The sequence below is a fragment of the Melanotaenia boesemani genome, chromosome 20, assembly GCF_017639745.1.
Source record: "Melanotaenia boesemani isolate fMelBoe1 chromosome 20, fMelBoe1.pri, whole genome shotgun sequence".
NCBI classification, from domain to species: domain Eukaryota; kingdom Metazoa; phylum Chordata; class Actinopteri; order Atheriniformes; family Melanotaeniidae; genus Melanotaenia; species Melanotaenia boesemani.
In genome coordinates this window covers 20,191,459-20,479,816 of record NC_055701.1, presented here as the reverse complement: position 1 = coordinate 20,479,816, position 288,358 = coordinate 20,191,459, and the positions used below count along the sequence as shown (strand labels likewise).

The 288,358-nt window shown below is 38.8% G+C and overlaps 7 protein-coding genes and 1 long non-coding RNA gene across 13 annotated transcripts in view; 3 read left to right on the top strand and 5 right to left on the bottom strand.

The window, feature by feature from the left end:
* Window positions 1–17,563: 17,563 nt before the first annotated feature.
* Window positions 17,564–23,668, bottom strand: LOC121631627 (MAP3K12 binding inhibitory protein 1; the record flags this gene model as incomplete). Its single annotated transcript, XM_041972632.1, has 9 exons — window positions 17,564–18,260; window positions 18,359–18,397; window positions 20,330–20,427; window positions 20,721–20,879; window positions 21,129–21,194; window positions 21,534–21,630; window positions 22,178–22,375; window positions 22,586–22,702; window positions 23,504–23,668. Coding segments are annotated over 9 exons (1,047 nt in total), but the record flags the coding sequence as incomplete, so codon positions are not given.
* A 19,580-nt stretch (window positions 23,669–43,248) lies between these two features.
* Window positions 43,249–45,588, bottom strand: nkx2.1 (NK2 homeobox 1). Its single transcript, XM_041971145.1, has 2 exons — window positions 45,140–45,588; window positions 43,249–44,505 (listed from the first exon to the last, which is right to left on the bottom strand). Exons 1-2 carry the CDS (start codon window positions 45,504–45,506, stop codon window positions 43,832–43,834), a joined length of 1,041 nt encoding a protein of 346 aa, XP_041827079.1. The 5' UTR covers window positions 45,507–45,588; the 3' UTR covers window positions 43,249–43,831.
* A 7,469-nt stretch (window positions 45,589–53,057) lies between these two features.
* nkx2.9 (NK2 transcription factor related, locus 9 (Drosophila)) lies at window positions 53,058–54,004 on the bottom strand. The gene is made up of 2 exons (XM_041972629.1): window positions 53,845–54,004; window positions 53,058–53,629 (listed from the first exon to the last, which is right to left on the bottom strand). The coding sequence occupies exons 1-2, from the start codon at window positions 54,002–54,004 to the stop codon at window positions 53,058–53,060; spliced, it is 732 nt and encodes a 243-aa protein (XP_041828563.1).
* An 11,603-nt stretch (window positions 54,005–65,607) lies between these two features.
* On the top strand, window positions 65,608–77,528 carry pax9 (paired box 9). Its single transcript, XM_041971575.1, has 4 exons — window positions 65,608–65,782; window positions 66,360–66,974; window positions 68,718–68,857; window positions 72,164–77,528. Exons 1-4 carry the CDS (start codon window positions 65,779–65,781, stop codon window positions 72,416–72,418), a joined length of 1,014 nt encoding a protein of 337 aa, XP_041827509.1. The 5' UTR covers window positions 65,608–65,778; the 3' UTR covers window positions 72,419–77,528.
* Window positions 77,529–77,554: 26 nt separating this feature from the next.
* Window positions 77,555–167,779, bottom strand: slc25a21 (solute carrier family 25 member 21). Of its 2 annotated transcripts, XM_041971577.1 has the most exons (11): window positions 167,643–167,779; window positions 167,469–167,543; window positions 113,354–113,402; window positions 97,224–97,307; window positions 86,776–86,842; window positions 85,893–85,952; window positions 82,220–82,327; window positions 81,952–82,116; window positions 80,212–80,393; window positions 78,778–78,830; window positions 77,555–78,109 (listed from the first exon to the last, which is right to left on the bottom strand). In XM_041971577.1, the coding sequence occupies exons 2-11, from the start codon at window positions 167,536–167,538 to the stop codon at window positions 78,048–78,050; spliced, it is 900 nt and encodes a 299-aa protein (XP_041827511.1). In that variant the 5' UTR covers window positions 167,539–167,543; window positions 167,643–167,779; the 3' UTR covers window positions 77,555–78,047. The 2 variants fall into 2 exon arrangements, with proteins under 2 accessions (XP_041827511.1, XP_041827510.1); XM_041971576.1 differs by having other exon boundaries at window positions 167,469–167,779.
* Window positions 113,154–114,205, top strand: LOC121630990. Its single transcript, XR_006008649.1, has 3 exons — window positions 113,154–113,250; window positions 113,340–113,424; window positions 113,625–114,205. It is a non-coding gene; the product is annotated as an uncharacterized LOC121630990 (long non-coding RNA).
* Window positions 167,780–169,322: 1,543 nt separating the features above from the next.
* On the bottom strand, window positions 169,323–204,762 carry plekhh1 (pleckstrin homology domain containing, family H (with MyTH4 domain) member 1). 5 transcript variants are annotated; one of them, XR_006008648.1, is made up of 31 exons: window positions 204,558–204,762; window positions 200,787–200,964; window positions 190,187–190,249; window positions 189,523–189,672; window positions 189,351–189,434; window positions 189,034–189,115; window positions 188,126–188,308; window positions 187,149–187,903; window positions 186,721–186,799; window positions 185,474–185,565; window positions 185,238–185,385; window positions 183,876–184,012; window positions 183,610–183,720; window positions 183,276–183,362; window positions 182,868–183,026; window positions 181,790–181,870; window positions 181,448–181,627; window positions 181,247–181,358; window positions 179,552–179,664; window positions 178,433–178,609; window positions 178,258–178,355; window positions 177,982–178,159; window positions 177,431–177,586; window positions 176,905–177,002; window positions 176,402–176,543; window positions 174,859–175,001; window positions 174,539–174,668; window positions 174,219–174,302; window positions 173,498–173,644; window positions 171,201–172,663; window positions 169,323–169,336 (listed from the first exon to the last, which is right to left on the bottom strand). XR_006008648.1 is itself a non-coding variant. In XM_041971570.1 (30 exons), exons 2-30 carry the CDS (start codon window positions 200,928–200,930, stop codon window positions 172,511–172,513), a joined length of 4,266 nt encoding a protein of 1,421 aa, XP_041827504.1. In that variant the 5' UTR covers window positions 200,931–200,964; window positions 204,558–204,762; the 3' UTR covers window positions 170,136–172,510. The 5 variants fall into 5 exon arrangements, 4 of the variants coding, with proteins under 4 accessions (XP_041827504.1, XP_041827508.1, XP_041827505.1 ...); XM_041971570.1 differs by lacking the exon at window positions 169,323–169,336 and having other exon boundaries at window positions 170,136–172,663; XM_041971574.1 differs by lacking the exon at window positions 169,323–169,336 and having other exon boundaries at window positions 170,136–172,663; window positions 187,149–187,894.
* A 79,249-nt stretch (window positions 204,763–284,011) lies between these two features.
* Window positions 284,012–288,358, top strand: part of zfp36l1a (zinc finger protein 36, C3H type-like 1a) — a 4,562-nt gene continuing 215 nt past the window's right edge. The window contains exons 1-2 of the mRNA XM_041971528.1: window positions 284,012–284,205; window positions 285,321–288,358. The exon at window positions 285,321–288,358 is cut by the window's right edge and continues 215 nt beyond it. Coding sequence (XP_041827462.1) covers window positions 284,155–284,205; window positions 285,321–286,382 — 1,113 coding nt within the window. The 5' untranslated portion in view covers window positions 284,012–284,154 and the 3' untranslated portion in view covers window positions 286,383–288,358. The remainder of the gene's footprint in view (window positions 284,206–285,320) is intronic.

Below are 288,358 nucleotides of genomic sequence, written 5' to 3'. Positions count from 1 at the left end.
ATACACGGCCAACTGCTGAGCACATAAATAAATAAGCAAGTCGATTTACAGTAGATGTCCTCAGAGATAAAATTTCATATGATAAAGAAAAGAAAAAGAATCAGACATGGAAGGGTAAATAGAAAAAAAGAGCAATAAAGCCTTTATTCTAAAAAACAAAACAAACAACCAAAAAAAAAAAAAAAAAAAAACAACCAAAAAACACTAAAGCATAAAACTAAAACATCTATTTTGTTTAGCCTCTTTTATGTTTGACTGAACGTTGGCCAAAACATCAAATAGTTTCAAGGTGACATGTCGTCCAGATACTTTACATTCCCTCAATTAAACCCTCCAACAAAGACTAACTATCTGTCACCATCTTAAAACTTTAAATTAACTTGGTTTTGTCTTCACTGTGTCTCATCACTCTCAAGATGATAGCCCTGATTGTGATTTGTATTTTCAAAGCTGGGGCGGGAAAGCGAGTGGGTGTTTTGCGAGGGTGTAGGTGTTTGCGGCAGAAAAAGACAATACAATTAAATGATTAATGCACAGCGGGGACACTGACAATTAAAACTATTATAGAAATTAAAATGGCATTATGTCACAGTGGAAAGCTGATGATACCCGGGCTGTCTTTTTAAAAGCAATTTTCATAATTCCAATAATTGAAATTACTGCATATTCATTCATTTACTGGGTGAGGAGGGCTAAGAGCGGCTACTAATGAAAAGCAATCATTAGCATCCAAACAAAGTAATTGGGTAGTCTTTTATCCTTGGAGATAGGTGATAAGGCACAATCACCCCCGTCACCCCCCTCCATCAAAACGCAAAAGCAAGTAATTAAAGATGAGACCAGCGCTGCTGCTGTGCTGTACACCTCTGAAAACAGCACTGATTACCTTGATTAGAGACCTTACTGTACCCTCTGATTTTGTTTATAGATACTGTGACATTCTGGGAGAATAGAAGGGGTAGGTGGGTGTGGGCTGTGAACTTGTTTTGGATATGGCTAATAAAATTCACAAAGATGGAAAGTTCTCTAAAATTTTGATCTTTACTGCTCCACAGTGGTACCTAAGGGTCAGGTTTCCTGTTAGTGATGGAGAAACAAAATCTAGATTTAACTCAGTGAAATATCAGCTCTTTCTACAAACTTACGTGAATTGAAAATAGTTCTGGTGTGTGTGTGTGACAATTACCAACCTGCTCCAGAGGACAGAGAGGTAAGAAAGGGAGGATGTGTGGAGGTGGAGAGGTAAGTCTGAGAAGAAGAGAGAGGTTGAAGTGAGAGGAAGATGGGTATATGAAGAGTCTTGAGAAAAAGAGCTCCTTCTCACTTGTCTCTAGTGGGGACAGCATTCTCTCTCCCCTTTCTTGGCCACCTCCTCTGCAGCTTTCGGGGCGCTTCTTCGCACTATGACAGCCCCCCCTTCTATCTCATTTTCCGTTATCCTTGGAGAGCATCATTAGGCCCTCCTGGAGGGAAGTCAAGAATATAATGTGAGAGGGGACACCTCCTAAAAAGAGCACAGTGGAACCTTTTCTACTCATACTGTCTCCTTATTAACAGCCTCCTCTGCTCTGTGCCCACTGCAAACCTCAATCTCACCTCTTACTGTCCTTGTAACTTCACCTCTAGCATAGGATAGATTATGTAGCCCCGTGGCAGTCAAGGAGGGAGCCCATTTCCTGTTAATGCAGCAGAACATTGACATATATTCACCTCCTGTCATTCCCTGATACTACCACTTCTTCAGAGATGGACTGATGAGACAAAAACAAAAAAAGGAGAAGAGAAAAACTCCTTTTCTTATAGCCTTGGGCCTGAAGCCCACCATCCCATTTTGCAGCTTGTAAAAGTAGAGCTTTTCATCTCAAAAGATCAACACATTTCTATCCTGCAGGCACCGTCACCATTTTTCTCTCTCCCATTTTCATCCTGTCCCCTCTGTCTCTGCACTGCATTCATTGTTACTCCTTGGCAAATGGAAAAACTGTCCTTGGTTGGATTCTGTTTTTCAAAGGAATCAATTCTCCTTTGTACACACTTGATCTGACCCTGTGACAGGCATTAAGTGTCTTCTGCCTGATACAGAGACCTAGTGTGCTGTGTGCTGATGGACGCAGCCCATTATCACACACAAGTGGAAGTGCACACACATCATGTCCACAGACAAAAGTGCATTTGTTCACATGGTCATGCATGCAGACACACAACAACACACGTATAGATACATGGCTATGTTGCACTAAATACACATACCTCTTAAATATACACTATGAGCAGCCACACACACACATACAGATTCACACACTCACACTCAGCGTGGCTTGTGAGGTGATGAGCAGCATACCACTGAGGGCTGTTTGTGATTGAGGTGTAAGACTATGAGATACGTGTTGCAGAGCCCAAACTAATGGCTTTGACAGGAACAGCAAGCGGGTGGAAGAGGTCAAAAGAAAGACATGCTCCAGAGTAAAGAAAACTAGACTGTGAAGAAATGTGAAGGAGTGGTGATTAAACATTAAACACAAAACCAAAGCTAAAATCTTGGGTTATTTATAGGCACGAAATGCATCCACAGGTACAGTGTTGTTTAAAAGTTTATCCTTCATGCAAAAATGCGCCATATTTTGACAGAAACATGACTTCAAATTTAATCAGATGCTTAAGTAGATAAAATAAACTTATTTAGAGAATTAAGACTGAAGTATTACATTTTTAATTTATTTAGTGATGGTATGTAACAGTCCAAGAGGTCATGAATGTACTTAGGGTAACAGCAACTGAAAGACTGGATGCTTTAAACCATAGTGAACACTGATATTATCCAGCAGGAATTTTTCATCTCTCATTCTGATTTGATTTTCTGTGAGTTCACTGCAATATTTTCAGATACACCACTGGTCAAAAGTTTTACAACACAAATATTTTTCCAGATCTATATTTGTATAGCACATTTTATAGACAAAACCATTCAAAGTGCTTTACATAAAACATTAAAAGCATTACAGATGGTGCAAAGAAAGCATTAAAAAGTAGTAAAAGATAGCAACAAATAGCAAAAATCACAGGAAAATCGTAATAAAATCATAAATTAAAATGATTAAAAGCAACAGTCACCATGCAGATTTCATGGTGCATGAGAAAAGAAAAACCTACTTTTAGGCCTGGCACATTTCCAAAATGCATCCACTGCAAATACTGTTTAAAACAGAGGGAAGCCCATAGAAAACCAATATGCTTTGATTTGTCACATGACTGTCAGGAAGCCATACTAAAACACTTTTTAATTGATTTCTTTTTTGACAGCTCTTTTCTCTTTTTAATGTTGCTGGTGTTTTGGTTGTTGTGCTCTATTAGGTGCTCCTGATGATTGTCAGCTTTGTTTCCTTGCAGAGGCTTCAGGATGTTTCTTTACAGGTGTAGAAGCTGATTGTCTGGTTTATCTGTCTTGACTGAACAGCTGTTGCTTTCTATCCTGAAATATGTTTATCTCCTTTTTTATTCTCTTCACTCTCCTCCTCTGTTCTTTTTCTCCCTACGTTCAATGCTGTTTGCTTGTTTGGGCAGTTATTATTTTTATTATTTATTTTTTTTTTTTTTGGCACCATTACATGATGAAAACTGCATTTTGTGAGTGAAAAACATTTTATTCTGTGACAGTGTATATTTTTCTAACCCTAACTATGTATTTTAAACTTTTTTTTTAAACTCTAAGTTAAGAGTGGGAACTGTCAATGTAGCTATGTGGCAAATGTTCATGTTGAAATTCCAGTATCCCAGTAGAGGACTACATAAATTACGTACAGGTTAGTTTTGAGCAGTTATTGTGAAACTGTTATGTACATTTCTGTAGCTTGATGTAGATATCTTAGAAATTTAACATATCAATACATGCACTTTTGATCATTTTCCTCCAGTTTTAGCCTCTCATCAATGGCTCCCCATGAAATCCAGGACAAAATTCACACATACAATATAAAGCTTTTTTAACGCCATTGTATGTTTAAGATCTCACAGTTCAATCTTTTCCTAACAGAGTGCTTCTCTCTGCAGGATGTTTGTGGTTTTTAGTTTGTTTGACTCTTAGCCGTTTTGTTGCTGCTATAGACCTAGACTGCTGGGGTACATCCCATGATGAGCACTTCTCTCCATTTTTCTCTCTTTAATCTTTTTACTCTAAGTATAAACATTGTCATTAACTTGTGTTTATATTTTTCTTTCTCTGACTTTCTCTGTAGTTATCCTTAACTTAGTGTTATGGTGCTGTCCTCTTCACCCTCTACCTACCTTTTTTTCCTTTCCACGGTCACCCTTGGCTTCATGCATGTTCAGGATGGAGATTGAATCAAAGGTAAGATTTAATGGAATCTGCTGGTTTCTGCAGCTTGGTAATTACTTTCTTATGAGCTGACTTATATGAACACAGTTATTATAAACTGGACTAATGTGGATCACATAATGGATTTTTCTTTTTAATTTGGATTATAATTGGACCACAGTAAATTGTATTGAATTTAACTGTGTTTGTAAAAGTTCCCTGACATGACTTCTTCATGAATAGGTGCTGTACAAATAAAGCTGAATTGAAGTGAATTGAATACAGCTGTATGTTAAATTTTGTCATAGTATATTCATTTTGTGGTTTGCAGGAATAACATTAGAAATCCAATACTAAAACTTTGCAGATGCTTCTATGTTTAGGATTACACAATAAAGAGATCTTGGACTGTCTGTCCTGATTTGACACACAAGGTAGGAATGTGGATCTCCAACACTTGTTTCCATCCTCACACTTTCTCTACCTTTCTTTCTCAATACTCTTTAATTGTCTGTGATTTTTCCCTTGTTGGTGTGTCTCACAGCTGATACAAAACCCCAGCGAGTCTTCAAAAGGCAAAAAATGAGAAAAGAGTCTGAGAAAAAGAAGAGAGAAGGGAGATGGAAGAATGTGTTTGATTAGCACAAGTTTGCTTGAGCTCAAGTTGGCTATTGTGTTCCTCGTGGATGCGTGAATGTTGCAGCGACCAGAGAGGCTGAGAAAAGACGGGCATGGAAAACATGCACACTGACATTTCTTAATCAAATATGGCAATCAGGGGGCCAACCAACAGCATACCATTTGCAATCCCTTTTAATTCATAATCAAAAGCCGAGCAAATGAGGGAGAAATTGAGAAAGATTGAGTGAGGGGGGAGAGCCAGGGAGTAAGAAAAAGAAGGAGAGAGAGATGCAGGTCATTACATCCCTTTTTACTGGCCCGATGAGAGCAATGTAGAATTAATCAGAGGCCATTAGGCTGTATTTACTTACCACGGCAGGGGCTCTGATCTCTCTCCCTCTTTTTCTGGAAATGAACCCTGATATGATCCTACTCTACCCCAACCCTATAAAAGAGATGGAGAAGGGCTAAGAATAAGGGTATAACGAGAATGATCCCATACACAACTCTGTGTGTGTGTGGATGTGAGCGTGTGTGAGCTTGTGTCTGTATTCCGGGACATTATGTTGCATCATGAGGGTGTTGTGTACGGCGTAGTGGTGCAAAGAGTAGAGGAGCTGGAGAGATGCTCTTAAATCAGAGTGTGTAATCCCCTGTGGGGTCAGCCTGGGGCCTCTGATGTTGACTCACAACTCAGGCTATCACACATCCCTATCCCTCTCTTTCCTAATGCACTGCTGCCATTACTCACCCTGGTGCCAAAATCTCTGTAATAATGGGTTTGTGTCCCCAAAAGCATCTTGGCAACAATTTAGCACAGTTTTAAGAAAAGATCAAACTACTTGAAAGGGACTGATTTAGTTTGTCAGATTTTTTATTTTTATTTGAAATAATTATTAAATGTAATTAATGCTTTAATGATTAATCTGATGGCTATACCCTGCACTGGACTAAGTTACATTATATTATGGAAACACTGGTATTCGTACAGCTATTAGTTCGAGAAAGCACAATGTTTACTAAAAGTGCTTAATATTTGTAAAAACCTATTTGACTTTGTATTATCTTATTTACTACTGCAATAAAGTAAATATATTTAATGTTAAAGCTGATGAAGATGGAGTGAGTGTATATAGAAGTGAGATTTACAGTAGAATCATGTTTCAAAGATAATGTTGATACCACTGGCTTTTTACATATGCGATGAACTTGTGAGCAAATAATTGCTTATTAGTACACGTTTATCTTAGTAAAACATGTTTAATACCTCCTCAGGAATATTTCTGGCCCTTTTCTCTCTTGCTGTGTCCTACAGATAACAATTTGGCGGTATGTAGATTTCTAGAGATTCTTGGTGAAAACATCTGCATGCTACAATCTGAATAAGTGTCAGTCAGAAATGTGAGGCACCTAAACATTTCACCTACACCCTAGACTGCATGAAAAATCAAACCAATGGATTTAGTCCTTCATTCTATCTGTTAGTTAGAAGGGAGGGTGACAGAATGCAATTTTACCTCAATAAGCATTTTTCAATGTGTTTATTATTTAAAGTGGACGTTTAATATCTTCTCCAATGCTGCATCATGTTCATTCTCTTCAGAAAATAGATCATAAAGATGGGTATGATTTAGGGTGGGGTTGCATTGTAATTTTCACTAACCAATGGTTGTGCACAGTATCACAATTTCCCACTCAGATTGACCATAATCACTTCTAACTTTCAGTTTAGGAAAAAGAAATAGATAAATGAATGAAAATGGAAACAATCAAATTCTAAACTCAAAACTAAAGTGATGTTATGTTGCTTCCACTCATCTCAGTTAATCTTTAATGAATGGTTGATATGTAGCTAAAGGCATTTGCGCACCAAGTCCGTAAAGTTTTTTGTCCATGTTTTGTCTCATGTTCAAAACATTTAAAAGATATGAACAAGAAAAGGGAAACAAAAATGGTAAAAAATAAAATAAGTAGTTAATGACTAACTCAACTAAATGTTATTTACATAGCACTTTATCAAGCATATAAGAGCAACCCAAAGTGCTTTACAACAAAAACAATCAAATAAAACAAACTAATAATTGTCACTAATGTGGCAAACAGTAAGTTTACACACCCAGCTGCTTTGGTATGACATAATATCTTAGACAATATTGCTAGATATTAAAGTTGTTCCTGAAGGAGTCTCTGCAGTAATTTTTGTAATTAATATTATAACTATTATTATCTTTTTCATTCAAGATTTCAATTTGTCCTGTTGAAGATAAGAAAAGAAGGCCTGCTATGCTCATTTCCTTAACGTTTTTTCTTTTTTTTTTTTTTTTTTGGAAAATATCATGGGTAAAAAGTTATTGTGAGAGAAATTTATAAGGACTTAGGAAAAGATGACTGTCCTGCTTTGATAATTCAAGCACGCTTAAGCTAAGGTTAAGCTGTTATATGGGTCTGTAGCACGGCAAATGTTCAATAAATATTCCCCAAAAAATGTTATCCCAAAGGAAACAAAAGGTACAAAGGGAAAAGATATTTCTGTCACAGACTACTCAGACTCACATTATTGTCACCATATCTACACAAATGTAAGAATGACCTTAGAACTCAACATCTGTAGATAATAGTCACACAGAGCAAACAAAACCACAATAAAGCTAAACTAAGTGGCGTGACATTAACTTTGCATTTTCCCTTAAACATGCCAAACTAAGTATGCAAACTTTTTTACTTTTCTTTGCAGATGACACGTCATTGTCACAGGCTGTAAGTCTTCATCACATATGAACAATGACGTAATGTTTGATGTTGGAAATGTATTTCCTTCCCAATAGATTGCCAGTTTCCTGCATAGTTTTATGGATTATACAATGATGACAGAATCAGTTTATTAACACAAGCTGAAAAAAAGTCTGTCTTGTATTTATTTTGAATATTACAAAAAAGGGCCTCCTGTGCTTTTTTTCTGAGCAAAGTATGCTCAGAAATTTGATAGTAATTATAATAATTTCAACACCGTTGTAGGGTAAAAATGACTGATGTTTTCACACAAATGTGTTTAAAATATAATGGTCAGACTGACTGCGAAGTTAGAATTTTCAGAGTCCATTATGTTTTGTTTATCCAACTTCTTGGTACACAGAATGACCACCACAATAAATAAATGAATAATAATCCCCCCCACCACCACCACAAAAAAAGAAGCCAACTTAGTGTGTAAAGTCCTTGATGTCCTGTAGAGCACTGTTACATTCATGACAATGGAATGAATGTTAAAGAATCAGATATGTTTGCCAATATGTGTTTATACATATTAGTAAACAAACAAAAGCTTCCCTTAAATGGCCCACAGTTGTTTTTTCAGTCTATAAGGCCCCTTAAAAGATTTATCGACATTCCTCACGCACATCACAACTTATAATATCTTAGTGATTAAAATGTGAAAACTTTTAAAAAAAAGTGCTCAATTTTCTTTCATGTGGCCTCCTAAAATTGTAACTTCAGAGTCAGCTTTCAGGGATCATTGAGGTTAATTCTCCACATGAAACGGTACATCAAAGCCTCCAGCACTGACTGGCCACGCCATTACAAAGCAAGCCTTTTTAAACAACTGATAGTGAGACAAAGGAGGCTGCAGCATACTTTCTGTGGGTGATATGAGCAAACAATTAATGGCGTTTACTTAAGATTAACAGGGACTCCCACCAAAGGAGGGTGTCATAGAAAGAGAAAGAGCCAGGAGAAAAAAGAAATAAGAGAAAGAACAAAAGGAAGGCAATTTAACACTTTAGTCATTTTGTCTACATTGTTGTTTGTTTGTTGGGTGTGCCAGAGGAGTGGAGGAATGTTGTGTTTAGAAGTGAATAATTTGTCCAACACTCTGAATGACACATAGCCACAACTTCACCAGCACACAAAGGCAGGCAAAAAAACATTTCATGAATAAATTATAATTTAAAGAGGGATGAAACAGTATGACTCATCATGGATTTAAGCAAACAATACTTCTTTATGTTGATTATGTTCGTTTTGTTTGGGATAAAATACTGTAAAAAATATTGGGCTGAAGGCCAGAAACGCTGAGTATGAAAAGACGCATGTGACAGTAGTAAAAGTTTTCAGCAAGCTTGTATGTTTATATGTATATGTCTAAAATAATTCAATTTTTTATTTTATAAACTCCTACTGCTGTGCTGTAGTTATAAAGTTTACTGCAAAAATGTATTCGATCAGCTCAAGGAAAATGATTTATCCAACAACATTAAAGCACTCAAAAATAATGTTGGAATACTTCGGCTATGTTTTGTATGTTAAACCTCAATCAGCAGTAAGTATCAAAAATTGATAGAAAAACATGTCTGACATGTTAGAGCCCATGTTGTCCACAGATCACATCCATATGTATACTTCTCATTGAAATATATATATATATATATATATATATATATATATATATATATATATATATATTATATATAGTGCCAAAGTCTCAGTGTTTTCAAATCTAATGGATGTGTCTGTGTAGGTGAGCTGTAGTCTCCACACCTTTATTAAACACTAAAATATACTACTTTGCCCTTGCGTAAACAGAGCCAGACAGCCGTCTCCACCACCCAGACACGACTGCAGCCGTACTGTTAAAGGCACCCCAGCAACTGCAGCTGATTCCTCCCTGAATGTGTAATTTTCTCATTTAGCTCACAAGCGTTTGGCCCGACACCAATTAGCACGGGGCCCTGACCTCGGATGTCTCTATGAGACATAGCACAGCGCAATTCAATCAACCACATGCACCCTCTTTTCTATTTTGCAGCGATCAAATCATTGCCATATACATAATTCATACACTGAAGATTTGGAAGTTTATTATAACCCCTCTCCTCTTCTGAGAGTATGATTATATGTCAGTTTCAACTTTATAGAAACAGGAGGTTGTGGTGTTTTTGTCTTCCATCTACAGTGCATGATTTTACATAGTCTCTGAGACTTTGTTTTATCTGTAAGACATTCAGATTTAATGCTTGTAATTCACATATCACTGATCAGTAACCAATTAAATCTATAAGGATATGACGGTAATAAGTGCCTCTATGTGCGTGCTGTTATTGTACTAAAACGCTTTTAAAAGCAGACATTTTTAACATTGATTGTCTGTGCAATGCAATACCAGATCTCACCATAGGGGGGTAGGGTCACACCAAAGTGCTAACGCTGTCCCACCATTTCTTGATATGAGAGCGTTTTGATTGTAAAAGGAGGAGTGTAATTGGCTTTGGGGTTATCTAAATGTATTGGTAAGATAACACCAGACAGAATAAGTGTTGTCTTCATCTGATGATAAAGACTATTCTAATTCTTTTTAAGGATTGTGTTTTTTTTTCTTAAAAAACAACAACATCAAAAACAGTTGTGACATGTAACACTCACTGAAGATTGGCTGATTTTAATCAATATGTTTATATTATTTGTATTTATTTAATTTCATGGTGTCTGCACTGATATCTACAGGCTTGAGATGTATATGGTTACAATGAGATATTTGCATGTAAGAACATACATGTGCATGGAAGTATTCGTCTGTATCTGAGTCCATTTGCACGTGTGTATGTGTTCATGTGTAAGTGTGCAGCATGCACATGTCTCTCCTCCTTGACGTTGTCTGTGCACCCCACCAGGCAGCTCTTGGCCTCCTCCTTTCTTTGCTAAGAAACCATCCATTCTGTGTGAGTAATCAGAGCTGTGCCTCCAGGAGCCCAGCCAAGCCTCTCATCCTTGGGCTGCTCAAGAGCTGCTTTAATTAACCATCATACCACAGATGGGATCGATTTTTTTTTTCCTTATTCCCCCACCCCTCTATCTCACTCTTTCTCTATGCCTCCCTCTCTCTCCTCTATCTCTGCTGCTTCTCTCCTGCACCCTTCTCTCCCATATACAAGTCCTATAATTGCACTGGAACAGTGCCAGCCGCCAGTCGGGCCCCAGACTGCAGGCCTCTCCTCTCCTTCTGTTCTTCTCCTCAGCCCCTGGCCTCACCTGCTCAATACCTTATTAGTGTCAGGATCTGTAGAGAGTCATTGCGGATTAACTAAAGAGATGTCAGATTGATTTCTGCCCCTGCAGATAAAATTGAAGTTTTCTTTCTGTGTGTGTGTGCACATTTGGGGATGTGTGTGTATTTCAACGAGCTAGAGTGAGAAAGAAAAAGGAAAGCAGGAAAGATGATTCCTGCAAAAAGAGGAAAACTGTGCTTGATCACTTGTTCTGCCGCCTTGCAGGAACATGCTGGATGCATGTAAATGTTGTGTGTGTTTGTGTGGCTAGTTCTTTAGCATGTATGAGGGTTTTTGAAATGAGGGTTTGCTAATTTGCTATTGGAAAACCCACTTGAGCCTGTGCCTCTCACAACAAATTAATCCCCCCTCTTGCTTTACCTTCATTGCTTTTCATGTGGCGCTATGAAGGCACAAGACAAACCCATATTCCTCTGAGTCACATTGTATTAAAAAGAGAGCTTCTCCATCCGTACTCATGAACACATACACACACACAAAGAAAAAAAGTCATATATGGAACACCAGCCACCACAAATCTTAGCATTCAATCTCAGTAATAGTCACAAGAAATGACCTGCTCTGGCAAATATGTTCACGAAAATAGTGCCCTATCGATTATTCATGGCTCAGGGATAGATATATATGTGTCAACGAGGTCTCAGAGGCAGCCAGTTGGACGAGAGATTAACATCTATTTCAGAGGTGGGTGAATTTGTAGTGAAGGAGAGGTGGTGGAGGTGGGGGTAAGCTTGTTGTTTGTGTGTGTGTGTGTATGTGTGGATATGGGGGGGGGGGGGGGGGGGGGGGTCTCCTTAGGATTGTGCTGTAATCACAGGCCTCTGTCTACATGGCACATCTCAAGAGTGGTGTCAGCTGGGCTCTCTTCTGTTTGCTAATAGCAGGAGGTCAGGCCTCACTCACAAAGAAGTGTGTTAGATCCCCAGGTATGGGCCTCAGAGGGAAAGAGATGACACTACTGAATACTAACAGGTCGCGCCACATGACCGCTTATCTTTAATCTGATGTGTGCGTATGCACCTGTCTTTGACATCTTAATGGTATTTGTGTTTTGCAAACAGATTAATGGATTTAAAGCTTGTAAAATATGCTGTGTGTTTAAAAGAACAGGAGAATTAAAATAATGCTGTTCAGAAAGATCTGAAATTACACAAGCAATAGTAACATTAATAAAATAAGCATGAAGCAGATAAACAGACTGTTCTAATTAGTTTAGATCAGCCAAAGAAACTTTCTGAACAAATCAGTGCTGCTTTTGTTGTTGTCTAATGGCAGGTGCATTGCCTTTTGTGTGTTACAGCTGCTGATTTGTAGTGCATCGTGTTTGTGTGGAAGCCGTTGTCGTGGCGGTTGTGTAGCAGTTCATGGGTCCCAGGGCCCAGCTGCCAGAGAGAGGCAGAAGAGTCAGACATCATTGTGGTGTGATTTCCTCCTCTCCTTGCAGATGGAGTGTTTTTGTCAGAGCGAGGGCCACAGTGATTGCCTCTTCGCCACTGGTGTCAGCTCATGATAATACTGCAGCCGTTCACCCGCAGGAACAAAACAGGATCAGCACAATCCATTTTCTTTTTCGCCGCCAAAATGGAATAATTTTTAAGAGACAATCCCTGCTTGCTTCCAAAGCCCCAGGAAAAATCAAAAGACGGCCATTATGGCAAAAATTGTGAAAGAGGTGTCCCACCTTTCCCCTTGCTCTGCCAAATACTATGTCCAGCTCAAACTAACAAGCACAGCCACAGATAGACAATGATAGTGGATGGAGGAGCAAAGCTAGCAATCTTACAAGAAAGAGCACTAAAGCAACACATGAAAGATACATGTGCACAGATTATGGATGAAGAAGCAGGGACTTCAGTAGCCTGTATGGTCCCCTTATATTTGACACCCCTTTCAGATCCTTACATGCAAAATAATTTGTGCTTTACCTATGAATCCATACATCTGTTGCAATCCAAATTCCATGTCAGCGTGCCCTTTACAATCCTAATGACACTTACGCAAAGTGTGTTGGCTGAGAGAGGACGGGAGCCTGGAGACTTTCCCTTAGAAAGAGCGGAGAGCATCTTATCAGGAAAAGGGGCTAAGAGTGTTGTTGTGATGCCTGACTCAATATTCTTAGGTCATAGATATTCAAGAACCACACTATCATTTCTGCTCTCTTTGTGTTGCCATAGCACATCAGTCAGGACACGTAGTTCTGCTCTCAGCCACCTGCAAATGAATATCTCTGCAGATAGAACGGTGTGATGGGTCTTAAGCATGATGCTTGATGTGTGATAAAGACAGAGACATACAAGAAGTCTCTTCTCAAGGTGCTTTCTTTCGCACTTTATACTGCAGCAGAAATGATCAAAAGCTTCTTATCCACTTTTATCAGCAGTTTTATGTGTGTGTGTGTGCATTTAAGAGAAATGACTCTTCACGTATTTTTCAAAAACTTGGCATGACACAGCACAGGTTTGAGGCGCTGCTATGCACAGGTGCTTGAAGGACAATATCAAAGTAGTAGTCTATTATTGTACAGTGTGAATGAATGAAGAATGATTGAGTGCAGTACTCCACGCCACCTATATAAAGCAGAAGTATTGCAATGTGAGGGCCAGAGAGGGAGAGGGTGAGAGAGCTCTAGAGGTCTAAATGAGGTGAAGGGAAGTGGAAATGTCCAGTAGGGGGTCTGCTGCTGTGGGAGGAAAGGGAGGGTGGGGGAAGTGGGGGAGGGAGGAGGGCTCGCTCTATGCAGTGCCTGGGCCAATGCATGAGGGTTTGGGGCTAAGTGTCTCATCAGCATCCAGCTCAGGTGCTGCCAGGGCCCACGCACTAACTATGCCCTGACTTGATTGTAATTGCCTGAATTCAACTCCCGCTGCTCCCTCCTGGCAATATCACAGGAACATTTAACTCCAGAGAGCCTGGAGACCTTGCAGCAGGGCACAGCTGACTGCCTCTTGTTGAAGCCTGTGGGCTGCAGGGGGATCCTCTCTTGTGCTCTCTGCATTGTGGGGGAGGGTCACAGGTGCATGCAACCCCTCTCCTCTGGATGTTTGTGAACATGTAACAAGTGAGACTACATTGGATGTATTTTTTGACAGTGATGGTATGAGCATGATCGAGGCATTTGCTGTTTTTGACGCTGGCTTACGAGGAGTAGTAAACTTGCCCTTAGCTGTCCTGGTGCCAGCACAAAACTCTACTAAACTCTATTTAAGAAAATATTTCTCCTTCTTTTTCAAATATTTCAAGTGTAAGCAATGGGATTTCATAGATATGAAAATCATGAATTATTTAACATTATCTTTAAAATCTTTATAACAGTCCTGCATCTTGTCATCTGATGTTTATCATGTCCAATTCAAAACTAAAGTATACTGTAGCTACACTTGATTGCTCCATATTGCCACCTACAATATTCTTTATTTTACACACAGCTGTGTTGCTGCATGCTGTAGTTATGCTAATGTTTTGCAAATTGACAATTGGTGAAGTCTGTTTATGAAAGACAAAGAAAAAAAAACCCAAAAAAACAAAACTCATCTACAAATGAAAAAAGACACCAATAGCTACTCACTAATAATGTTTCAGTTTTCACCTCACAGTAAATATAAATGGCTAAGAAATATCTACTTCCAGAATCTTTAATTTGCCCACCTGTTTGTAAGTCACATTTGTGAGTGACAAAAACATGAATGACGCCCTTTCCTCAACACATATGAAAGCCATAATTCATGTGCAACATTCAAAATTATGAGCAGAAATAGATTTTGCTGTGTTAATACATAATCTAAGATTCCCTGTTAGCCAGCTTTGGAAACTGCAACAGGGTTAACTTAAAAAAGTTAGCCTGTGGTGCTCCTCATCCTGTGATAATAGGCCTGTCAGTAATGAAGAACAGGCTTGTTGCCAACAGGTGGTCTCTTTATAAGACCAGAGCCACAGCACTCAGGATGGTGGGGAGAAGAAAAAAAACCTGCCATGGCAAAATGTGTCAGAATCTAATGTTCTGCAGAGTGAAAAGCCTGTTTTCTGTCTTTTGTTCCCAGCTAGAGATTCAGCCTTGTTCCTCATTGTTCAGGGCACAAACGAGCAACAGTCTTTTTTGACACGGAGCCACAGATGAATAAAGACTGGAGCTGACTAGTCACAGGAAAGAGCTTTCTTTTTGGAGAGCTTGGAGCCTATTAAGAGTTTGTGAGATATGAATGGATATGAATCCTCTCTTTCGACCCCACAAAAAATACAACTGGACCCACAGAAGACAAGAAACACCTCTGTGTCTTTTTACTAAGGTTCCCAAGAACATTTCAAGACATCAAGTAAAAGAGGGGCGGATTGACAGGCAGGAATTACATATAGTCAATAAAGAAGTGGCTCTTTGTGAATTTGAAAGAATACACTATGGTTATCCATCCTTAAAGGTCTAATCACTGATACTAATGTCAACATATTGACTTTATGATTTAAGCAAGCTTGGAAAGAATCTGGGTAACCCAAACCACATTACAAGCTACATAAATGTGATATAAACTATGCATTTTAGTGAAATTTACCACAGGAAGTCTAATACTTTATGTACTAAAAAAGTAAAATAGGCAGTATAAAGATAATGAGATATTTAGTAAGCCACTTCATGGAGACAGTCAGCATGTTTGGCTCAATGGGCAGATGATGGGTGGATCCCAGCAAGAGCAGCACACAAAATACAAGCTTTTGTCCAGCTCCATAATCCATTTGTTACACTCAGACCAATTTGTCCTCATTAACCCCCATAAGGGGATTGTGTCTGAGACAAAAGCCCCCAGTGAACAATGAGAATACCCCACCCTCACCACATCCACATCACCACAGCTCAAGTGCTTCCCTTCGCCGCACATTGTAGCCCCTTGTTGCCCAGAGGGTTCCAGTCTATGAGCAAGAGATGGACAGACCCCAACAAGCAGGGTACACCTGAAAGAAGGGGTGAAAAGAAATGTCCCCATTTCCGCCTAAAGAATGAAATATCTTCCAAAAAAACTCCACAATGCAACCTCATCTGTTGTATTCAGGTCACTCCATCAATCAGCTCTGAAATAAATCTTGACAGGATGCACAAAGAGTAACAGAAAAGAAAAGGAAGGGGAGTTACAGTAATTTCCAAAGACGTGAGAAAGTTGGATTTATCTGTACTTGTCAGTTTATCGCTGCTTCAACTAAATTAATTTCAACACTGCAGCTCATCAACAATTCTTTTCAGTAAGGACAATATATATATATATATAGTATATAAATATATATAATATATAAAACTCAAATTTAACTTTTCTGATAATCCATTTAAAACTCTTTGGATAAGCTTTTACACAGAAATATATTACAAAGATTAAACTAGGTGTTTCTAATGTCACCATTACAAGACAGTGATCAGATCAGATCACATTTTAGATGACTGAATACCAGCAAAAGTTTTAACAATGATATATTTACTCTAAATAGCTTAAGTTCATTCCTGCTTCAGGTGATTTTTTATGTGAACCATTAGAGGAACAATCCCTCAGTTAGGAGCCACTAACGTGAATTATTTAGCTAAATATAACAAGGTTAAACTGAGCTTAATCTTCACTATCATTATTATTAGTATCAATAATCCAACATTATCATGTAAGGACCCTAAAAGAAGGCAGTACTGTTCAGGTATTTTTTCTTTTGCTGATCATAAGTGTGATTTTAAAGTAAAACTTACTTATAAAGCAAAACTTAGAAAAAAAAAAAACTTGTGATACCTAAGGGCCCCAAAGGAAAAAAACCATTAAAAACTGTATATTGACCAGTTGAATATAGATGTGTGAATATGATGTAACAGACACTAGTTATTCATAGGAGTAAAAAAAAACTGTTTCAACTACTTGCTCAGTTAAATGTCTTTACGCAAATGGCTTTTCTGAACGAGTCACAGAGCTGAACGCAGTGGTGTCCCATTTAATGCTGGTTTGTTGGGTCTCCAGTATGTTTTCCAAACAGAGTAGCAGTAATCAGGTCATTTGTCATAATGAGAACCATTAGGGGTGATCATCGTAACACAGCGGTCGGGAAGATAAATCAGGTGCTCTCAGAGATTCATCGCAGTTACACACACACACACACAAAGAGGCATACGCTCACCTTCCCATCATTATGGTAGAATAAATGATGAGATGAGATTATTCTATAAAGCTTTTCTTGATTTATCTAAAAGCTTAGGTTCAGGTTACTAACATCTATTTGAACTGAAATTAATCCTTCACTTTAAACTATTAAACACTTCTTGATAAACTTCCATTACTTCTGAAATATTTTGAGGTAGAACTGAATAACAAATATTTTTGAGATTTCACATAATTGATTATAAAATTACAGAACATCTAAAGATGACACATCGGATGTTGAGATGTTGCAAATTTATGGCTCAAATGATTGTTAGATAAAATAATCAGACTGATTTCAAATGTGATTCACTTTGATTAGGTTACATTTTTACAGTTAACATCTAAGCCATGATTAAATTACAAATTCAAGTTTTCATCCAATAAAAGAAAATCACACAGACACATTTAAAATGATATTTTTAACAATGAAAATATTCTGGAAATATTTTATTTTTTGTCATTAATAACACAAATGCTCCAAAGTCTCAGCTGTTGTGAAATCAGTATGAAAAGGCTCTTTGTCTTTATTGTATTATCATATATATTTCTACAGAAAACAAACAATGTAGTAAAAAACAAACAAATGAACAAAACATTAATTGAAAATGATTTATTCATCATTAGAGGGTCGTTTATTTTTAATGTGCAACAGGTCCAAACCAGCATCACTAGCACTGACACTGGGATAGTGCCATGTGATCACATGGCGCATGCTGCATAAGGGAAATCACTGGGTACAGTCTAAAACCTGGAATCATTTAAAAATATACAAAGCTGACCTTGGAAAATACTACAAAGGGTTTAACATATGACCCAACGAGCGTAAACCGTGACCTGCTTGCTTAACAAAGCTTACCAGCTGCTGTAGGTGTTTCTATTATGACATCAATTTCCAAAATGGTGACCCTTTTAATAACAAATACTGAGAATTAGAGAGGGGAGATAAACAACACAGGTGATACACACTGAATGCAAGAATTATGTTGGGTTTGTGCGTATGTATCATAGTGGGCAATCTGTTCCATATCCAGGCCCAAATTCAGTCACCCTCTTCAGTAAAGCTGCTTTCACTGCACTGATCTTCTCATCCAGCTCTGTCAAACTGCAGGCCTGAAGGACAAATAAAAAGGGTGATGTTTGTAGGTTGTGAGTGGGGGACTGACCTCCACTTACAAAGTACAGTGAGGGGAAACAGTAAAAGTACTAACCTGAGCAGGGGATGTTTTTGGTCGCTTGTGCAGGTGACTCTACAAAACCAGGACACATAAGCCGTTGTTAGGGCAGTTTGTAAGCAGGCTTTACTTAAAGAGGCATACTGAGGTTCTAGTTTATGCTCGGAAATGAAAGTTTAGGCCGGTAATTTCCAAATGTCTGCAGAAGAGCATTTATACAAGCAAAGACTGCACAATGCTGCAGAATGAAAGAACTGTTTCCATTTAAAACTGTTTTTTTTTTTTAAATGGATTTTTATTTTATCAAGTGTTTGACAATCAAAAAGCACATAGGAAACGAGACAAGGGAGCAACATTCAGCCAGAGTCCTTGGTTAAACTGGAACAAAAGATGTCTCGAACATCTCAAAGTAATTTCTTTTAATTATGTATCTTCGATTCTACATGTAAAACCACATGGAGGATAAAGAAGCCTCCTTTACTGCTTGTCCCTAGAATCGCGGGCCAACTATGTTCAACAAACACTGAAAGAAAAGGAATAAGAAATAAACGGGGATGTTGAGGGGATCAAATATAAAAGAACCCCATCCTCATCAGTTTATTCAAAGACACTCAACATCTCCAGCTCTGCTCACACAAACATGCAGTGAGTCAAAAGCAGATGGAGAGCAGCACTCACAGAAGAAGCATGCTGTGCAGAGAAATACCACTGTGAAGAGACATGCAGCATCTCAAGCACACTTGGATAACTAACACACTGGACGGAATCCTTGATATTAGGGAATTAGCCTCTGTGACTCTGCTGATCTCTAACAGGTTCGAATATAAAGTCCATTAAATCTACAGGCACATTTTGAGTCTGTGCTTCTCTGAAAAACACTGAAAAGTTGTCATTTCTCAAATAAACCTTCACCTAAACATTAAAGTAAATGTAAATAAAGGCAATGCATTGTTGCTTCAAATAAACTTAAGGGTAACTTGAGGAGTGAGACGTGTTGAAGTACAGAAGCATCATAAAGGAAGCTCCATCATGGTCTACAACACCCACAAACTGCTCTTGACAAGTAGATTTAAATTTGAAAAAATCTGTCCAACAGTAGCCCAATATTCTACATGCCAGTTTCAACAACAAACGCTTTTAAATATACCCATTGAGAGCTTCTTGCAACACTCTGTCTCAAATATTTTCCCTGTGTCTCACATAAGATGAAAAAAGTAAAACAGGATGTTAGGATTTGTGGATTTAATATTTTGCAGATTGTTTCATAAGTTTTTTTTTCTGCCTAATAATACAAAGTAATATATGGAAAGTATGGGGAGAGTTCCAATTATTCTTAAATAGACCTCAAATTAACATCCTTGAAAAATTCAGAGACTTATGACTTAAATCACAATGCAAACTAGCTAGGTCCAGAAAAAGTCAATTGACTTCCTGTTATTCTCCAATGAAGCTCAACCCAAAATCCAGGTCTTCAGCAGTCCACCTGTTTCTCAAGTCTAAATATTTAAATAAAAGGAATTTTAGGTGTACCTGGATGTGTTTTGAGCTAGCTGAACTAGCTTACATTAGTACAAACACAAGAGGTATAAATGATGCAGCGACTCGTAGTGTGATATTATAAGGATTTGTTTCAGACACACAAGATGATGCATTACCAGCTGCCCTAACTGTATAAAATCATATAGATATTCTGTCTCTTAAGTAGGTGCAGTTAAATATTATGCATATCTGGACTACAGAGTGGAAACTGAGATGTAGAAGTGGGCAAATAAGTCACAGGTGCTGCTTATGTGCCTTTAGGTTATATTTGGATCACAGATTTGCCTGTGCAGAGAGAAATCTGTTCCAGAGACACAGATGTTATCTTTAATAAGGTTAATTTTATTAAATCTGCCACATTAAAAAATCTTGTGATAAACTGACTAAAAAACAAAAATGGTAAACTGTGTATAAGTGAATCCCTTGAACAAAGCTGTATGACCTGTATACTCAAGCTAGAGGACTCACCGTGGACTGAAAGTACTCAGGAGACAGTCCCTCCAGCTCCAAGATACGATCCTCGAGCTTTTTGAGTCTCTGGTAGACACTAAATGGGACTGGTCCCACTGAGGAAGAAAAAAGGGTTTGAACAGTCAACATACTTGCAACTGTGTATATGAATAACTTATTAATGATACTAGGGTAAGAAAGTTCTCAGTGTAAAGAACAGCAACACAATACCAAACCGTTAAATAACAACTGTTATCTTGCAGAAATGGATTACTGAAAACTAAAAAAACTGTCTTGCGTCTTCTATAATTTATAATAGAAAGGTACGATCATTAAAAATGTTCAGTTCAATGGTTTTTTAGAATGATGTCAGACACTTTAATTGACTATTTTTTTCTACTACTCTCACCCGATGAGAGTTTCAGGTGAGTTTCGATGTTCTGGAGTCGCTCCTCTATAGCTACATTTCCACATTCTCTTGCCGTTGTCCCCCTCTGCTGCTCCCCAGTCTCTCCTTGGACTCCCCCGCCACGAGTCTGCGGCCCGTAAGTGTTGACAACTCGTGTGACTGCCCAACCAAGGAACAACAACAACAAAAAAAGGGCTATAACTCAGTAATATCAAGAGATATCTGGTCTGTTGGGTTTTACAATACATTTAGAAATTAACATCCATTTTCCTTGTGCTTCCTTTGGCCTGTCTGCATCTAAAGGTTTTTTTTTCTCTCATGAAGAATGTATTTATCCATATTTTTTAAATTCATGCTTTAAAAAGCTCTAGTGGTCTGTAACTGCAACAAAACATGAGATTTTCTTACCTTTTACGTGGCTTTTAAAACCTGGGTAAGGGGTGAATACGGCATCTGTTCTAGCACAGCTGTCCTCTACAGAAGATCAAATCAATAAAAACTGTCGTTAGAATTTTAAAATGTTATTAAATGTCATTAGAGAAAAAGTGTATATATGTGACACTTGAACTGCAGCTTCTCCAAATTTCTGGTGTCTCTCACGGGCTTTGATTTCCAAAAAGGTCCTCTGTTTTAATGTTTTTCTGGACCGAGCAGGTTGTGTTTTGAGGCCGAGTGTGTTAGCTACTTCAGCCGCACTCTTGGAGTAGTTCAGGCTGACCTCTCGCCTGTGGAAATCAGCTCTCTCCCAAACATTGGCAATCTGTGTGCAGGCTCCCTTTCCACCCTGCCCCCCAACCTCTCTCCCATTCTCACCCTGATTGCAGTCGATCACGTTGCAAAACTCGCGCACATTGTTTTCATTGATCTCCATCTGCTTGCGTTCCATAAATGCAGATATCCTTCGCTCAATCTGGGGTTACAATAAAGACACAACACAGATAAAAGGGTACAATGGAATGATGAGCTACTGATAGGCATGAAGAGTGTAATGTTTTGCCAGCCTAATGTCAGTAAGTTGGGGGCCAACGTGAAATGAAAAATGCAGCATATGAAATTATTCTAGGGAGCCAAAAAAGTAGAATTGCTTGCCATCAAATGACAGTATATGAATGCTGTTTGCTTGGCTACTAAAATAAATGCACAACAGAATGGGGCCTCTTGTCCTTCATCCACATGCAATCTCAGAGTAATGAGCATCCACTTCATAATCCATCAAGGACCTGGCCCTCTCTCAAACCCTCCAGCAACGTGGTCTGTTCTACCCCAACACAGCACTAAAGGACCCCTTATCCTCTGCCGAACCTGGCTTATCAGGTCTTCATCAGCCATTTGCTTTACGTCATGTGCACATCCTTGGGAGCAATTACTTATGATTATTCATTTGCTTGACAGAGTGTGAAGAGGACTCTAAAATGTCACGGCCAGAACAGCTGACAGGTCTGCTGATGGAGACCAACCTCTGACTTTCCCGCTCTGATCTGAATCCTGACGTCATCAGCCGTAGTCTTGCTCTCTGCAGCCTCTGAGCTGTGATGATGGTGCTCAACTGTGTGCTCTTTGACTGAGGATGATGTGACAGCTTCATCCAATGTGTTGTCTGTTACAGGTGTAACAGCTTCAGCATCCACCACTGGCTTTAGGATTTCTGAAACAGCCTTAATAAAAACAGTTGAAGCACAATATCAAAAACTAATTCGAATGAAAATAATGACACACTTTGAAATATATTTTCACTATTTCAAATTCTGATGTAATTGTAATAATTCAAATCTATTTGTGAAGTTCATTTAAACCTAACACAGTTGAATGATGTAATTTAATACACGTTTGTATTATATTAACCGGAAAACACCCAAAATTGTTACCTGCAATTTTGTGATATGTTGTTGCAAACAGCCATAGAAATGAGCAGCTGGAGATGATGAAAGATTCACAGCGTTGGGGTTGACTTCTATTCTCAATGCAGCATCACCTAATTTGAGCTTCATTTAAAAGAAAGACAGAACATTTACTCATTTATCAATTAAATTTAAATACATTTTTATTATCAAATAGGCTGATAATATGTGAACCATTGAGTTTTTATTTTATTTACTACTTTTAATTAAAATTATTTCAAATTGTTTATATTTCTGTTTCCACTGATATGAAAAAAGTAAGTAATTAAATTTAGAGCACTTTACTTGAAAAACTGTACCAGTTGTATTTATACTTCAGCTTCAGAAACAGTTCATGAAAAACAGAGTAAGTCAGTTTATACTTTTGGACAACGTGGAACAGTACTAATACTCATTACTGTATTTTCATTGTATACGTTATTACAGCTTTACTACAACAAAAAGAGGACCAATTGATCACCTAATTCAAATACGAAATAACACAAGGAAGTTGTTTTAATATGTTAATGTTTATTGGATTGATATTAAACAAAGGTTACAAGAATATACGATCACAAAAAAATGGCAAAGGACAGTAGGATACCGGTGATAAAGCTTGAATTAAATCCTTAAACTGATAAGAGTAAGTGCATGAAACCCAGTCTGAATGCATGCCCAACTGCATTACATCAGCTTATGCGGGCAGATTCTCACGATAACTTTGCTGCGACTTACTTATAGGAACCATGGTTTGACTACAGGGTAATTTAACGAAGAATGAACCGTGGGTCTTCCCAAGTAAAGCATGCTAATACATCAGGCTGCTAAAAACATTAGCATGTAGCAACAACTCGGACTGAGAGACGCTCTTTCCAGATCGTCACAGTTTAAACAATCCAAACCCACCTCTTTTCCGAAATCTGCAAGCAGCCTCAGTATCGCCAGCATACACTCCCTGTGGCTGGACATTTTAGTAAATTCACTGGGAGGAGCATCGTTTCCACTTAGCTTGGTTGAATCATTGAATCCGCCATTGTTGTTCAACGTCAGAGAATACTGTGCGCTGATTGGTTAGAACGGAGAGGCGGTGACGGCGCGGAAACAGGATTCGAGACTCTCTAACACATGCGCACACGCACACAGTGTGGCGGTTCAAACCCGACAGAAGCGTGTACTTTTCAGTTTTGAGCGCACTTTGAGATATAATTTGAATTACTAGTCACTTACATTAATTGCTTACTCAGATTATTTGTAGGATTTAACAACACAAATGTAATAATAATAATAATAATAAATTAATAATAATTATAATATAATATAATATTATTATTATTATTATTATTATTATTATTATTATTATTATTATTATTATTGTTATGATTATTCTTGTTGTTGTTGTTATTGCACTGTGTCAACAGTATTGCTGGTACTTTCAACACAGCCTTTAGCAAGAAAGACAACTTTTCTTGTCATTAGAAGTTTAAAAAAGCAAGAAAAAACACAACAAAAAACAACTTAAAGTTAAATGTTTTATTTTATTAATTTTTTAAATACAACATGAGTGATGCTCCAAAAGGTGCATTTACATTTGTCTGTGTTTACCCAAGCAATTACTTTTTTTATTTATTAACTTTTTAAGGCCTATTTATATATTTATATATTTTTAGTATATCATGTAAGAATTATATTTGTAGTAAGATAAACTACCTCACTACTTGTTGACATTAGTAATGAAAATGTATAGCTGCAACTGTTTTCTTCCTCACTTAGTTTTCAAACCAAAGAATGATTGGTCGCTCGATTGTCCCTCTAGCCATGGCAGACTGTGCAGCAGGGCACTGGGATGGGAACCTGGCTACAATGGCGTATTTTTCTGAGTTGAGTGACTGTGGGAAAATCTCCCTCCTCTATTCAGACATTTTTCTCTTCTTTTCATATAATGAAGAGAGACTGATGAAGGAAACAACAGAAAAAGAACAATTACAGGCAAAGAGACGGCACAACCCCTCAAAACTCAATAATGCTCTTTAGAAGGGTTAATCATTTTAGGAAGGGGTCTGAAGACAAGCCTTTTTGGTTTGATTCATCTGTGGGGTGATATTTCCCCCCTAAAACAGGAAGGGAACTGTAACACTTGACATGGTTTGACATGCTGAGCAGTTGCTGAATGTTCCCACACAGCAAGAAGCACAGAAATTAAAAAACTGCTCATTTAATTTGGCTGGCTGCAGACCCAAGAGCTGTGAATTGGGGTTTTTTTTTCATTCAGTCTTAAAGCACTTCTATGAGCTAAAACTATTTGAAACTTCCTGCTTGAACCTTTTAAACCACTTTGCAGATATTCACACTTTTCTCACCTGATGTTCCTTTGCTGTTCAGATCTTTGAATAATTGTGTAAAAACTGGAAACAGACAGAAATATTAAGAAATGTTTAGAATACTTAAATAATTGATTATGACTCATAAAATATTCCATTGCAAGAATACTCCCCCCCCCCAAAATGTGACAAGTATAGCTTTTTTCTGTTTCCATTTGAATTAAGAATGAAAGTCGCAGATAGGTGCTGTTGATCAAATGAACACGATTAACTGGCCATCAGCAAGTATGAACATCTCTACAAAAGCAAATCTGGTTTGGAGCATGCAGGTGTGTGTTAACACAATGCAAAGAAGGAAACCTCAGAAAAGCAATTATTGCTGCCCATCAGTCTGGTAATGGTTATAAAGCCATTTCTAAACAGTCCATAATTCTAGTGATGATTATTAGAAAGACTATTCACAAGTGGAAAACATTAAGTCTTCCCAGGAGTGAACATCCCAGCAAGTTTCACCCCAACGTTCACAATTTGCAATGCTCAGAAACAAACAAACAAACAAAAAAAATCCAAGAGCTTCATCTGAGACTCTACTGAATGGATTAGCATAATAAATGCTAATGATAGATGAAATAGACTAAATGAAGATGGCTCATTTGGAAGGGTTGCTGGAAGGAAGCCTTTTACATGTAAACATAACTTGGCAGCAAAACTTAAGTTAAGTTGCATCTGAATAAAACACAAAACTTGCAGGACCCCTGCAGCCATCAAACCAATAATGAACTCCTCTGCATGACAGTAATATTGTGGAGTCAAATCTGAGGACAGCTAGAACTTGGTTGAAATCTGGTCATGCAGTAACATAGTGTAATATGTAATCTACAGTTATTCATCTGATTTTATGTCCTGGAAGGTACCCCCAAAAGTAGATAATTATATTCTTACAAATATTTTGAGTAAACTGACTTTTATCTGGGTAAAACCAAGATGCCCAACTACAAGTGAATGCAGCGTGTAATGTACCTTTGATGCTCACCATGCTCTTAATCATAATGTAACATTGATGTAGTATTATCTCACTAACTACCTACATGGGTAATATTTGTCCAAACTGCTTACATTCTATGAAGAGGATGCAAAGGTAACCAGAAGTATTAAGGGAGTGCAGACCTCTAGCAAGCCATTTAATTTTTTTATTAATTTTTTTTTTCTAATGATTGTGGGCATATTTTTTTAGTTAGAAGCTCTGATGGCAAAATCATCCCTATCTCACCATAGGGACACTTTTAAAAATAAGAAGATGAATATAGACTGAAGCTGACTAGCACGCTGCAGTTCCTTATTCCCTTTCTGAGGTTCACTGAAAACTTAATCAAAATCCGTCCATAACTTTTTGAGTTATGTTGCTAACAGACAGACAAACCAATGCCACTGAATACATGACCTCCACCTTGGCGGAGGTTTTAAAACCATCAGATGTGATGATGATGCACAAAGCTAAATGACCAATAATGTTAAAGAAACAATGGTAAAACATGTGATTTAGCTTAAAGCTGTTTGCTTTAAGTGTCTTTTTTGCTATCAGTGAAACGTGACTTATACATAAAGTCTGTGCAATGAAGTCTGAAAAGTCATGAAACAATGAGGTCTGTGTAGCAGTGGTTTAAGCCATCCAGTGCACAAAACTATAGTAAAACATAGAATGCAATGACAAAACAGAAAAAATGTGACCGAAAAAATAACAATGCAACATTTCATACAACCAATATTATAAAGAACAACCCCCCCCCCCCCCAAAAAAAAACACACAGTTGTTTACTACACATAATATTTTAGAAAAAGAACATCCAAACAAAATAAAGATAAGAATAAATAATCTCATACATGACATTGTTTTAATCACAAACAGCAAATATTACCCTTACAGTTTGTATAAAAAATGTGTTTTCTCAATATTTTTACTTTCATTTAGTTTTTATTTGTTTAATGAATGAATTAATTAATCTTTCATTCATTCATTTATCTTTTTAGATTTGCTCGAATTGTAAAGATTTGTTTGAGGTCTTCTGTGGTAGCTACTAAAGTGCAACTTTATTCTTTGGTTCACAAGAATGTGAACAAGGTGGTGCTGGGGGTGGAGAGATGCAAGTGAAGAGGGATTGTTGCTGCCTTAGTCACATCAGCCACCTGCAGGAAAGTAAAAAGGTCTGCTTTTGAGCCTCTGTTCTCCACTGTGGCAGACGATGTTGACAGAGCATGAGACAGAGTAAAGGCCAGACAGGAGGGTCAGGGGAAAGAGGGAGCACATTGTGAAGAAACGAGTGGATTGCAGTGGGAAGCTTTTGTCTCATTTCCCTAAGAGAGGGATAATTAAACATATTCCTTTCTTGTGGGCTTGAGCCTGACCTTCCTATACTGAAGGACTGATTGTTGATAGCCATGGCTTGAATAATCATCATAAAAAATATCACAGTGTAGTATGCTAATTCAAATATATTTTAATAAGACGGCCAAATTTGTGTGACAGGACTTTCACGCAGTGGTTGTCAACATGATCACAGTGAAGGGATCTGCAGTGTGATTAGAAATTATCATGAGAAGACTGTGAATGTTGATCCTAATTTTTATAGAAGATCTTTTAGGCATTAAAATATTCAGCCAAAATTACTGATCATAATTAACAAATAGAGCAAGAGGAAAAAGTAAGGACTCTTCAGGTTAAATTCTGTATCTTGCTAAAATGAAAAGTCAGTTCTAATTATTTGTTCACTAGTAAAAAATATATTAAAAATTTGTTAAGAAATATTTTTTGAAATCTTTTATTAATCCCTGGTCTTTCTGCTGGGTGCAAATGATTACATGCTTGCAAATGTTGCTTAACAATAAAAAGAAATTAAACTTCCACTGAAAGAATCTGTGACTGATCTGTTTATTTTTACATCAATCGCCTGTGTATTGGCTCGTAGTTGCTGCCATGTCACTAGGAAACTAAACACGCATCAAAGGCAAACAGAAAACTGTCTTTAGCTTTTTACTCTTCACATTTATGCAAGCCCAGCTCTGTACAAAATTATCCATGCAGGTAGTAGGTGGGTTATTGTTTTAAACCACTTCTGACTATGAAGAGAATTAATGATGTGGGCAAAGTGCTAAGGATCCTTGTAAAATTATTAACCTGATTTTACTATTGCACACTCCTGTTCCTACCAAATTTCCAGTGGGCAACAGCATACAAATCTGCAGCACTTGAGAGTTTCCAAGTGAAACCTCTCAATCAGCTTTGTACAAGTTCATGTGCACATATGGGCCAATTTGAGAGGTCCTAGCTTGGCATATGCTCAAATGTTTTTTTTATTTATTTATTTATTTTATTATAGCTGTCTTTGGTTGTCTATAAAGTATGATTTCATTTTGACCTTTTTCCAATCTTACAAAGTAATAAGATCAAACAACTGACAAAAATCACCAAACAAAGGTTAACTTACCAGTTGTACAACCACCAGTTGCTCCTCCGGATGATATCATAATATAACCAATTTATTTATGACCAACAAACCAAAGTTTGTAATACTTAAAGGTTGTGTGTCTGAGATGGTGGTCAGCAACAACGGAGCACCACTAAGGAGTGTACACTCACTATTTCTCTTCACACTGTGCTTCAGACTTCCAGTACAACTATGAATCCTGTCATCTGCAGAAATACTCTGATGACTGCAGTTGTGGGGAGTATCAGTGATGGAGAAAAAGCTGAGTATGGAGAACTGGTCAGTCAGTTTGTGAGATGGTAGGTAAATAATCACCTCATCTTAAGCGCAAACAATACAAAAAAGACAACTGCTGACTTCAGGAGGAACAGGCGTAAACTAAACACTGTTTACATCCTGGGTGAAGAGGTGGAGGTGGTAGAGGAACCTTGGAGTTCAGCTGGACAATAGACTAGACTGGAAATGCAACACAGAGGAAGGACAAGAAAGTACAGAGCATACTCCACGTCCCATGGAAGCTGAGATTATTGCACCAAAATGTTGCACATCTTCTATGAGTTTGTTGTAGAAAGTGCAATAAGCTTTGCATCATTTGTTGGAGCAGCAGCATCAGAGCCAGAGACTCTAAAAAACTGATCAAGAAGGCTGGTTCTTGCTGGGAATAACTGGAGCTGCTTGTCCAGAAAAGATTGCTGCACAAGTTGCTGAAAATAATGGAAGATTCTTCACATCTGCTTCACAATACAGTGAAGAAACAACAAGGTATGTTCAGTAAAAGACTTCTTTAACTCCAATGCAAGACAGAAAGGTACCAGAGATAATTCTTGCCAGTATTTACCATCCTCTGGAACGATGTCCTTCATTCTCTACTATTTTATTATTATTAATAATAATAATTATTATTATAGTTTTTATTTGAAAAAAATCAATACAACATTAAAATTTCACTCTGGGATAAATAAAGTATTTTTTATTTAATCTCTTTCTTCACAAGAGAATGGAATTAGTTCTGATAGGTGCAGTAGAGCATAGCTGTGTATGATACATCATACACAGCTCAATGTGCAAGCCAACAGAAATGTAACTTCATGTCATTATATAAAAATGTAACAGGCTATTTGTAGGTTTATCAGGTTTGTTTGTTATGCTAATGAGATATGATGTATAAATGTATTTGTTTAATATTGTAGTTTCAGCTGGATGTGTATCAGTTAAAAAAAATAAACAATTTATATTTGTAATCATAGATAATAAACTATTCATGTAATTCAGCCACCATATCCTCAGGGATATTATGAAGAGTTGAAGCCTTTGTGTTCCTGAAATCAGTGTGATAGTTAGTTAGTTAGATAGTTAGAAGTTAAATTTGTAATATGTACTTTACATCATTTCAGGGACAATATTTAGTTACAATCCACCACTGGTCAGCTCTCATGTTTCAGGTAAAGAATGACCACGATTTTCAGTGTCAACTTTTAATTTGCCTACATTGTCGTCCATGTAGCTGAGACAGTACTCAACAGTGCCTAAATGGCTGCAGTGAAGTGCAATGAGTCAGAGTGCTCCAATCACTCAGCAGTCTTTCCCTGAGAGGCTGTATGTTGATAGTTTCCTTGTTATAACATCCTCAGTCAGAACCATAGAGAGCCATCTGAATCATGGCCGTCTGCCAGCACGGATGCACTGAGCAACACATGAGATATTTCTGATGCATAAATGATAAACAAGCGACAAATGAAAGTGTTGTTGTAGTTGGGGAGCCAGTTTTATATAGAACTGTCAAAGTAAAAACATTAGAGGTGGGGAAAGAAGTATTTAGGTTCTATATTTACAACTTCACCGTTTAAAACAAATTCATCCCATCATGATGCACTTTCAGAATTAAAATCAACAGTCTTACAAAAACATGTGTAACAAGTATGGTTGTCCACATGTATAAGATACAAAAGAGTCACAATTAAAGGTGTAAATTCTAAGAGGATATTTTTTTTTTATTATTTTTTTATTTGTTTGTTCGTTTGTTTTTTAACCACTGGTTTTTTTCTAAGGAATCATTCAGGTGACACAATGACAATCTGGGATAATGTGCCAATTAATATTGTAAGCCTAGTCATTTGTTTTTTTTTTTTATCTCTAAACCAAACCATAGTTTAATTTATATATATTCTGAATCATATCATTTTTTGTAAAAAGGTGAATAGTTGTAGGACATTATTGGGTCAGATAGTTCTCTAAAATGACATATGGAAAATAATCTCTCTCCACCCTCTTCAGTCTGTGTAAAAATATTTTTGAAAGTGTAGTAAATGTGCAATTGAATTTTTTTTTTAATTTCACATCATGTTAAAGTCAAGCATGTCACAATTTACAAAGGGAAATGTAGGCATGTAATGTCTATGGAGCCTAAAACTGTAGGAATTTTAGTTTTTGATTATGTACCTCAGAAAGTCATCAACATTTTACAATTTTGAACCAGCAGACATGCCATATAACATTTTTTTTCCTTTCTGCCCATAATATGTGTTAAATATACTCTGCCAGTTATACTAAGCTGGTCCAAGTAACACGTATAGGTGATACTGCCACATGGTGTTGCAAACAGGACTACTGTTGAAAGCACTGCAGTCTGCGTTGCTACAGGATATTCTGCAGTTGAGACAGTATAAACAACTGTCTGGTGCAGAAGTGAGGCAGGGTAAATTTCCACAACATAGCTCTCACTCAAACCACTATGACTTTATTTAGGTTTGAGTCATGAAAAATTCACTCCACAGTTGACTCACTTCTGAGTAGCTTTCAGTTTTAGGTCCCCCATTTAGAAAACTGACAAGGGCTCTGACTGCTGTCTACTACGGGAAAAACACTGACCTCTTATATGTACCACACACAACCCCACTTTGAAATCAAACAAGGAAACAAACAAACAAATAATGATGATTGATGTTGATAATGGTAATAATAATAACAAACATTTTGAAATATTAATTATTTTTGTGTATAAACATGTTTTTATTTAAATGTGCCAAACAAAAAGATGAAATTTGTATACAAATTCATTAAAAAAGAGAACAATTGCAGACAGACCATATCTATTTAAATGCTAAATTTATATAAATATTTCTTTCAATAGGGATCTGGACCACACTGTGGGTCTTGAGACATCAAATGGGGGATATGAATTCAAATTTACAAATGTTTTTATAATCCATTAATTTCACCCTAATTTTCACAAACAATGTCATTAGTATTCATAAATGGGTGGAAAAATATGATTGTTGAAACAGTTGTATTGTCTATCTATCTATCTATCTATCTATCTATCTATCTATCTATCTATCTATCTATCTATCTATCTATCTATCTATCTATCTATCTATCTATCTATCTATCTATCTATCTATCTATCTATCTATCTATCTATCTATCTATCTATCTATCTATCTATCAGACCAACTTCAGTCTACAAATTTGTGCCTCTGTAAATATATCTTGCCATATAACTCCCCTCTCCCCATTTCATGTCAGCATCCCTGCCCCCACCTTCAGCTGCACCTGTCACCTGGGGGCCTCTGCCTATATTCAGGATCAATTTACATAACCTCATTTAGCAGTTCACAAATCAGAGCCATTAAGAGCTACTAACAGGAACCAAGGGTTCTAATTTAGCTTGCCTTTCACAGTGGGAAAATTGTTCAGTTCAGGCCTACAAATAAAGATTCAGGTCTTGGCTTTGATTGTTGATTGTGATGGTAAATGTACAGATGATTAGAACAGATTTTCCCCCTTTATTGATTTCCTGCCAAAACACAGCAGGCACTGGTCCTGCACTGGGAAACCACAAGAGGAGGTGAGCTCGAAGAGAGTTTGTTGCTAGCTGACATTAATTTAGTACATGTAAGGTTTTTTTCTTTTTAAATAATGGGTAAAAAATAAAAAACTGCTTTGTTTTTCAATGGCAAATGGTTTAAATCCAACAAAGACATGCCAGTTGATTAAATTTGTATTTAATTTACAGAAACATAAGACTGTCAATTTTTTATGTCTGTGTAGATCAGAGAGAATCATTCAAATGACAGCAGCATAATCATTTAAAGGACTTGCTCAAGATTTAAACACCTTTATTTACATTTGTGTGGCAATGTGACAGTGGCAAAACCAATTCAGTGCAATGAATAGCTCAAGTCAAGGGCTGAAAAATTATTTTCAATCTGCATTCAATTTGGCAAAGATGGGGCTCATAGAGTAAAGAGGCTGGTTCAGATTTCCACTTGTTCACCACTAAACTTGGTGCCACAGCATTGGGAAGGTGTGCATTTTGGTAGGTCTTTTTTTCTTTTTTTGTTTTGGTGTGTGTGTGTGTCATCTTTAATTAATCAACAAATGAGCCATTTTCTCACTTGCCCATATGTTTGCACTTCAGGCTGTAGAATAAGGAGGATGCTTTCCATGAGATGCATCCAGCCGCCTACAGATTTGTTGCAAAATGTGGTTGCATAACATCAGTCATCTGCAGGCGAATAAGAGCTGCAATAACAGTAGGCCCATAGTGTTGGCAGGGTTTAAACCATGTGCTCTCAAAGACCCAGACACATGGATTGACTGTATAAAAGCTTTGGGGTCAAGTCACACAAAAATGAAAATGTTTATGAGGTGTGATTCAGTAAAGTGGCCCTGTCCAGCTTTTGGTCCAGCTCGTTTTTAGTAGTTTCACTTGAGGATAATTTATTACAAGTGTGCAGAGTAGGTCTATGTGGGGGTTGGGATCTAGCAGAATGGTGCTTGAAAATGCTATAGCAACCAACAAGAGGTTGTGGGCCTTTGGTAAAAGCAACTCAGATTGTGTAAAAAGAAGATAAGGTAGCATGCTGATCATGGGGGTGAAGCACGACATTTTAACAGCACTCAGTTAAACAACAGTTCAGTCTTTTTTTCTCAGCATGGAAGGCTGTCTAAACTAAATTAATACAAGTGTAACCAAACTTATTATTTTTTATAGTAACAAACACAAACTGTTGAAGATATTCAAAATAAGTTCAAGCATGACTTTTTAGGCAATTTAGAACCAAAGAGGGCTTGCAGATGGATAGTTATGGGCAGCTTGACTCTAGCGGTGCTCCTTCCAAAGGTCCAAGCTAAAGATTAAATGCTTTGAAGGGAGTTGGTCCCCAGCCACTGTTTTGTCCATCGCTGCCTAAGTAAAAAACAAGGGGGGGGGAGACATTTGTTGTTGCTGTGTAGCCTACACGAATTACTTTTAATGAACATGTAATTAGTGGAAATAGACTGAACGGTTTCAAAGCAAACAACGATTCTAATTGATTTGCATTTTCCTTTTTTTGGGCTCTCCTATTGCCTTTGTCAGACGTCTCTATTGATTACTCGCTATGTGTATCGCCCTGCATGTGTTTTCCTTCATTAAGAGATAACGGGTTCCTGATTACTCCCATCCCTGGGTTTAATGTTGCTTAATGTCTACTTTGTTCCCTTGTCATGTCGGAGGGCAGCAAGAATAATGTGAGAGTGGGTGGGCTGTGATTGGTCTCCAGTAAGGCAATAGTGGTTAGGACGCCGGCTGCAAGGGGATCAGTGGAGAGGTTAGAAAAGCAGAACCTTTTGGGCAGGCTGAAGCCCAGCATGAGGCCCCTGAGCCTGATTCACTCTCACTTACACTGCTGTTTTCTGTTAAACTGCCATTTTACTATCAACACCTGACACTTCTATATTGAGCTGCCTGTCAGCCTGACATCCCTGAGATGTGTGTTATAGGCTTTTTAAAGGCAAAGCTAAGTGTTTAACATAAATGTGCCTCCATGCAGCTACTCTTTGGGGATTAGGATATAAGCCCCTTTTCTGCTGATTTCCGTTCATTTAGCCTGTAAATTGACCAAGTAAGAAATCACATAGACTATATCCTACTGAGCAATTCAGCCACCGGAATTACATACAGTGACAATTGGCCAAAAAAGGAGAACTAGCAAGTTGTGAGCAGAATTGCATGTTAGCTAATTGTTAATTTAAGCTGCTCGCAGTGGCTAATTATGTCAGCACAGCCAAGCCATTTGCATGATGGACCAGCCACCTGCCTGAAGGCGCTGCCAGGGCAAACTATATAATTACTGAACAGCAGTGGGGCAATTTTTGACTGTCGCCCCTTTTGTGTCACATGAATTCCTCGTAATGACATATTTCATTAGAAGGGCAAATATCACCCCTCCTCCTGGTTTCTGAACAAAACATGCAAGTCTCAACAGGTCCTAATATACGGGACCTATTTACATCCACCTCCACCCTGTGTTTTTATGAACCCGTAGTTATGTGCGTCTTTGCTGTGAGTTAAATGGACGAGCCGTGCCTTTTCTCAGCTCTGCTTATACAGACCGTGCACAGGTTAAAATGGACCAGGCCTTTTCTTAAAGTGATTGCAGCCTGAACTCATTAAGCTGTCAAATGTCTGGCTTTGGGATCTTGATTGCTTATTGTGTAGCAACATTCAAGGAATTTCTTTTTTTTTTTTTTCTACTCTGCAAAGAGACAAACCCAACTATTCACTCCCAGTGGAGAATTGGCTGGCTGTGGACCATTAGATTCAAGGCTTCCTAACCCCCACCACCATTTTTTTTTCAGGGAGTGTGTTATGTTTTATATTTTAATATCAGCAATGACCCCTCTTTTGTGAGCTTATTTCCACTGTAAAAGTGAAGACCATTTCAGCAATAATGTAAGCTGAATATCATGAACAAGCTATTGCTTTCAAACTGAGTAAAAAATATATTATTCCCAAGACCATAAAGTAACAATATCCCAGAAAAAGCACAAATACCTCAAAGCAGTAGTTAAGTACAGGATATTGCCCACGTTTAATTCTAAATATACCTTTCCAGCCTAATTCCTCTAAAGATTTATTATATAATTCACAACTACTGCCATGTTTACTCCATGCAGATCAATTTAAGTTCGCTTTATGTCTCACTGTTTGAAAGGAATAGCCCTGGACTATTCAAACCTTCATTAAATGGAGAAGTTACTGCCAGAGGTCTTTAGAGTGAGCAGTGGCCCCTGGGTCTTTGTGGAGGGTCTGGTGTTAACGGGGTTAGTGATGGCTCACTGGTTTCTAAAGGACTCCTGCTGGTACTGTACATAGACATGACAAGTCTTCTTTAGTGTGACCTCATTTAATTGACATGTTTAAGAGGAGCACACATGCATCAAGAAAAAAACGGATCTGTGCGCATTTTGCTGCACGTGTACATAACCACACAGCAGTTGCTTTCTTGAGAATGACTTTCCATACAGTCTTCTTCTTCATTAAATTATAATAATGCAAAACAATTACAAGTTAGCATTCAACTGCTGGAAATCAAACTTCTGGTGTGTGAAATGTAAAATGTGAAGGATTTAAGGGGGAAAGTTGAAAAGCAAGTTAAAATCCTTTCATGCTTTCAACAGACAAACAAACATCTGTGTCTTTATTGGATGAACACAAAGGCAGAACAGTTGTAAAGGTGTGGAGTGAAGAATTAGTATAATTAGTATGTAACATGTGCTGATTATAATTTGCACCTCTCTGGAACTTTATCTCACCATCCTCATCCAATGTTGTAATATGATGTTAGTTTCTTTCTTTCTTTCTTTCTTTCTTTCTTTCTTTCTTTCTTTCTTTCTTTCTTTCTTTCTTTCTTTCTTTCTTTCTTTCTTTCTTTCTTTCTTTCTTTCCTTCCTTGCATTGTCTTGGATAATATATACTCTCAAACTGTAGGTTTCAAAAGATTAAGTAAGTAGGTAAAGAAACACATATTGGAGAAAGTTGTATCAGTTAAACAAAACAAGAAGGTTGTGTGTGTATTCTTAATCTGAATCATAATGTTGAGAAATGAGTGTCGGTTTCCCTGGAGCGCAGGTTTGGTGAGTCCAAAGACTGCATGGGGCACATTTTATCCACACTTCATTTGGCTTTGATTTGCCAAATAACAAATACAGACAACAGAAATATGTTGGTCACCTGAGGACTTTGTACCTTCAGCATTGGCTTTCAACATTTTTAAGATAATTTTTTAACACCAGCAGGCACATCTCCCTCAGTGTTTCATTTCCATAGTCTAGGCTGTTTTGAAATGAATGAAATCAAGGAAATATTCTTATTTTTCTGTAAGAGGATTGTTGTAACATTTTTAATATATATATATTTCAACCTACCCCACCCCAACCAACCACTGTGTAGCTTACAACAATTTAATTTACTGTAGGTCAAATGCTTTTATTTTCAATTGTATACATACAAAACAAAGATTATTGTTGGTAACAAAAATTACTTTTGTGACTCAAAATCAGTGTTTTCTTAAGAAAACCTGTATATTCCTGTCCTAGCCTAGGCAACTACCATGTGAGATGAAGAAGGAAGTGGGTAAAGACTGAAATGATCACATGATTCCTGTCTCATCCCCAAGTGGTGGACATGGTGGCATTACAACTCTCCAACCACATCTGGTCTACCGTGCATACAGTTCTGGAAAAAACATGAAAGACCACTTCTATTTAGTCTTAAATCAGAATCTCTGAGTGTTTTATTCCTACAGATGCACATCTCATTCTGCTTTGTTAGTACTAGTCTGGCAGAGGGTGAAAACAACTTTGAACTGAAAGGGATGACCACAAACTCCTCACTCAAGAACCAGAGGCTGACACTGAGTGTTCACCAAACACAGTGGCAAACTGAGAGTGGGGTGAAGTGCACAGCAAGCAGGCTCCTACAGGCAGGACTGAAGTCTTGCAAAACTCACCTTAATCAGTGAGAAGCAAAGACCTCAGACTGAGGTTATCTTCTCTGAGTCCAATTTTCCTAGTCATTTTATGGTTAGATGGAGAACTGGAGAGGCCTACGAGCCACAGTGTATGGCACTGACTGTTAAAAGGAGGATCATTGATGATCAGCAAGGCTGGAATCAAGATGATGTGTCTTTGTGAAGGATGTATTAATAAAGTCACAAACAAGATTATCCTAGAAAAACATTTACTTCCTTATGCTGTGTTCCCCAACTCAGAGGACTTCAGCAGGATAATTGTCCATGCCACACAGCCAGGGGAATCAAGGTCTGGATGGAGGGTCACCACATAAAGAGCCTGTCATGGCCCGTTCAATATCTAGATCTGAACCCTGCTGAAAACCTCTAAAATGACATCAAAAGGAAGATGGATGGTCACAAACCATCAAATCAAGCTGAGAAGCTTGATGTTTTGCAAAAAGAGTGGTAGAAAGTTACCCAACAGTAATTTGAGCAGTTAGAGTAGTGTCCTCTTTTTTCCCCCAGAGCTGTATACAACAATTAAACCTTTAAGAGTTTCGGTAAAATTGTAAAATTGCAAAAATTGTCCATTAAATAATTTAATAAAAACTTAAACAATTCAGAGAAATAATAAAATGCAGGGGCATAGTCAAAATCCATGTATGTGCTTTTGAAATAAGATAAAGTATCAGGGGATACTTTTAGGGAAGGTGTTGCTTATTTCAGCAAAACAATGCAAAAGCACATTCTGCATGTATCACAGAAACATTCTGTGATATTGTCTGCAATTCAGGCCAGTCAAGCACTGAATCTGAAACATTATTAAACCAAAATGAAACTAATGAGGTTTTGAATTGTTATGCAGCTGAAACATGTATAAACAAATGCTGGAAAAGATTTCACTTTCAAAACTGTTCCTCTTGCCTCCTAAACAATAAATAAAACAAGAAAAGAACAAAGAACAAAATATTTAAACATTTTTTTCTTCATATTATTTCAATCATAGAGGCTCACCAACTCTGGGTCTCTGTATCTCTTGACAACATATTGTTACAACATGTTTAATTTTAATCAGGTGTGTTGTAGCTGTGAAACATCTGTGAAACCTGCAAGATGGTGGCCCAAGAGATCCATAGTTGGTGATCCCTGATATAGAGAGTCAAATTTTTGCTTTCTTTTTAATTTTGGTAATATACTTGACATAAATATGCACACAATTTCAGATTACCCACTTCACAGGATTAAAACGCTGTAAAAGGTGTTAAAATTCAGCTTTAAATGTATAGTTTTGAAGCTCCTGCTGCTGGATGTTGGTTAAAACATAAATTTATGCATCCATAAAAAACTTTTATTAACTTTTGTTTAAATTCCAATGTCCATCTTATAATTTAGAATACTAACTATACTTGATGTATCTTAGTTTGAAACCAAAACTGGGGTCTTCTGGAGACAAATAAAGGACATTTTGAACCAAATGGTGGCAACATGCACTCTTAATTATTAGTTTAACTAAAATCAGCCAAGTATGTAGCCTCTCAGATAACCTCTCAGTAACTGATCTCACAAAGTGGATTTATGTTACTTCTACTTCTACTTGAACAATGTTTTTTTTTAATGTATTATGTTAATAATGTTTCCACATAAAGTGCTAGTGGTTACAGGGCTTGGCTCTGGAGGACCTGGGTTCAAGTGATAAGTATTAACAAAGAAACAGTTCTTTTTCTTCTTCTTTAATTATTTTACTATTTGTAACAAAACTCCACAAAACAGTATTGGTGTTTAATCCAATTGTGTCTGAAGCTGAAGACACTGTCTGAACTTGTATACAGTTATATGCAGATGATACTCTTCTTGTTTGGACTGAGCCAAAAAAGAGATACTTTATTATTTTCTAAAAGTATATTTACCTTTCTTTGATTTAGTAAGAATAAGTTTAAGATTTAGATATAAATCTGCCATAATTTTTTGTGTATATAGTGATGATATTTCTGTCTGTCTACATGAGAACTTTCCTCATTTGATTTTTTTTTCTTTATTTGAAACATCTATTTTATTCCTTGTTCTTGTTTGGTCTCCTTCAATATTTGATTATTCTAAAGAGCTGGTCACATATAGTAAGAGGCTACACAGAAATAAGTTAAAGCTACATTTTAATTTATTTTTCAAATATTCTTGCATGGATAAAATGTCTTTTTTGCGAGGCTCTTTTATCAGGATTAAGGATTTTCAACAATGAAAATGTTTATCAAAATCTTACAGCTGCACTCAAAGACAGTGTCAAAATAGATAAATAAAATAAAATAAAATAATTAAGGTTAAACCACTACACCAGTCTTTAATGTCCACGTTTCATGTCCACAAACAAAAAAAAACATAAATTGTAATGTAAAGAATACTTTATTTAATACGCCAAATATATATAAAGTTTTCTGGCTTTTGAAACTGACCATAAAGTCCATTAAGTTGAACTGGAAAACTGAATGTTTTTTGCAGTCTCTTTTTCAGCCCCAGCAGTATTATTTAAATTAAGATAAATTGCAGTCTGTCCCAGAGAAATTTCCTTCTAAAGAAACAAAACCAAATGAAGACGAAGATGTAAAAATGCGCTTTGTTCATCAGAGGGAGGGAGAGAGAAAAGACTCCACTCAGAGAGCCTTGAATGCTACATTTCATGCCTGCAACAATTATGCTGAAAGGTCAAGTATTACAGCATCTTGTGCTTCGCTTTGCATGCAGAGTATTTCAGTTCACAAATGACCCTCGTTTGCGCTCTTCGCACAATGGCTTGAAGAACCAGATAAACGTAGGACAATTAAAGATTTTTGCTGCTAGCTCACAATAACATTTACCAAAGGAAGTGATTGCAGTTGCTGTGTAATTGTCCTGTTTATAATGCACATGAATGCTCGGATCTGCTGCAATGAAATGTTGAGAAAACCTTTAAAAAAGTAGAAAGAGGACACAAAGCGGGTGTATTTTTAAGGAAGAAACTGTATTATTTTCTAACATCCAAACAAAGTTATTATGAAATGTTAAGAACGCACATTTGTACACTTATTACAGTGAAGATTATTTATTTAATTTTTTACTTTTCTATTGACATATTTTTCAGCACCGTGGACAGCTCACAACTCATTTTGCATTTTGCAAATAAAATTTAAAATCAAAACAATTTATATATATATATATATATATATATATATATATATATATATATATATATATATATATATATATAACGCAATATATAATAAATAAACTTCGAAGAAGCTACCGCGAACTTCATCAGGTTATTTTTATTGTATATGTCGTTTATATTAACTGCAAATCAGTGTTATTAGATTGTTACGCCACACACAATCTTACATAAATTGTTGTTTTTTCTTTAAGAAAATAGGCACTAGATTGCTTTGTTGTTTGCAGGTCTGTCATGTTTAGTTTATTTAAAAGCATTTTGAACATTCAGATGTTTGACCTCCTGATTTGGATATTGTTCCTATCTCATTTGTTAAAAATATATATTTTTTTTTATTTTGCAGCAGTCATAGGTTCATAAGCGTCTAAACAGAGGTTTATCTTATCGTGTGCAATTTCCATCGTATATAAACTATCTCGTCAATATGAATTTAGAATTTAATAGGTGCTCACTTAATAAGTAAATAGGAAGAAAAACAAAATCACCAATAGAAGTATTTTTTCTTTCCTCCACTTTCAAAGTCATCATTAATATTTAAATCAATTCTAGGTTGTTAATTCACTTGCAAAATACATACAGCTTGGATTTCACTTATATATATTTAATATTCTTTCAAAACTGACCTTTTCCTTAGCCAATAGCTTCATGACAAAGAGGACCCCATGGGCGCTAAAGAGGCGCGTAAAATTCGCCAGCTAGTCACTAACTCAAATATGATTACCTTAAGATTAGAGACTAATTGATTGAGGTTCATGGAGACAGTCCGCCATAAAGCCAGGAGGACTTGTGGAGTTGCACTGTGAGTTTCCACAAAAGAGAGCGATGAGAGCACACACGCTTCCAACAAGTCATTCTTAACAGCTACAAGCTGCACACAAAGACCACACACCGCGCCAAAGACATGTTAATGCAATCCCAAAGTTCTCACTTCTCTCCCGAACAAAACCAGCTCGGCAAAATACCTAATAGAAGATAGTTTCTGATGCTAGTAAGACTTTCACTCAGAAGTCCCCCAAAAAGGGGCTTTTCACAGGGTTGCACGGAGGCCTCAAACTATGCAAAATATATACCCAAAAGAACTGAACATGAGTTTTGTATCTTAATCTAGTTAAAGTAACTCTTGTTCAATGATATTTTTGAACAAGAAAGACTATTTTTAAACGTTACTGTATGTAATCTTTATTCCATTGTAGGAAATTCGCTTTAAATTGTCACAGTTGTGTTAATGCGAGCTAAAAGATATCCTGAGCCGTGCAACGACCCTCTGGTGGTTTTCTGGTTGGTGTGCGCAGAAAGGCGAACATGCATTTGACTTGCACTGACACGAAAATAATAGAGATAACCGCTGCATGAAATAGCCTATAATTCAACAACGTGTAGGCTAATTGCCTGGTGAGGGATCAAAATGCTACAGGATCATGTAAATGTCAGGAAACAGAGAAGATAATAAGCAAGAAAAACCCTTTATCTATCAACCCCAGTGAACCCACGTAAAAATAATTTGGAGTCAGGTGCAGTCAGATGAGACATGAGGAATTAATGTTACTATGTGTGTAGCCTGAACTGTACGACATGTATTCAATAACATAGTCAAGTTTGAATCTCCCTTTAAAAAAAGCCTTATAACCGAAAAGCTCAACTATGTGTTGGAAAACGCAAAAGATGCTCGTTAAATTGTGACCAGAAAAGAAACAGAATTCATTTACTTGAAATACAAAAATAAATGATTGTAGACACCAACGCAGTTTATATATTTAGTCAAATTTACACGTGGGACGATTTTTTCAGGGGTGATAATTCAGCTAAAAACTATGAAGACGAGATTGAAAAGAAAAAAGAACTATGTTTAGTAAGCCAAATAATCTAATCTTCTCCGGACTGACAAAAAGAATAATAATAAAAAAACAATAACAACAACAACAAAACTACTTGACCTAGCACTGAAGAAAAAAAACAGTTAATCCTTAAATGAAACCCGTCGCTTAGCATTGCGACGTTATTGCATAACGTTTCGGAACTCAAGCTTGATCGAGTGAAAGAAAAAATAGTTTCTGATGTTTATCATCTTTTAGCCTATTTAACCAAAAGAAAAATAAATCGACTCTCCCATTGGTTGCATTAGTGGTTCAAAAGTTAAAAGCAATTAAAATATAGTCTATTCTCAAAAACAATGTTTATGGGGACAGGTATTGTTATTGACACCAAGCACTATCAACCTTTCGCCGTTTTCCTTTCAATTCCCCGATTGATTATTGATGAACCGGCTGATATGAAACAGGCGCTGTCATTTGAGGAGAATTCCGTGCTGTTTGATAAGGGATTTCATGGATAAGCTGCCCTTTGAGCAGCGTTTGTGTTTGATGTTAGCAGCCGAGAAACCTCACCTGACTCACACAACTGAGAACACACACACACACACACACACACACACACACACACACACACACACACACACACACACACACACACACACACACACACACACAGAAAGAGAAAAAAAAGCTGAAAAAAACACATAAAGGCTGAGTTTACTCAGCGGGTCATGTAAACGATAAACCTAAGCGGCGTCTGATTTGTCAGATAATAAAAAATAGAGTTGAAAAATAGGCCCAAAGTATTAAGAATGTTAACAGTTGTGTTTGCTGATTCGCCTATATTATTTGTTTTTCTCACATAGATCAAATTCATGTTGTTTTAAGTTCTTGAAAATTATTTTTTGTGGCGCTGATTTTATTCCTATACAAAAATAAACTAACCAAAATCACGTAATAATAATAATAATAATAATAATAATAATAATAATAATAATAATTAATATGTATCTAAACAATGTAAATTTAACGTAATGACATTTTTCACAAAAAAAATTTAACCGTCTTGTTTCCATAATTTATTATAATGACTGTTTTTGTAGTAAGTGAAATATCTATATAAGTTACAAAGAAATAAAACATACAAATACCAATAAAACGACAACAAACCGGCAATGGCGTCAAAATTTTTGTACAACAAATAGCTAAAATTCAAACCTTTTACAGAAATATACAAGCTAGGTCTACGGCTTACATGAATTTCTATTATAAATCAGAGTCATCATCGGTGGGGAGTTTCCCAGCAGTCATTATACAGCAGTCCAGTACTGTATATGTGTCTATGTTCATGAACAGGTTCAGTTTCCCCCAACTATTTGACTACTGAATCTTCTGTTAGTCTTAATACAATTACATAAATAAATCCCAAGAATGTCACATCCGCAATTATTGGAAAAAAAAAGTATTTCTTCCACACAAGTCAAGTTTCCTTTCAAAGGGCGAAATTTCAAGAAGAGGTCGCACCCATTTCAGTTGCTCTTTTGTTCAAATGCGCACATTTACAAATAAAATTGTCAAGTCTTGACAGAGGAAAAAGTGATTTGACCTTAAATAGAATGAGATTTAAAGGATAGGTTGCGCCTCATGTCACCACGTCCTGCCGTACAACAGGGCTGAACACTGCAAGGCCGAGCCATACTCTGCGCCGGGGGAGTTGAGGTGTGAAAGGCCGGCCACTTGGCTCTGCAGAGAGGGTGGACTGGAGGAGTGCGGTGCCAAGTCTGGAGAGTGACCCGTGCTTCCCACCTGCTGGCTCTGATGCTGCGCGAGGCCGGACGTGTTGTTGGACATGATCATGACATTGCCCCCTTGCTGATGTTGCGTCTGCACGGAGGACGTGGGCGTGTGACCACTGCCTTGGCACGGCTTGCCGTCTTTTACCAGCACCGGCACAGCCACCCTCCGCGGGGACTGTTGCTGCTGCTGCTGACAGGAACCGCTGTCCTGCTGCAGCTGCTGCTGCGAGACCTTGTCTTTAGCCTGCCGCTTCATCTTATACCGGTGATTCTGGAACCAGATTTTCACCTGGGTCGGAGTGAGGTGTATCATACTGGCCAGGTGCTCTCTTTCCGGTGCCGATAGATATTTCTGCTGCTTGAAGCGTCGCTCCAGCTCATAGACTTGCGCCTGGGAGAAAAGCACTCGCCGTTTCCTTCTCGGGGTGCTCGACAGGGATCCCATGCCCTTACTCACGTCCAGGGAGCTGAGGCTGCCCATGCTGCCCATATTCATACCCGACGACGAGCCCATGAAGCGTGAAACTGAAAAACATATATGTATATATTTATAGATATAAAAGAACTGCAACGAAACACTGATTTCCTTGCAAGATGTACTGTAGTATAATGTAATAAAACTCTGTCTTTAGGTAACATTAAGAATAGATGAATCAGCCAGGCAGATACTTGTTTTGTTATTTTTGTTTTATATATATATATATATATATATATATATATATATATATATATATATATATATATATATATATATAACTGAATTTGACCAATATATGGCCAAAATTCGTCCATGTACATAATGTAACTGAATTTGTGATCACCTTTGTGTAATGGTAGTACTAACAGTACTAATTTGTACAAATAAAAAAAAAAGGTTCAACAACGCATCTGGCGTGAGATTTTATCCAGATGTTGCACTCTTTGGGATTCTTGACGGTGATGGTTAAAGTTGTGCGTCTTCATTTATTGGAAGAAGAACATTTAAGTTTTGGACGCAAAACGTAAAAAGAGATAAGGCAAATAAAAACATAACCATATAGTGGTTAACACACAAAAACACACAAAAAATAAAAATGAAACATATACAGGTGATAAACCTGAATTTAGTCCATTACGCACAGGCGCAAATGCAATATCTCAAGCTGGACTGGTTACTCACTGGTGGAGAAACGCGGGTCTGGATTGGCTCCGTACCAGCCGGTGGCCGTGGCACTGCCCCTCATGCCGTCCTGGTAAGAAGGCAGGTCGCCCATGTTGCCCAGGTTGCCGTTACAGTAGCCTCCCATAGCAGTGTGTGACAGCTGAGAAACACCTGCCGCAGTCATGTGGTAAGCCGCAGACACAGTCCCATTATGGCCCATGTGGTGCTGCTGCATCGCCGCCTGAGAGACCTGCGGCTGCCGGTAAGAAGTGAGAGGTGCCCCCAAGTTGTTATTCTCCATACTTACTTTCTTATAGCTCTCCTCAAGGGGACTCAAGATATCGGAAACAGAAAAAGGAGTCGTATGCTTAGGGCTCATCGACATTGTTCTGTGGCTGGAGAGGGAGAAATTAGAAGGCAAGGCAATCTCTCCTTCTCTCTCCCCCTTCTTCTTCTTCTTTTTTTTTTTTTTTGGCCAAAGCCCCTCTGGTTCCTGTTGTCTCAACGTCGATCCCGGTAGATGAACACGTAGGAGAACGCCTCAAGTCCGCCTTAATTGGATTGAGTGGGAGCTTGGTACTGGCTTTGGTTTGTTTTAGCCGGGTGCCAGGTTTAAGGCTACCATCAGAGGCGGGGCATCGGCAACAATACAAAACAGCTCTTGCCTTCTTTCGCCGAACGTAATTTCACTAAGAAGACATGTGCTCCCCTCCCACTAACAATAACATAAGCGCTGTACACGAGCAGAAATATCCCGGTTGCTGCAGCTTGTGGTTGTGGAGTTTGGGACTTGTTGCTTGCTTGCTGATAAACATGCGGCTGCACCTCCGGATTGCAGTGACCACAATACACTTTATTAACTGTAGTGATGTTTACGAGGACCTCTTGATGAAAGGGGGCCTATATGGACTTGAGAGTTGGAGAACCACTCCTCAGTTCAACTACTGACTTTTAATGGCCACGAGAGGCCTCCAGTGATTGCAGGATTGTTTGTGTTATGCCTTATCGTACTCAGACATGCAAAAGTGCACTTGCTGGGAGGAAAAGAAGAAGAAGAAGAAAAAAAAAGAGACTGATACTGATAAGTAAATAAATACACATCCGCGTGTTAAGTGGCTGCGTAAATGATTAATCCCCTTCAGTCCCTTTTTTTCCTTTTGATATCACTGGATCCAAGCAGCGTGTTACCTAAATTCAGATGAACACTCTCTAGAAAAGGGTGGAAAATCGAGTCTGGAGGAGGAGAGGCTCTCATGTGAAGTTAACGGTGTTCAAGTAGCTACTCTCCCGCAGCACAACGCCAGGTAGCCCTTAGTAGCATCTTGCCTTAATGCTCAAGGAGCGATTACAGTTTAACCCAGGTGTGTGTAAAATTTTACGCAGAGACGCAAGAGAAGCGATTTGGGCTTTCTTCCAGTCAGCTTTGAAGTCAAGGGATGGAGTTCTGGTACGTTAAGAGGCTGAGTCTAATTTAACCCCAAAAACATTATTATTGTTATTATTAGTATTTCAATTGTTTTTAAAATCATCATCATTATTATTGATAACTTGTATCAGTTTTTCCTCATTAAAATTCAGGACACGTTATTTAGCTTGTTTAATCATTGATGCCCAAAATTATTTAATTTAGTCATATTTTAGATTTTTTTTAAGAATTCTAATTTAGATACTTGTTAATAACAATTACCATATATTATTAAATAAAAACAACAACAACTCAATAGGTGGATTGCATCCGAACTGGATAAATAAAGGGAAAAAATATTGTTTTGGTTTTGTTGTATCGGGAGGTGAATGTTGGAGCAGCAGCAGATGTTACAGAAGCCTGAGCCTGCATGTTGAACCCACCTTAGGTGGCATTGTCCTCTATGAAGCCAACCTGGAAAGAAAAAATATAAAAGAAATGAATATACAAACATACATTTATATATATATATATATATATTACAAACAAGCGACTAATATTAAGAATGATAACTTTTTTTTTTTTTTTTTTTTTTTTTAAGGTGCATCTTAAGCAACAAAGCTGTCAGCCAGAGCTTGTAGTTTGCCTTCAGTAACCTGTAGTTTGTACCGATGATCACATACCGCAGCTGGATTTCACTGCCTGCTTCATGTTTTCATTGGCTGGTCCAATTTAATGAGCCTCATACAATATACACATCACAACAGTCACCTTCACCTTCTTGCCTGCAATTAGGTACGCCTTTAATAAAGTAATATAACCATATAGTTCAAGCTTAAACATCACACTAAACATAAACTAATTGCATTACAAAATTCGTAACCCACAAGAAGAGCTGGTAAATAAAATTACAACATCCTTCCCTCTCCAAAGTAAATCTCTCCTATATGCATTCCTTAATTAGAGAATTTTGCAAGACATTCTTAATCATCTAAATCAGTACATTTCCTCCCGTTCTGCCACCAGGCTATTATGGTCAATTAGTGGCAATTAGTCCAAATGTTCCGGCTAATTCCTCAGAATAATGAGGACACTGAAGTGGCGGGTATGAGGCTACCGAGCCTTTGTTGTCGAGGTTGCTGTTTATGAACTGATTGGTACATGATATAAAGACAGCTAAAATAAATGTTTGCAATAAATCAGTATATATATGTATATATATATATATATATATATAAAATGTAAGCCTGCTGGTGCTCCTCATTAAATCTACTTTTAGGTTAAATGAGAAACTCTCTTTTAATCGGCATTAACAATACATTATCTCGCTCTGACAGATCTGGCAACCCTCGGGATCCTAACTTTGTTTATGTATTCACTTTAGACAACTTTCCTGTATCCGGAAATAAGCCGCAGAAAAGAAAGAAAAACAAGTGGGTTGCAAAAGAGAACAAGTAGATGTTTATTTTAAAAATCACCCCATGAGAGATCTATGTCTGAGATTTCAATCAAATCTAGAAACACAGGCAGCTGTTTACCCTCCTTTCATTAATCAAATCCATTAATCTCGCATTTAAAATGGCTATTGATAGTTTCACATATGTCTGAAAACTCGTGTTAGAGCCTAAAAAGACGAAAAAAAATACAACAAACAAAACAAAACTATAGCAAAAAAAATAAATAAATAAAAATAAAAGTGTGCCCTGTCATAAAACCTTACTCAAATCACTCCGCCATAACTGCGGCATTGCAACAAGCCATATGTCCACAGGACACACAGAAATCATAACAGAAGGGCTTTTCAGTGAAGCGCGGCCCCATGTGGATCTGCGGCTCTCTTCACCCAAAGAATTAAACTTTTCTTACAAGAGGCCAGTCCGAGAGTTTCCCCATAATACTGTGTGTTATTCTGCCATCAAGTGGAGAGCTGTGTAACAGGCACTTAGTAAACTTTTTCACACTCAAGATTTTAGTGATGGAATCGTTTATTCCATTTAAACATTTATATAATAACAGAATATTCATGTCTAATATATATAATATAGCTTAAAATTTAATTTCTTGTGTATCACTGAGGCATATATATTTAAGCTTTGCACAGAAAGTAACCTGTGTAAACCTGTGTTCAGTTTATTATTTCCCCCTTTAATAATATTCAGAGGTGGTCCATTATACAATTTTGGAAAGCCTGATTAGTCACCTTTAACAAGGTATAACTTGCAAGGATTTTGCTTGAACAACAAAGCTAAACATGTGAGTAAATTTTGTAGTTTGTTTCTGAAAGTACATGAGGTTGTGGAAGCATTTAATGTGATTGTTTATACACTTCCAGTCAAAAGTCTGGACCCACTTTCCCATTAGATTGAATGGGAAAGTAGGTCTGAACTTTGGAATTGTACTGTTCCTAAGTTAAAAGAGATATTTAACAAATTCTTGTTTTCATTTTCAACACATGATGATTTCAAGTTCATCTTATTTAAAGTAACTGACCAACTCAAAACTGTTCTTGCTTTGCAGGAACTTGGTTTCTGCTAAACTAATGTCACACTACAGGAAGCAAGAAAATCAGGGATGCCCAGTTACTGGTGAGCAATCACATGACCTTACCAAAATTAAATGAAAAATGATTAATTTTAATCATCTAACAACACCGTAACAAGTAACCTGTGTTTTTCATGTCCACTACATTCCATCCATACACTGAAACTATGGTGAAAGGTGGATTGTGGCTGATATGAAGGTTATCAAAAAAGACATTTAGACATCTAAGACACACACACACACACACACACACACACACACACACACACACACACACACACACACACACACACACACACACACACACACACACACACACACGGACATTAACACCACCACCATTTTTCATGTACTGATCATCAGTACATATGATTGCCAATTGGGAGGACATTACATTAATTTAACTTGAGTACATTAATTTATTCATCATTTTGCTCTCCAAAGTTTGTGATTCAGTCATATTTATGTTACATCTTACAGTGTGAGTCCAGACCTCAGCCTAACCGAATACCAGGTTGACCTTCAACAACTCCTGGAATGAGAAGCTGTCCCACACCTAAGTGTGACCAGACTGGTGACCAGCATGAGGAAGGGGTGCTAAGCTCTGTACGGATCTTCCACACTGAGGTCCCTGCTGTGTAAAATGAATAGTGTACATGTGATTTTTTTCCTCATTATAACCCATCAAGTAACTCTAAACTCACAACTCAAAATGAGGGTGAATACCAACAAGAGAACTGCAGGGGATTTTGGTACATTATTGGGGGGTCCTGCTCACACATTTGGCTGTGTTGTTCCACAGAAACGAGTTATGCCTGGTTGTAAAGGGAACTAATCAATCTTTCCAACAACATAATACAGTACCTACCGGCTTAAAAATGGGAGAAATAATCAATCAGACACAAATGTCTGTATTTCTTGTGCTAAGTTCATATTTTTTAATTCTTCAGTGGATAACAGTGACTCATTAATGTTCAATGACGTGACCAATTTCCAAGTAAACCATCCTCACCTGTGCATATATTTAAAAAAATGCATGAAAGGGCCAACTACAAAAATCTTTTTATGATATTGTTCAATCTTTGTATAGACTAACATGTGAGTGAAGGGGGGAATTATTTACTCCCTTCACACTGCTGCAGTTTATGTGATCTGACAGGAAAAAACCTGTTAATCAGAAATAAATCTACTATACAGCATTTAAGTTTCAGAACGTAAAACCTTTTAGAGAAGGTGGTTCTTTACTTGACTTTTGCTTTGTTACATCTGCTGAAACAGATGTCTTATTTTTACTTTTAAAACATTTATTAAGCTGGTAATTTAATTAATTAATATTGTGTAAATCCTGTGAGAAGGTGAGATAAACAAGCGTTATACCATCCAAACAAACTCTATTATGTTCAGCTGCTGTAAAACTTTAGTAAAAGAAATTTATGCTCTTATTTTTTTTAGTTCCATCGTTTTTTTTTATTATTATTTTAGCTGTTTACTTTTACTAAATCTAAGAATGTCTGACTGGCTGCTTAGAATATGCATATACCTCTACTTTAATAAGTTTAATACCATTTAATAAGAAGTAGTTGTGTTCTCCATTTTGTTGTCATGATGATGTATTATGTCTATGACCTGGCTTTACTGAACTGAGCTCTGAACAAAGTATTCTGTAGTTTTATGTAAATTAAACATTTAATCAGGGATGAAACTAAATTCTTACTCATGTAATGTGTTAAAGTACAAATGTGAGATTGTTGTATGCCACAAACTTCTATACAGCTACACCTCAAAGAGAAAAAACGGTAAAATAATCCATTATTGTGGATTGATTCAAGGTTGTTCAGAAATCACTCGACCTCAGCAGCACAGCAAAAAAATCCAGCTTTAAAGAATAAATAACATTTAGTGTAAAAGCTTCAGGTGACAGTATTCCAAATACTATTAGTTTCAATGTAAGTTTATCAGTGTAACTTGTAACAGTTATTTAACAGTCTGCTCTTAGTATTTTTATTTAAATAAAGCATGTAAATACCTCGCTCCAAAAGTACATATAATGGCCAGTTTATGTGCAACGTATAACTTTCCTGAGAGGGGCCCCGGGCCCAACCAGTGAGTAAAACTATAGGATGGGCAGGCCAACACAAGCTGAAACTGCAGACAATTCTTCTGACCAAACTAAAAAACCAATGGCAACCTCTAAAAGCCTGTCTTTGTCACCCTTAAACCCCCAAGATGCTCTAAAACACCATTGTCCAGTTTAACCTCATAAATTTGTCGCAGGGACTGATTAAACATCACGGGAATTGAAAACACTAAAGATTTTGTCTCCGTCTCTTTGGGATGAGCTACAATGGCCCATTCACAGAGAGACACCCAGACAAAAAGAGCATTTAAGGGGAGATGCAGCAAGCTGAGGGGTTTAGCCAGTCCCCTCCATATGTGATACAAGGTGGCCTCAGTGAGGAGGACAAAGGGCCAGGTGACAGGGACGATAGGCTGCCGGGTCACAGGACGAGCAAACAACATTCTAGGGGGCGTGAAAGCAGAGGACCCCCCTTAGTCACTGACATGATTTTAAACACCGACGTATTTCGTGTTGAGATATTCCAACAGCTGTGAACAAACTTTACATATTTACAGTATTTCATGTATTGTCTATAGATAATCCAGTGTTGTCAAAATGCTTAGTGAATCAGAAGATGCTTGGTTTTAGGGAGGCATTACTAATCAGTTACATTTTTATTAGCAGCATGACCAGAACACAGGCTTTAACTTATTTTTCTTAAATAGATGATGAATTAAAATAAGAGTAGCTGCTCTCACATGTGATACTAGAGCGCCCTCTATAGGACTCAGACAAGACTGTGAAAATTAGTCATGTTGAAAAATATCCAGGAATCTGAGGATCAGTGGAATTAATTACAGTAAAGAAGATTTTTCTAAAGAGTTGTCTTAATCTCACGACTACAAGAAATCTGTTGTGTAATAAAATCATCAATGACAAGACATTTTTTCTCTCTTTTGACGTTACAATCCAGACAAGAAACTTAAAATTTGTGCATGAGGAAAGTTGATTATCTACAATCACACCCTGGTTAAACAGGCTTTACACACACTCCAGTATTTCCAGATGATGCTAAGAGCTGCATTTAGCACACTTTCCTTAGAAGAACAAAGGTTAATTGAAAAAGTAAAAGAAGCTTCAGGTCCCAGACAACAAAAGGGTGCTGTGATGAATGTTAACTGGGTTTTCTTATGCTTAACCAGTCCTTTTGGAAGTGATGTTTGCTCAGCTTTTTCGATGCATAATTAGTTTTTTCACATTATAATGGACCTTTTGAACGAAAAAATATTTCAGACTTCTAACATTTTAGGACATATTTAGCAATAAAAGGACTAATGCAGAGAAATAAAAAAATTTTGACATAATTCTGTATTCGCACCAGAATTAAAGAAAAGGTGTGAAGATGGCACAAAAAGAGGCTTACATGAGTTTGCATAATAAGCACATTACACTGTCAAGGATATAATTCAAAATTGAGAATTTTTATTAATATTTTTTTTTCACAAAATAAAACATCAAACCCTTTAAGAAAGCTCCTTCAAGACTACAACTAAAATTAAGTTTCAGGCTAATAGTGGCTTTGTTGGAACACCATTCCTCATCTGTAACAGCCTATTCAGCTAACTGGACTTAATATGTCCCCAGCAAGTGATATATACAAATATTGTGATTATTTATTTATTTATTTTAAGACACAAAACAATCATCACACTATATAATACAAACTTCTACAGGCTGCACCTGTAAAAGAAGCCTTGTGAGAGAAAATGAAAAAAATTGTTCCAGACAACAAAATGGCCAAAGAAAATGTGCAAAATATCCTTCATTCTAAAGAAGAAATCTAAATGTTTAAGTAGCTCAAAACGTTTGCAAAACATTTAGAAAAACATTTGATGCCATTCTAAATGAGTTTGTGCATTGACATGAGGCCTTCACTTGAAGGAATTAAACGGGATGTGGTCACTCCAAAAGTCCCTCCAGGCGAATCTGGAGGCCGCAGCGGCCGGAAAGTGCTGCTGGTACATCGGAGGAAAAGCGAGAGGAGAGGGATGTTGAAGAGAAGGGTAGACCAAGGGGAAGGGTACCGCCTGAGAAGAGGATGAAGAAGGTAAACAGCCAGCTTTATCCGAGTCAAGTAAGCAGGTGTGAAAAGGCTTCCCGTCCCGGACCAGGATGGGAACAACGACCCTGCGCAGCACCGGAGGCGGGAGTATTTCCACATCCTGCAGCGCGCCTTCTGCTCGGCCTCGCTTCATCTTGTAGCGGTGGTTCTGGAACCAGATCTTCACTTGCGTTGGAGTGAGGCTGAGGTTCCGGGCCAGCTGCTCCCTCTCCGGGCCTGACAGGTATCGCTGTTGGCGGAAGCGCCTCTCAAGCTCCAGGGTCTGAGCCTTGGAAAACAAAACGCGACGTTTCTTACTCTTCTTGCTCCTCTCCGAGTCCAAAGATAAGTCATCTGGCTTTGTTGAGTCGGGGGAAGCTTCGAAACTTCCCTCATCGGAAGCTGTAGAAATAAGTTAGAATCCAAATTAGAAAAACACAAGTAGCTACTTTTTAAAATCATGTGCTTTTGTGGCCCTCTCAAATCAGCTTATTCCTCTTAAGGATGGTGCATTGATTTCTACTTATTTGAAATATAAACCATTTAATTTTTTTTCTAAATAAAAATATATATTTATAAAAATAACTAGCCTGGCGTGCTTTTAATTATACACTTACATATGCAAGGACTCTGGTCGCAGTCCATCCAGGATGTGTAGAGAGGGCTGGAGGAGTAAGTGGCGTAAACCTCAGAGGACCGCGGGGCTGATTCCGCATCCCGTTCAGGCAAATCCAGGATGCTTCTGACGGAAAAACTGAACTTGGTCGGTGTAGTCATCACGTCCTTGTTTCACGTGAAAACAAACAAGCATTCAAAGAAAATCTATCCAAGAAAGGAAAAGCAACGCATCCACTTTACGCACTGTCCAAACAGCACTGTATGTAAGCTCAGTGTTGACACAAACAGCACTTCATGGGCTGCAAACACCAGGCTGTTCGCTTATAAACCTCCTCCTACGATGAGTACCTGAATGGCTGGAGTGCTGTCACCCAATGACGGTTAGGTGTGAACTTAGAGAGCAAGAGAAAGAGAGAGAGAGAGAGACTCAACAATGGGCAAAGGAAACACTCGTCACCATTACAGATTCGTCCCGTATCGTCAAACTGGGAAACAGATAATGGTAATTGTTGAAGCTGAATCACGTCTTGGGTGGCAACTGACAACAGAGCCTGTCCCATCATCAACACCCCACCACCCACCCCATACCCCTCTACTCCCTCCTCCTCTTATCCAAACATCGTGTCCAATATTTGCATACAAAGTGAGCAATTAGCGTGATGCCTGCGAGTTAGTTTAACTAATAAGTGTCTAATGTGCGCATCACTCACAGGCGTGAGAGGTTTTATGGGACTTTTATCTCAGGAATGTCCTTTGATATATTTAGAAGAAGCTGCTTGACTTTTTATGGTGGAAATATAGTATGCTGAGACATTTGTTTCCACCATGCCCTAAAATTTAGACTTTACCAATTTGTTTGGCCATTCAAATACGCACGAGAAGCGTACAAAGGATACGCGAAATAACATATCTGATGTCCCTTTATTAGATTTAATATGACTGGATCGGGCTATATGAAAAAATAAATGTGGGAGGATCATTAAATAAATAAGTTACGCTATATTAGAAAAAAATTACAACCTTGTTTTCCAGCTTGCTTTAACACGGTTTGTAGTTAGCTCAGTGCCAATAAAAACAGTGCTTATTGTACAAGCAAATAAATTAACTGGCTAAATTAAACCCCGTCTGGTTGGGTCTGACGATGATGGATTACTGGCATGTTTTTATTGATTGGTATTAATTTTCAATATTTTATTATTCTGACAACACACAACTTAAACATTTGGCCTTTTTGTATTGTTTTGTTTAGTTTTTCCCTGGAATTGTTTTTCTTATCAGAAAAAATGCTTAAAGTCATTCAGCAGTTCTTCAGGTAAATAATTGCTCTTCTCAGTCCGCTCAAACATATTAAAACGCTTTTAATGTGAATCCAGGCTTATGTGAGCCTATCCCCCCTTCCTCTTGTATTTGATATTGATATCGACCCTCATCCACTTCAGTAAGGTGCATGAGGGCCGAGGAGAAGGGTGGTGGTGGACCTGCCTCCCCAGTCATCCTGGGTGGTCGGGCGAGGGGGGACACTAATACATGCCAACCAGAAAAGGGGAACAAAGGGGAAAATGTAGCCCCGCGTCCGAGACCCGTTGGAAGCATTTGTTCCAGTCAAGATTTTGCATTTGTTCAGTCCCACAATAATGCCTGATTGACGCCCCGGCACAATGTCCTTTAACTTTGCAGGATAAATCCGAGCTTGTTCTATGTTGTCATGGTTTTGAATGGAGCTGAAAGGGATGTGGGTCGCAATCTACTGCTCCATGTCTGCTGCTGCTGGGTCTATAGCCCGGAGCAATATTACATGTGTGATTCAGGACGTATTAAATTCCTTTTAGATTTCACAGTTCAACAAAGTTGGTGACCTGTATTATTAGCCTCAAATCCACTAAAAGTCAACCTTCATCTGCCGTTTGACTGCTGATGATGATCTTTACGCACGCCATGTCTTATTCAAAAACAAACACAATTAATAAAATAACGCACTGATTCCACTTAAAGTATAATTTCTGTGTACACTCCCCGGTTGACAGAGGATTACAGTACTGCAGGTCAGCTGAAGTGGATAGTTTACAGAGGCCACTCAATTGGAGAGCGAAAACACGCAAAAGCAAAGAAAAGTCATGTCCAAAGAGCGGGAATTTCGCTTTCCACAATGACCCAGCAGCCCCTTAATCTATTTAACACCCCGCAGGCTCCAGCCAGAGTGGGCTCTCTGCAGCTCCCAAGAGCTCTCCACTGCCAAATATTTACTCTGTTGTTCAGCTCTCCATTCCCAATCCGTCCTCAGCCAAATGGAGATTTTTCTTACATGGTGCTGGAGTGGGCAGCTAAGCGCAGTTTCAACATCTCAGACCTGAGCCGCGGAGCTTCAGTGAAGATTTTGCAGCTTGTAATTACACAAAGAACCACATCTGGGCATTAAATTCAGTTCTAAAAATATTTGTTAAATTATCTCTAAAACAAACTTTATGTTTGCCACTTCCTTTACGCAGGCTTGGGCATTTTCATTGCATTTGATTTAAATTTGAGTTTAAGACTAGATAAGAACATAATTTTATCGCTAATTTGAGAAATTTGCTTATAAAGGGTTAAAATTACATTAATAACAGAAATTGTTTTTTAAATAATGTAAAAAAAAATCTTTGGTCTCTCAGATCAGATATTTGGATGTGTCCTGAGATCAACATCAATTGTAAAGTGATGGCGTCTATCAACGTGCTGCCTTTGTATTTTATCCTGAGATTTTTAATGCGCAATGCTTTCTTTGATTTTCTAATAACTTTGTTACTTTGTTCAGTTATAGAAAGGGTATCATAACCATGTCATATCTATCTTTCAGGCAGCACTTCTGCATATTATTTTCACTTTTATGAAGTTGGATGAATCAAAAAAAGGAACATTCAAAGCTCAAACTCTGAGCAACACATCAGCTGCAACAGTCTAAATACCACATAGTAGCTCATGTAACACTGCAAACTAATGAAAGAGGTATAGTCTCCAGATCTTCATGTAATTCCAGAGTGTTTGTCCATCACTTAAACACCCACAATGATCCTTCTGTTGCTCTGCAGCATAGTGTGGTGTCTCAATACAACATCCAGCAGCTGCACCTGCTGCTGATGTCCTCTACCCTCTCCTGTAAATACCATTAGCATTTTGGAGAGGGGCTGTGAGGGGGATAATTACTTGGCAGCCACATCACTCTCTGCAGTAAACTGGAGTCTTGTGAAGCTGCTTGACCATGCAGCAGCTGCATGTTGGTGCTCAGAGGAAAGTGTGTCAAGAAGTCAGGTTTGTTTAAACACTGTGCGGTGACATGGAGAGACCTTTGTGTGTCAAAGGGATGTTTATAAAAGGAGTTACAGAAACAGCAGAAGGACATGAGATGTCAACAGGAAAACTTAAAAGCAACCATTTATTATTTCTAATGCTGCTAAGAGCAGATACCACCAGACCAAATAACATATATTTACAAGATATTTTATACATATTTACAATATTGCTTGTTTATATTGTTTTATTAACTTATCTTATTGTTATTATTGTTATATTTATTGCATTCTATTTGCCTCTATTTTGCTTTGTACCTGTTTATATTGTGTCTTGTGCTTGTCCTGCTTTACTGTTCGTGTTGTATTACTGCTGGTACCCAAATTTCCCTGAGGGCTCTCTGAAGGGATTAATAAAGTATTTCTATTCTATTCTATTCTATTCTATTCTATTCTATTCTATTCTATTCTATTCTATTATGTTTAATGTACTGTGTGAGCATAATTCAGTGTTGTCAAAATGCTTAGTTTAGTTTATAAATGGGAAGCATTACTTTTTTTTACCTGCACACAGCTATTAACTTTTTTTTTTTTTTTTTTGTCAAATATTTGATTAATTAAAAAATATATATATTGAGAGAGAGAAAAAAGAATAGCTGCTCTCACGTGTGATACTTGATCGCCCTCTATAGGACTCACATTGAGTCAGACCTCTAATGTTCTTCTCAGACCCTTGTCATGCGACCAGAAACTCTGGGTGGAGTTTAAATCACCTCTATGTTAAAACTCTTCAGGTCAGCGTGGTTGCTTCACGTAGTTCACGTAAACACAACCATATTAAGTCCTCTGTTCCTCTGTGTCTCAGGAGCTCGGTAACTGCAGAGTGTTTTAGCTCGTTCTGCTTCAGGAGCTGCAGCCTGCTGTGAACCTCCATCAGTGTAGCAGCCACGGTTCGGGGCTTAGAGACAAGGGGTGTCAAACACACGGCCCAAGAGCCAAAACCGGTTCGCCAATGAGTCACATCTGGACCACGGGATGAATTGTGCGTGTGGTTGCATTTTAGATAACTTCTTGTATCTTTTAAATTAGATTTTCTTACTTAATAGAGCATTATTTAACTTTGTATAACAAAGTGAGTCAGGTCAGGTGGTCGGAATTACAACACAGATGTGAAAGTGTACAGGTATGCACATTTAAAATAACTTAAATATCTTATAAATATACTCATCAAAGTTGCAATTTCACTGTATGATTAATAAGGTATTTTTCATTTTATTAATTTCATTACCATGAAATGAAATACTGCCACTGAAAGTTTTAATGCATGTGTAAATTATAAACTGGGACAAAATATAGCTGAAATTTATTTATTTTTCTCAAATAAATTCATATTGTTCATAAATTTTTCTAATACTTCATCATTAAAGTACTTGTACTTGTTTACACACAAACACACACAAAGAAACTATTGGTATTTTTGTTACATTGACTCACTTGAAATCAAATTGCTGTTTAGGCCCCTGAACTAAAATGTGTCTGACACCGCTGATCTAGACCAAAAGGAGATTTAGCAGTCGAGTTTACTGTTGTTAGAGGCTTTTTATTTCCAGAACGGGTGCGTAAATCCGCCACTGCAGACATAAGAGATATTTCAATATTGATTTTTTTTTTTATTATTCATTTCTTGCAAATTTATTTAATTCAAATATCCACAAGATGGCGCGACTGTACTTTGCCATGAACCTGCTGACTGGTTGCTGCACGTGTCGGTGCTGATCAGTTGCTTCAGTGGCCCTCAAAACGCGCGAGACCAACAGGGACACAAACTAAATAATAATATAAAATAAAAAATGTCGACAGATTATTCTGCAGATTGATTTGACTGACAAAGAAACAAAGAAAAATGGAGACTTTTTTTAGTCAGCGTCAACAAGTTAAACATTTCTTTCCTCGCTTTTCCTGATCCAGGCTGAATATTGACACTCCTTGAGCCTTAAACTACTGCTCCAGATTTACCACTATACAACATGACGTCAGAATTTAATCTAAATGGCCATTTCCGTGTCACCATAATGCTCGCGGAGCGGATTCAGGTGCCAATGGTGCTGATTTAACCAAATAACATTTTAACCTTTCTTTCTTCAACGTTGGTTTTCTTAGTCCAAAATTTCCATTGATTTATTTTCTATGAGCCAAGTTCCTAATTAAATAAGAAAGAGTGTGTCTACGTTGTTAAAGTCCTCTCTGACATAATACATCTGATTGTCTTGGATATCTGTTTGTGTGTGAGGATATTGAATACTTTAGTCCACTCAGTAATCTAATAACACTGTGTAAAAATCTGACGCTCCTGCGCCCCAAACTGACTAATTGCAGGAATGTTTTTGCGCTTATACAGACATCATAATGGATGAGGAAATTTAATATAAGTCCCGTCCAGGTATGACTCAATGATTCCTCACATCCGCACGTGCAAAGCAAGACGGTGTGGTCTGTACAACACCCCATTTGCACTTTTCTGCACAAAGAAGCGCCGCATTAAGCCGCTATAAAGAGAGCTCCCTATTTTCCCTCCTGGTGTCCCTGGTTCAGGACAAAGAGGACTCCAAATTAGGGCAGAATGAAAAATTTTATGCTGATGGTTGCCAGGTGCCAGACGAACAGTTGTCAGAGTGATGTATGCTTAAAAGTGTCGTAAATATTGTTTCTTTTTGTCCCAATCCGCTGAAACCCTGGTCTGGCCTCTGAAACACGACTACATACGTCGTTAACCTGCGTTCGTCCTCATTAAGACCGCACTAAAGTTACCGGGCCACTCAGCCCGGGAGAAGTGCTAACCTGCAAGTCTTTAATGGTGTCAGCGCAGTTTTTGGGCTGCAAAGGTTAGAGTCATCAGTGCGGGATATTTTAAAGGCGCCGAAGCGACGGTATTTCCACCAAAAACAGCAGTCTCCACACATTAAAGTTCCATATTACCCCAACTTATTTGTATCAAGCAGCTGGAGGCGAGATCAGATTCCTTCTCTTCCTTAATAAACTAAGATTAGTGGAGTTTTGGTTTTATTTCTTAAAGCAGCATGCAGACGTGGCCTACTGTTCCTCTCAGCACCTTTGCATCACAGGGGACACTTAGTATGAGATAATAGAGCTTTAACCTCTCTAAAACACTGCGCATCCCCATGAGCCATTAGTGGTGACTTGGATTTCCCACAGGACCTTACTGGGAACATTAAACTGGCAACTGGAAGCTTTTTTTTTTTTTTTCTTTTACAGTTCTTACAGTTCTACTGCTTTTCCAGTGAGTAGACGAGCAGTAGTCTGCGCGTTGCAGATAAGGTCGCGTTTGCATATATATATATATATATATATATATATTCATTTTTATTATTTATCATTTTAATTCCTTATAAATTTGAGGACAACTGTATTTATCTATCTATCTATCTATCTATCTATCTATCTCTATACATATATATATATATATGTATAGAGATAGATAGATAGATAGATAGATAGATAGATAGATAGATAGATAGATAGATAGATAGATAGATAGATAGATAGATAGATAGATAGATAGATAGATAGATACAGTTGTCCTCAAATTTATAAGGAATTAAAATGATAAATAATAATAATGAAAATCACAATATTGCTTTTGAACAACAACAAAGAAACATTATAAACTAATATAGTTTATGTCACTCGTAAACTAATGTTTTGTTTAACAATCCTTTGAGACAATCACTGGAATGAAGTGTTTTCTGTAACTGTCATTCAGACTTCTGCACCTGTTGATAGGTATTTTGACCCACTGCTCATCAGCAAAGTGCTCTCATTTGTATGGGATAGTTTTGTTTGTTTGTTTTGAATTATTCTTTTCAATTCAGTTTAATTCAAAGTAAAGTCTCATTTAACTAAATTATAATTTAGCAAATTTTTATTTATTATTACTTTTTCCAGTCCCCAGTTATTTAAGGGACAATTGTGAATTTTGCCATTTCTTTAATGGAAGGGTATTAATAAACTGCTTTGAGGACGACTATATATATATATATATATATATATATATATATATATATATATATATATATATATATAGTGAGAGAGAGCGAGAGAGAGCGAGAGAGAGAGAGAGAGACTCTTGATTGAAGATGTGTTTTAGGAAGGTTAATTTTCACCGTTGCAAAATTACGTGATATCAGGTGATGAACAGGGTTTTACCTCATAAAGGTTTAAATAAATCACCGCATCAAAAATTTGCACAGGTGTTCTCTATGTAATTACAATAATATTAAAACTGTTATATATAACAACGATAGCAACAATCATTCATTCACTCTGATCGGAATAAAGTTACATTTAATTAATTGCATTCATATATATATATATACTTAAGTGAAATTAACCTCAACATAACATAACTTCAATATACTTTAATCCAGTTTGTGCTACTAATTATGGTAATGGTAATAATTATTTGTATGTTAATTTAGTGCATCTGGTACCTTTTTGTGTTTATGTTTCTGTCTGTTCCTTCAACATCTGGAAAATGACTGTGTGACGTGATTGGTTAAGTGTTCAGAGATATGTGGTAGCTCACTCTACAGTAAATAAAACTAATGAGAAGAATTACACTTGCGAACTGTTTCTAATTTATCGGATCAAAGGCACGTTTGGATGATTGTGGATGACTAAATGTCACAGCGGAATCCGTCCTGCTCTCATCATCGTCATTATCATAATCTGCATCAGCATCATCAGCATCATCATCATCATGGGCTTCGTTGTCGTCGTATGTCTAATGGAGAACAAACATTTGAAATTAAATGAATATTTTACCTGCTTAAATCCATTTTTTTTCTTCAAATGTCACTTTATATCGCGTCCTAACATTTGAAAATGGACGTGATTTTAATCTCCTGCACTTTTTCGTAAATTCTGTCACTGAAAAGATATCATGGGCTGCATCTTTGTGCAAGTTTGTGGCTGTTTGCAGGAGAAATGTTATTGTTTGTTGTGTTGATGTTGTTTACCCGCATCAAACCAAACCTCACTGAATAGATAAGTTGCAAAATATGGATGGGCATTTATTTGAGCTTATTCGATTGGCATTAATCGAAATTCATCGGTCAGCTGTTTGATCTGTTTTATGGATGTATGCTGCTGCGTGTAACCATGCTGTGACATCTGCTGTTTCTAATGTTTGCACATACTAAAAACGTGCACATTAAAACTAAATTATGTTAAAAGGGCGCTCGTGCACGCTAGAGATAGATGATATGAAAAATGTCTGACATTAAAGAAGTTAGCTGAATTTACTTCTAAATAAAAACATAAAATAGATCACTGAAAGAAGACTGAGATAAAACAAGTACAGCCACTTCCCCATCCTGCTGTTTGTTGTGAAATTTTACACACACACACACACACACACACACACACACACACACACACACACACACACACACACACACACACACATATATATAAAACACACACAAAAAAAACAAAAAAAAAAAAAACAAAAAAACAAACAAGGAGGCAAATTAGTTAAATCCTGGTTAATACATTAATCCGAATTGGAAGAAATTTAATTATTATTAATGAGTGCGCATTAAGAAGACGTCTCGAGTCTGCCGAGCATCTTGTTCTCAAAACAGTTTATTTAAGCACATTTGTACAAATCTAATGAAAATGTTTAAAGTTAGAAAGAACGAAACAACCACAGAAAGAAAAAAATACACGCTTGGACTCTGCTGGAAGACTGCAAGTCACTCAACAGCAAACAAGGAGAAGAAAGAACTAATAATGGAAAAAATATTATTTTAAATAAATATGACTTCTCATCAACGAGCGTGATGGGAATGCAACGTAGTTTTTCACAAAAACAAACACTGCGTGTATAGCTGTGTACTGGAGTTCTCTCGTCTGCTTGGTTGCAAATAACAATAAATACCATAATACGTCCTGTAAGATTTGGACTAAAGGGCATAAAAATACAGTCATATAATTGCATTAAACGGCGTAGCCTGTATGAACGCGCCAAGCTGCTCCAAAACCTTTGCTGCTGCCTCCAGTTAAATTTAGACACAGTGATTGTGTTACAGAAGCAGCAGACCAGAGTCTCCTGCAAACAGCAAGTTCAAGCTCTGAGTCCATCGCTACACAGTTTGTCTGACAAGTGATGCGCTGTTTTCACAGGAAGCGAGAACGACACGAATCGATAAAGACGATTTTGGACTGGAGAAAACAGAAAGTCTAGAAATATGCGTGAAGGCCCCGCAACGCTGAATAAAGATTAATTAGAAAACGTTGAATTTTGAACATCATCATTATTAGCAGTAATATTCTTCTTCTACTTATTTTAGTTGTTTAATTTCCGGATTAAAAACATAAATAAATAAAGTACAATAAAAGTAATTAATAAGGCAAAAGAAAAAAATGTATTTGCATCCAATTAATTATTAGAGTATTTATTTGGCAATTTTAAACAATTATTTTCAAGGATATAATTTTTTTTCCTGCAACAAGCGTTGTAATATTAACGTTTATAGGTTGTGATGGGGTGTCAGCGTCTTTATTCCATCTATTTTGCCGCAAATGAAGGAAGGCGCAAGTCCCCTGAAGACGGAGCATTTTGTGGAGACCCCAATCCTTCACCGATGACCTTTGTTGTTTCAGCCACCAGAGGCATCTCAGTTGAAACAAGTCAAGCACGCCCCCCCCCCCCCCCCCCCCCCCCCCCCCTCCCCCCCCCCAGCAAAAAGCATTATCCTTGACGCATAGTGGCCTATAGTCGTGCAGGGTGGGCAGGTGGGGTATAAGACGTGCTGCAGTGACAAGGTAAAAATTATTTTAAAAGTTAATATAAAAAAAAATTGGCATCTAAATGCCCCAGTTTGATCGTCTCCATACGAATAAGTCTCCATGCAAAGACAAAAAAATGGTAAAACAATCTCTAAAAAGTGTTCATTTACGTCCATCATACAAGTAAAAAGATATGACTGGAGCGCACACGGCAATTTGTCCAATTTCAGGGATTTACGCCACGCTGAAAAGGTGGGAAGAGTAAACAAAATATCATATGTTTACTCTGCTCTATCCAGCCCTCTGAGCTGCGCGTGCTGAAATAAACAACGAGGACTGCTTTGTGTACAATTCGGCCCTTCAAAAACGCCTCGGTGTTTCAAGTTGGCAGAGATTTCTCAACAATAATCCTAATTTCACTCTCTACGAGAGAAGCTGCTTGATGTTTGTATGCACGTTGATCCTTTCAGATTGCGGCATGAAGGTCAATCTTGTGCCGTGACCTTTGAAAAATGTGACATGAAAACCCAAAGCATGTGTCACGATAGTGAGAGAGAGCGGTGGCGCAAAGTTATGGTGAATGTTTGTTTCTCGTGTCGAAAGGCAACAAACCTTTTGTTATTGCTTGCAAGTCTGTGCTGCGAGGGAATTTCTGCGGAGGAAATAAATTACTGCTTCTTTGTTTTCAAACTTAAGGGTTAAAAACAAAAAAATAATTATTCCATATAGCCCAGAAAGCCTGCATTTTGTTAACGCGTTCTGTGCACAATTTAAGGCAACAATTGCGCAAAAGTCTTGATGGATCTCGAATGGGTTTACTTTTTAAGTGGAAGAGTGAAAATTATTGACTGAAGTAACACTTCGGAGTGTGATTCTGGTTTCACAAGCGACCAAATAACAATGACCTGCTTCTTTTAAAATCTGCACAAAAGTTCCTCCATGACTGCACAGATGCAACATTCGCCTTTTAACGCTTCATTTTTTCTGTTATGTTTTACTAAATTTGAGCCAGCCATCCTTGATGTGTAAAGGACAAACAAATAAAACCAGAGGCTGCAAACAAAAACGTTTGATTTTCCATAATCGTATGTTTTAAAAACATCAATAAATATTCAAAAGCTGATCATTGCCCTGAGTGATGCTTTTTAAATTCCTGAGATAAAGTGTGTTGTAATGGGTTTGTCGCCCAATGTTGGGTTTTCGTTGCAGAACTGACCTTTCATTTATATATTTATTTATCTGTTCATTGATTATCATTTTAAAAACGTTACAAGTGTTAACAGCTCTAGAGATATGCGCCAATACACACTTATCCTCAAAAAGTTATATTTTCAGCTGCCCCCCTGCGACAGTCATAAACAGGCGATCACTGCTGAGAAAGTGACGTTCTGATCCAGAATCTCGATATTGCATTATGCTCATCCTATCTGTCTCAAAAACAAACACACTTATGGAGGTATATCCCCAGTTTTTGTTTTCTGATGGAACACCAAGGCGAGGAGGAGCAGGACTGGAGTGGCTAGAGGTGCGGGTGGAGGCACCTTCGCGGACTTGTCATGTCAAACTTTTCCACCAATAGCAGCGCACTGTTCTGCGAGCTTGAAAGGATGTGGGAGAGGCGGACCTATCCAGAGGCGCAGAAGTCTCGGAAGCCCAGCCTCCTGTTTTCAACAGATAGAAATGTAAGCCTGTCTCCAGCGCCTCCAGGAAACAGATAGAGAATTTTGTCCCTCTTGTTCATTATCGCACAAGATTTTTTTAAGAAGGTGATTCTGGACGGTGGACACGCTGGACGCGGAGCAGGATCCACGCAGGAGGCACAAACCGGAGACTGTTTTCTTCCTTTGCGGCTTTAACACGATGGGTGAGTTCAGAGTGAGACTTTTTCTCCTCGTTCTTCTAAAAAGAGATGCAGATGGTCCAACGTTTGACGGGAAAGTGGGAGAATCTGTGCAAACTTTAACGGTTTGACGTGCTCGTTTAGTCATTAATCCAGAGAAGACACAAAGACAGTGAATTGTTAGATGACAATTACGCACGAGCTTTGGCAGTGAAGCGTTTTAGCCTGTGTGAACACTCATACTGCTGTCAGTCTGTTAGTTTGTAATTTTTGGCTAAATATCACAAGGAAATTGAAGTGATTAATTGGTGTTTGTTAGCTAAAACATCGCAGAAAGCAAAGCAAAAAGAGGGACGTCATTTTGTAAATAAGGATTTTTAAAGGAGAGCTTGGATTAGGCGATGCTCTTGAAAGTGGAAAAATGCAATAAAAATGCAAACGCTGTTGATTTGCTTAATTTATTTCTTGCATTTTAAGATCGTGTGGGAATTTTATATTTATTTCAAAAGCGTGGCCATTAGTGTGTGTGTGTGTGTGTGTATGTGGGGCCTTGGGTTGTTTGTCTCATTGTTGTGCCTTGTGTATTTGTTGTTGACACCAGAGCCTGCCTTCGGTGAGGTGAACCAACTCGGTGGTGTTTTCGTAAACGGTCGGCCGCTCCCCAATGCCATCCGGCTCAGGATAGTGGAGCTGGCCCAACTTGGGATTCGACCATGTGACATCAGCAGGCAGCTGCGAGTCTCCCACGGCTGCGTGAGTAAGATCCTGGCTCGCTACAACGAGACCGGCTCCATCCTCCCGGGGGCCATCGGAGGCAGCAAGCCGCGGGTTACCACACCCACCGTGGTCAAGCACATACGGACTTACAAGCAGAGAGACCCAGGGATTTTTGCCTGGGAGATCCGGGACAGGTTACTGGCTGACGGAGTTTGCGACAAGTTCAATCTGCCCTCCGTCAGCTCCATCAGCCGGATCCTCCGGAACAAGATTGGGAATCTGTCCCAGCAGAGTCAGTATGAGTCGGGCAAGCAGGCGCCTCACCCACCGCCACAACCAACGTTACCTTATAACCACTTATACTCATACCCGACATCCAAAGTGCCTACTCCCCCCGGTATGCCCACCCTTCCTGGACACATGGCCATGCACAGGATATGGCCCTCCTCGCATTCTGTTACAGATATTCTGGGGATACGGTCCATTACAGAGCAACAAAGTAAGCATGGCTACACGAGGGCGGTCATATTTGTTTATTGTACCCACTGAATCTACTCTTTGCGTGCGAGATTGTGAATGTGTGTGTTTAAGGGGAAAGTCTTTCTTTTCCCATAAAGTTATTTATAAAAGTAACAAAAGAGGTGTTATAAACTCACAGGCCTGTGCTGGGAGAAAAGCCCTTTATATTTGAGCGGCCTGCTGATATGGATTTGAATGAGAAACAGTGAAATAAATAGCTCTTTTTTTATTTATTTATTTATTTTTTTTAGCAACAATTAAGAAGTATATGTGGAATATAAGAGGGACAGCGAATGGAAAGGCTTTAACATTAAATGCATCAAAAGAGTGAGTTTTTATTTTGCGCAAATGTGTTTTCAGCACATTGTGAAGTTCTGGCCTGTAAAGAATGGCAGCAGTTTGCATTAGGACGTGCATTTTTCTGCTGTTTAGTGTTTGACGTACAGACCGTGTGTCCCATGCTGGTATATGCCCAGATAACGCTGCTTTGTACTCAACAAAACCACAACTGTTTTGGAAACAGTGAAACAGGATCCAGCATAAATCAGTGTTAATGGCCGGCTCGGTGGTGTGAGAGGATTTTCTGAGAGCTTTGTTTACCAGTGGCAGGAGGGGAAATGTCAGTCCGACCGCTGCTGTCAGGATTCCGGCTCCTCGTGCAAAAGTTATAACTCGAGCAACTTACACAGATAAAATGTAAGGCAGATATACACGAGAAATAACGAGGCGACGTTTGTGTTTTGAAAGACTGCCTTTCTAAACAATTTATGCAATTCCAAATTATTAGCAGATGTTTGCGGCAGTTTTCTGGACGCAGCGTTTTAAAGTTCATTGAGTGCCATGCGAGCTGGTTTCCACTGAAGTTATTTTAGAATTTATGAAAAGTTAATAATGATAATGAAACGTTAGAGGGCTTAATGCCCCACTCTTAGAGTATGAGCGCCCCTTAATGTGCAAGCTACACTTGCAAAATCGTTGTGGATTAATTAAATCAAAAATAAAATACAGTTCAGTGTGTGCTATTTTCTTCAGAGTTCTCGTTGCTGTTTTTTTTAAATGGTAGGCCTAAACACTTGCAGAGTTACATAATATAATATCCATTACGGACAGAGGAGGAAGGAAGTAAATGAATTTGTTCACCACGATTTGATGGTCCCTGCCCCATCAGAGTCAGTCTCCACTCGGGCCTCATTATTCATCTGATCTTCAGAAGGATCCAAAGCATTAGGTCTTGCTTAGCTTAAAACACACTACGGCAAGCGAAAAAAGGGAGTAACTTAAATGTTTGTTAGGGTGTTCATTCAGAATCATCAATAAATAAATAAATAGATAGATAAATAAATAGAAAAACATAGGAATGTTAATTATGGAATAGAGATACGTAGGGTTTCTTTTTACTTAATCTGCAGACAACTGAAAAGTAAGTCTCGGTATCAGATGGGTGGATTAATATTTTATATCAGATTGCACAAATAACGTTTATGTTTATTTGACTCATTTGAGTTTATACACATAATATGCGTTGACATAACGCTATTTGTGCATTAAATGCCAAAATACCACGGTTTAGTCCAAAATGTCACAAAGTTTGTTTGTCTTATGCAACCTATGGATGCATGAGTAACAACGGCCTGTGCCAGCGGTTTATCCCCCCGTTCCTTAAAAAAACCTCCTTCCTGACTACCCTTTTCTTCTGTTCTCTCTGTCTCTTTTGCCCCTCCAGTTAGTGACAGTCCATCCTTTTCCAGCGCCAAACTAGAAGAATGGAGCGCTATAAACAGGAGTAATTTCCCACCAGCAAGCTCTCCGCTAGTCAATGGCATGGATAAATCGCATTTAGAACCTGAAGCAAAATACTCACAGGTAAAACGTGGACTCGTCTCATTTTTTATGGCCTCAAATTCACACTTTCAGTGGGTGGACTGTGATTCTAAGATAATCTTAATTAATTTTCTATTTTTATAATAATGTTGCTTGGAAATGTCCCCTTAATAACTTTACTGGCCCATTCTGTTGGTTATGATGCTGTACTATTTATACAGTATTTGAGCCTTTTTTTCACCTAAGTGATGCCACTTATAGGTCCTACTGCTGAGCCATCAGGACCTACAACCATTATGAATTATAAGTATGCAAATAATCCATTTATTAATAAGTTTAAGCGTTTTAAACTTAGGTCATTATGAACATTCCCAAAAATTAATTAAATCAACGCTTCACTCAGAAATGAACTGGAGCTATTTTCAAGAAAGAAGAAAAGTCATTAGTCTGTTTCGGTTTCCTGGTAAAATATTTTAGCAACTGAATTTTAATGGGATGATTTCGGTGCTGCAGTTAAGGTTTGGGCCACAAAACTACATAAAAACAACACACAATCTTCGCGTAAAAATAGTAAACAAGATATGATTTTGTCTAAAAAAAAGTATTGCAGACAAAAACTTTCACAATATCTATGACTTTGTATAAAGTCAATAAATAGATGTGGAAATGCTTAAACTAAATAATTTCAGACACCCCCCGTTTTTTTTTTTTTTTTTTTTGTTTTGTTTTGTTTTGTTTTTTTAACCTTAAGCCCAATGATTGAGCCCATATTTAGTAGGTCGTCACCTTGATTTGGACCTTCAAAACTCCTATTAGTGCTTTCTGTAAATAACCCTTAACAGGCTTATTTTTCTTATTTCAGCTCAGGCAACAAATTGAGTGTTGTGATGATGGCAGCTGTGCGCACACGCTTGTGTACCTATTTATTTTTTTCTAACTTCGACAGGACGCGTAATTATCAAAACGTTTCCATGACGCACGATTTATTTAATCAGTTTATCACAGTTATTTTTTCAGTTTTAATTTTGTCTTTTTTTTTTTTTTTTTTTTTGTAGAAAACAGTCCCGATGTGTTGGATTAAGACACTGTCTGAGCAGTTAGCCGAGAAGCTCTGCAGAAGCAAGCCATTAAACGTAGAAAATAACAATAAATTACAGTTGGTTGCATGAAAAACAAAGAATGGTGAAGTTGGGATTGTGCCTAGCCATGCCTTTGTTTGTCATTGAGATTTTATACAGGCACTAATTGAAGCCTGCTAAAATGTTAAATAGACCTACAAGTTCTGTTTGTGTCACGACGTGAAAAGGATCGTGTTCAAACATAGAAACATGCAACTCAGACGTTTTTAAAAGGGATGCGACTTTCTCATTTTGAAGCAAATATTTAGGTCAAAGTTTATGTTCCCCTAAAAGTTGACTGCCAGTACACGAATATATTGAACCATTCACATATCTTTTAACATTTCTATATATTTTTGGTCAAATATCAGCAGGCCTAAATCAAATAAATCACACGAGCTCATTCTCTAAAGTCAAAGACTGCGGGTGGAAAAATGGAGCCAGAGGACAGAGCGAGATGCTCCCAGGGGACTCTCAGGTTTTTCGCTGAAAGAAGAAGAGCATCATTAAAAACGGTTTAAGGTTAAATCATGTGTTAAGTTCCTCTTAACTCGGAGCTGATCCGATAATGTCTCGAATACGATTAAACCATTCCACAAAATATACTACACCTTTTTCTCCGTTCATTACCCAGGAAATGTATTAGTGTTTTTAATAGCTTTAAACGTTTTAATGATTAGCTATTTGGAATATAAAGAGTGAGATAAGAGCAAGACGTTTGTTTTTTCGGCTTTTAGAATTCATAATTCAATTCTGGTTTTGCTTAGAAAATGAACAGAAAAGACAAAAAATGATTATAACGTATTCATTATATTATTTTCATCATAGGCCAATTTAAATTAAGGTAATTAATATATATATATATATACAAAATTTTTTATATTACCCAAACATTAATAATTAATAATCATTTTTTCCTAATCTACAAGCTAATAACATACAAAAATATCCACCTAGAAAATACTTTGTTCTCCTGGGGTGGACAGAAATAAGAGGAAGAAAAAAAAAAATCAGGAATACCAAACAGATGATCCAGTCTGAACAGGAGCTGTGCCATAAATCCACCCTAAATAAACCTTTTGAATTTTGTTGACTTTGTGTCAGACTGGTGTTGACTGCACTGTGAGGTCATTCCTCAGGCTGTGCTTATATTGGTCATGTAAGCGTTAGACAGTGCTTTTTATTTGTGGATGATCATCTTTTCTAACTGCTTCAAAATGGGGGGAAAAGTGATTACATGTCTTTTAAGCAAAGAAGACACAGTAACCCAGCAGAGACCCACAGGTGAACATCTACATAGTAAAATAAATTAAAATCTTACTCTATAGTTTAGCTTCATAATCACAACTAATCTTACTTTAGATTATATGTTTGAATGTATTTATTTTAAAGACTCAGAAATTTATTAAAAGTCAGATTAAGAGAAAAGTACCCAGTTGCAGAAATAATTTGTAATAGTTGTAGACCACCCAGGAACAGAATTTCTGCTTCCCTGCACCAAATGTTTCAGTGAATTCCTCAAGTTAAATCTTGTCGCTGAACCAGAGAGGCGAAGCTCATTCATACCCTGAACTCTAGGCTTGTCTCAATCTCTATCATATTTCCCTTCTTCCTGCCTTTTCACTCTCAATCTATCACAACATCTGTTTTGTGGTGCCCCGAACAAGCCTGTCTTCCATCGGCCGGCATGGTATATCAATGCAACGTCCACTTTAGAGTGGGAAAACAAGGCCCATACACTGACGGACGACCATGCATGTATGGTTTTTATCTTCACCTAATATGTTCCAGCAGCACGAGAGCACATAATTGATCATCCATACTTTCATCAAAATCGGGAAAATGGGTTTTTTATGTGGTGGCTGTGAAGTTGGAATTAAGTCTGCTGTTTATAATTCAACCAATATTACTTTCACTTATCTCTGCAGCTGCTTGTGTATGAGTGTGTGTGTATGAGTGTGTGTGTCTGCTTGCATGGTGTATTTTTATGAAATCTTTGTAATTCATGTCACAGTGAAAACTTTAGAAAGTATATATTTGTTGCAGATGATGCATGCTTCATTGGCTCTGAAAAATGAAACAATGAAAATATCTGATTTCCAAAGCCAATAAATAAATAAAAAAATAAGTTGAAATAAAATAAAAATAATTAAAAAATCATGAGCTCTCCAGGCCTTCGGTGCAGATGTTCACCATCTAATCTTTTCTTTTCACCTCTTTTTGTTTTCAGACGCCGAATGGATTGCCCACAGTGAACAGCTATGTCACAGCACCCAGCATCCCTCCCTACCACCCTCCCACCCAAGTGTCACCCTACATGGGGTACAGCGCCACCACGTCGGCCTATGTGACCGGACCCACATGGCAGCCGGCCAGTGGCAGTGCTCTATCTCCCCACAGCTGTGACATCTCCACTTCTTTGGCCTTCAAGAGCATGACAGCCAGTCGTGACACCATCCACCGGGTCGCTGCATCGGTGCTGTGAAATCAGCTCCATGGACTGGTGTTGGAAAGATGGAGGGGAGTGGGGGGTCGTGTCAGAGTCAGAGATGGACAGGACAGGAGACTCCAGGTCTGTCCCAGCGTGGCTTCATTTTACTTCCATTGCCATCTTTCTATGAAGGACTCAGGGCCATGGGACCCAGATTTGTGCTGTTGAGCATGAGACGCATCCCCCTCACTCCCCTCTCAGCTAAGACCAAAGATACACAAGGAGTAAACAGTCAATACAACAAACTTGTTGTCTAAAAGAACTTGCAGGACAGGTGTTCTGAAGGACTAATGTGTGACTGCTACTCCATCCATCAACATAATTCCTCTCAGATTTTTTACTGCACACGTCCGCAAATGTCTTTGGGAAAAGTGGGGTAATGTATAACTTCATGAATCCGCTATCAAAGAAAAGGGAAAACACTTTGCATGAGTGTTTCAGGGTGCTTGTTAATTGATATAGATTTTTTTTTAATGTTTGTATGATTTTTCTTGTTAAAGATTTGATAAAAAAATGGAGCATCGTTTTTCCACTCTTTTAAAAATGTAGCCTATGCAAGAGCTCCACAGAGAAGTTTATTTATTACATTAAGGTGCGTTGAATGAAGTGCAATTAGCCTTACAGAATGCATGGAAATCTCCTCACACATTTGGAAAATAATTGGCTTGGACTTATGTTGGAGTATAGAGCATTAACAATTGACAAGTGTTGCACAATGAAATTGAATGTATCTTATTAAATTGTTTGGCTGTTATTGGTCTTCATAGAGTTTGCTGGTTGTTTGGTAAATTCACAGTACAGAAGACACATGCACCATCGCAGCCTAAACTATTTTTAAATTCTGTCACCCTTTGCTACCAGATATGCACATTTCAGAATTGTGGGTCCTTGTGATTTGTTTTACATGAATGGGAAACTGTTTTTCATGAGAAAAAAAGAAAAAATGTGCGCGCTCTCACAGCCTGTATTTTCAATTTCCATACGTCATGGATCATTAGGAAAGTCCATCAGAAATGCTGTGAGCACACAGTGTTTGCCACCACATAAAGCAGTACTTCTAAAAATCTTTTGGTCATTAAAACAGCGCAGATCGGAACATGTTCTCACCTCGTTAGGTTTAATATGGGCTGTAGTTTAGCTGAATGATAACACAATATATGGTTTAATGAAATTCTATATTTTTTAAATGACTAATTCTGAAAAAGTTGCCATATTTTTGTATAAGATATAATTTATCTTAAAGAAATCACAGATTTTACATATTTTTTTCTTTTTTGCTTTAGCAGATAAAGGTGCCTTTTGTAAATAGTAATATATTTTCCTGTTAGAATTTTAAATATTTTTAAACAGTTGAAATACACAGAATTTTTAAATTGGGTTTAGTGGAAGAAACTGTAAATAAGAGCGCCAGTCAGATGAACACAATGTGTGCCGAAGCCTCTCAGACCGGGGTGAGGGGGAGTCCACGTTCATTAAAAGAGCCACAAATTGGCTCATCAGCCTGCAGCCTCTGAGGTCATCAGACATGTGACCCAAGAGCAAACCTTCAGCAGCCAGCTAAGGGGGCCATTTGGGGCTTGTTGGGGCCAACTTAAAAAGGAAAGCACATAAGACAGCTGACAAATTTGCAAAATGACATAAAAATACTTTCTGCTTGTTTTTAGAGGACAAATGTGTGAAGTAATATATTATCTGGAAAGTCAGACAAGCCTCATCTCGCCCTGCTTTGGAAACCTGGGATTTAAACAAGCAGCATGGAGGTGCAGATTGATCACTAGATAAAGTTGCTCACCTGCTCTTTCACATTGCTGCATGTTGATTTAGCTATGGCTCCATGTTTCTATCTGTTTGGTGTTACAGCATAAACAGTCCCTTCCGTGTGACAGTGTCAACAGTCCTCCCCGTGCAGGAGCTGATTTGACTTGGAAAGCACCCTTCCCCGCATCCAGTGGTCACGGACCGTTGCTCAGGGATCGTGGTGTTTCTTTGACCGTACGTGAACCACATCACAGGACGTGATGATCATACACTGGCTGTACCAGCCAGCCATCACGGCCACCCCTTCACCATCCACCATCCATCACGAACAGCAAATCATAATTAACTCTCAGAGTGGCATGAAAGGGTTGTTACATGCTCTGTTTTTTTTTTACCTCAGCCTGCACACAACAAGGCCAAACAACTTTTCCTTTCAACTGAGCTACAAGAACTATACAGTCTTGTTAGCCTTCTCTGACTCATGCACTAACATCAGACCCTCCTAACTAGCACCAGTGTTTAAAAAACAGGAATAAAGCATTTTCTGGAAAAGAGAGAGCTTCTCAAAAGTTAGATAATTCCTGCTCTTGTACTTTAATGTTGGTCAGATTTATCGTCAAAAAGGCATAGTTTTAAAAATAGGGGCAGACACATGTTTATAATTAATTATGCTGAGTCTGACTTCAGTGTCATATGGTTATCTTTACTTCTCCACATGCAATCAGAAACAAGACAGCCATATGCAGTAACAGCAGTAACACAGAGCAGAGAATGTTGACACTGGCTAAATGTAGGACTCCATGCGTGTTTCTTCTCAATGAGCATTTTTAAAAGAAGCTGACGACAGCCAGAGTATTTTCTTAATGTTTTAAAACAACTACGTTCTGTAGGCAGGTTAGCAAAACCTCTTAAGAAGAAGAAGAAGAAGAAAGAAATTCAGGTTTGAAAATCAAAACACGTCTTCTGCCGAGCCTTTTTGTATGTTTGCATGGTCCAGTGCTTTTTTAATGTCGAGTAAATTGTGGACATTTTAATGCACATTAACCTTTAGCTGCATTTACATTTTGAGAGACAGGCAGAGCCATGCCCAGATAGCAGGCTTGTCAAAGTGGAGATGAAATATTAAAGATGGAGATGAGGAAAACCCACAAAAAGGGTGTGAAAAAAGAAGATTTTTGCTGCTGCTGATTTATGATCAGTAAGGTGTGTAGGGAATTCAGGGTGGCTGTGTTGCTTGGCTACGAGCAACACATGCGCAAGCTACAAACTGTCAGGTTTGAAACAAACATCTGCATTGAGCACTCCATTTCAAAAAGGACAGGTTAAACACTAACAATTCCACCAGTCTGCAAGCCGCAGTTGTTAGTCTGTCATCACAGGCCTCTGGGCAAAAAACCAGGAGCCGTTCAATTTGGCACTAAGAAACTCCCACATTAAGGGTGGCTGTCAAATGCCAGCGTGGCTCAGTATGAGCTGCTACCAGATGAGGTTAAGATGAGTGTCTTAGAGAGCAGCCACTACGCCTACGGCTGTGCAACAGGTGTGTGTGCGTTTGCATATTTGTGGAAGAGATAGACTGGAAAAGGGAGGGAATGTGTGCAGCCACATTTAAATTTCTTTAGCTTGTTGTTTTAGCTCGCACTAAAGCTATGCTTAGACTCCCAATACTCGCCACAGAAAGAGAAAAGACTGACACTCGTTGGGAGGGAATGTCAAAAAGGGGAAGATGGTGTGGTAAACTGAAGGAAGTTAATGTGCTTATATCAGCGGCAAGCTGAAACGTTTCCAGTAAATACAAGCATGTGACAACACAAACCTACAATTAGAGGACCAACGAGAGTGTAGCCCACCTTCAACACACAGACATACACAAACAAACCAGTGAGATCACTTTTTTTTCCCCCCTTTTATTTATTTATTATATTTTATACAAGCCAAATCATTTTCCAAACTTCTTGAAAGTGTGTTTTAACAACAATTAACTAAATGAACAACTTTTTATAAAATTTTGAAAAAATGAGGGTGTAAAATTGCACTTTATCATAAACAATATTAGTGTTAAAGAACACTGCAGTAATTTGATTACGTGCCATGATATGATCAAAACATGTAATTAAGATCAAAGATGTTCAGAAATTAAATTGTCAAATTAAAGGGAAACCCAAACTCCTGTGCACAACTACTTGATGTGACAGTTTGAGTACAGTTGTTCCCCCACGTGGAGGTAATCTGCATCTGTTCAAGTATGTAAAAATGGTTAAGTTTGGAGTGACCTAGACATTCACAAGCTGGTTTTGACTTGTCTGCAGACCTGATTTGTAGTATGCATGGACAGAATATCTCCCTGTGTATACCCAAATTCATTACAAATGTATGGAAACATCCCCCTTTTGGATACTACAATATAAGATCAACCAAATAAGCATGCATTTGGCTGCCTTTACTGTAGAAAAGCGCATCACAGCAGATCATTGCTCTGCAGGCCTTCTCACTGATCACTGTTATCCTATTAAAGCATTAATTAATTACATTCTGATGGAGGTGGTCTCCTTCAGAATAAAAATGACTTCATCCACAAGGGATGAGTAGTCATTCACTGGTTTGACCATTGGAAATCCAGTCAAGAGTGAAGCTGTTCTGGCAGTAAATGGGGGCCCAGCACCTTACTGTGACACTTAATCTTGATTTTCCCCATTAATTTGTCATCAGTTTGTATGTGCACAAGTAGACACACATTAATTCAATAGCTGTAGTGTGTGTGATAGGCAGATTTAAAAAATATGCTCCTTTATTTACAGTTTCTTTTCTTATAGGTATTGTAGATTAATGGATAATAAAGCAGCTGGAGACCATGTTTAGACTTCAAAGTCAGATTAATCTTAATTAAGTGTAAGTTTGACCATTTCCATGCAATCATAAAGGGACTGCCGTGTAAACATGACTATTCTTGGTGCTTTGTGTCATTTAAACATCAAAACAAATTAAATTGATTTTATATGTAAGTTTAAGTATTTACTGAACAGTCTACCTTAGAACTGTGAAGGAGATCTAGTCAAGTGAGTGTAAAGGTAACAAATCCACAGCTGTCACTAGATTCTGAGTCAGATTATCTGAACTCTGATTGGTGCACAGAATTATGTGACATCACCTTTTTCCATCTAAACACCACCCACTTCAAACCAGTGAGAAAACTATGGAGAAATACACGTAAAACCATCCCTTAAATGGGATTTAAAAACAAAAGAAAACAGTTTAGAAAACTTTCTGTTCATGCAGGACCAAACAAACAATAAACTCTTTGAAACATCAAGTTTACAGAGAATTTAAAACATATTCACCCGATGTACAAAAAAAAAAAAAAAACAAAAAAAAAAAAACAGGATTTTTAAAAAGTTGATATGCTGTGATGTCATGTGTGTATGCCGCTTTAAAGCCAGTGTTTGGCTTGTTTTTCTGAGCAAACACAACATGTTGGACGAGGAAGAGGACCCATATCGTCTACATGTATAAATAGCTCATTCTGACTTCATAAAAATCCAATAATTTGTATGTTCACACAATGCTACTGTTATTCAGACATACTGCATTGCAAGTCTGCTGATACACCTCCCTCTTTATGACTAGATCTTACATACTTGAACTTGAAATATTTTGCAAACAAACTGTAAGCTGTTTTAGCTTCCAACTTTAATTCCTGTGCTGGATGAATTGTTCTTAAAGAAATATTATAATATTGATTTGGTATTTTGCATTTAAATTAAAAACACTTAAGATAAACTGATTAGGTCTTATGCCACTGATCAGTTCACAATAGTGGAAATCAGGCACAATCTATAAGGCACTAATGTGGGTTTTTCTGCTGTTGTCACCAGTTTCTCTGTAGCCATCCAGTTACATATTCATAGACCAACAGCATCACTGCTCCGCCTGTAACAGAATATAAGAGAGGCACCATGAACAAGCCTTCATTCCCACAGAAGAGTTTTTTCACTTAATACAAGCTGTCATTAAGCATCATGGCATGTAAAAGCAGATTTCTATGCTTTCCTATCCCAGCAAGGAAGGTTTATTGGAAACACATGCATGACATGAATATAGTTTATACATATATCTAAACTTGTAGCAGCTGTCAAAATTATAAAGGTGCCAAAAATAATTATGTAACATTGGATGGGTTTTTGTTTTCAAGAGTATAATGCAGATTATTATTATTCTTTTTTAAAGAATTGTTTGAGCTCTAGTGGCCTGTGCATGAATGTAGCTTGACAGATGTAAAAAAGAGAAAGATGGCTTGAAGCACAGGGCCACAGATCAAGATTCAAACCCAGAAGAGATTCAGCATTTGTACATGAAGTACCTACTCAACCCGCTGAATTACTCAGCTCTGCAAAAATGCAGAAATAATAAATTTAAGAGGGATTAAATGCTTGTTTGAGCTTTATGCCAATAGAAATACAAATTAAATTTCTCACAGCTTCTGAAGCTCTGACAAGATAGATCATATGGGAGTTCCTGTGAGAGGTACAGTGTCATCAAGACAATTTCAGCATCAGTAAGAAAAAAAGAAAAAAGAAAAATTCTCTTTTTGTTGTTACCTGGTCCAAGTCTCATTATCTTGGGAACCAATCCCTTGTACAGTGCCCAGTACCTATAAGATAAAAATACAAATACAAATATTTCTAAATACAAAAAGGCAACAATAACAAACAGAATATGACAATGTTTATTCCACAATTTATGTCTGAATATTGGCTATGTTCCCCATGTTTATGTGCATCTATGCATGAAGTGATGTTTAATGTTTAAGTATGGTACGCTTTCAATCCATCCATCAGAATTAGAAAGAAAAATATTGCACTTTTTGCTCCACTTCATTATGAACTCAAATAATGTGTGAATTATTAAAACAAATACATTGTAGTGCAGTTACAGGTTAAAAGTCTAGAAGGCTGCCAAGTATCTATAATCAGCCTTGCTTTTACTATCTGTAAATGGTCAAGTTACAATTCAGTTCTATTATATACAGTCTTCTGAAAATGACTTTCATGCATAAAAAATAGTTTATGATGTTTATATTTTTTACTTTTTTTTTAACCAATAGTGTGCACGTTTGTTGAATTGTGACTGCACTGTGTGCTTGTGAATGCACGAATGAATGTGAATGCCAGTGCTTTCCAAGCTGTCTGTCTAACTGCATGTCTGTCACCTCGTCAGGGTCTAACGGCCAGCACTGACGAGTACCTGCCTCTTAATGCATTCAAGGTGATCAGTGGCTGCCTGCCTCTGCCTCGTGCTCCCTGTACGGCTCCCTGCCCCCGCCACTGATGGCGTTAATAAGGCTCGACCCACTTCCTCCCTGGCCCTCTGTCTGATTAGATTGACCCGTGGAGCGCCGCGCGGCTCGTTAGGGTCTGCTTAACGATGTCTCCCATGGGGACCACTAATTAGCTGGGACTGTGTTGTGTTAGTGAAGGGGACTGGATGTGGCGGAGGGGGCACACTTCGTGCACCCCTGCAACGACAACATTTCAGTGCTGTTCTTGCTGCAACCCCCAACTACAAACCAACAACATCCACTAACTACAAACATCTCGCAGGGTCTTGTGTTGTGGAGCTGCATGGGGGAAAGTAGAAAAGCCTGGGGCCATTGCTAACATAACATACATCTTTCCTTGAAGCTTCCATTTGGAGCCGTCACTTTCTGAGGCTTGAAAATATGTCAACAGTTAGTACAGAAGCAACAGACTGCAGAAATGTATGATTACACTGGTGGGGAGTGCAACCCAGTACTTAACAGAATTATTTACGTTCCATTCATGAAATCACAGCTTTGCACCAAGCTATTCATGCATTTCCCTTGTAGTTAGTGTAGAAAACTCACATAACACAATAGAAGGCTGCTATCTTGACTGAGAGCTGGTTTGGCATGTAATAGACTATCAATTGCTTGCAAAACAGGAAAAGATGTTCATTCATTCTTGGATTAACTTGTGACAGTGTTTCAAAGATGATGCCCCCCTTGTTCATACCCCTCTTCACGGTACACCAGTGCCATGGTCTGGAAGCAGGTGCGGTACTTGATCTCTCCCGGCACTGGCTGGGGACCTTGGATGCGGCTCTTGGCTACGTCGAAGGGAATATTCACACAGGAAGAGATGGTCCCAGACAGCAGGCCAATTGTAAACTTCCTCAGAAACTCTAACACAGGGTCCTGCAAAGAAGATTAAAATAAAGAAAATAAAGAATTTTAGTGTCAAAGTTGCTGGCAACACAGATCAATGATCAATAAGGAAAGAAGCCACAGTAAGTTGACAAAGTCAATAGTAAGAAACCATGTGAACATGTACATCAGTGAAAGTGAAGGAGAGCATGAGCGGACCGGAGCATATGATTGCAAAGCTGCCATGAAAGCTGTGATCATTTTATGGTAGCGGGGGGCAGATTAGTGCTTCCTGACTGTGGTGCAGTGCTCTGATTGGCTGAGCATAAGCACATGTTCTTTGGGGTGCCAAGATGCAGGATTTATAAACAGGGTTCATGCAGGCAGACTGGGGAGGCATATGGGGACAATTTGGATAATTGGGCTGTGGCTCAGTACAGGGGTATTACTGTACCAAAGAAGCCCAGACTCAGAAAGCTCTGACAGCTAATTGGCCAGGATATTTTTACAAATGACAGCAGCCTCTCTGGTCCAGGCCTTTCTCAAGTGGCTGGACACCCTGAGAGCCATGGTAAATCAACAGCTAATCCCAGTTCTTTTTTTTTCAAAAAGGATGCAGAGATAGTGGATTGGGGGTGGGGGGGTTTGGAGGGTATAGTCACGGCCTAAGTACACCCATCAACCCACTTCCTAACAGCCTTAAGCAAACATATCCTCACACATTCACTTGTGAATGATTGCAGTGTGCTATCTGCCGCCTATGTATTATTCAAATATCCATACAAGGGAAGCCTGGGCTCGGCAGGCTGAATTTGACTACTGACATGATTGAGTTGTAAGCTCATTGCTCATGTTGCTGACAAAAGTGCTTTGGAGAAATGCCACTATCATCTAAGCCTGCAAGTTGTCAGCTGCTGCAGATTTTTTTGCTTTACTGCCTCAACAATGGCAGTTGTTGGAAAACTCTAACAGGATCATTCCAATGTACACACTGATGGATAACTCCCAAAAGCAATGCCCACAATATAAGAGGGGAGCTATTTGAGTCATCCGGCCACATAATTATCATTCACGGAGGATGACCACTTGGTTCAATGAACATCACGTGCCAGTGGAAAAATGTTGAAAATATAGCAGAGCCTGGCCTCCTACTGTAACCTCCTCTTGAAAATAGTAATGTTGTCTGCTTCCAATTAGTTAATTGGAGTCAATCTAATGCTCCAGTTTGTACATGTGGAACAGGCGTATGGTAACGTTTCCATTAAACAAAATTAACTTTTGTTTGGGCCATCAGGCACTGCCGGATGTGTAATCTGAAACTTTGAGGATGTTATGAAGAGCAAACAGACGAGGTATTAGCGGAGCTGATCTTAGAAGCTCCTCTCTGATTTTTGCTTCCTCCTTCCCATGTAACTAATCATACTATTAAATACTTGTTATTCTCCTCTAGCAATGTGGCCAGGACATGAGTATCAGACATCCTGAGCTCAGCCAAAACTGAGAGTCAAGGTTAGTAGCACTAAAGTGAAGCTAAAGGGGTGTGTCTGTCACTCAGGTGAAATCTGAAACAGGTCAGAAAGTAACCTCAGGCTTTTAACACAAATATTACCGGGCTGGTAGGAATAGCATCCTTGACATTGAAGTAAAAGCCAAAGTAGATCATGTTGAAAACTCCATGGCGTCCCAGTGTTGATGTTAATCCTTTATTCAGGCCCCTCAGTCCAAAGCCGTCTGACTTGATTATGTGTCTTGCTTGGGCAAAAGCAGAGGGTTGCTGCAATGGAAAGTATTTAAAAAGACTTGTCAAAGGGCTACGAGAGAAATGTGCACATCCACCAGCAGTATACATGTTAAGACAGTGTTTTATTTTAGTCAACCTCTTTAAAGGAATCTCTGTTGGCCTGGAGACTGACTTTAACCACTTCGAACGGATTGACGACAAGAGCCTCGGTCAAGCCTGAGCCAAGCCCTGCTGCAGACAGTGCCTGGAGGAGAGATGGACCCAATTTAGGACTGAAAATGTTGAGACAATATTTAGTTAGAGACACAGCAGAAAAAAGAATCTGATTGCAGACAAAACAAGAAACAACATGTCCTGGTTGTAGGCCTGAATAGTGAATTTTGTTATTTTCAGAGCTTGTTTCTCGACTCTTCTGTATAGAGAAAAATGTATATTTGTCTCTGTCACAGCCAGCATTGTTGTTGCCTGACGAATGCTTAACGACACACAAGACACCTGAGTTTGTTATCATTGACAAAATGTTAGACGACACAAAGGAGAAAAAGGAAGATGAATGAAAGGAAGAAGGAAAGAAAATTCAAGGAAGTTTAAAAAACTTTATCTGCAATCATGAGTGCAACTATTACAAATGTGTATATCTGACATTTAATTATAGGCGAAAGTTGTATCACCTCATATACTTGCACTAGGCTGTATATTTCTGCATGTACATTTGTGTGTTTGCACATGTGCGTGTATGCGTGCTCAGAGAGAAGCGTAATGGGAACATGTCGAGAACGTGTCTATAGCTCATTACTCTTCCTCTGTCTTTATCCTGCTGTCAAAGCCCCAGGACCCATCCTCTCAGACATGCCTCACGATGTTTACACAACCAGGCAGCCACGTTTTAATTCCTTATTTGTATTATTACTGTGTGTGTCCCCATTAATCAGAGTGAAGGCATTCAGCTGTGCTACACTGAATAGGAGAGAGAGAGACATAGAGAGAGAGAGAGAGAGAGCAATTCAGAGCCAGTCTATAATTCAGTTTCACTAATGATCTGATGAGATTACAGTACTTGATATGCGTAGGCCTCTTGGGGGATATGGAGTTGGAAGCTCTCAAAAAAGAGGAAGGACAGGAAGAAGACAGCGAGAAGGAGGTGTAGGAGGAGGGGGAAGAGAGCATGATGGATGGCATAGGTAAACATTTCTCCACCAATGGCTGCAAAAACAAGTCAAGGATATTCGTTTTGCTGAGGCAGCTTTGACACGGACTCAAAGCTAAGCCATTCATCACGGCTGACACTGAGCTGCCACCTGAATAGGTGGTGCGAGGCGACCACACCCCAGCAGCACAAATCTGTCCGGCTTAAAACTGACTGAACCTAGAAAACAGAGAACTGATTATTCAAAAAGTATAAAACTACTTTCCTATTAATGGGCTGTGGTGTAACCAGTCTCTAAAATTACACAACCACCATGCAAACATGCTGAGTAGTATGCTAATAAAGACGGTGTCAGGTTCGGATTTTTTTTTTGGCTTTACTTCAGGAAGAGAATAAGACAATGCCTATGGTGCTGTTAGTAATTCACTTTGACTCTAAAAAAATGTGTGGGGGTGTTTGTATCCTCACTGGAGCGAATCACACCTTTTGACTGTGGTGTGGGTAGAAACACAAATGGGATTAAAACCAGAGAGACAACACAGAATAAACAAATGTCTAAAAAAAACTGAAGAATTTTGGAACAGATCCAGATTTCTGACATTTTGTCTGAATGCAGTTTAAATGGCATAATGACACCAGATTAATACTTGAATGATTGACAACTTGTCAGAGGCTGTATGGATTCCGAGCATGTCAGAAATTATGAAGTGCCATTTGTTTGACTGTAGTTCATAGCTACGCAGTCTAATCTCCTACATGGTTTGAGTCTTTATTCAGAAACACATGCTCAGCAGCTAATTTAATAGGTACTACCCATGTATATACCATTACAAACTGCTAATCAGTCAATCACGTGGCAACTTGGTGCCGAGTATTGTAGCTGACCATGTCCATCCCTTTGTGACCACAGTGTGCTATCTTCTGATTGCTACTTCCAGTAGGATAATGCACACTGTAGGATAATCCCAAACTGGTTTCTTGAACATGACAATGAGTTCACTGTACTCCAAAGGCCTCCACAGTCACCACATCTCAACTGAAAAGAGCAGCTTTGGGATTAGGTGGAATGGGAGATTATCATCATAGTTATGTAGCTGATAAATCTGCAGTAACTGTGTGGTGCTATCATGTCAATATGGAACACAATCTCTGAGGAATGTTTCCAACACCTTGCAGATTATATACCATGAAGAACTAAGATAGTTCAAATGGTAAGAGTGGGTCCAACCCAGAATTAGCAAAGTATACCTAATAAATTGTCTGGTAAGTGTAAGCTTGGATTAGTAGTTAATGTCTGGCAAAAACTGTGGTCTTGACCAAGTTTAGCTGCAGACAGAGCACATTGCTGTCATCAGGCTGCCCTTTTGTTTTCTTCTACTTCTATTCACTTTAGATAAGGTTATGTTTTTTTTTCTTCTTTTGCAAGCAATGATTACTGCAAGTGAAAATGGACAAACCCAACAAGGTTTTCTGGTTTGTGTTTATTTGCAGCACGACCATGAAGGCTGCACGTTTGGGCAAACAAACAATGCATATAATAGATAAAATGCAGCATCTGCCCAGCTTTAAGTCAACACTTTAATGACATAGGTGGCTCATTTCCAAAAACCCAATGCACTGTAACAAAGGTCCAAAAAAAAAACAAACAAAAGCAACTGGCTTGATAGTAACACCAGATTGCACTTTCCAACATCTGTATTTGAAGCATTTGTTAATATGCTGTTAATCTTCACACAATGTTATCCATTAAAATTACAAAACCAAACCATTGCCACTGTAATAAAATAGACTTATGAAACGCTGCCGGTTCCACTGGATTAAGATGGAGTGGCATCCTACAAACTTCTGAAAAACCTCTTTCATGGCTGTTCTGTTGAGGTGCATATATGTTTTAATGGTTCAAGCGGACACAAACACACAGGTGATGATCAGCTGACACCTTAACTCACACAGACAAATAACTTTGTACAACTAATTTCTGAGAAGAATTAAAACATAACCTTCAGGTGTACACTCATAAGTAAGTCAACTGGATTTAGAATCACACTGGCACAATCACAGAAATGACATAGATATATATATTACATATTACATATATATATACATAGATAGCATATATAAGAGTATCTTTCATCGTTTTTTACTGGCTGTTATTTACTTTCATTAGATATGAATGAAACTCCTGACATTTTGGTGTGTCTGTTACTCATCAAGGGTTTTACATTTAACAAAAAACGCTTTTCCAGAGTTTTGTCATATAATCAAGTCTTAAAATATTTCTTTTTATCCTGACCAGTCTAAGAGGGTGTTGTGCTTGTGTAGTGTTTGTCAGTGATATTAAACTCTGGCAAACCAGTTAAAATAAACTCACAAAACAGCATCAATGGATCAATGTGCAAGGGTTATGTTTAGCAGGTAAGTAGCCACATCAAGAAATGCCCTCATGTGTTCCTGACACTTAGACCAGCTCTAAAAACGTAAAGTTAGCAGGAACATTTACATTTCTGTGAATTAATTTTGCTAGTATTTACCCTTGTTTTCAAAAGCTTTTGGCAGGTGCGTGGCCATTTTTGCCGTAACCTACTTTCTGGTCTTCTGTTTGTGTGTGTTTATCTTTTTCAAGTATATTCCATGTATTCAGGTGTTTCTGTGGGTGGCTTACCACACCCGAGGACAAAGGGGTCAAATTCAGCAACTTCTTGTACTGCTCGAAGGTGAAAAACTGCAAAGGAAAGATCAAGATGAATGAACTGCCAGAAAGTCTCAGAGCTTTCACTGATTGACACCTCTGCACATTTGCACACGCACATACACATGAAGACACACATTATATCTGCTTTAAAAGTACCTACAAGGAAAGACGAAAACAGAAACTGCATCTACTCAACTTGCGCATGAACACTATACTTTGAATTTTATGTCTGCGTGAGAATTTCTAATGCAGAGTCTCACAAGCAGATGGTTCCACTGATTTGTTTATCTGAGCTAAATGCTGGCAGAGGAAGTTTTATTTGAGCTTTAATTTGCTTTAATTCTTTGCTCCAGAAAATTCTCACCATCAGCATGCTTTGTTCGTTGTATGAGCGATTACCCCATCTTCTCAGTGTGAGTGCTTATTTTTAAAGTTCACTTAGTCTGCAGCATATCATTACAGAGCAGCTCAGTGCCAAGCATTACCCCCACTCCCCCCTACCTTTCCACCCATCCTCATCTCTTATATCCACCACATGTCAATGCGAAGCAAGCAATACTAAGCCTTCTTGCGAATATCAAAAGATGACGCTTATGGGATGGCTTGCTTTAAATGCTTGTAAGTCAATATTTGGTTGGCCAGGAGAGCAAACAGGAGCGGCTGAGGAGGCAGACATTGTGGAAGGCGTTGTGTGTTTAATCAACATATGCGTACCATGTTAGAGCAACTGCAGTTTGAGTGTTTTCATATGGCAGTGGAGCAGTGCACAATTAAACCAGATCCTTAGCATTGAATGACACCTCAAGAAGCTGTTTGGCTTTCTACAGGCAAGAATGCACATCCTTTATCCCACCTTAACTGCCCTCTTTGGGGTCTCTGCCAGAATCGGAGGAAGGATTCCTTTGTAAAAACCAAAGATTCTGTAGAGAGAGGAAACAAAACAAAATTAAACTAATCAAATGAAAAGCACTTTATTTATCCCAGAGGGAACTTACAAAGTGGTCATGTAGTAAAAGCTATTTTTTAACTTGAGTTAATCACTGGATTATAATCATATCTGGATGGCATAAAAAGTCTGTAAACACAAGAATCTAACATGATTTGCACTTCAAAACCATGCACACCAGCTCTGCACTTATTTTACTTTTAGATTAACGATGTCAGGTAATCTACGCTACGTTAGACTAATGCAAATCTACAGTAGACACACTCACTCTGCTCACTGATTTTCTGTACAGGAATGAATAAAAGACAATGTCCTCCAGGGGTCATTTCACAACAAGAAAGGTTCAGAACGCTTGTGAGAGTTTTGAGCAGTGGTTCTAACTTCATTGACAAAGATTTGATGTCATTTTTCTTTCATACAATAGAAATTCAGATACGAAACACAATGACTATTGAAGTATCCCTTTGATAAAGAGGTATAGCTGCTGGATAATTTGGATGTAAAGAGCTTCTCCAACTGAGGGAAAATGTAGAACTGTACTTCCATTTTATCAGATGACTTACAAGAAGCAGTCAAATGAAGATGATGATAAATGAAGATAAAGGTCAAAACTGTAAGCTGCATTCTGACATTTACACTCTGTAATTGGTTTGCATTAGACTGCAGTTGTTAAATTGATGTTTCGTTACCTCAAGTGATTAGATAAGTTCAAGCTTGGATTAATGTCACTACTGTGAATGATACTGCATTCAAGCAAAAAACTTTAATTTGATACATTTATTTTGATAGACAACATTGACATTCTACATTTGGACTTCAATAAATGGATGAATTCCAATTTCAAGTAAATAATTTTTAATGATTTCATGGTAAAATTGAGAATTTGTGTATACAACTCTGATGTTTGCTCATAGAAAACCATTTTTATGGAAGACCATGTAAGATTGCGAAGGCAACAAAGACGAAGGTAGAACATGTAAATAATAAGTGAAGGTACTCTTCACTCACTGTGCAGAAGGTCTGTTTAAAACACTGTGTCCAGGAAGGACCTTTCTGATGTCCCTGTGTCTCTGAATTGTCTGAATTCTTAGACAAAAGCATGCATTTATATTGAGACCTTGAGCTTTCCTGGCAAGGTTTCAATCAAAGGTTTCCATCCAAGAGGAAATGTCAGGCCAATTTGTCTGTGTTTTAGATTTTGTGCTTTCCTCTGCCACCGTCTGATAACAACAGTTTCTACATTACACTTCCTCAAATTCCCAGGAATACCCACCCCAACTGAAAGATGTTGCCTGAGGCAAACTGGATACTGCTGGTAGAAAAAAAAAACCTCAATAATAGCACAAATTCAAATCTGGCCAACAAATCATTGTGGTTATTTTCTCATATTTCTACTCCTGTTCGTCAGGTTTGAGCCACAGAAGACGGAAAATTACTTGCTAGTCTAGTCTAGTCCCAACAAGGAAACAGAAAGTATATAGTTGCATTTTGGCAACATTTCTCCCAAGATATACTTTCAAACCACAAACCCAAGTAAACATCTTATACAGGTATATGATGAGGAAATGATTTAAAAGCGCTCGTCAGAATATGAAATACTGAATATTTCAAAAGAGGGTAACTGTACAATTTAGTCAACTGGTAATTTGCTTTTGCCTGCCATAATTTAAAGTTTACATGGAGCCAGAAAAAATAATAAAATTGTACAGTGAGCTATACATGTCGAGATGTGTGTCTACAAAGAAGACAGACTGTTTTGAAAGGAATCAATTTAATGAATTCATGAATTAAATGGGAAGCTGGTTGAACTGTTTTTTATATTCACTCACTGTTTACACAAATAAGCTGTTCAGAAGTCTTTAAAATCCTGCATATTGATTCATTTGTAAAAATGATTTCTTTACTCGTGATCAGCTACGGAGACTATGTCAAAAAGCCATATATGGTTATTTACTCTACACAAATGCCTGAGCAGTTTGTAACATGCATGAGGGAGATTGTAGTATGCTTTGTTTTGCAAAGAGAGCACAAAGGGTGTTTCGTATACATTTAGAAGTGCACACACATGCATTTCCCACAGCCTTCGATTTAGTGAAAACATGGGTAGAATAGTCCATTTGTTTGAACTTGAATGGTTTACAAGCTGACAATGTCAGACAAGTTGACCATCAAAGAAAATGATACAGGTACTGGACTGATTTAAATATTTTCTATGTAAACATTACAATTGAACTTTCTCTTACAAGTTGCATTTTGCCTTTTGGTTGTCGAACTTTATCATAAATGGCCCAAGACTTATCCCAGAAAACCTCTTATACTACCGAGTCATTACCTTTGTGTTGTTTTAAGCAGTCACTATCAACAGTTTAATGTGTGTGCGCACTGCTCTCACTGCACTGCGTACTTCAAAAGACAATTTATGAATCCAACACAAGCAGCAGATTAGAAGTACTTTAATAGTAGTTACACACTATATGGAATATTACTGACAGGAAAATATGTAAACATGCAAACAAAAAGCAGATGGCCCTAATCATTGTATCATTGTATGAACAGTCAACAAAGTTGTTGCTATGGATTTTTTTTTCCTTTTTAAAGACACAAGGCTGCCAAAAGTGTTTTTAGATTAAAAAAACTTCCTCATATTTTTTATCTAAGCCTTTGCATATTTTAGTAGTGGAAAAAGGGAAATGTGCCGGTCATTCACAGTGTTCTGAGAATATGTGATTCCCTCATTTATCTATCACGTTTTTATTTAACAATATCTCAAAACACTGCTTCTGGTGACTCCACATGCTGGATGATAATAATCAAAGATTTTACACATAGCATGTCAACACAGTAGCAACAGTCACAAAGCTGACACACCCTAAAGCATTTCTTGCTTTGATCTCAATTTCACTGTAAATTAGACAACGTGAATACTGCGCTTTGATAAAGAGGATGTAAAACTGGTGAGTGACACTGTAAAGTGGTAATATTCATTTTATGGACTGCTGTCCCTTTGAGTTAGCAACCCAGTATATTTCTATGTATTTTCCTTTCATTGCAAATTAAAAAAACCTCAATGATTATGACTTGAAAGTTTGAATGAGGGCACTTCACAGCTCTCACCCTCCCTCTCCGCTCTGCCTCAACTCTACTACAGCAGAAATATTGTAAGCTCACTGACTTCACACTGTACGATTTTACAAAACTATTTCAAGCTTATACTCTTCTACTAACCATACAATTCAGCCGATTTTTTTTATTTTTAAAGAAACGCCAGAAAAAAAGAACTATATGCAACCAAAGTCTGTTTTCTGTGCCACACTTTCAAAAGCTGTCAAAAAACATTTACAAGCCAGTACAGCACATGTTGTCATGTTCTACTACTATACTGACCATGGGCAGTCAAATTTATTTGGAAAAAATAGAATGTCCTGTTAATGCAAATATCTGCGGTATTGACACATCAGAAAATGTGCATAGGTAAAAATGGAAAATTGTCCTTTAGAAAAGGCCTCATTCACCCTGGAAAGATTAATGTTTGCTAGTCTGGTCAAGTAGGAAAGTAAGGATATTCCAATGAACTACTGCATTGTTGGTTTGCTTCCTTTTTTATCCAAACTATTTCAAACAAAGCTTGACTTTGGCCATAACTTTAAAAGCAATGTCACAAGAATGCAGCATTTACCTTTACATGGAATATAAACAGGGAGGATATAAGGAAGCACATATTGTATGCAGACAGAAAGAACAAGGTGGTGTGACTGACTATATCCTGTGAAAAGCAGGATGAGCTCTGTTTTGACAACACTTTCTACAAGTCACCAGAGATGATCTTAGTTGATTGGGAGCGAGTGTAAATATTTTTGCTGCTGGCAAATATTTCTACTTACACTTCCATACAATCCACAAAAGACAGGCCACCTTCCATAAACAGCCGTGAATTACAACTAATAATTCCAACACTTGCCTCAGGTGACAGGAATCAACAGGTACAAAAGTCTTTCAAATGAGACTCATTATTTTTAATTTAGCCTAAGTGCGTTTGAAATAGAATAGTGGTTCCCAAACTAGGGGGGTGAGAGTTATAACAGAGGGGGAACAGCAAGGCTAGGGCTGGGCGATTAATCGATTAAATCGATAAATCGAATTTTGCATTTCTGGAGATTTATTTTTATGAAAATCGGGATTTTTTTTCCATAGTTAGCAGCAGACTTAGCCTTCCCTCCACACCAGCACGGTGTTTGTCTGACAGATTTTCAGTGAAGTGACCCTTCACTCACGCCTGGGATTTAGCTGTGCATATAACTGCAGTGAGAAATGCTGCTCTCTACGAGATGCAGAAGTCAACTTAACCCTGCTGTGGATCCTGTACGATAAGGATCCAGATGGAAAGAGATCATGGATGCATTGTGTCGCATATTTCTATGTAAGATATGAAGTCGTTTATATGGTGGATAAGCTACGACATTATATGCTTTATTTTTGCTGGCATTCATCTGTATAAACAAATAAATGTTTTTAATAAGTTTATGTTTGTAAAAGAAAAGAAAAAAAATCGATTAAAATCGGAAATCGGATTTGGTTATAAAAAATCGGAGATTTTATTTTTAGGCCATATCGCCCAGCCCTAAGCAAGGCTAAATAAAACTTATAGTTTTTGCACTGCTAGCTAAACATGGACAAATTTGTGGAAATACCAATGGGGGCACAATGCTGAATCAACAACAGAGACAACCAAAATAAATAAATAAAAAGACAATAAAATATGATGAGGCATATCTTGCCCTAGGCTTGACCAGGTAATGGTCAAGCAGTTGTAACTGTCAATGGTGGGTAATGAAGAGAGACCAGTGTGTGATTTATGTTTAAAAAACATAGCATCTGATAGTATAAAGCCAAAGTAACACCACCACTTGTGCACTTCTCATTCTAAACACAAAGAAAAGCCTGTTGATTACTTTAGAAATAAGCTAACCATCTGTTGTATATTGCAGTTATTTTACTAAACCAGCATCTGTCTCATTGAATGCTCAACTCACCTGAAGTAGTTTGCAGAATTTCCTGGTTTAAAATGCTTCATTGCCACTGACATGGATTTAACTACAGTTAACAAAGTAGCAGCCAATAAACTAAAGACTATTTCATGGCACATTTCTTCTTATGTTTCTTTGTAAGCACAAATGACGTCAATGACATTATTGTTGTCGATAAAAAGAGGGCCCTGCAGTAAAAGTTTGGGAACCACTGAAATAGAACATCCAAAATTAAACCAAAGCATAAACTTGCAGTTTTAACTGCTGGAGTTTGACAAAAGTATTGCATTAAATGTTTAGGAATTTTAAACATTAATGAGGAGTTTAAGTCAGATAATTTGTTCCAAAGAGATGTTGATGGTAGCAACGCAGGCCATCGTTTGGTTGAAAAACAAACTCAGCCAAATGAGTGCGTAGGTATTTGTATCATGTTGCTGCCATATTGGGGCATTCTTAAAAATATATCCTACAATTAGAAGTGTAGGCTTCTCTTGATTGTGTTAGTTCTGTGTTTGGACCTTTAGCTTTGACCAGCCACAGAAAAGTAGGAGTAGAAAATTTGGAAGAAGAACACCTAAGATATTCAGGAGAATCCTTGACAAGACACTGATAGCAAAATGCTGAAGATATTTGTGCCACTGCTCAAAAACATCTCCAGAAGATTTCACAAATACAGCAGATGTATGAAAAACCAGCTTTTTTTAACTTTTTTAACTTTTTAACTTTTTTTGCTTTGCTCTGTCAGCATCGTGTTTATGTTCACATAGCATCACCATTTACATCAGTTTTAGGGGCTCTCAGGGGGCATTGGGAATGACAACGTTCCATGAAGGACAATGTAAATTCAAATACATTTTTCATTGGTTGCATCTGCACTGTAGACATGAAGGCTGAAGTGAATATATAGGACTATCCATAAAATAACTACTGTATTTGGTTCAGAAAATAAAAGTAATGATGATATCAAATGACTATATTCTTGTCTAAATCAACTACTACTAGTAAGTCCCATTGAGATCAAATATGGTTATTGCATCAGTTGTATCAGTTTATTCTAGTATGTGGTAGCAGTCACAGACTGCATAACAGCCAAATTAAGAAATGGTATGTTCTGCCACTAAATAGAAAATTTGGCAAGCTAGCAACCAGTATGTAATGTCGTTGACAGTTAAGGCTGTTGGCGTCTGCGAAATGATTGCTAACTTGGAGACGCTAATACCAGTGGGAGTACTTAATTCAGAGGGTCAACAGCACAGAGATGCTAGTTTTTAGCATCTCATTGCTAATGCCCAGCCAAGACCAATGAATAATAGCAAACATTAAAATAAATCATTTAAATGTTTTCTAATTTAAAAACCGAGTCTTTAAAAACAGAGTAACTATGTGGCTGTAAAGAATTTTTTCTAAATGCTTCGCATTAATACTGAAAATTTATTCATCAATTATATTGTGATAGCTACATCTAAAATTCATTGTGGTGGCAGACTTAGTTTTATCCTGGATATCCATTGGCTTCAAAACCACAAAGCTCATGTTGGTGTGGATCCACATCACTTCATTAAATATGAAGCTAGTCTTTTTTTGTCAAAACTTTGTGTGTGTGTGTGCGCGTCTGAAAAGTGAAGCCACTATGAACGCGCATAACCTCGCATTCTAAAAGTCAGTAGCAGGTTACTTGTCGTTGGAAAAATGAGTCAGCCTTTTTATGAGGACAAACACTTCTCACTGGATTTGTTATCAGAGAAAACATCTTAACGAGTAAATGATCTCAGTGGGTAGCTTGAAGTGTATTATTGCTAATACAGCATGATATTAACTTTGTGAAGCTCTACTCATGGATACCTGGATAGGTTTTTAAGTTCCAAGTCAGATACACCATTCATATGTATGCTCGCCTCAATATACCTCAATAGACCTTCAGCAATGATTAAAACACACAGTGAGCCAAATTATACTATATAATGCAGTTTCCATTCATTATAATTAATCTTTGATGTGGAGTTGATATTGAGTTGATTATAAATACACTTTCCTGCTACTTTATTATCTAACACCTTACATTACACAGACATTACACTGGGATATCATGTTATTACAATGAAGCCTGAGGAAGGGATTATCACTGAGGAAAATTCTCAGTAAAGGCCAAAAAATTAATCTCATGTATTGTTTGTGTAAATAAGTTATTTCAGTCAGACGGAAGGCTCTTCACTCTGCTCTCTTTGTCCATGCAAATGGTGGCCACAGATTTCCCGGGTGTGGTCAGTCTGGGGAGCCACTGGGTGATGAAGGAGGAGAGAAATTTGTTACAGAACAAATATGGCCTCCAGTGAGTGGCCATCATTTGAATCCTAATTTGATTGCCAATGTAAAATACACACCAAGTCCCTTTTTGTCTTGCCTAAACAAATGGGCTCCTGACACAGAGCGGGGGACAAGAGGGGAGTTAATGGATGTGTTTGTTTGAACTAGTGTGTATAATTTGGCTTTCATTTTCATAAACCTTTCCTTTTTTAACAGCCTCCATCCATCTGGAGAGGCGTGGGTCAGTGACAGAACCTCATCAGACAAGAACAAATAAATCAACCAATAATACAGGAAATAGGGCATTTTTAATATCTGAAAAGGGGAAGAAAAACCAATCAACTTGATAGCACTGCTTTGAGGACATTCATGAGAAATACGAGCCACCCTGTGGAACATTTTATCATGTAAACAATGGCTATGCGTCATCTGCAAATATTTTCACTGTCCCAATGCCCACTGTCACCTTGTCATTGTCACTAACAAGGACAGTTCAGAAGAATAACAAGAGGCAGGCTTCACAGAACAAAGGCACATATAAAATATTTCTCTGATTTCTACATCATAAGATGTTTGTTAATCTGGATTTATCATTTATCTTTCAAGCATCCTTCCTTGCTATGCCAGCATGAAGTCATGGTGTCTATTTTAGGTTAAATTTTGCTGACTGTACTGCACGTGAATTCATCCCCCCACCAGCATAAATAGAGGTCACCAATAAACATGTTCCATCTTGCTTTTTTCCTTTTAAAAAAAAAGGATAAAAAAAAGACAGTAAAGAATACACAAGATGAGAAAAGGAAGTGTGTTTTACAATATGAGGAATTGCTCCTTTAACCAGATGTTGCTTCACACAAGCCATGCTTGCTTCACTGTGGCAACATATGTAATCTGGAGGACACACTTATCTGCACTTCCTTACTGTTTCATGGATGTATATATTTTGTTGCATGGGTGGTCCATCCTGGAGTCAAACCCATATCCCCCAATCTTTATATATTAGTTCCAGTCATTAGTCCTCCATCTACAGTATTTCCAACCTTCTCTTGCATGGGTCCTTTCGATGCTTCTGTGGTTGGGCTTTGGAATCCCAACCCAGTTGCTGGGTACCACATCGATACAGAAAAGGGTCTTTTTGTTTGACTCCAGAGGGAAACACTTAACACATGCTCGTGCTGCTGCACCCTCTTTAAACAGAAAAAGAAGTGTGGTCTGTAAGGCAATACGCAACCAAGTGTTGGTGGGCACAGTTCACGCTGTCACACAGTCATTAGCACACCCACGTGATTTCATGGTATATTTGACAGATTTCATATTTTACAGATTCCTTCATTTCTCAGGCACGAGTGCTCAAATGTATCGTTTTGTTCCAAACATGTAAATACTTAAGGCTTAGTTATTTTGTCCACTCTTCCACAATTTCCCCAGGTCAACCACAGCTTAAGTTGAAAGCTCAGGTTTCCTCCCTCATCGCCTCAAAGAGAGACTGAGGCCTGGTGTTAGCTGAGTGCTGCCATAAGCTGGCTGGAAATGTTTATTTTTAATAATAATTCTACAACAGTGGGGCCGAACACTATTTGTATAACTTATAACTAAGTGGTTTGGCGTGGAGGTATTCCGCAATGTGCTACTGAGGAGTGATTATAGACTCAGCAAAAATATACTGTAAATGATAATTGGCTGGCAAGGAAGTGGATCTTCTGTCTTTGGGGATTTTTACATGCACTAGTGTTTTGTTATTTGAGCTCATAGTTAACTGGATCTCCAAGTTTATGTTGATGGCACAAACGTATTTGTCAAACATTTCATTGTGACAGCGTTCTCTGGAAATTCATTTGGGCAAATTCACTGAAATGACACGCCCAAAAAGCTTGTAAGCACAAAGTGTTAAATGTTTCACTGACAGTGTGTCTAAGGAGAAGAGGACACGGCTACTGGAGTAGGATACCCATGTCTGATGATTTCCAGCTAACTGAGGATTTCCAACTGTCACTAACCACCCTTTCACCACGTGCTTGCTCACACCTCACAGCAGATCAACTTTATATCCGCAGTAAAGCTGTCGGCTCGCCGTAAACAGAGCAAGTGGTAACCACTTATTCCTACACCTGCACTGTCTCAGAGGCCTGTCACCGGGCAAGCAGAGGAGGAGAAGGAGGGAGCATGGCAGAGTGATTGTCTTTAGTTAGTCTTTTCTTCTCCAGTGTGAGCTACGGTGAATAAGAAGATTTGCTAAGTGAGTTAACTGCAGGATCTTGAAGACTGACGGATACAGCAGCTTTTTTAAAGCACCCAAAAAACACCTTAAAGCAGGGACCCTCGATCCTAGTCCTTGAGGGCCAGTGTCCTGCAGATTTCAGAAGTCTCCCTGCTGCAACACACCTGACTCAAATCACTGGGTAATTAGCAGACTTGTGCAGAGCTTGATGTCAAGCTCTGCACAAGTCTGAGTGTCAGTCAGATGTGTTTAAACAGGCAAACTTCTAAAACCTGTAGCACACCGGCCCTCGAGGGCCAGGATTGAGGATCCCTGCTAAGCTCTGCAGCTACTAGACAACCTTTTCAGTTACAACTAATTAAATGACCATGTTTGTAAAAAAGGTTACTCACTTTTAAATTCTGCAACAGTAACTTAGAAAAAAAAAAAAAGATTATCTTCAGTTTATTTTTTAGATATACATAAGACTCTCGTAATCACTTTGAAATTGCACTTGTGCTTTTGGAAACAGATTCTCTAGGGTTTGGCTATTACTGCAAATTAATTCATCACTCGAGTAACTGAGTTTGCAAAGCAACTTTCCTCTAATAGTCTTTTTCCGGGGAAAAAAAAGAACGTATTTTAAATATACATTAGTTTTTACAGGTAATTAAAGTCATATTAACACTACAGCTTCTTCTGAAAGCCTTCCTAAAACAGTAAAACTTCTGGCTGACTTCAATAATGCTTTTCACAAAATGTATGTAAAATTTCCAATCTTCTTTTTTTCTTTATTTTGTAGTTGGGAAAACTGGCAGTGCACAACTTACCCCTCATTGCGGGAAATTGTCCGGAAGCAATCCCCCAGGCTCTTGTAGCTTGTGGGATCAGTTGCTCCCCTCTGGATTTGGAATCTGTAACAACAAAGTTTTTATGAAAACATCACCTATTTTGATCAATTGTTTTCCCCACCTTTTGACTTCTACAATAGGTATACTTTTATTTCTTCAAAGAACTTACACATGTGCGTAAAATCTACTCTGAACAAATTCAATGTTATCATTAATGAGCTCATTTCCCTCTTTATTTTCTTCCTTTTTCCCTTTCATCTCCTTTTTTTCCTCCTCTGCAAAGATGAGAGGCTCCTAACACAAGGTCCCCCCTTAGCACAGGGGAGAACTCAAACATTTATTTAACCCAACCGATCCAATTAGCCACCCAACACCACAGGACCGGGCCTTGTGCAGCAAGCTTCTCGGCAACTAACATGCCAGTAAGCCAATTGTAACAGCTCTTCTGTTACGTGTAAATTTTTAATGTGATGGGGCTAGTCAAGGGAGTTTTTGTTGTATGGCATGCAGGTACCTACCTAATAAAGGCTGGTGAGATGTGTGTAAATCTTTACATGAGAGACAAGTTAGGGGAGAAAAAAATGCGGTAAAGACTTTCAGGTATGAGTATGATAAGAGATCATTTTGTGGCTTGGACTTGGACTTTCAGTCAATCACAAATGAAAAAGAATTAAGAAAAATTACTTAAGAATACTTACACAATTAATTTACTAACTGATAAAACAAGGAAAATGGCAGTTGATGTATTATAGCCTAGAACTTAGATATTTTTTCTGCAAACAAAAAGAACATCAGCTAGTCTAAGGGAATAGAAAACACCAGAGTGCAAGAGGTAATAGGACAAGAGAAAGATTTCCCTCTCATATGGCTTCAACTGCCAGGTCATAAGGTCAGCAGTAAGTCGTCCATGCGGGTGCCTGATGGGACCATAAAGAGCCCCCAGGTTTCGGTGGAGGGGGAGTTTAGTGGGGTGAGCAGCCTTTCATATCGCTAACAGATTAACATCTTAGAGGGGTGTCCCTCAAATCCTATTTGGTGGATTCCCAAATAGCTTGTAACTTGTTCCTGAAAACCAGTTAAAACAGCATAATAAATAGATGTCTGACACCATATTAAAGAGAAGAAAAGAAGGACTCAAGGTTTGAGTGGATGGTGGAAGAAGGGGTAAAGGGGAGGGCGAAGACCCAGAAGATTTAAGACTACTGGGGCTTGTAAACAAATTCTAATCTGGCTTAATTAAAATCATATGATGGTGGGGCTGAGGATGGAAGGCACCCTGTTCCCAATCTCCCTGTGACTCCTTTGCTATTCCTGCTTCAACCCAAACCGGCCCTGAGAAAGTGGGGTTGGCAGGGCCGTGGTCCGGTTCCAGCCCCCTGACTCCACTCATGACCCTGGGGTCAACTCATTTCCTCATGGCCCTCTTCTACCCTGCCATAAAAGCCAAGGACCAAACAGAAAGGCCCAGGGAGTAAGAGATAATGGGGAGAACTAGAAGAACTTGTGGCAGCAGGGGAACTGTCAGGCCCCTGGCTAGAAAGCTGCTAATGTTGCTTTTCACAGCAACAAACAGTGGAAAATAAGACTCAAAGTTTCAATCAATTCAGACTGAATGTCCTCTTTGTGGGATTTGTATACACAAAGACCTCTATTTTTGGTTAATAAGACCTCAGCGAGTAAGAAAATATTCTGGTTGGAAGAGAAGGAACAAGAGCTATCCTCTATTTGGCTCTGGCAGATTCACTTGGCCTTGGACTCTGCCAGGCAGATCATAAAACTCTACAGACAGAGGACCAAAAGAAAGCCCTTGGGCTTCTTTAAAATGCAAACCTTGAAGCATCTTCTTCAATCATCAGTAAAAACAAATGGAGATGCAATACACTTAGAAGTGATGAGATCTGTGAGTTCATCAAGACTCACCCCCCCTCTTTCCCTCCTCACCCACATCCTTCTCTCCCAGTATTTGAGCTTTACAGGCCCAGAGCTGCCCAGGTGAGGGTGAAGGCTAGGGCAAATTGGTCCTTTTGCGAACAAGACAAGCACTCTGGGGTAAATAATCCTAAAGACTCAGTCCATCTGACCTTCAATGCCTATAAAAGTACAAATGCTAGGCATCCACAAAGAAGTCAAAAAAGGTAAATTAGGGTGGAGTGGCAGGCTAGAGCCCCAGTCTTTGTATTTTTATAGACAGCAGTGGAGTTTTTGAGGGCCTTCTGTGACCATGTCTGCTCCCAGACTCTTGCAGTAATGGGCTCTAACCAGCGACTGACAAGACGGGCTGTCACCCTAGAAAGGCCGAGATGTTGAGGTGAGGCTCATTAATGATCTTATTTAAAAAAAATGCCTATGGGAGGGGTGAGGCGGTTGTTAGGTTGATCAAAAGGCAGAGGCTTGATGGGCCAACTTTTTAAAGGGCAGGTCATGTTTTTTAGGAGATCTCTTAAAATATTGCCTATTAAATGAAGAGTATTCCCTCAGCAACATTTACAGGAAGGCAATTTTGACAACTTGGTCTATGTAAAATTTAGGGTCTTAGAGAACGGATATTAAATCATATTTATTGCTATGCATACATTAGTGACGAATTGATATACAAGTTCAGATTAAGTTATTTGCTTAAATCTAAATTATCCTAAATTGTGCAACTTTTCCTGCAATGAATGGTACAATTTATGTGTGTTAGTGTTTATATGGACAGGGCGCTACACCAAAGCCTTTCCTTACTCCTTCCTTCCCTTCTTGAATGCCAAGAAAATTGACAATAACAGAGATTATTGGAGAACGAGAGGCACTGAATCACTGAGGAAGGAATGAAGGTAGAGCAATATCGCATGTTAGATCTGAAGTGCATAAGACAATCCAGAAGGAAACATAAAGGGGAAATCTATCTTTTACAACCAGACAGTTAATTTTAATGAGCAGGATCATAAAGATGGTAAAAGTCCATTGCATTGGTACATGAGGTTAAGACCACTTTTCCGGCCTAAATGATCCAACATGGCAAAAACCCACCAATTGTGACTGTAGCCGCTCAATCTTGCTTTAGGGTAAAGAATGTAAAAGTAAAGAATCCTCTCTGAATTCACTGGCAGATTGTTTTTATAGGTGGAATTGTAGACCACAGTACTGCCTGACTTTTACTGAGTATTTTTTTTATAAAACAATAGGTTTGACATTTTGTTATGATTTCCACTGGCCTTCGCCTTGTCCAGTAACATAAAAAAGAGCAAATATAGCAAATATAAATAAATTAAATCCACAGCAAATGTATTAAATTAAAAAATTAAGTATGACAAGAGAAGGCCAATAAAGTTAGGCCTCTGGAGTGAGGTTAAGGGAAAAAACGTCAAAGAGAAAAAGATGCAGGATGGGAGCAGAGGGGAAGTGATAAACCTTTGGTGCTTGTGACACGGCATGCTGTCAGAGGTTGGTATGGACCGGGCCAGGTTGGATTTCACCCTCACCTAACTGATGTGGTAAAGCCAAGGCTATGGAGCACACATCATGGTGTGAATAGAGAATAAAAAGTTACTGTAGCTGTTAAAAGTGCGGCAACCTCCTTTTGTCTTAGTGAACTCTTTCTCATGCCGATAAAACTGGTTCCTTCGATTCCCTATACGGTGATGTTGGGACAGGTCTGCTGGTCCAGATGTCTGCTCATATACTGTGACCTGTGTGACCTGCAATCGGGCTGTGTTACTGGAGAAGAGAAGGAAAAGAGCTGCATAAAACAGTACGAGGAAAGACGGGGCAGAGCCAATCTATTTTTGAGACTCAGATGTTTTGAGCATCAGAAACTGGTTGACTTACTCATCAGTATACATGTTAAAAAGGACTTCAGCAAATTTACACAGCCATTAATGCAGATGTGGGTCAGATAGGTGGAAAAAGAACAGTCTCACCAACATTTCCAGTAAGTGGTTGCATAACAGATTTTTAGGGTGATTAATCTAAAGTGTTTTAGCCTCTGCCAAATGCTGTTAACTTAAATTATGGTGCAAATGTTTACAAAGTTGTTTTGATTAGGACATAACAACCAAAGTTATAACAATAAAATCTAACTCTGAAGTTTGGCACAAGCAAATCAAGAATTTTTCTTCTTTTCCTTTGCAATTACAAAAGACTATTTCCCAAATTCAATAAAAAACAAACAAACAAACAAATAAACAAACATACAAACAAATGCATAAACAAAACTAAGAAACACACATGTTCCCAGGATGAGGTATAGGTGACCTGGACAGATGCTGATGCAGGGCAGGGATAGTTGCTACCACTTTGATGTGAGGAAATGCTGCAGGACTTTGGAGACTCCCCTGACAGCAGGCTACCACTGGCTATAACACAGTGCGCTCCAGACAGAAGACCACTGCCCTGCATGCTTCCAGAGAGAAACCCGAGAGGCAATATTACAACACTGCAGTGACTCTTCTCTCAGCTCTGGTTTAGGACTCTGTTGAAGTTGCCAATAATCATCACACTAAAAACAAATGACTGGGAGTCTTTATTATTGTCAGAAACTGAGTCATGTGATGTACACATTGTGCTTTTATGGAACATTTGTAGTTTAGAAGATTGAATGTTTGGTGACATCTGTTCTGATTAGCACATATAATATTAGTATATAGAGATTAATCAGCAATTCAGAATACATTATCCAGCCAGATTTGGATAAAAATATGTCTAAATAAAGGTTAACACTTCTGTTTTAGTCTTTGCTTATTTTAAGTACATTTTTACTAACATTTTCTTCTTACTGGAATCGGAAAATGAATAAAGTTTGATGGCAGCTAAGGCAAATTTTAATAAACCCTATTCAGATTCTACATCATAAATCCAGTTATTTTAAACAGGTGATGTATGAGTGACATCAAGAACTAAAAGGACAATCAACAACCCAGTCTCATAGCAAAATATGTAATAACTACTACTACGTTGGTCCACAGGACACTTTTTATTAGTTGCACAACAGAGTTTGATCAGTTGCGACATTGCTGTTTTATTTATTTATTTACTGGCCTGTGACTGTGACCCTCCCTCATTGAACACAGAAAAAAAAAACAAAACATAAAAATCTATCCTTAATCCAATCTGGTAACATTATACATATTTTTAAAGTCACTTTTGGCTAACTTACTTCTTAATTTTTAATCACTTGGAAATGTTTGCTTTCCATTGCGCCTTGATTCAGCCATACATGCTTGTAACAATGCCACTTATATAAGAGTTAACCTGATCAAAGTCCTGTTTGCAAAATCAGTTTCATGCTGTGTTAATGCTATTCAGATCATAATGTAATACAGGACACACGGGTTAAAGTAAGGCATCTGTTTACCACCATGTGAATTTTAAAATGGCGGAGAATCCAATTTGGAAAACAAAACAGGCAAAAGCAGGAATGTGCAAAGGCATGCAAAAAAAGCCAGACTACAGGTACAAGACAGGATCGAACACAAAACACAGAACATAAAGAAAAATGCCAAGAAGGCTTGATTGCAGCAGAACAAAGCTAAAAGTTACATTAAGAAAATAATTAGGTATGTAAAAATTAGGGTTGTCACTTTTATGTTTTGATTTGGTTATGGTTAAATCAAATTTAAATAATTTTTAATTTAATGTATATTCTTTATTATCATCTTAAAGTCAGAATAACAAACATTAAACTAAAGCATTTAAAAACATTAAATAAGGGACACAAAGATTAAACTAAAAGATGAGACATTATGAAGAAAATATTCAGTACAAATAAAATGTGTTATTAATGTGTCAGTAAGCTAATTCAACTTTTGGAAAACAAAAAAAATGTTGATGATTAACAGTTGAGAAATGAACAAAATATTTGTAGATGGCAAAAAATAATATTGTTGTGGTATGGGTGGTAGGTGAGGGGTACATCCAAATCCATTTGAAGAATTGTGTCATTTCAAACTTATTTAAACTTTACTTTGGTAAAGTGCCTTGATACACAAGGAGCGAAAACCAACAAATGGAAGCCTGGTGGGGAGCCATCATCTAACAAAACACAGGTGTGGTGCAAAACAAACATAGCAAACAAAACCATCAGAGATGCAGAAATATAGAAGCTTTGTTTGGATTTTGCACGCACGCACGCAAGCACTCACTCACTCACTATAAAACTCAGTAGGGAAAAGGAGGAGCCAAATGCTGACACATTTTGGACCCTACTTGAATGCAGTAGTGCTTCATAATTGTGTGTGTTGCATACTTGTAAACACACACAGAATAGACACAAGCCAAATCTGATGATGGACAGCACAAGGTAGTTGTTTTTGATTCAGAGCATGTTCTGATAATCATATGACAACTCTGTGTGCATCTGAATTTTTTGTAGTGTACTTCACAGACAAGCATTTGCTACGATAATAATACGATAATCTTCAACATGTCAATCATGAAATAATATAACCCTCAGAAAGCAACTGAATTTCAGGAAATAAAACAGCTGTTGGTATGGTTGCCTGAGCCAAAGTGGCTAGCTACATTAAAAAATATCCTTTAGATGTTTACTAATTTGACTGAAAATGTTAGGCCAAAAAATATACGTCTTGGCTGCTTTGCATTTTTTTTTTTTTTTTTTTTTTTTTGAAGCGTCAGTTGTGCATGTCCTCAAAAATTAACACTACACAATACTGAGCTGCAATATGTCAGTACCCATGTAAGAGCTGTTTAGAGATATATTTAACTAGATGTGGTAAAAATTATGGAAAGTTTCAAAGACAAGACATGGGATGCTTGTTTTAGGGGCCTTACAGACCATATACAATACAGTTACTCAAAATTAACTAAATTCTAACGTCGTCGATTGTTGCCATGTTTATTGATTTGTTTAAACCCCTCATACTTGGCAACTATGTCCAGTCTATGCTCTCTAAAGTAACCCCAAGTGGAATCTTCCAATCATAAGCATAATACACAAGTAAGTATGTAAACATTATGTTCATATATGGAGCTGGTTGTCTATGTGAACATTAGGTTAACCCTTTACTGGTCAAAGAACCATATTTGGATGGTTCAGTGGACACACAAAATGCCTTTGTATGCTATATCATGAAATCATAGAACCACATGCATTTCGCAACACCAATTATCAAAGATCAGGCTCTGTCTCAGATTCTTCATTGAGACCGGTAGAAAAAATGGGAAGAAACTTCAAGTACCGACCACTTACTCCAGCAGAACTTTTGTTTTTTCTAAAAAATAACCAAGTTTTAAAGTATTGTAATCTTCTCCAATATCACAATAACACTTTTCTGTAGAGAGGGGTTGTGAGGGTTGAGAGGGGGGCTGTGAGTGTGGGGGTGGATGATTGACATTTATCAAACTTCGAGCTGGTAGCTAAGAGCTAACTGAGCCAACTCGGATCTAATGTGAGCTAACCAGCTAATGAAGGTAGGAGGGCTAAAGCTAAGGAGCACTGTTAGCTGGCTAAAAACCGTGTTTGTGCTAACTCTACCGTCTTGCCGTGGATATTGGATACCTGTCAATCAAAAGGACACGCCCCAAATTATGCTGAATTTCAAGATTAAATAACATCCAAATGGATGAGTTAGAAAACAATTCACCCCCCTCACAGTTGTCATGAAGGTAAACTTGACTTATTAATCCTAAAATGGATTTTTGTACCAGGTTTTAAACATGTTTATTTCTGCTGTGAAGTTGGCCTTTTTAACATGGGAGTCTATGGGGATTCGATCTTTCGAGCCAGCCCCTAGCAGATGAGTGGTGAACTGCCATTTTTTGCACCCCTCGCCGCCGGAGGTTGCTGCTTGGTCAAAACAAAGGATTCCATATCACTTCTGATGTAAAGTGGGAAACAAACTAATCCAGTAGTTTAAAAAACAACTTTTGGTCACAAATGTGTTTAAATACCTTTAAAATGACTAAAAACTTAAATTTACAACTTGTACAATACAAAATTCTCCACTATACAGGACAAAGGATGTTCAAGATGGGTTCAGGTGCTTCAGGTAAGTGAGGACCTTTCAACATGGCTTAAGTGTAATATCACTGCACACCCCATGTGCCTACTTGGTGACCTGGGTGATATCAGCATAGAAATTAACTCAGCACACATGGTTTTCACTGCCTTATGCATAGCAAAGAAAACTATTTTCCCCATTTGGAAAAGCAAAGATTATCTGTGCATTAACCAGTTTAGGAATCTCTTTTCAGATTACATCAGTAATGAGAGAGTGTGTGCCTCAAAACATCAGTTGGATGATGTAAATTCCCTCTGGTGCCCTGTGATTAGCTCCATTACTTAGTGGGGGTGGCAGGATCACGCACCTCCAATAGGTCGGGGTTCTATGAATTGTGTGCTCCTGGTGATCTCCTGGGAAGTGGGACTGGGCTATCTGTCGTGGGGGTGGCTGTGTACCTGTTTGGGTGGGGACTCTTGGGGTTCGAAGAGGGTGGGGGCTGTTGGTGGTGCCTGGATTGGGTGGCGGAGCATGGGCCCCCACAGAGAGGGCGTGTAGGCAGCCTGGTGTCTGCTTTGGGGCCCATGGAGTCTCCCAAGGTGGGGGTTTTGGTAGGGACGGTGTAGCTTGGGGGCATTGGATGAGTGTGGGTGTAGGGAGTGTGACTCTGGAGTGGTTGGGTAGGGTTGTTGGGCGGGAAGGTGGACGGGTGGGGTTGTTGGGTGGGTAGGTGGAAGGATGGGTTACGTTTTGGGCAGATGGGTGGATGGAGGGGGTGGTGGTGGTTGTGGGGGTGGAGAGTTGCCTGAGTAGGCTGGCTGCAGCCTTCTTCTGCAGCCTTCTGTCCGGGCGTGTGTCCATTTCTGCGGTGGGCTGTCTCAGTTCTGTTCTCTGTGGTGGTTGCTGGTTGCTCGGGGCTTGAGACCCTCTTAGTCTGCCTCTGATCCTTGGAGGGGGTGCAGTTGCATTTGCAGGATCACTCAACACAACTCACCCCTAATTTTTAGTACACACATCTCCATACACACCCACACCTTTGCACAGACACACACACACACCCACACACACACACACACACACACACACACACACACACACACACACACACACACACACACACACACACACATATTTGTTGCGCTTCATGGTTTTACAGTTTTCTTCTCACAGGTGCCCCTGTTGATTGTTGTGTTTTCTTAAAAGCCTTTAGGATGTTTACTGTTTCTTTAAATGTGTAACAGCTTTCTGTTTTTCATTTCTCAGTTTAGGTTTGATTGCAGTTGTTGTGATTTGTTTTCTACTTTTTGTTTTGCTATCCCTTTTTCTATTTTCTTCCCATTTCTTCTCTAGCCACCTTTTTCCTTCTGGTGTTTCTCCGGTCCAGCGGTTATAAGCAGAATTGGCAAAAGCACATTTTGATAGAATAAGAAAGAATAACATTTAAGATTCATCAGCCCAATATGGCAGCCAGACTATCATTCTGCAGTCATGCTGGACAGGACTGACTGACTGACTGACTGACTGACTGACGGACGGAGGGACGGATGGATGGATGGATGGATGAATGAATGAATGAAGGTGAGTTTTGAGATGGGCCAGCAGGGGGGCAGCACTGTGGTTGTAGCACAGTCAGGGTATAGTGAAATCAAATGTTCCTAGTCTGTAATTAATCTACAGGAATGTACTGGAATGTGAAACCCTTCGATGATAATGATTACAGGTGCTCCATAATCACACTGACATGCACATCTGCTGTTTATGTATACTTTTATCCACAACTAAAATGACTCTCTCCTTAATTTTCCATTTGCGATTGTTGGTTATGTATCCAACATCTGTGAGTTACTCCACCAACATCTGTCACAGCATTAAAAGTAATGGGTAAGAGTTTTTAAAGTTAATTTTATATGGAATTTGTCCTTAGTAGATAACTAACAAAGAATAATGAAAATAATAGGAAATGCAATTACACAGTATCCATGATAAGCCTCTTTCAGACATGCACATTCTGTTAAAGTGGTGGGAATTGAACATGTCTTTGCTCTCAGTTTTAGTAGTAAATCAAAGCAGCAGTTTGTCATCTTCTGTGACTTTTTTGTACCATATTATTTTAAAACTGTTTTTAGGCTTACTGATAATCTTTTGGGAGAATAACAAATAAATGTTTATACATTACTTACTATAGGTAGCAAACTTCTTTAAATGTGAAGATGCATATGCTGGAAATTTTTCATCCATTCAATTAAAAAGGCGTTTTAATTAAACGGATTGAACAGAAAACAAAAACACTATAAAATACTCAATTATACCTTCCTGTTAAAGGAAAACAGGATCAAATAAGACTCAGCTCAGCTTTTCTAGCTGGGTTTTCAAAACGTCAAACGGAGGTAGCATGATACTGTAGCAGTGTATCAGCTACTTAACCAAGTAAATGTTGTGCATAATAAATTGTGAGAACAAAACTAAAAATGAGTAAAAACAACTCATTCACTACCATCCCCCCAATCTGCTCACATTGTCTATTACTGATTATAAAAGCCTCCAGAAAGACACTAAAATGTTTGTTCTTCAAGTCCAATATAGCCATGCCCTGTACAATATGGCAGCAATACCAAAGGATATTTGTATTAGGACCAAGAAGCTATCACTTTTGATAAAACAGCAGAATTTTGTGCCCTGGGATAACTGCTATGGTTCTGGTTATGGCAAGAGTCACTAACAAAAGAATAAGAATTACTTAAAAGAGTATAACTGGATTACATTCAATCCTGCCCTGTTAAAAACACGGCTACTACCTGCCTTTTGAAGTGGACTCTGAATTTCTTATGCACTGAAGCAACACACTGACTGAGCTCAGTTTATCCAGCTTGTGTGTTACATGTGTTTGTCTTAACACTGTGAGTAGAGTCATGCCCTGAAGTCTCACATTGCCAGAGGGGATTAGGAGCCAGTTTGACTACCACTGACCTGCCTGCTCCTTTACAAGGAAAGATCAGCTATCAGGCTATTCCTGCTTTGTGCCCTGCTGTTTGAGGGTTGTGTTAGGGATTCCTCCTTAAGTGCACATGGGTTCACCAAACAGTTGGGGGCAAACAAAGGAGGAGGTGGGAGGGGGTGAAGCCTTTCGCCCGTCCTTAGTGCTGTCACACGTTCCTCAAAAAAAGGGCTGTACGTCATCAGTCAAGGACCTAATCAAAGACCACTTTCAGCCCCCTGAGAGTCTCACACTTTTATGCATGCTGTGACCAAATAGATATAGTGTTGCCAGAGACTCTGCTGTGAGCAAGGGCCAGTACCAGGTTTTTCCAATCAGCCTTGAAACAGGCTACTGGCAGGCTTAGTTTAGTCATACAACACAATTTACAGAATTGCACAATTCAATGCAGATTTCTATCAAATTCATGTAAAACTTGGGTTTAAAGCAAAACAATATATAATCACTCAACAAACTACAAGTTTAGAAGAAAACAAGGCAGGTTAAACAATGGATTCTGCAAAATATTTATGAGGCAGTTATGTAATTACTATGTTATGTTAACAAAAGTAGAGGCTGAATCAACAATAGGTTAACTGAGATGATTGCTGAAAAACAGAAACCACAGACAAATAGTAAAACAGAAGTTGCAGTTTAAGGGGGGTGGTGATTGGAGTGAGTCTAAAAAAAGGAATTAAAATGTGAAAGTCCACGGAAACTGCAAGATGTTCACTGGGACACAGGAGGCTGCATAAGGAGATGTAGACATGAGAAAGGTGTGGCTTCCTTCTCTGGGAGGAAGCAAAAGAGTTGATGTTTGCACATGCATGTTTAAAATAGGTGGAGCTCCATGTAACTGGATCTCAACATAAAGGGAAATGAAAGCTCACTGCAGCTCTCTAATGAGAAGGGGAACCTGATCAGAGTCAGATGGGGTGCCCCGAGCACACAACCCCCTGCAGAAAGTGCCGCCCGACACCCTTTGTTACCTCCAAGTGAGCTGAGACCAGCCCATGAACCATGTAACTAGGTGGTTTCCAGGTTAATGAAAAGCTGTAACTCCGGTCCAACTGTCTTCTTCTGCTAAAATGATGTCTGTCCTCCCTCCCAACATCATACTAACCCCCCACCCCCCAGCCCCAATCTTCACCCAACATTCCCACTCCTACCTATGAAGGGGGTGTCAGGGTCAGGGGTAATTAACTGTTTACTTTGTGTGAAGTATGCTACATTTAAATTTCTGGTTGCTAATTAGAGTGACTTGCAAATAAAGAAATGTTTCCATCACCGGTTCCAGTTTTATATCTGGCCTGTACTGTAACATGTCTAAAATAACTGTTTTTTGTTTTCTGAACAGAAAATTGTTGAAAAAACGAAAAGGGATTTTCTGTAAATCTGTCAACATGAAAGAGACTAATACCAATCTCAAGTCTCAAATGAGGCAAAGATTATCTACTAGATTAGGTCTTGCACTGCTATATAAAATGCGCTCATGTCTTGTTCGTAAATCAGAAATATATCTTTAACTCTCAACAATGAAAGTGGCTGTAATTCAAACTGATTGAAGGTGGGCCCTGCAAGAGTCTCTCAGATGTAAGATAGATGTACTTGTTAGCAAAAGTGAATAACAGGGGTCATGGCTTGACTGGTCAGTGAGCACACCACAGAGAGCCAAAGTGCAACAACAAAGGCAAAAAGACTTTCAATTTTATGTCCATATCTAAAGCTTTGTTCATTGTGGTTAAGCCAAATATTTGCTACCGATAGACCAAAGTGTTTCCCTGTCACTGATTTGAATAGATGCCCTGAGCTAATAATTTTGTCATCGTGGATGTGTTTTCTTTCGTTGCATTAGAAATAATTATAATTTAGTGTTATCAATCAAGCTGAAAGCTATAAAACTCTGGAACACAGCTATCCAATAATTTACAAAAGCTGTTGCCTTGGCAACTGCTTTTGCATAGAAAACATAGCATCTGTTTAAGGGGACTGCTGCCAGATAATTCTGGCATTTTTAATTTTATATATACCACCAGTCAAAAGTTTGGACACACTTGACCATTACATTTCTCTTTACATAGTAACAGTTTAAACATTTCTTGCAAATCTCATCTTTATATTAATGTGATAAAATCAAATATTCATGAGAATAAATGGCGTGTGAGACAGAGATCCTGATGGACTATGTTGAGAAACGTAAAAATGTTTAATTGGTTGCGACGGCGTGGGCATTACTGTGTCAGAAAGGCAGAATAGTGGCGGCAGGTGGCAGATGATGTCATCACAGTGTCAGAAGGGAAGACATGCCAGGGGCATCGGATGTTGCAGCTGGATATCTCAGTCAGTAGGGCATCCATTTGCCATGTGGGAGATCAAAGTTAAAAAGTCTCCACAGGGTGATGACCTGCGGACATGTTCTTGTCCCTGGGGTGCCTAGCCTTGGTGTTGGGTTGGCGTGGCCGGCGGTGGTTTTGCCTGGGGCGGTCGGGCCCCGTCAGATTCCTGGGCGGGGCTCTGTTGCGGGGAATGGGTGGCCCTTGGGCCTGTGGGGCGCCTGCCCTCCGTGCGGCCCGTGCCGCGGTGCCCGGCACCCGCTGGGCCTGCTCACCGTCGCCCTGTGCTGCCCGGTGCCCCTGTCCCATCATGCCAGGGGGCTCCGGTCTGGGGGCCCCTCTGCTCTGGTCTAAGTGAGCCGCTGCTCTGTCTGCTTTGTCTGTCCTGGGCTTGGTGCTCTGTGGACCTGCTGGGCCTTTGGGGCCTCAGGCTCCCCCTGTCCCCTGCTGATGCTTCAGGGTGCGGCGTGATCACGGCCCCCTTGCAAGCACACATTTCTTCCTTGTTGCATGGCCACACACGCACGTTCACACGTGTATGCTTACAAACGTGCATGCTTACAAACATGCTCGTCTCTCCATCCGCTTCTGACTAGATGTTGCTGATGTTTGTGTGTTGGTACGTTTCTCTGCAGGTACGTTTGATGACTACAGTACTTTTTCATATCATCATTATCCTATTTTTCTTTATGTATCATGTAGTACTGTGGTAGTTTATATTGTTTTTTGTGGTGTGTTTTAGGCATCCTAGACAACTGTTATTTACACATTTTAATTCTGTCCTTTTCTCCCTTTTTTTCTCTGTCAGGTTCGGCACTGACATATAAAGACTAAAGAAAATAAGATTACAATAAAAATAATAAAAATATTAAGGGCAGCCATGTATATAACATGTCTACCTTGGGAGAGCAAATCTGTCAAGCAAAATATGGCACACAGACCACCGTTCTGTATGTTAGGATGCTGGACAGGACAGGGTAAAAAAAAAACAAAAAAACAAAAACAAAAAAAAAAACTGAATAAATGACCAAAGCTTACTTTTTGCACTTTCTTTTACTGACTCTCTGACTATATATACATATATATATATATATATATATTATTTATTCTTTAATATCAGCATTTCATTTGGAAGACAAATAGTGATATTTGACATCTTTACTTGCATCTACCAAATTCAACTGTTTTCCCATTGAAGGCAGATGCTGAGAACATCCTGTGATCGATAAAAATCAATCACTTTCATTTGCTTTCTAAAAGCTACAGATTTGCTCACATTTACCTTTCCTAAAAAATTAAATAAATAAATAAAAAAAAGGAAAAGGGGTAAAAAAAAAAAAAAAAAAAAAAAAACCCTTTGATTCTGAGTTGGTGGAAAAAAGTAAATTCACTCCAGTTGCTGCTCACTTTGGACCGGTGGACATTAAAGCAGGAGCCAGTTCCTAATAAGAGCCATGCCTGAGAGAGAAACACACACAGAGAGCAAGAGAGAGAAACCCAGCAGAGGTGTGTCTGTGTCTCGGCTCCAAGGTTCCTGCTAATAGATTTCAGCTCCCTCAGTTTCCCAATTAGCCAGTATGTATGCTTGGTTTATGAATTCATCTGTGGATATTAAGTGTGTGAACGTGCATACCCACTATGCATGAATATTTACACATGATTTATGTTTCAGTGTGTACTTTTGTTTAAAGTACCAACCGCCTGTTGCTTAGGTTCTTCACATTTTCTATTTATTCTAATTAGCAACTTCAGACAAACCATTCTGCTTCTTGTAAGAAGATAAAAAACTTTCAAGTCCTCTCAAAGCCAAGACCAAAAGGAATCAATTTACAAAGACCCATTTCCAGCAACAAAATGCCTATCAGCATAAACATATGGAGACATAAACAGAAAACAAACAGATAAACCTGTCTAGTTTTAGAGCAGCTTTTACCACTTCTTAAGGAAGAGCATTACAAAGAAAATAGTGAGTGCACTTTTAACCCTGACCCTGTGTGAGGACGGACAGGCAGAGCTCAAGACTTACCTGTAATAAACCCTATAGGTTCCACACGTGACCATAAATCACACTGCGTGCCTTCAAAGTATCAAATATCGACTAATACAGCACCGTTCACCCTTGGCTTTTATCCCTGTGTTCCCCTCTCGGTGTTCTGGTGGTGGCACTGCCTTTAAAGTGCAACCATCTCACTTTTTTAAAAGGCACGCCGAGCAATTTATTTACCAAGAAACTGCCGCCGTAAATGACAGAAAAAGAGAACAATTTACTGACAAGTAGTGAATGGGGCAGGGGGGCTCAGAACGAAGCCAGAGGTCTTGGCTGGCCCTGTGAAAGACTATAAAGCTTTAGTAGTAGCCCACGACCTGTTTATGACTGGCTGAGACACTGCGGTGCGAGGCTCCTGATCACTCTTCAGCTCAACACTGCTGCCATTCTTGCATAACATGCAAACTAGAGATGGTCACGGAAAACAAGCCATTAAACACAAAGAATGTATTTATTAGCTTCTGATTTATTCTGAAAAGGTCCCATTTTTGTCACCAACCATCCAGAAAAGAAGAAAAAGGCTTTATCCTTTTTTTTTTTAAATAAAGTCATAAAAGGTAGAACAGTTCATTGAAAGTATGAACCATTATGTTAACATTTAATTTGGCACTGTTGCAGGGGATAAGTAGCAGATCTGGCTGGGCCTGCTGAGCTGGGGAATGACAACCTGTATACGGAAACTTCTCATCACACACTGAGAGGAAACAATAAGGTAAGTGTTGACTCTGATGGCTTTCCTATACCTTTAGTATATATTGAAGAAAAGATGCGGTAATGTATGATTTTTTAATGTTTTGGCAGGATGTGTGGCTTACCTTGTCTTCACAACATCGAGGGGATGCATCAAGCAGATCTCAACCAGACCTAACAAGTAAAAGCAGACATGGTGAGTCACTTTAAAAACCTCAGGACATTGGTAATGTGAACCTGCATATATTACTTAATAATTTATTAAAGCTTGTCATGTCAACTTGGACTGTTTGCCTCAAAATAATTTAATAAGATATTTGTCTCACAAAAACCTGGGTTAAAGTCAGTGAATGTGTCACATAAAGTGTTCTCTTTCATTTAAAAAACTGTTTTCAGATGAGAAGAGCAGTGCCACTACACTTCCTGATGCTACTCAATGGTTTTGGAATGTGGCCTGCAAAAACACCAGCATGCATTTCACAGAATTTCAGAACTGTGATTATCAATTTTACTATTTAAAGTCAAATAGTTGAGCAGCTCTTCGAGTTTCATGTTATGTGCTATCTTTGCCAGAATGTGGGTCTGAACAAATGATCCAGTAAAACTTTTTTCCAAAATATTTCTGAGTGACATTAACTCTCAACATTTTGAAGCCACCAACCATGTCATGTATGCAAACCCAGAACATCTGCGAATGTGTCAGCAGCTGGAGAACCAATGCAGTCAGAGGATCATTTAGAAACTTTGAGGTTTCACATACATGCTAACTGTGTGCATCTGTGTTGAAAAGCCACTGCTCTGGCATGGAGGCCTTTTGACTGAATGTTTTTCTTTTCAACTCTCTTTTCTTTCTTTGATTCTCACTGCATCCCCTCACTGGTGCTCTGATGGCTTCCCTTGCAGATTCCACAGTGTGTGTACACAGCTGCTGTGCAATATGGGGTCTTTTCTAATTTGCTCAATTAAACATATTGTCTATAAAAGTGTGTGTCTTCTGGGATTTTTCCAGGGAAGTAATTATCAAACGAAACACCACAGAAAAAAAAGACTTTCTCTATAGCTGCATCTTAATGTATGAATGGGAAAACCAAGAACTACTGAACCAGGATACCAGTGGCCAAAAGTCAAATTAAATTCCATCTGTCACGGCTCACTTGACCTGCCTTTGGTTGTTAATGATACTGTACAGAAAAGATAAATGAAAGGCAGCTTCAGAACAATCATTTTCTGGCCTAGCTATTAATAGCCATGCAGTGAAGAAGAGGCACGGCAGATCTTTCAGTGGGTAATCAGATTACATGATGAAACCAAACCTGTCTGCCTACTCAATCAGCCTGTGCAAACACAGAAAACACTGGGAGGTGACTGAACATGCTTGTGGGGATCTAGTAAAGAGTAGAGTCTTGGACAAAAATACAGCCTTCACATCAGAGACACTGAATAGGAAGGCAAAGCAAAGAAAATAATTCTTAAAATAACCTAAATTACTTTGCAAACTTAAGTCTGATATCAGTAAAGCAGCCACAAAACACTCACACTGCACTGTTCTGAGGAGAATTAATCAGGAATAATTTAGCAAACCACAACTATTTAATTACTTTAAAAATGTCGTAATAATTCAAGTCTGTTAAAAAAAAAATCACAACCACCCATTTCAATTTATTCACAGTGTGATGGTAAATTTAATTAATAATACTACAGTATTTAGCAATGCTAACCTGTCCCTGGTCCTTAGGTGCAACACAAATAGGGCCTTCAGTTATTCCCTGGGCTAAAATAAAGGTCACAACACATTGATTCTTCATTAAACAAATTTCAGCTTGGGCATCTAATGCCAAAAGTCAGTGTCTGTTATCCCATTACTGTTTCAAATTTTGATGATTTTACCGTTTTACATTATTAACTCTAGTTAAAGAATACTGGTTGTTCCTGACACAACAATGACATTAAGGCAATTGTATACTTGCTGCTTGGTCTATGGCTTTTTGTCAAATTCAAGATGAAAGAACAGAGCCAGAGAAAGCTGCCGGTGATCCACTCTCATCAAAGGACATCACTCTCTGGCCAGTCAGTTCCAGTAGTCCGTAAACGTCACATTTTCAGCTCGACTAGGCTTGCTTGGTAACCCAACTGAGTAGGTGCTAAAAAGTACCTGTTACCAGGTGCCATAACCTAATGGAAAACCATAGAAACCAAGTGGAGTTGAGCAGAGTTATTTTGAATTTAACACAGCGTCCGCACCCATCTTAATTACTCCCTAAATTAATTCACTCTTTTTGGGTCTCATTGTAAAACTCAGGTTCCAGCTTTAATTTTTCCTTGATTCACTTGCCATAGAAATGTAACTCACTTACTTAATTATGATGTCCCATCTTGTTGAAAATCTTGTTTGTGTTGTTATTACTCTGAAATTTAAGTCGCTTTGGATAAAAGCGTCTGCTAAATGACTGTAGAATAGAACAGAAGAGAACTCAGTAAGAAATGTAAAATCAGTTAACAGTCTGGGTCTGTAAATGTGGGTCTTTTACTCTGAGGTGGTTTCTATTTTAGTATAAGTATTGTATAGACCAGCATCTCTAAATAGGGTGAAAGTAAATGTGAGGTTCGTATTAAGTAGCAGTGTTTCTGCAAATGCACACACTGAGTATTGAAATGCATAAATGTTTTTTTAGCATCTGTCTGAAAGACTTGCAAAAAAACTTGTTAAAACAGCTGATGGCAGATAAGATGACAAGGTATGAGGGAAAACTACTAGGGGAAGTTTAAAACTATAATCCTAAACTGACCTTTGTATAACATCTGGCACAGCAGTTTTTTTCTGTTCTTAAATTGTGAAGCTCTGTTAAGAAAAAGTAAAAACAGAACAATGCTGAGAAATTTCCAGTCACTTTATAAAAATAAAAACAACTGAAGAAGATGCAACGAATTAACTGCTGACAGACCCAGGTGTTGCTGCAATAAATTCAGATTTATTGAGGCTATTTTTAAAGATGTTTGTACATAATAACATTTTTAACAAGAAAAAAAATGAGAATCTTGTTTAACTTCAGTATTAATTAAATGTTTACTGTTGTTTGATTTATATTGACTCTAATGTGGACACATGGTCGACTGCAACCCTGAGCTTCTCCCTCTACTGTGCCCCGGTGCATCCCACTTTTCTACTCCAGCTGTCAGCACATGCTACTGTTTGATCATAGAGCACAGCAGTGGCGAACCCACACACTCTTGAGAGCACTTCACACCCCTCCATAGCCTTCCTCTGATAGTTACAGAGCATGCAGAGGGCTCTGAGAGGGGATGATGCAACTGAGTTGAACCATTTTCCTTCCTTTTCTATTGCCACAGTCTGGCTCCAGCTTCTCCTGCAGCTGTGAGGAGAAGCATATTACAGTGACATGTCATCTGGTTGACATTTATGGCTTTGCTACGCATCACTGGGTAACATACTAAGAGATTCCATTATCTTTTGTTTCTTAACACAATGGCACTGACAGGGCTTGTCACCCACAGCCTTGCAGACATTGATGCGCAGATGCAGACAAGTGCTAATGGGCAAAGGCTGTCTGGAGCATAGCCAGGGAGCACACCTTTCTATTGTATGTACATATATACACTGAAACAAATGTAAAGATACAACAACATATAGATTTGGATTGCATGAAAAGATCATAAAGCTGAAATTTTGAATTCAGGAGTGAAAACTGCTGAATCTTTATATATTTAGGCTGGGAATGATACGCAGGTCGCTGGGACAGACTAAAACAGAAGCCTCACTGGTAGCACTAGTAGCACTGTTGCTGAATTAGCAAGACATTCCAGGTAGCCTGATAACTTGTCCACAAAAAGAAGATCATACATCATGCAGATGAGATTATTATCTGGGTTGGTTTTGGCTCAGGAATGCACGCAGTTGGCTCCCACGCAAAAGTGAGAAAGAAAAACAATAGAGAACCAGGGAGAGATTGCTCAATGGGTGCAGGTGTCATCCATCATGCTGAGACACAAACTGAATGACTGTAATTCCCAGCAGCCACAGGGAGAAGGTCACTGCTACAGGAAGCAGGACTCACCCGGGAAAACGGACAAAAATATGAGAGACATACTGCCTAGTCATTTCACACGCTTACTTGACCCAGTAAAAGCTAGTTTCTGAGGATGCTTACACACATCTCTCCTAATTATGTTAATAATAGTTGCTGATTACTCTCAGAAAATAATGATAAAAATAGTCACAAGATGAAATTACAGGCTGTTGAAAATGACAAATTAGACTTAATAATTATCCTGGTTTCACATCATCATAAAAACTTTAATAACTTCACGTTCAGTTTGCTCAACGTAGTAATATGTTTCAGATTTAACATTACATTGCTAATTGTTTTACAATCTGGCAGATTTTTTTGGTTCATTGAAAACTAAAGCTGAAAATTGTAGCTTGTCCTGTGGTTTCAAGGCGTGAGATGAGACACAGGAGCATTGTGATGACAGAGCTTCACCTCACAGGTTCGATGTGATTTTGACAAGCGCTCGGGACTGAACCTGCAGGTAATATCTCATGCCTCCACGTCCTCTATTAATACTTTTCAAAACATGTCAGATCTGGAATGCCAAACAAGCCCTGTGAGGTGATGTACCTCCACAATTTGTCAACTGCAGTCAACTCAACAAAGATATCTATCAGCAGCAATGCAGGTCGTTCTGATAGAAAAAAAACTGACTAATTTCACATTCTTTTAAAACTCATGCAGACTAAGAGCGAAGAATGTCACAGCGATCAGGGGACTGATAAAAACGTGCATAGGTGGAGCTTGTATGGTTGTACTCTATTAGAAACGACACTCTAAAAGACAGATTCTGCTCAAAATGTGCTTATAAAAATAAAACAACAATCCACCATACATGGAGCTGTTGCAGCTTTGTTGTTTTCGAGTCAAACAGGAAGTGATAATTCAATTTTTTTCTTTCCTTCTTTTGTTTGTTTTAATTGACAATGATCAGCAATGACAAACAACCACCAACAGTAAAATCCAAACAAAGGATAAGTAAAAAACCTGCTAATAACCAAGGACTGAAGAAAAACATATATTCCAACAAATAAAAAGTAGGAAAACAGGAAATAGAGAAATAAGAAAAAGCTTACTTGTACTACCTCAGCAAACGAGTGTGTGTAAGTGGGGAGGGGATGCCTCTGTAAGAGTAGGTGAGTGTGAATAAGTATGTTAATGTCTGTAATATATGTCCATTCTAAGTCCTGAGAGAGGGAGGATCTATAAGAAACTGCAAACTTTTAAAAATATATAACATACAACTATAATCAGGGAGCAAAGGACAATAAAAAACTGAAAAAAAGAGACCAACAATAGATTGTGGTGGCAGTGCATTATAGGAAGCAACGATTCTTTCGACCAATCTACCAATATTAGTGTTTTAAGCTCCACCCTTTTGGGTCAGATCGGTAAGATTGGGAGTCAAATGGAAAGGTTCTAAAAAATACCGACCTGTACTGTACCAAACTGCACCTGTTGGTGGAAACAGGGATAAAGAGATTTTCACGAATACAGTTTCTAAGCCTCCTCCACTCTAAATTGAAAAAGTTCAAAATAATACGAGACAAATATCTAGCAGAGCCCCAGTATATCCTGTTTATGTTCGGCAATCATTGGTGCATTAGTTAAAGTCAACAGAGTGACAAAAGATCCTTTACTTCATCTGACATTTTTTGCCCTTTTGAATGATGGCTTCAAAAATCAGGCAGCACTTTAGTTTCTTTGGCAAAAAAGGCAAACAAAAGGATTTGACAATCAAAACACAGACTGAAAACCAGATCTTCCTTTAACTGTAAATGATAAGTTGTTGAGTAAAGACTTAACTTGAAAGTTGTGGCAGCTTGTCTCCCATTGGCTTTACCCAAAAAAGCCTGGGGTGGGGTATTTCCCTATCTGTTAAACTTGAAATGAACTCTGTGATGTTGATGGATGTGCAAAGTTATGAATGCCAAGAACCAGAGGCTGACATCAAGTGACCACCAAACACAGTGGCAGAGTGGGGTGAAGTGCACTGCAAGAACAGTTGAAAACAGGCTCCTACAGGCAGAACTGGAGTCATGCAAAACTCACCTTAAATGGTGATAAGCAAAGACCTTAGCCTGAAGTTTGAAAAAGACCACAGGAACTGGACAGTATAGGACTGGAGTAAGGTCATCTTCTCTGAGTGCAATGTCAGCTTTGCCCAACACCTAGTTGTTTTATGGTTAGATGGAGACCTGTAGAGGCCTCAAAGTCACAATGTCTCGCACTGACTGTTAAATATAGATGAGGATCAGTGATGATCAGGGGGTGCTTCAGCAAGGCTTGAATCAGGCAGACGTGTGTTTGTAAAGGATGCTAAGACAGTGCTTCCCAATTCAGAGGATTACAGCAGGACAATCCTCCATGCCACAAAGCCAGTGGAATCAAGGTTTGGATGGAGGATCACCACACCAAGAGCCTGTCACAGCTAGCTCAAATTCCATATCTTAATCCTGCTGAAAACCTCTTAAATGACATCTAAAGGAAAATGGATGGTCACAAACCATCAAGTAAAGATGAGCAGTTAGATTTTTTGCAGAAAGACTGGTAGAAAGTTACCCAATAGCAATGTCTTTGTGTATATGTGCCGCTGGCTGGCTCACCCTAGCTTGCCTGAGCATCCAGGCTAATGATAGTTGTCAAACGTCATCATGTTAGTATTAAAGCTTCCATACTTCATTGCTGTCACTTTTTCATGACACGTGGTGAAATCTTTTTTCAAAACATGACCATCCAATGCAAATATTCAAGCAGGACGGAAGTGGGTAACATGAGGAGAAAAACAGGGTATAAACTAGATGCAAAACCTGCTGTAACTGATATTTGAAAGGAAGTGTCATCTCAACCTAATTTCTTTCATGAGGTTCATTTTCAAACAAATTGTCTCCAACTCCTGCACGACACCTGTCACTACCTAAATATACTTCATAATCCCTAAACAAATAGTAAGATATGTGAAATGTAGCTCTACAAATATGAATGGAACATGTTGTTATAAACACTCCAGGTGTTTTGAGTTTCTATGTTCACAATAACACTTTGTTTTCCCTAAGTTTTGCCTGTGGTTACAAATCATAAGCAAGGAGTGTCCAGTTCTGCAGGTTAGAGTAGTGGTTCCCAAACTGGGGGGTAGGCCCCAGAGTTATGACAGGAGGGGTACAGCAAAGCCAAGGTTTGTTGTATGTCTCAAAATATAAGTATCTGACAGTATGAAGTAAGGGTGGGCGGTATAAACAATATACGGTAGAAACGATATGAATGTGGCCAACAGTACAGATTTTGACTATCCCGGCCTACTGCCGTAGCGCATCTTGATGATGTCATCTAGCTGCACCTACTTTGGTCAAAAGCATGGCAGCAGCTGCAAGCATGTAGTGGGTGGAGGAGGAGTTACCTAGCCACAAATACTTTAGCCAAACTTAAAAGTCCAAAAGGCATTCAGCAACAGTGGCAACATGCCACCAATCTGCACTGAAGCCCGAGACTGTGAACGAACTCATGTTTCTGGCAAACAACCTCTGGTCCACAAACACTGATGCTGAGTGTTTGCATCTCCACTAGATACTGCAAGTTTGAAATTTGTTGTTCTATATTTAAAGGAAAAGAAACCTGTAGAACTTGAAGGGCTTTTATTTCAATTATGTGCAACTTTATTTTTTGTGCAACATAAAATGTATAAAAAAGTAATCAGGACAGCAAGAAGAAAAGTTTTTACAACAAGTTTTTACATTTTGCACTTCAGTTAAAACAATTTAGAATTTAGTGTTTTCCAAACATTCTACTTGTATTGATTTTATTTAAAATATCTTCGTCTTTATTCATATTCTTTAAGAATTTTTGTGTTACATTGTTTGGAAAAAGATCCGTTACACACCTTTGCTTAAAAGGTTTTGTATTTTTTTAAAATATCCTTTGCACAATAAATGCTGTAAAAAAGATGGTATTTTAAACTTTTTTTAAGTTTGTTCTATTTCAGTGTACTTGGTATTGTGCATTTATATGCACAAGAAAAGAATGTATTGCAATATATATCGTTACCACACATGCTTTAGATTATACCACAATATAGATTTGAGACCATCGCCCAACCCTAGTATGAAGACAAACAAGTTATAACGCAACTTAGGGACTTCTCATCCTTTAGAAATAAACTACTCAACTGTCATATGAAGCAGAGTTGTTTTATTAAAGCAGCATCCATCTCATTGAAAGCCCAACTCACCTGAAGTAGATTGCAGTTTCCTGGTTTAAAATGCCTCACACTATATCAGAGGAGTGCATTCCTTTTCATATCGATAAATCACCTGTGCAAGATGATGGCTTCTGTTTTGTTTTAATATTGTTTGATGTTATTGTCTGATATTAGTTTTATTTTGTGCTCTGTAAGGCGACCTTGAGTGACTTGAAAGGCGGCAGCAAATAAAATGTATTATTATTATTATTTGTAATTATAAGCACGAACATGGCTCAGGTCAAGTAATTCAGGTGTGCTTTTTGGATCAGATCAAAAATTGATTTTTTATCGGGTCTACTCTAGTAAAAACAGGTCTACGTTCATGAGTAATCCCTACGAGTAGTACCTATATTCATTTTCTATGGCTCAGGATAAGAAGTGTAAATTGTGAAAGAGTAATTAAAGAACATCATGTATAGAAAGTACTTTGTGTCAATAGGTAACTTTACATCTGAGCAGACAAAAATTACATGTGGAGTTCCTCAAGGTTCCATCCAGGGGTCTCTTCTGTTTAACATCTACATGCTCCCACTGGCACAGGTCATGAGGAAAAACAAAATTAGTTACCATAGCTACGCAGATGACACACAGATATATATTACAATGTCACCAGGAGACCGAGGCCCCGTACAGGCTCTTGGTAAATGCATTGAGGAGATTAATGACTGGATGTGTCTGAACTTTCTTCAGTTAAACAAAAACAAAACTGAGGTGATTGTATTTGGAGCCAACGAGAAACGATTAAAGGTCAACACAGAGCTTAAGTCTATACACCTAAAAACCACCAGAAATCTGGGTGTACTGATGGATTCAGACCTTAACTTTGAAAAACATATTAAGGGAATTACAAAGTCCACCTACTATCACCTTAAGAATATATCAAGGGTAAAAGATCTGATGTCTCAGCAAGACCTGGAAAAACTAGTCCGTGCTTTCATCTTTAATCGGCTTGATTATTGTAACATTATTTTTACAGGTCTATCTAAAAAATCAATTAGACACCTGCAGCTTATTCAGAACTCTGCTGCTCGAGTCCTCACTAAGACCAAGAAAGTGGACCACATCAGTCCAGCTCTGAGGTCTTTACACTGGCTGCCTGTTCGTCAGAGAATAGATTTTAAAGTTCTGCTGCTGGTCTATAAAGCTCTGAATGGTTTAGGACCAAAATACATCAGTGACCTCTTGACCCATTATGAACCTGCCAGAGCCCTCAGGTCATCTGGATCCAGTTTCTTATCAGTTCCCAGAGTCATAACCAGACATGGAGAAGCTGCATTCAGCTTCTATGCTCCACATGTCTGAAACAAACTGCCAGAAAGCCTCAAATCAGCTGAAACACTCAGTTTATTTAAATCAATGTTAAAGACCCACCTGTTCTCTGCTGCATTTCAATAGTTTTTATTTAGAAGTCAAAATCTACATCTGGTTCTTTTAAGCTGGAATCATGTTTTAATATTGTCTTTAACTTTATTTCTTGCATTTTATCTATTTTATTTTAGCACATTCCTTCTGCTTTTATTTCATTAATTGCATTTCTTTTAATCTTTATTTATTAATTTTTCTATCATTTTTTTTAATGCACTTGTCTGCACGCTGCTGTAATGATTTATGTAAAGCACTTTCAATTGTCTTGTACATGAAATGTGCTATACAAATAAATTTGCCTTTGCCTTTTGCCTATTTAAATAACAATAAAACATTTTGGACTTTCAGCTTTCATACCACCTTACTCTCCATCCCTGGATATTCCTGGATATCTATATCAATAACAATTATTGTTTCAGAAAATAAAGGCATGTAAATCTAAACCTGTGGTGCGTCACAGTCTTCTGACTATTTTTTTAATTTTTCTCTGCTTTTGGGGTGAAGCAGATGTGGTCACTGCTGGTCTTAGTCTATTAAAACTAATGCAGGTTGACAATTGATATGTTCTAATAATGTTTTGTTCTGCATTTCAAATAAATGAACATGAATGGAGAATCTCTTTGCACTTGCAACTTTTACACAATATCTGCGCCTCCTCCTTCAGCTACCACCGCCATGTCAAGCACAAGATTTAAGCATGGCTTTACAGAGGTAAATAATGACACAATTAGTAGTGAACTGCAAGTGCAAAGCTTAGTAAACCATTCTGCAAAATGTATTGAAATAATCCCCTCTGCAGATGGTTGTGTTGTTAAAGGGATCCTATAAATACATATACAAAAGGGCCAAGCACAAAGATCACTGTATCCATGCCTCTTAGGTATTAACTTATGGTGAAGGGGCAAAATTACAGACATTGTTAGCAATACTGACAATAATTGGCACCAAAACAGAGTTTGCATTAAAAAATCTGGGCATGATTGTTGGTCTTGGAACAAAAAAAATTTTTTTTTTCTTCAATCTCTCATATATTTAAATGGTTCTCCTTTTCCATTACTAATATACAGACCAATTTGAACATAAAAGGAAAAGAAACAGTGGGGTGGAGATGTTTTATTTTTAGAAACCACGTTGTTAACCAGCATAATCAATTCCTATAGCATAAAGCAATGTGAGCTGGTTTTGCTGAGTTTTGTATAAAAAGCTAAAAAAAAGGGCCAGATCTGAATGATATCAGGTAAAAAACAAAACATCATGACATGCTGGGTCACTTATTTTAACCTGAATTAACTGGAGTTTATAAGAGTTATACAATGAGGTCACGGTGAGTCCAGTTACCAAAAGGTAATTTCAGACAAGTTGTTGTGCTACCCACCTGCTTTTGCTTTTGCTGCATTAAATCTAATCCCATAGAGCTACATATAAAAATAGTGTCCCATACTATTAAAGTCATTTTTAAAAACTTTATCCATATTAATTTAATTTCTCTTCAGCAAACTCCAATCAATGCAATTTAATAAGTTCAACTTGTCTCGTTCATTCATGTATTTTGCTGTAATTCCAGTCATTTTTTTCACATTACAAAATACTGTATACTACAAAAACGTAAAAAATGTAATCATGTTAATTATTTTCCAATTTTGTACACCAAAACAACAATTAAAAAAAAATCCAAAATTCAAAATAAGGAAAATATGTTAACAACAATAACATATTTTCCTTATTTGGATTTTTTTAGGAAAGGTTTTATATTGCTATAAATTTTTGTAAGAAAGCGAGCAATAGATTTAGTATACAATTTAGTAACAATTTCTTGGCCAATCAAAGAAGTTTGTTTGATCAAGAAATTAATAGTTAATGGTACATTTAAAAAAGAAAGAAAAATAAGATAGCGACCCTACTTTGTTATAGCCCTGAAGATTATAAAATAAAACGTCACCCAGCTTTCATAAAAAATATATTGGACTGTATTGGAGCTGTAAATTGTATATATTTCCTGACAATAATATTATAAAGTGAACAGGCTATGAAGTTAAACGTGTTTGTTGTACAGTGCACGACACTGAAGAACAAGTAAATACAAGTATAAGCCTTTACCTCTAATAAAAGCAAGCCTGGTATTAATATTTCACCCGGAAACAGTAGCAGATTGTTTTACTCTGTCTTCCTAAAGCGTCTTTGGATACTTTCCCTAAAACTACCATGTTCCATCACCCCTCCTACAGTTTTGTCCAACATTCAAACCACAAATTGCATAATTCTTGGTTGTTGGCACCAAATGCTCCGATTACTCTAATTGCATGCAATTGAGCAGAGATTATGAACAGCCAAATTATAAATTATCAAAATGTTGATGAAAAATTACACAAATGTTTGTTTGTTTGTTTTGTCTTTTTATATTTAACGATTTATACCTTAAAACTCAGTCTGTTAAGCTAACCATTATTTCCATTACAGCTCACACCCAGACAACCAGACAGAGAAACAGTGATGCTCTCCCTCTGTATTATATCTTTGTTTATTTTCAGTAAGTTTCAGCTTGCGAAACAGATATAAAAATATCTCAATGTGTCATAACTTTGTAACAAATTTGAATGGTCATTATTTTTCTGAATAACATATCAGTCATTATTGTGTAATCCAGTATGTGTATACATGCAGCTAAGCCTGTAACCATTAAAGCTTTTATGAGTCACCTTGTGTTCATCAATCATAATATTCAAGTCTGCACATATTAAATAATTCCACCATTGATTAAATTATATCCATCACATAGAGGAAAACAAAAAGCTGACACCAAATGTTTTTACGTTTCACCAATTTTTCTTGTCTGTTTTATTAATTATATCAAAATCACAAAAGCTGTCTGGAGTTTTTTTTATATGAGTGCAGATGAAGAAACATATTGAGACGTGGATGGACAAAAAACCAGACACATTTTTATAGTCTTTTTTTGAGAACCGCTGCACATTTAACTGAAAAACTCTATGGTTTTGTAAACATGGGGTTTACAAAAGTGAGAAAAGATCCTTTAACTTAGAGATTTTGTGTGATTAAACTTAATTAAGTTTTGTCTGTACTGATCCACATCAGTTCATAAGTCATCTTGACACAGAATACCTTAAAATCTAAGAAATCCAATTTTCCTTCCTATTTTTATACATTAAACATACATTTTAATGTAAGTTTATATAGGAAAATTATTTAGGCAAGAAAAGAAGCTTGAAATTACAATTTAAGGTGTAAAGTGGCTAAAAGATTTCTGTGGCTGTAAATATAACATTAGTAGCAAAAAAACCATCATGACATTTTTTAAGAAGCAATAAAACTACTGTCTAAAACATCAATGTTTAAAAAAGAAAAGAAAAAGAAAAACCTCTGATGCTTTCTTGAAATTGCGCAGAACCAAACAAATGGACCATTATAGTGAGTCTTTCTATGCTGCAGAGTGATGTGAAGCAGAATGGTAAATGAATAGTAAGAGGACTTCCCACCATAGACACCAACATCATTAATTTCACCACCACGTCACCATAACATCATCACTGCAGGAAGAACACCTAACCTGGCTATACTCTTTAGTCTTAAGCATTTTACCTTGCGTAAACAAAGACTATACCTCTTCCCATCCCCAGCCCCTAGAGGGGAGAGCTGTGTCATTACTGTCACCTAGTGGACAGAGGGGAGACAGAGATTGATGAATATTCAGAGGTGAGACAGGAAGAGTGATGGAAAGCACATGTGGGAACTGCAAAAAAGATGGCTCCTTGCCTGAAAGGGAAGAAAAGCAGCTGTAGATGTATATTCCATTTGATATAAGTTGTAGAATTGCAAATCATCCATCAGTAGTGTGTAACTTGCCTATCAGAAAACTGGTTGCAACCTCTCACAGCTTTCACTTTTACAGCTGTCATGTTATTTTTATAAAGCAACACAACTGATTGCTCGGCCAAAACAAGCATAACTTTCTCCGGAAGCTTACCTGAGTCCATAAAAGCTGATAATAGAGCCAATAATTGGGAGGGAACAGCAATAATAGAGTTTTAGTGAGGCAGTAAATTCTTTAATTAGTTGTTAACACCCTGTGTCTATAGGATAGGTAGAAGTCCCCCCATTACAAGCTGCTGTCTAGACCAGGGTAGACGGACACTTAGGCAGAAGGCAAATGATTCATCTTTTAAAAAAAGAAAAGACCATCACTCATCCTGCTAACAGGCTGTTGGACACCTGTATGCTATCATAGCAAGCTGTTGGGAGACGTTTGAAGCTAAACGAGCTGCCATGAGCAAGCTAACTTACAATGTTGCAGCATGGGATCTAGCTAGAGGTTGGAAATACATTCAGAGTAGAAATCTTCTGTGGACCCAGGCCTCATGCCACCTGGAAGAAAGCCCCTTTTTGGCTGACATTTTATAATGCATCATGGTTAAGACATTCCCCAAACATACATTCTTTGTGGGTACAGAAAAAGGCTGCAAGGTAGATAAATGCAAATGATGCAGGGACTAAAAAAACCAACGGACATTCCTGCAGGGTGATATGATCTTTCGGTCCACAAACTATTCACGGTAGGAATGACATAGTAGTGAAGATAGTGAATAAGCTCAGAGGGTGGTCCATCATTTCTGTACTGGGTTTGGCTGGCAGGCGTAAAGCAGGTAAGAAGAAGAGCTGCAAGCGTGCTGTGGTAGCAGCAGCTAGACCTGTAGCAGTAGCAAAATGTGAGTACCTGCACGGTTCCTTCTTGTCTGAAGCCAAGGGAGTTAAAGGCAGGAAGCCATTACCAAAGTGTAAATGCACTCAGCCATCACTGCTTAAACACAGTCACAATATGTTCAAGCACTTGAAAAAAAGTGGGAGGAACTGGAAGGAGGTTGGTCTTGTTTAAACAAAAAAGGGCTCTCTTATCCCCTTTAAATATACAACTCTACAACTTACACAACACAACAGTTTCACACATATTGTTAGCAAGCTTGCAGAGTCTTTCCAAACATTGCATAATGCAGCTCCAGATGCACGCCGGTGGTTTGATCGTGATGTGAGACTGCGATTATGTTACATACGACGGTGGTTGGAGGCAATAATGATGCAATCAGTAGCCTAGCTTTGTGTTATGTCTATGATTTATCCACATTACTCCAATTGGGGTAATTAATTTTTTTTACAGGGGAGGAGGCAGCTTATTCGTTCACGGTGTGACAGGGCATATCTGACTGCTTTTGTTTTGGCAGATGGTCCTGTGCCACGTCGCTTACTGGGGGAACCATGCTCAGGCTTAATCACAATACAGGCCTTCCCTCAGCCTTTCAGTGCTTTCTAAGTCATATACAAACAGACTATAGATGAAGAGATAGGACAAAAGATGGAGAAAGGCTTAGAGGGGCAGCGACTCCACTTTGTGGGCAGGAAGTGCATGAAAAAAGGTCAAATATGGGAAGTCCGGCATAAACCAGAGCAAACATTGTTGTATTTCTGCAATTTTGAACACTTAAAGTCATGACTGTAGAAATGATTGCATGTCACTCAAGTTGGAAACAAGACTCCACGTTCTCTAGATGTTGCCATTAGAGAGACAGTCCTTGGAGCTGCTCCATTGGCACTAAATGACAGAGCTACTTTCTGAAGTGACTCATTGTCCGAGGTGATGCTAAGAAAGGTCAAACAAACATTCTTTGAGAGTACGAGTCTTGCATTCATTGTCAATGAAGCAGATCCGTGTTTTGTCTCATGATGGCATCAGGTTATAACCTGGTTCAGTTTCTGGTTTTACAAACTTTCAGTAAAAGATAACAAAACTGAAAGTCTGATATGGGCTGCATTTTAAATAACTTTGAAAGGTATACTTGAAGACTTTGGGGTAGATGCATGAAACAGTTTAAAACATATGCAAAACAGAAACAAATAAGGGGAGAAATTCTCTAAGTCCAGGCTTCTTCGGCGTGTTCAGATGCCAGATTGTTAATGAAATTCAACAACACGCAAAAGAAGAAATAGCTCCATCATTCTGTAATTGAGGGGTCAAGATCTTCTCGTTGGACAAACTCCAACTGAACCATGCACGAATGTGGTGTTTGCTTTCATCCTGCTATTCGTCAGAAAAGCTGAAAAAACGTAAAAACGGTCAGACTGAGTTTCTTTTTAGAGGGGGGGCTTAAGGTAGAGCCAAAACAGAAACCAGATTAATGAAAACAAGATAAATAGAGGTGTTGTCATGGGGCCTAAAACACAAATTACACCATTTAAAAACTGATTAGTGAAACGGAATAATTTTAATTTTAAATTAAAGCCATTTATATTATTTCTGAAGTTTTTGGTTATATATCTTAACAACTAAATAGTGAAATCTTAACAAAAATATAAAAGTCACAATAAATTTATTGGATCATTTTTATATTTGTGTCATATGGAAATACAGCATTTTCTTTTGGATTGAGATATGTTAAGGCTCATAAAATGAACAGATGACACCTTGGCTCAGATTTCCCTCAATGTGTGAGGGCCTTTTTTGTTGGTCTTGGGACATATCCTAACTTGTCCTACAAGGATCTGTCAGTTTGCTTATATTTAGCCATCACTGAAGCCAATAATGGCAGTGGTAGCTGCATGGCGTGAGTACATTTGAAACAAGAGCATTGCGCTGCGGTGTGAGAGTAGTGAATGCTTCTCGGGCATCGGCTTTGCTATGACACATGTTGATGATGAACTCTTGACACTGGCTGAACCGGTTTATGTTCAACATGTGTGTCTGTGTTACTGTCTCTGGTTTCCAGGAGACTGCCCTGGCTCACTAACTGTGGATGTATGTGTAGGTGTGTGTGTGTGTGGAGACCAGGGAGAGATGAGAAGAGCAGCAGAATCTGTAGCTATCTGGGAGGTTTCACGTAATGACACACTAGGGACAGATTAGGTTTCTGTCCATCAGGGTTCCATCAGGAAGACTCTGATTTACAGCCATGCTGACCAGCCAGTTTGCCCTCCACCCAAAGCAAACACACACAGAAACACCACTGCCTCTGTGTGGCGGCAGCTGGTGGGCTCGCACACATGTTGCATTTGGCTACTTCTTACTCTGGTCAGTTTTTGACTTAAACATCAGCCCAGATTTAACTGCAGGACTGAGTTACAGCAAAAGGACAAGCTTGAAATTACAATTAAGTCAATTTTGATGCTGTGAGCCTATGCATACGTGTCTGACCAGAATATGTAAAAACCATGCGTGCTACTAAGTGGTTGCCTCACCAGAATAGAAAACGAAGGGAGATGGACAGATCCATTAAACAAGATGTCACCCGCAAACACAACAATGATTAATCACATGCTGCAAATTATAAGCACCTGTATGAATGAACAGCAAAGCAAAGGTCTCTCCCACTGTCTGACTGAATGTTTTCACTCTCTTAGACAGCCATCTCACCACCTCAACAACCCCCCCTCAGCTACCCTCTCTGACCCTCTACCCCCTACTCGCTCAAACCAAGAGGAAGTCTGCCTGAAAAGAAATAACTCACCTCATACAAAAATGGTCATTTTAACTTAAACTTGCCATGAAATTATTCATATTGACGTTGTATGTAGAGCTGATGTGTGTAAATAAAAGTGGCAAATGTGTGACTCCTAATTGTAATCCTATTTTTTGTCAAATGCATAAAAAAAGATTAAATGAATATAATTTATTTCTTTGTAAATAATTAAAAAATCTCAGCAGTTTCATTGATTTATGGCAAAATAAATAAAACAAGACACTCTAATGTAAGTTTTGCTTTACGACTAAAAATACGGTTCTTTTTATATTAATCTTCCAATGAAGACTGTGGTCCTCTGTGTAAAGTCACCTGCATTCATTATGCTAACAACCTAGCCCTGCTGATAGGCACACACGCTGATGTGAGGAAATGCGTGTTTGATTAATGTGGGCAAAATTGAGCTGTGCAGACTGTTCCCCAGCCCCAGTTAAAGGAGTCGCCTACCATCAGGCTCAAAAAGCTGCAAGTCCTCCCGACACGTCACTGCAAATCTGCAGCAGACCTTTCTCTTCTGCCACTCAAAACAAAAACAGCTCACTGAGGTCTAAATGAAAACCATATTGCTGATAGCTTTCACAATGAGGGAGATGTTCTGTGTGTTCATGTATATGCGTATCAAATAGAGCTATGCTGGCTTGTCTTTGGCTGTGATCTTCCAGTACTTTTAGACTAGCCAGACTACAACAAGCATGCAGGAGCAGCCAGACCAATGGAGCACACTCAGTTGAAATCCTGCTCCTGAAGACAGGCCATCTCACAGACCCAACAGAACAGTTGGCTGGATCCAAAAGCAGCTACCTTGGCAGTCTATGGACCTTCTGGGAGCACGGCCCACGACCACGCATGAAGAAGGCGTGGCATTGGAGAGGTTGGTGGGGAAAAAGGAGGGGAAAGAAAAGACAGAGGGAGGGAGGGTGAGAGGAAGGGGAAAAGCAAAATTGAGCAACACACAGAGCCCCCAGGTACCTGCCTGTACAGTCGCCTCTCTCCAAATGTTTACTTTGGACCAGACTGGCGGCCAACTGGTTGCAATTGACCCTCTACCAGGACGAGTTAGAGAGTGAACATGAGACTTTTCCTTCTGGGAAAAAGATGGAGGAAAGCCACACACACACACACACACACACTCTGAAGCACACACACATACAAATAAGTATCAACAAAATGACAAAAAAAAAAAAATCTACAAATTATTTAAATTGCAAAAAAATATAAAGAAATAAAATAAATACATGACCTACCTCTTGAGGTATCTTTTCACAAATAACAAAGGCAAAAAAAAAAAAAAAAAAAAAAAAAGAGGACTAAATTTCATAAATGAGTTGGCGCGAGGCCAGAAGTAAAAAGCAAATCCAAAAATCATGAATTGGTCCACCTGCCACAGGTGTTCATGTTCAAGCCTGTGGACTCTCTGTGAAGCCAAACAGGACAGATGCCATCATTGTCACCACCAAAGATGTTCACTTCAAGGCTCAGAGCCCTCTTTATTGCCACTGGTCAACCATCTGAGGGTTGTACTGAGGAGGCCCGCTGGCCCCATAGACTAAATAAAACCTCTTAATCCTCATAAACTACTCCATATGAGTATTATATCTCAGTGCAGGATTTTCAAGGGAATGGAACTCATTTTGCAAATAAAACATTACCATAATTCCCTTCTGTTGCTGCCTGGTTTACATAAAGCATTCCGTGATCAGCTGAAGCCCGCTCCGATACAAAACCTCTACTTCCCTACAAATATTGGTGACAGAGATGATGATTATGGTGAAAAATGCACCTGAAAATGTAAATGAGGGGGCTGGTTAGACGCAGTGATCACTGTCTGTGATACTGTGTGTGTTGGTGCAGGAAAAGCATGTTGCCCAGTCAGGATAAAAATTAGGTACACAACCCCTTTAGGAATTCACTGCACTATAAAAGAAAGACCAAAAAAAATAAAAAAAATAAAAAAATAACGCCCACTTTTTAAACGTGATCATACATGCCTGCAGAGTTAATATGATTCATCAACAAAATTCACATTTAAAACAATATATCCATGTAATCACTCCTCTTGTCAGATGGCTTATTCACGCTCAGCACGCAAGCCCTCTGAGCATACACCTGAGCAATGTAAGCAAGCGTCAGCCCTGGCAGGAAACGAAGGGAGTTTGGGGGGGGCAGGTAGGCATTTCACTCCAGGCCAGTCATTTGTCACAATTGTCACTGAATGAACAAACACAAATTACTGAATTATAACTGCGGATGTGTGTGTCTTGCCTTGGCTAAATCAAGACAAGCGCTGGGAGCTGTCATAACAGGGACTGGTGTCTGGGCCACCGTGGGGGTGGAGGTGGAGGGAGTCAGTTTGTGACTTCTGTGATGCCCGTTGGGGTAAACACAATACAAAACCAAGTCTGACTGACACAGGAGAAGATAAATAGATCAAATATTTAAGGTAAAGAAAAATAAGGTTGGACTGAACCATGTGTGCTGAACATGCAATGGACACCATGATGAATATTAAAGCAGTTACAGTAAGAACTTTGAAATTCTAATACTTCACTGTCACTTTGGCTGTGCTTTATTGATATAAATGCTCTAAGGAAATTGTGAAAAAAAATGTATAGTAGATGATGGCTTTGTCATTTAAGTAATCAAAAAAATAAAGAAAAAAAAGTTTTTCCCTTCCATAACACACCTGAATCAAATGATTGAATTCTCTCATTCGCATGTCATTCAGGTCTGCAGAGGCCTGGAAACAAGCTATTCATTTGATTCAGATGTGTTGGAGAAGGCAGTCATCTAAATATTGCAGGATAGTAGCTCTCCAGGACTGGACTTGGGCACTACTGCCCTACATTCTGCTGCATAAATCTAATTTTGAACATAAAATGGACTCATCATCATATGAGGTAATGTGCCATAAGAACCCAGTCTACATAATTTTCAAATAAAACACAACTTTCAAAGAAAAAACTATTTAAAGTGCTTTAATTTAGCACAGAAACAATACCAAATTGGTCCAGCAAACATAAAATTCTTCTTCTATTTATATTCATGATGCTTAAACTGAAGCAAATCCCCAGTGTGTTGCTTAAAAAGGTATTGGTTTGCATCTGACTTGGTCTGTTGTACAGCAAGTGTGTGTCGAGGTGACCCACACAGGTACGGTGGCCAAGACACAGGAAACTTATTAACTTGGACCAACGTTTACTCTGCTGACCGCACTGTGTCCCACAGGGACATGGATGAAAAGCTCAAGCCAGAGTGTCTTTATACACACACACACCTACACACACACACACACACACACACACAAATCTAAACATATAAATTCAGATATGTATATATACAAATGTTGACATAAATTCATGTTAGATTCAAACATCCACAGATTAGAGCGTGCACACACTATACGCTACACATGACACACTTTCACACAGACAGTTGTGCTCTTGCTGACAGAAAGAGGCGCTGGTTTCTCCGGCTCTGCATGCTAACACCTGTCCACACAGACGCTCACACACTATCCATTAACACCTACATAAAACACCTACAGGCACCCGCATTCTATTAGAGGTCAGCGCCCAGCTCCTCAATTTCATGGCCCATGTATGAGGGCTGCAAAGGTGAATGTGATGACAGAAGGGCATGTGAGCTGCACTAGTATACACATTTACAGAGACTGTCTTGTAAAGACAAAGATAAATCTGTTATATCTGTGAAGATATGATTTGTTTTCATTTGTTTGTTTTTTAATAAAAATAGAGACGCTTGCCAATTTTTATCTGTACTGTTTTATATTACTTTTTAAATGGATATCTCTGCTTTCCATTTATCTAGCCCTCCCCATCTCACTCTCTCTGCTCTCTTTTTTTTCTCCCCCCTCCTCTTGCTCTGGAACTGTGTCTCTTCCATGGCTGGGAGGTTGTAATTTGTTACAGGCGGCTGGGCAGGCAGAGAGGTCTCCTTCTTATCTGGACAAGGGATCGCCAGGAAAATCATATCAGAGCGAAGGAGTGTTTAAATATAGCTCTAATTGCGGCAATCATTTCTTGCTGTCTCTGCGGCCCCCATCTACCGCTTTAAAGGCCCCACCCTCGGTTCCCTTAACTTTCTTTCTCCCGGCTCCCCGGCAGACCCCCTCCATTCCCAGTTTTCTGACGTTTTTTCCCCCTGGCTTTTCAGCACAACCTCCGTCTTTCCCCAGCGTTTCCTCCTCTAGTATCCAGTTAATCCTGGCTCGTGGTGTGGGCTCAGGGGCTGACAGTTGCATGACAAGGAATGTTTCCCTTTGTAAGAGCCTACTTCCTCCTTGCGCAGTTTTAGCCTAATTGAAATGTTTCCTATTGAGCTCAATCAAGGGGGCAATTACCTAATTATTCGCTTATGCCTAACTCAACCCTGTAGAGAGAAACTGAGAGCCGAAGAGAAGGGAGCGGGATGGAAAGAGGGGAGAAGGGAGGGAGTGGAATGGACGAGAGTAACAGGAATATTGGAATAAAGTAAATGCAGTAAAAATGAGTGGAAAAAACGCACAGGGGAAATTAGCACAAGCATTTTTCTTTTTAGTCGGGGGAACAGATTCTTGAACTATTCAGGGAGAGATGTTAAATTGCACGTACTGTAAGAAATGCAGATAAGAAGTTTGAAAATCAGACAATTTTGTTGAGGATTAATGTAGAAAAAAATTCAATTCTAATGTAACTTAAAAAAAAACATTAAGATGCTAATTTTCTGCAGCTTACAGAGGAAAAAGGTGGTTCTCTCAGAAAGCGTCTGGTTTTATGGGCTCATAAGGAAAAGTATTATCAAAGAGAGGAGCGAGGGGGACGGGGGAGACGAGAGGGAGACATTAAAGGAGCTGGAATGTTTTGTCCCAGCTTAGCAGGCCTCCGACACATTTAATAATGAGACAGGTAATAAAACACACTGGCACATGTGCCCTCAAATGCATACACACACACATATCACCGCAAATGGGAGGACGTGTTTTCATACGTTTTCCTCCAGACTCTCCTGACATTAAAATAGATGGCCTATGTCATGTTCTCAACCATAATAAACAAAATTTTATAGCTCATTTGAAAATGGAGTATGTTAAAAAGCAATCAGTACATCATTAAAAGTATCCATCTTGTGCAAAGCAAAGCTTTACTTTTGAATAATTCATTTCAGCTCTATGAATCATGTCCCTCAGCTCCACGATGGATGGCGTAAATATCACTACCTGTGTGAGAGGGGCTGTGTATTTTCTGATTTGAATTCTGTCCTTCTTCTCTCTCATCTCGTGAAGCCCGCCTCTATCCGCAGCTTCAACAAGTGTTGGCTGGATGACTCTTAAATCAATCATTTAAATATATGGATAAATCAGCAAGCCGTCTGGGTTTAAGCATACATGCCGTAGCTTAATTCACCCGAGCACAGCGGCCATATTTCAGCCAACATGTGCACCGCTGTTGTCTAAACAAGCACTGCGAGGCAGGCTGCAGAGGAGGGTCCTGGCTGGAGGTCATGGAAAGCAGTTATAACACAAGCACACAAACACACACATACACATATGTAGTCATAATATATATATATATATATATATATATATATATCAATTATGCATTATGTATATAGAGTACATACATACACACAGGCCGTGAAGGGAGTGAAAGTCATGGAAATTTGTTATAATGCTGCCTTTCACCAGGGAAAATGAGAGGAGCACAGGATCACAGACAGAAGTTGCTTTCCTTTGACACTCATAAGCATATGTACATGTACACACATGCTTTGCAGCCTTAAAAATACACAAAAATAAGCAGGCAAACATATGACGGCCTATGCTCACACAGTCACACTGACCTCTGCGGTCCGCAGAGAGAAGAAAAATGGAGGCCCACCTCTCTCACAGGCTGGGTGGGCTGGTCAGCTGGACTTAGTGGGGCAGAGCATCTGGGAATTCTGCTGAAACACTTTACACGTATGCAAATACGCACATTTCAAATTTCACCATTTTCATCTTTTCAGAGAAATTTTGTATTCACTATTCTGCTTACATAAAGCTGAAATAAAAATGACCAAAACACAATAAGCAGTGTGAGCGGTGCAGCAGAAGATGAGAAGCAAAATGAACCAGTTTCGTCCAGGTGGTCGTTTCCCCTGCAGCCTGCAAGAGTACGCCACTGACATGAAGGGTAAAACCTGAAACCATGCAAATGTGATCACCAGAGTCGGCCTTGATTGGGACAGCCGCATATGATTAAATATAATTGCAAAGAACCTTTTCCAAATGCTTCAGTGGTTTTGAAAAAGTAGGAAGGAAGGATTTAAGACCAATTCCCAACCTTTTGGGAGAAATGAGATTGAAAAAGGAGGTGTGTGTGTGTGCTTGTGAGAAAACCTGAATTTGGCCAGGCAGAGAGACAGGAGGGGATAACAAAAACAACAACAAGGTGATTTTACTTCTTTCACATCAGGACTGGTTGTTACATGCACACTCTAAGCAAGAGGCTTTGCTGGCAGATAAAAAAAAATACTCCGGGGTTCAGCGGTAGACCCGTCACACTCAGATGATTGATGGCTCAGTCTGAATGCTTAAGTCAACAGAGCATGAGCACGTCTCAGCAACCCAGCCCAAGCTCTACACTCAGCACCTCTTTAAGGGTCAGGTGCTTCAGAATACACTCACTGTCCAACTGCGCCCATTATCTTATCAAAGCCCAAACTGAGAAGTGAAGAAAGAGAGAGAGACAGAGAGAGAGACAGAGAGAGAGAGAGAGAGAGAGAGAAAGTAAATTGCCTCTCAGTTTTAAAAACATTGATACAAATCTTATTAACTGAAAGTGCTACATTTTATCTCCAGGATAAACTATGCATCCAAATATTAATTTTGAAGAGAGTATTTTTCACATTTTGAACAGTTTGTCTAAAAGTTTCAGGGCATTATGCATTAGAGATTTCTGTATTTGATCTTTTAAACCTTTTGCTGCTCAAATTTCTGAATTGGGTGAACATATATTTATTGTTAAATATCTGAAAATAGCTCAGGAAGTCTCACATAAACATATGCTCATGCAAGTTACTCGGTGCGTCTTCATGTCCTTAAGTCAGTGTATATACAACCTGCTGATGTTTGAGGAGTGATTTGAAGCAGAGTATTCAGGGTCACTTGCTCCAGGGGGGCAGGTGTCCAGCTAGCTGATCTGTGGGTTGCTCCACCTCGCCACATTGTCACCCACCCTTCTTAAAGATGCACTCCAGAACTTTTGAAGATTTTCTCAGTGGCGCCCCCTATCGATGGCTAAGTCTGAATTCATCTTGCTTCCTACTTGTACGGTGAGCTCTGTCCAGCCAGTAAAAGAGAGTCTTATTTTGACTCTCGTCCTATCTCTCACTCTGTCCCTTTGATTCTTTCTTTTATTCAGAAAATGATTTCTTATATTTCTCTGCTGAATCAGCCATGGTGCCCATTCAAAAGGGCCGGTGTGTTTATATCTGCTTGCTAGCATGTGACGCGGTGCATAAAGCGAAACTTGGCTGCAACATGGGGATGTCACTATTACAGATGTTCTTAGTACAATTATTGTCAAAGAAATAATCTGGATTTTTTGATCATAGTATTATGCATTAAATTAATTTCCAAGTGCAAAATGTGTAAAATTACTTCAACACTCTTTATATGTTATCTTTATATATATATATATATATATATATATATATATAGCAGCAAACATTGAGGACAGCTACAAGTACCTTGGAATCCCACAAGCTCCTGACCATACATGGAGGGTTCCACCCCAAATCCAGCACCCTGAGACTGTACACTAAACGCAAGGAAGGAGGCAGAGGACTAGTGAGTGTCAGAACCACTATCCAGGATGAAACATCCAACATCCTTGAATACATCAGGAAGATGGCCTCAACAGACGAAGTGCTCGGTGAATGTCTCAGGCAGTGGAAAACAGATCATGTGGTAATGGAGGAACCTTCATGGGAGGAAAAGCCCCTCCATGGGACGTACCACCGACAGATAACTGAAGTGGCTGATACTGAGAAATCTTACCAATGGCTAGAAAGGGCTGGACTGAAAGACAGCACAGAGGCATTGATCATAGCTGCACAGGAGCAGGCCTTGAGTACGAGAGCAACAGAGGCCCAGATCTACCATACAAGACAAGACCCCAGGTGCAGACTGTGCAAAGAGGCCCCTGAGACAATCCAGCACATAACTGCAGGGTGTAAGATGCTGGCAGGGAAAGCTTACAAGGAGCGTCATAACCAAGTGGCTGGTATAGTGTACAGGAACATCTGTGCGGAGTATAGACTGGAAGCCCCGAGGTCAAGGTGGGAAACACCTCCGAAGGTGGTAGAGAATAACCAAGCTAAGATCCTGTGGGACTTCCAGATCCAGACCGACCAATGGTAATGGCAAACCAGCTGGAAATTGTGGTGATGGACAAACAGAAGAGGAAAGCCGTTGTGGTTGACATCGCAATACCAAGTGATTGCAACATCAGGAAAAAGGAACATGAGAAACTGGAGAAATACCAAGGCCTGAAAGAAGAACTTGAGAAGGCCTGGAAAGTGAAGGCAACAGTGGTGCCCGTGGTCATCGGAGCAATTGGGGCATTAATCCCTAAACTGGAAGAGTGGCTACAGCAGATCCCAGGACAAACCTCAGACATCTCGGTCCAGAAGAGTGCAGTCCTAGGAACAGCAAAGATACTGCGCAAAACCCTCAAGCTCCCAGGCCTTTGGTAGAGGACCCAAGCTTGGATGGATGAGAGACTGCCCACGGAGGCCGAGGGGACAATTTTTTATATATATTTATATATATATATATATATAATTACAAAATAGCAAATGACATGATACAATTTACTTCTAATGTTATGTTAGATAAACATTAGGACAATTTAACCAAACTAATTTTTAACATTTTTTTTTTCTAATCTGTAGGCTATAAGGTAGTTCAGTGAACTCTGCTGAACGCTGGATGACCAATCCGAGTTGTACATAATTACAAAATAGCAAATGACACGACAACATTTCACTTCAATATTAGTATAACTTATCCAAAATATTGTGCATTTACCTTTACTGTAGCATAAAAAGCTGCTAGTTATCCTACAGGTGGTGAAAAGTGTTGGATGTATTTCCTCCTTTTTCTGTAACCTTTTATGCCTGCTTTACAGGCTGTTGAGCCGCCCTCCACAGTGACACCTTGTTTTTTTTCTATTGTATGTTTTTTTGTTGTTGTTATTTTTTATTTTTTTTTTTTATTAACACGATAACAAAATTTAAAAAAAAAGTGCAGTCCGCCAGCTGGATCCGCGAGATCGTGAAATCACAGGAGAATTGATCTTGTGCTTCTCCACTTCCAGTTTAAACATCTTGTTACCCATGATGGAAAAAAAAAAAACCTCTGAGATACCCTGACCAATTAAAGACATAATGTTTACATTATTCAGCGAGAACAAATCTGACTAAAATGGCTGCAAATAGGGTTTTGCTCTCAAAATTACAGCCTTTATTTTCCCCGTTTTTAACTTTTTTTCCACAACCTGACACTTTAAGGAAATAGCAGGAGTCACCAAATGATCATTTGGTTTGGTTAATAGTTTTAAAAAGAATTTGTCAACAACTGCACTGAGCATTAAGACCTGAAAGGAAACTGCTATATGATAAGTCTTGTGAAAAGTCCTTTTTTATTGAAATATGTTCACTACATCTACCAGGCCACCCTGCATGGTCTGTCATTTACTGAAAATAAAAGCAGCAACAGCAACAAATAGTCCTGGAAAGTCACTAATATGTGCCTCAAAATTGCATCGTGATCTTTTTTTCTTTAAGTTTGCACATGTTAAACCTACAAAAATCAAACACAGATGCACCACTAATCTACTCTTACATCTCAGTCTTCACTAAGAGTGTGTTTAGACAAAGCAAAATTCAATTGTGAGATGTAGCTGGAGTTTGAAATGCAGTCCATGTGCCGCACAAATTTATGTTTAAAAAGTCGTAGATGTCTGCGTATACAAAGGAGTGAAAGTGCCTGTTTGCTACTCTGCAACTCCCAGAAAGAAAATGAAAGATGTTTGGAGCAAAGAGACAAATCCAGACAGAAATGTTCTTGTTGTCTGAGTCATTTTCAGTCTTTTTATGACTTCTTCTCTAAATGAATGGCATATGCTACAAGGTGGGTTAGTGACACACAGGAACAAACACACTCATCCATGCACAGATCAGACTCATCTATGTAATACAGTGTCTCTTCAATCTGTTTGATTGGAGGAAGTGAGTCACTGAGGAGTGCGACACAAGGAGATAAGCTTAGCGGAGCAGGAATATGAGAAAACAGACACAGCTTTGACATGCTGCAAATCTTGGCAGGAGGGGAGCACAATAAATCTCCTAGATTTCAAGCTCTGTCATATTTCCACCCAACCCATTATGCTCAGCACATTCTCTCTCTCTCTCTCTCTGTGTGTGTGTGTGTGTGTGTGTGTGTGTGTGTTTGTATCAGTGCATGTCTTGGCCTCTTGTGTCCTCAAAAGATGCACAGCTCTCAAAGGGCCAATACACTTCTGTTTATGGGAGTATACTGATGAAAGTGCCTGCTCAAGTGTCACACTGTGGGTCCTGCAGCTGTGACGGGACCTACATCACAACACAAACACTGGAAAAAATAGCTCCAAACACCAATCACTGGATCACACAAGATCAGATTCAGTGACTCAGCAGGGGCCTGTGGAGCACTAACGAAACAATCACATGTAGACAAAACACACAGAGAGGAGCAGCATTTAACCTTCACTCTGTAGGGGGGAATCTCATCTCTGATTTCTTCAACTCCCCTTTGTTAATTCTCCCTGTTGGAGCCAGATGAGGATGAGGAGGACACAACAAAGGCTGGTGCTCTTGATCTACCTTCTGGTCATCAGTGTCTGCATCGTAATCCCGACTAACCTCCCTTCTCCAACCCCTGCCTTACTCAGCCACCCAGCCACCCACTGCCAACGCTCGTCCCCATGGGTTGGGTGCCTCCCAGCTGCAGCCCGGCTCGTCCTGATTGCGCCTGATTTGGGTTAAGTGATTATTACCCTGCTGCGGTTTGGGTAGGGACTCTCCCACAAGCTGGAAACAAGGGAGGAGGGAGACCTCTTCCTCTCTAACACACACACACATTCAGTTTGCTAAGGTGTGTATCTAAGAGTGAAGGGCAAAAAGAAACTTTCTGAAGGGAAAAGATGACTGTAAACACACACACACAAAAAAGACATCAGAGAGAATATGTGCTCCTCAAGCCTTACATTACGGGAATATTACAAAGCCAAAATTTAGTGGGGCCTATTTTCCAGTTGGGCATCATTAAATCACTGCAGTGGAAGAAATACAGTGAAATTACATGATTATAAGAGAATTAAACCTCATAATTAGTACTTTTTATAATTCAAAGTCTCTGCTTCATCAGCACATACTTGATGTTTGCATCTGCCACATTTTGGTTTCTTTAAATAAGGAGCAAGTTAAGCGGCATCTAAGTCACAGAAATATTTATATGGAAATCTTGGTTTTATCCAACATCTCCCAAAGACTTCATCTCAGCCAAGGTGGAATTTGGCTTTCCCATTTACATTGTCTTGCTTAAATTTAAAGAGGGGCAAAAAGAGCCCTCAAATCAAATCATATTTTATTTATTTAGCAATTTTCATACCAAAGAGCAGCAACAATATCAAATTAATATAATTTCAACATCAAATTAAAATATTAAAAAATAAGCCTTAACATACCCAAACATATACCCTAAACAAATTAAAATCACACACTTAATCATTCATTATCTCCCCCACCCACACATCCAATCCCATTTTACACAAACTCCAGTCCCTAGTATCAGGCTGCTGTGAACCATATAAATAATGTTATTAAACATATGCATCACCAAAAACAAAATTCCCTAACTACTGCAGTCATGCTGATGCACTGAAGCCTCTGAGTAGCACAGTAACAGAGACGTCACAGGAGAAGCGTGGAAGAAAGGAAAAAGCAAAAATGTTCCAAACACATATTTATGACCCAGAGTTAAACTGTCTCTCACTCTGTAATTCTCTGAGCTTTTTACTGCAGACTGGGGGTGAACAACGTGCACGTTCTGTTATTTTACCATCCGTCTCTTCTTACATCCACCCAACAGATTTAGAGCTGAGGTTTCGGGGCCTCGGCTAAAGAGACCGAGGGTCTTCACTGCTTCAGGGAACACCCTAAAATTGGGTAGAGTTCAGCACAGAGTGCTGTTCATATTCCCTTCCGCTCTGATTTGTTACTTCTGGATAGACAGTGCAGCTACCACAACCAATTTTAGTCTAAATTTAAGCTAAAATGTTATATTCTGACAGATTTGGGGGTCAAAGGAATATGATTTTGATTTGTGATATGTAAAAATAATGGAAAATCTATAAACAACAGGAATAGTTTCCCCTGAAATGTTTTTTATATTATCTATTGCTTTTCCAAGCTTGCAAAAACAGCTATGACTTCTGAATCTACTACAGTTGTTTTTCTAGGATTTTACTCAGAAGCTTATCTCTTCATCTGTAGCTATTTTTGGACACTTTGCAATACCACTTATAAAATCCCAAAACATTCCCCCAACTTGTATTTTTAAATTGAAAGCAGATCTGGATTGTTAATTTGCTCATCCTATCAGATGTTCCTATCATTATGAATGCAAGGTGTCCTGAGATCACTGCACTTTGTGCAAGTGAGCAGCTGTGGTCCAGGTTTGGCTTTTTAAATGTAGCCTGTTTCAAGCCACTGAGCTCCAAGCTAAGACACTCGGCCCAGCAGCGCATGAAAAGACAAACAGCAATGAGTTCAAAATGAATACATACAGACCCTCTCAACGGCGGGAAGCCAAAAAACACAGCATAATCGAAAACACGCCAATTTAATCATGGTGGGAAAGATTCAACAAGGCATGCACACCTGCTCGACAGAGAATTTCCACACGGGAGGAACGTTTCACACGTCTGATGATGAATTTTAATCATGTGGCTGCAGTGGACAAAATGCAAAGTAACTGTCAAAGCCAAAAATGGTTTCATCTATGGAAATGTCTTTGAATTACCACAATGATCCTAAAAACAGCTGAGTGGACTAACAGATGGTGTTATTTAAAGGCTGATCTCCACAAGAACTAACTCCATGCAGCATGTTAGCCTTCATGCTTCCATGTTACACTTTCCATGCTACCAAATCACACTATAAAATACTAAGAAAGCTATTAATTGATTATTTATATAAAGATTTCTAAGCTGCACATTTTGACACTGGACGAGTGATTTCTGAATTTAAAAAACAAGGGTTCATTTATGCAGTACAAACCAATGTGTTTTTTTTTATCAACTTTTTCTATATCAGAATACTGAAAAGCCGTTACTTAATGATTCAATCATAGAGCCAAAATTAGACTCATTCAATTAGTTCCAATCAGGATGATCAACCTCCACACACCCATATTCAGAAATATCTCACTACTGCCAGGCAACACAAAAAGGAAAGGAAACCCTCCGAAATATAATAAATTCTATGATTCTAGGGCCTTGGCAGACATTGTTACCCAGAAACACACATAGTCGGTTACACATGTGTGAAGATATCAACAACAACAACCCTGGTACACTAATGAGTGGCACAGCAATGCCTGAAGTCCCTGGGCTCAAACACACTAGCAAAAACATGGTGTTTAAATTTTTAGAAGCAAATTGGCCTGTCTTTAATTATGTTAGACATTACAGCTGGAATGTGGGGTGTGAATAGATTCTACAACAGAAACTAACTTCAGATGTTTACTACGCATGAGCTGTTTCCAAAGTTGAAAATGGTGCACTAAAGTGGAAAACATAACACTGAACATGACTGAAACAAAAAAAAAAAAAAGGATTATGCTTGATTTTGATCACATGATGTACTGACATGAATAAATAAAACAGTTTTGTAACACATCACTCTCTTTTATAAATGTGACAGTGCAAAGTTTTTATGTGCTTCAAGCTTCTGCAAGACTAAAATCATGACATGCTAAAGAGCACATTACAAAATGTTTAGGTTGGAACACCTCTATGGAAGCTAGTTTGCACATTAGTGTGTATTTTCCTCATTCCCCCCACCTCTCTTAGTTTATCTATCTAAACTTAAGACACCTGTGACTGCATGGAATTAGGGATAACTCACACCAGTAAATAGTGAAAATGAAGTAGTTCTTTCTCAAGGAAAGCAAACTTAAAGACTGGGCCACTGGGGCATCATACCACATTGCACACTGTTGTCCAAACAAGGGCAGAAGAGAGCGAAAACATCAGCTGAGCAGGGGATGGGGGGGGGGGGGGGGGGGACGACCCCAGACCACCAGTGTTATCCCCACCTCTCTGTATTTACTTAAACTTTCATGGCTTGGCTCAGGTCCTGCAGGGCCATCTTTCACCCTATGTTTTTCCCTCCTTCACACCCCAAAACGGCATGCAGCGGAAGAGATTTCCTGTTTCAGCTGTCGGGCGTGCACACACACACACACACACATACATAAAAGAAGAGAGATAAATCCCCATTGGTCAGTTTGACCTGTGGGTAAGGTCAAGACAATGGGAAAGTTTACCACATAGAGCTTCACAGTTTTTAAGGTTTTCACTACAGGAGATGTAAAAATGCCCTCCAAATTTGCAAAAGGGAATGGAAAGAGTAGCTTTTTTATTCGTTGTTAAGTATATTACAATATTTTTGTCATCCAGCCACTGGAATAAGGCCGAAGATACTCTGAACACACAAGCAAAAGCAGGGTTTTTAGAGGGCAGAGAGATCTGGCTGGGTGAGGCAGCCTGCATCCAGGTTTGGAATTCCAAGAGTTACCCTCACCCAGGAGACCTCAGACCAGGACGGTTGCTTGTTGTTCTAAATTCCCTCAAGATTCCCTTCACAGACCATCACATCATCAAATTGACTAAAATCACAGAAAAACATTTATATCATGCCATCAAGTCACAACCCACCCGTCTGCGGCTTTTCTTGTGGTGTGTAAGCGCATTCGCCCATGTGTCAAGTAAGACCTCCTCGTCAGAAAGTGTGTGTGCTTGTGTACATCTTCATGCATTGCAGACTTCCCACAGACATCTTGTGCTTTGACAGAGAAGGTTAAGGGGAGGGGGCACTTTTTTTTGGCAATGGAAAATAAGAGGAGGCAAGTTTTATGACCCATGTTCCCTGTCCTCCTGTAAAAATCACACCAGCCGTTTTCCAGCATTGCAGCATCATCGACTGTGCAGCCAATGAAAACAGAAGAGCGTGTGGAGAAGAAACAAGGCAAACAAAGAGGAAAAAAGGCCTCTTGGACGGAAATACCTGCAGGTTTACTTTATACATATACATCATCCTCTCCTTTCCCATCAGGCTCTGAGGTAGATCCCTCACCTACTCACACACTTAAGAAATCATTAAGGCTCAGAGTCCATAGAGAAGTTCTCATGGGTTTTCAGTGGCAATCCAATCTGGCCATCTTCCAGAGTTTTCCCCAGGCACTTTGTTTACCATTGGAGGGGGTCTTTTGGGTCAAACCCAACCACGATGCATCATTACATGGACCCACCACATATGGGTGGATAAATGGGCAGAGTTTTGTAATCCCATATTACCATAGGAAAGCTGCCAGGCTACTCTGTCTTCACTGTAATCGTGATTGTCAAACTCTCTATTGAATTATGCACAGAGAAAGGGAATGCATGTTTCTGCTAAGCCTTGAAGATGAGAAAGCAGGAAATGCTAAAGTGACTGTCCTGTGAGGTCCTGTCTGTAAAGGTCGGATGAAGACATGCGTTATTTGTATGATTCATATGCCACACTGTATTAGGGTACAACAAGGGCTGAGAGGAGGCAGATTGGCTTGAAACGCTAGGGGAGCGGGACAAGGCATTTGTACTCTTCTGTGCTCATAATACACGGTAACAAGGGTGATTTGCACAGTTAAATCAAAACCAAGTGGTGGTGACATGGAAGTCTGATGCATTTTAAAATGATGAAGCTCTTTGTTGTACTTTGTATCAGGATTCACTGCAGTTCGTTTCCTTCTCAGGAGACTCAGTCAGTCGAGGTAACATAAAGAGTTAGTTAACCTGTGAGAGTGTGCTTGAACTCTAATGCACTGCAGATGTAGCCATCTTACAAGTCACCCTCTTTTTTAAAGCTTGCTGCACTGCTGCTTCATTACTTCTGCCATTGCAGAGAATTGTATCTGTGTATGTATGTGTGTGTGTGTGTGTGTGTGGGGGGGGGTGTTAGAAAGGATGTAGCAACCACTTTGATCGACACACGTTTTGCATTAACAAAAACATGACTGTTTGGTTATATGAGAACATTTAAGGAAAACACTGTCTGCAACCTTTATGCTTAGTCTGTAGTAATGCAGGATAGGTGCAAGACAGATGCACGATAGGGGACCTCTATAAAAGGCATCAAATGGGCATGACTGCCAAGCAGGCACATTACTCATGTAGTTGGAAGGTCTGCGATAAAATTTTGCTATGCATTACAGTGGTCTAATATAGGCTCTTGACGTTCCTGCACACTGCCTGCGGTGAGCCTATCCAACACACTCTGGATTTATCTGATGTTATGGTCAGACCCACAGCAGACCTGCATAAACAAAACTTATCTCTCTCTTACATCATATTCGGCTTGTGAAAAAGGTTTGATAGAAAGCACAAAATGCGCAAAAGAAGTCTTGATCAAAAGCTTAAATTATAACAAGGTAGAACCTACAAATTTGAAGCACCTTTTCATCGGACCATCCTCTCCTTTGCAGACTCCATCAAATTCCCTGTTCTCCTCTTTCTCTTTCAGACCCCCCTCTCTCCACTCGCCCATACAATAGGCTCCATTGCTCCAGGAGATCCTATCATTTCACCCACAGACTAGATTTCTTGGGTGACTTCAAAGCTTGTTCACTAAGTGTTTAGAAGAATGCAATGGAAACAGGAAAATAATGTTCTGATTTCTGTAAACTTTATAACATCTGCTTTTGCTTAGTGCTGCTGCAGTGTGAAGTAAGGGCTCCATACTGTGTTCAGTTTGGGACTAGTTTTTTTTTTTTTCTTCCCAAACTTTAAACAGCATCTTGCACACTGGTGGGAACTGTAACTAAAGTGTGTAAAGCCTAAAGAATATTTTTTCAACGGTAACAAAAATGACAGTAATTCAGTTTTTTTTAAAAAAAAAGAAAAAAAAAAACAAAACAATCACTTGTTTTTATGTGTTGCGGATTTGATTTATTCACATTTCCAGCTGTGTCACAGACCATTTGAAAAGCAGGTGAAGATGACTCCCACAAGAAAGGTAATAGTTTAACCCCTCTAAGACCTAATTTCCATTTCTGTTTGTATAACCTTCATCTTCTGAGAACTCAAGAGGATGCAATGAGTATATTTCCACTGAAAGGAAAAGGAACCATGCAAGGCTTTGCTTGTGTCCCAAAAGGCCTGTGAGTAATGTTGCTGGCACCGTACAAGCATACACACAGACTAACGCTACCTCCTTGTGTATACACAAGATGACAAGCCGTTTTTAGGGCCAAGCCAGATAACTCCATCACAATCTCCTCATGCTAACAGGGCAGCATGACAAGAGCACCATGTATACACACACAACATCTGACTGGCAGCCTCAGGGCTCCTGTCTCCTTTCCCCTAACTCAATCATGCTCAGGTTTCACTCTCGCCCATCCGAGGCTAACTCGCTTCCTCTCTCTATCCCCTCATTCTGCCCCCCCATACTCAAAGCCCTTAACCCATATCCCACCCATACAGTTTTAGTTCCTGTTCCAATGTATAGCACATGTACAACAAAAAGAACTTTTAAAATAATTCCTCTCCTAAAACTGAAATTGCTGAATTTCAAGTACATCAGAGCTTTAAATGAATAACAGACAACACAGCTTTGTTCAGACAGCTGTAGATACTTTTAGGAGACCTAGGCTAACACGAACACATCTGTAGCTTCAGAGTCCTAAACATATAATTCTCAATGAAGTTATAGGAAAGATTTTCCTCCAATCACCCTGACAACTGGCAATGTAATTTTCACTTTTCAATTTCATTGTTTGGTTGTATATTTTTCATATTCCACGAAAGTGCTAAAATATCAAAAACATTACATCAGAGAGAGACATTTCCACTGCAGGTACAAATTTATCTGGCAGGTTTGAGAGAAGTTTCTTATCGATTTAAAATCAATTGTCCCGTTTTCGTTCAGTGTCAGGCTTTAATAATCTAACACAGAGCAAAACAAGGGGGGCATAACAGTATCTCTACTGAGAGAAGCTTTAATAAACAGCACTGCATTGCATTTCGAGATACACTGATGTGTTTTCCTAACAGGCCAAGAAAAAAAAGTTTTCTGGTCTGACAGTTTGGACATACAAAAGTTTTCTTCAGTGAGAGCATAACTTTGATCAGGTGGATTGGCCTTTGTATGGTCTATCCTTAATTGAGATTTTGCTTTGTTTATTTAAAACCTACAGTTCTGATTCTTAATCACCTGGAAAAAGTCAACAACTTGCTATTTTTAACACAAAATACCATAACATGTACTTGTGTACGAGTTGCTGTCGAAAGTCATTTTGACAAGTGCAGTAAAATCAAGTTCAAGTTCCATACAGGGTATTTTGAAAATTAATTTAGAAAAGTTAGCTTTGTTGTAGTTGTATTGTATAATAAAAATAAATCTTATTTTTATCCTTATTTCTGTGACTTTGTCTACTAACTGCTGGCTGCCCTTTTACCTCACTTTTACTTTCATTTCTGTGGTGAAAATGCAACCAGAGGAAAAGTCTTTGGGGTTCCCTGAGAGAGAATTGCATTGGGATTAGGATTCCACAGACCGTGCAAGACTCAATCCAAATTTCACGGGTGGTTTTAAATGTACTGCAGGTAGGAGTGGACCAAAGGAGGAAAAAAATTAAGAGAAGTCTTCACATGAAACTGAGAAAAAGCTGAATACAGAAATTTCCAATACCAGCATGACATCAGGAGACATGCAAACATGTTCACCACATTGAAATGGAAAACAGAAGAAAGCACTAAAATAACTACTAGACTGTCACGTGAATACTCAGACTGAATGGGAGTGGTGATAATGGTCAGAAATTCACCAGGAGCTGGCAGGAGTGGGATAAAAATGTCCCTATTTGCCTCAACTGCTTTATTATAATTTCCTCTTGGCCTTAAAAAGAGTTTTTTTTTCTTCTTTTCATTTGATTTAATTTAAACCAATCAGTCTGGAATCACCACAACGTGCCAGTTTCAGTGTAGACATTTCTGTGTGGCCCTAAAACTGCGCACAGTGCCAAATTCATTGATGAACTTGGAAGCAGTACCATATTTGAAAAACCAGCAACCCATCAAACAGAAGATGAAAAACAGCAGACTGCTGCTCTCTCAAACATTGCAATCAACAGCATCTTGCCACATGGGCTGACACAACAAACAGCAATGCAGCAACCATCTCAGCTCCCTCCATTGTTGGTGTTGTTTTGGTTTCACAGGTCTATAGTTACGCAGTTGCATTCATATATTACACTGTTTTGGCACGTTAGGAACTGACATCATGCCTAGAGCCGTCACAAAATTATCTCACCACCTAGAGTTTGCAGTAAAAAACAGAAATGCTGAAAAGGACATTTCCTTCATCTCACATCTGCCCCAAGTTCCTGCTAAACATTTCATCAGCATGTTGCTCACTTCCCAGCGACGACCTGAAGACAGAGGTCAGTAAAGATGAACGTTACATTGATTTTTAGTGCAAATGCATTGATCTGGCAACCCTCATACCCACCACACACAAGGCCTTACATCCGATGTGTTCAGTTCTTTGGGATGGTGGGTGTAATGAAAGGATGTTAATAAAGTGATTTGAAAAGAAGTAAAAAAAAAACAAAAAACAAAAAACATCTTATGATTTAAACACATCTCCACTGTTAGTATTCCATGAAGAAGCTGTACAATAAATTTCAATAATTTCTTTACTTACACAAAGGAAAACTGGAGGAACTCAGAAGTTAATTCAAGCTCAACTGGCCCACAAGTTGGAAGGGGGTAAATTCTTGTCAAGCCTATGTGAGCTTGAACATGTGCTGGGCCCGGCCTGCTTGAACCAGCTCTGTTCTCTGTTAGCTCAGACTTGTAGAAACTGTGACAATACCATTATGTTTACAGCATTGTTGTGCTGGCTGTGTTCAGGGTTAATGACTAGCAGATGAAGTGTCAGGTATGTTTCTAAGATGAGGAAGTAACAGGATGAGGTGTTAAACAGTGGAGAAGTTGAGAGGGTCAAGTATGTTATGTGAGACTCTTTTCTGGGCTCCAACACACATGTTCACTTGGCTCTTATGGAGAAATTGCCTCCACCTTTTAAAACTGTACGGTGGAAATTTTCTTAGTGTAACTATATATGAGAGGAGGAAGTAGAAGAAACAAGTGTATGCATAATTTTGTTACTTTTTATCATACAGTCTATGCAATGGTCAAGTCATGCCTGAAGCGCTGTTGGCAGGCTGCACAGTCTTAACTGTTCTGTAATCGAATTTCCTCCCTTTTCTCTCTCTTCATTCTTAAAGTATTCCTCCAAAAGTAATGGTAGAAGATAAGAAAAGCACAATGAAAGAAAAGTGCTACAGTAGGAAGCTACATGAAAAACAACACATCATAGCTTTAAGCAGACTGCAATAAATACAGATACTGAAACATCAACTAACCACCAGTGAGGTTTGCATATTTCATGCAACAGTTTTGGCGCTATGCAAAAATCTGATTAGCATGATGTGAGGTAAAGAAAAGCCTCTCCTAAGAATTTTCAACTGGAAAAAAATAACATTTTTGCTAGAAAAATTGTCTGATAACTGATTACTATTATTGCAATTTAAAATGTAATTTTACTGCAAATATGCCACAGACAAGTTACTAAAAGCAACTTGTATCTCTGACTTTACAGACTCACTATTAAAGTTATTCTCTCATTAAGATATTTTGTCATCAAGTCATCATGTCATCAGTCATAAGCTACACTAAATCCTTCTGACCAATGTGCACTTTTGAAATTAATTCTAGGTTCACCCCATGTCCAACCTATTACTCACTGGATCTTTTCATACAGTTTTTTGTAATGATGATACAGGGTTTGCTGAATTCTAACTTGCCCGTGTTTAGGCTTATCAGAGTATATAAGAACAAGAGCAAACATCAGGAGCTTCAAGTCTGGGTAGAACAAAAATAATTTTATGTGGCTGCCACATCACAAATAAATGCTAAACAAACACCTGAGCCAAACATGAATGAATAAAAATGAGCAGTGCTCTCTGATCACAAACCCTGATAGCGTACTTGTACAACTGATAAATCCTAGATCTGCTCAAATTAATCACATGGGTAGTAAAGTTTGTTTTAACTGATAGAAACTGCTAACATGTGAAATCCTAAATGCACATTGCAGATATGAAATATTTCAGTCGCCTGAACTTACTCACCATGAAGAGAAACTTACTTACTTACTTTCTCTTCATGGTGAGTATGTTTTGGAAGCAGCCAATATATACTGAAGCAGTGTGAGAATACCAACAGGGAAAAGAGATTGATGTTTCTGTTAATATCAAGTATATCCAGTAAAATATTGTAAAAGTACCAAGTGAATAAGCGGGAGGTGGAAGTGATTATGATCTGTATCATGTACAAAATTAACCAACCAAGGATCCAGTAATTGTATTAATTCCTAAAACATTGGTTCTCTCAGTAGGTGCACTGCCCACAAACATCTGCAATATACTTCTGGCTCTGCCTGAGTGTTTTCGGGGCTTTAGTAATGTCTTCACAAAATTTATGCAGGTTTCTTGTTCCAAGTGTTTATCTGCAGTATAAAAAGACGGCCCAAGATCTGCAAATTCTGGCAACCAGGAAAGATTTTGTTAGCTAGTTGCAACTCAGAGGTTAATGAATCATACTAGGCAATAATGTTCAAGTATGAGAGGTGGGATTGCTTTTGCTCACCTTTTATAAACAGAATCCCCTTGCATCATGAATTTGTGATTTTAGGCTTTAAAATCCTGAGCAGGAATTTAGTAAAACATAGTTCTTTGCCTTTTAGCATGTTTTAAGTAACTATTGTAGAATATATATAATGTTTCTATGAAACATGAAAAGGACTTAGAGCACGGAAGAAGAATGATTTCAGCTAATTTCTGCTTTTAGTTTGAACTGAGAACTTAGATTTTACATAATATAATGAAATTCTTATGTATGCTGCGCTTGCTGCAGATACATACTCATAAGTTCATGACACTGGGTAAAGTAATTTTTTTCTTTTAATGTTTTTGATTTGAAAAATTCAGCATCAACTGCTAAAGACTCGGCATAATGAAAAGCTTGTAGGCAGTGACACTTCTCCTTAATGGCCATCTTCTGCAGTTGACCACATCTGTCAGGCTGATGGGGAGGAGTTAAAAAGCTGCTAATCCTGTTTCGTCATGAGTAAACATAATTTCATGGCTGGCTGGAGTCAGGTTGTGTCTGTCCTAATTGGACTGGAGGAAGAACGAGACATCTTTTAACTCCAATGGCTTGCTTTCCCACTGTCACATCCCTCTCCCCAAACTACTCCATCCAGGTCCAGTCGTTTGCCTCCTGCCCTAGACTCTCACTGCCATGATGAATGGGCCCAAGCTCCATTCAATTACGCCCAAAGTGCGAAGACGCAGGAACAATGGAAACTGGCCTCAGCAGTGCAGCGCAGACCCTCAGCATTCTTCGCAACAATTTAGTCTAATTAGCATCAACTCCTGCCCCATCCATCATACTCCTCAAGAAACATAAACAAACTGTCAGCTCTAGCGTAACAAACAGATCGCCCAGCTACTTAGCACAAATTATTCTTACATGAAATGCAGCTTCTCAGGCAACCCCCCCTCCACCCCCTCAGGCCATCTGGGGGAATGGAGAGCTATTAAAATTGAAGACATATGTTTTAGTCAAGTTCAACTCTCAAGAGTCCAACAGTGGACACGGTGACAGTTTGGTCTCTTAGCTGTTTCTGATGGGCTGGGGCTGCAGGAGCCGGTAAAATCAGAATGTGTATGAGCGATTTATTACATTTGTGTACAATTATAAACAGTATGTGTTTAGGTACATAGTTAAAGGATGATTCAATCTTTTTCTCTGTATGATTTTCTGATCTGTGACCGAATGCAATGACTCACTTCAGCTATAAACTTTACCTGCTAGTTATCATGTCTCAATACCCCCAAAATTTCAATTAATCTTCCATTAATAAATCTTTTTTCATACTCATGACATGCATCATCTTTTTTTGCTTTGATATGAGTGCGTGTTGCAAGTCATGTCAAACAAAAAACACCATCACTATTACTTTAAATACCAAATTTAATACATGTAAAGGATTTTCTGACCTCAGTCAATGTGGTGATTTTGAATGGGAATTGCCTGGCATTCTTTGCAAGCACAGAATACACAAATGAGAAGTTTACACAATCAACACTTTTTGATCCCATTTAAGACTTAGCATGTGATTGCATTTTAAGTGCCCATCTGACCCAACCGGGAAATGCGGTACCCAAATTTAAAAACATTCCTCCTGTCTAAAGATCCTATTGAAGACATGATGTGGTTGCATTAAAAGACTATTTAGAGCATTCTTTTCATGGTTATCTTGATGCTTATTATTAGATATAATGCTTCTATGACAAACAAATGTAAATAAATTAGCTCCAATGAACACAAAATAAAAATGCCTTGTAAGAATTAAACAAGGGTATTTAAAAAGCCACATCACTGCAGACTGGAGTAAATTGGACAAAGTATTACAGTGACCATGTGCTGCATTGGACCTCCACCAAGTCTGCTCTGTAGAAAAAGCCCCGCCTACCCTACATAGACCTTGCTTAATTTGTCAGTTTTCCATTTCCTTTTTGATGTTCTGCAGAGAGTGTGAGATGCTTCACTAATTATCAAGGAAGTTTGGCAGGCTTGGCTTGTTGTTTTTAGAGAGCTGATGGCAAGCCTCACTCATCCCAGCAAAGAAGGAGCTGTGCAAACCCTCAGTAATAAATAAACCAGACCGCCAGCCCCCATACTCAATGTTAACAGCTAAAAATGTTCGGCAAAATAACTAAATTGAGCTAAACAAAACATCAGCACCAGCACTCGTTTGTCTTTAATGTACTTATTCCACATTAAACCTGCTGCAGTGTGAGAGAAATGGGAGCTGAGAGAGGCTTAGACAGGCAGACTGGAAAGAAAAAGAAGAAGATGCCCGGCCAAGGTGAGAGTGGACAGTTATTCTAATCAAGCTAATTCCTCCTAAACCTCAAAATGATGTCATCCAGTGTTTGCTCATTAGAGATTCTTCTAAGGAAGCCAAGACTACTTCTCACTGGGTTGTTATTAATATGAACTTGCCTTCTTTTTTTATTCCTTCTGCCCTGATGAAAATGTACATTATGTCAACGTACTATACCTCACCTAGATGCAAAAAAAGACACACGTCCCTCTACCCCATGTTCCCACAATGCCCAATTTTTCATGTTGGTTTTTTCAGTCAGAGCTTTCCACCCCGTTTAGTCCCTGATGGGTATCACTGAAAGCCGTTAAGCTTCTGAGCTGCTCTTTAGCTCTCAGTGTCGGCACTATGACTCAGCTCGCCGAGTGATTCTCAGATCAAATATACAACTGAATCAGAGGACTGGACAGTGCCAGTTTGTGCTTTTTTCTTCCTAAAATCCTGTTTCCACTTTTAAATCTTCCGTTGCTCAGCTCTCTTCTTCTCTCGTCGATGAGCACATCATTTTGTGTGCAGGTTTCTGCAGCACAGCCGGTCAGAGCAAAGCGCTTACCGTCTTCAGATCCAGCTTCTATGTGAGTGTATGTACTGAAAAAAAAATGGATTGAAACTTAATTTTACTCTTAATTTTTATTAGTTTGTCAATCCATGTTGTTTAATTAAAAACAGTTAACCAGATTAAAGTTGGCATACTGGCTTAAATGTCTTAATTTGGTTAAGAGGATGAAATCTGTTCAATTAAGGTTTTAATTATGTTATTTTTGCTCAAAATAATTAGAATTTTTGTTCATTAATTTTCTTTCAGTCCTCTAAGTGCGCCTTCAATTAAATGCTCTAATAAAATAATAATAAAAAAATAAAAAAAATCCAAGATTTTAGCCTCTTTATGAATCCCTGCTGTCTATGCCTTCTGTTAACAGATGCATTAAAATCTTTTTCTTGAAAAGCTCAGGAGTCTCTTGCCTTCCCTCGTTTATCATAGCCGTTTGCCTTTTATGCTTCTAGGTTACCTTTGAAGTACAGAACCATACAACTGCAACTCATTGCGGTACCTAATATTTATAAAACAGGGCCCTGGTGTATCTTAATGACCGTGAGATTACAACCAGTTCAGTCACTTTGTACAACGCTCAGTCCCCACGCAGCGTTTCTCCTTTGAGTTTTGAGGGATTATAAATTAATGTAATTTTACATTCATACTTTTCTTATGGTCAAATTATGTCTAATCCTTTTAGTGTTATTTACTCAATAAATGATCTTAACCTCATTACTGAAATTCATAATAAAACATATTTGTTTATCATAAGGGATAAAGAACAATTTATTCACAGAGATTTTTAAAACAATAGATCATGTAATGTTACTTTCTAATGTGGACTTTTGCATATCAGTAATCATTAGAGCATAAAAAATAATAATGTTTTATTTTACTTATTCATTAGTCCTAAAAAAATTGCATGTTTTTCCTTTCAGGGATTCATCCATTGCAATATATCCTGGTGTAAAAGAGAACAATTGTGTGAATGTGAATACCATGAAATGAGCTAAAAAAAAAAAAAAAAAAAAAAGAAAGAAAGAAAAATGAAAAACAAGGAACAGAAACACATTTGCTTAAAAAGTTAATTTTCCCCTGGTCATTGTTGAAAACTGAGTAATTCATATAAAACTGGGTACTGGGTGGGTTATGCATTTTTATAATCTACACAAACATCATCAAGCAGCGGAAAGAAAAACAGCAGAAATGCAGCAAACATCAACAAACTCCCTCCCTGATCTTTTATGCCTCTTACAAAGTGATGAAGCTGACTAAAGGATTTTACACACATGAGCAGCCCTGGCTGAGTGCAGCAAATCGCTCCCTCTGCTGACGGCGGCAGGAAAGCTGCTGCGTTTCAGGTGCAGTTCATCTGGCAGAAGTTTCAGAGGCTTGCCTCCAGAGAAAGAAAACAAACCCCGATCTGCTTCCCCACGAACGGCTCCCAGTGAGCAAGCCAGTGGCCTCCAGGAGGCCGTCCAGCCACTCCGGCCCCTCGGACCAGGATGTTTGGGTTAGAAAATGACTTTGCTTCTCCCTCAGCCCCTTCCTCTAATTGCCCCAAGGGTAATTACCTTGTCTCCTTTCCACTTAAGAAAAACCAAAAGCCATAGTGTTATTGCATCAAGTAGAAAGTTTCCAAAAATTTGTATTATTTTCATAACCATTATTACTCTTAAAATAATAAATGCATTAAATCAGAAAGAGTAGGTGATGTAAATATCAATGAACTACTAAAATAAAGCATACTGACAACTGGTGGTCTAATAAGGGATCTACTTACAGTCTTCTGTTTATACTGCAGCTTAAAAAATGTCTGAGGAACTTAAATAAAATAATCCTGCAGAAAAAGTTCTGCTAACGCAAAGTTTCCTCAAGTAATCACAATAAAAACAAAATATGCAAAACCACACTTGTCTGCTTATCATCACTCAAGACGTTTCACTCAATGGGGGAAAAAAAAAAACCTATAGCCTCAATTCAAAGTAAATTCTGAATATGACGGGGGGCTGTAATTGCATACGCATGAGCGTGTCAGTCTGCCTCCCTCAGACTCAGGACTGATAGATTGGTGCAGCCTATAGTTTCTCCCTCGGGTGCGATACATCAGGCTGCAGCGCTCCAAGTACCATTATGAAACACACCCGAGAGGACCGCAATTCAGGAAAGACCAGAACACCAATGGAGCTCTCAAAAGTTTTCTTCTTGTGCGGTATAGGCAAAGACAGAGGAAAATTCTACACTAAGTCCTACACACCACGTGCAAACATCAAAAACAAAGAAAAACTGAATCCACATGCAAATACAGGAAGAGGGGAGAAAAATCACCTGCTCTTGCTCTCTGAAAAGATAGGGCGTTTTGAAAAGAGATATGCTCTCCTATGCTTCACTATAGAAACAGCTGGCGTGTTCCTCGGAAGCTTATGGGGCGGGGGGGTGGATGTTTTATCGAGAAAGCATCTGTCAGAGGCTGTGATTACAGAGCTGCCCAGCTGAGTGCTTGCACTGTCAGACTGCTGATAACTTAACCTTCCACTGTCCCACTTTTTGGCCACTGCTTTCCACATTGGACTTGCTTCAAACGCCACAGAGCTGCTGGGCCGGCGCTCTGTGAGGTCTTCGTTCTACTAAATGCATCTCAGTGTGAACTCTTGTTTTTAAACCACGGAAAGAAAATTCTATGTGTCGCATCTGAGTCATGATTTGGATCTCAATGCGGGACTGAAACAATTTCAAGAATAAGGGTGGTGAAAAAAAGCTTGGAGGCCCTTCAGAACAAATGAAGACAGTTTCTGCTGGTAATATTAACATTTCCAGTGACACCTGTGGCGAACTAAACACAGATATGAAGAGATTATCTCACATTCAGAGGTTTGTACATCTAGGTTAAGTGAAGTTGCTTGCATGTACAGGTGAGGGCATCGGCAAAGTTGTCTATCCACAGATTACCTTAAAATCTGTAAAAAACCTCTCCATGTTCAATGCACTGCAGATGCAACTATGGCTCACTTTTGCCCTCTCGTAACTCCAAGTTTCAGATTTTATCAAATTAAAAAAGTGTGTCACAACCTCATAATTGGCACAGATGTTTTACTCATGCTGTCTATCTGAAATCAAAACCAGACAAACTTAGAACATGCTGCATTGTCCTGAGGGTCACAGCCTTTCTAACAGATGAACATTAACACGCTAACACACAGCTTTTCTCAACAACCTGGCAGCTTCTTCTGAATCTCCATTGCTCGCTCTTCTTTCAACAAATTGAGGAGAACTGGCGCGTACCTCTCACCGTTCTTCAGAAACTCTTTCCAGACTATGGCATTTATGTCCGCTTTGATTTTAAAATGATAATAAAATGGTAAACAAATTCCAAACATGACCTTTCATTGAGTTTTGTTTCTCATTATCAAACTTTTCCTCATCCTCTGCCAGCATCCTTCTCTTAAGTATGTCATCCTACAGCCACTCAAGATCAGAAATAATACAAAGTGTCTATAAATTTGAGCTTCCCTAATTAAAGCTTTGCCCCAAGACATGCAGCAGGCATAGCATATATCTTCTGAAATGACACAAATTGGCCCATGAGCACAACAAATTACATTATGATTACTGCACTGGCCCACATGCTGTTCATCTTGATAGAGTTAACCCACAGTGGGTAAGCTTGTCTCCTAAATGCAGAACTAAAAGAGGAGAATGAATTACAGTTTTTGGCTGGGGCTTACTGTAAAAACCTGTGTTATAAATTTCCAGCTCATCCAGAGAATCACAGGGCCCTCTCTCTCTCATATACACACACAAAACACACACAAATACAGAGAAAACAGCCATGTAATTCGGAGGTTTTAGTTTGTCCGGTTTTGTTTTTGTTTTTTGACAGTACTTATTATGTTTATTTATATGCCAGTGCTTGCAGGAGGAGCATGAAAAGCTTGTAATTATTGTATCTGTACTCGTGCATCAGATTTAGTTGAAATGACAGGAGGCTTGCCATGACCTTGACTTTTTTTTGGAGGATTTCCTGAAAACAAAACAAAAACTATTAAACAAGACTTCAAAAACCAGTGTGCCTGAAAAAGGAGAAGAAAAAAAAATCAGCATTAAGAAGCCATTCATTGGTTACGTCTACCACAACAGAAAAGGCCCACATGTCTGACCTGCTACCAACTGTGGCTGCAAGTTACAGGGCAGGAGGTTAAATGCCCAATTCAAAACTTTTCAACACACGTCAGAGTTCATAAGGAGCAAAGTGTTAAGAGAATAAACAGAGGGTATGTTGTGGCCCTTAAGCAGCTAAGCTGAAATATGTATCTATAAATATATACACATATAAATAAGTAAAACAAAAGAAAATAAAGAGCTGAGGAAGAACAAAGTTGAAGACTCAAGATGATACACAGATATGACAACATAATCAAAATGAATGTAGATCACATGCTCACCATTAAATGCATCTACTTCCTTGAGTGCGTGTGCATACATTTCCACCCACAAACACACAATCATGTCTATTTCCCTGGCAGATACATCTCATTCAAATCTACAAATTAAACAAAACACATACACCCGTTCATTCGATGCATAGGGACACACCCACATGCACACACACAAAGCCATTTTCCTTGCACGAATACATATTCCAGATGCAAGCAAACTTGCACACATGCAAACACACACCCACGCACAGCATTTGCAACTGTATACTTTTGTTTTCTTACAGGGTCACTCTCTTTTCACCCCTTCACTTCTTAGTCTAAATGCTCAATTAAGCATAGCTTGTTGAGCTGATTTCTCTCCCACTTTTGTTATTGTAGCCATGTGCTCTGTTATGTTTGCCTTCACTTTTTGTCTGCTGTGGAATTTTTGAGTGATCTCAGTTCTTCATTTACATCAGCCCTTCTCCCTGTTCATCCTGCTGCTTTATCTGCTCATAATAATAACTTGCCCCACTGGAATGCCGAATGGTTAAGTGTCATGCAGCGAAAGATGCAGGGAATCTTTGTGATCATCTTGTTAGCAGTATGAAATCATGCAACAGTGCAATCAAATTGGCTACTTTTTACACTCCACTCTAAAATCATCCCCACTGAGCTTTCTACAGTGCAGTGTCCTGGTTCTAATAACTGGTACTTTGGATTTGGAGCCAATGAACCACAGAAAAACTCCCATTTTGAGTAATCATAATTATCCTTCTGAATATGCTTTTAGCATAACTTTAATTATTATTATTATTATTATAAGAACGTGCATGTATGAATAATGCCTGTCCATGACATTAATAAAAGACTGAGCCCCATCATCACTGAGTACAACTGGTTGCACTTATCTTGCTGGAATGGCCACATCTCACATCATTGTCCACTTAATATCTTTCAAATAAACAATCTGATTATCTTGAGCAGATTTACATTTATAAAACTGGGAATCTGATCATGTGATTAGCGGTAAGTGTTTTTCATGTTTTAATCTATTCCTGCCTTAAGTGCTGTAAAACACAATGCTAAAATATCAGACAGGGCTCCCTCTGCTATCTCCAGCTGGTCCAAAACACTGATGTTCGACTCATTACTGGGACAAAAAGGTATGATCACGTCACCCCTCTACTTGCCTCCCTGCATGACTTCCCTGTTAACATTTCAGTCCGGTTTTAAAATCTTACTGCTCACCTTTGAAGCTTTAAATGGCTTCGTCCCTAAATACGTCTCAGATTTACTGACCTTGTATCCGCCTGCTGACCTTCCAGATCAGTGGATGGAGCCTTGCATGTTGTTCTAATCTGTTTTATCTGTCTCTGCCTGTTTTGTGCACAAGTAGACATAATTTTACCTGCACTAAACAAAGAGTTTCTCATTATTTTCAATAGACAGATAGATTTATTTAATCTTGCCACCATACTCATATTCACCATACTTTGTGAGCAGTTAAAAAAAATCATCCCAAAATCCCTTTTGGAAATCTGACTGAAACACATTTTGTTAGCTTGGTTTAAATGCAAATCCTTATGCCTAATTTAACCACAGGATTGCAAAAGGTTTTGTCTATCCATCTTTAACAGCAATAAAGTACTTTAAATTGGATCGTCACACTGTTCTTTACCGTTTGCTTTTTTACTCAACACAATTAGCCTATTATCAGTTTTAAAAAAATCACATATTTATTAAACATTTCTGAGCCACTAATGTAAAAGCCCAACTGCTGCTTTACGTAATAGTACACAGTATGTAATAATGCCATCATGTGCTGCTTCCTCTAAATATCCCACCGGAGTCCAACAGGCGATTCAGAAGTCACTCCAGTGCACGCGTCTCTCGTGCCTCGAAGCTAAAATTAAGCCACGCGCATGCCCGCGTGAGCTTAAACTAGTACACTCTTGTAAGTGCGCGTTGCATCTTGCCAGGACTCATTTTACACAGAAGCTGCCTCTGCGATAACAAAAGACCTGGCCTCTTTCTCCAGTGCTTGGCCTCCTCCGGTTCTACGAAACTCCGCCAGGAAACTGTTTTCAACAATCATGTCATTAAGATAACGTCGCGTGCGCAGCGGAACCTCATACATCACGGGCGCCCAGTAAGCTGGGAGCCAGGTTATTGTTTCTGTCCAGGTTTACAGAGCATTACCTGTTGCTCTGCGCTGCCAGGTGGACGATAAATGTCTTCACAAAATCAAGAAAGGCACACCTTGATAAATCTGTTACATTTTGCTTTTAACAGAGAACTTAAAAAACTGAATCACTAAACTGTGATTATTATTATTATTATTATTATTATTATGTTAGACAGCTTACACCTAGCCTATTTCTTTGAATTTGTCTCTGAATATCAAGGTGTCTTTGGTTCTTTATGTTCAAGATCTGACAGATATTAGTCTTTCTATAAATAAATAAATAAATGTCTATTTTATAAGAAGTTAATGTAGAAAAAAAACATGCAAAAACTTGTAAAAATCGTGTTTCCAATTAAGTTAAAAATTGTGTTTTTATAACATTATTTAAAAATATTTGGGAGTTGTCATAAGTTGCTCTGACTTCATGTATATGAGGCAATCGAATGGAACAAAGCTACTAGCTGCCATTTTTTTCAGCAGTGCCACAAGCTTAGCTAACACACTGCGTCCCAATATTAGCTCTGTGCCACATAACAGTAAAAGATAATGCGCTATTGCACAATTTTTTTGCAAAGACAGGTTATATTTTTAGAAAATAATTGGACTATTTACCAAAGACAGCCTCATACCAAACTAGATATGTCAAAAATTTAAAGATTCTCAACATTATATAAAAAGCATTCATCATGTCATCTTTCCATTTAACACCAGTTAACCTTTTTGATTTAAATCAATTTTTGGATGTGAAGCATTTGCATTGCATTCATTTAGACTATTTAACTTGATGCCTGTTCCTATTCACTTAATTTCTGATGAATCGTGATCATTCACAGTTACCGTGTACTGTAATTAGTTGACAGAGATAATAAATCCTTTGTGTTTATTTTAGGATTGCTTTGCGTGTTGCCATTTTCCCAATTTAAATGAGGGATTACTTTAATTACAGTCTGCAGCATATGTTCTGTTCCTACAGAAACATAAGGAGAAAGTCACTCAAAATAACGTCACAGGTAACTGGTAAGTCTATCTGTGAGACAACGCATTCTCTCTCATGTTTATGAGGCTGACAGAAAAGCTGCACTGATGATAAATCCTGCTCTTGCTGGAGAACGGACTGGTAGAGAACAAAAGGCACATGTGTCCAGTTAAGTAGCCCATCCTTCAGCACTATCATGGCTCATTTTAACCAAGCCATCCACAAACCCATGCATGGACATATGTCTGTCAAGGATGGAAAGAAAAAAAAAAAAGTAAATGGGTGTTCTTTAATGTGAGCCAAAGCACACACTAAATATGAGGAACGGGAGCCTCTGAGTGCCCTAGACACAGACAAAAAAGATGGGAGGCAGAAGGAGCTGATTTAGAGGACTAGTCCCATCCAGAATAAACATTACTTCAAACATGAGGTCATCTAAACATCTGTCTACAACATGTCCGCCAGGGGTTCAATCAAAGTCCCTGTGAAACATGTACAATTGTTTCTGGAAATAAATATTAGGCCTAATTCTGCTCTGATTGGTGCTGCCTTTTGGGAATTGCAAAGAATAAAAAATCCAATGCCAAGTGTAGTGTCTGTCAGTGGATAACGCCCCACTGCAAGCACACACACAGAATTGTTTTACTTTATTTATTTTATTCCCCCTCTCCTCTTTTCTTCCTCTCCTTCATTAAGGCTATAAGAATTTATTTGTTCTTTCTTGACTGATTTCAGGTTCAGTGTTTAAAACCAATTAAATCAAAAGGGCTGCGGTGCAGTCAGAGCAAGGCTCTGACAGTCTGGAGAGAAGGCTGCGGCAATCACACACGGGGCGTCTGTCTCATGTCGTCACAGTCCATTTGCTGGAGACAGATCGATTTACTCATGGAGTTTTAAAAAAGCAACTAGCGAGGAAATAACAAAGGACTTAAAGGAAACCTTACAGCAAAGAGCATGTAACTAGAAAGATTGGCTAGTTCTTAAATTTCCTTTATTCTGTTTTTAATCATAATAACTTGCTCTTTATCATATAATATTTCTGTTAAATATTAATATTTTAAATATTAAGCAGAATTTAGATAACAACATAAATTCTATGTTTATATAAATATATATGTTTATATGTATGTATAATATATATAATATATATATATAGTTTTTTTGAGGACATAAATACTTTGAAGATAAGCTACAGAGCACTCATGCATTACTATATTCACAAGTGATTACAGAAGTTTAGCCACTGAAAAGTTGCAACGTAACTTAATCATGAAGACATACTGCACGCAACTACTGCCCCCTTCTGGACAAAATATGAACACAAAATATGAGTCTGCAGCTCATAAAAGTGGCCAAAAAAAATCTTAAAGTTTTACTAATAGTTTTACACTATTGTGCAATGTTTTAACTTTTTGGAACTTTTTTAAACTGAAAACAGCATCAGGAAAAAAATGGTGCTATATTTAGGTTAGCCTGTTTATTGCTTCCTTGGACAACATATTATTCGTCTATAAAACACCCGAAAATAGAGAAATGCCTTTTACATTTTCCCAAAATTTTTGTGGGAAATTGCTCTGCAAACCTTAAAAATATTTCAAACTACTGCCACATATTATACCACATATTTTTGCACAGTGTTTCCCTAACTAAAGCTACAACCTCTTGCAACCCATCCTAACAAGGAATTGAAATTTAGTTGAAACGTCAACCTTTGGACAAGCAGTTTGGACCACAGAAACTGCGATCAGGTTACTTTACAGAGCACCAAATGCAGCTTTCTCCACCTAAATCACATTTAACATAAGCCCTGTGACCAGGCTGCACATAAATTATCTTTCCCCTTCCTTGTTAACGGCAAATCAAGACAGAAAAAAAATAGCTCTGGGGAGGTGTGGAGAAACACTGAGTTCATTCTGCCTCTGTCCTCTGCACGCTCCCATCATTCTTGGTGAGGACAGACGAGAAACCCTCAGCTTAAGGATGGGAGTTCAGGACAGCAGCTTGTCAGACCCAAGAGGCTTGTGAGGTGATAACAAGGTGGGAATGTAGACGTTATATATGATGTATAAACAGGACAAGCAGCACTAAAATACTGTATGTGGCATCACACGTTTCATGAAAACATAAATGGGTCATTGTTGGTTAAAAGAAAATAAAAATTAACTACATCTGGAGTACAAAGTTCTGATTTTGAGTTCCTCTTTTCTAATTTGACTGCACAAACAATGCATCAAATTTACTACGGCGATGTGATTCTAAAAAACAGCATAGTTACTGAGTAAGAGAAAACAAAGTTAATATTAAACTTCTGGAAACAGCTAGGAGATATCTGGAGTACAATTTTACACAAACATTAAAGGTGTTGAAATGACATCTTAAATAGTAAGTTAATTAAAATGTTTGTGTTTTTATAATCTTGAATAGGAAATTCAATATTAATGACAAAATTGATGCATTCTATTCTATTTTAAGCCATATAAGGTTTCTGGGAACATCTAAAGTACTCATTTAACCCCATAACCCTATGAGACATGAGTAGCACTTTAAAAAATATTCTAAAACCTTAACAGTGTTTTTAAGTATATCCTAAAACCTGAGCATGAACTGAACAATGCTCACTAAACAATATGTAATTTACACTAAATTACAACATTTCCTCTGGTTCTTGAATATCAGAGAATACACCCTGAAGTTAGTGAAATTCGACAAAGGTCTTTCTATTAATACAAAGACAAAGAACAAGCTTCAGTGTTGAATTAGTTCATAAAGAGCTACCAATATAAATACAGTTCAGTAATGAAGGAGTTTTGTGGTCTCCAGTGTAAATAGATTTCAGCTTGTTGTCCTGAAAAAACTGACACTGCGTAGAAACAACAGACTAAAGTTTTTTTGTCCTTCTTCCTAAACCTGACATGAGAAAAAATAATTGTTCATCGAGTGACTGCAAAACAAAAGCAAGGGTCAACAGCAGCTGAATGCCAGTGAAGAACTACTGTGTGCAATAAATTAGTTTGCTTTTTTACTCAACATGAAGGTAAAACAGTCTGAGATACAAAACTTGCTAGGAAAAAATAATAATAATAAAATAAAAAAATAAATAAAAACACACACACACAACATAAAGACAGGCATAGTTAAGCAATTAAGTTCTTAAAAAAACAACGAGAAAAAAAAACGCTAACTCAAATTGTTACATACATTCATGGAAGAATGTAAAGTGTTTTGAAATGAACTTTTACTAAACACCCGCATTTCTCCTCTGTGCTTTCTTGTATTGCATAAATTAAAATAAAACAAATGCATGCCCAACCACACACTGAAACTACTAAGGAAGCATGCTGCACATAAGGTGCATAGTGCACATCAAGAAAACTGGGGCCCAAACTTCACAGTAGTTGTTTTTGTAGGGTGAATGATTTCTCAAATGCAATGAGTAACCATGATAACTTTCAAACCAATGATATTCCAGGAGGATTAGGGTCTTTGCACAACCACATTTGTTGCCAATGTGTTGATTTTCTGGCTACAGATTCTGCATTCTACAATACAGGCTAATAAAAATCATTTTACTGTATACATGTTCTTCCAATGTAGATTAATGTCTTACTAATAATCAGTAAAAGCTTATCTTCAAATACACTGCATTTGCAGTGAATGATCATAATGTGGAACATATAATGAGTAACAGATAATGTAAACAATGCAAATGTTAAACAATGGACATATGCTTAATTATATGTTTTAATGTTATACATGATGTTATGTGCATCTGGGTGAAATAAATTCAATCTAATGTCAGTTAGCTCACTGTACAGTGTAAATGGAGGTTGTTTTTTGTTAAAGGTTAAATTAGTGAAGCAAGAGGCGTGAGGGTTCACTTCCTCTAACTTCCTGAATAGGTAGAGTGCCCATTATGCCTCTGTTAGAGGTAATGGACGCATAGGTTTGTTTAATATAGTAAAATAATATTGATCTAAAGTCAACTGTCCAACATCTCTCTCTTTTTGAAGAGTACTTCGGTTGCAGTTCGCGACATTAAGCTTGCTCCATATGTACGGTTGTATTACTCATGTCCACTTTGCACTGTAACGTTGTTAAAACACTTAACTAGATTTCAATGTCACAATACGAGCACAGCACTTTGTTGAAACCCTGCTTTAAAGTGCGATAACTAAGATAAAACAAAACTGCATAAGAGTACATAATGTGACTTTAAAATTAATCTCAGGAGTTACAAATCCATCGCTAGTTAGTTATACTTGTACGCATGCGTATAACCAACTTCCTGAGCGGACGGTTCTTCCGTGAAGCACAAAGGTTCGGGTGGGAACTATCTTGGCTTCGATATCCTCGGCTGCGCGACCGAAACATCTTCCACAAAAGGCATAATTATTTTCGTTCGACTACGTACGAGTACAACAATAAACATGTTGTATCGGTTTAATAGAAAATATTTTAGTTGATCCCCAGGACATTTATATTTATTGTGAACATGTAGGTGCACGCTCTCAAAACTATTGCGTAATAGCAGTGTAGCATGAAAAATAAGTTAAGTTGAATAATACTGAACTTACCGGCTGATCCACCGGCAATAATTTGATGAGATGCCTCCTTGAGCATGCTCCGTGGCCTCCCAGCTGTCATTTTCACTGTTAAAGATGTCCTTCCGAATCAGTATAGAAAAATGGGAGCTAACTTTATATTTAACCTACGGGAAATTGGATTTGTCTTGTTTCAGCGCCACAAACCTGCTCGTTTCCTGTTTTAAATTTCTCGGTTGAAAGTTGCCTCGCGGGCTCGGAGCATGTGCTCTCCCGGTAGCGGCTGCACGCCCTGCAAAGATAGCAGTAGTGATATATCTCTCCGTGTGCTCACTAGCTAGGCTAAGCTAACATGGAGTCAATAACCACCACTAAACTTGTGGTTAAAAAATACCCTAATGAGGGCCTCACAACAAAAATGTGAAATGTCACAATGTTTTAGTATAAAGAAAAGATAAGCACAGGCAGCTGGAATTGAAGGCAAACCATCACATAATAAGCACATAAATTATTTTCCTCAATTAAAATCCCAGGTAAACACAAACGTCTACACCACACGCTGGTACATTTAACATCGTTTTAAAATAAAAATATGCATACTTTTCAGTTTTTGTACCAGTAAAACAGTAGCCTATACTTAGCTTTCTGTGTTTAATCAATGATAAATATCTGTTATAGATGTAATAATAATAATAATAATAATAATGGATTAGATTTATATAGCGCTTTTCAAGGCACCCAAAGCGCTTTACATTGTGTGAATCCATTATTCATCCACTCCTCACTCATACCTGGTGATGGTAAGCTACGTGTGTAGCCACAGCTGCCCTGGGGCAAGCTGACAGAAACGTGGCTGCCATTCTGCGCCTACGGCCTCTCCGACCATCACCGAACATTCATCCACACATTCATACACCAGCGATGCCAACACTGGAGGCAAGGAGGGTTAAGTGTCTTGCCCAAGGACACAACGACAGATAACTGCGGGAGCGGGAATCGAACCGCCGACCTTCCGATCATTGGACGACCTGCTCTACCGCCTGAGCCACTGCCGCCCAGTTAGTTATCGCTTGAGAGCTTGCACCCATAAAATAATTAAGCTGTTGTTTATGTTACAGCTTGATATCACATTTCTGACTAGAACCATCTCAAGCATTTTGAGTAACATATTCTTCAAGAGCAAATACATGTCCCCTCAGCTATCAACAGTGTCGTCACTGTAAGATAATGTACAGTTAATCATGCCCGGGTCAGAAAAAAATCTGCATTTCCACTGGAATTTTGGTCAAAGAAAGGTTCAATCAAGGAGGAAATTGAGAAAGCAATAAAGGAATATGCAGTCTAAAGTTAGATGGTGATTAGAAGGCAAGTAAGAGTAAGATGTTTGCAGCAGTGGTAACACATCTTTTTCTCCACAGTGTTGGTTGTTTTTTTAAGACTACAAGAAGAAACTTTATTTTAATGTTTTGCAGAGCCTTTATGATGGATTATAGTTTGACCATACTTTTTTTTGGGAGCTGTTACCATAGACTAGATTAGTATTAGTAGTAGTATTAATACTAGTATTATTTTAGTTCAATAAGGTTTTTCATGTGTACACCTTTGACATGGCTCACCTGTTGAAAACCATTTTGAGACCAACATCATCAAGTTGTTTGAGACATGGCCTTGCGGCGCAGTGATGTTATCAGGGTAACAGCGGCAACTCTGAGCTTCACATAAATACAAATGTGTCATTAGGTTGTTTTGCAATCATCTATTTGGTTCTAATTTATGAAAAAATGTATACGTAAAGATAAATTACAGGAATGACTGCAGATATGTCCAACCTTTTACCTCTAATATATAACACACACACACTCTCTCTCTCTCTCTTTCTCTCTCTCTCACACACACACACACTTTAAAACATATCCTGTCACCTGCTTTTATAAACTAGAAACTGCTCAATGATACAGTAACAGTAAAAGTGGCTCCATATCAACCAACTACAAATAAAGAAAAATGGAGGATAATTTTTAAGGGACGTCAACAGACACTACTTTGTATATTTTGTATATGTATTACCTTTAAATACGTTTGCACATTTAAATACATTGATAAAAAAAATGCAGGACTTTTCAAAATCACACTTTAACTATTATTCTTCCTAACAGTGAATAAAGTCTTAAATGTTATCCATTAATAATTTGAGCTAATTTCAAAGCTGTGTTTCACAAAATTTAGTACATAGCTGCATTGCATTAATTTACAAGTTTTTTTCTTCTTAAATAAAAAAAAAATTTGATAAAACTGTTTAACTGTTTTTGAGGAAGCTGGGACAGAGATGACAAAAAACTAAAAAAGTTGCCTTAAGCAAAGAAAAAGTACATGTTGGTTCATTTTACACTTAGTGTTAATTGGCAACAAGTTTTTACATTTCCATCAAAGCGTTTGTGTTTTCTAGGATAGTAAATAGAATATTTTTGTTTTATGTCATCAAAAGGACAGATAATTACAAAATATCTGAGCTGGGAAAAGAAAAAAAAAAACTGCAAATGGCTGTTATTAAATTCTCCTTTCTATTAACCAACAACTTAAACATTTAATAGAGAAGATAATTATGTGATTAAACCTTTCTCATAATTTAATAAATCAATTTAATATTTACAATCCGAAAGTAGGGTACTCATGAATGAAAAATGCTTGTATGTTTGGTGTTAAGTAAGAACAGAAGGCATTTTATGGATTTTTTATTGTCTAAATGCACACTATTCTAAATATTCTCATATCTCATTTAAACATACAAAATAACACTACTTAAAATGTGTAAAGAAATTTTATTTAAATTCAGCATGAGTTAAACTCTTATAGTGTGCTGTTGGAGCTGCATGGCAGCATGGAAAACTGAAGAAGTTATTTTTATCTTTATTGATGAGAAATTAAAGCACACAGAAATTCAGCAGTGAGCCCTATAATGAGTATTTCATTTCGTATGAGCGTAGCTATGGAACAACAAGAGCTTCAGACAAGCTATAAAAACCTGGGATTTACAACATATATTTGGCAGGAAAATGCCATTACCATTTTGACCCCCCTGGATAAGAAATAGCACAGCTTCCACCCTTACAAACTCAACTCCAGTAAAACATGGGGAAGGCTGTGTACAACAAGCACAGAGGGTAACTATTTAGTTTATGGTCCGAATGAATCAGGAAAGATGCATTTTAGTGAAATAATGTGTAAAAACAGTGTTCTTTTTTTCCACCTCCAAGAGGAATTTGAGTGAGATATGAATTTTGTTACTGCTGAATAAACCCTGGGTTTCCTAAATATATTATACAGTACTTACTGCCAAATTATTTCAGCATGAGAAAAATGCCAAAAAAGTAAGTGATGCCTTAAAAACCAAGCCGTAACATTTTTGATAAATACTTCCAAATAAAAAAGTCGAGACATAACAAAATCATTGTGCAGTTACACACATTCAATGTTTTGCTTATGTCGAAGCACAAAAGTATTATTATATTATTATAAAACTTCTTAAATCAGTATGGCATCTAGCAGAGGCACCTATTTACTGCATATATAAAAAATATCTGACGGAGCTGCATTTGAAAAACACTGAGACGAATCTCATTACACTGCACATGAATTTGGATTTACTTTTGAAATACAGTAGCTGGCAAATCCACAACCATTAAGTAATATATAGACTACAGCAAACAATACAGACAAAGTTAAGGATTTTTTTAAAAAGGAGGATTGAACCATTTATTTTACAACCACACACACACACACATACACAAGCAACGTAAAGACTCCAATCATTTTAACATTTGCAGCACATTTTAACACAGTAACCAAACATGCTCTTAAATTACTTGTAGCTCAACAGTTGTGGAAGACATTTTCCCTATAAGCAAATTCCCAAAAATGTTAAAGGGAAAATAAATAACTAATATGAATATAAGTGAGACAGTGGTTTATCCATAGCAGTTCAAGTCATCCAAACATTTTGGTAGCTCTTCTTAAAAACTATTACTCATGAAAACACTGAGTGGTTTTAGTAGGAAGATGTGTTATATTAATGAATTTTACAAGAAAATACGTCATCCATGGAACATCAAAGGCATTTTCACAGACGTTGTGTACATACATTTCATATTTCTGTACTTCCTGTTGACTTATTGTGCACTGAGTAACATCCCATAAGTAGCAGATCAGAACTAGTTCAGCCTGTTCTTTTGGCCTGCTTTGGGCTGAATGGGTGAGCTGAATATGAATGGTTTCTATAAATACAAAACAGGATCATTGAATTATACCTCTGTTTTTTTAAAGGGAATATCTGTCCCATACTTCAGTTTTTAGAGTAAATTTCTATTAACTGAAAAATCAGCAAAAAATTCAACCAAATATTTTAGAAAATTATTTTTTTAAGCAAAAACTACAATAAATTCACTAGTTCCTGCAATGGAAATATGAATATTTGCTCTTCAAAAACAAAAACATATGGGTTTATAGCTGTTTCAGTGGATTTGATAGAAACTTGAAGACTGGACAAATCATGGTTAGTTATAGTTAGGTAGTTAGCTGCAGATCTAAATTAGTATAATATCAGATTGGGACTATGTCATATTAAAAGACTAAAATCTATCCAACTGAACTATCAGATACCACATTAGCTTCTTTTAAATTGGACAATACCATCAGTACATTTTCATTTTTGTTTCCTTTCCGGTTTCTTGTGATTCATGAACATGAACGGTGGCACACAGCTGAGGTTTGCAACTCAAAATATCTCTCTCTCTCTAAGTGGCAGCAAGTTCTCAATTTGTCAAAATATCTAAAAAATCTTTCTAACCTAGATGTTCAACAATGACCTATAACTAAGAAGAACAGAGCTGAAATAAATAGTCTAAAAAGACTGATGCTGCCATTTCTGTAAGTCAGTCTTCATATCTAAAATAAAATAAAAAACTGAAATCTCTGAGTACCTGTTCTGTAAGACTGAAAAACCAGGATGTGCAATGCAATGCACTCCAGGAGAATGCAGATTAACAGTAACTGCTGTCCTGAAGCCGCTCCGTTGCTGCTCACAATAATGTGGGGCCCTTGGTGATGTAGTTCATGGTGGGGAAGTGCCTGCTGTCTACCTCCCAGTTGCCGACAGGCTGGCTGGGGGAAGATGGGAGGCTGGGGTTCCAGTGGTTAATGTAGCTGGCCATGAGCAGAGTCAGCTCCAGTATCTGGGCAGATCAGAACAAACTTGATGGCTTTAACATTGTGACATGAATGCATTTCATTTGAGTCCAGGGAGCTGGAAACCCAGATTTGCTCAGAGAGAATGTGAAAACTTGAGAAACCCAAAAGAAGTTAGCCCCATTAGCATCGCATTCAGTAGTAACACGACTCTGCTTTAAGATTCTACCGAGACTGTAGACATAAAATATGAGAAAATCTGTTTTCTTCATCAGCACAGAGAAAAGCAAAAACAAGTTGTCAAGTATTTCAGCTCCATAAGCAATTAATACATCTACATTGTCTTTCTATGTAAGCTACTGATTTTTTAAAATGGAAATTTGCCTTTTTTAAGCCCTCAGACTGATACAAACACCACTTCTTTTAACAGCTGAATCAAAATTCTTTTCGCCCTCTCCAGGTATCAATATATATTGGCTATAATTGCTTATTTTAATGAGTAAAAAACATGAGAAAAAGATGAGAATTTCTGCTTTAAATGTACTTTCCTTTCTTTGATGACTTGGTTCAGCTTGAACCTAGTGGGTCAATGGAGGGAACGTGTTAAGCTAGGGGTTATAGAGATGGGCTGGGGTCTGGAGAATCAAAGTTCAAATTTCTAGTCTGACAACAGAAGTGAACCACTGTGGGCCCCTGATGCCCCCAACTGCTCCCTGTGCAAAGAAATATAGCAGCCCACTGTCCTCTAGTAAATCTACTAGAGATGGGTAGAATGCACAACCTAATTTTCTAACTGGGATTGCTAAATAAAAATGACTATTATTGAAAACAGTGAATTAATCAGACTAAATATTCTTTCTTAAAACACACTGAATGCTTACCTTTGGTTTAGCCATTGCAAAGACTAGTTTCTCTACACTCTTCTTCCCAGCTCCGGGCTCCCTCTGCTGGCTCGTGACCACCATGAAATCATCACAACTGCCACCAAATGTAATCACTGACTGGTAGGAGTATGTGACCAGGGTGTGCTGGAAATGAAAACGTTGTCAGCAGAGAAATAGATAGAAACAAGAAGAAGAAGGTTTACAGCTGATCCTGAAACAGAAAAGGGAATTCATTTTGGCTTGTGCTTTTCAGTAGGCTATGTTGAACATAATGTAAGGTGGCAGAGTTTTCACTCTGAGTTTTCAAAAGCTCATGAGCAGCACTTTGCGCCAGACCAAAGAATGAAATAATTCAAACATGGGCTCCTGAAAATTACACAGCTCATGTTAATATTGTTTACATACTGGACCTGCTGTCTGTCAGGGTCAAGGATGTCAAATCTGAGGCAGGACATTTTATTTTCCTTTGGATTTCTGGTTCTTGTAACACCACAGAATAAAAATAATCCAAGATCAGTGGGTCAAGACAGCTCTGCAGCTGTGGTTTACTCAGCTGGGCAACACAGTTGTTAAAACCAGACTCAGTTTTCGAGCTTTGAAATTAAACATCATTAGATGCCAAGTAAACCAGATTTTCTTATTTCTAAATAAACAAAATGCTGTTCTGTTTTTTTATTTTACTTTTTGTGTCATTTCCTTTACGCAACTTGAAACCCACCATTGCGTAGTCCAGCACACACAGTCCATCCTCACTGACTGCCAGCCACACCTGGCTCTGCTCAAAAGGAGAGGGTGGGACAGGCTGCGGACAAAGAGACAAAAACAAAGATGTCCTCATCCTTCTTTCCTGAGTCTTCCTCACAATTTCAATCTGGCTCAGAGTTCAGATTCACAACACGTAATTTTCTATTTTTTTATATATATAAAAGATTATGTCAGAGTTAAGAGCAACCTTTTGTTTTCAGTTACACAACAAAAAACTACAACATTTTACTGACAAATGGACATGGAAAACAAAAGGCTGAGAACTATTTTCACCTTGGCACTGACAAGCTTGGCTCCAAACAGAGGCCATTTCCGAGCCACAGTTAGATATATTCTCACACACTCAGATGCACTGCACCCACGAAGCATTGACCACTTAGTAGCCAGATGCTCAGTAAGATCCCTGAAGAGGATAAAAGGAAGAGAACATAAAGGAACACCATTTTTTTTCCAAGTTTTTTGTTTATTTTTTACAAAATGTTATTTAAGAATCTAAGTTTTTGTTGCAAGAACTGGTTGCAAACAAATCTGTAGTTATATGAGGTGATTAAAAAGGAGAAGGAAAGAGGTAAGAGCAGTGGTGTTCGTATTACCTGAGCTGCTCTGAGCTGCAGTCCTGTTTGTAGCGTTTTGGATAGAAACGTTCTAAGGCTTGCAGAAGAAGCAGCTGAGATTTAGGCTGAGGAGAACCAGTGGGAGAGGAGACACCCGATCGCTCCAAATCGCCATGTTCAACCTGGACAAAAGACAATACAATGAATTAAACATCAAAATACAAACAATAAATTGGAAATATAAGGCATTACAATTAAAAAACAATGTCCATGTTAAAATGGGCCTGTAAGAAAATTGCCTGTTTTTATGCACCAAATGTTTTTGATGGGGACTTTTTACCCTCTATTAGTTCAACTTTACTACAATACCAAGACCCCAATTTTATTATTGCTGGTGACTTTTATGCAACATTCTCTCTGGATCTTAACAGATCCACAAATATATCACATAGAGCTACTACTTTATCTTTGGCTATAAGGTCCTTTCTAGTTGATCTGAATTTGGAGGATCTTTAGTGTATTCGTAACGATAATGTAAAAGGCTATTCATTCCATGGCACCTCAACTAGGATTAACTATATACAGTATTACTAGTCCTTCTTCTTGTCTTAATCTTCGATTATGCACCTGTAACATGTACTATAACACCGTTTATAAACCACCTGAAGGCCAGTAGATGGAAATTCCATGACTCTTTTCTTAGTAATGAAAATGTTGTATCTAATGAAATCACAACTTGGTGAATTCATACAAATCAATAGTAAGTCTTGTGACAGTCCCCAGAAATTACAAGTGCTTCCTAAGAAGCACATGCATTGCCTTTGCTTGTAAGTTAAAATCTGAATGCAATAAAGGATTTTCTGAAATTAAGGTGAAGATAGAGAAAGTGGCGAAAACACAAATACACCTACAGAGACCAATGTCAATATACTTAACACCTTAAGGGGAGAATATAAAAGTGTATCCATAAATAAGGCAGAGTTTATTTTGCACAGAACAAAACAGAAATACTTCTATGATGTTGATCGACCAAACAGATTGTTAGCCTTTTGATTAAAACAGATCTAAATCTAAAGCAGTGACAAATGCCATACGAACAACAGCAGAGGTGTTGTTCAGATGTTCTACAGAAACCTCTATACATCGGAATGTCGTATATATATGAATATATATATATATAATCCACTTCTTTTCTTCAGAAGCTGACACTTTATCCCATTCAGAAAGCCTAAAATTAGAAACACCAATCTCATTAGCAGAGTTGGAGATAGCAGTTAATACTGCCCAGGAGTGCAAAAGCCTCAGCATGGATGGCTTCTCTCCAGAGATTTATTTTTATAACTTCAAAGTACCTTTTTATATCCACCACAAATTTATTATTATGTAATAATTAAAGATGTTTTTCTCTTTGAGAATTAGTTCACTCAATATTCTTAAATTGTTTCCATTATTTCTTACAATGAGTTTTAAAAAATAAAGTTTGAAAGACAATGGTTTTAAATGTTAACCACACTGCAGGACTGTAGATGACAGAAGCCTTTTGTTTTCGTAAGTTTGATCTTTTGATACGGCCTTTACAGACCTGTGCCATGAGGGCAGCCACCTCCAGAGCCAGCTCTTTGTTCACAGGGAAGTGGCCTTGTTGAACCTCATCATTTGCCTGGTATGCCAGTAGGAGGCGCTCTCGCTCCGTCTCCCTTTTTACCTGAGATCTGAAACTGAGTCTGCATATGCCAACAAGGAAAACAAAAATGTCAAAACTTTTTCCCTAAAATGAAAAACATTTCAATCAATTTTTCATTTCCTTTCCCAAGTTTTTGTTTGTTTTAAAGTTTTTTCTTGAAGGAAGTCCCTATCAAAGCATAGTAATTGTCTTCTGTGATCATTCTTTGTCCAGACTGTGCGTTCATCAAAACTCTCCCCCCTAAAAGCCCAAAACTTTCGTTGTCATATTCTGCCCTAGTGTTGTATCTGAATCTAACTACCAAACTTAATTCTAATTATTTGAACATCAAACTTTATGGCTATTATACACCAATAAATCTGCATTAACTTTTCATATGAGCCTCCTTACTGAAATCATACCTGTTTTTGTATGTTAGCCGAACAATCCGTGTCCCCTCATTTTTCCCAGGATGCAGCTCCTTCAGAGCTTGCTCCCACTTGGAAATAACATCACAGATCTGGTAAAGGAAATACAAGTTTGTCTATTTTTCATACATACAGAATTTTTTCTTTCTTAATTTATTTTAGTCTACAGGTCTGTTTGATCCAAAAACTGCCAGTTTACTGTCATGCGGTGTATGAGCCAGCTGAGTTTTCCCCTGTGAACTAGTTAAACACAATGTTAAACAATCAAAATTAAGTGGAGAACTATTTCCGCCATGATTGTGTGGAATTTCATAGCAAAGGAGGACCATATTATGCTGGATTATGCCCACATCTAAAAATGAAAATAGTTCCACATCACTTCTAACTAATCCTCTAAGTGATTCAGTAAAATGTGACTTGATGAAAATGATGATGATTTGGCTCAGAACAAAAAGGAAACCCTCAATGCTTTGCAGTGAGTTTCCTAAATCCGCGTATACTGAGTGGCCCACAGCCCTACCTTGGCTGATGGCTGTAGGCAGTGCTCCAGGTCTTTGCCAGATGGATCGTCAGTGAAGAGGGCAAACCCTGTTAGCTGGGGCTTCCTCATGCCGATCCGCTGGTTCAGCGTGTTGAGGAACTCTTCTACTGTAGTGGAGCCATCAAAACCTACCACCTACAAACAAAGTACAAATCTGATCCATTGGAACTCAACAGTGTCAGCATTTCACCTGTATTTCCAACTACAAATACTTTAGAGCAAGTATGCAATGAAAATATACGTTAAATTCTGCCCATGGAGCCTCATTTTGGATCTTTTTGAGAACAGGAAGCTAATCATATGGGGAAAAGCTGCTGCATCAGTAGCTTGCAGTTTCAGTATAAATTGTCTCAGTTATTATAAGTAAAAAAAAACATTGCAAATAAGAACTACAGTATGCATTTATAATATTTTATACTAAGAATTCAAACAAAAAAATAACACTGCATTATACACAGTATTTTGCATGTGATAGCAGCGGAGAAACTGTGCACAGTACTTAAAATAAAATAAAGAAAAAATTTCCGTACCTGGTAGGTATGGTTCATAAAGTGAACTGGGATGCTGAAAGGCAATGAATGATGGTAGGGGTTCCTGAGCAGGATGGAAACTATTTCCATACGTGAAGGTTTAGCTTCCCGCTCTCCATTCTGTAGAGTTCGCTCCAAAGATCTCTGGCAGTAAACCGCATACTTCCCCACCTCAGTCCTGTACAGCGAGGCAAACAGATGAAAATTTAAGCAATAATATGAAATGTGGTTTTAGTTATTCTGGAGTTTTCTGTCAATAAATCAGGGTTACTTCACCTGGGGTCAGCATTATGCTGCAGGTACTGTCTCAGGTACCAGAGGAAATGCTGCTGAGGAAGGAACAGCGCCACACATAGAGACAGCAGCTGCCAACACTACAGCAAAGACAAATAAACCTTAACTAACCCTTTTCTAACAGGATCACTTATGACTGACTGTGCATGAGGATGACCTGTGTGAGGGAGTAGTTGTGAGGTGTCCGGCGGTTGGTTTGTTTGATCAGCTGGCAGTACATTTCATTCTGCAGCTCCGGGTGGGTCAGACACACTTGCAAGGCATTCTGAGCCAGAGAGGTGTGGTAATCCACAGATGGTGACTCAACCAGCACATTGATGAAGAGCTGACAGGACTGCAGAGAGAGAGAGCATTCTTCAGAGGCTGGTATTTAATGCCACTAAGCTACCAGCAGGTGGAGACAAAGTCATATCAGGAAATCCCAAGTATTTGGGCTGCAGCATATTTGCAATGTAGCTTAAAGCTGTAAATAAACAGAGCATTGGAAATGGTAACATACAGGTAAAAAAGGATTTGTGAGCTTCATTATCTGGTTCTCATTCTTTGAGACAAAGAGCCCTTTTAACACTCTTCATCTGTTATGTCAGATTCATTAATACTTCAAAGACATCAAGTAGGGCATGGACTTGAAAAGCGTGTCACCCCCATTCATTCCGTTTCATTGTCTGTGTGTTTGGGACAATTTATAAGGCTGATTGGTCAAAGAAAGACCCGATCCATTCAGCCCTCAATCCTGCCATCTCACTGGAGCTGGTGTTTTCTGAGATCGGACTGTTCTGGGAAGGGGGCTTCCTGGGTGGAGCGTTGAGGGTTATAGAGTTGAAATGAAAGGAAAAGGAATTCCCATCTTCCTACAAGGTCCCCTGTTCTGCTTCAATCCCATTTTTCTCCCTCATCCTGTATCTTCCACATCTATTGCTGTCATTCTCTGAAGAGCCTGACCTCCCATGACTCCTCTTAAAGGAGGTTTCCTTTACACTGGTGGTAAACCACAGAGAGTTAGCCTCAATCAGAGCAGATAATCAAGGCCATTATCTGTCCCCCACTCTTTTGATGAGCTGGGCCCCTCTGCCTTGAACCTTTGATCTATTTTAGAGGCATAAGGGGAGAGAAAAAGAGAGCAACAGTGCACATCCAGGAGTGAAGACGGGGCTACCGTGGGGACAAAATGGAGGGCCAATGATGCTTTTAACAGACCCTCACAGGGAGACAGACAGGCAGAAAAGGAGAAAGGATCAAAGGATGAGGAAGAATAAAAAGTATAGACGTGACCAACCTTGAAAAGCTTGAGAGCTTCTGTCTGCAAAGCTTCAGACGGCAGCGTGGTAAGAGGCAAGCACAGGCCCTCCTTACAGAAGCTCAAGGACCCGCTCTTCCACAAAACAGACTCTGGGAAAACATGCAGAGAAACATGCACACATGTATATTTAAACCCACGCAAATGCGTATGCACTTAGACAAACAAAGATCAAGTTTCAAAGCTGTAATGGCTTAACAGCTAACGAAAATTCACACACTACTCTGAAGTCATAAACAGCATCTGCAATGTGGATTTAATCTGCCAAACAATGAAGATTAAAATAACATGCAACATATTACTGAGGGTGTCCACTTATGGAGGTACACCACAAGTGTTAGCCCTTCAGTAAATGCATCTACTGTATTTATCCAGGCACTGCAAATCTATTTTCAGTATTGTATGCATGGAATAAACTGTGAAAATACATCTGAAAAGTTCAAAGCTTGACAGCACAGTTTTGGTGCAAGTCAATACACACTTAAATTACTAGGAATACAAAACACCAGTTCTTAACTTAATAATGCAGCAGGAGGTTCAGTGGGGTCAGGGTCCTACCATAATGCAAAAGCTTTATCCAATCAGATATTATTTGAAAACATTTTCTTACATATATTTGTCATTTGTTTAAACACTTTTAAAGAATTTAAAACACAGTAGGAACTTAAAAAAAAAGAAAAAAAAAACAAGACAAAATAACAGTCTGTACTCTTCGGATGAAGCTCACTTTGACCTGACATCCAACGGGAAGCCCACCATAACTTTTTTCTGTTAAAGCTAAACGTAATAACAAGTACAAAAGCAGCTCTGCATCACTGATTGGAGGCAGATGCAGGAAGGAGGACTGAATGGCAGAACTTCTGTAAAGAAACTTTTCCCTTATGCTTCCAAAACCGAAGTGGTTCATATGGGAAGACTCAATGCTAGAATTTTTTTCTGCATCCATCGCATTTATGTTTGATGTGGATATTACTCTATTATAAAGTGTCATGCTGTACTTTCAGGAACTTATCTGATAGGTTCCAAACTTTGTCAAGCAGCAATAGAATGACCTCGAGACTGTGCTAAAAAGTACTTGAGAAAAGATGGCGTGCTATTTCCTGCCTCAGGCACTGGCGTTTTCATGTTTCCTGATAAATATATGTTTCATATGTCTGTAAAATTACTTCATTCCCAAAAACATTTTTGGGTGCCCTTGTTCTGTTCACACACAGAAAGCATTTTGCTGATTATGAAAACACACTGTGTGACATTTTTAGCTTTATGTATAATTCTCCTGAATTTTTCACTAAATGATTAACTTAGAAGAAACTCCAAAACTTCAATGTTTGATATAAAGTTGCAAAATGAGCATCTTTCTAATAAAATTACCTTTTACAGCCAGTTTTCCTGAGCATGTTTATAATATGTCTAAATTCTAGTTACTTCAGAGAGTTTGAGGAGACTGAATGCCTTCTGATAAACAAGGCATTTTAAATTCCTTTAAAACCAAATTAAACTGACTAACAGGTTTAGAATAACAACAATGTACTTGTGACATCCCAACTCTCCTTTAGTGCTCTGGTACTGCCACTAAAAAAAAAAGACTTCAAAGGATTAAGCAACAAATCAAATCAGTGGGGACTTTTTCAAACACAACTTTAGCTTCTCTACCATATAAACGACATTTCTCACCTGGATCTCCATCTGCATCGAGTAGTTTACCAATGAGCTGCTCGTACTCTGTGCCTACTTTAAAAGTTGCACTGCTACCAGCTGCCACAGTCAGGTGGTACAACCATGTATCCTTTGTAAAAATGAAACATACTATTAATGTGAGATTTTTTTTCTTATTGTCCAGTGTACATTTTATTGAGATATGTCCTTTTGTGTTACCTTCTCCGGCTTAGTGCCTATAAGCAGATATGTAGGACTTTGGTCTCTTGGTTGGACCACTAAGGTGCAGTGTGAAGAGAGAAAACCCCGAGTGCCCGCCTCGTAGTCCTCGTCTGAATCGCAGGAGCGATCGACCTCCGTCACCAACGCTTCACGCATCTGCAGCTGACCCAGGGGCAGCTGTGACAGAAAAAAAAGTTACTAATAGATACATATTATAAATACAACTGGTAAGGAACATGGATTGGCTTAATATTTCTTTGAGATGTATCTTACAAACTTTGACTGAAAGATTAAACTCAAAATAGATAAACCCGGAGAAGTGAAACTTGTTTAATTAACCTTGTCTTCCTGGTTGCGATAGTAGTAGAAGATTTTTCCAACCAAAGCACACCAAACCAGTTTTGAGTGTCCATGTTTGACCTGTAAACGAAAATACAACAAATAACACACGTGAAAAGTTCCAGGTCAAGATCCAATACTACTTATCATTAGCATTCATAACAGACTATGCATTCTTTTACAAATTAGATCAAGATTTTTAAAATAACTTGACATGCATTTATCTGAAAACGTCTACATCCAAGCAGCAGAAGTCCCAAAAATGTGCAAAAATGTGCAAGCAGACGCGCAAAACACTTAGAATCAACTAAGTGTGTTGAAAGCAAAGTGTCAACTAATTCCTAAAAAATGAAAACAGTCCATCCACACGTCTACTCCCGCGGTTACAGCCAATTTAAACCAGGGATGCAGCTGGAGGTAATAATAACACATCTCTTTCCAATAATGACTTCTTTCAGAGAGTTGCAGAAATGTGAAAGAGGCGATGATGTCACAGGAGGCTTCCAGACGATGCCAGCTGTGCATCCATGAGAAAGGGTCGCCAAGGTTAAATGCACTCTGAGAGGCAGAGCATCCCTTGTCTGAACTACCATCATGTCACCACCAGTAGATCAAAGCCATCTCACAGGAAGGGTTTAGGGTGTTGGTGAGAGATCATAGGCTTCATCATCTCAGCTTGAAGCTGTCAGTCAGCTGTCAGAGACCCATCAAAAGTGTCTATTTTAACAGCAGGCGGGTCTCTAACATAAGGGGGGTTGAAGGACGGGGGGGGGGGGGGGGGGGGGGGAGGGAGCTCTCCAACATTCCAGCTGCTCTGATTTTGTGTCACACACAGGTTTTAAAGAGTTTGTCTGAAGAGTGCTCTGCCTACAGCTCTCCACCTAAATGAGAAACCTTTATCTCAGTCTATATTTGCCTGAAAAGGTACGTTAGGACTGGAAATGGCTAATTCTGGCATCGTCCTTAGGGAGAAAACCTGGCTTATCTATATCTCTTACAACTACACAATGACATGTGTAAGGTAGGATTGTTTTTAAGTGTTAAAGATAATTTTAAACCATGAATCATGATTTCTGACCTTTGTAAGCCAACCTCTCGCAGTGGGCTTTGCCTTTGTTTCCACAGTGATTGGGCCGCTGGCCTGGACTTTGAGTATGTTTTGCAGAACTCTGATCCACTCCTCCAGGATGTTGGGTGAGTCAGCGGTCAGATAAAAGGTCTTTTTCTCTGTAATCATCTAAAAGGGAGAAATAAGAGGGGAAAAAATGCTAAACCAAGCTTACTAAGATAACATCATCATGTCAAAAGAGATCAGAATCGGTCTCTGAAAGGATGGGAAAACATTCCAGCCCAATGCTACACCTGATGTCATTGAGTGCCGCTTCTCTGGTATGGAGCAGACAGTGAATCTTTATTAGTAATTTCATAACCTTTAAACACAGTCTAGATGTACAAACCATTTAAGACAAATTGTCTTCCCACTCACTTGAAACGTCTGTGCTCCCTCTCCACGAACTATACAGCAGGACGAGTTCAGCTCAATCTGACCCTGAGGTTTCCTGATCACATCACTCTGAAAACACACACACCAATCAGAATTCTATCCAAATATCTTAAAAAAAGCATGAACTGTAAATTTGCTCATCTACATTCTTTTAAAATTTAGTCTGTAAAGATGGTATGTGTGCCTTGACTGCTGCCATCCACATACACGCAAAAAAAACCCAAAAAACTTAGAAATATTCCAGCAATGTTTTCTGAGCAGATAGCAACACCTTAGAAGGAAGCAGACAGGCATGCTGGAAGTGAGACATACTCACAGGAGATTTGTAGTAGAGGATTTCTCCATTTCTCAGGATGAACCAGCGACGTTTCCAGGCTTTCACCTGACTGCCCATCTTCAGTAGGTATCCAGACTTCTCCAGCATCTCCTTCAAACAGGAATTATTGAAATAGTTGACAGATAACACACTTTTTAAGTGATTGGACGAAATCAGTTAGGCTTCTTAAATTGCAAAAAGCATCTTAGTGATAGTGGCATCCAACAGTTACACTGTCAAAAGAGAGAGGGGGGGGGTGTACTTACAGGCCCAGTGCTCTCACAGGAGTAGGAGGAGGTTCGCTGGACTTTATGTTCTGGTTCAGAGTAGTCGCTGTCTAGGGAGTAGGCATCAGGAGGAATGGCGTAATCGCTCTCTGAGCTGATGGAGGACATGGACACACCTGCAGCACAAGAAATAAGCCGACTGTGTGTTTGGCTACAGAAATACTGCAGTTAATAAAAAAAAGTTGTCACCAGATCCCCAAAAATCATTTTTTGTGAGACCAACATCTACTGTGTAACTTCAAAATTACATGTTCAAAAATACACAGAAATCTTTGAACATTGTAATGGGGGCTTTCCTGATTTCTTCACAGCCACTGAATATAAAAGAAAACTTTAAACACATTTGTCCTACAGTATTGAGTTTTGACAATTGAGTGATTCTACTCATTCTGCTTCCATACATTAGACAGCTAAAATAAGCTAAACAGTCCTGCCTCTAACTACTTCATCAGATAAACACTTATTGAGAATTATATTAATGGCAGCTAAGCAAACCCTGACTAGAAAATGGCTCTAAGCAGATATACCAGGAATCCAGGATCTGTGCAATATTGTTTACCAGATATTTGTTATGGAGAGGCTGACTATCTCTTTCTGGTTTCAAAGGGATAAATCTAACCAGGTTTGGCTCAAATGGACCCAATATATTAGAGATTTAAGAAAGGATTTTGTTTAAATAATAAGCACTATTAGAGAGGTAGTTAAAATGTATTAAGATAGCACTACTTTCCACTTGTCCAATTGTTTATATTTGTTCTTTTTATTGTCATTTTTGTTTTTTGGTTTTGTGCTTCTCTCCTTTCCTTTCTTTTCTTTATTTTATAAGGCCTGGTACACATATATTGATTTTCTTTTTATCTTATGAGAATTTTTATCTGGTTGAGACCTCACACATGAAGATAAAAAAAAACAAAAAAACAATCAGTTTTAATCGTATTGTGTGTGGTGTGCTCCGAAAATGTAATCACAGAACAACACACACATAATGATGCTGTCCCGCAACTGATAAACAATCTAGTCCTCGGAGCCAGACAAATGTCGAAACGTAGAAGAAGAACCATAGCAACAACAGGCAAAAAACGAAGAAGAAACATAGTAACAATCGGAAAACACAACACACAACATGTAAGAGGATATATAGGACGAGGGAATGATGGTGGTCTTGGGACTGTTGTTAACAGAAAAAGCCAGAACTGAAAAAAATAACAGAGTGGAGACGGTGCTCTCTGATTGGTTACATTCCGTACCACGTCACCATCCACGCAGTCAGAATGCATGAGTTGTCGGCATTCCTCAGAAATCGGCTCTGAAATATTAAACATGTTCAATGTTCATGTTCACCTCTCTTGACTGCCCGTGGGCTTCCAGGTATGCTGCCTTTCCTGTCTGGGCTCAGAACAGATGTGCGTAAACTGGCCAGAGAGCTGCTGTCATCCTCTGACCCAGAGTCATCGTCCGGCAGAGGCATGCTGCTGATTTGAGTGGCTTTCTAAAAAAACATAATGCCCATGAAACATGAGAGTGAGTGAAACTGAAGAAGTGAATACAGATAAAGCCACAAGCTACATTTTACTTACACCTTTTAGTGTGGTGTACACTGGTACATTGATATTCTTATAGATCAGCTGGGTGAACGGACCTGCCGCAGGACAAAGGGGTAAGCTGGACCCTGCATCAGAAAAATTGCCATTTATACAAAGTACATTGTAAGGACACACAACAGAGCAGTAACACCTTCAAGTAAGACCATGAGTTAAATATCAGTCAGTGAGGCCAAGAGAATGAAGAATAATAAAATCTATAAACAGGCTTTGCAAAGTCAGGTACCCAGTTATATCTATTAAAGTTAGTTGACTTTCATAGTTAGCTAGCAAACTATGAAAGTGTTAGCTAACATGACAGTGTCATGAAGGATTATGACACTCTGCATCTTTAGTTAAATAATTGGCTAACTAATTTAACTTAACATTAACTTAACAACTTTAGCTAACTAAATAACAACTGAAGGTCCAGATGCATCTAGGAGGTTTATTTCTTAAGTACTTCACCCACCTCTGACTCTATTTTAGGAAATTTTAAAGAAAAAAGACTGCATGAATCAAGACTCTTTTGCTTTACTTTTACACAGCTTTGTTCTTAAAATAGTCTTTTGGAAAAACATGATATTTACTTTTGTAGGGATGACTATTTAAATCTGCTATAGAAGAACCTTTAGGCCAAAGGCAAAAATATGGCAGGAAGCAGAGTAAGCTTAGCAAGCTTAAACTTAATCCACAGCAGTTTGGCAGTCAGCTGCACGAACATGGCAGTCAGAGCTTTAATAGTCAAAGTTCTGTCAAACCTCACTGTCTGCATCCTGACAAAATGGATGATGTCGGGACAGAAAACACAGCAGTAATTACACCCAGACCATGTCCCTTCATCGCAACTGATTAAAAAGCAGCCTCTTCCCATGCTCCTCTTTTCCTCCTCCCTTCCATTATCTACCATCTTCAAAAAAAAAAAAAAACTCCTGAAGAGGAGCCCACACCTGCACAGGTGTGAAGAGCCTAAGGCCAGAGGAAGTGACATCAAAAGCAGCAATGACAGATCCAAACAGGCCACACTCGCCCCGCATAGCAGATTAAGCATCGGATAAATGAGCAGTCTCTTCAGAGTACTGACATTTCCCACAACTCATGACATGTACACAAATGAATGAGAGCAAATACAAGGTTAAAAACAATAATAAGTTTGAATATAAGAGCAAGAACTTATAAGTATGGACCCGATTCCTTGCTATGGCATCACTGGGTTAATGAATGAACTGATTCTTGTGTCTCACCTCGTCCGGGGCCTCTGGCTCCAGTACTGGCCTCTGATACTCTCATTCCTGACTTAGCCACAGCATAGATCCGACTCTCCTGCAGAGATATTCCAGATAACTTTACCTAGATATGACAGGCTTAAGATATTTTACATTTTAGCCTCATCGTTGCAATGTTTGCTCTCTAGTTTTCTAAATTAATTATTAAGTTCTTTTATCAGCTCTTAAAAAACTCATTAACTTATTTTATGTTTAATTTGTAAAAAAAAAAAAAAAAAAAAAAAAAACAAGCTTAAAATAGTAGTTTATCATTTTGCATTGATTTCAATGCCAAAATGTCTTTGATGAGACCAGCAAATATTTTATGAAGAAATAATCAACTAAACCAACATTTTGTCCCCCAGGTTAATATAAAATTAAACAGAAGCCAAGCTAGTATTATATACCCATGAAGGGAAGCGATGCAAAGGAGGAGTTGGCGGCTTGAGAGCATCTGTTTCCAACTGCTCCACTTCCTCTGCAAGTCCCACAAAGGAGACCCCATCCTGAGACAGCTCCTCTGACTGTGGCCCCTCCAATACTCCATCCATGCTGTCTGGAAGCCCGTCAATGTCAGTCTCTTCCACAAGCTGAGAAAATGGAGAAGTGGTGGTCCCTGTGCTTTTCAGAGTGGAGGAAGCGGAGGATGGTGTCATGATGTCAATGCTAACATTGAGGTGGTGGAGTCTGTCCAGGCTGGGCTGAGGCTGGCTGTAGTGCTTCTTTACCAGCTGGATACTGTCTCTGGGGGTGAGTGGAGTCCGTACTTTGGGCAAAGTCATGCTGGTCCCTGACTGGTGAACTACTGGCTGAGGAGGATTGGGGAAGGGGTTGTTGGTGGAGGGGGAGCGGGAGAGGAGTGGGCTTTTGGGTGTTATTCTGATGGTTGACTCTGGAGAACCGGGTCCGTGTGCCATCTCATATGCAGACGAGGAAGATGAAGATGAGGAGGATGAGTGAAGGCACTGAGAACGGAACTTGCTATTAAGTTCATCAGAGGAGTTGTCTCTGTCAGAGCCCTCTGCCTGGCCTTCGAAGCCCACTGGTCCACTGATGGAGCTGGGACCCTCCCTGCTCCTACCTGGAGCATCACGTGTTGTACGATCTCTAAGGCAAATCCCTTTACTGGCCAGTTCAGGAGTCCTTTTCACATCTGTGAAGACTGAATTTAGATCAGTTACATCTGTGTAAGCCTACGCATTAAATCCAACAGTATGAGCCTGTAATGGAAGATTGAGCTAATCTGAACACACTTAAAATATTAATCAGTGCAACACATTATGCAGACGACAAAGGCTAAAAAAAATGGTCTAATTTCATCCTGTTCTGATTCCAAAACTTCCTGCTGCCCATCCCAGTATGTATTAATTCATGTGCAGCACACCTGTTGGCAGGATATTGTTGTTAGAGGCAGCTCCGCGGGGACCTGCCTGTCTCCAGCTGTCATCTTGAGCGGGCGGCGTGCCAGGGCAGCTGGGAGGAAACAGTGGGCTGTTGGGCACCAAGTGGGTATCCATTATAGGGGAGGTGGCAGGAGATCCAGAGGATGAAGGCTTTTCTAAGAGAGCTGAAAAATAAAGACAACACCAATAACTCTTTCTAGTAATACACTAGTGTTAATGAACAAAATTTTTACTTATTTAAAGCTTTATTTCATATACTTGAAACAGGGAGTATCAAAGTTTGTAATGTAGTCAATTATTTAACTTTTTTTTGATTATGTAAACATGAGTCTGAATGTAGGCTAAGAAAAATCTTCCAAGTAATGTTATGTTAATTAGCCACGTGCTTCTGATCCTTATGGGCCAATGAATCGGCCAAACAGAAAATTCAGGTAATCTCTAAAGTGTACTGTCCATCACTTGAGCTCTAAATGAAAATATTACTAATGCAATACATCACATGTTGAATTAAAGTCAGCAATACATTATTCAATGTGGTGATCCAATCTCTGATACATAATACAAAGATTCACAGATTCTGAAAAAATATCTTTACACCTGTATCAGGCTGAAGACTGACATTTGATCTATGAACACTCAGGCTGCACCATGTTAAAATAGACAGAATTCTGCAGTGAACATCACTTCTAAAAACTTCTAAAAATCATTGCCAGTGAAATCAGATCTTGTATTGGTGTATTTACAAATGCAAGCTGATAAAGAAAAAAATATATAACATAACATACCATATCATATCTTAACATATATAACATACTGACAGTCACATCTACTCATTCAAAATTCATTTAAAATCTACAGAATCATTCTGAACATGCACAGCAGTACTCACTCTGTAGTTTGTCTTGGAGCAGCACAATCCGCTCCGTCTGCTTCAGGTTAGCTAATTTCAGATGCTGGTTTTCCAGCTCCATCTGCAAGTATATACAGGTTTTAAAATGAAACAAAAAAATGAAAAGTACATGGTACCATTGTGATACATTTGATTTTGTGAAAACATTTAAATACATCTATTTTGGCCTGAAATGAAAGCTTTTAAAAGAGTAATTTTAGAGATGCAAAAGGGAGAATTTATCAGTCTCCTGAACTCTTACAGAAAAAAAGTTTCTTACTGTATTTAAGGATGCTTCTGCACATGTCTCAGCTTACCTCTCTGAGCTTAAATGTGACCCAGTCTTTAATCTTGGCAGCCTTCTCCTCAATAATTTTTGCCTCCTGAGCTCTGACCAAGATCTGTTGACAAAAAGTAGGTTTTGCCAGAATTAAGCATGCACTTCATGCACGTTCATTTCTCTTCTTTATCTGATGCTTCTGTCCATACCTGCTTTTCCAGCTGCACCTCTAATCTCTTTATTACAGCATCTTTTTCTTGAAGCTGATTGGTCAGGTCTTGATACTTTCTGTACAACGAACTCTCTGATTCACTGGGTTGTATGTTTGCAGACTTCAGCTTTTCTTCCATGACATGGATCTGAAATGCATAATTAGAGGAGTGAATGCACAAGCCAAGCCTAAAGACAGCTGAGATCTGCATGGTTCATTTAGCTTTGACAGGGACCAGACAAAGCTGAGAGAAAAACATTTGCCAACTTTGCTGAGAAAAAGCTTTCTAAGCCCTTAGGTATTTTGTGTTTTTAAAGAAAGGGCACCATTAAATTACCACCTACAGAAAACACCTGGAACAGCCAGTAATGACAGCAAATTGGGGATTAAACCTGACAGCAAGAGAGACAGAGTGTGTGTGATATGTATGAGGCTTCTAATCCTCAAACTGCCATTGCTTTTGTTAAGTCTGCTTTTGATTTTATAGATCCCACATGCAGGATGTCTGTACAAACCACTCTGCTGAAAATTCATCTTAACATTAGACGCTTTCTGTTTCTCTTCTGAAGAAATTTTACTAATGTTTTGCAGAACTTGTGAGTGACGTGAATGAATGCAATGCTACTACCACTATCTGTGTTATCTGTGAAAAATCTCTGTACCTGTTTCTCAGCATTCTCAGCCCTCTGGTCAGCCTCCACTACCCTCTGCTCCAGCTCTTGCATCTGGAAACGATACAACAAATGTAAATCAGTTGTTTTTAAATATAAATGTGAATTATTAAATGAAACAATACAAAGACTTCTTACTGAGTGGTAAAACTCAGCTTATTGCATGATCATCATGACCTCTAGGAACACAGCACAGTCGACAGAGATGAGATCAGAATTACACTAAAAGCCCTTGTCTGTGAAACTCTGACCTTGTTTCTTATTTGCAAAGAAAAACTGATACAAAGTGAACACATGCTCAGTTCAAGGAATGTTTTCTTTGTTTCCGTTTTAATAAAATATCGATTTGCAAACTGTTGCATTTAAGCTTTAGATTTAAGCTTCATTCAGATTCAAGTGTGCAAAAACCATAATGACGTCATGTAAAATAACTAAATTAAACAAAAATATTAAAAGAAAGCAACAGTCTAGATGAGTCCAAAAATACAGTGCCGATTTCATGCATAGATTCATGAGAAAAGAAATGCTTTTTAACCTGGATTTAAAAGTGTTTACATTAAAATTTAATCTCCACTTCTCTGAAAATATTATAGATGTATTCTGCGCTTAAACTGCTTTGAAATTTGTAAACGATCAGAAGGGTTTTAAAATCTATTCTGTGACTGACTGGAAGCCAGTGTAAAGATTTTATAACTTAACTTAAACTCAAACTTTATTTATAAAGCCCTTTTCATACCAAAGGCAATACAAAGTGCTTTACAAGATAAAAAACTTATGTGATGTGTTCAGATCTCTTAGTCCTGGGTTAAACTCTAGCAGTAGCGTTCTGGATGAGCTACACAATTCTCTTTTTAAGAAGTCCTGTTAAAAGACCATTACAGTAATCCAGCCTACTGGAGATGAAGCTATGGATTCCCCTGGTCTTTCTGGGAGATAAGACTTGTAATGGACCAACACCAAATAAACTTTCTGACAGTTTGCTCACCAAGATTAAATCCTGTTTCAGCCCATTTACTTTCAATATCTTTGCTATATTTCAAATGCATTTTGCTTTAAGATTTCTGTCCTGATGTTGTGTTTTTTTACGTTTTTCTATGTCTACCTGTATGTTTTCCTGTTACAGCTTTCCCATTTTGTTTGTAGTTGCTCCAAATTTTAGATTCACTGGACAAGGAAAGATTTTTTGCCACACTGTACTTTATTATTTTCTTGAAGGAGCTTCAAAATCCTTTGAGTTGTTTCAAATGACATCTTGTTGAGGTTGTGTTTCCTGTTGATCAGTTTATAAAGGTCTGTCCTGGAGCTCACTGTTTACTTCAGACTAAATTACATATATTTGTGAACGTATTTGTTTTAGATATATAAAATAGCAAAGAGATTCCAGATTTCTCTTTCATCGCCGCTACGTTTTTCAATAGATTTTCCCCCTACTTGGTCTTTAAAAAATGTCTATTAATTATCACAATTACTACATTCTTTTTTATTATTTTTGTATTTAAATCCTGTAGCCTGCTATGATCAGCAGAGTTACATAGACCACCAAGCCACATCTCTGTCTGGCTTGACACAAACTTACAGATACACACGGAGATACACAATATTAACTGTTTTAAGAGAACTTTTCTGAGGAAGAGAATCTTTGTGAATAAGTCCTTAAAGGAACCCAAAAAATTAGTCATTAAAAAACCACCCATTAATTAAACCCACAAGAAGTAACCATCTGGGGGGAAAAAAAATAATAAAAAAAACCAACTGATAACTGACTGGTGAGGGAGTTGCACTTGAAGCAGAAGGACATACACACACTGAAGAAATGTCAGAGAGGCCCTCAGAGGAGGCTCAACATCTTTCACACTGCTACTGCTGCTTAAAAGGCAGAGTGGTAGAAGAATGCTGGAGTGTGTGTGCACAAGCTTGCGTCATCTTTTGTGCATGCATACACACTCACTCTTTCAAAGGCAAATACTGTCCATCATGCAAGTATGCACACATCTGCAAGTACCCTCACAGCCAGGGGCTTGCTCTCACATACACACACATGCAGGGGAGTATGCACAAAACACCCCTAAATGCTTCCACACGCACAAATTCAACACAGGATGGCCTTTCTTGTGAATTCAGTGACCCAGTTGAAAGGAGAACAAACATACTAATGGATTCACCCTGTTTAAGAGATGCATGTGAATTCCTCTCGTAACTTTGGTTCCCTTTGCCTTTGTCTCTTTCTGTCTTCTGTCCTTCTCATCACCTCCACAAAGGCCCCCTGATTCTCAGAATTCACAAAACTCACAATATTTGAATGCTTCCCTGCAGTCAGATTAACACTCACTAAAGCCAGAGTGGATCTGCAGGAGGAGGCGTGGGTGGAGATGGTTGGCGGTCGGATGACTCCTCACACCGAGGTCAAAAGCCCTCATCATGAGTCAAAGGCTTCAGAAAGCTCCAGCCAGAAAAGGGTAAATAGTATACATCCTCCATTTGTTAAATAAAAACAGAAGAAGCAAACACTTGAGGTGAATTTAAAAGTACCCCTGAGGTCATATGTGAGCCGTTTAGATAAGAAGAGATCATTATGGGAGTCTGAACAGCTGCCACGTCCTGTTTAGAAGTCAGACGGTAGTGACTGGATAAGAGATCAAAGTGTGATCTAGCCCACTGGGTTAGTCTGTACCAGATGAGTTAGTCTTTGCAGGGACGATGCACACACTGTGCAGATTTATGACTTAAAGCATGAATTCATTTTACTAAAGCGGATTAAAATAGCCATGTGAACATCAGAGCAGAGGTACTTCAAGTCTTAAATCCACACTGGGTTTTAAAAGATAAACTAAAGAGATAACAGGTTTGTTCTAAATTTGAATAAAAATAAACTGGTCAATTTTTTTGAAAGGAAAATAATAATAATAATAAACTTATTTAACTTTTATAATATCAAAATGTCAAATATTTCATACTGTTGCAATGATAAGAAATAAGTGGTAAATTAATCAAACGGCTGAGCTGGGGTAACAATCTGCATTATAAGTCAGAAATGGATAATATAAGCTAGTGATAGCTTTCAATTTAAATGTATTTCTATTAAAGTTCAACTGTGAGAGCCAGAGTTGCTGAGCTGGCATGAGACAAATATGTCAGCTATCCAGCATCTGTTTGGTCCACAGAGCAACACACTGGCCTCTGCTGCTAAGAATGCTCAAAGTAGTTTAAAAAGGGGTCATGTTTCGTAGCTGCATGTAAGAAGTTTGAGTTCTTACCATAAAAGATAAATCTGCTGGTACATGTTTTTTTTTTTTTTAACAAAACCAGATATTCTGATATTTTCTGATATTTGTTTTTACTTTTCAGTAAAACACTGTTAAGTGGGCTCAAGTGAAGGCAACTATGGTTTCAATAACTACGGTACTGCTGAAACCAAAATATGCAGCTGTCTTAAGTCCATTTTTAACTTTTTTTTTTTTTAATAAATAGGTAGCCGAGAGTCAAAGACATTTTGATTAACTTATAAAGTAGTTATGAAACTGACTAAAACTTTATAAAGGATTTGGCTGACAATATTATCAAACTAATCAAACTATATGGGCCCAGTAGTTGAAAATATTTGGCTTAAAAAAGACAGATCAACACCAAATCTTAACAAATGGCATTTTAATTTAGCATTTCCAAGATATTCTGTAAGAGGGCTGTTCCTCTCTGCTTCAGTGTGAATTTCTGGGAAACTGATAGAATCTTCTTTGTTTTTTTTTTCCCTAAACAACTAACAGATCTACACATCCAATTGTTAAGCATGGGTTTGGGATCTGAGTTCATGCAGCAGCTTGTAAATCTAAATCATCTAGATTTTTTTTTTTACTTTGAGCCATTTATACATTCTGACAGACTGAATGATTTTCTGTACACATGCGAAACTCTGGACAGAAGGACTTACAAAAACAGTAGAGAATTATTGTCATTTACAATTAGTTACAGTGAAATATGTTTTTACAACATCTCAACTTTAATCATTAACCTTCCTACACAGCTGATGTAAAGGCTCCAGTTTAATCAGTAAACTTCTTTTTCAAAAAAGGGAGATAACCAGATGAGAAGAACTAAAATACGGGAAAAGTTAAAGCATGTTTGCATGGAATAAAATCAGCATTTTCTACTTCCAAATCTACTTTAAATAATCCACAGTGCTCTTAAGGCTGAGGCCCTGTGATTATCCATGAAATCCATGATTTAAAATTCATGGATAAGGAAAAAAGGGGACCATATCTTAATCACATATGCAACTGATACAACCTTACAAGAGACTAACTCGCATCTATCCCAGAGACAGTTAAACACTTGTGAAGAAACGCAGACTTTTGCAACTGCAATAGTAAAAAGAAGCTCAGCCAAGCACGTCTCTCATGTTTACAGACACCACTGTGACTTTCTCTGTTTTCCCCACTGAGTGATACCAGAAGTGTAACTCAAATAGCAGTTTTACACTCCTCCAGCCACATGAGACTTATGGTAGAGATTTATCTCATTTGTGCAGAATTCAATTAGCCAAGTAATCAAAGGACCTTGAAGTAGGAATACCACCCAATTTAGAAATTCCTCTGCAAGAGGAATTCCTGTTAGGGTATTCTGGTGTCAGTCTTTTTTTTTCCCCTGTAAGTGTTCTAGTTGTCACAGTCATTTTGTAGTCTCTGTAACAACTTAATCATTCAATCTGTGTCCACATAAAGGATTTTCTTTCTCTTTTTTTTCTTTATAATTGTGCCACTTAAAACAAAAATAACTGCTGAAGAACGCAGTGTTGCAGCATTTTATCAAATACTGCTGTATCTCAATTAACAGGTAGAAAAGGCCACATTTAGAGGCTTGAAGGGTTGGAGGATGATGCAACATTTATTAGGAAGAGGGCTGGACTCGTGTTTTGAACCACAATAGTGTTTGCAAAGAAGTTTACTTAAAAATATAAATCCTGTTTAATTGCACAAATTACTTTTTAATCCCTTTTTAAAAGGAGAAGTTTAAATTCTGAAATGCTAACTGAAGCCCATTACAGATTTTCCCAGTAAACACTAAAACGCTCTTAAATGTAGTTTTGGTCCTTGTTACGTTTCTCATGAGGCAAACAGAGCATCACCATCTCTCCTCCTCTCATCTCTCTGACTCACAGTCAGCCGCTGGAGATAAATGCCATGTCAAAGGCAAACACATCAACTTTTTTTTTTCTTCATGTTTTTCCATACCAAAGTGAGTCAATGCGTAAAACACTCCTAACTTGGCAAGAGAGGAGATGAAGAGCATGAAGCAGTCTTTCCGAACAGCAATAACATGACGGCATGGTAGTCACTCAGCACTCCCCCCACCCTCAGAAAAAAAGAAACACTCAGCTAAACGGGCCTCCACTTAAACAGCGCTCTGTGTTTGTGTTTGAGTGCAGCACATGCATCAGTGTTTATAACACAAGGAGGAAAAGAAAAAGTGAAAGATTAATTAGTCTTCCAACGTGTTGTTGGTAGCGGAGCCAAAAACAACATTTGACAATAAATCTACATGTTTTTGGAAGAGTGGGAAAGAGAAAGAGAGAAATTAGCCCACTTTCAATCCATTTTCATGGCTGAAATGAACATTTACAAAGCAAAAAGTTAACAAAAGCATACAGATTATGTTTGCATACATAGGGTGGCACTTTGTAACTTGTTGTACCAAAAAAAAGATAGGGTCAGCAGCTATAACAAGCATCAGCAAGATGTCAAGTCACCTCATCTTTACAACTGGTGGTGCAAATGTAAAAGAGAGAAACAGAACTGTCAGCAGTCATCAGGGCAACTGAATTAAAGAAAAAAAAAGACAGTTAATTTGTTGAGGTTTGTTTAGATTTGGCTTAGCAAGCATGTAAAACTTCTCCCTCATCCTGATAACTAGACTAAAATACCAATTCGTTGCAAGCCTAATACTCCCTAAGCCTCAAACAGACCTTTTGAAATTGATGTACACAGTAGTTTCAGACTGTATAAGATGTTACTGTGTAGCATGAGAAGTCAAAGAAACAAATTAACCTACTTATAAACAAAAGCATGGAAGCCATTTTTCCCAACATGATGACAAGTAGCAAGCTGTAGAAAGATGGTGTGAGTCCGATTTATTTTTATTTGCTGGACAATAATGGAAATCTATACTTCAAAGGAAGACGCATATAAAGGACACCGCACTGTGTTACGTTAACTATGACAAGCTTATTGGTTATCAAATTTAGAAAAATTTCCATCTTTCCTTTAGTGGACACTATCTTTGTGCTGTCTGCTGTGTGAGAGGAAAAGCTGCGTCTTCGAATGACGAAACATTTAGCAAAGTCTTTTCATGGCTGAGGGACAGGTTTGACTAGTGTACCAAACACCAGAAAATTAAACTATATCTGACTAAATTTGGCTGTTGAGTATCAGGATCCAAGAACATCTTAATTAAGATTCACTTCATTAATAACTTGTTATCCCTTTCTAAATGTCGGTGTGTGCTTGTTGGATCACACAGAGAAACTGGAAGCCTTACAGGACTTGACATAGGACACAGAGGGGAGTTGTCCTGCTCTCATCAGCGACAGGGTCGTGTTTGGACTGTAAACATCCTGCCAACTGACTGAATGAACCACTCTACTGCTCTGGAATTGCAGTATAGTATACAGTACAATGTTAGGGTCTAAGAAAAAATACTAAATCTAGTGAGAAAGGATTTCTAATAGTAAACCCACATTTTCCTCTAATCCAAACGCTTCAAGTCTTTTCTTTAAAACTCTTAAGAATAGGATTGGATCCTGATGACAGCTCATTACTTTCTAAAGCGTCTGGTAGTCAGTCTGGTAGCTTTACACCAGCCACAATTTTACAAGCATTTGGCAGCCAGCTGATGGTTATTTCCCCCACTTGAGGGAATGCAGCACATGGGATGAGTATTCTCTTTTCCTGAAACTACAGCTAACTTCTGATGACACACAATGAGTGGATCAAGTGTTTACTACAACAAGCCAGGCAATTTCATCAGTCTCTACTCACGCAACTAAACAGTCATCCACATCTGTATTTCAGACTGATCCATGTGCTCTAATTGCTTCCTTGTGCAAACTGTATAACGTTTAAAAACATGATCAAATCACAGAAAGAGAAAATTATGAAGTGCTGTGACCTGCACAGTGTTTGGTCAGAACATCTGACAGCATGTCATATTTTGCAGATGACATGTTTAAATCTAATTTCCAAATATCAGCTATTTTTCAAACAGGCATGTAACTAGACCATGCCACATCGATGCTATAATAAATCACAAGTTCAAACATGGGGCATAAGATGTAGCTTAACATGAACAAAACAAAGTTTTGTTCAAAATTTATTTCTGATCATTTCATCAACCTCAGTCTTGTTGAAAATGGGTGAACTTTGTGATCAAACAATCTTTAATTTGCTTATGGGCAAAGTTATTGATATAGCTGGTGTCGATTTGTGAAACAATAATGGTCTTTCTATTCATGCAATGATCAATTAAAGCTTTTACACTCATCTAGGATGGTTTCTGCTGGGTGGGAGGTGGCAGAGGAGGAGATGGAAACATTTATTTGCAGACAGGTTCTTCTGATCACATATAAGTTCTGCAAATGGCAACATACCCAGGTGAATGACGCTGCTGAGGGTGTCTTTCTGTTTTTCATTGTCCAGGAGTACTGTTATTATTTCATTTTCTGCATGGTCTTGTTTCCATTTATCAACAACTTCTCAGTTTATTATATGAAACCATGAAATCCAGTTTATTTACTTTTGAGCAGCTAAGGATATTTTGTTGGTAAATGTCTGCCACAAATTCGAAGAAACACAAATAAAATATTTCTCTCCAATCCTGCACAATGCTGGAGAACGAGCTAGGGCTTGACAATGGAATTACTTCAAAATCATAGTGCAACTAAATTTACACCTTAGTAATGAGCATGAGTTATTTTTAGTGAATACATCCATAGAGCCAGCGGTGAATTCCTCGCCACACTTATGTTCAACTAGCTGGTGGTAATGCACCTCTAACCTGTTTGCTAACTGCCAAGAAAACCCAAAATACAAAGACCTGCCATCGGACTGAGAAGCAGAAACCTAGAAAGAATGAGCATTACCAAAGACAGCTATGAAAGTAGGCGTGAGACTGAAATGTTTGAATTGGAGCTGCAGAGTAGAACTGCAATATCTTTGAGTATTGTGATAACAATTTTAGTCGTAATACATAAATTACTATTTAATGTTAAAATGATTTTACGTGTTTTGCGCCAGTTTTATTGTGTGCTGTGTTTTATATGTGTTGACTGCTCTAGCATGCCTTATTAAGCAGGTCTCTCTTGAAAAAGAGAGGAACTCAAGGGACTAAATAAAAGTTAAATAAATTTATAAACACAATTTAATGCTAAGTTGAGATATATTAACATGGACTACATTCAATTTCTACACCTGTGCATGCTAGTTCCCTGCAGAATATGCAGAAAAGCAGTATTTCTAGTAAGCAGAATACAGCCAATGTTAATAGTCATGCGTTTGTCTGATTTAATATTAAAAATGACCTTGAGATAATGTTTTTGTTATAGTGACAATTCGGAAAGATGAGATCTGGGTCAGCAAATAACAGCTGCATTTTATAAGTTTTATATAGAGAGCCAAACCCTTTGTTTTATAGAGTATTATTTACACACATGGATAAGAGGTATCACGCCATTTGACACAATTTAAAGGACAGACTGTGAGAACAGCTCCGACAAAAGGTATCATATCTTCCACAGTTTCGTCAAAGTACAAATAGTCTTGGGAGAGAAGAACACAAAAAGTACAGACTCAAGGACAGCGCACAAATAAATCACATATTTTCATCATTTATCTTTGTGAAAATGATATTACACATGCTAATATTGCAGTAATGATTTGTTTATATATTGTGCAGTTGTGGTTGAAATAAATTATCAACATCTAGTTTGAATGATGCAGCTAGATTGCGCATATGCCAATCTCCCCTCAAGCTACTTTTACAAGAGCACTGAAGCCCTGAAATATTAAAAGGTATTGTAGGGGGACCACAGGTGTAAACTGAAATGTTTGCAATATTTATGGCTGACTTCTTGTGGACATTAGATTACATCAGAACACAGTCCGCTGTCCCTTTAATACAGCTTATAAAAAAGAAAAAAAAAAAAGAAAACCATCAGCTTAATATCTGCAAAGACCTGACTTTTGAGTTTTGTGTGAAATTGTTTAGGTGGCATTTAGAGCCACGACATGTAAATCTGAAACAGCGGGAGGTTCCAGCGTGGTTTGGCATTAATATGAACACTATGTTCAGAAGGATGCGTTAATTTGGAATGAGGGTGCTGTGACTGGGGCAACAAAAATGGACACAGTAACCATTTTCTTTAAAAAAAAAAAAAAGTCTAACAACCATAACATCTTAAAAAGAGGCTCTGGCACTAAGAAAAAGCTTTACAAACAAAGTTTGCTAGCAGATTTTGCTTTTAATCCAAAGAAAGAAAACCTATAGACAGCTTGAAGCTTATTCTCTGTTCCACGGTGTGGGTGTTTTAATCAGCTTGTTTTAGCAAGTGCATGTGCATTTAAAAAGAAACAGTTTAAACATATTCATTTTTGTATAAAAATTGTCATTTTTATGCGAGGAGTTTTCTTACACTTTAAGAAAAGTCCATAAAAATAGGACCAAATGTCCTGAAAAATTCCCAGTAAGACAGTAGTTCACTTTTTATTTATTCTTTTTTTTTTTTTTTTTTTTTTTTGTGCATTGCATCTTAGGAAGAAAAACTCTTCTCAAAACTAAACATATCTGCAGTTCTGTGTTCTGGAGTTATTTTTCTACTCTCAAAGTCCAATGTTAAACATCTGCGTAACTTTTGTATCCTACACTTTTCTCCAGATTTAAAGATTCACAATTACCAACTGTGCAAAAACCGCAAAGACTCATTTGAAATCCATTTTCAGTAGGAATTTCACCTTTTGTGATTGTTACCTCTAAATGTGAGTTATGTGCGTTACTGTCTGTGTTAAAGACAGTGTAGTTGGGATGTTATGTTTTGTTTTAATGTTAAAGTTGACACCATGAGAGTATTGGACAGTACAGGGAAAGACACCCACCAACATCAATGGCTCTAAACTATGTGTTTCTCTGGGAGTACAAGTGATGCTAATATGAACGTAGATAATTTTAATTCAATTACTTGTTACCAGTTGGAGCAAATCATTCATTTTGGTTAATCCATTTTCTGTTTTGGTCAGTGAAGTGTCATTCTGTGAATGTAAGAGCATTTAGTGTGAAAATAAAGAATGTTTTGTTTTAGGATTAACAGTGTTCATACAGTTAACTGCAACATGTCCTGGTAATATTCTGCCAGGAAATTATCTGTGTTTCTACAGACATTTTTCTTCCATTATGTCCTGCATCCTTTGCTTTCTATGGAGTTTATCCAGCTTAGAGAGAACATCTCCAGCAGAGAATCTCCGGTTCCAGCCAAATTGTCAGAATAATCCTCTCCAATATTCATGCTTTATTAAACACTATCTCAGAACATCTATTTGCTTTTCTGTCTCACCTTCTCTGCCAGCAGTTCTCGGATTTTTCCCGCCTGCAGCCGGAATCTCAGCAGCTGCATTTCAAGAGCGATGCAGCGTTTCTGCCAGTCCACACTGGCCGCTCCTACAGCTCCTGCTCCGCTGCTCTCCAACACGTCAGCCATGGTGAGGTTTCAGGCCTCTGCTTTCCAGACTGGACTAAAAGAAAAAAAAAAAAAGCAATAAACTTTTAATGTCTCTGTGATTTCACTGTTCTGCTTAAAAACCCATTATATTAACCTGCAAAGACCAGATTGGCATTTCTTTAAGAATTCCAGCTTCTGTTTTCATTTAAGTGATTCAAAAGCTAACATCCTAGTCTATACTGACCACATTTCCCATGATTCACTTAGGAAACATGAAGCAAAGATTATTGATGAAGAGGACTTGATCTTAATGAAAGCTTCTCTCGCTTTCTGAATTGCGTCTTCACACGTTGGGGACACAGAAACTTATCAGCCTGAATCCTCCTTTTCTTTTCATCCACCGACTCTCCACATGCCCACACACACAGAACAAAACCTCAGCAGGGACACTTTGTCAGTGGGGGAGCAGATTCATGTATGCTGGCTCCCAGGCCTTCCAGCCACAAAGCAGGTCAACTCTGCTTTTTAGCCCAATTACCTACTAACCCAATCCCCTGCTCTCTGCCCCCTCCCCACCCACAACTCCCTGACCATGCAATCCTTCTTAATTACAAGGAAGGAGCGAAATGGGATCCTGCATGGCACAATAGTGTCTTTCTGCATGACAGTCCCATCACAGCTAGAGAGGGGGGCCATCGGATTGCCTCTACAGAGAAAGGAGGAAAGAATGTGTGACAATGAATGGGCCGAGCACTGAATGTGGGAAACTGGGGCAGTGTAGTTATTTTTACCTAAGGTGGATTCAAAAGTGACAGATTTCTCTGCCAAGATACAGATTCATAAAAAGGTGAAAATCCCTACAGTGGGAACTTTTAGCAAGAACAGTAGTGATGATATTGAGTTATCAAAATGAAAGCAAAATTAATTTCTGGGACTTTAGAAGGGCTTACTTTGCAGAGAGAATCAAAGTGCAATGACACTGTGTCAGCAGAACAGCCGCCGTTCAAAGTCCAGCAACTATAAGTGCACCGTGGCTCTCCCTACAATTAGCATGCTCATAAATACAGGGCTAGCAAACAAATTACAGAATTCATGCTGCAGAGGTTTCACCAGGCAACCGCCAGACTGGACAGCCAAGGCCTGACTACAATCATCTTTCCTCTCTGGGGCAAACTCAGGGGTAGAAGTGTGATAGGTCAGCCTGAATAAGTCAGGGTCACACGGGACAGAAGAGGCCAAGCCTTCCTCCCGGAACTAAAACAGATGGATGTCAACAAGCCATTTGCTAGTTAAACACTCTTAGCACTGCCATGATAATTCTCCCTGAAGCAATTCCTTTAGCACTCCCTGCTTGTTGGACACAGGGAGGTTTTTATAGTTTGTGCCAAACTGAGGCAGGAAGCCAGTTGAATGATCACAAAGTATAAAGCTGTAAGGCAACAATGTGCCCAAGTTTTCGGATGCTTCTTATTCCTCTCTGCTCCATCAGAGCAGGTAAGGATAAACTCAGCTTCACAAAACAAGTTTCAGGAATGAGCTGAAGTCACTTACAAACATTTAGATTTGATAAATACAATTCTCTTCCTCCGTATCTCTATTAAGGTGTAACAGGAAGCTTTCAAATATCTGCACTGTAGATTTGTGTTTGTTAAAATCTGGGCCACCAGGAGTGAAAATATGTCACCTGGAATTGTGATGTTTTCCTGGATTTCATGCAGATGTGACAGCCTCAGGAGTTTCTCTTCTTCCAACATATTGCAAAAGCTTGTACACAGCCACAGCCAGAGCAAACACTGGGAAAAAATATGGATGGAAACGCCACCGCAATGATCCCAGCAGGATGGTTTTCTACAGCTGCTGACGAGTGATTTCCACCAACTACTGACAGTTATACTGTATTATTCCTGAAAGTGAGGGAGATCTGATATCCAGGAGAGAGCCTAAAAGCTATCACAGATTGTAGTAAAACAGTTTGGATGGGACAGTGTGTGATGTTTCTCTCGCTTTGGGACTAAACTCTTTGCTTATTCCTCACACAGAAAGAAGGACTGAGGGTGTGAGCACATGTGCAAGTCTCAAGTCAGTCCTTCTGTTGACTGGAAACTCCTTAATCACCACATATTCAAAGACACACTCCACAGTGGTAACTCTTCAGTGCTCGCTCACCAGAGCGCAGACAGACAAAGATGGAGATACGGAGAAATGGATTGGAAACAGACACACAGAAACACATGCACTAGCACACACACATCGACACATTGCTGAGCATGCAGCTGTGGTGATGTAAGTGATTAGGAGGTTCAATGATATCATCCCCACCAGACAATTTAAATCCCCACTGTTGTTGTCTCTGCTGAGGTCCAACTTGGCCTCCCTATGTTTTGGAAAGTGAAAAAAGAGAGCACAAGAGCGTGTGTGTAAATCTGGGTCAGTCGCTGCAGATCCGTGTCAGCGTGGCAGATCTCTGTGTGTACTTTAGGTGACACAGACAAATGATCCAAGAGAAGCAGGAGTCAAGTATGGGTGTGTTAAATATTGCCTTATCTCCCCCTCTGCGTGGTTACATTTGTTTGACAAAGAGGTACCTCTGTCTACTCCCATCCGGTCAAGTACGCCTCGCACTTTTAAATCAGTGGCATTTTACAGCTGCAGCTCAGACATCTACAAAATAAAGTGTGCATATTTTCAGTGTAGCTTCACATTTTCTAACCTCTGACCCTATCTGTGAAAAATGAAGGTTTAAGTCAGAAGGTGAAAAAGGACAATCTTATAAAACCTTAGAAATACAGAAAGTTTACCTGGATTTTTGTTGTCTTGCAATAACAGACACATTATAGTCACACGTTTAAAACACTGTAAAGCCCAAGCTCTCAGCTTGCTTCTCTAACATTTACTTTATCTGTCTTCCCTCCTTCCCACTCCTCCTGCAGCACCTTTCCCACCCTCCCTCTTTTCCACTGCATCCTCTCCTCTTCTAACCTTTGCCAGGCAAGGAAACCTGCAGTTCTCCTCTTGGGCAGGTTAATGACAGGCCTCAACAAACTGACCACTCTCATTATCAGTCTCAGGCTTAAACACAGGCCCCGACATTCCTCTGCACTGAGGTGTAAACATCTACCTCCGCAACTCTCCTATCCTCTAACACACTTTCAAGTCTTGACTTTCCAGTAGCACTTCAGGGCATGAAGAGCGTCCCAATAAGATAGATATGTAGGCTACTGTCCATAGACAAAATGTTTTTAATTCCCTTACTTATGTGTAAACTGTCATAAATTATCCCCATGCACCAAAAAGATTTTTTTAAAGGGGGAAATTTTGCAAACTTTTCTTTTTGCTTCACACGCTGGCTTTGACTGTTTTAAGAACAACTCCAAGGACACACAAAAAAGGCAACAAGTAACAGGTGTGCGCAAAGCAACCTTAAATCATGGGCCAGAAAAAAAAAAAAAAAAAATTAAAAAAACAAACAAAAAAAACAAACAAACAAAAAAAAAAAACAAGCGGACATCTCTCAAGACGCGCCGGCGTTTTTCGTCTTTCAACTGCCTCCAGAAACGTAAAATGCGTCCTTCTGCACGTCCGTTACAATAAATGACTGGACACAGTACAACACAGACTCCGTAGCTTTTCTCTAGCCTATAACAGAACCTTCCTCAGCGGATTTACCTTGTGACTTTGTTGTCTATCCCCCTCTCTGTCGGGGTTTCTCCGCTCACGGACACCTTCCCCGGTAATTTGTCGCAGTTCGGCTCATAACTTCTCCTTCACTGCGTCATTTTTTTCGCTCCCTCATTCATTTCTCCGCAGTGTTTTCACGCGTCGTGCTGGTCAGTCCCGCTGGCTGCCCCTTCGCTTTCTTTGGAACCTTCAGTGAAACTCACTCACAGCTCCATTCAACAGACTCATCCCATTTTCCTTTAAAGGGCCGAACGCGGGATCAAATTTCTTCAGGAGTCAGGCCTCTCTTGTGCACTGGCGCTGCTCAGGATATTGCATTAAGGGAGCCTTAGGCTTTCCCTTAAGGATCTAAACACAGTCCAGTTAAACTGAGTTGAATAGTTGATTTTTATACTTCTCTTTTGAGAGATAATTAAATCCTTTTCAGGTATGCAGGAAAAGAAAATGCCAGAGGATAAGCTGTGCCATCTAAGAAATTTTATTGTTTCATGTCCTTATGCCTAGCTTTATATTAGTCATGCATGTCTCAGATTTAAATCAATGAAACAACTTCTATAACTTGCAGATGAGTATAAACAGTTTTATTTTTTTAGATTCTGCACAGTAACATTTAAGCATCCAAAATGGGAAGCAGTCTGAGTATTACCTTTGATTAAAAATCAAGGATTCTAAAGACCACCAAGTGAGAGCACCAAAAACTCCCACTTTCAGGTTTTAAGTAGTCTAATTACAGTGTGTTTGTTTATTGGCAAGACTTGCAGGCTGGGCTTTACTGGAATAATCAGCTGTTAAAACCCCTGTGTGGAGCTTTGCAACTGTAGTGAATCATTATCTGGGTAGTAAAAGAGTTGTTGGGGAATAATCTTGGAAGGTTTGAGACTACACCAACAAGACAGAAGCGTGCAGGTCTTCAGAGTGCTGACCCTCTTTTAAAACTCAAGGATTCCCTCAAATGTCAGAAATAGTTAAGAGTCAATCTCCTTTAATCAGCAGTGAAGTTTCAAAACAAATAGGGAGTAATCAGAAAGGATGACTTGAGGCCATGCTTGGGAGATCACGCTCCCTTCATCATTTCATCGTCTTTAATCTCTTTGATGCACCCAAATAATTAAAGTAGTCTGTCAATATAACGATGACAACAAACAAAATCCAATTATCATATGTGTTGAAATGGAATCATGGTTTGTTTCTTTCTCTTTTGAGCATCAGTATGTTAATGTAGCAAGCATGCGGTGGTTTGGCACACCCCTCAAAGATCTTAAATAACCACAAGAACCACATAGCTGCTGATCTGTGTATGAAGTGGACTGAAATGTAAGACAAGTCATCATGCAATCATGTTAAAAAGCTTACTTTTATTTTTCATTCATTCAAAAATCATTGCACTTGTCACAAACTGTCCAGATTAATCAAATCAAAACAACTTTTTTACAGATTTGTGTGTCCCTTCATGTCCCATATGACTCGGAATACCTCTTAAGAACTGCTCCATTGAGTGTAACGGGTGTGGTGTGTACAGTGATGAGAAATACACTCCACCATGTGAATCAATGCTTTCTGATATGATTAATTGCATGTTTCTAGGGGAAAAGTTTCCAAACTTCAATATTTAAGAGGTCTACTTTACAGCTGAGATTTCAGCGTTATAGCTGGCCAAGCTGAAGGCTCTGCCTTGTGTTGCACAATAAGTCAGTGCCTCAGTGCTCTCAGTCAAAACAACTGGTGTCAGGCCTAAATGGTTTACATGCCTGTTCTCCAGCATGGCTGCCAGTGCTCTAAGGGGCACGCAGGACAGTAGAGGGGGAAGCTCAAGACCAGTTTCATCAAGTGCTTGCAGATTGCAGAGTGTTCTTGTAGCTATTTAACCTCCAGAGCTATGTGATGACCCAGACTGTGACTGGGTCACTGAGCAGCGCTGGGAGATCCAAATGACCCATCGTGTACCAGTGTCATGGCTGAGAGGAAGTGCTCCAGGACAGAGGAACATATTAGGTTGAGAAAATAGAAGCAGAGACAAGATGTTTATTTTGTGGCTGAAACTGTCTCAAAGAATATCTTGGAGCTGGTAATATTCAGTTTGTGCTCTATAAACACAAACGAGCAAAACCAGGTGATTATTTTCTGTTTATGACAGAACTGACATATCCATTTTCTCCTAAAATCAGGGACAACGATGTACTTTCTGACAAGATCCTGCATTACCACAACTGTTTATGTTGATTCAATCCTACATTGCAAATCATGTGCATTTGATTTGGTCTTTGTTAGCACAGATTTGTAAGGACAATTTTATTTTCAAGGTTCCAATAATCCCAATAAAGCAAAGAAAATCTTTTCGTTCTCATCCAGGTTTCCACATCCTGGTAGCCTCAGTTATCATCTTATATTCCAAAGCTATAATATAAAAAGAAAGCACTTGTTTTCATGTTGGCTTTTTTCTCATACAACCAGTTTAGGTTGTGTTTTTTCAATGTGGCCACTGTAATGTGTTTATTATCTTATATTTTGTAGCGTTACTAAGTTGTAATTGGCCTTGTATATAAAAAGAGTATCCTAAAATAAATAACTGAATTCAAATGTCTGGCTGACGACCGACCCTTCTTTCACACAGACGCTGACGGTGGTGAGAAACTCCACTGCAGCTGTTAAGCCACTTGTCTTGGCCTTTCCTACATCACTTAAGAAGAGTGCTGCTTTCTTTCTCTTGCATGTTGACTGGCTTTTTAACCGCTGGAGATTTTGTTAGGTTAACAAATAGGTCTCCTTTCCCTCTCTGATGTCCTTTGAGCATTTTATTGCCATTTGGCCAGTCACGCTGGAACCGCTGAGGGAGTGGAGCATGATGGAAATTCCATATAAAAAGAAAATAAACTAAACTTACTTTAACAGCAACATTGTGAGAAAGAAGACTGCATTGTGGATGAGAGATGCAAAGGATAATACACTTGACACGTGGGGGAGGCGATGAACATACATTATGAGGTTTTATGGCGGAAAAAACTACTCACCATTTCATTTTTCCCCCCTTTGTGATAACAAGACTGTTAACTCCTCTTCCCTTTGCCTCTTTCGCCTCTTTCGTTTTGCTTCCTATTTGGGATTGTTGTGCTTCCTCTCACTCCCTGTGTGGTCTGCTTGATGAGCAGCTTGGCTTTAAGTTGACAAAGGATAGTGTTGCAGGTAGGGGTCATTTTTCTTTTGGCCATAGCTTTGAAAGAAAAAAGCTCAAAACCACTTCTTTCTAAAAGTCACTGTTGGGATTTTTCTAGATGACTAGATGATTTTACATTGACTGGATTAATGTTGCACAAACATAAGAATAGGATTAATGTTGCCCATGGGTAGAAAACAAAAGAAGACATGGTGGCCCTGTAGGTCATCAAACTCAAACTTTAAAGTTGTCCTGAATGGCCAAAGCACGGGGAAAAGCTATTACACTTCTCAGAATAGCAGTATTCTTCAGACTCTCTTTTGGAAGTCTTTTCCATTGTTGGCCTCAATTGTTAACAAGGAAAAATGCAAGAGATTTCTGTTCAGAAATTTAAAAGAAAGAAGGACTGAAAGAAACAAAAGAAGTAGAAGGGGACAGACTTGCATCCAAATTACCTCTAGTAGGGGGGTTAATGTTCCAATCTTAAGACTTACAATGGCTTTATAATATCCTGCATCAGAATAAAGTGTTTTTAAAAAAATATTAAAACATTTAAAAGTACATTAACTAGTAGAGGGAAATAATTCAGACTAAGAACAAGTTTCCTTATAGAAATGTACAGTGCAGTATGTGCCTAAAGTGGACTCCAATGGGAAAAATAGCACTAACATAAGGTGTACAGTACCAACTGTACCACTTTGTGTATTGAGGAAAATTTATTAGAAGGAAAAGTTAGCCTTGAGGGAGCTATAAAGCTAAACAAAACCAAAACCATCTAAAATAGATAAATGAATAAACAAATCATGTTTGGAGTGCCAGGAAAACATGAGAATGCCATCTGTACAGTGAGGCATGGTGGAGGCAGTATCATGCTGTGGCAATAGTCTCTAAGTGACAGGTAGTATATTCAGAATAAAGCAGTGATGAATAGTGCTAAATACAGAAACTTTACTTTGGAAACGAGTCCCAGCTTTCAGGAAGACAATGACCCCACATATACTGCTAAAACAGCAGTCAATCAAATGTCGGATGGCCAAATGAAAGCCCTTAAAATGATACAGAATCTGATGTGTACCATTGAAAATTTGAGAAAAAAAGTGGGAAAAAGCAAAAATAAATAAATAAATAAATAAATAAAACAAAGAATCGTTGTGGCTAGATTTGCAAGACATAAATACATATCAAAACACTGACAGCTAGAACTGCATACAAAATGTGAAACTTAGGGGGATTGATAATATTTATCTATAAAAATTTTCTTTTTTCTTTCGTTTTGCCTTGTTCATTCTTTTGTGTTCTAAAAAAACCCCCCAAAACATATAAAAATTTCCTTCCACTTAAGAGTTATAAGATGTAGCACTGTGCTCTCAGGATTTTGTGCCAATTCCTGCACATTTTTTGTGTCATTTTAGGCTCTGCTTTAACACTTTACTGCATTAAAATCATAAATAGGTTAAAATAATATACAGTGTCATCCTCTCATTGTAAATGGCATGCAACAAAAACTGATGCATTTTCTAAAAGCGCCTTCTTTTACTCCAGATTAATAAGAAACTCGAGCACTGGGATAAAGGCAGATTAGTATTGATGTGGCTATTTTCAGCATGTTCGATAAGCCTTTTTGACAGTGATTTTGTTACTGTTTTCACCACCAGACTGGAGGGGACCAAAGGTCACATCTGCAGGTGTAGCAGCAGTATAATCTATTCCTCGTGTCTAAACTGGAATTTATCCCATTTTGTTTGAATCAGTTCCTAAATTTTCCACCCAACAGAGTAATAAAAGCCTAATAAAATATTTTTTAAAAATGTGGAGACTTCCACTGTGGTTATTTTCACTAATTCAACATTTGCATAATCATTGAGGATGGATTTATAGTAACATAATAGCTGTGTGTAAGCATTTTTTTTAGCCATTTGGAAAAAAAAAAACAGAAACAAGTTGTAAACATAATATTGGTCAAACTTTAAGCTGCTTAGGTTACTACGAATTGCTTATTTACTCATCCGGCAGTTAGGGAGCATCATTATTATTCAATTGTTTTTGGTTTGCTAGCAAATGAAAGTCTAACTTCAGTGCACACAATGACATAATTTTGGGCATGTGTAATAGATATTTAAGCAGAGGTTTGGGCTGGCATGGTGCACACTGTCAACATCAATGGCACTTAGGGGCTATTGGAAAATACATCTGCTGAGTGAGATGTAGTGCAGCGTGCCTGGTGACGGTGGCTTTGGAGGCAGACGGAGTAAGTGGGGTCAGACGGTGATCCTTAAATAACAGGCCCAGGAAGTGATGACTGTTTAGTAGGTCCACAATAACACTCATTTCATTAAGCTGCACATAGACCAGCATGCATTATTGTGTATCTCTAAAGGACATAAGTGAGTATGAAGTAGAATAAGCATGTCTGTATGCAGGATGAAGCCCTGAAAAGATTAAAATTACAACACAGAATCTTGTGGCCAAGCTTTGCAGAGACTTATCTCAGGGAATCCAGCTGTAGTGTTTACAACTGGTTGGGGTGCAAATCAGAGCCAATCTCCAAAACCACTTGACCACAATTGTTGAATATAGTTTTTCACCCTGACTAAAGCTGTGAAACTAGCCACGTTCACAACCAGCTGTCACAAATTCACCATAAAGATTTCACACTGACAAGCTCATTGTCAAATCTGTTAGAGTTGGAACTGTAACCCTATACTGGGTTATGTAGTTCAGAATATAGCTTCTTTGAGAAGTTATATATGTGCACTACAGAAAATATTTCTGAGGGATGACGGAGGTTTCCACAATTTCTGCATCCACATGTCCTATGTGGTCGCTTTTTCCTGTCCTGCTACCTTGGAAAGACATTTGTCAGGATTATTTTCATATTTTGGGAAATTTAATTAATTTTCATCCAACTAGTGTTAGACTTGAAATTCCAATCACTCTCATGCCAGCATGGCACAATCAGTTGCCACTTAGCATAACATAAATAACCAAAGAAATGTGGAAAACAACAAACCTGGCTTTGTCCACCAGTAACTAAATCCACCTACCTCCCCGAATTCTCTAATTAAAACCATATTTCTGCTTTTACAGTCCTTATGGTGAGCTAAAACAACAAGATTAGGAGCTGGTTATGGCTTCAAAAAAATACACAGCTGACAGTGTTAATTATCGTTTTATCTGGTTTTAAGCAAGACAACAAATTAAGGTATTTTACCCTCTGAAAAGCTAATTAAACATGGATTATTATTATTAGAAGGAAAATCACACATTTTAAAAACACTTGTATCTGTACAGGAAGAAAGAAAAGAAACTTTGCAAAAGAAAAAAAAACTTCATTGTTTTTGTTTGCAAAGTGTCAACACAGGAAAAGGGGAATGAGAAAAGTCAGGTTTCACACAGGCATTGAAAGGATCTCAAGCTACCATGGTGATCCTTACAGACACAACAGTCAACACCAATAACAGACAAGATCTGCCCGGGCACAATACGATCACTGTTCGCACTGGGAAATGATAAACTAAGTGAGGAAGAACCTAGAGAAAAAAACACAGACTGATGCTGTACAAGACAGAATTATGGCAAAGTGCAAGATAACATGTGTGTTTAGAAAATCTGTCAAAAAACAAACTTGCTCGAACAGGGTGGAGGTATAAAGAGCAGGGCGTTTTGCAAACAGAGGGATGAGGCAATGTCACCAGATCTTTTGAAACCCAACAGATGGGGAGCTGTGGAAGGGAAGCTTGAGGACAATGGAGAGTATGAGAGCATAAAATGGAGAAAACCCAGCACTGGCCTGAAGGCTTCACTCCTCTGAGGAGATTTTGGCTGCTGTCCTGCTCTGTGTCAGCGGCTACAGAGTGAGAGTGTTTTTCATGCAGAGATGATAAGATCCAGTTTTGATAAGTGCTTTGTTTGACACAGACACAAATAGGATGTGATGTTTGGGTTCAATGGCTTGGAAAAGAATTAAAAAATAAAGTCAAAATTTTATATCTGTGTAACATTTTGATTGCTGAAATATGTTAAAATATATTTACACTTTTTGATAACACTGTTGCATTAGTGAGCAAATGGTAAATAAGATATGTGTGCTGCATTTTAAAGCTGCAGTTAAGGTTGAACATTAGTAGTTTGGTCCAATAATTGTTTATTTTACACCTCAAAAGTCCTAAAATACATGGCAATAATTATAATTGTTGCAGTTCTGCAGGAACTTCTTGCTTCTTGAATACAAGTTTTCTGTTGCTCAACATTCTGTTTGTCATAATGTACCATTTATTTTCAGTAGGGGGACAGAAATGGACTTAGTTAAGCATGCACACTGTTTCTATAATCATGCATCTCCTGGGGAAAGATATTACTTTGATGGTGAGATGTCAGCACTATACTCCTCTGTATCAATACCACCCTCCCAACCACGCTATCATCCATCCTGTGGATATTGATGCACCATTAAACTATAGGTTTGGCATATTTCACTAATAACATCCTGGATCTTTCTTTGGCAACATAGAGCTAGAAGTCAGTTTGTTCCTAAAAGCAGCTAAAATGTGGACTCATCTGACCACAGCCCTAATGTCCACTGTGTCTGTTTATGTCCCTTTGAGATGAGCTCATAGCCACAGAGCTCATATCTGACTCTCTTTGGGGTTCAGGTTTCAGGTTATAATTCTGGACTGTGTTGAGTGAAGATATTTTTTAGAAGGCATGCCCAAACTCTGCTGGTTATATTGATCATGCTGGTATTACAGGTTCTTATGTAGTCCCACCTGAGGACTCAATGGCTATATTCAGCAGTGGATTCCATCCTTAGTCTTTACACATTGGAATTCAGCATAAAATAATGAGCTGCAACTTGTCCTTGCTCAGAAAGTTAAATTTTGTGATGGATTCTTCTTTTATACCAAATCCTGACACCCTCACTTGTCATTGGTTAAACTGCTTAAAGTTGACTTTTAAATCACTGCTTCCATCCATTTTCTATACCTGCCTATAATACAGGGCTGTGGGGGGATTCAAGATTCGATCATTTATTTTCATTGTCAGTAACAACAAAATTATATTTAGAGCATCAATCACTCTATTGTAAATCTATTGTAAACAAGGGTACACCCCTTGATAGGCCACCAGTCCCATTGCAGGGCTACTTACAGTATATAATTAAAATTAAAATGGTTAGCAAAAAACCTTGAAACACTTTTATTTCTACTTGTTATTCTTAATTAAATGTTCAAATTAACAAACAAATGGAAACTTTAAGTTTTTATTGTATTTTGGAATTTTTTTCTGGGAATCGGATTAAGTGTTTTCAGTATGAGAGAAAATTTCTGAAACCCATTGCTTTTGTTATGTATATGAGAAATAGTGTGTAACTGATGTTTTTGTACATCAGTTTGAAGCAATAATTGGCCATTTTCAGAAATAAAGGTAACAAAGTGAGAGGAATGCATATGTTGTTCAGTTTTATTACTTTTTTGAAAGGCAATATAAAATAAAAAAAAAGTGTAAGCACTTCTCAGCTGCATTTTAGTAAATACCTGGTCACTCTTTTCTCTCATTTGATGTTGTGTCACCTCTGCTTCCTGGGCTTCTGGAGAGGCTTGTGTCCATGTGCAAATGCATCTGTTGTTGGTGTTGTGGAAGAGCTGTGCAGATGGCCCACACAGATCTTCATACAAGCTGCCTGCTTTGCATCATTGCTATTAGAAATTTGATGTCTATACCCACCACAGAGGAGTGGACAAAAAACATTCTTACTCCAAATCTTTTTTTCCAAATCTGAAAAAAAAAAAAAAAAAATCATCACTGTCTGTTGCCACACAGATTCACAGATGTAGACTGGTAACAAGGTGTTTGACATACTAACAGAGCAGACACCAGCACAAAGTGACCTCCTGAAGGGAAACCGTCGACCATCTCCACGAACTAGACGTTTATGAAGCCATAAATCACCTGCTCAGTCAGTGCTGAGAGGCATTTGTTGTCTGAACCTCAGACTCTGCAGAGCAGGAGAGAAGCCATGGAGGGCAGCTTTGTGTAAACACATATCAACTGATTTTGTTGTTAAAGGGACCAACCAGAGGTTTGCAAGGGACCCAAAGGGATGAAGAGCCAGACAGATTTCTGCAACATAAGACTTGTAAATTTCAACACATACACACAAACACTATCTGAGCTTAAATGTTGCTCAAAGAGCTGAGATTTTATTTAATTTCTAAAAAGCATATCTTGCTGTGCATCAGGTCCACTAAACCGGTCTTAGGGAGTAAAATGGACAATTCTTTAGAATGACTTGAATGAGAAAAAGGATGATTTTGCAAATGAGCTGCATTATCAAAGTGTATGCTAATGGACCTAAAAAGATGCTGCAGCTTATCAGTCAGGTCAACAGCTCTATGATTTTGCCAGCATCAGTGTTTAATTTAATGCCAATGCTAGCATGTGGATGAGGGTAAGATGTTTCAGTTTATCATAGTTCAGCTGTTTGAGTAGCATGCTTAACATCTGCACCAGAGCAGGCCAAAGCCTATTGTCCCTCAGATTTTACAACAACCCAAAGATAAGTTGTTTTTTCAGACTGGACCAATAACTTTAAAATTACGGACTTTATCAACTCTAATATAAGTGGTTGTGACTCTAAAATAGTATTCAGTTCTGACTGGTTTGGAAATGGCTTCCTTTAAAGATTGCCCAAAAGGGATCCAGATGTCTTTTAAATCAGATCAAAATTTCTTGAAAATTTTCTCCGTGTGCTTGTTACCGAAACAAGATTTGACATTAATTTTAGCTACAATCAGTTTAAATGCTGTTAAAAGTAAAAAAAAAAAAAAAAAAACATAAACTAGTGTTTAAAAACAAAACAAAACAAAACAAAAAAATTGAGATTGTGGTCCCTATAAGCAGTTAGGATGAATGCTAACACTGGGTAAGAAAAGCTGATTTAAAGCGATTTTGACAGTTTTGCATCTTATTCTTCAAGGAAAAGAGGCAAAGACATTTGAGAATAGTGGATTTGCCTTGGTGAAAAGAAGCTAACAAAATAGTTACACACATTTTCCTCTCAGCCCAAGTAAATTTTTTCTCAACAGATCAGATGTCAGCCTCTTTCATCTCATTGAACAGGGACCTGCCATTCTCAATGACTTTGACAGCATTCGGCTGCCTATAGGGAAGGAAAATAAAAGATTTCTTGGGAGGTTTGATATGGCGAGAGAACGTTTGGATGGACAGTGAAAGAGCAGATGAAAGTAAAGGAGAAAAAATAAAAATCTGTGAGAAGAAAGCATTAGGAAGAATAATGGGACCAGGACATTGACCAGAAGGTGAAAGGATGAGGAGGCGAATGGAGAGAAGGAAAATGGAGAATTTTAATGGAGAGAGGAAAAACAGAGGGTGTAGGTTAGAGGGGGGAAGAGTGATGGTTTTAGCAGACTCAGACAGAGACAGCAGGATAGAGAGAAACAATAAAGGCTTTCTGCAGCACAACTTGGGTAATAGACCTTTGTATGGTTTTTCCTGTCTGTGTGGTATTGTCATTGTGCCACTAACTGTGAAGGAAGTACAATACAGAGAAAAAGGGAAAGACATGACGAACATATATAAATGAATGAATAAATTATTTTTTTAAAAAAGTGGGATGGACTTTAAAAGAGAGAGAGACGCACTTAGGTGCACTTTGCTGTGTCGTTTAGGCAGCACAATTTTAAGTTGTATTCAGATTTTAGCAACATGCTGCCCTCTGCTGGACAGTCAATGTACTGCAGTCATTTATTCTTTTATGCATATATTATTTCTGCCACAAGAGGCCGCAAGAGCTACAGCTACCCTGTCACACACAGAATTTAGAAGTATGAAAGTTTCCTGAAAACGAAATTAAACTACACAACATTTGAAGTTGATTAGGATCAGATAAATCTAGATATCATAGACTGAGCATAAAGTCTAGTTTCCTTTTATGTACTGGGCAAAGATTAATAGAACAGCAGTAAAGTAACATTAAAAAAAGACAGGAAAAGAAAAAAAAGGGAAAAAAAGTAGTGTATGAAATCTCACATACTTTTAGCCATGCTCTTATGAACTCATATTTTAATATCAATAGAATGAAACTGGGACATTTTATGATTTCATGAAAAATATTAGTGCATTTTAAATTTGATGGCACCAATATATCTCAAAAAAGTTGTAACAGGATGATGTTTACCATTGCGTAGCGTTCCCTCTTCTTTTATAAACGGTCTGAAAACATCTGGTAGTGAGGAGACCAGTTGCTGGTGTTTTAGGAGAGGAATGTTGTCCCATTCTGCTCTGATGCAGGATTCTAGCTGCTCAAAGGAGTCTTTGTTGTTGGATTTTTCATTTCATGATGCACCAAATGTTTTCTATTTGTGAAAGGTTTGGACTGAAGGCAGCCCAGTCAGCACCTCGATGCTTCTCCTGCACAGCCATGCTGTTGTTATGGATGCAATATGTGGTTTAGCATCGTCAAGCTTATATATGCAAGGCCTTTCTTGTAAAAGATGTCTGGGTGGGAGCAGATGTTGCTCTAAAACCACTGATGGTGCTTTCACAGCTGTGGAAACTACCCACACCATAGGCACGAATGCATACCCATACCACCGGAGATTAAGCTTTTCAAATGTCCACAGATAAAAAGCTGGATGCTTCCTCTCCTTTAAGACTTTGGCCCAGAAAAGACAGGAGCAACTCTTGGCAGGAGAATTCCTTCTTTGCATGACTGAATTATTTGACCTGCATTTGCAGATTGCATGGCATCATACATTCACAGACATATGGAAGAGTTTCTGAGCCCATGCAGTGATTTCCAGAAAAAGCATGCCTGTTTTTAATGCAGTGCTGCCTGAAGGCCTGAAGATCATGAGCATTCAGTTTTGACCTTTGGTCTTGTCTCTAGAAATAGATTCATCCTGATTATCTGAATCTTTTGATGACATTATACACTGCAGACGGTGAGATCTGCAAAGTCGTTAAAATACTATGTTGAAGAAATTGTATTTGAAATTGGTCCACAGTTTTTTCTTATACCCAAGTCATGTTATTGACTTGTTGCCTGTTAAATTCCATTAATTAGTTGTCAAATGCTCCTCCAGTTTTTTTAAACCAGTTATTTTTCTAGTCTTTTGCGGCTGCCATCAAATTCAAAATGTTTTCCATGAAATAGTAAAATGTCTCAGTTTTAATATCTGATATATTGAGAATTAGTTATGAGTTTGTGAGATTTGCATATCATTGCAACATGTTTTTATACACATTTTAGACAAATCCAACCTTTTGGAATTGCCTTTAGATTTTCTATATCCCTGCATATCATCAAAAAAAATTTGCTTGACACACACATCCTAAAAGTATATACATCTATTCAAGTTAAACAAATTAAACAGTTAATATATTTTCTCAGTTATTTAATTGTGCAAAAATACAATGTAAAATACACTGAAGTGTAAAAAGTATGTGAACTTCTAGGATTACTAGCAAATATGAAAAGGAAATGAAATAAGATGACAATTAGGTGTAAGAGGAATACCTGAATATATCACTATCTGAGCTTTACACCTCATGTTTGTGAAAATGTACTGTACAAGAAAGGGGCATTTCTGAAGACCTCAGATAAAAAGAGTTATCCATGCTCATCAGACTGGAAAAATGTTACCTAATCATCTCAAAAGTTTGGACTCAATCAGTCACCACAACATAAAGGTGTGTAATAGTCTGCAAGATCCCAGAGGAACCCAGTGTTACTTCTGCACTACTTAAGGATTTCATGCATGAGTACACTATCACAAGGACGCTGAGCAACAATGGTGTGCATGTAAGGGGGAAATATAACTTTGGTTTAAGCAAAAAGCATTTTTAAGTACTTTAAACAATCTACAACAACAATCTTCTAGCATATGAATACAATCCTAGCTGTGAAACACGGTGATGGTGGGGTTATGGTTTTGGACTGTTTGGCTACCCCCCAGCAAGAACAGCTTGCAGTCATTACTCAGATTACAACTGCTTTTTTCTTTTCATATTTAGAAAATGTGAAGAAGGCTAGAGCTGCATGGTGATGTGGCATGAGATTCCTGGTTTGAATCCCAGCTGGGGTCTTATATGCATAGGGCCTCCCTGGTTACTCTGACTGGGTACTCCTCCCAGGGTACAAAAACATGCATGTTAGGTTAATTGATGTTTTTAAAATCTGAGAATGTGTGATTGTTAGTCTCAATGTAATGAATTAGTGACCTGTCTAGGGTGTATCCTGCCTCTTGCCTGGTGCAGCTGGGATCGACTCCAGCTCCTGCATTCAAATAATCAGGGATGGACAATAGATGAACAAGTAAATGGAAACACTTTCACTAATAAGCAAAAAATAATTCCTGGACCTGCTTCAGCTGGTTTTTGCCCATTTGAATAGGACTAGTCGAATCTAGTGTGAATGGAAAGATGAAGTGCGCCTCAAATCACCCCTATGATGACGAGAAAGCAAGGACCAAGGTTTCCCTTGCCCGGACGTGGGTCACCGGGGCCCCCCTCTGGAGCCAGGCCTGGAGGTGGGGCACGGAGGCGAGCGCCTGGTGGCCGGGCCTTTGCCCATGGGGCCCGGTCGGGCTCAGCCTGAAAGGGTGACATGGGCCTCTCCTCCTGTGGGCTCACCACCTGCAGGAGGGACCATAGGGGTCGGGTGCAGGGTGAGCTGGGTGGCTGCCAGAGGCGGGGACCCTGGCGGTCTGATCCTCAGCTGCAAAAGCTAGCTCTAGGGACGTGGAATGTCACCTCTCTGGCGGGGAAGGAGCCTGAGCTGGTGTGCGAGGTTGAGTGGTGAGAGGCACTGAGCAGGTGTGGGCATGCTCATTGCCCCCTGACTTGGTGCCTGTACGTTGGGGTTTACCCCGGTGGACGAAAGGGTAGCCTCTCTCCGCCTTCGGGTGGGGGGGACAGGTCCTGACTGTTGTTTGTGCTTATGCACCAAATAGCAGTTCAGAGTACTCACCCTTTTTGGAGTCCTTGGAGGGGGTGTTGGAGAGCACTCCTTCCTTGTCAGAGCTTGGTCCGCATTGCCGGCAGTAAATCAGAATTGTTTCCAGTGCGGGTTGGACTTTGCCAAGGCTGCCCTTTGTCACCGATTCTGTTCATAACTTTTATGGACAGAATTTCTAGGCGCAGCCGAGGTGTTGAGGGGATCCGGTTCGGTGGCTTCAGGATTGGGTATCTGCTCTTTGCAGATAATGTGGTTCTGTTGGCTTCATCGGGCCGTGATCTTCAGCTCTCACTGGAACGATTTGCAGCCGAGTGTGAAGCGGCTGGGATGAGAATCAGCACCTCTAAGTCCAAGACCATGGTCCTCAGCCGGAAAAGGGTGGAGTGCTCTCTCCGGGTCTGCAATAGGGTCCTGCCCCAAGTGGAGGAGATTGCGTATTTCAGGGTCTTGTTCACAAGGGGGGGGGATGATGGAGCAGGAGATCGACAGGTGGATCGGTGCAGCGTCTGCTGTGATGCGGACTCTGCATCGGTCTGTCGTGGTAAAGAGGAAGCTGAGCCAAAAGGCAAGGCTCTCGATTTACCGGTCGATCTACGTTCCTACCCTCACCTATGGTCATGAGCTGTGGGAAGTGACCAAAAGAACAAGATCGCGAGTACAAGTGGCCGAAATGAGTTTTCTCCGCAGGGTGGCCGGGCTCTCCCTTAGAGATAGGGTGAGAAGCTTGGTGATCCGGGAGGGACTCAGAGTAGAGCCCCTGCTCCTCCACATTGAGAGGAGCCAGATGAGGTGGCTCGGGCATCTGGTTAGGATGCCTCCTGGACGCCTCCCTGGTGAGGTGTTTCGGGCACGTCCCACCGGAAAGAGGCCCTGGGGAAGACCTAGGATGGGCTGGACGGACTACATCTCTTGGCTGGCCTGGGAACGCCTCGGGATCTGCCCGGAAGAGCTGGTGAATATGGCCCGGGAAAGGGAAGTCTGGGTTTCCCTGCTTAGGCAGCTGCCCCCGCGACCCGACTTCAGATAAGCGGCAGAAAATGGATGGATGGATGGATGGATAGATATGCATTGGGGGGCATAAAACCGTTTTATGAATTACAGTTAACCTGAGCCTATACTTCCACTCTCTTCTAATATGACACAGCCAAGTTTACTGGCTTTAAACCAATTATGGAAATGGCTTCTTCTCTATTTTGGGTGGATTGAAAGATTGGAGATTTGTGAATGGAAAATTGTGAGGTCGGAATGAATCTGTCAAAGATGAGTTAAAGAAGAACCAAGTTTAGCAAAGTCAAAGATAATGACCGTTATCCAACAAATTATGGAGGTCAAGTTAAGTCACGTTTTTATGTAGAAAGTGACAATAAAAAAAAAAACTCCATGTATTGATGACAGTCAAACTTCTACAACTTCCTATTTTCCAGACTTTATTGTTTTAAAAACATAATATGATGTCTTCCTTTTCTACTTATAGTAATTCTATCAAATGCATGAAACCTATAAAAGAGTTACGATGGTTTCACATGTGTTGAATTATTAGGTTCTCAGGGCTGTTTCTCATCTTCCTGACTATTTTGTTTTAAATCAGTAATAAAGTGTACTGCAGAATTGTTTTCGCCTTGGACTGAAACTGCACACCCTGAAATGTGCGGGATGTCACAGATTGACGTATTTAATTTTCTTCTTCCCAGAAGAGCCCTGTCAACTTTAATCTTCCTAACTAATCAGTGTAACCATGAGGGGTCTGCCACAGCTGTCAGTTGGTAAATACTAATTATCAAGCTTTTATTGTGGATATCTGGTTCTCTATTCTATTCTATTCTACAGTCATTTGGCAGACGCTTTTATCCAAAGCGACTTACATTTGAGAGGAAGAACAACACAAGCATGAATTCAAACAAGATGGGACGTCATAATTAAGTGATAGTCAGACCGCTTTTGAGTCCAGTTGGACCCAGGTGCTGTCATGTAGTGCTAGTGCAGTGCATATAATTTTTTTTTTTTTTTTTTTTTTTTTTTTTTTAGTCATTTTATTTAAATACAGGATCACGATTTCATCACACAATATCAAGTAGGTCATAAGTGCATGATTTCATCACATAATATCAACTTGGGCATAAGTGCATGATTTCATCACACAATATCATCTTGGGCATAAGTGCACACAGCTTCTTCAGTACTTGGTTGAGCCAAAAAGCTGGACAAATCTTTCTGACTCATTTAGTTAAGCTAAATGTGGAAATGCTCCTTAAACAACTGAGTCTTTAGCTTGGTCTTAAAAGTGGATACGGACTCTGCGGATCGGACGGAGTTTGGTAGATCGTTCCACCACCGGGGAACAACAGAGGAGAAGAGTCTAGCTACTGATTTTGCGCCACGTTGTGGTGGGAGCACTAGGCGTCTTTCACTGGTAGAGCGTAAGTTTCGAGAGGGAGTGTAGCTCTGGATTAAGGAGTGAAGGTAGACCGGAGCCGTTTGGGTTATTGTTTTGTAAGCCATCTGGTGCTAAGTTTCTTGTTCTGGACATCTTTGCACATTTTTCACAGGCTGCAGATGCTCTGTGTGTGTAGATTTCATGCTTCCAAAGAAATATGTTTTACAGCTGTCAAACACAACATTGCTGTTGATGACCAAATGTTCTGCTAAAGAGTCTTTTGATGCTTTGGCTGTGCACACAGATAAAACAAAAGCATAAATAACACCAGACTGAAGCAAACAGCTCCCCTTCTGCTGCCCCTCCTCCAGTTCTCTGAAAACACTTGTGGTTCTTTTTACAAACTATCACCACATTTGCAGCAACAGCTGCTGCCATCACTAAAATACACTCACAATGACACAGTCAATTTGTCTTTTGTCCAGTTCTTGTCAGTGTTTTGTCTTTAATCTACTCCTCTGACAGAAAAGCTCTCAAGCCCCCCCCAGCCAACGCTTCATTTGCCACATCCCAAACGGAGCAGGGTGGCAAGAAAGACATAGTTGTGTGAGACAATTAGAATGGATACGTTTCTGAAAGGAGGTTGTTCAACAGTCACATGTGACAAAAAGCGTCTTTCTATGAGCCCCGATTAGGAACAAGAATGGGGGCAATAGGTCACAACCTTGGTATCGGCTTTTTGGTGGGGGTGAGGAAAGAAAGGGACAAGACAATTGAACACTCTCTCCCTGCTCTTGGGCCCAGCAGCCCCCCCCCCACTCCTCATCCCCCCAGCAACGCCACATCCTATTGAGTAACGGACACTTTGATCAAAGGGGAATTCCTGCTCTCCGTCTCTATCTCGCAATACTCGGTCAACTGTAGCGAAGGATGGAGGACATACTGGTTATTCACTGCCTGGTATACCGATTATGGCACAATGGAGCCTCATGCGGCGTCAGTTATGTGTGTGTATGGGTGTTAAAACATCCTCCGCTAGTTTATACGCAGACATGCACTTACGCACAGCAGCATGCACTGTATTCTTCCTCAGCCATCTCATTCTGAGATCATGACCCCAGAGCAGGTGGTGTGAGAGCAACAATTGCTCGAGTCTGGCTGGAACCTGTTCTGGGCCAGCTGTGGAGACGCCGACCAACGGCAAGGCTCGCCTCATGAAATAGTTCTGAGAAGACAAAAAGTCAGACTGGGAGTGGAACTGGTAGACTAGAGTGTGTGATCATGTTAAGGGGAAAGATACAGCAGCAATGACTCAGGTAAGTAATTTATGGAGTCAGAACTAGATCAGACTGGGACACATGGAAAAACTGGGTGTATTAAGTGACTAACAGAGAAGTGAACAAATAGTATTTGGATTATCATTTTAGATCTTTATAACACATGTAGAACTTTTTTTCTTTTGAATGTGAGGATACTCTGGGAATGTTTTCAGCTCCTTTGCCTTATAAGACTGTTTCTGGTTTGAGTATGGATTCCTCCCACAGTCTACAGACACACACACATCTGTTCAACTGGTATTCTTAATTGTTCTATTTCTGTGTGTTTATGTACCAGTCTGGCAACTTTTTTAGACAGATGGAGTAGAAGTCAAAACTGGCAACTCTGAACAGAATAGAGAACAGAGGATGGATGATAGTCTTACAATCCTGTTTAGGATCTTTGGCTAGAAAAACAGATGATATGGAACTAAAACCCAGCTATTTAAAGCGTCCACTTTCCATGTAGACATTGAGGTAAGGGGCATACTTCCAAAAATTATTTTTGAAAACTGATACAGAAAAATCCCAGACTTTTTTGGCCCGTAATATAAGTCAAACCCCTGAAATCATGACCAACTGTACAGTTGTTTGAAATAAGACTTCTCTTTGCCTCTTCTTCACTTTCATGCTGCACAGGCCCAGTTAGCAAGTTTTTCCTTTAACTGACATCATGACATCACCGGGGATATTTGTCTGCCATGACAACACTAGAGAGCTACAGTAAACATTCTACAACCATTTTTCCAGGCAGAGTAGCCTGTGCAAAGGCTAGAAAATCCATTTTGATGTGCAAAATGGAGCTCCCCAGAAACGTTGATGAGGGAGCTGTGAGTGGGGAAAAGTCTGTCAACTCAACCAGACCATGAAACTCGACGACAACTACCTTGAATGACTGTCAACACACACTTTTTAAACCACAGGAGCTGTAGTGTTTCACCTTGACACAGAAATACACTCAGTCACATACAATATCCTTTTCTTCACCCTTACACATACTGGATCTGCCATGCTAACATACATTCCTTTTGTATTTCTCTGACTTCATCTCTGGGATTCACATCATGTGAAGTATGCTTTTGCCATTTTCATACTGCATTAAATGCACATATTCCACACCAAGCCAAGACCAATGAACAGGCAGGGATGTTGTGTGTTCTCAGACTACATGCCTACATGACTACATGTCATTTTATTACTTAATTTGACCTGGATGCACTATCATTTTGACCACCTTCTTTCAGTGAAAATGACAGCTGTGTCCCTGGAAGATTTGTTGATGTTTGCCACATGTCTGGCAGCACTTCCACAAGCAGGCATGACACCACCTCCACACATTCAGTTTTTAAGCAATCCACCTTTTCCAGTTGCAAACACCTGTGCAAATACATTGAAGCTTCCTTTCTTGGGATCCTACAGTGTCTTTAAGGCACATATGAATATTCCATTTTGTATCCCAAATATGGGTTACAAAATGCTCCAGGATTTGGAAGTTTTGTAAATGTTTATGGCTACGAGTGTCAGTTCAACTGCTGTTGACACTTCTTTTGCAAAGCTACTTTTGTAACACATTTGTGACAAGCAAATTAACAGTTTTGTAACACATTTAGCAATTTCTTGGTTCTGAGCTTGTGTGTACAATAAACAAATGTTAACACAAATGCTGGACACTGTTTACAAAGTTTTATTCAGAATGTCAAGTGTAACGTTTTTCCTAATAGTTTAGATTTACAAAAAGTTACAGGTTAATGTTTTATCCATAACTGTCACTGTATGTACCGATAAATATGATCAATATCTCTTGTTAATTTGGCAGGGACAGGAAACACATAAGACTGAAAATGGGTTAGTCTTATGTGAGTTTTGGTCTAAAACCCAGATATGTCTTTCAGAGCTAAATACAGTTCTGAAGCTGATTCCCAGTCCTGTGGCTGCTGTAGTCCATTTTGCTGTACAGCTTGTTGTAGGTATTCTTCAATGTTTGGATCACAGCACAGTCCAGGTGCTTGCCTTGCTTCAGGGATTACATCCAGTTTCCTCTCCTCAACAGCAAATCCACAGTCCCTTGAACCGTATCTGAAAAATCAATTTGGAGTTGAGAATAAAACTAAAGGATCTTTAGCATTCATTACAAATAGTTTGAAATGTCAGATTTATTTGCTGAAAATATAGAACTATATAAGTTAATAATAGCAGTGCCAGCTTATAAAACAGCCATATTTTACCCATGTGTACAATGATCAACATATCTTCCAGCTTAAGCTATAAAATAATACTTTGCATTTTTGCATAATCCAAAAAGTTATTCCATTTTGTGAAGATGCCAATTACCTGTGAGGTAAGAGAAAAAGTTCATTTGGCTTAGCTGGATCCTGTTTTTGTTCTAGAGGTCTTTGCATTCATCCAGGTCTTCCTGCAAAACACTGACGAAGCAGAATCTTGGCAAGCATTGGTGTTCATGGCTTCTACTGAAGTTTCCAAAGTCTCTCAGGTCTCTAAACAAGTCCATCCAAAACTGAAACCTGAAGATACATTAGATTCAAAGGAGCTTTATTCTTGTTCGATGTTGGTTGCATCGTGGATATAAACAAGCAAGACAACGAGAAGTATTTTAGTTAGTAGTACGTTTTAAAACCGTTTACTCAGTCGCCAGTATGGAGAAAAAGAAGAACGGTGTGGTGACAGGATACCGTACAGGGACAAGCTTATCAAGGAGGCCCGGATCGGTATTTGGCCAAATTGTCAACAATCAATAACATAGATCCTTAAAACCCCACAGCTAAAGAATGGAGCTCCGATGCTACATTCATGCAACTTCATCGCTGGACATAACAAGCTACCTTGTTTATGGTGTCAGTGTTTACACGTATGAACAGTTCAGAAACTACAAATCTCTGGAAGCCCACGGACATTTCAGGAATGGCTGGGTGCCTTTCCACCGCAGGACTGCACAACACAGTCTCACTGCAAAGGTAAGCTTACCTGCTGTTAGTGAAGTTATGACTGGTGGTTAGGGTTACCTCAATGGTTTTGTCTGATTTTCTTTTCTCATTTAAACTCTGAGCATAAATGATTCATGTGCATTACAATATTGCAAAAGAAACAACTTCATATTTATATTACAAAACTCAGAAAAAGTTTTGAATGATCTAATAATCCTACCACATTGTCATACAACATAATTACTCAAGCTAATATGTCAGTCTGGCATCATCCTGTAAACCAGAAACTGTAATAATATAGACGTCCTTATAAATTAAGCTAAATAAAGCAAATGGTTGAACACTGTTTTAAACGGTTGTTGTTTGTCTGCCAGTGTGTGTTTACAGGTCCTGCACTCCCAGCACCTGACTGACTTTCCACTGAAGCTCTGGGTCATCATTGAGGTCTACAGCCTGCAACAGCTAAAGAAGACTTCTGGACCTGCTCTCATTGTTTCTCTTGTTGACAAATTTGCACATATTTTGCTCTGTTTTTAGCACAGTTGCATGTTATATTGTTTCAACGCTGAAATTGCCATGTAATGATGTGAAATTCTCTCACTACATTACTTGAAGATATTATACCACAACTTCAGTGTTTTTTATTTTATCACGTGTACATATCCTGTATTTTCTTTTATTGATCTGTTTATCATTGTACTGCTACTGTTTATTCTGACTGAGAATTTAAATAAAATCTTATATGAAAAAGTAAAACTGTCAACTTCCTATCCGGTTAACCATCATGTATTCTATTCAGTGTTTATCTCCACAAGATTTTTAATGTAATTAAAATTTAATGTAATGTAATTTTCATTATCAAAACTGACACTGGTTATTTATGTGCTTATGAGGCAATGTAAAGTCAAAATACTTAAAAAATGCCATTGACACAATTTATTATTCATGTTTAAGCCATGTACAAAAACAAAAAAAAGCACATTTTTGATGCACAAATAATATAAAACAAAGCTTCCAACTGTCTGACTGTACACATACATCATCGTCATCCTGTGTCTTATCCTGTGATCAGCTGATCACCATCAGCTGGTGGACTCCATCTCTGCTGCTTGCAGTGTCTCTTTCCTCAGCTGATCCCGTCTTCTTCGTCTTGCAGAGCGTGCAGCGTTTGTGGGTGTAACTGATGTGTGTCCTAGAAGCAATGATGGTGCACAATCTGAGCCAGCCTCCATCATTTCTTCAGCTGGTTGACCTGCAATCACATATTTGGTGTTATTATAAAACTAGTTAACATTGGATGGTTCTATTAAATTTCACAAACTTAACTTAATCCAACAAGTTAACCATCCAATCAGATCTCACTGAGCCCTCTTGGTATTTGCCTGTATCTTATAAATCATTCACTCTGTGACTCTGTTTTGATTTAAAGATAATTAAACAAAATAAACACTGATCAAATACAAACAGATGAACCCATTTCTCTTTCCCTCCCTCTTTGCCTCTAGTTTACAAGTGAAGTAGCAACTTTAAAAAGCCAAATAAAGTATATTCATTAACATTACTTACACAATAAAAACAACCGCAACAACAAAAACTCTCCTACTTGCCTTTATGAAAATGCCTACAGCAAACACGCATGAAGGGAGATGGTGGTGAAAGTGACCGCTGCGACCCAGGCCATCCGACGCCTCAGTTACATCCTCTACCTGCTGTCCAAAGCCTCTTTTGAAAGTGGGAAACCGAACAAATCTAACATCATGGCCTACTTTTCTTCCTTTTTTTTATCGTGTGACTTAGTATGGCAGTCTTTCACACAACACGAGACTCCCATTTTATCAAAGATTACAACGCAGCAAAGACGAACAGTCTTTTACCACGAGGATGCAACCAACATGGAGATCGACTGCGGCTATCCCGAGTGTGACGTCAGCTGACACCGAAAAAAACATCTGCAAATGTTTGGAATGAAACTGAGGGAAAACACAAGACCTTTTTTTTTATAATTATTATTTGTTTTATTTCTGTAATGCTTATATCTTCTGTTGAGAAATTATTACTAGAAACGCGACCATAGAATAAACAGGATGGAAGATGATATTCCTAAAAGAAATTCGAGCAAGTCATCAAGTAAGTTTATGTAACCACTGTTAGCATGAAGGTGATAACTAGCTAAACTGGCTAATCAATTTAGCTCTTTCTAACAACAGAGGAGTCATCCACTGAAGCTAACCAATATAGCACTGCAATTTGCTGCTGTTAAATGTCTCACTATGTAAATACATGATATCTTTTTCCATTTTCAACCCAAAATTGCCCATTTCTAGCTTACTCTATGAATTTGTGAATCACTGTCAATAAGTGTGTGTGTGTGTGTGTGTGTGTGTGTGTGTGTGTGTGTGTGTGTGTGTGTGTGTGTGTGTGTGTGTATGTATGTACATACATATATATATATATATGAACTGGAAGACTAGCTGTCTTCCAGTTCTAGTATGCAGATGGTGTGTCATCAGTGTCTGGGGTTTTTGGAGGGCTAAAATGTGTGACTGCATAATGACATGCAGTCCAGTTGTTTTTAGTACACATGTTAAAACCACGCCGTTAAACTTCTACTTCAGTCCCTGGAAAGATGTTTAAAGGTAAAATAAGTAGCATTGACACCTAGTGTTTCAAATCAGAACTGCAGTTGAAAGAGAAAAACACAGAGAGCGTTCTTCCCCCCTTCCCCTCCGAGAGTTTTGCGTAGGTTGCTGGTTTGTGAGAGGACGGTTCTTTTATGCAGTCTATGAAGGACGGAGAACATAGCGCCAGCAAACATCATGATGATGAGTGAAGATGTTTCACACACACACAGTAAGTTGCTATGCTTTGTAATGCTAGCGCTAATTTCATGCGCTAATTTACGTTAGCATAAAATAGAGTGCAAACAAACGCATTCATTAATCAACAAATGTCATGCAGCTGTAGTTTTCCTTTAGTCTCACTTAATAAATTAATTTGATTGTAATTTCATAAGTTAATAACAGGCCACCAATTTACTCCACTAATACATCCATACAGCCACACAAATAATTTAATGAGTGCTGATCCCCGGACCCCTTATTTCCCGCTCTCTCTGTCTCACACACACACACACACACACACACACACACACACACACACACACACACACACACACACACACACACTTGTAGGGAGTTGGGAGGCGTGCATGCCATGCGGGGTGGAGCGGAGGGGGCCATTCAGTGGTCTCCTTGAATGCACCCCATGGCGACTCGCCTCTCAGTTTTAATTGCACCTAGACACCAAAACACAAGAAACACAACACACAAACAACACCTGGGGGGCGTGTCATGCGGTGCATGTCAGGTGGGGCCACTTAGGTCACCCTGGGCACTTCGCTTGGGCTGCCCTGGGTGGCCGGCCCCGCGGCTGCCGATCTTGGCCCACTGGGACCTGTGCCCCAAGACCGTGGGGGGCTCTTGCTGGGGCTCTCCTCTGCCGCCCTTTGGATGGGGCTGGAGTCGTCTTTGTGGTGGGGTAGCTTGGGTTAGTGCTCTGGGGCTGCTGCTGAGGGCCCGGGTCTCTGGGCTGCCTCTGACCTCCGTAGAGGCGTGGTCGCATTTGCACGATCTCACGCACCACTCTTCATCACTGATCACTCCTTATTCCTCGTGCTCTGCATGCTGACACAGTCACTGAGTTGTCCAGTGGGTTTTTATACTAAGAGATTATTCTTTTTTTAATTTTTTCCTGTGAGTTAGTATCTGGTCGCTGTTATGCTACTTTCATGATATGTCTTTTTGATTTGGTTATTATTTTAAAAAACTCTTAATGACTAGCAGCTCTGTTTGTTTTTGTTTTTTGTTTTGTGTGTGTGTGTGTGTTTGTTTTTGTTTTTGCTTCTTGTAAAAGTTGTAGGAAATTTTCTGGTGTGTTCATGTACAAGTGTAACAGTTTGTTGTCTGGTGATGGTGTGGATTGGAGGGTCTTTTCCTTGTGTCTGTGATGTTTTGCATCTTTTTGCTATTTTCCATCTTTTTCTGTCAGGTCAGGTCCAGCAAGATTACATAGATTCCGTGATTAAAAGTAAATAAATAAATAAATGAATCAGATTATCAACAGGAGCCTTACCCATAGGCCTCCCCTTGGCATTTGTTCAGCACGATACAGCAACCAAATTACCATTTTGCTTGCTATGATGCTGGACAGGACAGGTTAAAAAAAAAAAGGACACAGATTGTTTATAGGGAAGCTTCTTTTTATCCCTTGCAGTAAATGAGAACATTTTAAATGATTTTTAACGAAAAAAATCCTAATTATTCAGCCTTTAATTTTGGCTGCACTAGCAGGTCCTCCCTGGTCTGGCTAATATCTGAAGGAAATGTTGATAAAAAAAAAAAAGACGGAACAAGAAAGTAAAAGTAAATAAATACATTTAAAAAGGCCTAAAGTAGATTTTGGTGGATTTGGTTCACAGCTGTGATATAACACCTATATGCATAAAATTGCCTTCTCTTGCAGGCATGATGCCAAATTTGGATTTTTCACATGGTATGAGTAATAATTTTGTTGTTCATACAAAAAGAAAGTGTTAATTTTGAAAGCCTTAATTTTTTAGGCTTATAAAAACTAGGGATGCACCTGCACCAGTGTTGGGTATCAGCCCAATACTATGTGTACTCATACTCGATATTTATAAAAGTGTCCAAACCTGCCGTCAGGGTGGCACTGGCCCACCCTGGACCCACCCCAGAATTGCCTCTGTTCTCCAACACCTGCTCTGTGCGGGAGAGTGGAGCTTGGAGAGAGAGGGTTTGGTTGCTGGGATTGCCACTGGTTGCAGGATCTCATTTCGATATTTCTCTGCATTGAGATTGCCTCCAATGATCAAATCAGGGACCTGATGATCAGGACTTGTGGTACCAGAAGCTCAAAACAAGAGTTGTTAACAGAATAAGCTGTTTGGCATTGGCAGAGAAGATTTAGCTAGTTTTTCATTGGTGAAAACCACATATTCATCTGGGCTGCTGATCTCAGAAGTGCATTTTCCTTATAAATGTGGCACTATTTAAATGGGAAATAAACAGGCTTTCCAAAGGTTTCAGATTTATAGCCAAGAATCATTGTTACACCAAGGAAATATTCTACAAAGCAGAAATTTCCTTTCTATTTATGAAAAGTTTAGATTTTTAAGTGTAATAATATGAAACTGTATCATTCAACTTTAGTTGCAACATAACAATAACAAAGTTTTTTGGTTTCAAATTCTCTTGTCATTCATTTTTAGATCTGTAGCATCTTAAAGTGTAATTTTCAGCACCAGTGAGGCTTGGGCTGGGAGGACTTTCTTGTGTTTGCAGCCAGGCCATCACACAGGGCATCGAGTGTCTCCCTCCTGCCAGGGCCGGAGTTTCCTCTGACCACCTGATTCAGCATCCCACATCTGCCCTGAATTAGCATGCTAACGGACGTGCCCAAACCCCTGGAGCCAGCCAACAAGGGGGCTGAGGCAAACAGATCCCCATGACACACAGACTAATGCAGCCAGACGGACGGCCCACAGGAACGCCTCACATGTTCCACAGAGGGAATGCAAAACAGCCTGCGCTCAGGAGTGCAGTGAACATCTGGACTACAGATGTACCGTCAGCAGAAAGGAGGCTGCTGCATGGTTCTGCATGCATGCTTGTGTGCTTCTGTGTATGGCTGACAGTGAGTATCCATATTTACAAAGAGCACCATTACACATTTGTTTTTTATATAGTGGCTGTGCACACGGGTGTCTATGTATATAACCTAATAGGCCGTAGCACAGGGAGCAGTTTTGTGGGTAGAAGGAGAGAAGATCAGAGGCGTAACGTTGCAGGAGTAAATACAATCAGCCATTTAGAGCTGGTTTCTATTTAGAAAGGCGTGGAGGCTCAACATCTATGAAGGCGTAGGAGTTTCAGGTCAGTGGAAGACAAACATACAGATGGTCAAAGATGGTCTGATCACTACCTAAACTCTTTCTAGAAACATAAAATGTAAGGAAAAGGGGAGGATAAATCAAGAGAATTCAATATAAATAAATAGAAGTGGAAAAAAAAAGAAAAAAAGGGCCTCTCCTTTGTCTTCACATCAGAGCAGCAGGTTTTGAACTATATAGATGATGTAACACTGGAGGGATCTTTAGCCAGCAAAATGTGGTGCATGGGGACATGGGGAGCATCCTGCTTCACCCTGAGTCCATGAAAAAAAAAGAAGTCTGTTAAAGCATCATGAGAGCAGATCTGCAGCATAACACTCCTTAGCAGTAGATTCTGAATGATTGTCAAAAACAACAGGAGCAGGTAACTCAGGACTTATCTCATAACTGAAAGTGTCTATTAATGGCATAATGTTTAAGAACCAAAATAACTTGTCTGTGATTAAAGGGCTTGCCTGTTTCTCAGATAGTCACCGTTATGTTATGAGGAGGCCACAGGTGTGAAATCAGACCACATAATTTCCGTTAGATTATACATTATAACATACAGTATAAAGGTTTTTCAGAATCAAGTCTCGTACATTTTATCTATTTAATATCACTCCATTACATATTTTTCCACTGAAATACTCTAAGCAGTTTCTGTTTTGACCAATGTACCAGCAATCATGTGTAGCAAACACTTTGAACAAGGAAAATACAGGAAATTCAGGGTATTTGCAGGTCTAAAAAGGCTCAGAAGACTTATTTGTACTGTATACAGGTTAATTTTAAAGGCCTTTGAGTGTATTAAAAAGTTTTCAATCTAATTTACAAACCTCTCTAGTATTTTTCTCTAGCTTATAGGCAACAATGTTTATTAGAAATGTTTTTTCTGATCAGATTGTGGGTGGTTGGGAGACATTATATGACAATAAACTAAAGTAGCATTGTGATCTGACAATGAATTATGTTGCAGAAGCTGTTTGAGCTGTTTTGTAGTGAAGCTTCAGTCTCCATCAGAAATTTATTACATTACTAGTCAAAGGATGAATCAGAATTTAAAAATCATGGAATCAGATTGAGCAGACAAAATCTAAATTTGAATCAGAATAAAGGCTGACCAAGACATATGGTGTAATAAAACAATAATATAAAGCGATGTTGTTTTAATAAGTGAAATAAATTGCTCAGTTAATGTGTGATGAGTCACAAAGGAAAGCTCTAAAACCTTCCTACTGTGATTTGTGCTGTCCAGTGAGGGTGTAGTACCATTCCTGGCCACTGGGTGACACTTGTGCTCTGCTTCTGTGCTGATCTCTTCAACAGATTCACTCACTCTGCAAAGGAGCTTTTTAAAAGTAATGTGTCAAGATTTCTGCCTGTGACCTCGCTCATACGACAGACAAAAGTACAACATGGTCTTCTTTTCTTTCTATGAGCAGATCAAAAATTAAATAAAAGTTTTTCTGACATCTATAGTCCATAAAAACATATCAAAGGCAATGCTCAGAACACATATAGAGCACCAACCCATATAAATTACATAAAAATGTCAAACACTGACATCCACAAACACCCTTTAGATGTTCTTTACATATTCCACATCTATCAGATGCCTGATGTACTTTCCTATGTACTATCATATTCCTAACTGAGGGTTATTTTCTGTGAATTTAACACATGTAGTTCCTCTGAATGACTGGAAGCAGATTCAGCTGAAACCACAGTTGAATGTGGCTCGGCAGGTGAACTTTCCTGGCATTGTTGTTGTTGTTGATATCAGGCCTCATTGCACTACTGTTTCTCTTCCTCTCTGCTGAAGGTTTCTTTCCCCAGAGGGATACTCAGGACAGTGCTTAAAAAGTCCTGTGGGACACAGATGAGAGCAAAGTAAACACTTTGACAGGAGGCTGTAAAAAGAGAAGAGACTGGAAGCCATCATGAAGTTTTTCAGTTTATTCCAGCAAGTCCACAAACAAAACTATAGAAGCTGTAGATCATTATCAGATACACAGAGAATAACCTGCAGTCATTTAAAACAACCTAATTCTTGACGGTAAATGGCATCTTCTCAAATTTATCCGAACACGCTCAAGCTTAAATCTGATCCTACCACAACAATCATTACAGCAGGATGTGTCTGTTTAGTAAATACTACGTTCATTTTGCTGTTACTGTGTGACATAACATGGATTTGGCCTTTTAATAATGAACAGTGCAGGAAAATATTCTACATATCTCATTTTTAATAGCCAGTTTTACTAAGAACATCGCTGGAGGATGTTCAGAGTTTTACGTAGTGGTGCAACTTCTCATCTCAAATATGGTGTTCTCATGAGAAGTAAAGGGTCATGTTGTTCTTGGGATGATGACAAGTCATTGTTACTGGAGAGCATTTACACCCTCAGACGTATAACACAGACTGTTTAACAAGCTTAGACATGATGAGGAGTGATATGTTCAGCTGCCTCCATCCACCACTGCTACGTCAGACATGCTAATATGAATTGTTATGTGATAAGACATCAGGACTTCAGCGATACACCACTAATTTATTCACCAATCTCACCTAAATAACAAAAATCTGTATATCATGGTTAAGATGAAGCTGTGAAGAACATTGGCACAAAAATGAGCCGTGACTCAATGATTAGCCCCCCTTCCTCAACAGATTGATGAATCCATTAACGTCTCAGGGAGGTTTTATTAACCAGACACACATGATTCCCCTGGCTCATTTAAAGAAGCATGCAGACATGTCAAACTCTGCTTTAGCTCTGTTGATGAAGACTATTTTTACTTAAGTTTTTTATTGATTTAATTATGATTAAGCAGTAGCATCATCACATGGATCAAAATATATTAAGCGAGTAGCTATACTGGCTCATTTGGCAAATATATATCAGATAAGCACAACTTCTTTATGCTGCAAATTGAGTAGAGGAAAAGCTTGCTGCCTGTTATGGTACCAGCAGGTAATTTTAACCCAATCATGTTAACTAGTGTTAAGAAACTGTGCTCCTTTCACACATCCCTTTGACATAAGTCTTAGCCAGCCAGAGATCAGGTTTCCCAGCCAGTGTACAATATAGAGAATTTGCACAACCCCTACTGGGGACAGCTGTTTTGAGAGATTTGTGTTTTTAAAAATTACTTCAAGACTGGATATAAGTCTCCCAGTAAACAGACCGAGTGAAAATGAACATGTCAAGCCAGATGTCACACTTCCATCACTGCTGATCTAAGATACGGTCGATAAATACCACTGAGTCATTTGACACAAGCCTGAATGCAGACCATTTCCACTAAGACCAAAGCCAGATGTTAGTGTGTGTTAATGGGTTTTTGTCCAGTGGGAAATTTGCTTATATTAACCAACTTCTCACTCACTTCATCTACCTAACCTGAAGCTGGTGAACAGTGCTGTAATAACAGTAGAGATTGTGACCTTACAACTGAAACAATGAGCTGAAAGTGTATTGGCAGAGCAGTGACTTCCATGTTACTCAAAGTCTTAGAAAGTGGTACTGATCTTGTAGAACTTTCTGGAACAAAGCAAATAATCATATAATCTCTAAGCATGACTCAAATTAATGAGGTATTGTGCAGAACATGATGTTGGATCCATTTAATTTTATGCAGGTGTGTTGAAGCAGAAGCTGCTGGATTGCTGCCCTCGTAGGACTGAACTAAGTTGCCCTATTATATGCAGTTATATAAACTCTCTAGACTAAAATCTAAAGACCGAAACAACAGTGGAGGAAATGCTCATCTGCTGAACAACAGCTCGTGTGGTTTATGAAAGCTTGTCATTTGAAAAAAAAAAAGAATGAGTTACTTCCCAGCATGTTGTTTACACCTTTGTGGGACAGTTAAATCTCTCCTCTGCCTCTTCTCTACTTTTGCTGAATGAAAGAGTAAGTGGGCTAAGGTAGTAATTACACTGATGAATGATTACACTCTACCTTTCCGCCCACGTAACGTGTTGTTTTGATCCCCCTCCCATTTTCTGAAGCCCCTTTCTCCCCTCCCTGTTCCGCTGGATGTGAGCTGGCTGATGCAGGCCTCTTTGTTTTTGGTAATGAGATCCCCTGTTTATGTGGAGGTGGGTGTCCCTGGGTGTTCTTTTAAAACCACATCTTCTTTGATCTGCCCCCCTCTTTCTTTACCCTCGAGTGTGTTGGAGTTTGTTCATGTAGTTATGGTTTGATCAGCCTTAAAAAAAAAAAGAAGAAGAAAAAAAAAAAGGTATGTGAATTTTTGTGTCAGTACATTTTAGATTTGTGTCTTGAAACATAATTACATTGAGTATGTGGTTTAGGAAGCTTGAGTGTCTAAAGGAGTTTAGGAATGTATTGCTGGCAAACTAAGATTGTCAAGGATGACAACACCTCAAATCTAGAGGCAGATAATATCTAGATAACATCTAGAAAAGATAACACAACTTACACACACCCCATTGTTACCTGAGGCTAAGTTGTCAATGTAATATTTAAAAAAAGAAATAAATAATAATAATAATAATAATAATAATACATTTTTATGTATTATTTTTATGTACATGAACATAGAACAGTCTTTAGAGCACCTTGGCCCCTAAGCACATCTCTGACTTCTCTCACAGTAACCCAACCAAATCTTTCAGGTAATCAGAATCAGGTTTTTTTGTCGTTCCTAGTATTAAATCATAACTTACTCAAGGTGTTTTCAGTTACTTTGGTCCATATCTATAAAATGAACTGCCTGCTGACCTGAGATCCATCACAACTATGTTTACACTAAACTCATAACTTTCCTATTTTCACAAGTCTACTTTTAATAATTAACTCTTTAAGTCTGATCCACTAAAAAATGGTAAGAAAAGACACATTTTTTTAAAATATGAGGTCTTAATTTGGCCCTGTAACAAAAAAATTAAGATTTTTAGGGGGATATTTACCATTTATTATCATGTGAGATGCCAAAATTATTATAGCGTAACCTTTTGCTTCCTGGTATCTATTAGGGACAGAAGACAAGTATCAGATTGTGTTCAAGAGGATTTTGAGCAAAGTTTTTACCATCAAGTGATGCAAAATGTCTTAGGGCTCTCTGGACTCTATAGGGTTAATTTCCCTGGCATGCTGTTGCAAACTCACATCTGGATCCACATAGAAATGAATGGATTCTGCTTTTCCCCAGCTCCACCAATTTTCACAAAATTTAACTGAGTAACTTTTGTGTAATCTCACTTCCTCGGTTCTCCAACTATTTGCAACTTTCCAAGACATTTCTCTGCTTCTTTCCTCTTCATGCAAATCTAGCTTCTAACTCTATGGAACAGCATTGTGTCCTTATATATAAAGTAGAGCTGAGCAACAGTTAAAATTCTTAATCAAGACTAATCGTATGAGTTTCTGTGAATAATTGTAATTAAAATTCAACAATGAATTAAGAAATGGTGAAGTGCACACTTCTCTTAACAGAAAAACACAGTAAGTTTTGGTTTACAAACACTTTAAACAAATAAACTGTGTTTTAACAGAAGTGTTCTCGTTAGCCTGTAAAAATTCAAATTTGTAAATCTCAAATTAAACAATGTATTAAAATCAAATATATATGACAAAGAAAGATTCACTAGTTAAAAGTTGGCAAGTCAGCAGGATGAGTTTCAAAGCTAGGTGAAGCTGCTTTTCTTGTAAACAAATAGTCAGATACTGAATTTCAGGCATCAGGTGTTTCCCTGCTGGAAGAGACAAAAAGCAGGATTACAATCTCAGCACTTCCAGATTGTGAATTGAGGGAAATGTTTTTAATGACTTTTCCCAGTAAAAAGTGAAAATTGTGGGGCTTTACACTTTGCATAGAAACAGTGAAACAAGTGCAGTACATTGGGAACTATGGGAACTCCATGTGGATGCAGCCAAAGTCAGGACAGTGTTGTTTGACACTGCTTTGAATCTGCAGAATGTGAAATGACACTCTAGAAGCTAAGGATGTGTAGTGATGATATGGCAGGGAATGGCCTGATCATGACGCCAGACTAGCTCGAGATCTTTACAATCTCCACCAAGAAAACAATGAGCTGCTGATATTTCTAAGGGAAATGTTCAAAGCAAAAAGAAATACATACATAGATGTGCATTCAGTTATTTGGGATATCTGGAGAAGTGTAGAACTAAACAAGAACTTAAAATATATTTTAGGGTTTTTAACAACTAGTATCATATACTATTTCTCTTGTGGGGTAAAATGACTTACTCTCCAACTTCCCTGTCTGAATTCTCATAAGAAAATGAAAATCACACATTTTGAATTTGCTAATCCAGCATATTGAGGCTTTATTTGGTAAGTACTTGTGTTGCTTTCATTTGGAGAAGTAAAACCATATCTTTAGCAAGTTTGTCTTAAGAATGCAATTGAACCTTCCCCCCAAACTGTCAAACTGTCACATGAAGAGGAAGAAAAAGAAGGTGACTGCAAAAAACAAGTATAGTTGAAAAAGTGTTTGTTGAGCTGAAAAGCATTTAGCATTGAGAAGATATTGTGCATTTCTTTATACAGTCTATTTGTGTACTGTGCTCTAACACCAGTCTTGTCTGGCCTTTTACCCTCACACCTCCTCATACACTGGGTCACAGCTGGACCGCTCCTACATGCATGTGGAGAATTACTGTAAGACAGAGCGAGCTCTGGGATCAGGGGCTGAGAGCCTTTCCTGCCTCCTGAAGCCCTCCTAAACTCACCCCCAGCAAAAACAGCCGTGTAGTGGGAGTGGAAAATGATATGAAACCCAAGAGTCGCTGACCCCTGGTTCCACAGGCAGTTCACAGGGAGTTTAGTGAGAGATGCAGGACGGCTAAATAATTCCTCCCTTTCTCAGTGGACTTGAATGTGAGCTTGCATACGGTATTATCCTCTACAATTACAGCACATGAAGTACAGCTAGAGAAAAAGCGGAAATCCTTTTTAAATTAGAGTGAAGTCAGCTTTTGGATGCAAAAAGGACAGCTGCTTCATGGCCTTCTATGTTAGCTCCTTTGTTTGCACTGAAGAGCATTTAAGAAGGCAGTGGTGCTCACTGTATGACCAAGTTTAGATTTGTACCCTCACGTAGCATATAATGATCAAATTAAAATGCAAGCAATAAAAAATGATCAAAATATATTTCAATCTTGAAATCCAAGATGACAAGAAAGGTTTAATAACGAAAAACTGCTCAAAGTTTACAGATTTTGAAAGCCGCACTTCTATCCTACATTTTGCCAGGCAAATAAATAGTAGGTTTGGGTCAAAATAAGGGGGTACTGTATTTAAAGAAATGAAGAATGAATTAAAAGAATTGCACACTGGATCTTGTGGGATAATAAATAAGAGTATGCTTAATATTTTGATTGGGTTTTCATGATTTGTGATGAAAGTGGCTCTGTTACCTTTGTCTTGCTAATATGGCTGCCATGTACAAAATAGAGAAGATAACTGTTATAAGATGTGTTAAAATGGTAAAATAAATGAATAAATAAATACAGATAAAAACAAAAAGTATTGACTAAATGCAGAGATAACTTTAAGCTATATACTGTATTTATATAGACTATATCTAGTCAGTCATATTAAAGAAGAGATGATCTTGGGTTTGTCTTGTTTGACACAGACATATATATATTCTCACACATTGTCCAAACACTTACAAGAGGCCATTCAGAAAACTTGAGGCCTATTTCCTGAGATTATCTAGTGTATCTAAAGAAAATTAGCCTGGCTTGTCCTTACATGACTTCCATGCTGGAGAAATGTTTGGCAAAGGTAGACATGGTCACTCATCAGACCAATGTCCATGTTCCACAAATATTAATTAATACCATACTTTAGCATACTAAACAATCATGCTATGATAGGATAAACATTCTAGGATAGGCTTCATACTAATCTTGTCATAAATTGCACCCGGAACCATTGTCAACTCATGATGTGTTCCTCTTGGCAACAAGTGTGTTTTTACTGAAAGACTATGTGATTAATTTCCTAAAGAAATTGTGTGGTTTCAGCACTTAATTTCACTTCCTCTGATGCATGTTTTGATGGCAATTTCACAAGTGTTTAGGGGTTAACTGATCTCACAGTCCAACATTTGGTACCTCATACAAAAACAACTATTACAACACATATTAGATAACCAGTGTTTACCCTTCTTCGCAGCTTTTAAACAAAATCCTTCCTATTACCTTGATTTAGATTATTGAACTCAAATACTCTGTGGAAAAGGCTTAAATATTCTGTATTATAGGAACTAGAAACCATGTTCAAAACAAAGAGCTAGTATTTGAGATACTACAACGTAGCATTACTTTGATGTAAAACTTTTGATGTGTAAGTTTTGTCATCTTTTCCTCAGGCCAGAATAAGACCCAAAAAAATTTGATTTCCATTCATTTCGAGGAGTAAATTGCCTTATGACAATGACTTGATGATATTAATGAAATTAAACCTGTTTGAAAAAATCAGATTCTGGTGATCCACCAAATTTATTACAATGAAAATGAAGGATAACAATTGCTAAATCAAGTTTAGTAATAAGGCCACATGGCCTCTTCAGTCTTAATGCTCTTAATGCATCATGCCTGGAGACATGTTAGCAAGCTAAAAATAGCTAATTATGTTTTTATTGTAAACAAAGCTGGATCTAGTAAGCTTTAGAGAGGAAATGATCCAACCAACATTTAAAATATGCTACCACAGCTGGGGGTCTAATTGTTGTTGTTTGATCAGAAATAAGAAGAAATCAGTTTTAGAGTTTTTGTTTTGTTTTTTACTATATATATATATATATATATATATATATATAATAAAAAAAAACAACAAGTAGATAAAAATCAATGTACAGACATATTTTTCGTGTTGGATTTCTTTATTTTATTTATGTAAGATAACACTGGGTTGGTTGAAACACATTTGTTAATGTGTCTGTGTGAGTCAATGTTTGTGTGTGCAGAGCATTATATCACTGGTCAGATCAAGCAGTAACTTCCAAAACTTACATAACATTCATAATAAGAGAACAAAACACAAACATATGTCACCGCAGAGCTTGCGGGAGTGAGTTGTGAAAGCAGGGATCCATCGGCTCACACCAGCCCCGTCAATAAGACTGACAGGGTTTTAAATGAAACACCCCAGTTAATGGAAGGACTGTTTCTAATTATCACGGCGAGCTGGTAAGTAGGAATGCTCCACCCTGACACGTGAACCTTAAGAGCAGATTGTTTAAACAGCAAATAATGCTCCCTCCTCCACCCAACCCCAGTCACCTCCATATCCTGAAAAAAGCCTCCATGCCATCCCTTCAGCTCACTCATCCCATTCTACAGCTCCCCTAGCCGGGCTTCACAGCAGTCCAGGGAGAGGCATGTAAATCTGGCCCCCTTTGAGCAAGCAAAAGGCTCCGGAGAAAATAAATCTGCTGAGGTTCACCGTGAGTTCAGCCAAGCCACTGCTCGAGGCTCTCTCTCTCCTCTCTCTTTGGAACTGTTGTATCTCTGTCAGTGCATTTTTCTCTCCATCAACACCTCTCACATTTTCTTTCTGTCTCATTCCTGTCTTTACCACTCCTCTGCTCTCAGTCTCCAAACCTCATCACAGCTTTGGTAATGTCTCTGTAGTGCTGTCATTGTTCTGATAATGAACTCGGGGAGGAAGAGGGACAGTCCCCTCATGTGTTGTGTCTGCTCAGGTTTGGTCAAGTGTCTGATTCCCTCTAATTTAGTCTACTTTTAACCAAGGTTAATACACTACAGGCCAGTTTCTTGAACTTGAGATTATTGAGTTTTATTTTCACTGCAGGTGTTCCATAGTGTATGTCTGTAACAGCCGGGGATGGATATCCCAAATGACAATGAAAGATCTGTATGAGTAAACGTATACACTGTAAACAAGTTTACAATGTATAAGTATACATATGGATAATGATGACCAGTTGACAGGAAAGTCAAAAGGGCAATGGTAACCAAAGGGTCTTAGCCTGCTATGAACCTCATTATCCAACACCTGATGAGGGCCAACAGAGGTGTTCAAGTAAAAAACAATATGTAGCTGAAGTCAGTAAGGCAGCAACAACCTATTTATTTGTGAAGCACCTGTCTTAGTTCAATTTTTTTAAAAAGGATTTTAAGTTAATTAATGGAAATATTTTTTTATCAATTAAGATGCCCAAATAATCGAAGTTACAAACTCAATGTCGCTATGATTTAATAGAAGGGAAAACTACTGGTATCTTCTTTCTGTTTGAAAACAGCACATCTTCTTGTTTTGTCAGCATTTACTTCCAGTTTCGTTGACTAGAGCAACAAAGTTCACATGATAGCAGTGTCTTCAGCATTAAGATGTAAAAATGCTTCAGTAATATTGAGGCCAACATTGTGAAAGTGTGTCCTAAAATTAGGGTAGACCACCAAGTTGCACACACAACTTGTGTCCAAAAAGAAGTTGGACATAAGTTCTAAGATTCAATGATTTATAGTGTGAAAGGCTTTGAACATATCTATAAAAAGTGCAGCACAGATGTTTTTGGCATCCAAGACTACCATAACATCATTTAAAACTTTCATGTAGGTAGTTACTGTGCTACTCTGTCACTCTGTCAAATCTTAACATTATTCAGCATTTGCTGTACCTCACAAGTGGGACTTGAAAAATCTTTTTTGTCCTTTGCTGTTCATGCCAAATTCTCACCAGCAGTGTGTAAGTCACTCTAGAAAGAAATGAGCTGATTATCCTCAGTGAGTGCTTTGTTTAAAATTTTATTATCTATCAAATATATTTAAATCCATATTCTTTATCTAATAAAATTTTAAACAAAATATTTAAAGATTATTGCTTCTCAAATACCTTTCCACACAATTAAAAACATAGAGTTGGGGATGCTAAGCCATTCTGAAGGTCCTGACTAAAAGAATCCAACTGTGACTCACAGTTCTCCTGGTTTGTTACAAAATACAAGCCAAGAGACAATAAAAATGAGTAAAAATCTTGAAAATAAAATAAAATAACAAAAATAATTACTTTATTTGAAATCTCTGCTAAAGTAATTGCCAGTACAAACAAGTCCAACAAGTCTGACATAAGTCTTGACAGATTTAGCTGATCAGGGGTAGGATACATTGACCACTTCTCATGCAATGATGCAGAGCAACACAAGTGATCTTTAGTCAAGAAAATAGTAAGAAGGCAAACAGTTGCCAGTTGCAAAAGTACTGGGGTGTAAAAATCCTCATACATAGCATTTATTGGAACTATGTTATGTGTTTTAAAGTAATTTTAGATGACATAAATGTACTTACTTGTAAGAATTCCTCCCTGATTGTCTGAACTTAGACTCTCATAAGTATCCAATACACACACACACAAAACAGAATAACCCTTTACTTTAGAGGGTGTGTTCTGACTATAGGTTGTTCCCACTTCTATGTATCCCATGGGCTAGTCTATGCCAAGCTACTAGAGGATAGTTGAATCAACTGATCAAACCTCAGATTCAGGAGGAGCAATGTGGTTTTTGTCTTGATCTAAGGCATGTTGAGGGTGGAACACTAGACCAGCTCTATATTTACGCAAGAATACTGAAAAGTGCTTAGGAATTTATCCAATCAGTCTTCATATCTTTATGGAAAGAATTTGAGGTGTAACCAAGGGCCAAAGGGTTTCCACTTAGGTCAGACTTCCTGCCAAAAGGAGGACGATGAACAGCAGAATGTCAAGCAGCTGGGATAAGAATCAGCACCTCCATGAGTCATCATCCTGAGCTGGAAAAGGATTGATTGCGAACTTTGATTCACGAGTAAGTCACTGCCTCAAGTGGAGGAGTTTAGGAATCTCAGGTCTTTTTTGTGAGTTGGGGTAGAACTGAATTGAGTTTTGAGAGGCAAATTGGGTTAGTGTTTGGGCTCAACTTTAAGGCCCATTTCTGCTCGGCACAGAAGGCAGACAGGCAGACAGACGGAGAGTTTCATCTGTCTCCTGCGTCGATTATGCATGTAATTTAGTACGCTTTTATGGAGCTTAGCTATCCCAGAGCAATACCACCAGATATTGTAGGGGGCAGTGCTGAGCAGAAGAAGAGGAACAGAAGGAAAAAAAAAGCAGAAGAAGAATGAAGACAAAGACAACAGGTGTGTCCCAATTCAGGGTCTGCACACTCTTAAGTGTCTGAACTTAGCACTGCCCACTAGTGGAGGATTTGCAGGATTTAACAACCATGGCAACATAAAAGACACATAGAAGATGGTGACGAATGACAATGTTTGAAACGGATGTCCCGATTTACATGAATGGGCCTTTAGGGACAGGCTGAGGAACTCAGTCATCAGGGAGGGGTTTGGGGTTGAGTCTATGGTGGATGTCTCAGACATCATCCTTATAAAGTGGTTATATGTCTTGAAGCGGTTTTACTGTAACCCAGTTTTATTTTGACCAAAGCATGTCACAGACATCTCATTAGACATTGGGAGTTAAGGAAACATGAAAAATTTTCTCATTTAAAAGATGCAAAAATAAGAATTCATACAATGAAAACTATAAAATAAACATAGGATATATGACTTTCTTTTTTTCTGTTTCTGTTTACAAAGAAGGACATAGAAGGATAAGGGAATTTTCAAAACATGTATGCCCTTATAACTGATCATGTCCTGCTTGAGTTCATTCTTAAATGGATGAGTCTTAATGAACTTTTTCATCTCACTGAGTTGTGTTAATTAAATATGAGGCTGCATTTAATAGACTTTTTACAGTGTAGCAAAAATACCTTAGAAAAGAAAAAGTCAAAATGCTATTGAACTGATTTGCTTAATCTTTATCTACTCACGATCACAATGGGTTGAAGTTTGCTGACTGCTGATGGACTGTGGTGGATTGCTTTTATGTCAGCATTTAAACCAAGCTGAATTATGGTGAACTATCATCTTCCATCTCCAAGAAGGAAATAAGTAAAGCATCCCTTAAATGTCTTTTCAGCCCTAAAATCTGCAAACCACAACTGGATATCTGTATGACTTATCTCGTGAATCATTCTTTTTTTTCACCACAGTGATAACATCTTAGAGATAGTGGGGGTTGTTGACTAAAGAAAAGGTCTTACTGGTGGATTATATCATGCAGCTCTGTGTTGACACTGCTAAAACCTCTCTTCTGATGTATCTGTTTATCTGAATTGGACAGATAGTTTGTAAAAGGAAGAGGAGGCGGTCTGGTCACTGAGTACTTCCAGACCTCTAATGAATGAAGATGGATATGAGGACACGGTGTTTGCCCTAACCCTGTAAACTCTGACCTGCGACAGAGAATAGCAAGGGGTCAACATGTTGCTTGAAAAAAGAGAAGTCTGTTAAGAGAGAATGGCTGTGTTTGCGCTGTTTAATTACATGACACACTTCCAATGCATTTGGCAATTTCACTCTGCTTCTGGGAGAAATGTTTTCACACCATAAACCAGCTCAAATTGTGGAAAATATCAGCTTGCAGTAAACAAGCAATAAAACAAAGGCCTTATTGTATCCTCTAGGCCTTTTCAGATCAGATATGTGAAGAGAGCCCCTTACCCGCATGTGCACAATGTGTCCACATTACACTGATATATAATACTGTTCATTATTTCAAATCACTGCTTCTCTGTTTAGGCTTTCAAGACAAATTGTGTGAGTGATTGAAGGTAACCCCTCCTTTGTCTGTCATTAACAGCTCTGTCTCTTTATCTCCAGGTCTTAGGTAAACCTCTATCCTCTATTTTTTTCATGTCTCCAGTAACAAGTGTTGAGGATGTCTCAAAGTAATGTGCAGCTCATTCAGCAGGGCCTTCTCCTTAATCTCTGACCTAGAAGAGGGAGTATTCTCAGTTTATACAGGGAGTGGTGGGAGTATTAGATTACACTAAGACTGTAATTATAAGGCCCCTCGGCTGATAAACACAGGGAAATGCTAACACACATGAATGTGCACACAAACTAATGCATGCACTCAGACATACACGCGGTGCTGTACGATGCAGATTTTATCTTTGGTTAAGATGCTATGCTAAATGAACACCACCCTGTGAGATTCTTCAGCTTAGTCCTCTCTTTAACTGCATTTCCAAATCTCTTGAGTTTAGTACGGTTTAATTAGACTCTGGCTAATTTTCCCCTTTAGTGCCATAAATTTGTCACATCTGGACACAGGAATCATACTTGGATGTTGCTCAAAGCAAGCAAAGTTAGAGAAAGTGGTCTCAGTGAAGTCGGAGATTAATTCTGGAGTCATTCTTTTGTGCTGGGAACATCATTTGAATGGCTCCAGCAGCCAGTTTGCGTATGAGGATACAGATGAGTGGAATTAACAGTTGACCTGGACTTGCATAAAAGTACATTGCTCTCTTGAGACTTGGGCTGATCAGATCTTATTTGGAATTACTTTACACAATGGTTCAATGAGCAGACTAAATGTTCTTGAATGTCTTTAAATGACTGCTTGTATTGACTAATGTTAGTTTTATCTAGTGGAAACATTGTTCTCGTTTTTTTTTTTTTTTTAAGCCTTGTGTCTACAGTGGAGAAATTCCTTTTATATGAAAAAAAAGGAAGGCAAAGTGAAAGAAGAGATGTCCATTAGTGACAATTAAAGAGAGGGCTGTCAAAGACAACATGGATCTTAGAGCTGCAGCATCACCAAAGCCACAGGGTATAAAACTGACTTGACAAACTCAGCTAAACAGGTTTGATCCAATACTCTTCAAACAGACACTAATTTTCTGTTGAATATTTGAACGTGAATGCCCAACTGTGTTTGCTCTGTGTGCACTCTGACCTAGGTCCCTCATCCTTATAACCCCCTCCTGATCCTGCCATGCTCAGCCCAGCTTAGGCCAGCCCACTCAACAGGACAAACTGCAGGCCCCCTAATCAGCTCATTTAGAGCAGATCAATGGCACTGATGACAAGAGTCTAAGCGGAGACTGTGGACCAAAATGAGGGCAGAACAAAACAGCCTTCTTAAACGATGGCCTCGGAGCAAATAACCCCCTCTGGTAAGGGGGTCAGGAGGTTGGTGACCTGGGTGGAAGCAATGGTGGAGGTGTCTGACTGGACCTAGGAGGGGTGGGGTTTTAGTTCCTGGTGTCCCCTGCTGGTGGGCCAGCTGAACAAACAGCTGGGAACAAGGCAGGTCTTCAGCGTACAGAGACACTGAGCTCCAGCAATGCAAGCCCCAGTTTCAGGCTGGGCCAGGCGAGACTATAGAAGCAGGACATCATGAGGACAGTGAGGTGCTTTCTTCTCTGCAGAAAAGGACTTGTCTGATCAGTGCAAACAGCAAAACAGACACAAACACATGCAACTGAACCCTCAATTGCCCAGAAATGTATGCACATGTCCTCATAAACACTTGCAGTGTTTACTCTTAGACATATACACACCATGTCAGCGCAAACACAATGAATTCACAGAAGATCAGTCCATCTCTTGTCGTTAAGACAAAAGGCCTGTCTATCTGGATTTTTACCAAAAATAACACTCCTCTATCTTCAAGCAATTGATGTTAATTCATCTGGTCTTCCACAGGACATCCACTGTTTCTTCTGATTTTACTGGTCTTCAGGCAGCTCTGAAAGATCAGATTCTGTTGACATACCCCCAGTGACAGCCACATTCTGGGAACTATTCCATATCTTCACAGCCTTTTTCAAGATGTACATTCTTTTGCAACACCAATTATGTAAAAGCTTGGAGCTCAGACAGTTGTGAATAACTGAAATGATGCTGGTTGTGGTTATTAAAGGCCTGAGAAAAGCAAGAGTAAAACAGCAACTGATATAAGTTGCCCAGATAAAACCCCCGGCCCTTCTTTGATGCCAAACAAAACACAGACGAACCTCAATTGTATGCGCTCCAGTTCTAGCAAAACAGGGTCACTATAAGATATAAAGAGGTTTTATAGTAAAAAAAAACACACACACACAATACTACACATAGAGAGCCTTGTTTAGGGCAGTGGGGGGCACAAGCTATGATAATGAGTGGCGCACATGAAAGGGTGGTTCCTCGATAGAAAACAAACTTTACCAGTGGAACTGTTGTTAGCAAGCTGACCTCTGAGCCTCTCAGTGGGCGCATTGTCTCTTGATGGATCCCCTCTGACAGCCTGTCAGTCACCTCAGCTGTGCCCATCAACCAATCAGGGTCAAGCGTTAACAATGGGAAATCTCCACCCACTGAAGGCACCTGGTGAACTTGGTGAGTAGCTGCATTTGGATATTCAGAATTTCTGCTCTGTGGCAATGAAGATGAAACCTACGATAATAAATTACATGAGTCAAACATCATTAGTTGACTCTATAGGTTTGTAGGAATTATATTCAGGTATTTGAAATGACTTATTTTTGTCATAGATAAAAAAGACTTACTTTGGCTATCCAGTCATAATAAAAATTAGATCTACATTTCTACAACAGTTCATATAATAAATAATAGATCTAGATAATAAAAAAGTTTTCATCAGCTGTATGCTAGAAAAAGTATTGTAGGACAAAGTCTGTAGTTTTCTTGTCTTTTTTTTTTCTTTAGTTCATTGATAGTAATATCCAAAAAATTACTGTAACTGTTCTTTTGTGTGTGTGTGTGTGTGTGTGTGTGTGTGTGTGTGTGTGTGTGTGTGTGTGTGTGTGTGTGTGTGTGTGTGTGTTTTAAACTTGATATGCTTAATTGATTTTCCAATTAGAACCACACAGCAGGGACATATTATCACCTAATTGAGATGATTGAACAAATGTGTTGGAAAACAGTGGCCTGTTTACATTTTCAGTAGACACAAAACAACACTGCCAACAATCTGAGGCAGTTTCCAAGTCCAATATCCACTCGTTTTTAAACTCGTTTGGTTTCTGTTGAGTTTTATGCAGCTGGAAAGTGATGCTGAGAGCTTTAAGTGGTCCACAATTTCTAAATATAGTGCCTCCTTACCTTAATCTGGGTTGTACAAAGTGCTTTTAAACACTCATAGCACACTTATGGTACTTTATATTTGAACTTCTTTTTTTGGCAGTTGCTGCACAAGAAAAAAAGGTTAAATATGAGGTGGCTTCTCAGTCAGTTGAGCTAAACACTGTCTCATGGAGTGCTTTTCATCCCTACAGTCACAGACCTATGAGTACATTGGGGGCGAGGTGTGGAGTTGGTGTCTTGTCTAAGCACAGTCCATGCACAGAGGTGTTGAGAAGAGGACCATCACACCACTTAAAACTGTCTAGAATGAAACAAAACAAAGAGCTGAATTTTTTTTTAAATGTCCAGTATGTAGGTTGCAGTGGCATCTTGTGGAATGAGTCTTAAATTGCAACCAAGTGAAATCTAAACCTTGGACTTGATCTCTCTGTACTGGGCTCTAGCAATGTGGTGGTGCAACATGGCTGAGAAGCATAGAGGGTGTCTCATTACATCTTTAGATAGAATGTAAGTTACCTATTAAGGTTTGAAAAAAAGTGATTGTCTTGGAGTTTTCATTGGTATTTATTTATGCTGATTAAAACAATGCAATTAATATTTAATCCAATTAAAATGTTTTTATTTTGTATTCTGGATCAAGTAATCCTTCACAGCCTAACATGGTCAGTTAGAGTAATGAAAAATACTGGAGAAGAAGGAAAAGGTTCAGTGCAGGCTAAACCAAACACCGTTGGATCATCACTAAGCCCCACCAACACATGCACAAATACACACACACAAAAGCTACAAAAGCTTTAGCTATTCCCAGAGGAGCTTCACGAGGAATCTGGTGGGTGTCAGAACTCATTGTGCCACTCCACATTGTGAGCAGACAAAGGACAGGGAGTGGGGATGACGGGGTGGAGGTTCATTCCTGCTGACTGCATCTCCAGTTTCAGGTCTCCTCGGGGTGGCAGTGGGCGTGCTGCAGAGGAGAGGAAGGTGGTTAATTGTGTGTCATGAGTGGGGAGAGAAGGGTGTGTATGTGCTCTGGACACTGCATTTAGGATTTTCACATGTCAGGAACACCATTTTGAATATCTGTGTGGAGCTTGTGGCACGCAGCTCCAGCGCACCCCTCCACCTCAACATGCACATTCGTCTCGTCTTTCGCCTGTCATCACCTTGTCTGTTTCTGCTCACCAAACAGCTGAGATTTCAGCTGTGCTTTGTTTGAGTGTTGCATCATTATGTCTTTCTTTTTTAAGTCTATCATAAAGCACACAGCATCAATAGCCTTATTAGATTGACCGTGTTTTTTACTTGGTTATTTAGCACTGACTACACTGTCTGAATATCATAAAAGTCAGACTAACTTTTTCCTTACATCCTAAATATTTTGTCCCTATACACACTGCTTATACACAAGGTAAACTCACATAAATAATGTTCTTTACCTCCACAGAGCCACCAGGATCTCTTAAGAGTCTGTTCAGTACAAAGAAATATGAGTTTTCTGTTGGCCAGCTAATTGTCTGATCCAGCCAGTTCCAGACAAGTTCTAGCTTACTTCTTGCCTTGCCTTTCCATGAGTGGGGACTTCCTTCACTTCACAAGTCCTCTTGTGCCTGACTTCTTTGTTCTCAATCATGCACAACACATCTTCCTAATGAGCCATGGCCCTTTGGTTTAGTTGTGCAAGAGCATCTAATCTGTGGTGAATGGATGAGAAAACTGAGGGGCTTAAATCCAGAAATCATTGTCGCTGTGGCTCCTGAAACCAAAGTGGATTTTCCTGCAGTGCCGTAAGAAGCCTTCTTGTCTGCCTCCCATTGTCTTGTTACCTTATAAATCTTCCATACTAACACCTGATAGCTATTATTGTGGCCCATTTGTCACCCATGTTTACGTTTGGAATACAGAGCACTGTTGAGATGAGATACTCCCCACCCTCGAGGGTGTAGGAGCTTTTGGGATAGGTGACATTGCCAGTCAGCTTGGAGAGGGTGGGAGGGTTTATTGGCCAGCATCAGGGTGGAGGAGAACAGAAAAGTTATCCTGAGTCCTCTGAGGCATCCTCAGGAAACAACAGTCTTATCCTGTCCCACAGAGAGTTAGTAAGCAAGTTAATGGAGTACTGAGAGCCGAATGAGTCATATAAGTAAGGTAAATAACTTTTTAAAGGGACAGTTGATCAAAATGACAAAAAAATATATAAGATTCATTTTATTTTATCGTCTTTAATTTATCTGTCATTCCTGCAATATGACGAATGATCTTATTTTTGGTGCTAAAAAAACTGGAAATATAGTGTTTAAAATACTTAACATGAAAGTTTCTTTCCAGAAATTGCACATTTTGTTTTTCCAAGAAGCATCTTGGCTTGTCACTTGGCATCTGCTGGAATGATTAATTTTGCCATTCATCTTTGTAACACAGCTCTGAAAGCTTTAAACTTTAGAATAGACCCTGGAGGCAGTATGATGCAACCACAGTGAGGTTACAGCTGCTGGCTTTTTGCATGAGGTGTGGCTCCTTCCAACCAGCACCAACACTTTACTCATCAGTTTTACAAGCTGCATGAACTATTTCATTCCAAGCATATTAAGGTTGTATGCAACTTAAGCTAAGGACCACATGGTCTCATCTCTCAGCATATATTTTTAAAAAGGTGGAGTTGTACAGAGAAATCATGTAGTGTATTAATATGTTAACCCAGACCCTATTTTATTTTATTAATATAAAATTGCCACTTCAAAATTTTATTAATTCGTTCATTCATTCATTATCTACTGCTTAGTCCATTAAGGGTCGCGGGTAAGCTGGAACCTATACCAGCATTTAACAGGTGAGAGGCCGGGTACACCCTGGACAAGTCACCGGTCTCACACACGCACTCACTCCTAGGGAGATTTTAGAGTGACCAATTAACCTAACATGCATGTCTTTGGACAATTAGTCAAAATTTTAAAAGGCAGATAAACAGCACTTGAAAAGTGCCCAAAGTGGCCTTTTATTTATATGCATCATGAGATCATATTGTATTTCTGGAGTAATTTTAAAGAAAGACTGTTGGAACACTTTTTGCAAAGAAAAGTGCCACGATATTTCCTTTGCCCAAGTTGAACTCCGTCTTTGGTTTTAATAAGCTCCTGTAAGTTATTTTCTAATAAAAAGCTGCAGAATAACCATAATGTGAGAGGAGAATACACTTTTCTCATCCACAAAGTCAATGCAACATCATAACTTCAAATGCAGTCGGGAATACTCACTTTGAGTATTTCGCATGCCATCTGTGCACAGCAGCTCCAAAGTTGTTGATACATTATCAGCTGATAATGCCTTCATTTTGATTTCTATTACCATTAAATGTTAACAAAACAATGAAGAACTTAAATGCATTCTGAGTGTGTAGGAAAACTTTACGTGCACCTATTGCCTGTTCCAGAGTATCAACACATGATAACATACTGTAGTATACTGAGTGCTGGCCAGTTCCATGTAAAGGTGGAACTCTCCTCTGCATCATATATCAAATAAAATTGGTAATTTATGCTAAAACAGTTAAAATGCCTAATAGCATTACAGGCCTGATGAAAAATATGTTAACTCTATTTGATTTGGGAAATGAATCTTTCCTTTGTGACAAAAGTGAAAAACATGCTAATGTTATCATTCATTAGCTATTTGACACAATCTAATTCGTAAATTTTGGACACACAGTAATATGTATTAAACTGGCTGTATAGCTTCCTAGTTACAATTATTTTAAGTGGCATCACTGATACGTACTACAGAGAAGAACTTGGACCATATGTTTAATGGCATGGCTCATTTTAGGCTTGTCTGAAATCAGTAAGCATTAACGGTGGCAATATCTAGATGTGTTAGTCTTTGAAAAATGGGCTTTAGTACAACTTTACATATATTTACATGTCTGGTTTTAGTTGGTCATTTTTTTTTTTTTTTAAATTGATGTAAAACTACAAATTAATTAAGCAGATAGTGGGTGTGACGCAAAGATTTGTGAGTAAACACAACTAAATATACGCGAGTTTAGAACGACAGGAAGCCATGGTTGGTAGAGATAGCTTGCAGTCACATAGAAATAGAAAAGAAATATGGTCAACCCAAGACCACTGAGATTTTATGCAGCTACATGTTTTGCTCTTATATGGTGGAAACAGAAAGTCTGCATTAACCAATAGATTGTGTGTCTCATCTTCTCCTTCAGTAATTCTTGATGATTGAACCTTCCCACCCAAACTGGCATAACTATTTCTCTAATCAAAAACAGAAGTTGGAAAAAGCATGGCTGTCTTCCAGACATGGCCATCTTACTTTCAGACCACATGCCAATTAAGATCTTTGAGTGAATTAACTCTTTCTTTTATATCTACCTGAACTTTATAACATGCATGTCCAACTTTAGTCAACAGCCTGTGCACCACCTCTACGTTTTGCACTCCATCTACAGAACACAATAACTTTCAATGCCTGTGCATCAGTAAATATTCACAGATGGAGGGAAAAGAAAGAATAAAGGAGGCAGGAGTGCACGGAGAGGAGTGGTGCAAAGAAAAGATTAAGCTCTGTTGAAGTACAACTTTAGCAAAGCTGGCTTGGGTCTTGGCAGAAGTCCAAGGAAAGGAGACAATGCAACACTGTGTGGATCCAGAAATTTATACACACTCAGTGGAGCATTGGGCTTTTGGATAAAAGGATAAGGAGGACAGAGTGGGGGGGTTGCTAAGCTCTATATCGTACAAGGTTAAGAAAACATGATGACGTAAGTAGAGCTAGTAAATGAGCATGGTTAAATTACAGTGCAGAAACAAAGTACATTAAAATTGAACTGACAGACTTGATCAAAAGTTATTAGAGGTCCTTCTGTTCTTTTCATATCCCTTGGCTCCTCCAGCCAGCTAAACTCCCCAATCATTAAGTCTCCCAGGTTCAACTCTCTGTGGCAGCACCTGCTCTGTGTCAGAAGAGAAATGAGGGGGAGCAGGCTGAATAATATACCATAAACAATCTGTCAAAGAGCCATCTTAGCATGTTCCTCAGGCTTTGTAATAAGGAAGGAATAACAAGTGATTTTTGTTTCCCTTCTTCTCCCTGTGTTCTGTACTCAAGCCCTCTCTTCACTTCATTATATTTTCATTCATTTCAATCAGTGTTTCATTTCCTTTCTCTTCTCTCAGCCCTCTTGGCGATACGTGGAGGGTCAAAGCTGAAATACAAGAGAAAGAAGTAAAAGAGGGATGAGGAGGAGGGAGTCGAGAAGCAGGAAAAAAACAAGAGAAGAGGTGCACCCCTCTAAGATCAAAGACTTTGCTCTATTGTAATGACTGTACAATGGACCCCTGCAACACCCCTACTCCTCCTTCAATAGCCTAACTCCCCCAGGAGGCCAACTGACAATATAGAGACCCCAGAAAGAGGATAAAGAGGGGGGTTGCATACTGTAAAGTACAGTTATTTTGGATATTCTGATAGGTCACACAGAGACAGTTAGAGTTACAAACAAACATACTTCAGGTAAAAAGTTCAGTCCGGTCAAAAACATACATTAGTGAGTTAAAAATAACGCTGAACAAGCAGGAAACAATTTTACGGATTCAAGATTTTATACAAGAATGTGACTGTAGTGTGGGCTGGTGTAAATAATTCCCTTTGCAGTGACCAGCAGCAACAAAAACAAGCAATGGGAAACATGATGGCTGCTTGGTTTTATTAAGTGCGACCTAAATGAAGAAATGTTTCTGAATTTCTTAACTTTTTAAAACCTGAGGCCTCCAAATTGGCAGACATTGAGAACAAAAGGTGCCAAACTGTCCCAAAATTTCCATTTTACAGCTTTCGCCTGCATTGTCTGCTCTAAAACCTTTCGAATGTTGTTCTGCTTCACTTTATTAGCTTTGCAGAGACATAGTTCACATATTGTGTAATGATTTGCTAGAGGTTTTCAAATTCATCCTCTAAGTGTTAAGATTGTTTTGAACTTTTTTTTAAAATTTGTGCTATGTGCCATCTTCATTTATTCTTCACCAGTAACACATAAATGGATAATTAAAGTATAGAGAGAGAGATCCAAAAAAATTCAAATAGACTTTGTAGTTGCAGAGATATACCCATTTCATTATGGGTATGAAATTTGTAAGCAGAGGCCTAAATAATAGGCACATATCTCAAAGGGTTAATAATTTACCTGATATTCACAACACCTAAACTCTGTTAGGTTTTTCTAGTATTTTCAAGTAAAACCTAAATTGTTTTGACCTGATTTGTCTGCCAAGAGCAAGCCCAAAGTTCTGTTTTAACCTTTAATTCCTATTCTAGATTAGTTTTTTATATTTTCAACCAAAATCATGATGTTGAACACATATTTATTTTTATTTAATTTTAGCAATCTAAATAACTAAAGCTACAGTTTCCATGTTCACCATCTTTCTTTGATTCTAGTAATTTCATAAAATAAATCATGTTAAGAGAATATTTTGTACTTAAAATGATCAAACTGTCCAAAATTACATATAGCAATTTTCCCACTAAGGGACTAATAAAGGTTTTCTTATTCTTATTGCATAAATGGAAAAACACTAGTACATGAGAGGAAAAAAAAAACAACAACAAAAAAAAAAAAAAAACAGGCAGCATTGCTATATTAAGCAATTAAGAAATAATCTTCCAAGATAAGTCTCTAACAGGGACTTTATATTTGTTTATTTCTCACTTTCTGTCGCATGAGTTGTGGTGAAAGTGTAACCACAATCTAGAGCAAAAAGGCGACATGACATGCTATATCCTGCCTGTACACAATCTGGATATGAAGCGGGGCCGCCCCCTCATATCTAAGATGCAAAGACAGATAAACCGTCGTGTCAAGGCTTCATAACAGAAAAGTCCCCATAGAACCCCCGCAGAGGAGAGCTGGCAGCTGCAACCAGTGAATGACCTCTACATTTATTCAGTATGAAGAAGTGAAGCTTCTCAGCACATTAAAAGGTTCCACACTTTTAAGACTATTTTTTTCTGTATTTACCCTTCAGAGTTTCAAGCACTCCAGTCCACTTATGCTTATTGCCTTTTTGTAAGTTCTTCTTTTCTGAATAAACTCCCTTTTCTACCATTTTTTTCACTTTCCTCAAGTCGGCCACCACCCCTTTCCCCCTCATCCTCCCCTCCCTACCTAAGCCTGCAGGGGCTTATCTGTGGGGATGAGGGAGAGAGGAGAATGGGGAAGACAAGCACTTTCATGGCTGAGTTGGGAGCTATTAGCCCCCTGTGTGCTCACCCCTGTTCTAACTCCTCTCAGTATTAATCTGCAGTGACAGCTTCACTGTTTACCAAATCCACCCAGGATCCTGGGGGATGACCGACCGGCGCCACTCTGCTCCATTAACCTCTGACCTCCAGCGTTACGGCACCAGAGCCAGGCCCAGGGCTCGGGGTTGGTCGGCCTGAGCAACCGGTTGGACACCTGTCTGTTGTTCGAGAAAGAACTCCTGTCACACAAAGACAATCTGTGAGCAAAGATACATCTCAGCTGGACTGAGAAGGACAATGTCATTGTACAGACCTACAGCTTGTTTATTTGTGTCTTATGTCTGCATTAAGAGGATGTAAAAGGTGGTGATAAAAGTTGGAAGAAGACTATTCATTACATATGTAAGCTTTTTGTTTTCATATGTACAGGAGGAAACATAAAGAACAAACTCCTAAGAAGCCACCTTAGCTAAAGGAAAGTGAAAACAAAATACAAGCTTTAGATCACAAGAGGAAAAGTTTCACTCTGACATTTTCCTGGAATCTCAATTTGCTGCCTGCTTTTAATATTTTTGTTAAATCATTGGACTTAGAAGTTCTAGTTGGGGGATTTTTCTTTTACTATTGTGCAAAGCCAGGCTAGCAGTTTTTCTCCTGTTTTTGGTAAGCTAAGCTAATCAGCTCTTGAACCTACAAGCATATTAATTTGACAATAAATACAGATTTGGTTCAGGATGAAACTTCTTGCCAGAAGGCAAATGAGACCATTTTCCAAATTGTTGAACCATTCCTTTAATCTTCTGTTATCGATTAGTTGAAGGGTTTTGCACAATTATGGGATTTTGTGAGGATCAGGAATGAGTGGAAGCAACTGGCCTGATCTGAGGAGGAGAAAAATTAGCTAAGAGACTTCTCCACTGGTGTTCTGTATCACAACCACAGATGCAGTGAAAAGAGAAAGCCCAAAAAAGCACACAATTGGAGAGTTAAGAAATTTAGCTAAATTTAATGAAGTACTCCATTTGGTGCTGATTTAGGCAAAACTAAGATGACATTATTCAACTTTAAGTAGATATTATTGTACACTGATCAGTAATAAGTGAGTTTGTTGCTAAACTGCCTTTTGAAAGACTGTATTCCCTTTAAAAACCCAAAAGTTTCCAGTTATAAATGTCTTAAAAGAAAATGATTCATGGCTCATTGACAAATATGTCCAGTTACTGCAACCTTTTTTTTTTTTAATCTTTTTTATCTTTTATCTTTATCTTTTTATATGATTATTATGTGTGTGCACATCATTTTGTTTAGATTTTGGTTACTTTGTGAAGGGTCTGTGTCAACTGATTTGAATTAGTTAACAGTGGAGGTGTTGATAGCTCATGTTGGCAAACCTCTGTCATTAAAAAAAAAAATAAAATAAAAAAACTTTACCTTACCGCTTTACTCACGCAAATATAATTACTTCTGACATCCCAATTTCTTCTTGGTTCTGGGAGACCTTTAACATCTTATCTAAACAGCTTTTTGGCTCTACACTGAAGATGTTGAGCAATCAAGTATACAAGCTGGCTTTGGCTTAACATCAAATAAAACTGATTTATTATCAGTTAAATCCTCCATATATTCTGACTTTGTTTTTGAAAGAGATTAACTTTATAGTGTGTTTTTCAGAGTTTGAGATATTAACTGCAGACTTAGCTAATTCACCATAAAACCAATCTTAACCAAAGCGTCCTGCAAAGATGCACCATCTCCTGAAGCAGATGACATTTTAACGTAGATAAAATGCTGTTCTTCCTCACCACATGTTTTTTACAGCACAAGGGCTCTGACTAAGCCGCCCTGGCTGATCTTATAATGTTTACCTTGTGGTTTTACATGGGCCTACCACGGACCAAAGAAGGCTTCCGGACAACTGACTAAGCAGCAGTTTAACAGCATTGCACCACTGTGCTGATGCAAAGCTCTGATGTTGGTGCTAGGGTGAATCTAGAGGACCTGTGCTTAATAAGCTGAGGACAAATAACCATGAAAATTTGTACAATTTGGTTTGCTTTGGTTAACTTGGTGATGCCATCACACTCAGTATTGTGGGGTCTTAAAGAATGTATTCACAAAATTTTTGTATTAAATCAGCAAATAAAAGATTCTACTTTTAGACCAAATGTGGAGGTGCACATGCTGATGATGCAGATCTCCATGTGTGCACAATGTTACACTATACAGTCATAATGTACGCACACTCACACATTTCCCGGCAGTGTGTTGACTTGCTGCAAAGTAATGGCAGCATGTACACTCATATGTGCTCACATGCATGAACACACACACATGTACTCTTGAAACCAAGCCATACACAGAAAGTCTTCTGACCAGACAAGTGACAAAACACCAGGTCCTTCCATCAGCAGCTTGTAGACTAACCCCCCACATCCCCCTTCCTCATCTCTGTTTGACCTCTGACCCTGATGACAACAGGCTGTCATCACCATCACTCCTGCTAGGTAAACACCACATCCTACAAAATCCTGCATACACACTGAACAGCAGACTGTATCAGTGTGTTAATGCCCATTTTATGTTTACCTGTGTGTGTTCTGTCCTTTAAAAAAAAAAAAAAAAAAAAACTTTAGGTTTGTTTTTGGTTTGTACTTTACCCCACTTTTTATTTAATCATCCTGTGCTCTGCTTTTATCAACTCTGCTCTAAATCCAGCCCACCTGTAGCCACGACCAAAAGCCAACGTTCTTCGATTTTTCTGCTGAATTTTCATGGAAAAGTGAGGTTAAGGGCAAACAGCTGTTGCCAAAATGAGAAATATTTACCCCGTGTGACGCATGCAGTCTCCTGGTTTTTGAACCACTCTCAGCTATATTTAGAAGTTCCTCACCACCAGACCAAAGTGCTGCACTCATCAAGATAACATGAAAGACATAAAATGAACCTTCTCAAGGGGAGCCCTTGCCACCCCCCTCTTTCTGCCTCAAACACACACATGCATCCGCTCAGCCAATTTCCAGTTACAGCCACTGACGTGTCAACTAATACATGTTGAAGACCAGACTGCTTCAACTGTTCTTTTTATCTCATTAACTCACCTCACTCACGTAAAATTTTTACAACAAATGCAAACACATGTGTAACCCTGTTTTCATATTCCCTGTATGTCGATTTCCAGAATTCATATTCAAATATCAATGGGATTTTTCCACAATTTAAACAAATTAAGATGGGGTGGAGCTGGACCAGGGAAAAGAGACTTTGGAAGAGTTGGGGGTAAGGGCTCTTGAATGTTGTGCACGCCAGAGTCCAGAGCCAACTGAGGACTTCACTGCAATGCCAGGGGCAGCTGGAAACCATTGATAGGAGTTTGAGGTTTGAGAGCATTAGAGTAGAAAGGGCTTGACGGGGAAGATCACAGGGCCTGCTTGTCTTTGGGAATCCACTTTCTGCAACCAGAGTAAGAGATGCAAGCAAGGAGAAGATGAAGAAGCATGTGTCACATATTTGTGTCATATATTTTCGTGATGGGAATGTAAATGAGAAGCACAGAGAGAGAAAAAAAATGGGTTTTGAGAAATCATGAGTCATCAGCTGTATTTCCCAAAAGGGGTCTATAACGAAAAGGAGGCTTGTTTTTTTCCCCTCAAATGGATTCCAGCTTTCATTCATAAAAATTCAACGTTTACACAAATTTATGGGTGCAGGTCAAATGAAAAAAATAAATAAAAGTACTTAATATTTCTCATTAAACTAACTACATCATCACAGACATGCCTGCAGATGAGTAGGATGTAGACATTGTGGTGATTTGAATCGTCCAGCACTTGAAATTTTGGCCATTGTCTGATCAATGTCTTGCCACTTTTTTCCTTTTTTTTTTTTTTTTTTAACTTTCTTAATACTCATTTCTTGATGTGTACAAGTAGTATGTGGGTGTGCTCTGGTAATTTGAGTTTATCTTTGACATTTTTAAACGTCAGAATCAACAACCTTAATGTCACTTTTTGTTTTAAACTCAAAGTGGGAAAAATGTTTGAAAAAGCAAAGAGAACGAAGAGATGGAAAGAAAAGACAGACCACCAGCCTTTTGAAAGTTAGACACAAACATCCGCCATCTGTAAGACTTAAACCAACACCACACAAGGATGTAACACGCTGAACAACATGCAGCTTTATCCAGTCAACTACCACAAAAGTAATTACCACAAAAACAAACCTGAATACATCCCATGACATCACACAGATTTATTTGCTCACTCAAAGAACAAGAAATACATAATGCAATCTAAAAAGAGAATAGAGAATTTAGTTAAATAAAACAGAAGTGAAATAAGACTGGCATGAACACAGCCTTCAAATGAAAGAACTAAGACTGTTTTCAAATAACCTAAGTTGGCATTTATTTCCTTTCTCAGCCCCTTTTACACACTGGGTGTCAAAAACAAATATGTCAGCCATGATGAAACTTGGAGCGTGAAGGATACAGTCTTATTCAATTTTCTCCTTGATCTCTCCTTCTCTGGGTGCACATGTGGAAATTCTTTTTTTATCGGTTTACCTGCTATGGAACCATATGGACAGCTGGATTCCATTTTTATTGGCCGAAAACAGAAGAAGAACATGGCTTCCAACTTGTAAGAAAAGTGTTTGTTAAAGCCTCAAAGACATCTTAACTTTAAGTTGATTTTAAGGGCTGTTAAACTTGTTGTGCCTCCTTGGCCAGCTCTTTCTTGGAGAGAGATTTCTTATCTCAGCGTGGTTTTTATAAAGAAGAAATAAAATTAAATCCTTATTAATACTAGACCTGGCAGGGGGGGAAGAGAATTAATGAGAAAATGATCCAATGAAAAGATAAAAGATGACAAAAGAAAAGGAAAAAGAAAAAAAATGCAGATAGACCAAAAAGAAAAACCAGACAACTAGAGGCTGCATCCATAAAGAAACTTAAAATAGAACATTGTATGTCCTCTGTAAGAAAACCAAGTAGAGAATCATCAGGAGCACCTACAGGGAGACAAATTGAGAAAAGCATAAACAACAACCACAACGTCAGCATCTCTCTATCTATTGAGGACCCCTGGGATAACACAATAACTGTGTAAGGATGTGTATGAGTGATTGTGAAATTGTGTGTGTGCATATGTGTGTATGTGATTTTATAATATAAAGAATGTTGTATTTATTGATGAGGACAATCATGCAAATACAACTTCCCTCTGGACTATGGGTGCTGAAAGTTTATTTTCTTCGTTTTACTTGCTATGGATCCATATGGGCCATATAAAGAACATGGCTTCTCTACTTCAGGAACTTCCATCAAGTTTAACCACTGAAGTTTAAAAAACTGAACTTTGAATGTGTTTCAAAATATTAACAGGAACACATCTGTGATTTTTATGTGCTTTTTGCTGGCTCTTAATCCATAAATATATCCCAGTCTGTGACATTGCTCTGACCTGTGACCTGTGACACTGAACTAAACCTTGCACAATTCAAATGCACTTTTCTAGATACTTCTATAGTTATGTTTTTTAAGTAACTTCACCGACTGCTAATTTTTCAGACAATTGGACTGAAGTCTGCACCAGGCATGCACTGAAAAACATTGTTGCTTAAGTCAAGTGCCAAATTTATGAAAAAATAAAAAATAGGGAAACACTAAAGTCTATGCAGAAATTGGTGTTTTGTTAATAAAGTGTAAAAACTTTGAACACAGTCCACATAAAAAATAAATAAATAAATTTTTCCTTTTTGCTTAAAAAGAACTGCACAACTTCTCCAACTGAGGGCCAAACCATTTTTTCCAATAAAAACATATTAGAAGAGAGCTTCTGGGTTTTACAAGGTCCAGCTAAATTAATAAAAACAGTCATGTAGATGTTCTCAAAAACATCAACGACACAACCTGGAAGACTTGGGAATGATGGTAAGAGTCATCAATATGTTAAATTAATAACATCACAAGAAAAGAAAATGTAATACAGAAAATTGTTCATTGGTGTTGAAGGTAAATGGACCTTTTTCTTTAAAAATTTGATTACATTATAAGTGGCAGAAGTACAGTTTATGAAGCTCCACATTTCCGTAACTTTCTTTAAAGTTGGCATTCTGTCAGATTTTCTTGATTCATAAAAAAAATCAAAAATCTGTACATGCAGCTGACAAGCAATAGAATTAAATGTGCATTGTTTCCATCATCCTCATTCCAGTACAAGAAGATATTCTATTCCTGAGATCTCCAGACATGATAATCCCACAGCAGAGTACACATAGCTAACAAATGATTACAAGAATATGATCACAGTCTTCGGTTTTCCAATAGTCATGCCCCTGGGATAGTGGTCACAGCTTGCTGGGAGCCTTGTCATGACTTAATTCCATCTGGTTTCCTCTTATACAACTGATCAGAAAGCCTGTTGTCTATTAAAGATGTTTTTAAGGGAAAATGGTTTTTTCTCTCTCTTCTACATAAAGAAATAAATCATCACTTTCTGTTTTGTTGGTACACGTGTGTGGGCGCATGTGCCCCTGAAACTAGACACAGCATCTGCAACGAGTGGAAAATACCCAGCAGCAACGGCATCAAAAGGAGGTGCATGAAGTTTATCATGTTTCTTTCAAAGTTATGCCCCCAAAATTTCGAACACCTTATTCACCAATGTCCATTTAAAAACCTACTGTTGTGTAGTAACATTAGACTATTACTAAGTTCAGCTTTCTATTACAGTTACAGGCAATTATTCAGGCTCTTTTCTCTGATCTGTTTTCTGGAAAAAAAGACTTTAGGAGACAAAGAGTGACAGGAAGAGACACAAAGGAGTGTTGCTGCCACATAATTTTCAAGGATATCTGAGCATCAGTGGTGCAATAAGAGCTATCCTCCAAGCACCAATTGATGACACCCGGGAGGTTCCTCTTTGACTGCGGTTTGCCTAACTTGGTCATGGAGACCTGCTCTACAGTACAGCAACGAGGGACTTGAAGTTTCCAGGGGAATAAGGACAGCTAACATGCTTCAACAGGGAAGAAAACATCTAGGCCAGGGTGTCAGTCCTGTCAGGGGTCCTGTACTCCTTCATTTAACAACATCATTCCTTAATGTAATCATTAAAACACTAATGGAGGTGAGAGTATAACAGTAAGGGGCTGGGATAAAAGACAGAGCAAGACAAGCAACATGAGGGCACATGGTGTTTTTCCAGCATCGCTAATGTAATACATCAGTATGCAAAACCTGCAGATAATGATGTGAGCTCTTATAAAAGGCAGCTGTTGCTTAAAAATCACAAATATGCTCTGTTATGACCTTATGTCTCCAAGTGTTTGTGTTTCATAATTAAAACATTTACAGACTGTGAGAGCCAGGCTTATAAATCAGCGTCATCCCTTCCAAAAGTTACTCTTCTGGCACTTGTCCAGGGCTTGAGAGGAACATTTCAACACCCGAAAGCTTGCAGGCCTGAAGGTGATGTGCTTGAAGAGGCAACATGACTTATATGTTTTGTTTTGAGTCAAGCATTCTGAGTGTGACTCTTTTCTTTTTAGAAAACTAAACACTTGGTTTTCATCACCACAATTGCATCATTAAATCCACTCGCACGAGATGAAAAACTGTTTCAGTTTGATGGAGGCTGAGAAATGACTCCTTGGCAGAGTCATTACCCACCATATGAAAAACTGACAGCTATTTTGGCAAAATGAGATCACAATTAAGTTTAAAGTTTTGAAAGTTATGTAAGTCAGAATGAGAAGAAACAATGAACTCATTATGAAGCTAATATTCAGCTTCCTGTGTAGTCCTTAAACTCAGTCTATTGTCTTGAGTCTATCTCTTGATATTGTGACATTGTTTCCTTTGCCAAGCTGATGTGGCCCATTTTGAACTTGAGCGTCCACAAGTGTGCAGCCCACTACTAGAACCTGAAGTGTAGCACGTATGGAGGAAACTGTTCCAGTTGGAGAAATCGGATCCATCTATGGGGAATATCCCAAAATAAACCCCTCTGTTCTCCCATATCAGGCCTTGTATAAATAAGATAGCACTGCAGGCACACTGCACCATGGGAATTAGCCAATCCAGTCCTGTAAACATCAGCCAATGACTTCTGGCAGGCTGGCTAGCTCTCAGGAGGGGAGGTTCTGCACTGGAATTCATAAATAAATCACTTTTCTGGGAGGATTATGTGTCCACAGTCCCCGTCCTCCCAGCCCCTCCCCTCAAAAATAAACAAGGCAAAGCAGAAATAGCAGAGTTTAAGCACCACTACAGGAAATTATCTGGGCCTCTTGCTATAATTTGGAGACATTATTTTCGTAGCATTTGCATTTTTAGTAAAAGACAAACTTTTTTTAGACCATGTTACACAACTCCCTCCACTCTCTCTCTAGTATGTTCAACTGTGCATTCTTGCTTACAGGAAAATAAATAAACACCACCATTCACCAAACCAGAAATAAGAATCCTCTGACTTATGATTTGATAAAAAGCACATTAACTTTCTCCAAATAGTTTCCATCTCAAAACTGAGGTCAAGTGACCTATAGCAGAGTTACTTGTTTTCCTATCCAGTGGTTGTTTTGAATGTTTGTTTGTGTCATTAACATGTTTCCAGAGGAAGTAATGCAACACTATCTAAACCTGCTCACCCTGAACCTGCCCCGGCCTCCATGCAATCACCTCCTTAGACAAACACAGGGGCTGAGACACAGATGTTTTAAAAATTATCCTAGAATTGGAATTCACTTTTGCACATGCCCCTTTTTAATGATGTGCAGATTGTGAATATTTTAGCAATCATCAACACTGCCTCATGCACCACATTTGTCTGGTCAAAACTAGATTTAGATGTCAATGTGTTGCAAAAGCCTGGAATATGCCTCACAAAGGTGATTTGTGAGAAGTTCTTGATTGCAGTAATTTGCCGTGGCATGCTTTAAAAAAAAAAAAAAAAAAAAAAAAAAACTGTTACTCAGAAATAGAAGACAGATTTTTGGATCCAGAGAAGGTCTTGTGTGGATTTTAAGTGTGACATTTGGTTGTATATTTGAATTATGTTACAATAATTGAGAAGAAAATTGTCTTCAATTCAGAGACAGTTGCTGAAATATCAAGGATGTAGAAATATTTACAAATATTAATATATATTTACACTGGGGGGTGTCCGGTGTGCCACATCTGGGTGGGATGGGGGGTGGCTGGGGGTGGTGGTGGAGACCGGACTCGCTGTCCTTTGGTCCCCCCAGGACATCCCCCACGGGGCATGGTGGGAGGGTTATGTGGGATGTGATTGTGTGATAGTGAGTGCTTATGGGTACAGCGCAGGGGATGCCGTGATTGAGGGGTTATATAGGGTGGGAGTTGGAGTAGGTGGAGTGTGGAGTGTGGGGGAGAGGGGTTGATGGCACCCTGGTTCCCGGGTGTGCAGCTGGAACATCGGTTTGGCTGGGGGGGCCTGATTCTCCTGGGCAAGGTGCGGGCCCTTGGGCCCTGTTTATGTACAAGTGTAGCAGTTTGTTGTCTGGTGATAGTGTGGATTGAAGGGTCGTTGCATTCTGTCTGTGGTGTTTTTGTTTCCTCTTTCTTCTTTCTGCTGTCCCTTTTACTTTTTTTCGCTCTTTCTTCTTTTTCTGTCCCCTCCGGTCAGGTCCAGCAGGATTACATAGATTCCATGATTCAATTCAATAGTAAAGAAATAAATAAATTAATCAGATTATCAAGGGAAGCTTTATACCCATAAGCCTCCCCTTGGCAAAACAAATTTTACTGCACAACACAGCAACTAGACTATCATGCTTGCTACCATGCTGGACAGGACAGGTTTAAAATAAATAAATAAATAAATAAATCTGATAGTTAAATTTGCAATCGTTGATCATTATCAAATATATTAGACCAAGCGAAACAAGATTTATTGATTTGAATAGATATAGTATCTTGCCAGTTATAAAATACAGGTACACTGCACCATGAAAAGATTCTGACTCTACTGAATGCTCAGCAGCATGTTTTCTAGCTATTTGCTTACATATAAGGTACAATATATAAAAACAATAAGCAGACGTGCATTAATTGTAGCCTTAAAAGTGTACTTTTTCCTTCAAAAAGCTGATTTTTTTTTCCCGACTATGTGTCTGACTACATAGAAATCAGAGCTTTGCAAATGGGAGGATTCTGGAGAATTTTTTTTAATGCAAATGAACAAGATGTGCCGTTCTCCAAAAATCTAGGAATGCAGAGTCCACAGAGCTGATGCAACCCATTAAGTGAATGCTGATTAGTCAACAGTTGCTGGAATGGCCCAACAACCTAATAACAAACTGGACAAAGCACTAGAAATGCAGCCCTCATGAGCAAAAAACCATCACCAGTAACATTGTTCTTTGGCAGGGACTCATTCTATATCTTTAAGTACTTCATTTGACATTTTTGCTCAACAAAAGCTAATGAGCTGTTTCATAATTTGAGCACAGCCTCAATGTGGCAGCCAAAAGCTAAACCAGGTAGTTCCAAGTTTGCAGGAGCTGTTTAGAACCACACAGATGTACAGACGTGGACAAAATTGTTGGTACCCTTCATTTAATGAAAGAAAATCTCACAATGGCCACAGAAATAACTTGAATCTGACAAAAGTAATAATAAATAAAAATTCTATGAAATTTAACCAATGAAAGTCAGACATTGCTTTTCAACCATGCTTCAACAGAATTATTTTAAAAAATTAACTCATGAAACATAAATTTCATAGAATGTCCACGTGTGTATGTACCAGCCCACCTGTAACCATTAAGTTAAGGAGTGAAACATGCTAAATAATTATGGGAATGAAAAAATAAGAGTACTGAGGAACAAAGTGTGAAAGACAGGATTTTAATTAACAATCTCCCACCTAAAGGACAGGGTTCAAACTTTGTTCACCTGAAACAGAGTTTTGTCCCAGTTAAGAGTGGCAATTATGTTGTGAGCATTAATATGATTACATCACAACAGGTATGGAGACATCAGCAGCAGCATGACAGCAGCTGTATCACAGTAGAGAACTGAAGAAGAAAAATGCAGCTAATGTTCTTTTTTTTGTTTTTATTTTAAAATTGTGACACATCTGTCCATGGACCAAGGTGCAGATTTTACAATCTGTCATGACATCACATTGTTGAAGCCCTAGCTCTGTCATGCTCCACAGTAGACACATTCATTTAAAGTTTGAAATTTGACGTTATACGTTTTTGGCTAATATTACATTCACATCAACATTTTCTCTTCTCTACAAATCAGTTTATACCTCAATGTGTAATTTTTTTGCATGTTTTCACTGGATGTGAATGTTATTAAACATGCCTTACAGTTGCCACTCAAAGAATGTAGAGGTCACCCACACCAAATGTCAATGTACTTCCAATGTGTTTTTCTCCTCAATTTTTTTAAGGAAACTCAGTGCTTTACTCATTTTAGTGGCACACTGACATTTGTTATGCACATCCCTGCAGCTGTCGTTGCTCGGCAGCATCCTGGGACTAAGAAACTGTACTTCATTACTTTGTGATCCAGCCTGAAGCATCACACACCAGCAAATGGATATCAACACACAGACTGTTTTGGACAAGCACTCAGCAAAGAAACCGAAGAGGATATTATTGGAGAAAGCAAGGAAAAGAAAGAGGGAAAGTGACGAGCAAGAGTCTCATCAGACTAATTTTTTTTTATGGCTGGAGAAAGCTGAGAGAAGGGACAGGATACAAGACAGATACCAAATTAGCCTTTATTAGGGAGTGCTGCAGTGCAAAAATCGGTTTCGGCCACTTTGAAAGGATTTCTTAAACCTGTTCAATACTGTAATATGCAACATGGATAAAATACATATAATGTATACACACATAGCTGTTAGTGTCCAATACAAAAATTCTGCTTCTAACATCTTAATCAATTTTCGAAATGCCTCTTAGTTTCCACATGGCAGGAATTTGTTCAGGACCTTTGTCAATAAAGTTGTTTTGAGGACTTCCCTCTCCATTGTTTACTGAAAAAAGGAAGAACTCACCATAGCTACCAGTGACATTAAAGAAAAAAAAAGTCCAAAACTTCTTTGGCCAGTTTTAAGAATTTTAGAATCATGTCTATGAAATTATTGTACAGTTCATGATTTCTTCAAAAATTTTATGGTGTCTGCTTTTATTTCAGACAAAACAGTACTGGTGTGAAGAAAATTAAAGATCTATGTGTATACAGCAACGGGAAGCTGGGTGAAAATTCTCTGTCGCCACCAGCAACATTTTTTACATGACACAAGCAGTAATTTGTTTGCATAAAAAGGTAGATTGTGGTGACTGTAAGATTTTTTCTTAGATAGTATAACCTTTGGCTATTCTGAGTTGTTGTGACACATTATCTTCTAAGTTATGTAAAAAAGGACATGGGACATTCTCAGCTGTCATTGTCGCTACATCCTGCAAAACAAGAATTTCTCCAACCTAAATATCAAGCCCTTTGATCAAAATAAAGACACAAAGACATCATAGAAATTGTAATGGAGCACATGAAAGGGCTAAAGTAAATAAAAGTCAATAAAAACGGGGGTTTCCAAACAGCATAATTTCTTGTTTTTTTTCTTAAATGCCGCTAACTTATTCTTGTGTGGGCATGAATGGGTTAAACGGCTGAGCGGTGAGACGCTTCATGCCTTCATATGTACACAGTCTGATCAAAGAATGGAGCACTGCTCGCCTCCTCTGCATGTTCCATACAGTCTGCAGCCCAATTTTTACTCATACAGTACAACAACAACAAAAAAAAAGTTTTGTGGGTGGGACACTTGCCTGCAAAATGAGACGGGAATCAACCCCCAGCATCCTGTTCAATACACTCTGCACACAGGTACTGCAATCCCCAAAAACAACCCAAAACACAGCCCGACACATATGTGCTATATGTGACAGTTACAAGTCAGGAAATTAAGTGAATGTTAACATCTGCTCTGTCGTTGCTAAGTGAAAAACTAAGTGTTATTTCAGCTCTGAAATGGCTTTACCACACTTTTTGTGGGCATGTGACAAGTATGTCTGGGGAAAGTAAGGGGGCTTCCTTTTTCCACATCAATAAGATAAAAGGAAGTGACACAAGTTCCTGCAGAGAACTGTGCAGCAGCAGTGTCACGAGGCTGAGAGTGAGCACCGAATGTGTTATGTTCATAGGAAAAAATAAAGAAGCAGGCTGACGTGACCTGGTTCAAATCTAAAAGGATATCTGATGCTTATTTTTATCAGCTATTTCTTATCTTCAACCCCTATTTAACGCTCTTTTGAAATACTTGGCTGAAGAGGCTTTGGTTCTTGGTGTTCAGTTTTGGCCACTGAACTGAAACAAATTACTTAACCTGAATAAAAACAAAACAATCTGGGTTGTATGGGGGTGTCCTGTCTAATCTGTAATATAATCATAACTTGATGGAAATGTCCTTTAGTAACCTGTGATTGTTAGACCAGGTAATTGTGGAAAAATTTTAGTGTTTTATCAGATCTGTCAATAATTTTAAAAATCTGACGAGTTTATCATGAGAGCTTGCACTTAGTGACTCATAACCTTAATATTAACCCAATGTACTGTGTTATCATTGACTCTGACGGTAATAGGAGGAGCTCTCACTTTGGCATGAAACTCAGGAGCATGACTTTTATTAAATGATCGCGCCAGAAGACAAATTCAAATGAATTTAGCCAAGAAAGATTTATAGTAAAGAGAGAAGAAAAGACATAAAACGTGAGTCACTCACAGCAAGTGTGACCATGAGCAGTGAGGACATATTGAGCAATATTGTTTGTAAACTGAACCCTGAACTTGTGACTGCAGGGTTCACGGCTTGAGTCACAGCCTGTGGTGTCGCAGGGGCTTAGCAGCTCAGTAAACATGGCAACAAACTGCCAAAAAGGAGAAAGTGTCCTGGAAAGCACCCAAGATGATTTGCTGTGCGTATGGTGCGTCCTCAATCAATTGATAAGATGGGACACTTAATTTCTACATGGTGAGGAAGAAAGTAGAGACGAAAAATTTATGATAAGATATGTGCAAACTGGGTGCTTTTTATATATGTGTGCATGTCATATGGCAACAAGCAAGACTGAGAGAAAAAGAGGATAAGAAGCAGTGAAAGAGGCTCGTGTGAATCTGAAACTGAAGATTCAAATTCACTGAATAGGTCTTTTTTGTCTACAAAATGACACTGACTTCTTAGGGGTTTTTTAGAAATCGTACAACACAGACATGGTCCCGCAGGCGACTTAGGTGGCAAAGAAATGACTCATAGCAGACGCTGCACTTTCTCTAAACCAGGGCTGCTGAGGGTCAGCATGCCCCCCCTAGTTTTAGATAATAGGCCAACAGGGCTGCATGTAGGCTGAGTTGACATACTGTCAAAGTCAAAAGTCCAGACTTTCAACCCACTCCTCTTTGGAATTGGCAGCAGCTCAAAGAGGCTACAGGCCACTTGCTCAGACTGATAAACAACTCCTGGGCATGAAAACAGGCGGACTGAGAGCGATCTGAGCCAAATGTCAGCACATCTTACATCTGTGCGACACTTAAATGCTTTCAAGGGCTTTCACTTTTAAAATTTACCTAAATCTTAAAAGTGAACACTTGAGTTGTGCTGGTAACCACCACATCCTCATGGGCTTTTTGCAGCTCAAAATCTAACAAATCATCTTTTGGTTTAGTGGGTGTTTTAAAACTTTTAAAGGCATACAAGATCCCTGTGAATTTTTGGACCTCTTGTGTTTTCAAAACCCTGCACTGCATCAAGACATGAGCACAGGAAGTGGGTAAAAAAGGGGAGTTCTGCTTTAACAAAAATAGCTTGTCAAACACAAGATCTATGCCTCTAAAGTTTTACGCTTGCATGTGTCCTCTATTGTTCTTCAGTATGAGCTCATCGTAGTCATACAAAGGGGATGTATTTCTAAAAACAAAAAGAAGAAAAGAAGACCTCTGCCTTGTAGAGAACCAGCTCTCCAAAAAAACTGTAACTTACAGTCCAAGTCCCGCCTCATGCAACTGACAAGGTAATTTACCCTAACCCACTTAGGAAAGAAAGAGATCAGTGTGATGGCTGCAAAGTTCATTAGCCAGTGACACTATTTCTTTGTAGTCTCGAGGGTGCTCTCTGTGACAGAGACATGTGGGGTTGACGTGAAAAGTCCAACTTCGACGAGGTCACCTCTTTTGTGACCATTAATCACCCGAAAATCAACAAGCCAAGTCGTTCCCACTAGAGCCTTTTTCCACCAAACTATACCCAGGGTCACATAAAGTATGTGGCGTGTCACTGTATACTGTATGAGGGAGTGCAGGCTGTGGGAGTGCAAGAGATAGGCCATAAACACACCTCACCACAGTATTTGAACCGTAATAGCTTAACCTACTTCAGGAAACTTCCTTGTAATAATTCACTGTGGATTTATTGTTATTTTCAAGCTGGCGGGGGTTTATGAGTGAGGCTGTTATTATTTTTGTGCTGTCATCAGGATTTTTTGCTTTTCTGTCTTTTCATGATTCATAAATTAGTGTGCAACAAGTTTTCAGGGTTGACCTACAACTTTTAGTGACATATTACAGGACAGAGGGTAATGAACACACATCTCAGGACAAAGCCTAACAAAGACTCAGAGTCTGAATGGGAGGTGTACCCTATGACAGCAGACTAAACATAAACACAGTGCAAGTTTACAGTGAGAGATGAGGAACTTTTACAGCACTGGCATGACTGATAGAAGCAACATTAACAGAGTTATATACTCACTTCTGGACTTGTAAGAAAATCTGCTCCTGATCTGTGATTATTTCATGAATAGTACAGTTTCTTTTTTGTTTGTCTTTAAATGTCTGCTCACTATATGTACCAGAAGGACTTCACAGCCTCCAAACAAACAGTCTGGAGTGTCTAAGGGCTTCTGCTTTGTCATTCTTTACCACGGAGGTCCCAGGAGCAGCAGGAAGACAGGAAGCTCCACCCTCGTCCCCCCTCCACATCCTCCTTTAACCTGGCTCAGACAGCAGCTGAGCCAAGTCAAGGCCACTGTGCAACTCCCCTTTTTAACTGTTATCATGTGAGCAAGAGGGCATCTTTACAGAGGCACACCTACTTTTTCTCTCTTGCAGACACAAAGGAGGAAATAAATGCAGCTCACAAACACTCACCATTGACTTCTCTTTTCTCCCTTCTGTCCTTCCTCGAAAAACCCAGTATTCTTATTCTTCCCCACCCGTTCTTATTCCTTGTTGCGCCCCCTATCCCTCCCGCCCTTTCTTCATCTTCTGGGCCCTCTCACTGACAGCTGGCTCTGATTATGGCTGTGAAAAATGAGGCAGTCACGCCAGCAATTCCCCCCCTCCAGCATTCCTACAGCATGACTCCGCACTTTCTCCCTACTGGTGCGAGGTCTGTCTTTGCCTCCTTCCCTCTGCATCCCCTTGCTTCTCTGTCTTTCTTCAGCTGTCTTAATTTCTTTCTTGTTGTTTTGCTGTTTCAGTGCTTTACTTTGTAGCAAAATGAGGGTAATGTTTATGCTAGCAGATGTTTTTTAAAGGGGATTTTTGCCTTTTATTTGCAGGTGGATGGTCTAAGAATAGGAAAAAAGAATGAATGGTAGATTGTGTTTGTGTTAGTCATCTGACAGAGACAGATGGAAGAGGTATTGGGGAAACAGTCCTCAGCTTCTTCACAGATGGAGCAGAGTTTAAAAACACACACAAACAGCCCAAACAAGAGAAAACACACTCCATCACCGCCTCGTGCCGTGGCGTTTATGGTATGTTACATGACTGTATAATGATTACAGTGTGTCAGTGTGCATATTGTTTTCATGGATTTTTCCACAAGCTCTTATTTATTTGTTTAATTTGAAAAAGAGCAAAACCTCTCTGTTGCTGGCATCCACTATGAACACTAGTTGGGTTTTGTTACACCATTTGGCTCTGCTGAAGCAATTCAAACAATAAAAGCTGCAGTTTTAGCACATCCATCTACACCTCTGCTTGTTTGCCAAACTTTCCACCTTCTCCTGCTTGATACACTTGAGGTCAGAAGGCTTGCCCAGAATTCACAACAGAATCTCGATGCCATGAAAGTTAAAATAATTGGATGCATTCATGTTCTTGATGATGAAAACTAGTCAGGGGATTAAAAGACAAGAATTCACAACCTGTTTGCTGCAGCTGAATAATAGAAACTTGAAACATTTCACAACATCTGCACAGTTCTCTGTTAATTATAAGGATTTATGATACATTACTAGCAGGACGAGGTGACATGACTACATGACAGACTGGCTAGTGATTGCACATGCTTCAAATGTCTCGGCATTTAGTAGAGAACTTGTTTCTTTCTGCCAAAACACAACACTCGAAGACAGGTAATAAATCCGGGTTGCTCCCTTGGTGAAAGTTTTATTCTTAAATATACAAGTCTGTCTTTATTCTGTTGAACAATATGCTTTGTTCAAGATAAGCCTTATAAGCTTGAAGTGATTGCTTGAAGGGTCAAAAACAAAGTGCTAAAGGTTTAGACTCCAAAGCTATTGTCACACATGAACTCTGAGCAATATGTAGAGAATGTCCCTGACCATTTAAGTCTTTGTATTCACTTCATGTTTACTTTTACTCTTGGTTACTGTTTGAACAGGTTTAGTTATCTAATTCACCTAGTTAAGTTAAAATGGAACTCCTTGCAACATCTAGGTCATCACATTAGAAATCTACTTTTTCTGGCCCATCAGTGACCAGTCAAAGCCCTTCGGCAAACAGGACAAACATCAAAAGCATGAAGAAGAATAAAATAATTCATTTCTGAAGGAAATTTAGAATCCCTGTGAATTACATTAGTTTAAAAGTTGTGCTAAGTGTCAAAAATATCATGCAATGTTCTCCTTTTTTAAATTAAACATGCGGTGGAACAGGATGTTGTTACGGGAAAGAAAAGAAATAGTTCAGCAGCCCAAACTCAATTTATTATCCAATGCATCTAAAGAAAAAATGGCTTTCCATGTTTCATCCTTCCAATCTGCCTTTAAATAACCCCATTCTTAGCTAATTTTAGTAGGATTAGATTAAAGCTAACAAAGTAGTCTATTAGATTTAAGGCAGATATTTGTTCAAAGCCATGTCCAAAATCCACTAAATGCAGATAAAGCTTCTAAAAACACCATGCTGACTTGAACTAGCAGTAATTTTCCTCCAACATCCACCACATTGCCTGCACATGAAATGCCTTGATAATCTCTGTTTCATAGTCTAATAGGGAGTGGAGAGCGTTGTTATAGCACGATCTGAACGCTCCAGAGGCCCGCAGATGCCTTGTGTCAGCTTGCATAAACAAGATAGAACACTTTCATCCATCATACAGTTGAACTGGGAGCTTAAGGCCCTCTTATCCGGCTCAAGGCATCTTGTTAAAGCAAAGACATTTTCAGGGCGCTGACCTTAATATTACCTCAGTGGAAATAAATCATGCCCGAATACTGTGCTCAACAAATACCCACTTCATACTGCTTTGTCTCCGGCCTCAGAAAAGTTTTCAACATTATTGTTTCACACCACTTGATCTCCTGTTCATGTCAAAGCATTCAACCCTCATTTATTTAGAAAACCCCTAAGATAATAGATAGAAGAGAGCTGTGTTAAACTCACGTTAATGCAGTGTGATGATTCATATGCTTATCAAACAGGACAAACTCATATCCTGTGTTAAGAAACTATCAGAAAACAACAGTATTTGGTTTTAAAGAAACTCAGATACCCTATTAAAGTAAAATCAGATAAAAAAAAGTACCTAGAAGTGTGATATTTACAAATGTCGTACCGTTTATAACACAAGCTCCACAAGTGTAAATGATATGTCATCAGTGATGTCACTGCAATAAAAGATTATGTAGGTGCATGTAAATATGGAGATTATGACGGTTTTAGTGGTATTTCAATTGTACATTAATCTCCTGAGTGAGTCATGTAGTGAGAAAGTTGCCCACAGTGGAAGCTCCAGTATTGTACTCTACCAGTGATCCCACCCACAAGTCAGCTCTGCATCTCCACAGCTGCACACTTATCTGTGCTGCTAACTTTCTTCCATATCGTGTCTTCATTCACACAGCAGACTTTACAGACTCAAGTTTGACTGATCATACTTTCAGCCAGTGTGGAGGATTAAATCAAGTCAAAATGAACTTCTAAGACACTTTAAATCCGTTCTGCAGGCACGGACTTAAGCTATGGTAACGTAAAAAAAAAAAAAAAAAGGTACAGAGATCGTCATATTACCAAGTTTCCCCTTGTAGTGACAGTGTTCATGTGGAACTGATTTCAGCCTCCTTTTGGTTTTATCTTTGATTTTATTGGATCATGATGACTGTATTTCAGTGTTGTCAGAAGATCTGAATGAGTGTTTCAAATAGAAATTGACCACATCCTTGTGCTGGGTAAGTGTGGACATAAGCCAGTCATGAAAGCGGAGCATAATTTATTTTTTTTTCTATTCTGGTTTAAAAAAGCTCCAACTAAATCTGCTGTAAAGGACTGTACTCCAGCTGGTGTGACACAGTGTTTAGTCAACCTACAAAAAGACAGGCTTTGGATGTCTGGGAAAGTAATTAAAGCTCTTTATAATGATTATGAAAGTTACAAATTAACATTGTACATGCTCATTTCTCACCAACTACATTATGACTGTTTTCATTCTGAGCACTGAGTTGGAGGGCTTCTTTTGAATAAACACTCCGAATAGACAGTTGGAAAGTTTCAATGAGGAGAAAGGGGGATTGTTTGGGTGTACTTTGGCAGCAGTGTTGGCATATAGTGTTGGTACTGGTAATGGTGTAAAGGTGGGGGCTGTTGGGATTTTTGGTAAATGTGTCGGGTGGGCTGAGGGGGGACAATAAAGTTGCATTTCTGGGAAAGTCATTCAATTTTACAAGACTTTGTAGAACCTATAAGACTACAAGGCAAGCAAAAAGAAAAAAAGAAGGCAAACCAGAAACTATTTAATGAGCACAAAAAGTGTTTCCATATTCTGCTGTCACACAACACAGCAATAAGGAGAGTACTCCCCTGGGTTGACAGAGTCACATGGAGCTGCCACTGAGCATGATTTGACACTAATGGCGCTTACTGGAAACATAAACAAACTTAGCTGTGTATGTTGTTAGAGGACAATGAAATTGATGCACAATTCATGCTTTCTGTGTAAAGTATCAAAAGTGCTGACAGGTGCTTTGCTCTTGCAAATTATCCTACATTACAATTAAATAAATTGAATTTGTTTTTCCTAATTTATGGAACATTAAGTGATATGTTGGCTGAAAAGGAAGATCTGACCACTTTTAGTCACCTAAACTTTACAAATTGACAAGCTGCACCAAACCTGGACCTGTTGATGCCTTCACATTTTGGCACATGGGACATTGGACCCCCATTTGTTTTATAGCTGTAGGATAATCCCCATTGTCTTGTTGAATGCAAGTGGCTGGAACCCAGGAGCTGCTCTGGACTGCATGTTAGGCCCTGGCAGCGGCAAATTATAGCTTTGGCCAGGAAAGTCAACCAAATGGGCTGATTCTTCTCATTCAGCCCAAAGGACTCCACACAGCTGCACTTTCTTTCACTGCCAGGGAAGAAGACAGTCTGAAAGAGTGAGAGGAGACAGGGAGGCGGAGAAGGGAACGGCCGCGGGCAGTTGGACTGGACAAGCCTCAGAGAGCCAGAGGGTTGTTTTTTTCTTTTAAAGAAAGAAAGAAAGAAAGAAAGAAAGAAAGAAAGAAAGAAAGAAAGAAAGAAAGAAAGAAAGAAAGAAAGAAAGAAAGAAAGAAATCTAATTATTTTGGGCTGTGTGGTGTTTGGATTGTGGGCAATTGCACAAAAATCCCTCAGAGTTGTTTTGTTTGAGTGATTGGGAATGCATTTACAAAATTATAATCAAAGAGGTAAGACAATGATGTATTCTGGCCCCTCTGAGAGCATAAAACACTGTTTCAGTCTTTCTCAATGTTCATCTGTGAAAATCTTTCTGCCCGAGCTTCCTTGATCTTTATCCACATTGCTTGAGTTTTGCTCATTTCCTCATCGTCCTCCATTAAACTGAGAGCAGATACACTTCACAAGCTCATATCACCCTGTGGGAGTCACAGCAGGTCACAGAGAAGAGGAGAACAGACGTTACAAGAACTTTTCATTTCCAGACAGTCAGAGGCGCAGTTTAACACACGAACAGTCTGCTGAAGCTCAAACACCTGTGGCCCTCTGTATAGCAAATTATGTAATGGTGTCAAGTTCGCTACAGCACCTGCCTACGCTTTGTTCAAGACACACTCACATGGTCTCATCATAAAATATAGAGAAGACTCGAGAGATTAGCAGTAAATGTGAAAGTCACAACAGAAGCTTTCACTGAACAGAGGTGGGAAATGAAAGGGAAAAATCTCTGCCTATGTAAGAACATAAAATTGTTCTGAATTATCAGTTTTATCATATGAAGAAACATTTCAGGGAGTGTTTTCTTTCAAAGTGAATATCCACTCATTTACATGGCATGAAGATGAGTATGAGGACGATTTGAATCCATTTATTGGGCGTCGCAGTCAGCACAGTTAAACCCCTATGGAGGGTTTCAGACTGACATGTCAGACCACGCTCTCCACCATCATCATCAAAACACCAAATGAGGGAATATTGTTTGGAATAATGCCATTCAATTCCTCCAGTAAGCAATGCCAAGGCATATTGAAACAATTTCAGTGGGACATAGTGGCTCAGTGTTGATGATGTAAACACTCAGACACGCAACAGATGACTAATACAACACAGCAACAACAATACAAACAACTCCAGTTTTTAAAATGCAATCCATTCATTTTCTTAACTTTATCCTGTTTATGGTCAGTGCTTGTTGCAGCTACCATTGGTAAGAAAGGCAGGGTACGCCCTAAACAAACCTGAGTTTAGAAATACACATGCTGAAGTACCCAAACAAATCCTGTACTGGGAGGGGAAGAACATCCAAACTCCACACAGAAAAGCACCAACTGAGATTTGAATCCAAAACCTTCTTGCTTTCAGGGGACATTGCCAACCACCACACCACCGCAGCCTGTATGATATAATAATGAATAGTATACTATGATATGATTTAAGCCTATTATGTACTGCAGAACCTGAACAGTATAAAGTAGGTTTTGAAAACCCCTATTATGTGCAATGTTTGTTTATATTGTTTTATTTAACTTATCTTATTGTTATTATTGTTATATTTATTGCATTCTATTTGCCTCTATTTTGCTTTGTACCTGTATATATTGTGTCTTGTGCTTGTCCTGCTTTACTGTTGGTGTTGTATTGATGCTGGTACCCAAACTTCCCTGAGGGCTCTCCGAAGGGATTGATAAAGTATTTCTATTCTATTCTATTCTATTCTAAAATAACTGGCTGTATGGATGGACAGTCCCCAGTATTATGAGTTACCATTTGCTGTTTCAAACAAGGGAATTTGCCTTAAGGTGATTAGATGGAAAGTGGAAGAACTAGTCCACTGACCTTGTCCTGAAGATTTAGCATTGAGTCATTAAGAATCAGGGGGGGAGACATCCAATTCAATATCATTTATCTCCACAACCTTTTCCTTGGATGCTGTTATCTTTACTTTAGTCCTCACTTGCTATTTAGACCGGGTTAGACATCCTTTCATTTTTCATTTAGACATTTAGCACAGCATGACATCAGTTTATATATATATATATATATATATATATATATACATATATATATAGACTGTATTTTACTTGAGAAAATAATAAAGCTTTGAAATGTTCTTTCTTCTTCTTCTTCTTCTTCTTCTTCTTCTTCTTCTTCTTCTTCTTCTTCTTCTTCTTCTTTTTGTTACAACCTCCAGTAATTTCAGGATCATGAGAAGATTTGAACTTAAAATAAATTGAAATCATGAGCTCTTTTGCTGTTTAGTTGTGTCTAAGTATTTGGTTATATGCTGTATTTAGCTGTGTTTTCTGTATTCAAAACCATTGTTATGCTGCTTCTGGTGCTCAGCTTTTTTTAAATGCTGAGCAAGTGTGGTCTAAATTTGCTTGAGCTTTCCTCTTTTGGCATGTGTTGCCTGATGTTTTGTGTTTAGCTTTTAGGAATCCCTCAAGAGCTACATAGACATTTACGATCAACATGAAGCATAATAAAAAAAAAAAACTTAAACACTGAAGCTCAGTAGAAAAGCCCTGCAGTGAATTCATCATGTGGTCTGCAGATAATTACAATTTCTAGCGTTGTACTGGCAATAAATACCGGCCCAATAAAGGTTTGAATTAGAGTAGCAGTAACAACAAAAGCAGTTTTTTGGGAATAAATCATCACACGCCTGCAGTAACAAGGAATTTGACATCACCATATGTCTCGGGTTGAGTGAGGACGGCTCACAAACAACCTATTCCCACAGCTAAACATGATTTAATAAGAACCAAACTCCCATGAATTTACACATCATCAAACAATAATATCCAAAATGCTTGTCAGTATAAGCAAAAATAAATATAAAATGAGGCCATGTCACAAGTGTGTCCTCATGGACAGAATCTGAAGGGGAGACATCCAATTCAATAAGTCTGTGGGGATAAAGTGTGAGAAAAGTGTGTAGAGTCACATGGGTGGTTGTCGCTGTGTATTGTCCAAAACCGGACACATGGACTGTGTAATTCTAGTGCAAAAGTGACCACACAGGGCCAGTTGTGAGGTCTGGGAGAGCAACAGAACTGAGACAGATGGGACATGGGCAGGATTTTTTGGTGAGAGAATGCTTTCCACTGTTCCAACGCAATACAAAGCCCATTGATTTTATTCTCTGCGTTGAGTGAGGAGCAGAAGAATATCTTGTTTCAGCGTCCACCGCACGGTCATGACACCTGGATCAGGGTCAGGACTATCCGGTCTCAAGCGGAGGCACGCTGAGCCCAAAGGGGGTGGGGGGGAACTGGACATAACAAGTTCCAGATTCCTCTCAGCGTCCCTAACCTCCCTCATCACTGTCTCCACATATCATTTGCCATATCTCCATAAGGAGCGAGCTGCTTCATGTTTCATAGAACTTTAGTAATCTTCTCACTTTTATAGCTTGATGATTTTGACCTCAACTTCATTTTTTGCAACACTTAATGTGCAAATGGAAAACCAAACTCCTTTCCCATGAGCCCTCTGGTTAGACAGAAAGATTGCTCCTCAGGAAATGCAGGTCAGGATGTCAGATGAGGAAGCTGGCCTTGCGTTCTAAATACAATCCCCCTCTGGAGACTGGAGACTGGCATGTCAGCAGAGAGCTGGACAGTAAATCTTCTTTAAGTGCTGACCCCTCACTCTCTTGTTTTGTTGCTATTTTTGCGTCCTCGCATTTAACCAAAACAACATGATTTTTCTTCTGTTTCACTGCAAACTGGCACCAAAAGAGCCGCAAAACCTAAATGGTGTTTGTTTTGAACTCTGGTTATGATTGCAATGCTGTTATGTGTCATTGATCCAAGCCTCACAGTGATGCCCCATCCCACCCTGTGTGAAACGAAGGGCAGTGGAAGTGAGTGGATGGGCATGTTGGAGCCATTCATGGGAACAACATGAGCAAGAGCAGCTGGCGGTACACCACTAACAATGCTGTGGCTACTCTTATGGACAATTAATCGCTCCAAGCTCTCATTTTTCTTTCTTTTCTCAATTTTTCTCTCTACTCCCCTCCGCTAAGGCTGGTTTCACCCTGTACGATGACCACATTGCTCCCTTATGAACTTGGCATTCCATGAGACATGAAAGGAGGTAACCACGCTTCCCTGGCTGTCAAAGCTCATACAGACAAGAGCTGGGTCACACAAATTGGGAGGATGGGAATAGCTTGTAGCTGACACTACATTGTCAAGGCATCAACCTTTTTCTTGGAACTTGCCAATCCTTGATTGATGATTGCTCAATACACAGCTGCCTGATGAGCTGTCCTGTCAGTGTTTCGAAATATGTGCTCACATGCTGGCAAATAATAGGAAGTTACAGGAGTGTTAAGTAATCGGTGGTTTTTAATAGGAGCTGAATCACCTCTGACTGCATTCATGCAATACAACATGCATACAGTGGTTAAAGAACATTTAACTTCAGCAGAATTCTTTTAAGTACTCCTTCCAAAAAATGTTCCACTTATGCTTGCTTACGTAGGAAAGACAGAAATAAGTCAGACTTCCAATGTTACTTACAAGAACGAAAAGAAACTTCTACAGAAGAGATGTTTCATATGCAGTGGCAAGTATGTGTATGTGTGTGTTGGGGGAGTGGGGGGGGGGGGGGGGGGGGGGGGGGGGGGGGGGGGGGGGGGTGTTGGGCATAGGTATTTCAGCTGGAAAATTTACCAGCTAAACCCTCAATTTACCAGCTGAACCCTCAAAGAGATTGGTGTTCATCCACAACCCAGTGATACATGTCCCATGCTGCAGTAAAAACTCAACTTGTTTCTCCTTTAAGACTTTGTTTAATGAGCTTGTGGTCACGTTAAGTGGGATGTGGTGCTGCGCAGTTTAACATTACCACACTACCAGTGAGCAATTGTGTTGTGCTGCTGATAAGTCTCTTTGCTTCATATAGGGCTAGTAAGTTAGTGTGTCAGCAGAGAGGCTGATTACACAATATGCAGGCTTGTGCTGGTCCCTTATTAAACGCAGTACAACAAAAAGAGGGAGCTGTATTTAACTGGGCTAAACTGTGCATCTAATCTTAGAAATTCTCACAGGAGGTGTTACTGGTTTAATCTAAAGTTACTCTTTAGGCAAACACACAGACGCTAATAAGTTAAAAAAAAAAGGAGAGCGAAGCTGCAACTGAAGGGCAGAGAAAATGAAAAACTCTGCCCTCTGTTGGTTGCAATGTAGGACTACAGCAATCTGTTGCTATTTCAGCCACCACAAACAATTTGTTGTGATTCTCTTTGACTTCTTTCATCTCCCTTTCACTTAGATAAAAACTTTAACATCCTGTCATCCCACTTAAACATTATCAGTGACCTGAAGCTCCATCACCATCCTCCCTTCTGAGGAGAGGGTCATTAAAGAGCACAAGAAGCAGAAATCAAACCACATAGCAAAGGCCAAAGAGTGACTAACTGCAGCTACAACAGAGCCTAAAAAAGAACAGCCTTGACCTCTAGGTGTATGGACCTCTGGAAATCAACCCTCCAGAGAGGGAGCTCCACGCTGTCAACAGCAAGAAAAATAGTACTGCCAGAGAAGATGAAATGTAGTTTGTTCCTTTAGTTCTTTTCGCCAGTGAAGTTAATAGAAACCTAATGATCATCCTCAGAAAGTATTTTGATAGTTGGCGAGTTTTTCCAGCCACTTTTCAAGCATATTACCAAATAACCTTTAAAATTTGACAAAATAAGACATTCAAAAACATCCTGTTCAGCGTTCAGAAGGGAATTTTTCACTGAAGGGCATATTTCACTAGTAAAAAGTGACCAAATATTGAGGAAGTACAGCTTGCAAGTAAAACAAAGTTACAGAGGTGACATGAGGAAATGTTTTTGTCACTGTGAGCCTTGAGGGATTTTACTCATTACAGTGGCTAACTGCTTGCATGCCAAAAGCAAGAACACACACACACACACACACACATTTATTTATTTATTCCTTTTCACAATATTTCACAATATCAAGCAGTCAACATTGATCTAAAGGTATTAAAGCAAACAACTGCAACATATGAGGTTGCTTCTTGAGAATAAAGTTGAGTACAGAGAGCATCATTGAAGCCTGGCTGACCTGGTTTAAATCTGTACCAGTAGCCTATCTCCTGTGAAATTTCCAGCTCCCACATTACAGCCACATGAGCATACTCCATACTTACTTAAACTCTGGCTGTGATTCTGTTTAATGTGTGACATATTACAAGCCATTAAAAGTCATTTCACACCGGCAACAGGTTTTTGTATTCACTATGGGAAAAAAAAAGGTTCAGGCTCCCCACCAACTTCCCTGCTGTATTTATTCCTTAGAGGGAGACAATCGATCTGATCCATTTAATCAATCAGTGACAAGGCCTTTGAACTGCAGACGTGATTTCTAGCAAGTCTGTCATCCCACCCTGTCGTCTGTGAAAACACTCCAGGGGGGAGATTGCTCCACACAACCCTGGCTCATAAAACTCTTTTTATGTTCAAACACACCCTCACTGCTCGTTGACAGGGTCCAGAAAAAGTAAGTGTTTGCTTAAAGTTATATAAACTTTTCTTATTGTGTGGAGAGCATTGTAGTTTCATGAAGGCCTGTTGTTGTACTGTGGGCTTTGTATCTGGTCATGTCTGTTTCAGCTCTTTTCAACATTTCAGTGGAAAAACAACCTTGCCTGCCTCATCCACGGCTGCAAGCAGAGAGACAAAGATCTCCACCCCCTGTGTGGCTCCTGTATAGGCAAAGAAGAGGAAGGGGAAAGGGAATGTTTTGCCTCTCTATCCCCACCCCTCTTCCCTCACCTCCCTGGGGCAGTGCTGTGCAGTAATAAACGTCCCCCATAAATCTCCTCCTCATGCCATCATCCCCTCCTCCAACTTTTTTTTTTTTTATTAACCCCCCCACCACAAGCAGCACCACCACCACCCCCGACCCTGCCTTTCTTTTCCCTTCTCTTCTTTCTATTACTACCCAATGCTGACACAAACTCATGGCCGATGGCTGTTCTGTCATGGATTTAGAAGGCGGGAGGAAGGAAGAAAATGGACCACAATAGATTTGTAAAGGTTTCTCTCTCTGCAGCTTGGCTCTTTCTTGCATGGCTGCATGCAACATTGTGACTGGCTGCTGTTGAATTTGGTGAGATCACTATAGTATCAGGTTATCACCTGCCTGATGACAAGATATGCACATATTCAGTTTGACAGAGGAGCTTTAGAGCTACTGGGGAGACATAGCAAATGAGCCGTGGTAGAGAGAGCGAGAGAGAGAGAGAAGGGATTAATAGTGAAATAACTGTGGTGGGGAAAGAGTTAAAAGCCCTGGCTGCCTGAATTTAACGGAAAGTCCCACAAGTGACGTTTCAGTACAGCAATTAAGAGTAAATTAATTACAGAGTAGTGGATGGTAGCTGGAACCCTGAGGATAATGCAGGCCTCCCAGTAAACAACTCCAGACTGGTAAAGCACCAGACTGAGGGGGGAGCTACACTTTATAAAAGATTGAATAGATTGAAACTGTTGACGTTTCTTTTAAAAACAAAATCCACTCTATGCTTTCTTGATACGCTGATAAACTTACTCACATTAGACTTTGAGTAAGAGTTAAATATAAGTGATTTGAGTGCGTTTCTTCTAAATAAAAAACAACTATTGCTAATAAATCGTAACAACTCCAACAGTGTTGTAATCTCAAGGAAACTGACTAAACCAGCGCACAAGAAAAAGAAAAAACCAAGAAAAAAAAGAGAGGCCTACTAAAAGTTAACGCCCAACGCTCGAGGCTCCTCCTGCAAAGGATTATAAAGCCTTGGAGTTGAAGCGGGGCAGAGGGGGAGTCTGCAGGGTCCAAAATACACAGGAGCTGCGAATCAGAAACTCCGCAGACCTGCGCAACTTTCTAACAAGTACCATTTGGCTTTTTAATTCTACTTTCGACTTGATTCAGGTCGCTGCAAAGATGACCACAGCCGTGGTAACGCCTTTCTTCGACTTCGAAGCAATGAACAAGGTAGCTTGAAAACTTTTTTTCCCCTCCATTGATTGTCGTGAGCTCTTGCTAGCTTGTTAGCAGCAGGGAGGTAGCAGCTGTAGAGGAATGAAGGGCTACATGACCGCGGCCCTCTGCCGCCTGTGTGGAGGCTGTTTTTGTTTTGCTGTGTTGACGTGTTTTTCTCTTCCATCTGGACCGACAGCCTGTTTGTTTTGACTCTTTATTTCCTCTCCGAATGGCATGGTGTAAATAAAAATGTCTTGTAAAGCGTGCCGAAGCGTGGCGGTGGCGTTAATTTGAAATTGGTTGAAATAGTGAACTTTGGTGTTTTCATATTCAGCATGTGCCACATCAGCTAACTGTTGCCGACGAGCTCCGTCGCTCTTTACAAGCCAAATGTTGGTTAAAGTCTGTTTAAACTGATAGCATCGCCTTTCTTTAATTGAGAAACGTTTTTGCGCCACTTTTAATACTCCAAGCAGCCACATGCTCACTAATCATTAACTAGATTTGTCAAGCTTTAGCCCACTTTTTCCCTCCTGGAAGACAGTTAATGCGATCAGCTTCGTTTAACCTTAATGTTTAATAAACCCTAACATTTTTTTTATTTTTTTTTTGTCTTTGCATACATCTATTAGTTATCTGGGTGAGATCTTAACTCAAGCAGTATTTTCCCGCTTTTGTTAGATTTTCCTCTCTGTTAACTTTTATACTCATGTAAATCAATGACTAACAGGCCATCTCCTGCAGTTGAGGAGTGCATTGAGAGGCAGATCAGGTTTCCCTTGTAATCCAGCAGGAAGATTTGCCACTTTCATTATCTTTCAAATGATGGAGCCTCTTTGCAGCCACTAGCAGCCCATAGTCCTCTCATGTGCTGCTGCTGCTCCATTGACTAAACAGGCACACATTCCTAACCAGGGCAACTTGCCAAACCAGCTGCTGTTCTATAGGCCTGTATCCGCTTATGTTGTCCAGAGCCAAAAAGAACACAGTCATGCAATAGGTGGTGTGGAATTTTTCCCTTTCCTTTCCCACAATCTTTCTTTAAAAATCCTAACCTATTGTCTCCAATTCTGTTCAGAAACTGTAGAATATGTGTACTAATAATATTTTATATATTTTTCTTTCAGAACAAATTGCTCAGCTACAACAACAACCTGGGCAGCCCTCACCCCATGTCTGTTCCTTGCACTGGCACAAATGTGCCAATCTCCAATTCCGCCGGAGCCCTGCTGGACAGGAAGGCGGTTGGCTCTCCCTCAGTGGGAGGTGTGTACCAGCGGCGGCACTCTGTCAGCAGCACAAAGTTCAGCCAGAACCAGTTTCTGAACACCCTGAAGACAGCGGACCACTCCTCGCTCATCTCAGGGGTTGGCAATGCCAGCAGCAACAAGGAAAACCGCCTGCGAGACCGCTCCTTCTCTGAGACAGGTGAGAGGCTCATCAACAAGTGCCTAAGCCCTGCCAGCCCTACTTGTGGCAGCAGCCAAGTGAACTCCAGCCGTTACAAGACAGAGCTTTGCAGACCCTTTGAGGAGAACGGTTCCTGCAAATATGGTGACAAATGTCAGTTTGCCCATGGAATCCATGAACTGCGCAGCCTGAGCCGCCATCCCAAATACAAAACTGAGCTGTGCCGCACCTTCCATACCATTGGTTTCTGCCCATACGGGCCTCGTTGCCATTTCATCCACAATGCTGAGGAGCGCCGTGGACCCCCCCAGCAGGCCTCCCCTCTAAATGCTTCAAACAAGATGGAGAGGCCCCGCCTGCAGCACAGTTACAGCTTTGCTGGGTTCTCCAGCTCAGCTGGGCTGAGAGACAGCCCCACCTCAGTCACCCCTCCACCCATGTTCTTCCCTGATGAGGTCCCCGAATGGCCTAGCAGTAACCCCTTCACCTACTCCAGCCAGGAGCTGGCCAACCTGTTTGGGCCCAGCCTCAGTGCCGGTCCTGTAGGCACAGAGCCCAGCACCCCTGCACCTCCCTCTCCAACCAGCACGTCTTACTTTTTCAGGCCCATGTTGGAGTCGCCTCATATGTTCGATCCTCCATCCAGCCCTCCAGACTCTCTGTCAGACCAAGAAGGCTACCAGAGCAGCTCTGGTGGCAGCCTGAGTGGCTCTGAGTCCCCGACGCTGGACACCACCCGCCGTCTTCCCATCTTCAGCCGCCTCTCCATCTCTGACTAGACTGCATGCATCCACCAGTGAATTAAGTTTGATGACACAAAGAGAACATGGCACTCCCCTCTACCTCTGTCCTTTCCTTAAGCTTCCCTGTCCACCCCATACACAAGACACTGTTAGTTCCTTGTCCATGGTAAGGATGCAATCAATTAAGGGAACTTGACTCAAGATCATTTCATTGCAGTAAATCAGCACATAAAAAATGATGCCATGTGTCATAGTGCCAAATGAGGAGAGGAAATTGAACAATGAAAATCATGAGAACAAAAATTGACTGTTTATCCAGGTGCCACTTGTTTTTTTTCCCCCTTTATTCTTTATTTGTTCTTGAATGTGTAGCAGTACAAGTGGCCTTGGAAAGGGGAGTGCATTGCACTAGCCCCCTGCCCCCTGCCTTCCCTTATCTCCCCTTTCCCTCCCTGATGATACCACTTCCCCTGAGCTAGCTAGACGGTGCTCACTAATGTAACTGTAGGTCTACCGCAGACGTTTTTACACAGTTGAGACATAAATTTAAAAAAATAAAAAAAAAAAGATAACAGACCCTGAAAATGTATGAATAGTTTTAAAGTGCCTGGGGAGGTTTCTGCATGTGTTGAGGGTGAACGGACTGCTGTTTTGTTTTTTTGTTTGTTTTTTTTTTTCCATTTTCCCCTGCCCCCTGTCACGGTTCTTCTCCAGCCTATCTTAAGTAATTGAACCGGGTGAGTCTGCAGGAAGGACTTTGAACTGGAAGTTGGTTATGTCTCCCAATCCCTTCTTGAGTTTTCTTCCTCCTGTTGCTGGTCACTGGCTCTTTGTTTTTGTTTTTTTTTGTTTTGTTTTGTTTGGGGGGGGGGGGGTCTTGATATCAAACTGATTATTAAACCTGTATAACGTTTTCCTGCCCCCACCTCTCTTCATCCTTGCTGATCTGGGGAATTCCAGCTTTCCCATGGTGCAGTTGTACATCCTACGACTTAAGAGGTCGGATCTTCAAGCTATTTTACTTTACTCTTCCCCCACTTTGCAACATGCTCCATGGAGCACTCTGTACTCATTACATCCCTTTGCTTTCATTATCTGATAATTACTTTTTATTAATGTTATTATTACGGTTATTATTATTTGAGAAACTTTCCAGACAGAAGGTTTGCGTGTCACTGCTTATTTAACTTATCAGAACATATTTATTGGTGATCATATGCATTTTTTGTTAATTTTGTTTTTGTATTTATCTGGATAATGAACAATAGAATATATTTTCTTTTATGTTAAATTATGATCTTCCATATTAATCTAAAGATTGTGAAGACGTTTTTGTCAGTTTTTCCTTTTTTCACAGTTTAATATATTGTACTTCAATGACTTGTTCTGCAACTACACTTTGTCAAAAATGAAACTAATTTAAAGCAAAAAAAAAAATGCAAAAAAAAGATGTTTTGCGTTTTGATTATTTATTGTACTTTTTTTTTTTTCTTACTCCCTCTCATTGGACTGCAAATCCATCTAAACTAGACTTGCTTGTATTCATTCCTCATGTGCCCCCTCCACACTTTACAATAACCTGACAGCCACAGTTGCTGTTATCACATTAATTCAACTCCCTCATTTTGTTTTTTTTCCTCAGTGCTTGTCCCCACTTTGAAGAGAAGTATTTTCATAGTACTTCATATGATGGGAGTTGATGTAACCATATTAACAAAGAAATGAAAAACAACCCCTTGCATCTTTGTTTAGGAGTCTGAGTTGGAGGACTGGCTGTGTTAAAGTGTTTTCTGGCAGTAATGTTCTTGCACCCAGTCTGTTCTTACAAGCAACAGCTGTGACCAAATGGCTTGAGGAAAGTATATTTTCTTTTAATTTGATTGGATGCTTGATGCACTTGCTCGGCCCCCTTGTGACCAGTGAAAGTGCCTTGTTGTATACATTCCAGGTAGCTAAGGCTTTTCGGCCTTTTTATATTTGATAATGGAGGACCATTTTAAAGTCACGTGTTC

Coding starts and splice junctions, on each gene's coding strand:
- nkx2.1 (XM_041971145.1), bottom strand. CDS start 45,506: ATGTCGATGAGCCCTAAGCATACGACTCCTTTTTCTGTTTCCGATATC. Junction 44,506..45,139: donor AGACCCGCGTTTCTCCACCA/GTGAGTAACCAG, acceptor TATGTTTTTCAG/TTTCACGCTTCATGGGCTCG.
- nkx2.9 (XM_041972629.1), bottom strand. CDS start 54,004: ATGACTACACCGACCAAGTTCAGTTTTTCCGTCAGAAGCATCCTGGAT. Junction 53,630..53,844: donor CGACCAGAGTCCTTGCATAT/GTAAGTGTATAA, acceptor TTATTTCTACAG/CTTCCGATGAGGGAAGTTTC.
- pax9 (XM_041971575.1), top strand. Junction 66,975..68,717: donor GTCCATTACAGAGCAACAAA/GTAAGCATGGCT, acceptor TTGCCCCTCCAG/TTAGTGACAGTCCATCCTTT. Junction 68,858..72,163: donor CTGAAGCAAAATACTCACAG/GTAAAACGTGGA, acceptor TTTTGTTTTCAG/ACGCCGAATGGATTGCCCAC.
- slc25a21 (XM_041971576.1), bottom strand. CDS start 167,538: ATGACAGCTGGGAGGCCACGGAGCATGCTCAAGGAGGCATCTCATCAA. Junction 85,953..86,775: donor CCCCAAAGAGGGCAGTTAAG/GTGGGATAAAGG, acceptor TTTCCTTTGCAG/TTTTTCACCTTCGAGCAGTA. Junction 78,110..78,777: donor GATAATGAGACTTGGACCAG/GTAACAACAAAA, acceptor ATTCTGTTACAG/GCGGAGCAGTGATGCTGTTG.
- plekhh1 (XM_041971570.1), bottom strand. CDS start 200,930: ATGGCTGACGTGTTGGAGAGCAGCGGAGCAGGAGCTGTAGGAGCGGCC. Junction 183,363..183,609: donor TCCTCTACTACAAATCTCCT/GTGAGTATGTCT, acceptor GTGTGTTTTCAG/AGTGATGTGATCAGGAAACC. Junction 181,871..182,867: donor CGAGAGGTTGGCTTACAAAG/GTCAGAAATCAT, acceptor TTTCGTTTACAG/GTCAAACATGGACACTCAAA.